The 261231-nt window shown below is 42.0% G+C and overlaps 5 protein-coding genes across 13 annotated transcripts; 3 read left to right on the forward strand and 2 right to left on the reverse strand.

The window, feature by feature from the left end:
• The first annotated feature begins 38800 nt into the window (after window positions 1-38800).
• SPAG17 (sperm associated antigen 17) lies at window positions 38801-159277 on the forward strand. 7 transcript variants are annotated; one of them, XM_042788505.1, is made up of 48 exons: window positions 38801-38939; window positions 47610-47750; window positions 48143-48202; window positions 60871-61002; window positions 64614-64815; window positions 69046-69240; window positions 76894-77075; window positions 80100-80255; window positions 80973-81054; window positions 81406-81524; window positions 82464-82601; window positions 82688-82801; window positions 86191-86341; window positions 87978-88208; window positions 90550-90638; window positions 91305-91421; window positions 93069-93223; window positions 98206-98390; window positions 100060-100154; window positions 101479-101715; window positions 102925-103036; window positions 103588-103716; window positions 105679-105792; window positions 109819-110027; window positions 115734-115854; window positions 119756-120129; window positions 121745-121874; window positions 123520-123740; window positions 124034-124178; window positions 125289-125443; window positions 127312-127488; window positions 129715-129842; window positions 130880-131010; window positions 132614-132741; window positions 133134-133316; window positions 135693-135806; window positions 137960-138005; window positions 139599-139701; window positions 140154-140207; window positions 143574-143676; window positions 144303-144399; window positions 145683-145781; window positions 147678-147829; window positions 148316-148482; window positions 151774-151834; window positions 154263-154407; window positions 155627-155764; window positions 159152-159277. In XM_042788505.1, exons 1-47 carry the CDS (start codon window positions 38844-38846, stop codon window positions 155761-155763), a joined length of 6612 nt encoding a protein of 2203 aa, XP_042644439.1. In that variant the 5' UTR covers window positions 38801-38843; the 3' UTR covers window position 155764; window positions 159152-159277. The 7 variants fall into 7 exon arrangements, with proteins under 7 accessions (XP_042644439.1, XP_042644442.1, XP_042644440.1 ...); XM_032995629.2 differs by having other exon boundaries at window positions 38831-39280; XM_032995630.1 differs by lacking the exon at window positions 38801-38939 and adding an exon at window positions 40654-40742.
• A 2803-nt stretch (window positions 159278-162080) lies between these two features.
• WDR3 (WD repeat domain 3) lies at window positions 162081-184930 on the reverse strand. The gene is made up of 26 exons (XM_032995635.2): window positions 184624-184930; window positions 183400-183609; window positions 182816-182934; window positions 181097-181175; window positions 180655-180750; window positions 180061-180171; window positions 178965-179066; window positions 178748-178845; window positions 177731-177826; window positions 177168-177398; window positions 176248-176341; window positions 175764-175865; window positions 173366-173451; window positions 172776-172911; window positions 172010-172066; window positions 171213-171313; window positions 170963-171074; window positions 170717-170851; window positions 169142-169192; window positions 168445-168510; window positions 167511-167603; window positions 166901-166948; window positions 164872-164915; window positions 164250-164378; window positions 163386-163479; window positions 162081-162880 (listed from the first exon to the last, which is right to left on the reverse strand). The coding sequence occupies exons 1-26, from the start codon at window positions 184792-184794 to the stop codon at window positions 162725-162727; spliced, it is 2817 nt and encodes a 938-aa protein (XP_032851526.2). The 5' UTR covers window positions 184795-184930; the 3' UTR covers window positions 162081-162724.
• Window positions 184931-185048: 118 nt separating this feature from the next.
• GDAP2 (ganglioside induced differentiation associated protein 2) lies at window positions 185049-210454 on the forward strand. Of its 2 annotated transcripts, XM_042788796.1 has the most exons (15): window positions 185049-185154; window positions 185759-185858; window positions 186728-186974; window positions 188513-188652; window positions 192749-192902; window positions 194440-194528; window positions 196896-196972; window positions 198115-198274; window positions 199966-200116; window positions 201034-201110; window positions 202450-202526; window positions 203071-203210; window positions 203807-203861; window positions 208646-208789; window positions 209716-210454. In XM_042788796.1, exons 3-15 carry the CDS (start codon window positions 186799-186801, stop codon window positions 209761-209763), a joined length of 1488 nt encoding a protein of 495 aa, XP_042644730.1. In that variant the 5' UTR covers window positions 185049-185154; window positions 185759-185858; window positions 186728-186798; the 3' UTR covers window positions 209764-210454. The 2 variants fall into 2 exon arrangements, with proteins under 2 accessions (XP_042644730.1, XP_042644729.1); XM_042788795.1 differs by lacking the exon at window positions 185759-185858.
• Window positions 210455-238601: 28147 nt separating this feature from the next.
• On the reverse strand, window positions 238602-247231 carry TENT5C (terminal nucleotidyltransferase 5C). Its single transcript, XM_032995705.2, has 2 exons — window positions 247180-247231; window positions 238602-244493 (listed from the first exon to the last, which is right to left on the reverse strand). Exon 2 carries the CDS (start codon window positions 244465-244467, stop codon window positions 243295-243297), a length of 1173 nt encoding a protein of 390 aa, XP_032851596.1. The 5' UTR covers window positions 244468-244493; window positions 247180-247231; the 3' UTR covers window positions 238602-243294.
• An 8488-nt stretch (window positions 247232-255719) lies between these two features.
• Window positions 255720-259543, forward strand: DUSP12 (dual specificity phosphatase 12). Of its 2 annotated transcripts, XM_042788209.1 has the most exons (6): window positions 255724-256072; window positions 256164-256277; window positions 256359-256477; window positions 257516-257612; window positions 258362-258548; window positions 259153-259543. In XM_042788209.1, the coding sequence occupies exons 1-6, from the start codon at window positions 255744-255746 to the stop codon at window positions 259312-259314; spliced, it is 1008 nt and encodes a 335-aa protein (XP_042644143.1). In that variant the 5' UTR covers window positions 255724-255743; the 3' UTR covers window positions 259315-259543. The 2 variants fall into 2 exon arrangements, with proteins under 2 accessions (XP_042644142.1, XP_042644143.1); XM_042788208.1 differs by having other exon boundaries at window positions 255720-256072; window positions 256164-256477.
• The last annotated feature ends 1688 nt before the right edge of the window (window positions 259544-261231 follow it).

Genomic DNA, 261231 nt, shown 5'->3' on the forward strand with positions numbered 1-261231 from the left:
CTCAAAGCCAAAGTACAAGGGACATATGGGTCTGTGTGGTCAGGAGACAGCTGAATGATTCAGGGCAACAGGACATAAGCAACATTCCTTAAATCATAAGCAAGTACCTTGAGGCTATGATGACTGATGTTTTCTCAGGGGTCACAGGGTGCTGGCCTGATCATGTCCCAGGTTGCATAAGAATGTAATGAACTGAGTTGTTTTAACTGGTGCCAGTGGCCATGGGTCTCCATAGTAATCCAAAATAAGTTATACATTCCTTATGATTAACATGATCACGAGAACATCGTGGCAGCAGTGTGCAGGAATGTGAATGCCGTCCACTACCCCTCCTACTGCACAGCTGCAAAATCTTTTTGGGTCAGCAGTCCCATTCAATAGGTCCTGGCTTGGAGCAGTATGGCTGAAGGCCAACTTGCACCACTTAGCCAGAAGACATGGTTTATTCTTTTGCATGGAGAAAAAAAAAAAAAAAAAAAAAAAAAAACAACACACCGGAAAACCCCCAAACAACAAAAAAGGACATGTAAATGTAGACAGAATCTCCCAAGATAAGTCCAGGTGGCACTCTGCATGAAACTCACAAGCATTAGAAACAGCATAGCTACCTCAAGGCAAAATCACTCTTGTGCTGCCAAGAAGCAGGAAATACTAGCTTGGTACTGTTCTATCTACTGATTTAGCTATGCTGCTCTTGGAGGTAGTTTTGAACATAGTTTCTCATCTGTCTCTTCCAGACTCTGCACTGGGCCATGTAGACATAGCCTTGGTTCCTCCTGCACTGTCTCAGGGGAAAGAAAACACATATGGCAGACTGTGAGATGTTCAGACATCATGAGTGGGTGAACAGAACCAGGCTCAAATAAACATCACTTTAAGCTAGTAATCATTTCTGACTTACAAGGAGCAGAGTGAATGCAAATATTGACTACTTAGTGACTTGGTTTGATAATGTTACTAAAATTGATGTACAGAATAGACATGTCAGATTTTACTAGAAGGAGCCAACAGCAAGCCGAATTCAGTTTATGATCTCTTCATTTAAAACAAAACCCACAAGTACCTTCCCCACTGCTTATTGTTTTTACAGACTATTATCAAGCTACTATTAAGCTGTATGTAAGTCTAACAGGGCAGGCTAGCTCTAATTTATGTCTCTACAAATCATAGAATAGACTTCTGCTATTGTATAAATACTTACAGTCTGCTATTCTATAAATACTTACAATGATAAAGACAGAAAAGGCCTCAAGTTACTTCACTATGTTAAGAGAAACTCGATGCATCTGTTGTGGAAACCACAGAAAGGTGAAGGCATGCATTGGTCAAAGTGGGTGAGTCTGCCCATGAAAATGCATTGTGGGCCTGAATCAGACAGCTTTTTTTCCAATTTCCTTTCTTCCCTTCTCCATTTTTTTTTTCTTTTGCACAGGCAATTTCTCTGATAATCCTGCATGTTGGTATTACCAGCAGCACACAAGTGTATCTAAAACCTTGACGACAGTAATTAATGTATTCCATCAGCACCCATGTCTCACAGCCAGCTGTTTTGTTGTGAAATCTGCCAAGCCCTAGAGGCAGAAAACTGTGCCCCCCCCTTTCACTCCATACAACGTCTGGTGTAACTTTCACTTAACGATTAGTGGCTTTATTCAATCCATCAGCATAGGGCAGGGGTTACACTACTCTCAAGGGCATCCAGCAAAACCTGATCTGATAGAAAACACTCTGCTGAAGGAGAAGTGCCTATCAGAAGAGTAGCTGCAGGTGGAGAAATGAGAGAGGAAAGAGGGGAGGCCTTTATGGAGAGAAATACCACTTCTGTTCTGCTTAGTTAACAGGACATACAATAGGATGCCTGGGGAAGAAAGATCTTGGCTGTCAGAGTAGGCAGATAAGATAGGAGCTATGCTTGATTATTTCAGTGACCACCAGACTGTGCATCTGGGCTTTCTGTCTTATTTTAATCCATGCAGAGTCTGAGAAAGCTGTTTTGTACAGTCAAGCTTCTATAACTTCCCTGTATGGAAAGGTCCATTGTTAATGGCTCTCAAAATATGAATGGAGTGTTTTTATATACCATACATATTTACCAACTTGCAAGTAGAAAAGGATCTTCTGATGATCCATAAAGAAAACCACTTGTTTATCCAAGTTTTAGAGGTGCTAGAAATGGAAAACCATTTTAAGAAATCCTCTTCAAAAAACTTTTGCACTGACTAATGAGTATATGAATCATTAAGGTTACTGCTGTCCTTCTCTGATTCACAGCAAGAGTGTGCACACAAATGAGTTTTCCATTACTATCATCTCAGTAAAGGCAAAGGAAACCCAGGTAAAGAGATGGGACTTGGGACTTGAACTTTGCCCTCAAAACAGGTAGATTTATAACCTTTCTCAGATCAGTAGTAAGGAAGTAGTAGGAAAGCATTCTCTACCAGGAACATTAAACTTTAAACATGACAGACATTAATGTTCCATAAGTTCCCTGTTTTCTCTGGACCCGTTCCACAACCAAATCTACCTGGCATCTCTCAATCCATACGCTGACTGCCTTAGAAGTCCTTCAAATCCACCACCTATTCCCTTCCTGAGCTGCACTGCAGGCTGCAGCTGTCCTTCCTGGTTCCTGCAGTCCAGGTCCTTTGTTTGCAGTAGCCATCTCTAACTTCTCTTGCACCTTTCATCTTCTCTTTGCACAGCAAGCCTATGTGCTTTATTTCCAACTTCTCAACTTTGCTCTTCCTTCTCTTACATCCATGAATCAGGAAGGCTTCTGTGTTACCAACACGGTTTTACTGGGTGGATGAAGAAGCTGTGCATCCTTCCACTAGAGCTGTCTTTTGCTGCAACTTCTGAAACAGCTGTTGCTGCTCATCCTCCCAGCTCAGGTCAACGCTTCAACGCTACACTGCCAAATGTTTCTGACAGCAAATGCTTTCTACCTCCATGAGGCTAGATGTTTTCCTGTGTTGTTGTCTTCTTCTCAGAAATATCCTAGACTGTCCACATTTAGGAGCTTTCTTTCTTTTCTCCCAATTTTTTTTTTTGTTTGTGTTTTTTTTTTTTTTTTTTATTTCCGGGACTCCTCTTTTAGTCAGACTGTGGGTCTTCTTATTCTCTTTTACCTAACACATGGCAAAGTTAAATTACTTTCATAAAGTCATGTTGGGGGAAAAGGGAAAGCAGTAATTTTTTAATTTCTAGAAGAAAACTTAACTTGACACTTCACTGTAAAACAACCAGTGATGCTACCATGTACATGTGTAAATTCTTTCATAGACTTTCCACAGTTTGCCAGACTCAAGTCCCAAGACCTCAACCATGTTGACTGAAGAGTGTGCAACCCCATTTGATTCACCACTCTTTTGCAGAAAAAGCAGAAATCAGCCCTTACCAATCATTATTGTAGGTGACAAACACCTTCAGGAGATAGGTGCAGTATTTAAAAATATGCAGACTCCCTCCTGTGGAGATTATGAAATTTGCAAAACCTTATCAGGTTTTGAGACTGTTCTGCAGGGGAAGTTGTAAATATTAAACAGCGTTCAGGACAGGCATTAGCTTTGAGGACAAATCCCTAAAAAGATGTAGGCAGTCAGTCTGAGTCAGTGGCGTTTAAGTCTAAATTTGTTAGCCTGAAAAAACATTCAGCTGCTGCCTATATCAGCAGGCAGCTACAGCTAAGTGGCTGTGCATCACTAAACCATTTTTGGAACAAATAATGATGGCTGTGACGCTGTCACCACATGCCCGACCTCGTGTTCTTTGCACTTTTGATGTCGTGAGAGGCGTGGCACCAAGGGAAGCTGGAGGCAGTTGTGGCTCATGGGGGAACTTCTGCCCCATGTTCATGCTTCTGACACTGCTTGGGCCTTCACAAAGACCTTCTTCCAGTCAACAGGCGTGAAGAACAAAGATGGCACCTGCGAAAGACCTTCTGGATGAAAACTGGGGATCTGGCAGCTGCAGTCTGAGCTCCAGAGGCAGATCAGGTTTTAACACTTAAAGTTTCTCAGGTGTCTCCACATGCATGCAGATCCTGCTCTGGCACAGCCAGGGCGGCTCGGTTCCCGCCTCAAACCGAAGCCTCCCTCCAGCTCCAGAAACCGGGTGCTGCTCTGCACCTTTACCCCGGCATGGCGGCTGACAGGCATCTCCTCAGGAGGGCTCCACCCCCACCTCATGGCAGGGGCCACCAAGAAGGGTCAGCGGGCCCAGCCAGGGTGTGGAGGCCACTGTGGCTGCTCTCCCTCTGGCTCAGCCGAGGCTGCAGAAAGCTCTGGGGCCGGGGGAGCTGTTGCAGCCTGACCATCCCCAACCAGTAGGCCTTGGCATCCCTTGCAGTTGCCCCAGACCCGGGCCTTGTCTCTGCTGCCGCTCCTCCCGCCTCAGCCACACTGCTGTCCCCTGCCCCGCTGCCATGTCGCCCTGGCAGCCTGAGGGCGGGCGCAGGACAACTGCGGCGGGCAGCTGAAGGAGAGGGGGGATGCCATCTCCTCGCTGCCCCTGCCCTGGCTCCTTCCCTCACCCAGGGAAGTCCACGGTGCTCAGCTTCCTGGAGCCTGAGCAACGCTCCTCAGGCTGCCTGTCCTGCCTTCATCACCTTCCCTCTGCCATTGCAAAGGGATTGTTGCTGCCTCCATGACACAAAGCCCTGAGGAAGCTCCAGCACAAGGCAGTCCAGAGGGGCTCCAGGTGAATCAGCTCACAGAGCAATGGCCAAGGCTGCCAGCAAGCAGAGGCACAAACGCATTGCCCATTACTGAGCAGACTTTTTTTTTTTGCCATCAGTTTCTGTCCTGTCACGTCCTTGGTCAGTATTTGAGAAGAAACATGGGATGGCCACAAAGAGCTGGATGGTGGCGGAGGGGAGAAGCCCTGGAAATAGCCACGGCTCAAAGCAAGGCAGGATGTGATGGTGGGAAGCCCCCAGTGGTGCTTGGTACGGTGGGGATGCATTTGAGGGGAGTTCAAGACCAATAGCAAGTGCATTTTGGCAGCCCAAAGAAGCCAGATTCTTTAACTCCTTCCTGATCCGAGGCTGGCCATTTAGGCTTCACAGAGGCAAAGAGGTCTTTGTGCATTTTATTTCTCCCAGAAGATTTGCAGTCAGCTCTACCATACACCTGCCACCCTGCCAAAAAATAATGTAAACAAGGTTCTTCTGTTCAGTCTGTAGCCAAGAAAATCTCTGTATATTTTGAACAACTCTGGCCCTGATGATCAGGGTTTTTTGAAGACAGTTTCTTTTTTCTTCTTCTTCTTCTTCTACTGCTTCTGCATTTAATGGCTTATAGATGGTGTGTTCTGTATTTATGTACAGCCTCACATCTACAGGCCCAGGATCAAACTCCAAAGCATGGCTTGAAGGTCTGCAATACTACATTTAGGGGTATCCGAATTCGAAGGTAAAAGGTGCTGGATACACTAACAGCCTTGCAGCAATGTTGGTGCCTCTTGTAGAAGGCCTGTGTAGCTCTGTGAAAAGAGAAGGATGCTTTTACTCCTTCCTTCAGCTACCTTCTTTATATAGACAGTAATGTGCTGCTGGGGAAGGGAAGTGCACACAGTAGGTGGAAGACTAAGTTTTAAAGCATGTTAATTGCTTTTGCTGTAGAGAATCACGTTAGTATGATTTAGAATTAATTTCACATTTCAAAATTCCTCTATTTTTTTTTTTTTTTTTTAGTATTCCTTGAGCAAAAAGCATCTAAACACATCATACAATGGGAAACTTTTACCACTTGCATAACTAAGAAACATACAATGAGTTTGTGGTCAAACTTACTAAAAAATTTTACCTCCAGAGCTGAGACCATGCACTGAAATAGGAGATTATAATAAAAGTCCAAACACAACCTTAATGATAGGTTTTGCTGTTTTGAAAGCTATAATATAGGGTAACTACTTGTACCAGCCCAGCATATGGGAAACTTCTTTTGTCTCTGACACTTACAAAAGGTTCCTTTGAGCTAGGAAAACATCTTTGGGTTCCTTAACTGAATCACCAAAAGAGAAGGAAAGAAGGAATAAAATTACAAGGAAAAAAAAAAATACATATCTGGTTCAACAAGCTCCCAAAATAGCAAGAGAACTCTGCCAAACCTCTAATTCCATAAGATTCACTCATTCCCTGACCTGATCTTGTGTTTTTCATTCCATACTGGGATAGAAAATTTCACTATCCCCTTCTGGAGCTGCACATCTTGTCATGTATTGTCTGCTCTTTCTGTTCTGGGAACACCTATTGTCACAGAATAATAAGAGCAACAAATAAGACCCAGAGGAGGGAAATACCAAGAAAAAGGGTGGTTGTGTGGAAAAGCCAGAAGATAGGAGAAGCTGAAGGGATACACAAATTGAGAAGGAAGATACAGGGCATGAAGAAGAGAGAAGATGTTGAGAGGAATAGAGGTGGCTCTCAGAAAGAAAAGGAGATTATGGAGAGATATTTTACTTTCCCATCCATCTGTTAGAAGAAGAGAAAGCCATAGAACTGCACTCCTCATTTCATTGTGTATTCAGTGGAATTCTCCCATCTGGTTTGACACACCAGCTGAATCTACAATCCACCCTGTAGCCTCTACAAATACGTCAATCAAAATGACCTGCTGTGAAAGCTGTGAGAAGGCACTCTTGTGTTATCCTCACATCCATGTTAGATCCACACACAATCCCTGCTGTATCTTATTTTCAATCACAGGACGTTGGAAAGCTCCTGCAGATGTTATTTTTGCCATGCAAGTAAAGGAGTATTATGATGTGACTAAACCATGAAAGATGAGGAAAAGCCATGAAATAGGGTCTGGTGTGTGAGCTAGCAGAAGGGGATCAGTCACACATGAGAGGGTCTGACACAGGACAAGCTCAGCACTCTTTTACACGACTTATTCTGGAACCATGGAGACAACCAGCTTTGCAAATATTGCTAGAGAGCTGCTGATGAAATTGCTACAGTCAACCCAGATGTTCCTATAAAGAAAACCTTCAAGAAGCTCCTGAAGCACCAGTGATGGCCAAAGAAAACTTCCCCTTTATACCACAGAGCAATTTAAACAAGCTTCACCATCCAGCTGCAGGAGCTTTCTTGGTGTTCTAGTCTTTCTTTCTTTTGTGTGTATCAGATGTGCCTGGACCTACACAGTCAGTTTAGTGATTCAATAACAGGTCTAAATCCCTCACCTCACAGGAAGTTTGAGGAATAGCTTCACTATATTGTGATGGTAAGTTTAGATTTATTTAAATTCTGAGGACGCTGCCAGACATATGCAGCCTGTTTGGTCTGCCATTGCCAAGCTGGGCTTTATCCAGATACTCACAGTTATATATGCCAGTCCTCGAGCTATCTCTGAGTTGTGTAAGTGGTAGCCACAATAGGTAAACTATAATTGTTCAGGTTTGCACATGTCTATTCAAATGATATATACCTGGACTGGTATATGTTAGTACTGTAGATAACATGAAACTTTAAGCTATATGAAAGGAATTTGAGGAATTAGCCCTGTAAAATATCAGATTTTTTTTTCTAACCTTATGACCAAGCTTCCAAAGGAGAGACAGAGCCTAAATAAAAGCCTTATGTTTTCTAAAGATCATTCCATGTTACTACCTTTTCATATTCTACCATATGCTTCCTTCACATTTCTCGTCCCATCAGATATAGTGAGAGAGTCATATATTTTTTTATTTAAGCAAATAATGCAATTAATTCTAACGCCATGCTGTAAATTGACCTCAAGTGAGAAATTCTGGTATTTCTGTAAAGAGGACTCAGTATTTTCACATTTCTGGTATACAGCGGCACAAGTGAAATCAGAATTATTTTGTGAGCATGCTGAGGGCGAGGACTGTAGTAGGACATCCATCATTTTGTGGAGCAATAATGATCAGTAGAGTGGAAGGGTAAAGACTAACAGTTAAATATATAACAGATACATAATAAAGAGGCATTATTTGTCCCTCTTTCATAGACAGGTAAAGTCAGGAGCATAGTTTTCTTGGAAGTCCTTCATACCGACTCAGAGAAAAGCGTAAATGCCCAATAGCCTTACTCCCACCTCCCAGTTCTGAACATCAGACACTGATGCTTTTTCATTAGTATTGTACTCCTGGTATATGGTCTTCTGCAAAAATAAGTCTTCGTATAGTTCCATTTAGGGTTCTTCTGTGAAGAAAGGTACATTATTTCAGAATAATCAGAACCCTACCAAAAGATGCCTTAGGAAACGCTGCTACTATTTCCTTCCGACAGGTAGTCACAACTTAAATAAATGTGTCTTGGTGGAAAGCTGATACAGCACTGAACACTTGTGTATGATCCCTGATAGAGTCCTTGGATGCTTCACTGATTAATTCATTTGATCTTTAACTGAGTTGCTTTGCTGTCCCGATGAAGTTAAAGCTTTCAGTTGGCTTGCAATTGGATCTTAATCATCCATCTCAAAGGTACTGGGACACAATTTGAGCCAACCTGATGACTCACTGTCATGCTAAACAGGTCACACTTGTCTGAAAGGGTTGAGTAAGGGTGGGGGGAGGGAGTTCACCAGGATGAAGCTAAACTGATCTGTGCTGATCTCAGTCAAGCCTCTGTCCAACAGTAAATCAGATCCTGTGACACAAGTAATCAAAATAGAAATCTGATGTGCAAGTGTATTTGTGAGATGTAAGACTGTTCCTTTCTTTAGACAGCAGACTGGTAAAATGGTGCCTCATATAAACTGAGGTGGAAACAGTTTTAGTAAGGCCTACAGTATCAAGCAGATTTTCTGTTCTTAGTGAGAGAACTGAAAGTACCACAGGAGTTGGTTTTGCTGTCAAGTTCTGATACAAGGAATGCCAGCTCTCTCATGCATGATCTGAGAAAACCAAGACCCTGTGTTTTAGGAGAAATAAATAAATGAGAAAAGTTGACTGGGGTTCAGCTTATGCTTTTGTGTTTACATTTGTTTCTTGAGCATTAGATAAACAGGTTTTCAAAATCTGAATAAATAAGCAGCCTCTTGACTTCTCCTCCTAGGGGATGTTCCCCTACAGTATCTTCTCCCAGAGCCTTCCTTGCTACTGTGCTTCACAAAATTCCACTCTCCATTCCCCATCAGATAACCAAGGTAAAGTTTTAAATAGTGGAAGCATGGGGACAGCTATATAAAGAAGAAACTAACAGAAAAATTGATCCAGCCTGCAACACACTCCCACTCCAGCCATCTCCAAAACCACTTTCTCCTACTGACAGTCAGCTGGAAGGCTGTCCTAGCAGAAAACACCCTGGCCGTGCCTTTGTCATCACATGGCTGAACTACAGCAATGTCATAAACCTTGGGAAAAAGCCTTTATCCCATAAGAAACTCCAGCTACATGCAGAGGGGAGCAAGCTATTATTTCACCCATACAGATTTGTGAGATATGATGTCTGATCCCCCTATGCTCTGGGTGTGTACTCTAAAGATGTGCAAAATCAGAATCAGGAGAGAGGAAAGTAGGACTGTTATCTTCTTTACCATCTACTGCTCCACATACATGTTATACTTTTTGCCATAGTCTTGTCTAACATGAAAACATAGAAGTATGTTCTTTTAACTTTTTAAAATAAACAAAAATGACAACAGATTTGTTTCTCCCTATGAAGCAACCTTCTTCCTTCCAGCAGCAGCTTCTTCCACTCCTGTCTCTACCGCTCTGGATCATTTCCTTCACCCATGAGTTCTCTGAGCCAGTTCTGGGACTGTCTATGGCATGCCTCATTGGATTCCCATCTCTTCTGTGCAAGGAAAGATGATATATTCATTTACACTTTTTGGAGTTGTTTCAGGTCTTATCTGAACAAGGTGCAAGAAGCTGCATAAGCAATAAGTGGTATGGCTGATGTTAACAAAGGGGAATGCACCTCAGTAAATCCACTCCTGAAATGCCTCATCTGGGATCAGATCATGTGATGGCCTCAAACTTAACATAACTAGAGCATACATAGGAAAGTTTATATATTTGACAATTCTTTCAGAATTAATCTTACATAGCAGGCTATGAGGACCAAGAGAGAAACATAAGCACATACAACTTCCAGGTAACAAGTCTTTGCATCAGGTAAGACCCTTTTCCTCCCTCCAGCTTCTCGTCTTCGCCATAATTTTATCTGGAAGGAGGCTATTTTGTGTTCTTTGTATGACACTTAACATAGAGAGATCTTCGTCCCATCATAGAGGCCTCTGAGGTAATGAGTACAATGCTGATAGTGATATATATTGAATGAAATCTATTGCACTGATCCTATTACTTTGCATGTCCCTGAACAAGCAATGGGAGACATTTGGGAGCTGCTGCTTTAGCAGATGACAACGCAAAGATGATTGTTCCTTTGGGGCCTTGTTATCTATAACTTTTGTCACCCCAGTTAGGTAAATTTTTGAATTGTATTTCCCTATTAGACCATTGATTCTTTGAATTCACAAGTGTCTGTTCTGTCAATCAAGTTCCCTGTGAGTTACCTTCCTCTTTGTGTCATAGTGTTTCCCTTCTGACCAGAAACTGATCGCTGTGGGTTCAGGTTGACAGCTGCAATCTAGACACAGAGCTGCACTCAGAGCTGTGAGAGGAGAATCAGCCAAGCAGCTCCCCAGACAACGTGTGCTGTAGTGGGGAGAATTCAGAGTAATGTGGGTTGATGTTTCACAGGACGAACCATGGCAGCTCAACAAAACAACCTCATCAATTTGAGGGCACGCATCAAGGTTTTTGTTTGGTCAAGATAGTAAATAAATAAATAAATATTCACAATTTCTCAATCACTTTTTTTTTTTTTTTTTTTTTTTTAACAAGAGAAGATTTGGAATTTAATTTCTTGTGTATTGATTTGGGAACAAAAATGAATGTTGAAATCTCCCAGAATGTCAGGCAATGTAGATAACTTTGGTGTGTCATACAGTGTCCAATTAGTTCCTTCTGAAGGGAACTGCTTGCATGCAACAAACTGATGAGCTCTGCTGAACTTTTCTGAAGTGGAAGAACAGGCATTATATCTGTTCCTACTACCTATCACAACCTGGCTTTGAAGCTTTTGGGCCAACCTGAAATGCTAGTCTGTGAACTGCAGCATCTGGGCATAGTGGTGTTTCCTATCCTTCTGCTTCTGCTCAAAAAGAAGGTGTCTCCAGAAGAGGAGAGAGGCAGAAATGCCAGAGAAAAGCAGTATCTTTGTCCATCTCAGCAGACATTTGGTGCACTTCATTCGAAGCCCTTATGTTTGCTGTACCGCTGGACTTGCACTCCAGGAGAGATATCTGATATTCTCAGGTGAAGGCTATTGACAGGATATTTCTGTGGTTGGCCTTTGGCTTTGCAACACACATGTCCTAACCCTCTGCTCACCTGGCAGTGTGTGCCTTTTTGTTCCCTGACATCTGGCAGAACTCTGTGATACGACTTTGTGTAATATAAGTGCGATTGAACACTAATAAAAGAGGAATTTGGGCTTGTGTTTGTGTGCACATTCCAGTACTTAACATTTAATTTCTGCACAAATGTTTGGACTGAGCTGAGGTAGGGTGCTTCCAATATAAAAATAAAATATACCTGAAAAATTCTAAATAATTCACTACAAATGGCCTCTTGATATTTATAAGCTATCCTGACACGCTGAAGTGTTAATGTTATTGATAATTATAATTACCTGCTTGTAAAATTAACTGAACAGTCAGAGTTTATATCAGTGCTGAATCACTTTTCTGTGGGGTACCTTGTGAAGACATTTCTTTTCCTTAGCTGATTATTCTCCTCAACAAGATTTATTGTGCTTTTACAAAGAAAGTGGAAAAATCTTGAAGAATACTCACATATCAGCTGATCAATCAAAACTACCAAAACAAAAAATTAGAAGCTGTATATTTTATCATTTGATCCCATTAAATTTTTAAAGAAATATTAAAAACAAAAATTATTTTAAAAAGTATTCACAAAAATAACTTTTGGGGAAAAAACTAAAATGGGCTACTTCAAACTCGTAAGCTATTTGCTATTCACATTTTCCAATATAAGATCAGACTTATGAGAGCTCATGTAGAGTGTAATCGAGATATCTTAAAGGACAGTATGACAGAAGAGCAAAGTAATATTTCTTTCCTTCTGGGACACATAATCACAAACTGAATGAGTCCAAAGTATTCTCAGTGAGCTGATCTTAGAGCTGGGAATGAAACTTCAGGCTTCTGGCTTGAAATCTGCCATTTGAACACTATTAAAATAATGAATACAAATAAATAGTACTGTTCCTGTGCCAGGCATCCCCAGATGATATTTGCACTTAGCACAAAAAGGAGACATTTGATTATATGAAGATTTTCTGCATATTCAGCATATTCAGTCCTTGATAGCACCAGTGTCTGAAGACAGCAGCTGTGCAAGCAGCAGAAAATTTCACTCTCTGCCTTGATGTCTGATCAGAGTGAAGTCTTGAAATACTGTCTTTTGTGAACAGTGTAAAAGGCTGAGATGCCAAAAGAAATAATTATGTGCCCAGCACTTGTCAGCCTGTGTTCCAGAGCACGTGTCTTGTGAACAAAGCAAAGTACATGCAAGTACTGAGATACGGAGATCCCTTTTGTGGGTGTTTCCCACCAAGCTGGGAAGCTAACTGGCATAGCCCAGGTGTCACTGTTTCACATGGAAATGCTACCAGCACCTGAAGAGAGCAAGTGCCTGAAAAAGGGGCATATTCTCAAGAACCCCATGAATGAAAGAGAGCAGCGCATGACTGTAGACTTCACTTAATAGCATGAGTAGTTAAACCTCTGTGTTTTTCTGCAGTAAAGCTGTTATTATCGGAACTCTCCACCTTGGTTCCAAATACCTGGATTTTATCAAATTCACCTATTTTCAAGAAATTACAAAATAACATAATCCATTTAGATGGAGACAAGGAATAAAAATCCTTCAGGAAAGTAACAGTTCCCTTTAAAAACCTGGAATGAGGCTCTGATCTGCAGTGCCAAATCACAACAATGGCGAAGGAAAAAGTCATCAAGGAAAATGCTGACTTCATATCACACCCGATGGTAACAAAGCCAGCTGCAATTTCAAGAACAGTACTTCTCCCTCATCACTTAAAAGTCTGTTCTGTTTTAAAATTCCTGCTAAATTTGACAGTTTAAATGGCATTTAATGGAATTGCTCCTTGTACCTTATGTTATGCTTTAACTCTGAAAGGAAAACTTGCCAGTTTTGCTGAAGTCATGCCAGGAGTGTGGCAATGTGTGCTATGCGTGATCATCCATTTGGGACAGAAGCAAGATGGTCACTCGTACAGCCCTTTTATAGCCATCTGAAGATCGAATGACCTGCTGTGGTTCTAATCAGGGCTCAGCTCTGTGGGAACTGCCAAAAGGAAAAGGCCAAAGGAGAGAGAGAATTCAAAGCTCACATCATAACAGCAATCAAGCAGGGCCATACTTACAGGCAAACCACAGAAAGGATCAAGGTAAAAGAATTATCCAACTATCACAAGCACATTAATGTTGGTCGCATTCCAAAGCACTCATTACAGCACTCCAGTGTGGCTCCCTGTACAGCTGGTCAAATAATGCTCATCAAATAAACGATTTGACAAATTTTGCAGAGATTCAAGAATAAATTATCCCAAAAAGTGTTCTTTTTTTAATTATTCCCACAGCTGTAGTCTTGCAAGTATAGAAATATGTTCAAACTCGCCTCTTTCTCTCAGTTTGCTCACTCTACATTTTCTTAATTCATGCTTCCCAGTTGCACTTTCTGAGCAACCCTGTTAAAATAAGTCTCTGGGTGCACATTGCAGCCTTCCTAAGCAACTCAAAATAGCAACGTAACATACCTTATACAGTTCTCCTGCACACCCCTAAGTTTTTAATAATAAATCAGCACGTCAGTACACATGACAAAGCCCAGAACCTTGAAGGTTTCTCCCAGACAAGTTAGACATCCAATTGTACTTCATCAATTCTCCACTAAAGTTAATGGCACTGTATCGATTTACACTGCGTCAGGATCTGCTCCATCATCACAATGACTCAAGTCAATGCACATTTGAGAAAGGGCCCTGCTTAGTTGCCTGCCTGAGTTTGCTTCTCTGTCATCTAGCCCACTGGAGTTTGTAAATAAGTACAATCCTGCAAATTTATAATTTCCCCTGATAATCTTGTTTGGAAAAAAAAAATACAGAGCATATATTTATTGAATTTAATTTATTTTTTTCATTTTATAAGTGGAGCCATAAAAATGGCTATTTATACATATCAGTGCATACTGACTGCTTCTCCCAAATAAGTATAAAATAACAGGTTAGCAAATTTCTCCTGGTTCTTCTGAGTGACTTTAAATGACAACCATGTTTGTACAGCCAAGACTGTGCAGTCATCCCTGAATGCTAGACCCAGCTGATTCAGTTCTTCACAGCTCTTGTTTGAAGGCCCTTCAGGTGAGAAACACGTAGGCCAAAGTCACTAATTTTTTTCACTGAGTTTAGGAACAGAGACACAATGGCAGGAAGACAGCTTATTCCTTATAAACAAACAGAATTTAATTTCCTAGCCCTACTGGACCAACTCTTTCAATAGCATTAAGTGTACATTTAATTAACAAAAAGAAGTCAACGTAGAAAAAATTCAAAACTATGCAGATGATACATTTATTAAATTGCTTGATTCTGATTGCATATTCAAAGTCCTTTTGCAAGAGGTCCCAGATACCTGATAGATGAACTCCTGATCTTGCTTCTGGCCACAGCTTCCTTCTCTTGAACAGTGAAACTGTCAGTCGATAGAGGGAGGCTTCTGACCATGGGAAGCAGCAGCCTGTCCAGGACTGGAGCCAGGCTGCAGAATTTTGTTGTCTGGTGAAACAAAAATGAATTTTCAGTCTTGCCACTTTAAGAATTAAATGCAAAACTAACCTGTTTGGAAAGGTTTGACTTTTTTTTTTTTTTTTAATAATATTCTTTGTGATGCATTCATTTAGAAAATCAAGCCAAACTTAGCATTTCCTCATAGCAAGGGAAGAGGATAAATGTTTTCTATTGCTTAGTAGCTACAGTCATGATAACAAGTGATGTACAAACATCAGGGTTATTAGCAAAATATCTGGCTATTTTTTTTTCAATCTTGATGAATCGACTGTGTCTAAGAGAAGGCAATGGGTAGATGTGCACTATTTCTTTAAATCTGGAGCTGGGGAAGGTATGCATAGTATGCCTAGAGAGTAGCTTTGGAGATAGATTGATTTTCCTTAATCTAATAAAGTTGAGGCGTGGTGGGAAGGTGCCTGTACTGATCCATATCATTCTGGTAGTTCAAGACCCTCACAAATCCTCTATCAAAATGGGTGTTAAGCAACGTAGCAGTCTCAGTGGGAAATTAGGTTGAGGATAGTTGTTATGATTAGGACAGGAAGAGCGGTGTGTGCTGATGGAGGTTGTGTTGGTGATTTTAGGCATATGGCCAAAATATATTTGTTAGGATCTGGACAAAAATGTGCCAGTTCACTCCATAAAAACTCCTGAGCGGTCAAAATAGTTCAGTAAAGTCACTGGAAATTTGAGTATAGGGAAAAAAGGATTCAGAAACAGAAATGAGTAAAAATGAAAATGTGTATCTAAAATGGAACCAAAATGTTAAAAGCAGAAGTAAAAGTTTAAAAAGTGTTTTGACCTGTCTGATTCTGTATGCATTGCAAGGGTTCTTAAAACAGAAAATCTTATGCATTTTACTCTTCTTTCTCTTTCCTAAGTTGTGCATTTTTCCACATTTTTATATCTTGCTACAGAGTACTGGATTCCAACAGCACTTTTATTGTCCAAGGAGAAGCTTTCAGTTCTGTCAGAACATTCAGTCTTTAAGATATGGGAGAGGGAGGGGAAAGGAAAAGGTCCTAGGGGTGAGAGGTGCCAGAAGGCACCAGACTGTTTTTTTTCCAGATGCGGATTTACCATCTATTTTTAATTTTATAGGCCAGACTTGAAACACAAATTACATGCTTGCATCCTACAGGACTGCACTTTGGGACTTGTAGATCCAAAGGTTGTGGCCCTTTTTGGGGAATCTCTCATCTTACCGCTTATGTACACAGATTGGCTGAACATGGGGTAAGTAGGTCTGGGCTCAAGTGTAGCTGTCATGAAGTCTCAGGAGTCTTCCTAGAAGCCAAGGGATGAGGAAGCTGGGCCTGATCTGTGGCCTCGATGCAGTCTGCAGCAGTGTTTCTGGTGGTTCTCAGCTATGTGGTAGGTCACTGCAGGTACAACAGCTGCTACCACAGCTTCATGGGTGAGGAGGACTGTGGAAAGCTTTCCTTCCCCCAGTCACCTACACAAGTCTTAAGGGAGGCTCAGAGAACAGTGCTGGAGAGATGCTAATTTGGGGCAATGAAGAAGTCAACAGAAAAAGAAGGCAAAAAACATGTGAAAGGTAAATGAAGCAGAGTAGATGTGAGCACAGATGCTAGAAAGTTGGTTAGGGAAGAAGACCCTATTGAGATGCTAAAAGGGCTGAAAGGCAAGTGAGGAAGAAATGGAAATACAGAGAGAGAAACTTAGAGAGAGAACTCTAAGGCCAAGCTTCACAGAAAATGTGCCGTAAGAGCAGCTGAGTGGATGAATAAGGGCTTTGGGCCAGTGCTCAAGAGTATGAAAGCAAAAAGAAATCTACACTCAGCTCAAAACATCACTGATGCAACCAGTGAAGTCATTCAACATAAAGACTGGGCACCACAGGGTGAGGGAGAAGGAGGCGGACAGGTGAAAAGATCAGAGAAAGAAATTAGAGAAACTGGAAAAGGAGAAAGGAGGAGGTTCATCGACAACAATCAGCCAGAATCCTCAGTGCAGTGGCTGAATCAGTCTTGTCATCAGAAGGTGATTTGGTCTCAGTGACAGGGAGTAGGTCCAAAGAGAGATCATGAGGTCTAAATGGGCATTTTGACTGTCAAGCAGGAGTTGGAAAGGAAGCAAATGAAGAGAAGAGGTAAGAAGCATAAAGCTGGACAGACTATGTCAAGGAGAAGAGGAGGGTGCAGGGAAATCCTGGTATTTAGAACTTGCATATTTCTTCCTTGAAACAACAGGGTGGTTTATTTTGGAGAGTTTTATACTTCATGGAGGGCAAAAGGGCTGTAGATGATCTGTCTCATGCAAGTTACATTTGAGGCATTGGTGTCAGGTAGTACAGGAAGGGTTAACTTCAAGTCCCACCAGGCGGCCGTACAGCTGGTGAAATGCATCTGTCAACAGAACTATTACTGTCATCCCCAGATCAGCACAATGTCCTTGACCCTGGAGGTCAACAGCAAGGCATTAGCTGTTACACAGACAGGGCTGTCATGCTCCGGTGGGAACCGAATGGTTCCAAGACCAATTGGATCAGCCCAAGAAGTAAAACCTTCCCTCCTTATCCAGTAGTGGCTTAGAAGTGCAGGTGAGGCGGTGTGATGAAGTTACTCCAGCACCTTTTCCCCTTGGAAACCTAGATTTAAATACTCCCTTCCAAACAGGCGAGAAGAGGGACTCTGGTTATCATCCTTCATAGTCCCCATTTATGTGCATCACAAAACTCTTGTGTAAGTTTGCTGGGTGCAAAGCCTGCACTAGAGATTGAGTGTCTGAAGGCTGGAAGGGGGTGGGAAGTAGATTTGAAGGGGGACTCCAGGGATGGTACGGCTGGGGGAAAATAGGCAGCACAGGACAGAGGCTGTAGGAGTGCAGGAGGGAAGAGCTGTGGGATAGGACTAAGATGTTCATGCTTTTAACCATAAAAAGATTAAGGCAGGGATTAAAACCTCCTTTTTGAAGAAATTGATGGCATTCCCATTGACTTCAGCATTTTTTTTTTTATCATTTTGTTTACACTGCAGTCACAGTAACAACTTCTCGGTCACAACAGAGGCAGAGGGCTCTTAATGTGACATTTCTCTGAAGGGATGTGAAGTCTTAAATCTAAGATTTCATTAGTGAACAATTTCATTAAACCTCCTCTGGTGATATATATAGACATATAATCCAGTGCTGTTCAATTGCCAGGACCGGCAATTACATCCCAGCTTAGCTGACATATTATCTAAATTGCATTTTTGAACAGGTGATTGACAGTGGAATGTCAGCATTTCCCTCAATACTAGAATATGGCAGCATAGAAGAGAGATGAGAGCTACAAAGAGACAGAGAAAACAGAGGACAAAGGCAGAAAAGGTGAAAGGAAAGGGAAAAATAATCATGTCCTCATTTTTTTTTTTTTTGTAAATCGATTGAAAATTGTTAATCTGGCAGCACATTGTTCAGCTCATAGAAGTGCCTCCCGTCTTGCTCCTCTAACTTACCCTCCTCCAATTTTTATTTTTTAAGTAACCTGCATTAGCAAGACATTTATGCGTTACTTAAATTGGGGACAACCTCCCACTGTGTGCCGTGCAGGGAGCGGACTCTACCCTTTTGTTCATCTCCAGGTTCTGCAAATCCTGCAGCATTCGTGAAGTTAGCTCAGTGCTCGCAGCAGGTGGAAGCTCCCAGCCCCACAGCAGCTGTGCACAGCCTTGATCTTCAGGTTTTCACACACAGTCCTCAACCTCCCCTGCTCAAGACTCCTTTCCCTGGTTTTTTTTGGCTTGTTTTTTTTTTTTTTTTTTTTTTTTTTTTTAAATGTGGAAAGCAGTAACCTTCTGGCCTGGCAAGCCCCCCTCTATCAGATTCCACCAGAGGAATGCTGGGCACGAAGCTTCACAGGGCAAACAGGTCTCCCGCCCTCTTTAAATGTCTCCCCCTCCATTCCTCCCTCCCTCTCTGTCACTGGGAATCCACCCTTATCCACTGCAGCAGGGATGATATTTTTGAATTGTGTTTATTTGTTGGCACCCTGGTGTGAAAGCGCTTCCCATCAACTGCATATTAATCTTGTCAGCAGTTTGTGAACATTTTCCTCCCTCTCTACCATAACTAATTTATGGCTTTTGGGTTTCTTGCTTCCTTCCATGACCACCTCTCACTGTAATTAAAGAGAAACTAATATTCCTGATTTTTGTTAAAGAGCCTCTAACCATGTCAAAATGGTAAGAAAATGAATACTTTAGCCCTAGGAAGATCGAAGTTAGGAAAGTTGTAAATTGACTTTAAGCAAAGCATAGGTGGTGATACAGGTATCTAGACATTACATGTTTAGATGATCTTTAAAAGTCCTCGTTCATTTGTCCCTGTGCTTTTTCCATTGATCCATAGCCACTGGTTGGAACCTCTGCTGGGTTTTCCTTATCTTGAAAACTCCAGGGACACTGCCAACACCCAAAGCTGTATCACCATTATCCTGAAACTTTGAGATCATTTGCTATATTAATTGATACAGCCTTTTATTCACTATATCCATCAATACATTAATACTTCTCTTACTTGATCACCTAAACATGCCTGGGTATTTTTTGCAATCCCAGACTCATGGTCCATATTTCTTGGGTACATAGCTGACAGTGATTTTTATTTGAAGGTGGTTTTGGGGAGCTGAACTGAATTTATTTGCACAGAGCAATCTTCTTCAGGAAAAGGCACTATTCAAAGCTCTCTGGCTGATGGGAGCAAGTGTAAATGGTGTGATGCTGTTAATGCACATGGACATTGACTAGTTGCAATTACAGGGGAGGTAACTTAAAGTTCCCAACACACAGGGAGTACACATCCCCACCACCATCTCTATCAGAGAGGAAGGAGGTTCTCCCACCCCCTTGGAAGAGCAGAATTAGCAGAAAACCTGTCCGTTTTTTTTACTCATTTGATGGTCACTTCTGATGAGCTGCTTCAGCCTTTCACTTCCTTGGGCTAGTGAAGATTCACATGTCCACATCAGTGTGGACCCAGATGTGTTCTGGACCCACTACTAGAACACTCAACTATATCTAAGATGGATACTGCCAGCTTGAAATAAACTCTAGCTGATTAAAAGTGGATCTGCTTGCTCATATAGCACCCCAGGCTATATTTACCATCTTATTTTCCCAATAACCTGTCTAAATAGCCCAACCAAATGCAGAGCCTTGGAACATACCTTCTAGTTCCTCTACAGTGAGAGCCCCAGGTATCTGGAAAACTCAGCACACGTAGTCTCAGCCTTCCAGATCTACAACACAGATGGGCATAATTCAGAGAAGCCTCCAAACTATGCCCATCTCTGAGCTCACTAAATGGCTTGTGTAACTGGCATTCTTATAACGGTAGTAACTCTCAGCCTTTACCACCTGCATGAGGCTGTGACTTTTGCAGGGACCTAGCCACTGTGCCATTACAATTCATACTTCCACTACTTCAGAAGCAGGTCACTGTTATGTTCTAGGGAGGGGGCTATATTTGAAAAAGAATCTTCTGAAATGGGAGTGCGAGGTGAGCACTTGCTTTCTCAAGGAGCATCTTCCAGAGACCACATGTTCCCAGGGCCCTGGGATTTGTACCACATGCCTATTGGACCTCAACTTTTTCCCTTTGACCTAAAATAGCCAGGATCAATATGCATAAAGCCTCTCCTCTTCCCTGCATCCTTTCTCCTCTGAAGCTAGGGAAGGTGTTTTGACAAATCCAGATTCAGAATCTCCAGATCTTATTTTATCTTTTCTCCATTGTGGTGTCCAAAATTGCCCAGATCTGTCAGCCTTTTTGATAAGCTATATAAATTGTATATATGATTAGTGTTTCAGGGAAAGGTTCAGCTTTAGGATGGAATGGAAAGAAGGAGCTTTTATCTGGGTGAAGGAAAGTAGACAGTGGTTTCGATTTATAGATTTGGGTTGTCTGAGTCAGAATAGTTTGTGATGCTGGCTGACAGACATTTTGTAAGACTTTCATATTGCTAAGTACTTTATCACTTCTGTATTTGCATTGTTGTTGTTTTTACAAAGCATTTCACAGTAGGCAAATAGACATCATCCCAAACTGAGAGGCCAATGACTTGGCTGAAAAAGTAGCAGCTTGCTTCTTGGGACTAAAAGTAAACTGATTTTTCTGTTTGTCAGCCAGGTTTTCCTATGACACAGTGGAGCTCTCTGCTTCAGGAAATCCCTGCCTCTGAAATATCAAGAGAAAGGTCGTGCTAAGCACTGAAAAATGCAGCAAGGTGAGTAATCTTCTACTGGTTGAAGACTAGAAATGCAACAGGCAGAGGACACGTGAACCTCTAGATGCTTTCAATTCAACTAATTCCTTCACTCAGCCTCTTCTTCCACAGATTTAATTTGCTTCCTGTCCCAATATTTGTCTCCTCTTCCTGTTATCAGAGCTACATCTTTCCATTCTGAGCTCTAATGGTGTCTCTGCTACCAAATTTACATCAGTTGCAACTGTGCCACTTTGTTATTTATGTGAGCATCATCCTGGCTGGGATTAATAAGGCTATGTGTACTGCAGGGCTGCAGCTATTTCTCTTATTTATGTTAATGAGTCCTGCATAAAAGCTTTTGCCAAAGTTTAAAAATGTGTAAAATTGATGACATAATTGTGGGAGAGTCTATGGGAATATTAAGGAGGATTAGGATACTATCAACAAATCAGGTTTTAAGTATTGTTCCGCTGGGCAAGGAGTGTTTTCAATTAATTTGTAATTAAATAAGGGAAGCAATTTAGTGAACTCAGAGAGATATTCCAGCAAACAGTTTATCTCATCAGTCTGAACCTCACATTCCTCCAGAACAGGATCATTGTTTAGATCTTGGGCATGTTATATGATCCAACCTATAGGAGTAATTTAATAAAACATCAATATTTTCCTTCTATTAACCCTCAGTGTCATGCTGAATGGAGAGAGCTGCATTTGCCTCCCTTCACAGACCCCATTAGATCTGCACCCTCTCTAACTAGTAGGACAGGTGTTACTACTAAGCAGACTGGGGCTTTCAAACATAGACAAACCAGACACATTCTTCAGCAAATTCTCAGCACAGCAGTAATATACGGAGGAATGGAGATGAAGCAAGGCAGGGACAGATAGAGAGGACAGAGAACAATGAAGGGGAAACACACCCTGCTTTCACAGTGGAAAACATAGTGTCAGTCGAAGAGATTTCCAACTAAGATGATGGGATTTGCTCATATTTTCTCAAAATGTGCTTTATAAAATCCCTTCTTCAATCAGACCCAGAAGTATAAGGTAGTTTAAGAAGACCTGAGAAAAGATGAGCAATCCCAGATGGGGTACTATGCATGAATATATTCAGGGCAAGAAGAGCAGGGATTTGATGATTGCTTAAAGGGCTTAGTGAAACAGCTGGGCACATTTTGTGTAAGACCAAAAATAAGAGCACAAGTGAATGCTGTTGTCCAGACATCTGGCCTTATAGCTATTGTTCTTGGTTGTTGGGTTTTTTTCATAGCAAAAGTTATTCCATAGGGCAGATTGGGGTGGGGGGGGAAGGGGAGGGGGGGGATGGAGGAAACAAAATTATGACGAGGAAAAAGAGCTAAGAGATTTAGGATATAATTAAGAGATAGAGTAGGAGATGAAACAGGTTCAGAACTGATGAACAAAAATGTTGGGGACAAGCAATTAGAGAAGGGATTGAATGAAGTAGAAGACAAGACAAGCAGAGGGGTAAAGAGAGTACCATAACAACCATATGTTGTTAAAGACTTAGTTCAACTGCTGATAAAGAAATGAAGACATAGACACCTTTGGCATAGATTTCTTCCTTTTCAAGTCTCCACTCACTTTGGCTTCTCTCCTTCCCTGTCCTTAACCTGCCCCAGTCATTGTCATATTCATGATAAGACACTTGTTTGGAAAAATCAACTTAAATAACTGAAAAATAAAATTACAGACTTTTTTTTTCCTCATATTGAATGCATTCTGATAAATTTGTTTCTTTTAGAAGCTGTAGTAGTACTAATGTTCAAAAGAAAAATGTGGTCCTGACAGAAGGAATGGATTTTAAGTTGGGAGTGTTCCTCTTTCTCTCCTTGTGAAAACTATTAAAGCTTGGCCAAATTGGAAAGGTCACATTTTGATATGCGCAGGTCAGAGCTGTGCAGGTGAAGTCACCAAGGATTTTGTGCATGGTCTGCATGCATAAAAAGTAAGTTGCTTCTTACAGACGCTGCTCCTAGAGCTAATAGTGGGAGAACAGACTCACTCAGGATTGTGATGAACTGTAACTGGCACTCAGAAAACATGTTGGAGAGGATCTACTGAATGGAAGTAATGTGGAAGGGACAGGGAAGGAATAAACCCCGGTTGATACAGAGCAGGAAATTGACTGGAACATAGATATTGCAAACAAGAATTGTTTGGACAATGCTCAGGGTGGGGATCTGAGGAAAAGGGAAGGCTACACTCGGAAGAAAAGAGGAGGAGGTATCTGAGGAGGAAGGCTGGAGCCACAAGCTATGTTGGAAACCAGTGAGATGGAGAGGTGAGGCTGTAGAGAGATCAGTTCTAGTAGGAGTTGTGCTCAAGGTAAAGGACTTGATCTAGATAAATCCAGAGGCTGCAGAGAGTACAGAAGGCAGAAAAGAGGATAAACGCCAAGGGTGAATGAAGAGTCTGAGTAGCTGGAGTGGTACAGAGCAACAGAGATACAAGAAACACATGTAAGGAGGAATCATTGTAAACTCCGAGCAGCAGAGAAACATTGAACTAGTAAGTGCTGGTGACACAAATCAGAGAAGGGAATCAGGGGCAAGCTGAGCCAAGAAACTGGGGCAAAGATGGGGAGAAGGGATTGATATGTGTCTAAGGATGGGGAAAAGATAGAACTGCAGCAAGGGAACAGAGATGGGGCACAAGGATCACAGCCTGTTTGGAGCTAGTAGAGGGGATCCCCTTTGATCACAGTCCCCATCAGAAGAGAGTGGACATCTCACCACTCCTCCCCTGCCGTGGAGTTTCTCTGAAAGCCAATAGTATGTGGTAGTATGAATTGTATGACCTCATCTCTTTTTAATGCTCATTCACCTACCAAATAGCAAACCTCTGCTGTTACCTGTTATTCCAGTTAACTCAAGTGACAGATGCTGCTGAAAGTGATCTTAAGTTATCAGTTGTGGAGTTAAGGATGTCAGTGTGATCTCACTTAACTGATTTATTTTTCCTCGAGTTCACCTTTCCTCTTTGAGGCCTAGGAATACAAACTCAGAAAAATATTTTAAGAGGACACTATTAGGCTGTTAAGGTCAAAGACTTTTAAGTTGTTTAAAATAAGGTCAGCATTGTGAAGCATGCATCAGATCAAAAGTATGAGATTATGCTACTGTAAGAATTCAATTCTGTTTTTTTCTTATAATTTCTCCTGTGATGTTGTATTACCTTCTATTTTTTATCTAACAGTGAACTCAATGTCCAGTCTTTTTTAGTACCCTGAGACAGAGTGTCCAGCAAATCTGGAAATGGTTCCAACAAAAAAATAACTGTCTGCACTCTTCTTCAACTACACATCCTTCAAAGAAAATGCCTATGACAAGAGGCATCTCATGTAGCTTTTAGGGGTTCTCTCCTTCTCTAGAACCTCCTCCTTTGCCACTCCAGCAGCTGTGGTTCACCCTGTCCCTCTCAAGCTCCTAGAGGTCAGTCCCTTTAGGATATACAGTGGCCTGGGTACTTTAAAGTTAAATATTGCTTGAAGAATTGGATCATATTTTCCAGTTCCCATTTAGTAATGGCTTCTTATCTGAGTGTGGCTCAGGTAAGTCCAGCTTGTCTGCCCCTACCTGAAACAACCATGTGTTGCTATGTCTAATTTGCCGCAGAAACCTGGAAAAAGATTGCTTTCCCTCCAGAGACACTGGGCAGGATCGGGTTACAGATCATCACAAAACTTCTGGCACATAAGAATTGCCTTGGTTGTGGTGCCGGGGTTTTGCATTTATAGCCTGCCCAACTCCAGGCACGGAACGCAGCCACACATTTGGCTTGTTTATCTTTGTTTTGGTTGCACCACCACCTATAAATGAAGCAGAAACCCCAGAAAAAGGTTTCTGGGCTTAACTGCTGCTGAGCCTTTGCCCAGCTGTACAACCTCTGGCTTTCCCTCTGATAATTATGGGAGGACCAGAGGCTTGATCCTCAGTCATATATGATTTTTCTTTTCTGTAGCAGGGGAAAAAATTGTTCTCAAGAGGAGCCAAACAAGACCAGAGGATGTGCTGTAGGAAACAACAATGCATGGAGCCCAAGTTATGGATTAGGCAGGGCCTAACTTGCATCATTTGTTTCAATTACAGATGATAAAGCCAGAAAAAGCCATTGTAATCATCTGCTCCAGCCTCCTGCATAACACAAGGCACAGGACTTTCCTAAATTAGCTTATCTTTGAGATATAACATCTGTTACAGGAGGAAAAAACATCCAATCTTGCCTGGAAGCTTTCTAGAGACAGTTGTTCATCACGATGCTTGCTACTTCTCACCAGCCATGAGCTGTGTTCCACATTAAATATGTGGGGCCTAGTTTCCAGTCTGAACTAGTCTGTCTTCAGCTTCGCCCTCTGCGTATCACCAATGCGCACCGAAGAGGTCCAGCCCTCAGCCTGCCCTGCCTGTCATGCCTGAATGGTGGGATGGCTCCACTGAATAGTGCCATCTCAGCAGCGCAGCTCCGTGAAAGTCCATGAACTTGAACACCAGTCACGGATGACCCCCCCATCTTCTTACCAAAGGTTGCAGAGCATCACTGAGAGAGGCCGTTTCTTTTAAAGCCCTAGTGGGAAAGACCCCATGACTTTCAAAACACTGAAAATTGTTTATAATCAAAGTGGTCACTTATAAATAGCTGTTGCTAGTTGTCATGTGGCCATCTTAATTAAGTAGTGCAGAGCGTGTGCGGTCACTCACCTCAGACAGAAAAATCTGTATTGGGCCTTCACCCTAATGTGAATTTCCTGACCTGACAGATGGGGATTGAGTGTCTGTTTACACCAAGAGGAGTTTGCTAACATTTTTCCTCTAATTACTAATTATACCAGTGAAAGGGGCTTTAAGGCCGGAGTCCTGGAAATGTGAAACTCGATCATCAGAGATTTGCAGGAAAGATGGAAGATTGATGGGTGACATCAAACAGCTGACAAGGAGGCCAGGGCAGCCAGACGGATGGCAGCTGCTCCAAGGGGCTTTGGGTGTGGGGGGGCAGCTGCTCAGGGGGAACGGGGGTCCGTGGGGGAGCAGCACTGAGGGGCTGAGCCGTTTTAACAGTTTGCCTCACACAGTCATTTTAGCTACGAATGGGTCTAATCTCCCTAGGCTCAAGCCTGTGTGTGACAGTACATCAAGCCCACAGGGGTTAAGGCAGAGCAGCAGGGCTGGAGGCAGTGGCCACCACAGAGGGACATCATCTCCAGCTATGACAGAGGGCTCCACAGGGTGCCGTGAACTCCAGAGCAAGGAATAGGAGCTGGAGGATGTAAATTAGCTCCTCTGGGCCTCAGGTTTCCCAGATCCAAGCCTAAACATCAGTGTGTCCATTCCCTGAGGCCCCAGGAAACCCAACATCATCTCAGCCATCTATGGAGTATGACCAAGGTCACTGCGAAGAGATCCTTGCATGGCAGTTTCCTTCTCTGAAGGAGACAGGAGTTGTATATTCTCCTCAAGCTGCATCAATTCCTGTTTAGAGGTACAAACCCAAATCATCCTGGTGGTCTCTGACTCAATGGTGGGATCAGCACATAGCCTGATTCTCCAAAAGATGTTTGCCCAGGCTGGGCTGTGTTACCCCTACCCTGTTAGCATTCGGCAAGCTGGGGACTGGTGTTGCGTCGCAGCACTTGTACAAGCTCAGTCTCCAGCGGTCCTGCCACGGTGTAGTTCACGTGGCCTCCAAACCACCCGTTCCCTTGGCATCCTTGGGATTCATGAGGATCAGCTGCCAGAGCTTCTCCTACACGTCCCCTTGTCTAAACTGCAGTTCTCCTCCCAGTTACAGCCACTCTGCCAGCGTGACTGTCCACACAGACTCCCATGCTGACAGGAGGCTGCCTTCTGCTGGAGGACTTAAACCACTATTTTGAATGACATTCCCTGAGTGGACTTGAATCCTCGTGATGGTACAGCTACTCTTGCTCCCAGCATTGTTGTCTGCTTGCTGGTGCCACCCTGAAGAGGATTAATTATCATGTCATGAGCCCACATCCCTATGCCAGCAAACTGCAGCCCATATCCTGCCCAAACCCACTGTTGTAGAAAGCAAGCAGAGTGACCACTGGAAATATATAAAGTGGGACTCTACTTGGGAGGATTTCAGTGTCCCTGAGGAGTAGGCATCTGGTTGATTTGTACCATGTTATTTAGAACTTTATTCTTGGAATGGGCCAAGCGAACAGTGTTTGGGTTTGCATTCCACTAATGTGAAAGAAGCATCTAGATAAATAGCGAGCCATCCTTATGAAAATTGCTTTTTGCTGGATGTAAGAGATCACACAGCAGCAGTAGCCTAGGGATGATCAGATCTGTGATAAAAGGAACTTTTCCACCAGTACAGTGAACTGATTTTCAAACGGGTATAGTAAGTAGTGCACGTGTACTAATACATAAATAACCTCTACTGCCACCTAGCCAATAATGGAGGTGGCTACCACAAACTCCAACTCGGATAACAAGCCTGCCTTTCACCAGATTTGGCAGAATATTATAAATACTGTGAGTGCTTTCCAGAGCTCTAGGTCATGACTCTAAGTTTGAAACAACCAGATGATCACATAGGAAATACTACAGATTCGTGGTTCAGCATGTACACTCTCATCTCACTGTTTCTGGTCCAGATGGGTAGCCTTCATCTGAAGTGCAGTTGGAGGGACAGCACAGTAACGCATCTATTCTCTTCCACGAAGGACCCTAGTTATCTGTTCTACCTAAGAAAGGCTGTGGTCTCCCACACTGATGTTTGCATTTCTATGCTTGTACTTTTCCTCTCATAGATACAAATTACTGAGCATCTGTTAGCTTAGAGGAGAACAGTCTTGCTCTTTCACTGTGTAGAAGAAAACTGCTATCAAGAATCTAGCCTGAGTTTTGCAGCTCCAGATGCACAAATGCATACAGAACCACACTGAAAATATGGATAGTTAACATTACAACTAGCTTTGTATTGTCTTATTCTTTCTTTCTTCAACTTATGTTTTAGACATTCTAGTGTACAGAAGTGTCTTACATTCTTTGGAAAAAAAACTCAAAAAACCCCACAGGCTATTTGAAGCACCCATGATCAAATCCTCATAAATATCCTAGATACAAGCTGGGCAAGGCATCCCCAGCTTGATCTTTATCAGACTGATAAGCTGCTCTTTTAAAAAGTCTAATGCAAATGATTTCCAGGGATTCCTGTCTAGGTCAGGAGCCTTTCAAAACTCGATTAAAACATTCTATTTCCCCACTGACTTGAAGATAACAAATGGATGAAAGTCTGCCTATAATGTTTCCTCCCTTCAACAATTCTTTAAATTCCAAATATATAAGTGGAGGTCTAGAGCCCAGCGTGGGAGGATGGGCAAACAAATGGGTTAAGGCAGGCCAAGGTATTTCAGTTTAAGAAGACATTAAACACATAGTGCAGTCTCTAATAGTAATACTGTCATGCCCTACCAGTACCATGACCCACCAACAGTGTATGTGCAGGGAGAGAACAGGAATTAATTTATTCCAGCTTCAAATCCCTGCCTTTAGTGCCTTCTCACCCTTCACCACACTTCTAGCTGCACTGGCTGCTTGCTTGTGTGTAGCAGCATGGATGCAGTGTGCCCCAGGGTTCTGAGCTCTGTCCCTCCTTTGTTCTCTCCATGCCTTCACATCCCCTCCATAGATAAAATCAGGAAGAGGAATGTACTAATTCTTTCAGAAAACCACACTGTTCCTGGCTATTTGATGAAATAATCGATGATGGCATAAATGCAGCCTTGAGGAATGCCTCCCAAAGGCCAAGCTGCATCATCAGTAGTCCTTTCTCATGAACACTCAGGCAAAGTATTTGTTTTATGGCACTGTGAAGCTTTCCATCATTTTGCCATGTTTCTGAAAAGCAGAAAGGATAGTGCTCTCTACAGCGAACTCCACTGTGCTTAGCAGTAAAGACCTCTAAGTTTCTGATTTGAAGAGCATCCTAGTAAGTGTAGTGGATCAACTGACTAACATTTCATTAAAACTTATTAGAACCACTGCATGAGAAGTGCTGCTAATCCTATCTACTATGTGTTGCTAATCCACCCATTCTGGGCAGAAAAGAAGGGTAAGCCAGCTCAGCCTGCCCTGTTTTGCCCTATTAGACAGCCCTCAAATTAGACATGAGTATACCTCCAGTGATCCAGGATGTATGGCTGAAGGTCTGTGAGTCAGGTACATAAGCTCAAATCATTCAAGGTGCCTGGGGAGCTGACTGCCTACAGATCTGGGCCTCAGCCTGTTGTTTGAAGCATCTAGAATTACTCAAACTCTGATGGCAAGGTCTGAATGAGGTAAGTGTTGAGATTTAGTAGTCAGTATTTTCTTTGCTTCAGAACTGATCAGCTTTTCCCACGGCAAGCTTGCTGCCCCAAAATAACAGCAATATATTTGTACCAGCTTGGAATCCCAAGTACTAAGCTCTAAAAAGGAACATAAAGTGCTGATTGAACCTTTTGTGCAAAAGCTATGTTATGATCTCCAAAATACAATTCCATCACCTCTGAAATGAAAACTACCCTAGGAGTGATTCGGTTTCAGAGTAGCCTTTTATTACACCCAAACTCTCACACTTCTTGATGGCATAGCTCTGTCTTTCTAGTGTTGTCTAAACATCATTAGACCAGAAGACAGCCTTTCAATTTCAGCTCATTAATTTTCTGTCCTGGAAAGCAATAGTTGATGTTGCAAGAGCCAAAAAAGTTCAAATAAATCTTGCAAGTGTCAGACTTTTGTATAAGAGGAAACCAGACAAGTTGCACTTCACTGATCTGCGCTGGTAGTAAAGGCACTCAAAGTTTACTGTTGGGAGTTTGCAGTAAAAATAACTAATTCATCAGTGCTTTCTTTAAATTGTTATTGCTTAGTCATCATAGGATTTTGTGGAATGATGAAGAAAAGCAAAGATCATTCAAGGCAAATGGAAGAAGACGAGTTCACCAAAAAAAGCTTTCTGCTGGCATTTAGCGTATACTTTAAAGAAAGCTCAGAATTTCTGCTTTCTTTAATTTTGTTCACAGTCTTACTTTGTTGTACCTGATGACAGACAGTCACAATGACTTTCTAATGTTTGCATACTCAGAATATATCTGCGCAGAAGAGTATTAGGTTTTAGACCCCAGAGCCAGTGGGCTGAACTGCTGAGCTCAGCTGTTCATCTCAAATCTCTCCACATTATTTTCAAATGCTGACTAGTACCTCTCTTATAAATCACTAAATACAAAACAAGCATCAAGGACAACTTGATCTGAAAACACTGCCACAGGTAGGTCCATACTTTGGGAGCATGGCCAGATTTTAGCTAACTAGTGTACCTTTTCTGGCCCTCAGTATTTTGCAGCTCTGCCACAGTAAATATTTTGCTTTGTCTGGAGTAACGGAGATTGAAAAAAGCCCGATTTTTCATTCTGACTGCCATTAATGTGAGTTAAGGAATTTGGCTGCTGGGAATTAGTGCTAACACAGTTCGTTAACTAAGAGAAGTGCTAATTAGAAATCCTTTTAAACATGATCTCTGTAATGATATAATGTAAACCCTTGCTGCATTTTATTTGCTTAAAGATTACTGAATCCATATGAATGGCTGCTCATGGCAGAAGCTGTACTATGCTGGTGATAAGGTGTCACCCATTCTTCTTTGAAAATCCTATTTATTATACATCACCTGTCAGTAGTAAGTGGAGCTTTTACATTAAAGCATGTGTTAGTATTCGATAGAGAACCTATCAGATTGTTTACCTTTATTAAAATTATTTGATTTGCTCTTTAAATAATTAGTCTTCTGATAATTTTAAATTAAACTACTTTCCTTCAAATAGGTAATTTACAAAATGCAGAGGATCTAATAGAGCCTTGGATTTCCTGCCATTTGCAGAAATAAAGACAGCACCAATTCTTTCAACTTCCCATATTGTTAAGACTCACTAAAGTCTTGCACACAGGATACATATGCAAACTTTGGGGGCAGAAAACTGTCTTTTTTTGTATGGTTACTTTGCATAACTGCAGTGTCCATCCAAAGAAACTGAAGAATACTCTATTACAGATAATCCCACAAAGGTAAGTCACATTTCATAATACCTTCCATTCCTCACTTATCTCAGTAGGAGGGTGCAAGATGAGACCCTGGCAGGCAGACACTGCTCATAGCTTGCTCATCCCCATCATCTAGTTCTCACTGTGCTTTTCCTAATAATAGCTGGGGCTACAGCACTTGCAGGGGGAACTATAGAGGTTCAGCGCTAGATCCTGATGCCCTCAGGAATAGGTAAATTCCCAAATTATCTGTAGGAGTTTCTATAGGATAGCTGGCTGTGTGGTTTGAGCCCGGAGAGCAACTGAGCACCATGCAGCCAGTCAGAAATGGGAAGGAGAAATTGAAGCAGAGTGGCTCAGGAATCCAGCTATGAACAGGAAGGGGTGGCTCACCCATTACACTCACAAGCAAAAGACTCCTTAGGGGAAGAAAAAGAACCATCCCTTTGATTCAAATGCTAACAAAGGCAACACTTCACAGTCAGGATGGGACAGTGAGAAGTGCCACCACATCCAAAAACACCTCCCTCCACCTCTCCCTTCCATTCTGGCTCAGCTCCCGATGTCTCTACCTCCTCCCACAGCTGTGTAGGGAATGGGGGTTACAATTAGATCACCGCTCCTTCCTTCTGGGGAGGTGGGGTGAATGCTGCACATTCCTCCCCTACTCCACATGCATCCCCTTTCATTGGAGATAACCCTCCACAAACCTTCTCCAGTGTGAGTCCTCTCCATGGGATGCAGCCACTCCCACGCTGCTCCGGCGCGGGTCACCCCTGCGTGTCGCAGTCCTCCCAGCACCCAACCACAACAGCGGGGGCTGCTTCTCCCTTCAGAGTCCTGGCTTCTTCTAGGTGCCAACACCAGTTCTGGTGTGGACCTGATACAGGGCCTAGATAGGAACAGGGGATGTAAGGGTTAATGTGGGAATAGCAAGAAGGGGATGAGGAGGGAAATAGTCGAGATAAGAGTTTGCCTAGCTTGTACAGAGGTGTTTGTGTTGCTCGACCACTATCTCCTGTTTAAGTAAAAAACCTCCTCCACCCTTGAGTAAGTGAAGATGTTTGTGTTGCTCGACCACTATCTCCTGTTTAAGTAAAAAGCCTCCTCCACCCCTGAGAAAGTGAAGATTACCCCACAACCGGCACAAACCTGCTCTGCGGGTCCAGGGGGTGACAGAGACTGCGCAGGAATTCGGGGTGAAAAGTTCAGCACTGAGGAAGAGGAGATACTTCCTCCCACGACCACCGCCCAGTCCTTCACGACCCCTGCCCAGGACCAAAGGAACTCACTGCGCAGACTCAACTGGGAGGAGATCATGGAAATGCTAATTTTAATACGAAGCGGGGATAGGTGATGCATATGTATAGGCGTATTGCGAAATATTATGAATATGTAATCATTTGCTCTATAAATCTAAGGCAACGGTGCCACATGGTAGCACACACATTCGGAGGAGTTATCCCCTGTGTGCCCAGCGCTGAATAAACATACCTACTTTACAATCTACCAGATTGTGGAGTCTGTTTTCCGCACGTCAGTCCCACCCACAGGCTTCAGGTCGGCCTCTGCTCCACTGGTGACCTCCATGTGCAGCAGAGGATGCAATCCTGCCGTCCTCACCACGGGATACAGGGGTCTCTGCTCCAGTGCACCTCCCACTCCCTCCTCCTTCCTTCCACTGACCTCCGTGTTCATCCTTCTCGTAACACCCCCTCCCAGGTTCTCCTTCTTAAATACGTTATCGCAGAAGCACAGCCACCGTCGCTGATTGGCTCGGCCCTGGCCAGAGATGGGTCCGATTTGGAGCTGGGGGAGCTTTCTAGAAGCTTCTCACAGGGGACCACTGTTGAAGCCCCCTCGTCGGCTACCAAAAACCGCACTACAGAAACCCAGCACACTGGCCAAATTTTAGGTTGTGAACCCAACTCACTAGCTACTGCAGTACCCAGCCTTCCCATGTTCTTTGAATTATCATGCTGCTGGGAGATCCTGGCTCTGAGTCTTCACGGTGCCACACTGCTGATACAAGCAGGGGTACGTGCTGGCCAGGGGGAAGTACTTCAGGGCATTGGGGTCCAGCTTGAATTTTGGAGATGCAGAATAAGGCAAAGTTATGAAGTAGGAATGATGCAGGTGGGAAAGAGAGAAGTGCAGGATGCTGTTCTGGTCCGAGGTAAGCAGACAGTAGTTAGCCTTCAGGTTTATGGAAGAGTAAAGGATTTAATGGATGATAAGTTAAGACATGATGGTGTTTTGGGATACAGTCCTGGGACTATAAAGCAGATTTTAGGCACAAGCATGATCAAAAGAGACAGGTGCCAAAATGGGGAAGGAAATAGTCTTTACTCCATGTACTTCTTTCCAAAACCTACACATTGAACTAGATGTACTGGGAGTGTATATGCTCAGGGAAATAGGTTGGAAAGAAAGGAAGGGGGACTTAAATTTGAAGCAACAGTTTCAGAACAATATACATTGTTGCAATTTAGTTACCCTTCAATTAGACACTATCTTCAGAAAATTCAGTTGAAAACCATCCAAATATGAGTTCACGGAGTTAGGATACAAAGAATTATGGTTCTAGCCATTTAGTTACTCCAATTCCAGTTCTGATTGCCTGTATTTTTATGAATAATCTCTTCTCTTTTAAAAAATAAACAACCACACCATGTCTTACCAGCACTTATTATCAATATTTTCAGTGCAAACTCTGGCATACATCTCAGGTCTGTTTACCCTCCATGGTACTAATGTTTGTTTTTAATGGATTAGAAACATTTTTAATTTTGCACCAGTAAGGGTATAATGTCTCATATTCCACTTATTTAGACTTTGTTTTGTTTGGCTGTTGAGAAATGTTAGTGGTTAGTGCTCAGCACTACTGTGTAAGACTCCCTTTCTTGACGGTGGTAGGAGTGAGGAGTGCCACAAAAGCAGATCTCCACGGAGGAGGACCTTCTAACCTTAGGGAAACTACTTCTGTGCCAGAGGCAAGCAGGCAATGATACAGGATTTGAAAGGGCAGGAGAGTGGGGTGGAGGTGGGGAGCTTGGCTTTCTGGAAGGGTGGGAAGATGTTTTCTTTGGATTTATTTCTTTAGGGGGAAGAATAAAACCTTGTGATCTGTTTTGGAAAGGGGTAGGAATAAAGCCTGAGGTATCTGAAATTGGACATTTTTGCTGACTGGCAGCACTGAACTGCTTCCAAAATTCAGTTACCTAGAGACAGTGGAACTACAATACCAAATGCAGAGGGAGTCTTTCTTTAAAGAGACTGTTGCACAGCATCCAGCTGGAGTTTGGAACTCATTTTACTGACAGATGATAATGGATTTCATTTTGAGCTTTGCCAGGAATCCTTATGCTATTGGCCATAGAGAGGAAAAAGCATTCTCCTCGCACATGCATGCACGTGGGAGAGAGCAGACCACGAAAGCATCTTTTCCAAAATTAAATGCAGGGCCTTGTAAGTTGTTTTTTTTTTTTTTTTTGCCAGTAAAGCAGAGTTGGTGGAGACTCTTAAATGTAAACTTATTTGTATGTATAAAGGAAGTTTGATCTGTTCTGTGCATTACACTTGTGATAAACAACAGAGGCTACATACACTTGTAATTCAGCTTGACAGGAAATATTTGACTGAAGAAAAAACAATGACTGGCCAGGCCAATACTAAATACTAGACCAGCGAGAGAAGGGAATATCTGCAACTTGCTTTGATTTTGGCCACGTTGTTAGATGGACAGGCTTAAATGGGTTAAGTCTAATGATTTGTGTATGTAGTGGCTCAGCATCAGAGGGCAGGCCTTGCCATGCGGTGGATGGACTTGATTGAATTGTATTGTCTTTAAAATTCAGCAGTTCCCTTTCTTTCTAACCATCCCTGCATGTTCTCACAGTTCAGTGAGCATTTAGCAACACTTATCGTATTAGGAAGGCCTGTTACAATCTGAGGAGGAGAGCTTATCTTGTTGTTTCATTATGCTTAGAATAATTAAGTTTCATCATTATGGTTAGAATAATTAAGAAATTACTGTCCTTTGTTGCTAGAAATATTACAAGTGCACCATGCCACATTTGGAAGGGGAGTACATGAATATATTTACATTCAGCTCAACCTCCATTCCTTTCAGGGCATGTTGCTAGCTAAACTGCACTTATAATTTACTGATGTACAAATAAGCTTTCTAGATCCTAAAGCCAAGACAGATATTTGGTCCACATCCACAAGGCCAATGCAGTCCATGTGGGAAGCTTTATGCAAATTATATAAACTAATTTAGAGACCAAGAAATAAATTATAAGGAATCATTTGGTGGCCAGAGCAGCAACTGTAGGCAAAGACCTCCTACATCCAACTTGATATGTGAAAGTGCAGGGAGGCTGTGGAAACACACGCCATAGCTGCCAAATCTGTGTAACTTGTGAGACAGTTCTGTCCTGGGGGTTGCAAACTTCAAGCAAAAGCTGTTCCTAGCCCAGATGCTGCAGTGCTGTGAAACTGTAAAGGATAGCAAAATGAATTTTATGTTCTTCCCCTTCTTAATATTTGAGGGGAGAAAGGACTGAACAGAGTTCTCTTTTTTAAAAAAAAAAAAAAAAAAAAAAAGAAAAAGTACACTTTTTCTTTTTTTAAATACCTTTCTTCTTTTGGAAATATAAGGAACAGGAAGGATTGTTTTCCTTAGCTCTGCTGAAGGCCGTGTTAGCTGTTCTAGACAAACTTCTGGAAAGTTTTCTAAAACGGAAACAGCTTTCTGAAGCCAGAATTCAGGAAGCCTCCCCATTTAAGAAACATTTAAATCTTATGAAAGCAATATAAAGCAATTAAGTGTGTTCTTAAGAACTCAAGTAAACAGGACTCTGCTCATTTCTCAACCAAAGGTGAAAAGTCGATGCCTCTTACTGAAAAGATCATTTTCATTTTTTCCAAATATTTGTCAAGTGTTTAAAATAAGCACTTAAAAAAAAAAAAAAAAAAAAGCAAGCATGATTAAAATTAATTCCCCTCTCAGTCAATCAGGCTGTAATTTTTTAAGATGCAAAACCTTTACTAGTTCTTTAGCCAACTGTAGTCTTTCAGGAAATATTAAGTAGAGAAGACATGACTTCTACAACTAGTAATGCCTTTCCGCTCCCCTAACTTTACTCGAGAACAAGTGAAAATGTTCTTTAAGTCACCCAAAAATAAAAGGCAATCAACGTTTCTTCTTCCTGAAGGACGTAAAGCGTATATCTAACTTTTAAATACTCCTTCTATATTATTATTAAAAGTGTGGGCACAGGAACATATTATTGTGTCTAGCTACTCGGCTGTATTAACCATGCATGCTTTCTTACCCTGTTGTGTAAATTCAGAATACACAGGCTTGTTAACCCCTCTGCCAGGAAAGGCAAGCTATCTTTTATTTACACAGAGTATTTTTCAGAATTGCAAGTGTATTGTAAATTCATGGCTTTGGTTACTCCGCTCATGTATTCACAAATTATGTTTTTTAATAAGCCAGAAAATAAAAGGCTGACTTTATGATTTTTAGTTTGTCACTCTCCCTGAAAAATCTCACAATAAATATTCTTGTCATCCAGCAAGTCATCACAAATAGGCCCATTAACTCTTCCACTAGTGGTAGGCCAAATTTTGTTACACAGAAATACCAGGTCTGTATCTGCACCTTCCTTTTTTGTGCAGGAGGTACCCCAAACTGTATATTGCTTCTCTGGATCCTCAACTTGTCTATTCCTGTCATCTGAGGCCTATCAGTATAGTTGAATTACATTCCATTTTGCTAATACAAGTATTAAGATTGCAGCAACTTCATCTTTTAGTTATTAGAAGGAAGCTGAAGTTTTTCAGACGGCTCTGTGAAAACTGAGTGTTTTGCAGTCCAGACCATTTGGAGGAAACAAAGGTTGTAGTTTCCCAATACTTTTTGTCTCTTTTGTCTGTTGGAGGATTTAACCAAGAGGGTTTCAGTGATCTGGTTTGCAGCTTGGCCTGGAAGCATCTTTGGCAGCACAATTGAATGGACAGGGACAAGCAGCCAAACAGGAGACATCTTTAGCTTACTTCACTACTGGAGAATCAACTTTAGGACTATGCACTAAAGCCCTTTGTAATAGGGAATAAATATAATTTCTTTCTCTCTTTTGTTCAGGAAAGTGGTGGAGGTAATTTTAAATGCAGTGGTATAAGCTCCTGGTGACTGGCTGTCCTACTTCAGCTTGACTCGCTATCTGCTACAGCATCCAACAAGTTATCTAGATGCGTTAGGTGCTAAGCAGAAGAATGAAACAATTTCCTTCAAATAATCCTTATGCATCCAAGCAAACACACAATAGATATAGACAGGCCAGTTCGTGGTTGTCACAGCTATTGTTTATGTTCTTGGAGCTGTTTCTAGGCTGACATCAGTATCACTGTTTTTTAGTCTTCCTAGCGAACCTTAGCATATAGATCCAGGTGTAGGCATGATTAAGCAGTTTTCATCTCCCGCAGACATCTTGGTAGTGCATATTTTCAGTCACACCATCAGGATCTGGGTGCACAACCCTCTCCTGTTGGTCATCCTGAAGCTTATATCCAGCTCTGAAAACTGAGCCATGAAAAATCAGAAGGGTGGTTCATAAGAAGGGTATTTTGCACCATTATTTGTGCATTCAGCCCCACACCTCTGTCCTGTTCTGCTGCATTGACTGGTGATCCTGCCCGGTTCCTCCTTTCCTTACTCTCCCAGTGCACCTCAGCAGGCACAGGCTGCAGATCCAAGACTTCAGTGAAAAGCAAGTGTATGGTGGGAATGTCACACTGCCGGTTTCTGTGAACAATCGAAGACTGATTTTTTTTTTTTTTTTTCTGGACAACAAAAGAAAACCTCAAAAAGAAAAAAATGGACACCAGCCAAGAAACAGGGTGGGGGAAAATGTTTATGGGTGTTGGCAAATCTACTGTGCTGCTTTCCCATGTTATAAACTACATCACTGTCTGCAAACTCGGGGAAGACACCCTTCTGCAAACTAAGACGATACGAGACTTGTCTGTTATGTCCCCTACGAACCTAAACTCCTATTTCTCCACTAAAACCGTCTAATGAAAGGTGTTTTATCCAGCACATACACTCGGTCAGTATCATCCCAGAAGGAAATTCTGACCAAATCAGTGATGCGCTGCACAGCCAGGCTTTAAGGCTCCGATGAAATTAAAATAAAGATTTGAAGGCTCTGAGCAACCCTGCTCTGGATAAGGGGGCGGGGGAAGGGCAGCATGTGGTTTGGGATATTTTCACCAAATGTGAAAGCACACAGAATATTTCACTCGTCTCCAGTGGGAGATCACGACGTGACTCCTCTGTAATGAATTCTTTATCTTGGCAGCTCTCCTGCTCTCTCCCAACCGTGCCTCCCTCTCCCCTTCTGCTCCCAGTGCCGTTACGTACGGTGGGGGTTGGCGGGCGGTTCGGGCCCGGGCGGGGGCCCGGCTGCCCACACCTGTGCGCTCCCCCGCCTCGCCGCTCCGCTCCGCCTTCCCCCCCGGGCACCCGCCGCACACCCGGCCCCGCCAAGCCCGGAAAAGCTCCCCGGGCTGGGCACGGAACCCCCGCTCCCCGCCCCGCGTTGGCGGGAGGGGCCCGGCCGGAAAGCGTCGGCCCGCGGGAAGCCGGTCGCCACGGCGACGCGCGGGGCCTGCCCGCACCGCCATGGGCCCCAAGCGGGCCAAGACCGGCGGGGTCGCCTCGGCGGGGGCCGCCGTCAAGAGCTGGGAGGCCGCGCTGGTGGCCGCCCCCCTCGAGGAGGTGAAGGCAGCCGAGGGGCAGCGCAGGGGCCGCGGCCGGGGCGGCATGGGGCCCTGAAGGTGGGGGGGGGCCCGGGCCCGAGGCGGCCCTCACCGCCCCTCACCGCCCCTCTGGCCTGTTTGTCGCTGCGGGGGGGCGCCGCGGGGTCCCCACGTTCGCCCCGGGGAGGGCTGTGCATCGTCCCGAGGGGCGGCGGAGCTGCCCCCAGCCCCCTTGCCCCCTGCCACCCAGCAGTTTTCTCGCTTTTTCTCCTCGGCGCTTTCCTTTCTGGGACTCTGGTTGCCAAATTTCGGCTTGGAGTGAACTTTTTACAAACTGCTGAACAACGAGGTTTGATGGAGGTGCTGACACAGCATTAACTGTAGCGTTGAAAATGTGAGGCTGTAATTTTCCTGCTTGAGTGTGTGCAGCTAAAAGGCACTTTCTTTTTCTTTTTTTTCTTTTCTTTTTTTTTTTTTTTTTTTTTTTTTTTCTTTCAGAGTATGTGAGGTTCTAAAGGCATATTTAGGTTTCCAGGTTCTGTGTAAGCAATGTAATTCTAATAAATCTTGACTTACAAGTCAGAATTTGGTTTCAAAATAGGGTAGTAGTTTAGCAAACAATAATATTTATCTAGCATGTGTTTATCTAGCGCTGCTTCTGCAAGTGAGACAAATTACTTCCGTGGCTTCCTTGTTTGGTGGGTTCCTCTTGTGCCCTGTTAAAAAAACGAGGGTGTTTTTTTCTTCTTGCTATGGGTTTGTTTTTTTTATAACATGCCAGTAGTTCTGGTTAAGTATGAGGATTTCTGAATTCAGGAGGAGACTTTTAAGCTAACTGATCAGTTTTCCTGAGAATGCCAGATGTCCAAAAATCTCTTAAATACTTGCTTTTACTTCTGTTTGGTAGTAACCATATAGTACAAGTTTAGCCAAACAAAATCACTTTTTGAAGTAAGCTACTCAGCTAAGGCTGTTGTTTCCCATTTTTACCTAGAATGTAGATTTTCCAGTAGAGTTCAAAGGTCCTTGAACCCTTTCTTGCTTGTGAATCTTGCCCCTACTGTAGGAGAACCTCCCTGAAGCATGAGAATGGGGGGCTGAAGGCTCAATCTTCCATCATTTAGGTTGTTCCTGACCTTTCTCTCCCACGCTTACTAGCAAGGTGCCAATTAGTGATTTTTTTTTTTTTTTTTTATGGTGGTGTTTATTGTGGTTGTGGATATTGTCCAGTGAATTCACTGAACAACGTGCTTTGTTTACTCTGCTGCTTCCATGTGTAATTTATTACATTTGTTAAATGCAAACCATTATATTGAAGTATTGTAAAAGGTAGGAAATAAAGTTCTCAAAATTTAGGAAATGCCAGAATTAGGATTATTCAGGGCCACACATTGAGGCAGATGGAAAGAAGCGTTGAATATGTTCACTGAATGGAGCAAGAATTCTGTAGGAAAAAATGTGCGATCTCCTAATTAAAGATGGTCAAAATGCCCATACTCATGGGGTTGGAATTAAGATTCCTTGGTTCCTTCATTCTGTTATTGTCCAACTGTTTTCTGATCCAGTTAAGTTAATTCTGCTTCCTCTGTCTTGCTGTTAGCAGGCAGAGCCTTAGGAACATGGGAAAAACTGTCTCCCTGCTGTGGTCGGCTTGAACTCGGGCTTCTGTGATGTTGGGCAGCCTCTGAAATTTCTTATTGCAGGAAAATTCTTATTCGGCTCTTATAGTCATGGGCGGAAGCATACTCGGTGCAAAACTGTCAAATGCCAACAAATCTCTTCTGAGCACGTGTGAATCAAGATTCATCAAGTATGGCCAAATGTGGGTATACTTAATGTAAATAAACGTGTCTGTGAAAGCACATCTTTGACCCAAGTATGACTGTGCTGCCAAATTTAGTTCCTTCCTTCAACACAGAGGGGATCTGATATCTTAATTAATCACATAGGGGTTTTTATTAAAGGATAAACTTGATTTTTAAAAATCTTATTCTGCAAATAGTCTAACCACACTGTATCTTCCCTCTCCCCCTCCCCTCTCCCCCTCCCCCCCCCCCCCAATAATTTTGTAGCATACAAGATTTAAACTCAAATATATAAAAGTCAGGAACTGAAAGCAGCCTATAAAAAAGTGTTGAGCAACTTTAATTGTAGGTGTCACCAGACACTGCACAAAATTACCTCTGACCCCTCCTTAATATTGTATGTGATATACCATAAGAATCTGAAAGTATTTGGGAGATGACAGGAACTCCTATCAGTTAGATAAATTTCCCTCCTTTTAATTCATGTATAAAGAATTCTTAAAGTTTTTACTTGTATCAGTTTGGAGAATATTCTTTCACTTTAGTGGGGTCAAATGGAATTTACTAGAACTGGTTTTAAATTGTACCAGATAGACTGAGCAATGAAATTTCACATTTTAATGCGTGTTTATGACTTATAATATTTTATTAGCCTGATCTATGAAAAGGAGTCATTTTTCCAGTGGCGTTAAGATTTTTATGGACGGGTATGCTAATTAAAATGTTTTAAATGGTATTTACTAACCAAATAATTGCTTTTACTAAATGCACTGTGAAAACTGGCAAACAGACAGCTTAAAAACATGTACAGAGGAAATATGGATTTTGCAGAGCCTCACATTTTATATACATCTTTTTTGTTTCTAATGTGCTACCCAGAAGAACATGGAGCTGCAAGTTGTATTAGCCTTCAGATATTTATCAGGATATCTTGATTGCAATCACTGCAGAATTAAATTACAAAATATAAATTAAGATTCTTATTTTTAAATTTGGCATGCTTTAAGTGGTTAAAGGGTGATATTTGCTAAGTGAAAGGTGAATCCTGGGCAAATACAGCCCTTAGTTGAAATAACTGTTATACATTATATGTTCTTATTGGATAGTATAACTAAGCATAGCAACTGGAAGCCACGTTCTGCTCAAACGTGCTATCTGTGTGGTTTCTCTCATTTTACTGGAATTTTAGGGCCTGAAAATTGAACTGAAATGAAACCTTGTAAAACCATTAAAAACGTTCTGAATAGGATGGCTCCACTTGTGATTACTATTCATACTGCTACTCCTTTGGAGAGGAATTAACATTCAGTTGAGCTCTGACACTCTCTAACCTGCCCAGGTTATACAGCAAAAGCTCAGGCTCTTAAAATCAGAATCCATTAGTAATATGGGCGTGTGTTAGTCGGCAGGTAATGAAAATGGGCGATGCCATATACAGTCACTGTGTTAGGGCTACAAAGTAGCTGATGGGCAACCTTTCCCGGTAATGCCAGCTCCATTTACTGATTACAAGGTCCCTCATTGTTGAAAGCAAAGAGTACTAGAGGTAATATCGCTTTAAGTGTTCATAAATCGCTAATAAATGTCATTATTTCTGAGGCTTTACTTAAAAATCAGGAGATTAAAGAATTATTGCAGTTTGTTCCTCAAATATTTGGAGTTTAAGTTTTCAAATGTTTATCTTCAGCCAGTACAGTTAAATTTGAAATTGTGCTGCAATGAAATGGACCTACTAGTTCTAGTGGCCCTAAGAAAAAAGAGAAGAAAAAAAAAAAAAACCCAAACAAACCACAAAAGAGCCCAGCATAAACCCCCCATTAAATGCCACAAGAATAACTGATGATGCAAAATGACAGATACTGAGATTGCCTGGAAATGGAGGGGGTGGTGGGTCTCTGTGTGAGAAGGCTGCTTGGTGCTTTTCCTGGCCAGAGAGATCTAGGAACTGGTACTGCAAAAATAAACGATATACCTGACTTGTTCAAATGACTTCTCTAGAACAGCTGTCCTTTTGTGTCTAGGAAATGAAGCAGAGAAAACAAGATAGGTTTAAAAAGAAAACAAAATCTTGTGCGTTACATCTGCATTTTCTTCAATGTGAATTGAAGTTAGAGATTTTTTTTAACATACCTATGTTATTCCAATACTACTTTAACAAATAAGATATTGCAGACTCTGTGTACTGGTTTTTAGCAGCTGGAAAAAAATCACATTGCAGAGGGACACAATGGAGGTTTGAGGACAAAATCAGGAGAAGATGAGACACCTGTGTTTTGTGAAAACAACGATTTTGAAAAACTGCTAGCTGTTTACAGGGAGCTTTCAGATTTAGGTGGATTTTGCTAGGATTGGAGCCTCTTCACCTGAGGGACATAAAAGGTTCCCACATAGATGTTTATTTCTAAGAGAGGCTTTGGTGCATTTCAGCTCTTGACACGGCCAAGAGTTTTAAGGCAGGGTGGGGGGACAGTGTCGTTTGTGACGATGATTGTCACTGGATGTTTTCCAGTGAGAGTGGTCTGGCCTCTTAACTGGAGCTTGTTTCAGATTGTTTAGAGTATTCAGTTACCAATGACACATTTTCAGCTTCACGTTTTCTCTTCATTCATGTTTGAATCAGCATTGTTGATTCTGTGGGCTTCTATTCCCTGCATTTTGGTCTTTGTTTGCCATACGTAGTGCTCGCATTATACTCTCAATGACAGCCTCCCCAGACTGTTTCCATGCTTCTCCAGTAGTTATTTTTATGGTTTTCTCTATCCGTTCTTTAAGCTGGAAACCTCATTTGAGGTAGCCTTAGGGTCACTAATCTATCCTCTTTCAGATCCTTTCTCAGGTCTCACTTCTACAATAACATTTGAAAGAATCAAACTAAGTAGAGGAGCAGTTGTATATTGAGGGAGAAAATATTTTTAAAGTAACCATATACATTTTACTACTTTTCCGTCTCATTTTTATGTTGTGATTTTAGGTGGTGAGCTGTAGAAGCAGGGTCTGTTTCTTCTCTGTCCTTTCAGTGCCTTAAACGTTAAGGATATTGTTATGGTATTGATAATATAAGGGCAATATTGCAAAAATAATAGATTTTTGAGGTCAGAAAAGAGCACAGTCAATTAAAAACCTTAAACTGTATACTAAAACTGCACATTCGCTGTCCTAATTGACTTCAGTTGCTGTTCTCAATTTTCAGCTTTTCTGAAAAATGATCTTTGAGGGCTTCACAATTGGTCAGTCTAGAAATAGATGACATACTGTTAATGACTCTGGGAATTCTGGATCATTATTCCCTGTTCAAGTGTGTGTAGCTATTTCTGATATTTATCTAGCTCCAATTCCCAGATACTGCACCTTTTTTACAAAAGGAATATTTTTTTCTTCATTTTGCACCTAGGGAGGTATGGGCTATCTGTTTAAATTTTTACCCAAAAGGCCTTGTATCAAGTTGCATAGAATTCCGTGGAACTAATTTAGGTGGGGTTATAATTTTCACAACTAGTTATCTTGTAGAGGCTCATTCCATGTATTTTATTTTTAATATATTAGTCAGTGTTTTGTCTATGCTCTAAATATCCTTATAGCTGTTCTGCGGAGAAGCTTTAGCAGCTTGCTTCTTTGAAGCGGAGAATTTAGGGAAGGGGAAGGATGTGGAACACTGGTGTCAAAGACATACATTTTTCTGAGAATATTTGTGTTTGGGTAAATCCTAAGTTTTTTGAAAAATTAGTTTTTCACCAGCAGGACTTACCCTGATTTGCTTTGGTGCTTTGTTACAGGCTGCTCCAAAGGTGGGCACAACAGTGGAAATGAGGAAAATTCTTTCTCAGTTACTTATAGAGCCTTTCCAAGAAATGCATAAATGTCATGAAGTAGAGTTGCATTGCTCAAACATAACTCTCAAAGTGCCCAGGAACTATTAGAAGGGCCAGAAAATAAGGATTTGGAAAAGGAATCTAAGGATGGAGAAACCTGAAAGTGGGATCAGATAATGAAACTAGGGACTAACTGGACAAGGAGACTGAGGACAAGAGCTAGGAGAGCAATTAACAGGTGTGGGAAGCATTCAGAGAAGTGGCAGAACTCAGATGGGAAGCAGAGTGAAAATGGAAGGAGAAATGAGCTGGGCACAGTTGTGACCAAGGGCTGGAAAGATCAAGAAGAGACAGGACTATAAGGAAGTCTGGTTTCACAGACATCGTTGTTGCAGGATAATGTTAATCAGTACTAATCAGGTTTAATTTCAGGGCACCAAGATACCAGCATGTTTTCAGGAGGAACTAAAGAACGCATAAGGCAGAGGATTTAGGACTCTCTGATGGAGATTTCTTCATGTGTCTGAAAGAACTGCAGGAAGCTGTGTAGGTTCTGTAGTGCTGCTGGACCGTGTTTCCCCTGGCATCTAGAGTAGAACCTGACATTCCTGAGTCTTGCTACTCTTGTGCTGTCAGCATCTGCCTGCAGGACTTACTGGGCCTCCTTCCCCTCCTTTGGTGGTCCTCACTGAAGCGGACAGCATAGTGGTGTCAGTTGCTCCATTAGCTCATGTCGTAGGTGGATGGATGGTGGTTCTAAAGGCTTCATCTCTGCTGGTGAGCCCTGGGAACACCAGCATACTGCCACATGAGGGCATTCTCATTTTCGTTCTGAAAGCCTAGAAAATTACGCGTTTGCACACAAGTATGGACATCTAAAGTCTCTCTGTTCAAAGAATGGTAAATTTTTGTGTCCAACTCTTAGCAGCTATACAGTGACAACTTTAACTTGAATTCGGGTTAACTGCAACTCCTGGGTGTGTGTTTTGGTGGTAATATTGGAATACCTAGCTCTTTCGTGTTGCTGTGTACTGGTAGCTATCTTGGCAACTTTAGACAGGAGGAGGTATTGTCCCCTGTCCTCTTCCCCAACTAGAAAGGGGAAAAAGAAATTCAGTGTACTCAGTTCAGTCCCCACACAGGCTGTTGCTGCTGCTGCTTCTCTGTTGAGCAGAGCCTGCTACCCCAGGTCAGCTGGACAACAGCCTTATAAATTCCGTTGTGTTTGCATGCTCCTAGAGCATCAGTGATATGCTTGCACTCTCCTGCATGTTGTAGTTTTAAAAACTTAAGGTTGATTTTGTACTGCTATAAAACATCAAGGAAGTTTATGGTGTGTGGAACTGTAAGGACCCTTTTGGATTTGGTATCTGCTCTGTGGCTACTTGCAGTTTCAGAAGACACTACACTTGGTGACCCAGGTGATCTTTCCATCTTTTTAGTTTCTCTGAATATTTTCTGGTTAAAAAAATAGGCCATGCATGTATAATCACATCATGCCATAATCATGGGACAATATGCTTTGTTACCTTAAGAATACGACAAACTGTTTCTCTCCTTGCAAGCATTTACTAGTTTGAAACTTACGTCAACTGTTGCTTTCTCCCATTCCAAGTCATCAGTTATTCACACTGCAAATATTTAGGTAGGCTCTTTTTCAGCTAAGAGAGGGAACAAATAAAGAAGGTTACAGTAAAAATGGAAAAAGAAACTTCTTTTGACATTTACATCTAACTTCTTTTTGGAACAGTCCTTTCCCTCACTTTACCATCAACTCATATTTTGTTCCTCTTTTCCACAAGGTCTTTGTGCATAATATACATGTATGAAAATATTTTTACCAAAATCCTAAAGTTACCACCCTCTCTTAAATTTGTCTTTAAAATATTTCCCTGCTGTGATGCATACTGGACTGGTACGTGACTTTGCTTAGCCTGGTCTTGATTAGCATGACGGTGTTTTGGGACTACCTTGATCTTACTGAAGGTCATTCTGTTTTTACCTTTGTGTGGCTTTATTGATATCCTTGCAGTTTATACATGCTGATGTGCAGTGAAAAAAAAATCATTTGAAGATCCCTGAAGAGTGTACAGCATAAGCATTGGAATTGCTTATGGTTCAGGCGCCACTAATGCTGATAGTGAATACTCTGGAGTGAGATGTAGATGTGCTGGAGAGCCACTTGCTTTGTGAAAGGAATTACAGTAGGTTAAAGCAGAAGAAATAAGAAAGAAGAGTAACCAGTAGAAGTTGTTTCAATGGCATAATTTTGAAGCTTTTGTGGACATGTATCATTAAATCACATATTCCAGTCTTTTCTTGTTCTGCATTTCTTTAATCTTGAAATCAGGTTTTTGGTTTGTTTTTTTGTTTGTTTGTTTGTTCGGTTGGTTGTTTTGTTTTTGGTTTTTTTTTTTTTTTTATATAAAAATATGTGTATTTTACTGCAAATATTTGAAAACTGCTAGTGTTTTTCATTTGTCAATATTGTAGTGAAATATAAATTGCCATTGATTAGTTCTGTGAAACTGTGTAAGAACCGTGGTATGCATAAATATACCCTCATAAAACATCATACAAATAATGCTACAATTTTCAGAAAATAGTATTTGGGTGTTATCTAATTCCTGGGATGAGGGAGCTGATTTTTGTTTATTTTTTTCTACAGCAAATCATCACAATAATACATATATTCAATGATGATAATACATCTATTCAAATTTCACTTCTTGTTTGCATACCGAACTGTCAAATCCACAAATGACATTTAAAAGTTACTTTATCTTTGTGTGACTCTAATGCAGCATTTGCCTCCAAGGAGGTTTGTAGAGATTGTTGGTAGGCATTTGTGTTTTCCATAGCATAATGCTGCCACCTGACGGCAAAAAGAATTGGGACGAAGTACTGTGTGCTGCTTTGGGTTGTATACAGTTTATTTCAGTGTGATTAATACAGTGATGTTTAATATGTCTTAAAGGGAGTAACCATCTCTACATCATCTACTCCTTGAAATTGCAGAGAAGCACTTTTGTTTGCTTGAGTTTTATTCCTTCAATGTCTTATTTTGGAAAGCAGGATGACTGGAAGCCTAGCATCACTTTCGTTATTGGGACCCAAACTGAGGATGAAATTCACACCAAGGCCCTGTCTCTTGCTGTGCAGATGCCACAGCGGAAGCTCTTCAGCGTGATAACACGTGAAGACATTTTCAAACAGGTATTCCAAGAAAGGAACTTTTAATAACAAACGGAAGGCTAGATCTCACTTCTACATACTAACTTCTTTGGTGCGTCGTAACTATAAATTTCATATTCAGTTGAATTACTCTGTGGAAGCTTTAAAAGTTACATCAATTTATAGGAGTTAAAAATGGAAAAAGAAAATCTTACTGTATAAACTGGTCTGCTCCCTGTAAATAGTGAGGTTTTGTTACAGACTCCTCTTCAAGGTGCTGATCACAAAAGCTTCCTCTGTAAGATACAGGGATACCATAAGGTGATTCCTCAGGGTTTTGGAGTGTGTATAGTGTTTGCAAAAGGGAATAACAAGTAAAATAATTTGTGTAAGCTTAAAATCTTCTCACAGTAGAATGTTTTATTTCCTTGCAGATCAGAGAATCTGGGAACCAAAAGGCAAAAAAGGTTAAGGATGTGCCTATGTACTATGAGGTAGGTTAAAACATCTATTGCAGTCAGTGCTCTTTTACACTGATGTAAATACAGCTATGTGATTTGTGTTATGCATATCTGAGTAAATGCAAATCTATTGGATGTAGCTGGTGAAAACACTCAAGCATCCAGATACTTAAAACTGCTTTCTTTTTGTGATACCAACTGTGTTCTGTTGGGCTGCTAATGAAGTGAGGATGAAGATGTCTTTTTAGAGATAGCAGTTTTATGATGTTAAGAACATGTTATGTGGTCATATTTTGATGGTATCACAAATTACGGAAAAATGATTAAACTCTTCCCTCTCAGATGCTCCCAGTAATTTAGAGACTTATACCTGGGAATGCAGTCCCATAAATGAAACACCATCTCTGTGTGTTAGTATCCATTATGATCACAGTTTGATGTTAAATTCTAACATGGTTCATCTAGTGGGCTATGTCGGGGGGGTTAGGAATCATGCTTAGTACAAAGAGTACTTCCTCCTACCTTGTTAATGTTTTACTTACAGCTTGTGAGAGGTTATAAAATCCTGTGATTAATTAGAAGATTGTTTAAAATTTTGTCAGGTAGAGTTTTATGGCCCTACAGACCTGGAGCATAAAGAATTTTGGGTCCCTCTGAAAAGATCTTGTTTGCGTTTTAGTTCTGCAATGACTAATAAACTTTTTATGTGTCTCAGGTTTTGGTGGACTTTATAACAGGTCTTTTTAGTTGCAGTCTGTTTTTCAGTAATGCCAGACTACTATCTGAACAAGTCCCTTTGGAATTATTTACCACTGACATGACTGTGAATTTTATGCAATTAACCCTCTTCGTTTAGGACTAGCCTCCCAGGCAAACTCACCCTTCTATTACCTTGTATGTAAAACCTCTTCAGTCCTACTGACAGAGGTATTTTGAAGTCTAGCTCTAAGCAGAAGCTTTGTATGATACCTGTATTTAATTATTAAGAGCAATTTTCCTTGTGAAGTGGATACTTATTAAATTCCGGCTGTCAGTGCTGTGTCTCATTAGCTACTTACTTTACTCCTCAAAGACATTTTTTTCCTCCCCTCCTTTAACAGAGAATATAAAATGCCTGTTCTGACCTTTTGCTTGGACTCAGTTTCCGTTCTGGCTGTAGCAAATTAAAAGATTGACCATGTTGCCACAAGCGCCAAGATCCTGCCTCTCTGAGCAAAAGTTGCTCCTGAGTATTCACTTAGAGTCCATGTGCAGTTTGTACATTCAAAGCTTTCTTTGCATGAGGATAAACAAGTACGAGGATAGCACAACAGAGCTGTGAAATGTTCTTCTGAGAGGAGCATTTATATCTTTACCACACGCAGTTCTCTCTTATGTGGTAGGATTCCACACACTGGCATTTCCTCAAGCGCATATTCATTTCTAGGGAGACTGTAAATGAGATTCCTAATGTTTAATGGGCTTTGAACGTATGATGTGTACACATGTGTGAATTTGGGACTGATGACATGCATAGTAATGTGGTTATTAACGGTATTAATAGTAACATTGTTACCTGTGTCATTGGTCTTGCACATTGCATCTACTGAAATGCAGGGGTTTTAATAAATTTCAGTGCAATAGTCTGCAGTGCCTGCAGGTCAAGAAACTTTAGCAAACTGATCTTGGTATTTTGCATGCTAATTATATATCATATTAAAATAATTCCTGTTGTCTATTCTAAATTACTTCCTTCAGGGTTCCTATCATCTTACTGTGTTGCATTTCGTATCACTTTTAGTGTACAAAGTGAAGAGGATCAGGGCAGGGTTTATGAATATGTATCTTAAAGATTTTAAAATCCAGGAGAATTAGGTGTCTAGCACCTTTTCTGTCTCTTAAATAATTTGATGGGAGTATGAGTCCTGACTGGTAATGTTGTGCTAATTCCAGCACTTAATTAAATGATGTTAGGCTGAGTCTCTCATAAAGATGCAGTGGAAATTCCTTTTTTTTGTGTGTATAGAAGGGAAAATGTTATGCTTCCTGTAAAATATCAACAGATTTCATAATGAATCAGATTAATTTATCATATACAGTTTTTCCAAGAGCCTAAAATTACAGTATGTTTGAATAAAATGTATGCATATTATAAGCAAGATATATATCTTTTATTGTTTATGTACCTGTTTGTTTTGTCAGCTTTCTATTAAAGTTGGTAATGTCATGTGTAATTAAAGTGCTTTACCACTACTAAATATGATAGTGCTTATTTTCCAAACTTAGAATTTTGAAAATCTATTAGAGCCTAAATTTTCTACACTAGATTTGTTCATGAGGGTGTTTTTTCTTTTACCTTGAAAATTCTGGTGAGATTGAGTTCAGGGGCTGTGTGGATGGAAGGATTTTTTTTTTTTTTTTTTTTTCCTTGTAAGAGTTGTTTTCCAGTTTTGTTGGACTCATTGGGACGAGGTCAGGAAAGTTGCCTTTGTGTTACCCAGGAAATTTTGAAAAGGAATCTTGTCCCACATTCATAAGGGAACAAGCTGGAGCTGAGGCGTAGTATCATGGTGAGAAGATTGTGAAAGAAGATGGAGCCTCATGTGGCCCCTTCATGTGAGAAGACTGGAAGTAGATAGATAGCATTGCTGAAAATGGACAGTTGAATAAGAGACATGGCCATGAGAGAGAAGGATGGAAGGGAGAGATGCAGCTGAGGTACTTGAGATAGAGGTTTGTGGAAAGATGAAAAAAGAACAAGTGGCAGAGACAATAGCAGTTTTGTTTGGATGTGGATCCCAGAACGCTGCCTTCAGAATGTGTCCTCGTGCTTGAGGAGCCAGCAAAACTGAAGTCTCGTAACAGCAGCATCTTTCCACACTGCTCTGTCTCATCTACAGGACAAGCCATCCTGTGTAACCAAAAAGGCTTAACTGCAATTAACAATATTAAGCTTTATTCCACTACCTGTCAAGAATTAATATATTAATTCTGGTTTCTCACAGCAAGGGTCCTACCTATAGTTGTCAAACTGAAAAATATAATCAAACCAGGTGCCAAATCCAAATCATGGCCCATTCTCATACTGGAATGCTGTGAGATTGGAGCAGAATAAATCACTTTTAAGTAAGTTTTTCCCAGCTGTTAATCACTGGGTAGATAGCTAGCCCTGCTGGCACCTCCTGCGTTTTGAGGGTGGGAGGCAGCATGAGCAGTGCTCACTGCACTCTAGAAATCCTCACTAATTCCCTGAGGGCATGTGTAGGTGAATACAAGTTAGGAAAGCACCTAGGAATGGCAGGATTTTATATATATAAAAACGAATTGAAGGAGTAAATTCTTCTGCTAGGCTCTGTATAGTATGCTGTGGAAGAGTGGAAGCATGCTTTAAGTAGAAACGATTGGCACAACCCAGGGGAGGAGGCCGTTACACAAGTGGAGTGAAGTCTGTGATAGGAGCAAATCCCATCATTTAGATGGGGTGGGAGGAGGACGTGGTTGGAGAACACATTCATATTGGAAAGGAAAAGGGAAATGGACTGTCTGGGCTTTGGACATCAAATGTAGTGGACATGTTTGATGTAGTTGAAAGGAAAGTTTCCTGCAAGGGATGATTTATTATTATTATTAATTTTTAATCCTGCACCGTGTCTTTAATGATACTTTTTTTCTCTTCTTTGGCTGTCCTTCCCCTGCAAGACACAGCTTTGAAAGTAAGAGTTTTCCTTCTCCCTTCATCTCTAGTAAAACTGACCCAACAATCTCTGTGTTCTTGTCAGTCTAGGCTGGGAAGGGCTTGGTAAGCACCTAGTGGTTTAGGCTTACATTGTTACAGTTTACACTGTTCTGGCCTACAAGGGGATTTAGATGGGAGTTATGTCACTTCTTCAAGAGCTAACTCTTCCGGTCAGGTGTGAAAACTTCAGACTTGTTTTTCAAGTGTAAATATGATCTGGTTTCCCAAGAGACCATAATGAATGCTACAGAAATAAATATATATATCTGCACAAAATAAAATCACTGAATTGTTTTGAGTCTTCTTTTTTGGTGAGAAAGACTATTGACAAGAAAATTTCTGAACAGTGTAGCCAAAGAGTTGAACTTCCTACCAGTGTTTCTGTCACCAGTTTGTTTCAAGGAACAAGCTAAAGTGGAAAAAAAGTGAATTAATTTAGCAAGGAAGAAGTGGATTTTAAGCATTTCTGTTAATTAATGCTTTGCTAGAGGTGTGTAGAATGTAGATGTATGAAGGCAGGATTGCTGCTGGTAAGACTATTTGAAGTGCTTATCATACGATGTAAAGAGAAAGTCCACTTTAGATTGGAACTGAGCATATAGTTCCTGGGATAGGTGCTCTTACTGTATTTTGAAATTTTATATATGTATGTATATATTGTATTATATATTATTATATGATATATAATTCTATAATACATAGTTATATAATAGATATATTTTAAATATATATTTAAAAATGTGTGTGTGCATGTGCATAATTATTCAAAATTACCCTCTATTACTCACCCCAATGGCATGAATTTAATTCAAGAAACCGGTTGAGAATAGCTATTCTATTTCTAAATAACTTTTATGTCATCTCTTCAGTAGGTCTATAAATACCGTATACCTTTCTATTATCTTATACCTGTCTGTTGTCTTATGTTGCTTGTTTAGACTCTCTCGTCATTGTCTCTAACAATATATTCAGGGGAAAAAAAAAAAAAAGGCATCAGTAAGGACAAGGAGTATGCATTTATTTTGTGTTAAGGATGTTATAGTAAATTTCTGGGATAGAAAAATCAAAAGTTTTGGTTTAAACTTGATGTGAAAACTGAACTCTTAATGTCGCAGACATAAAGCTTATGGCAAGGAATATTTTCACCCAAGAAGTACAAGCTGTTGTGAGTTGTGTGGCATCTGGAGGAGAGCAAAGACTCGTTAGTGGTCAGGATGTGTTACTGGAGAAAAAAGTTGCAGAAATAATGCTAGTCAGGAGTATTTTTAAAGAATCCTTTTGGTTTCTTGTGGAAACATATAATTAAAGGTGACATATTTTTGTGGAAGTGTATAGATTTTGACAAAACACCATCAGAAGGATTGTGGTCAAGAACAGGCTTTCTCAAAAGTAGAGTCAGTCATGTTAAAACCCAGCCCTCTCAGTCTAAAAATGCATGTCAATGGAATCATGTTTTGTAATAAAAGTTAGAAAGATTTTGGTTTCATTCCAAAATGTATTTTTAAAATTACTGTAAAATGGAACAGCTCAGGAGCCAAAACTTTTCAGGTGTCATTGTTCTAATGAGAGGGTTTGACAGTAAAAACAGCTTTGTCAGCCGGATAGAAAGATTTAATTTTAATTTTCATTCCAGTACAGAGCAAAACAAATACTGCAGTCTTAAATACCATAATACAATGGAACAGTTCTTCATTCCGCCTTTGTCAAGTGCTATTGTGTGGATGCAAGTTAAGAGAATTTTATTGCAGAAGGACTTGGCCCTTGCACTGTATGGATGTGCAGAGGATCTGTGCTCAAGACACAGCTGGGAATTGTTGTTAAATGAAAATGTCTTTTAAAGAGGTACTGGCTCCAGGGAAGGGTAAGGGACTTTAAATCCTGCTGTGAACACTATCTACTCATCTGTTTTCAGCTCTGTTGTACCTGTTACCAAGCTCCTACCAGGTATATTGTAGTACAGAGTATTTTATGTTTTGTAAATGGTCCCACTGCATGAGGTGGTGCACTTAACCAAGTGTATTGTCTTGTCTTCTGATAAGAGTTTAATTACTCTGCCTCCTGGGTCCAGGTTTTTAGGTCAGTTTACTTAAAAGTATGTTAAAGGAAAAATTTGTTAGCTTAGGTTTAGCAAGTTTCACAACTGTTCATCTTCAGCAGTTTGTGAATATCAATATGAATGAGCCTTATGAGCCAATATGAGACTACCAGTGTCTGTGTTAGCAGCTGAGGTTAGATTTACCCCCTCTTTATCTCACAGGAGACCTTTACAAAGCAATTCACTTTGCTCTACTGACAACTGAATAGGGACAATTTATAACTATGCTAAACTATTCCAAACAGACACTATCACACTCCAGGCCACAAATCTTTGGCATCTTCAGATGAACTGCAAATTTGGGTTATCTACATTCCTCCTAGGTAATGTTAAGGTAGTCCAAGATTTCCTACATCTTGAAGATTTTACTAGAACTCATTGAGGAAAATGCTATGTGAGCTTCTATCTGTCCTGCTCACCTTAATTCTTACTTCATAATGCCTTTCACTGGTGGACTTTGTGCTTGCTAAATTGCTTGGACTGACAATTGCCTTGCTAGCACCAATATCCAAGAGAATAGAGTATCATTGTCAAACGCCTTCCCATAACTTGGCCAAATTGAAACAAAATAAAATGTCCTGACAAAGGAAAAGCCATTCACCTGGGTTCAGCTGCCTTTACAGAACAGCAAAGATCTTGCTTAATTCTGTGGTCTATATGCCAGTCCAGTTTGGATGTCTTCATGACCTAGGCCATCCTAGTGGCATTAGAGTTGTGTGTGATCAGGTAAATAGATCTAAGCCTTGGATAACAGCAAAGGGATTTTTATTTCAAATATAGGAAACCCATGACACCTAAAAAGAATAAAATATTACCCAGAGTAAAGACATACCCATCATGTCTTTGCATCAGCCTTTGCCATTGTCAGAGCATCTGATGCCACTTCATGACCAATAGTGGCCTGTGTTGACCTTTGAGTTATTGAATTATATGCCTTTCATTTGGGCTTTATTTATTCCATGAGACTGAACTGTTGTTGCTATGAACCAAACAGTCCTAGAAACTGTAGTTGATTACAATACCTTTCTAAAGTCTTTCCAGGGACTCCTCTAAGGACAATACGTCATGTTAAAAAGTATCAGGATTTTTAAATGCTGAAACTGGGGCAAAAAGTCTTGAGCTCTTGCAGGAAAACAGTCTGTTTTCTAACTTTCTGTTTTCTAAAATTTGAGAGATTGGGTTCTGTTATTTACCTGAGACAACTGAACATGTTCATCTTTTCTTTCCATTTCAGAATAGTGACTCTTCTTAATTCTAGGATTCTAGAAGCAATGTCTTCTGCATGTATTATTTTACTACTATTAGTTGTTATTGTGTGGCCTGAGGCAATTCATAAAACTCAAAATTGTTGATGATTTATTTTCTAGGAAAGAAACCTGATACCTTTTGAAACTCATCTATCTTTTGAAAATCTGCTTTAGAACACTAGTGAGACCTTTGGTTTGCTTCCTAGATTACAAGGCTTCCTGCATGCATGCAACTTGGTGTAAAATTTCCTGCTTTTCCTGTGCAGGGTTTGTTGAAATCTCTGTGTAACTAGAGCAAACAGCAGTTATGTCTGTAGGAATATCATCCTTAAATTGGTAGAGCAACCCTCTGGAGTAGCCAAAGGAAATGCTGTTCTCTGTTTTGTTGCTTTCAAAAATTGCAGGTGACTATAATTGGTTAATTAAGGACAAGAGAGTGCAGGACATTCTTCTCAAGTAGAGCAACTAATCCCAAAATCCCTTCTCACTAAATGAAAAAAAAAAAAAAAAAAAAAAATGCCCAAAGCCCTGTTGCAAAGCTGGACCAAGGTAAAAAGCTAGGTGGGTTCTGCCAGCACAAGGGTTGATGAGGCAACTTTTACTTAAATCTTTTTGTTCCACCTCTGACTGGGATTTCTTCCTAGCCATTTGCAGTGTTAGAGAAGCATGACTAAATCCTTTAGCTTTGTAATATTAGTTGTATGGATCCAGTTGACTGGAATTACTAGAGACAATTTACTTTTTGAAAGCATAAAATATTCTACTTCACAATGGCAAGACTTTTGGGCAGTTTCATACGACTGAAATGTAAACACTTCAAGATTTGATCATAGCAATATATCTCTTCTTCAGAGCAGAGATCACAACAAACTGGCCTGTCCTCTTTTTAAAGAGGTTTGGGTTCTGTAGGAATTCTTCAGTAATCACTTAAATCCGATTTCAACTATTTCCCCAAAATCAGACTGTTAAAAGGAAACAGGTATCTGAAGGGTCACATAAAAAAACCTTCCCTATATATAAACTCCTCTTTCTAGAGACAGCAGTGCTGATCTTTGGAATCACTGGATATTTGTGTTGTATTTTGTCTTCCCTTAAATTAGTTTGTTTTGGTAGCAGTTAAGTGGTCAGGAAGCCATAGAACATGCATGTCATAGATGGTGAGAGCTCTTTGATAAAGCCAAGGTGAAACGTTATGCTAAATTTTATGTAACATATGTTGTCATTTTTACTTAAATGAGGTTATTCACCTGTTTGTATTTCCCTTAAAACATTATTTAAGTGCCTGCAACACTAAGACACATATGTCATACACATCTTAGAAAGTTCTCATTCTGCATTGCTGAGATTAAACCAGTTAAGGTATGCCCTCAGGTTGCATGTTTCCTGTAGAGAGAGGTTTAAAGAACAAACATTCGTACAATGGATATTTCTAAACAGGTTTCTGCTAACCAGATCAAGGTGCCTTGTGATCTGGCAAAAAACAGACTCATGTGAGTGACAACATATTTTTCTAGGGCACAAGAAGCCACTGCTGCTGCTTTGAAAAATGTTCTTGCAATTGAAAGGCGGGTATTTAGTACATGAACAGCATATGTATTTGCTAAGTATTGCTCAATACTGAAAGTGTCCTGTTCTTATTTTAGTAGGTTTGTTTGAAAATGACTCTAAGGGGCAGGAGTCATCAAATTCACTTTAAATGTTTTTTTAATTCCCTGGAATACCTGTTGGTAGAGTCTTCACTGATTAATGAAGATGATTCATTGGCTTAGCTTAAGTTTTACAGTCTGCCTTGTGGATACATAAACTGTATGTAGAGTTCTGTTCAGATATACAATTGATTTACTAATTTACACGAGTCCTTAAGCTGAGTTCAAATTGTGAGTCATTAATTCACCAATGAAGGGTAATGATTAAGCAAGTGATTTTTTGACATCATAGTTGGGAAGAGGTTCTGAGACGACAGATGAAATTAGGTGGATGGTCTGATAGTAGAGACTAAATTGCCTTTCCACACTACAGGTATGATCTGAAAGAAGTTGCTTCAGTTAGCTCAGTACCTTCCTGGTATTCTTTCAAAAATGATTGTTCATAGTATGCTATAGTCAGTGAAATTACATCAGCAGATTCAGAAATATTTAATAGTATGTGTAAAGAAGTCTTCTTTAGACAAAAGAAATCTATCAGTATGACACATGCAGCTTTTGTTCCCTAGTGTCTTGAAAGCTGCTTGTGAGGGATTCATCATACTGATAGCAGACAGTAATAAGTGAAGATCACTTCCCCCCCCCCCCGCTTTTATTAGCTTGCTCAGGAAAATACATTTGAACAGTAAATAATAACTTGGTTGGTACATGTAATCCATATAGCCTCTTGACCGATGGCTCTTCTGCTTCAAATTGACTTGAACTGTGTTGGCTACTAAGGGATTTGAGTTACCAAGGGGTTCTTCTAGGAACAATTATGTTTCTTTTAGGAAGTGTTATGTGAGTCTGAGATATAGGTGATGGCCTGGATTTCTTACAGTTTCAAGAACAAAAGGGAAGACAGGGCTTTAGAAAGCTCACCCTGAACGTGGGAGAACTACACTATGAAATGGGCTGACCACTGTTCGTAGCCAGTGATGCTACTGCTTCCAAGTAGTGATAAGGCTGTGAAAGTTGATAATGCAGTTTATCACTTTGAAAGCTTTTCTCATTATTATTTAGCAGCCCCAATGGTTCTGTGTATTGAAAAGGAGGCATTTCAAAGAAAGATACTGTAAAGACTTTGGCTTTAAATGTTTCCCAAACTTTTAAGACCTGTCTCCTATCTCGGTGGCGCTGGCATCTGCCAGTAGTATAGTGTCATTTACAAGCAGTCATGCAGTGTTTGAATGGCTTGAAATATATGCCCTTTGCACCAGGCAGCTAAATCTCTGCATGGTTCATACTGCCACCACGGTGAGATCAAATACTGCACCACTGAAGCCTTTCTGCACTTCACAAATGTGACCCCTGCTGTGTGAGGAATGCTAAGTTTCCTCTTCCTTTAAAGGAAAAGAGGCCCTACCTAACTGAATTTGTCCATCCAAATTTCCATGGTTTCTCACATAAGAAAAAAGATCATCACTGGCGGGATGAAGTATAGCCAATCTGAAATTAATCCACTTTATAGTATCCCAAAAAATTCCTTCTGTACTCCTACCAAGTCATTGTCTTCAGCCTTTTTTTTTTTTGCTTGTTTTTTTAATTGAGGCTCTGTGGATTCTTAGCTGCTTATTCCAGGTGCCAGCATAGCACTACAGATGAGGTAAACATGCATAAGTGTACTAAATTTAATTTCTCTTATTTACAATGCATGGATTGATCTATGTTCTGTCTTTAAACTAGCAGTGATGAAGGATTGGTTTTTATTTGCTTATACATACAGCAGGTTTTACATTGTTGTATGAGAAACTGTTTGCTTTCTTTGTATTGCCAGATGTCATGTGCTCGTTTTGCCTTTGACTTATTTGTCTGACATCTATCCACACTCATGGAATGTATTCCTGTTAAGTAGTTTGGTTTATACTTCTCTAACGCCTCACGTAAGAAAATTTGTCCTCCCCACCCACTCAGAGCTCACTATAGACCTCGGACAAGTCTCTTCATTTCTGCATTCTCTCTCTACAAAATAGGAATAGTCATGATGCATTGTTTTTGACTGGTAAAATGCTTTGAACTTCTCAATAAGAATGGGTTGTAAAAGAGTCTTAAGCATTCCTTCTTTCTTCCATGAGCAATAAATCAGCAACTGCCACTGAGCTGGGATACTACGTATATACTTCTCAGGAATCCTTCCAAAATCCCTCCATTTCCATTCTATTGTGTTTCAAGAAATGTGCAACTCATCTAATTAGGCAATTGGGAAGCATCCCTTTTCTGTAGGCTGTTAGCACCACTTGTGCAAAAAAACATATATGAGAACTTTTCTCTCAAAGGGAAATTACTATGATATTTCTACCGAAGTCTCTTTCTTTCAGAGCACAGATCTGTGTAGCTAGCTCTGGGTGACTATTTTTTGTTGGCATAGCTAGTATTTTCTAGCATGCCTACAGTCTTTATGAGTTTTGAAGTATGTTCTTATCATATCCTTGATTTTCTGCTGTGACGCTGAAGTCAATGGGAATCTTTCCAGAAGCCTTCTATGGTTGGCTTGTTGAGATAGTGACCAGTAAATAGTCTTACTCTGAATACCAAAGATGTAAAGCAGAACTGATCTTAACGATGATGTATCTTCCTGTGTGTATGTTAAGGAGGTCATCAGGTTTATTAGTGTTGGAGGGGCAGGATTGTTTTGGGAGGATTTATAAATCCAAATATTTTGGTTATTTTGACTCGCTGTTATGTGATTCAGAAAAATCTGAGTTTTAAGAGATTTCTTTTTCTGTACTTTGCTTTCATTTGTATGAAGCAGCATTTCAGCATATAATAGTCTGGACTCATTTTGCCTTTGTTTTATTCAGAGAAGCATTTTCAGTAGCTACATTTTCTTACCTAGGTTTTACTTGAAAAGTGAAAATTTCTAAGCTAGGCAAGAAGCTATGAAAGCTCAAAGCTAATGGTGGTATTTGCATTAGACAAGACACAGTTCAGTGAGAAGCAGTGTGCACCTTCATTGTCTGAATGTTAGCAAGCAAAATTGACACCACATGTGCCCAACTATAATTGCTCCAAGAGGGGGAAAGAGAAACATGTCAGAACATTTGAGTAACACCTAATTCAGCCCATGGTTATAAATAAAGCTGATGGTTGCTTAAAAACAAAAGTAGGAAAATATTATGGTTATATTATTCCTCAACAATGCTTCCTACATAGGTGAACTTTATTACAGAGACAACACAAGTGAAAAGAAACATATAACAAGTTTTTATGGTATTTTTATGTTATTTTATTTTTTTCGCAGTAAATAAAGTGGTTATGAGGCTCCAAGGAAAATGGCCCAGATGTTAGTGAGTTGTATGAAATTTAGTGGAAACAAGCTGTAAAAAACATAGTCATAAAACAGCCTGTCAGTGCCACACATCTGGACAATGCAGCTGTATGTTCCTGCTGCTGTCATCACCCTAAGAAAACTCAATAGCCTTATTTCACCCCAATTAGGCTGCATACCAACAGAATCAGAATTACACAGGGAAGGTGGTGTATTTTCACCAAGAGAGACCCTCTCAGATTCCCTTCAAGAAGTTTTTATCTTTCATTCAGGGTTAGTCACTTTGTAAACAGTGCTCCAAACTATTCCCCTTGATTTGCTATCTGTTAAATGCTTTTTAATTTATTACTTTATAATAAGTATTTGCTTAATGTTGCTTCTTTGTTTAAAACCTAAAAAAGTTACATTTTACTGTGAGAACTGTGTGTCTGTTGACCTTCACATAAATCATAGAAGTTTTCTCCTTTCTAGTTTTATCTCATACTGAGCAGATAAAACTTCACTTGAGGTCTTAGGAACCAGAGAATAGCTATGCATCATACTGATTTGTTGTTTTTCTGAAAGTGTGGCCGTTTTGACCCACGCATTGTACAATATGAGATACCACTTCCTTATTTAAGCATGCAAAATATGTGTCAAATGCAATATTAAAACTATAGAGGTAATTGTTATTTTTTGTTCTTTCTCTTTGCAGGTGATAGAAGTAGCCAGAGCCATTCTGGATAGCGGTGAAGAAATTCCTGTGACACTAACTGGAAAGCTGTTGAAATTTCAACTGCTTTGTCTCAAACAGAAGGACCTTCAGCGAAGAGAAGCTGAAAAGAAGGTACTATAGAATGCCTTAGGGAGGATGCTTAATTATCTTTATGAAAACACTTCTAGTGCTGTTTCTATAAATTCAGCTTTCTCCTCATGCTTAACTTCCTAGATCTATAATTGAAGAGAAATGTTATTAGAAATTTATCTATTTAAGTTAAACAGATTTCGGGGAAGAAGCTCTCAAATGCAGGTGAGACAGGGAAAAAAAATAAAAAATATTGTACAAGAACTCTTTGCTAGCGTGAGAAGTAGTAATGTCTTAGCTGAGTCTTAGGACCGATAGAAAATAGAGCTAGAAACTGGTTTCACCTGAATATATCTTTGCTGAAGTAAAGGTAGGAGAGGTTATTACTTGAGAGGTATCAAGGATAGATGCAGAACATCACTACGAAGAAATTATTACTGTGAATCACCTCTCTGGAGGAAATTTGGAGAAGTTATCTATTCCATCCTCTAAGGCAGGATAAAATTTACATAAACTGTTCCTGGCAGTTGTTTGTTGAGCCTTTTCTTAAAACCTTCCACTGCTGTGCCTTTGCTTTTCTGCAGCAATCAGTATTACTGCTCAGCTATCTCTGCACTATGGCCATTTGGAACAGTTTTCTGACCCTATCAGCCTTGCTCTAACTTAAGCCCATTACTACTTCGCTTCTCACTGTGTATGGGGACAACAGTTCTTCCCCTTCATTCTGTATGACATATTTAACTAAACAAACCCAAATATATTACTACTAGCTCCAAGATTGCCTCGATCAGATTACCTACATGTTCTATGAGGAATTTCTTCAAGCTTGACAGAATCACAATCAGATCAGAACTCTTGCTCTCTAACATCTGTAATTAAAAAAAAAAATAAGTCAGTGGTCCATTTCAACAACTTACTGAGCAGTTGGTCTTCGCTATAATCCTTTTCCAGAAAACATTCATGCAGCTGAAGACCATTATCAGAAAGTCATATAATTGCTGCAGTAGTTTACCCTGTTAATTGATCAGAAACTATAATGTAAAATGTGATGGCATGGAGACCTAGGCAGTCTATGTATATAAAAGCTGCAAGAAAATGACAGTTTCATGGATTTTGTGTAGTTAAAAGTCTGTGAATTTCTTTATTAATAATTCTATCTGTGGGAATAATTGGTAGATAAAGTGTAGCACACAAGAACATTAAATGCTAGGTGATAAATTAGTGTCCTGTTCCCAGAGAAGTCAGTTGCAAAATTGATTAACAAATGATAATGTAAGCTGCAGAAATACATGAAGAACCTGAGAAAAAAAAAAAAAAAAAAAAAATCAGCTTTCAACCTGAAGAGAAATTGAGAGGCTGAAGCTTTAGAGAAGATTTTCCATAGTGAATTGGGAAAAAATGGCTTTTAGATATCAATCAGTGCTGATAAGTAAGCTGGAAAACAAGAGTTTGAAGTTTAAATATTAGGCCCTTTAATATTAAAATAAAGCCTTTAGCTTTGATTTGGCAAGATTACTCTTGTAACTATAATTTTATTTCCCTGAAGAATCTGAAGATAGTTGGTATGGAAGGTTGAAGAACCTCTGGAACTTAGAGTTTCTCCTTTGTTTTAGCCAAGCAGTCTGGACAAAGTTGTCACCTCCTCTGGATTATATCCGTATCAAAACATGACAGGCAAACATGAGAGCAGCACCTGAAGGACAACGACGGAGTCAAGAATTAGGAAGGGTTTTGGCTATGAGGATGCCCTGTGGTACAGAATGAGCAGAAACTGGCTTTCAGTTTAGAATTCTAAGTCTGAATTGTTTGCCGCAAAATTTTTAATCCTTTCTGACTAGCTTGTACAGTACAAGTTCCATTGCTAACAACTCAAGGTTGAAACCAGGATTTTACTAGCAGATCAGTTTTCAGAAAGCTGACATAACTGTCCATTGTTTTTTAGAATACACACCAGTTAATGGAATGGATTGGCAGGAGAAAAAGAGCAAATTAATAAGGAGAAATAAACTGTTATGAAATTTCTCTACTTCGTTAGGAGCAGAAGCTTGTCATAAATTGACAGGTGTATGTATTTAAATTAATATGTAGAAGAGGAGTGTCTCTGAATTAGAAAACTGAGGTTGTAAGATTCTGTAATATGAAGCTTAAAATAACAAAATTACAGAATGTAAAGCTAATGGAAGATTAGACACCCCACAGCAAGCTGCACCTTGTAGGGAATGAGAAATATGACACTGGGAGGAAAAGGAGAGTCCTAGAAAGCAGAGGCCTTTACTTCCCAAGGTATTAAGATCAACTAATGTTCTTTGTTGGAATCTTGACAAGTTCAGAAATATCTCTGCTTATTTGAGATTTATTTACATAATAAGTGCAGATGCAATAGAAAAAGGTGATTGTGAACTTAGTAGCCTGATGATTGTATCATCTGTTTTGATGTGTTCATCGGCGTAGAATTCAAAGTAGTACTATCAAAATCTTTAGTTAGAAATGTCCAAAGTGGAATAAATTTGAAAGAAAATAATGAAAACATCCAGATCTCCCATTTCACAGCACAAATAGTTTCAAGAATCTCTTAAAGACATTTATAAATTTTACAGGAAAGGGAATGAATGAAGAAGAAAAAACAGGAAATTATTTTCTGCTCTGGTTTTGAATTTGAACTAAACACAACTTCTACAGCTGGAAAGTCTGCTTTTCCAACTGGATTTAGGGAAAGCAACTTTGTGGAATAACTGCTCTATCTCATTTGCATAGAGAGCTTTTCTTATTGCTTTAATAACCTTTAAAGTAACACCAGCATGGTAGTAGCAGTAAGTTAAGTTAATATCATTTTATTGTATTTAATTTAGCTTTACAGTCCTTAAATGTCATTCTTGCATAGTTAATGCACAGTACTGCTGCTGAGTAGAAATACGGTGGAGACTTTCTTGCTCTTATAGGACCTTGCTTTACCTTAATATATTTTGGATTATTTTAATTTTAGACTGGCTCTGAGCTTTCTGGATTTATTGTGTGAGGCTTTGGGATACTTGCAAAATCTTTTTTTCATTCTTTACTCTTAAATTACTGAGCAGAATTTAATGTAGGTGGTTTTGTTTGAAAATAATGAGAATGGCTGAGTAATATCCTGTGTGAAATGAGCACAAGACTCTTGGTTCTAGTTTATAGTAGGCAGATATTTACATCAAAGAAAAATAGTGCTGGTACCATTTTACACCATACTCAAGAGTGTTAACAGAGATGATAAAGACTTAACAGAAATTGAATTTTTGTTGTATTTCCCTCCAGTCCAGGTAAGGTTTCTGGCTGATGCAAGTGCTGCAGTGGCAGTAACTAAAGCACAGTGATTCTTTACATGTCTTTCTGCCAGTATGCATTTCATCAGTTTTGTAGGTATAAAGTCTACCTATCTCTCACAGTTCCTTTTTAATGTAAAATCTTAGCACTATGATTTAGTAAGAATATATAAACTGAAGGGTGTGTTCAAGAAGGATAAAGCTGAGTGTTCGGGACAGCTTCACCATGTCAATGTTATAGTGACTGGAAAGGAAAAGTATTCAAATTTAAAAATTGAACCACTAAAATTTTACAGCAGTCTGCCTATTGTTCTGCACAAAGGCTACAATGAGAACTTACTTTATTCATCTTGCCAGGCAGAAGAGCAACAAAAGGAAAAAGATGTTGGGAAAGAGAAAGCTAATCCTCCTGGCAAGAACAACGTCACAAGAGCCAAGACAGCTGAGAAAGAAAGGAAAGGGAAAAAGACAGAAGTAGGCCCTCTAGCACCAGGCACTGTTAAAAAGGAGACCCAATTGAAGCGCCGGGGAGAAGTGGAAGAGGAAAACAAATACATTGGTATGTAAAAAAAAAAGCAGATATATTCCTGATAAACTTGCTAGAAATCTTGCAACCTAGCTTATAAGGGCTTTGTTTTGTTCTGTGTTGAAAAGTCAAGATCTATTTGGCAAGATTAAAGCATTGCCACTTTGCATTTGAAGAGGGCACTGAGTTCTGCTCAGTATTAGGATAGATTGTACAGTCCAAGAAATAAAATACAGATGAGGTATATGTAGCATGTCAACCTCAAAATGGTTTAGTGTGTGTAAGACTAAAAGACAGTGGCTAAACAAGTTCTACAGAAAAAGCTTTCTTACAGAAAGATTTCGAAATAACTAAATGCATTTGTATCAGTATCCAAAGGTGTCTTTCTCTTTGTATTATGAAGTATAACAGATCTGTCTATCACTGTCTGGGGATGAAGCCAGGTTCTGTAAAAAGGGCAATATGATTTCATTTGATGTAAAAACATGTGGATAGAACTGAGACCTGAAGAAAGCTACTCCAGAAATGAGCTATATGAGGTAAAGAATAATATGTTAACTAGTGCTGAAAAAAATCTTTATTCTTAATACATAGCACCTGTGGTTACAAATTTCACTGGAACAGAAAATATTGGAGAATATGCATAGCTCTCCTCATTAGATCATAGTTATATTTAATTTGGACTATAATATATTTGAGCTACATCAACATAAATGGGATCTCTCCTGCTAGAGAAGCACTTGCTGATTTTTGGATGCGTACCTGCTATTTCCTAGTTGAACTGCTGCAGGCATTCCTCATTTTTTCATCAGACCTTCATCTGCATCTCATTTGAGATCAATGGCACTCTTCAGGCATCTAAAAAACATCCGTCCAGGTGTTTAGAGCAAGTCTGAATCTCTAGTGAAGCTGACAAAAGTACGCAAGAACAGTAGCTATCTGTGCATAGCTCCTCATTTTTTTCAGATAAGGCTTGGCTATAACATCATTCTTTTGATGATTTTAAGGTTTTTTCAGGGCCTGAAAGGAGAAGAGGCCTCATATCATCTTACTAAAATTGGTACAGAATGTACACTGCAGAGTGGCTTTGGGTGGGTACTAATGTGCTTCCACTAGGTCATGTAGAAACAATTTTACCAGCTCCAACATTTTTGCTCCCTACTGGCTTAAGGGATGGGCAGAAAACATCAGGAACATATGTAAGATATACGTGCTTTGCTGCCTTGTTAGTCACAGTTAATGAAAAGACAAAGTAAGGAAAATAAAAATTGCCTGCAAAAAACTAACAGGCATAAAAAATATCCTTGTTTAGTATGCTTTGTAGCTTTATATTATGAACTACTAGCACTTCTGTTAATTAATGATTTTATTGGCTGGAATTTGTCTCACTAGTCCCAAGGATATTTACAAAATAGCAATAGTTGCAGATTGCCTTGAAGGAGAAGTAGTTGAGGTATGTTGTGCTTGGTCACTTGTGCTATATTTAATTTTACAGTCATGACTGTACTGAGCTGAAGCCCTTCTGAACAATTCATCATGTTCATTGTGTATCCACACAGTTGGGCTTAATAAAACAAATCGATTCTGACTCATACCAAAAATAAAATTGTATTCAGTGGATTGATTTCCAGCCTAAAGACAATAAGGAACTACCTAACAGTGGAAAAGGTAATCTGACCATGCTACTTCCTTTAGTTGTGCTGAGGAAAACAGTGAGGACTAACCTATAGCCCTAACAGCACATCTCAAACCCTTCACTCTAGGCTATAGCAAAAACATAACTATTGTTTTATGGAGAGGTTTCTTCATTCTTCTTGACCATTCCACTTAGAAGTCCATACCAAGAGGAAATTAAGCCAAGCATTGCCAAAACTTCTGGAGGCCATTCTAAATGAACATTAAGTGTGGTGAAATAACTGTGTCAGGATTTTCTATCTTTCCTCAAGAACATGGCAATTAAGGTTCTCAAGGACATCATGCTAAAGCTTTGTTTTGTGTCCTGGGACAAAGTGGTGCCAGCTCATTTCTCAGTGTCAATAACTTGTAGATCTATTAAATTTTTCTACTGGGAATGTAGTACTTCAAAAATATTCATGCATATTCCATGTTTTACAAAAGTCTGAGCAGAAGACACAAAGAACTTTGGATGATCCTTAAAGCTGATACAGTGAAAATTTTTTGCACTCTGATAGAATCATAGAATCATTTAGGTTGGAAGAGACCTTTAAGATCCTCGAGTCTAACTGTAAACATAGCACTAACTACCAAGTCCACCACTAAACCATGTCCCTAAGTGCCACATCTACACGTCTAATGCCTCCAGGGATGGTGACTCAACCACTTCCCTGGGCAGCCTGTTCCAGTGCTTGACAACCCTTTCGGTGAAGAAATTTTTCCTAATACCCAATCTAAATGTCCCCTGTTTATATTTGTTTTAATACAGCTGTATCAATCAAAAAAATCCAAAAGAGAAAAATGCTACAATTTTTACTCAAGAGTAGTCTGAGCTGTTGCTTATATATGACCATGTCTTGAACTCAAAGACAAACTGTATCTTCTTTCTAGTAGCTAACAGTCATTTTATCATTCAGCCCTAGTACATTATCACCTTTCTGAAATTGAATATTTCTGCATTTGAGTAATCTTGAGATTACTTGCATTAATGTCTTTTATCATTTGAGTGTGAACTAGTCACTGATTGTTAGAACTGAATGTTTATTATCAACTTGTCATGTTGATTAGCATAACCATAATTAACACTGTTGAATGGCAGGCAGGCTTTTCTTCAGTATGTATGCATTGGAATTTTTGGGTCTCTGTAAGTCACTATGCAGACATCCGTCTTTTTACAGACGTCATTAATACTCAGTAATTACATGTGCTCTTGCTTTTTCTTCCTACAGTATCTGAGGCACCAAAATATGTAGTTAGTTTCAGTTCTAGCAGTGATATAATGGACTGGTTTTCTTCTGGTTTTGATTTTGCTTTATGCAATATATGTACCGGCCTGTGGTGACTGCTTCCTCAGTCTTTCTCCACATTCCTGAGCTCTTTTATGTTTACGTAATGTTACAAGAAGAGGAGAGACAACCATGTTGCCAGCCTGCTGCTCCAGGTGGTAGCAGCATTTGCACAGCCCTGGCTGTATACCTGAGCACAGGTAGATGTCAGTGCCAGGCTACCTTTTTTTCTGCCCTTTTTAATCTCTTGGATGAATGAGTCCCATGAGCTGAGGAGTAGCTAAAGGACATTTAAGTGTGTTATGTTAGAAGGCATAAGAAGGAATCTTAATGCTTAATATAACATAAAACTATGTTTTGTTGTTAGTGCAGGATAGTCTGTACTAACTGTATGTGTTCTGTAGTCAGTGGAGAGATACAGGAATTTCAGCAGCCAGTTTTTATTGTCTCAGGATAAAAAACCATGCTGGATGAGTTAAATCATCTGATACCTGTCTGAATACCTGTATTTCTCCATGGGCCATAAAGAGAATCTACACAATTAACTTAAACTAGAGTCAAGCTTCTAGAGGACTTGGTTTTACTTAGGTAATGCTTAACCTTTTGCTTTGGTACTGAAATGTTGCTGTGTATATTTCTACAGAACTAATAAGTCCAAACAGTGGGCACTCAAACTTCTTACCTGCACTTTATGATGAATTTAGATATACTCCTTGCCAACTAAAAGGACTAGTGTGAGCAGGTATTACCAGCTGATGAGGATTTTGACAGGGAGTCTATCTAGCAAACATGAACCTGTTGGTCAGGGAGCAGTCAGCAGTGAAACAGCCCATACCAGCAGCTAATCCTTCAGAATTATTACAGCTAATGTAAATTGTCATCTAAGACACAGTAACTTACTCTGTATGTGCTCCCTGGACAGCTTTATGCAGGATGAAATAGGATAGCTTAAACTACCATTTAGAGCATGTATGTCCTGACATGAAACTCCTCCTTAAAAAGAAGCACTTAAAGAAATGCTGCTACAGCTGGCATTCTGGTTATAATCAGCTTCTCCAGTTTTTCTTCTGGTGCTTCTCCAAACAATTACTTCTGACTTGTATTCTTCCTGTTGAATTCTAGGTGGTTTCCCACAGAAAACTCCAGTCTAATGCGCATAATATTTTGAAACTTATATGTAATTACTCCAGTGAAGTTATAGAAGAACTGTTTTTCTGACCTTAATTTAATAGTCAAGAAAAATGAATTTTGTTTAGCTATTCAATGTCGTTACTCTAATCTGGTTTTGTTGTGTTTTGAACAGATGATGAACCAGATGATGGTGCCCATCATTACTTTATAATTTTGGATTTCCACAACCCTCAGCTGTTGCCTGTGATGTCTGATCTTGGGGTTAACATTTCAAGTGTGATTAGAATTTCTTCTGAGAATTATAAGCCGTTGCAGACATACTTGGAAGCAGCTAAACTTCAAGGACAATCTTTACTTTCACCTGAAGGTAATCTGGTCATAAGAACAAAATTTGCATAGAAAGGAGACTATTTTATATTCAAGTAAATACTATTCCTGCTCTGTTTTTCTCCCTCTCTTTGCCTTGTGTTTGTACGTACTACCTGTGAGCAGTTGTGTTTGCTAGTGCAAAAATGGTATTGCCATTGGTTGGCCACCAAACTAAATGGTTTTCCAGTGCAAAGACTTGCATCAGCTGGACAGTAGAAAGAGGAACTGACCAAGCAAGCAGTGATTGCTGCCATAGTTTTCTGCAGAAGCCACCAAAGAACAACATTTATCAAATGCATACTTACATGACTTGTTAGCTAGGAAGCTGAGTTGCTAGGCAGACTTGGTTCATTTGGTAATTTCAAGGGAAGTGGGCAGCTGGCTACTTTGGGACTGTGGCGCCAGCAAGAGAAGAATTGTACTCACTTGTCCCCAGTCTGTAACACCTCTCTTGAACTGGGATTCTGGTGAACAGCGAGCTAAATATGAGCCATCAATGAAGGCTAACCATACTGAGCTGTAGTAACACAGCCAGTAGTTCAAAGGCAGTGGTTATTCCCCGTTACTTGGCTCTCATGAGAAGAGTTCTGGGCTCTACAGTACAAAAAAGATGCTAACAAATTTGCTTGAGTCCAGCAGACAGCCACCCTCTAAGGAATGGCTGGAGAACCTTGGCTTGCTTGATCTGGAGAAGAGAAGGCTTATGGGGCACCAAGGTTCTTCATTTTGAGGTACATGGAAGAAGAAAAAGTGGTTGTGCTCATGAATGGCATTTGGAAATCCCAGGCCCCAGAGACAAGGGAAAATTCTGGAGCAAGAAAGACATACCCTTGATGGAAAATGATAGGGTCAGGGAATACTTAAGCAAATTGGACATATATAAGTCCATGGGACTCGATGGGATGCACTTACGAATGCTGAGGCAGCTGGCTGTGATGTCACTGTGAGGACACTCTCAATAACTTTTGAAAAATCATGGCAATTGGAAAAGGTACCTGAGGACTGGAGGAAAGCAAGTGTCACTCATGTCTTCAGAAATGGTAGGAAGCAGGACTCATGGAACTAAAGGCTGCTCAGTCTCACCTCAATCCTTGCGAAGGGGATGGAACAACTAATTCTGGAAGCAATTTCCAAGCACATGAAGGACAAGAAGTTGGTCAGTCAGTGTGGATTTACCAAGAGGAAGTCATTCTTAACCAACCTGATAACCTTCTGTGATAATGTGACTGGCTTGATAGATGAGCAGAGAGCAGTGAATATTGTCTACCCTGACTTCAGTAAGGCCTTTGGCACTGTCTTCTCATAAAGAAGCTGATGAAGTATGGGATGGATTAGCAAACACTGAGGTGGATTGAAAACTGGCTGAGTGGCCTGGCCCAGGGGGTAGTGATCAGTGGTATGAGTCCTGCTCAACATCTCCATTAAGGATCAGGATAGTGGGGCAGAATATACCCTTAGCAAGTACTCTGGTGATACAAAACTGGGAGGAGTGGCTGAAACACCAGAGGGTTGTGTTGCTGTTCAGAGGGACCTCGACAGGCTGGAGAATTGGGCTGGTAGGAGCCTCATAAAATACAAGGGCAAGGGCAAAGTCCTGCACCTGAGGAGGAATAACCCCACGCAGCAGTTCATGGTGGGGGCTGACCAGCTGTAAAGCAGCTTGACAGAAAAGGACCTAAGGGTGGTGGCACTTAGTTGAACATGGGCCAGCAATGTCCCTTTGTAGGAAACAACGCTAATGGTATCCTGGGCTGCATCAGGTCAAGGCAGTTGATCCTTCAGCACTGGTGAGGCCACACCTTCAGTTCTGTGTCCAGTTCTGGGCTCCTCAGTACAGGAGAGATATGGAGCTACAGGAGAGAGTCTATCAAACAACCACAAAGATGTTTAAGGGACTGGAGCATCTCTCATATGAGGAGAGTCTGAGAGAGCTGGGGATGTTTACCCTGGAGAAGAGAAAGCCCAGAGAGATCTAATCAATGTGTATAAATGCCTGAAGCGAGGGTGCGAAGAAAAAGAAGCCAGGCTCTTTTCAGCGGTGTTCAGTCACAGGACAAGAGGTGATGGCAAATACTGAAACACAGGAGGTTTTACCTGAACACAAGGAAACACGTTTTTACTGGGAGAGTGTCTCAACACTGGCACACGTTTCCCAGAGAGGTTCTGGAGTCTTCATCCGTGGAGATACTCAAAAGCCATCTGGACATGAACCTGGGCAACCTGCTCTAGGTGATCCTGCTTGAGCAGAGGAGTTGGACCAGATGACCCCCAGGAGTCCCTTTCAACATCAACCATTCTGTGATTCTGTAATTGGAATAGAAGATTCTGGAAAGATATAAGGGAAGGGAGTGATGGATGGATGGATGGATGGATGGATGGATGGATGGATGGATGGATGGATGGATGGATGGATGGATGGATGGACAGAAATTACCTCAAAGGCAATCAAGCATTGCAACAAGTTGCTCGTAGAGGTTGTGGGATCTCTGTCGTGGGAGTTTTTAAGACAGAGCTGGATAAAGCCCTGAGCCTGTTGTCTGAATTTCCTGTTGATCATGCTTTGAGCATTAGATTAAGGTCTCTTATGACCTAAATTATTTTAAATCTAAGTCAAAGTATGATGATAAATAAATCTAAGTGAGAAAACTGAGTTGGTAGCTGTAATTGTTCATACAGGCGTTTTTTTACTAATAATTATGGTTCTAATTATAACTGTGCATATTGACTTTCTGCAATCCCTTGTGATGGATTCTGACAATGTTGAGATGGCATGAGCAACCCAGTAAATGAGAAGAATGGTGTCCTGGGTGTGTTGGGCAGGAGAGAGGGTTATGAGGGTTGGTTATGTTGGAACACTGAAGGACATGAGATGGGATGGTGTGACTCACTGTCATTCTGACCACTGATGAATACAAACCAGTTATCTATGAGTGTGGTGAAGGCTGAACTATCTCAGCATGCTATTCCTTCCTTCCCGTTCATGCTGGCCAAGGGATACTCATATTGCCTCAGGGCAAGTGCTACATTGTGTGGGCAGTAGGGGATCTGTCCCCAGTGGTGCCGAGGTGAGCTAAAATGAGTCATATAGATTTAGCCTTTAAGACTTAGGCAATCACCACACCAACTGATAGATGTGAAGAAGTAATGTTTGAATTTGTTCGAGCAATCTTCTCCCTGGGAAAAGAATGAGAGGAAAACATAATTTCCAGCTTCTTATAGTTTTGTTAGAACTTGTAAAATTTAAAGGTAATGTCTTACTAGAAAATTGTGGAAAGTGCAGAGAGCAGAAAGTGTGGGTTTGTTTATTTTCATTTTATTTACCACACCTGCTGGGGTTGAGAAGGCAGGATCAGGTTTCCCCAAATATTTCCCAAGATATATGATCTTTTCATTGTCTTGTATGTATAATAACAGGAAGACCTTAGTAAACTTCAATAATTAGTAAGTAAAATTTGTGAGGAAACTTTTTAAAGGGGAAAAAATGTAAATATGGATGATAGTATCTTGTGTAAGTAGTGTTATAGGCAGTAATGCAAGTTTTCCTCACTAGTAAGAAAGGATAGGTTGCACAGTAAGAAAACGTCTTGACTAAACCATGCATTCTTTGTGGACCTCAGATATAAGGAAGCATTTAAGAATTAGAAATAAGTCGGGTCACTAGGAATGAGAATATATGTTTATTATGAGCCCATTGGCACAAAATCAGAAACACCAAGGTACAAAATGGGATGCAGGAGGAGGACCAGGGAAAATGTTTGTCTGCTGCAAAACAGAGAGGAAGAACCGTCAGAAGGTGATCCTGAGAAGGCTGGCCGTGGTTAGTAGGGCAGCTTTCTGTACTTCTTGTTGACATGTGTGTTGGGGGGGGATTTATCTGTTTTCACTATAAATATCATTGCAGACAAATGATAGTTATAACTAGGCACAGTTATTACTGATAGCAGAAAAATTCAGCTTCAAGAAATTGTGGAGGAATAGGTAAAACAACTGAGTTCTACTTAGGTAAGGTAGAGAACATTTCAGATCAGCTGATTCAGATTAATTTAAATTGTATTCCGTTTAAAGCTTTGCCTGACATTCTCATTTACATTTGAGAACTCATAAAGAACAAGTAAGATAGTGGAAAAAGAGCTGTGAGAAAAAGGGAATGGAACACAAATAGCCAAGGCACTGTGATCTGCTTAATTTCTGTTTCTGGAAAAATACTGGAACAAATGATTTATAACCACTTAAAAGAAAAATTAGAAGATGAGTAACAGCTAGTGTACGCTGTTCAAGGAAAAATCATGTCAGACAATTTTATTTTCCTTACAAAATGAAGTACTGGCCTTCTAAGCAGAGGAATAGTCTGTGTTGTATATTTGGATTTTAATAAGGCTACTTCACGTGGCCCACAGTGAGCAAGATAGGTCTAGATGAAAATAAATACATAGTAGGTGCAGTCTCATTCAAAAATTGTGGCCTCTCTAGAGTAACTGTTACAGGTTTACTATCAAATAGAAGGATGCATGGAGTGGACTCAAGGGAATTTGTTCTGTGTCTGGTATTACTTGATATTGTCATGGGTATTGGAAAAGAGGGTGTGATTCAGATGCAAAATTTTCTTGACAGAATAGAGAGTAATATTCTTGAAAAAAGACTATTCTGTTTAGTATGAACAATATAGTATGCTTATACAAGAATAATTAAATGTGAAAATAAAGGCTAGGAAACACATGATTAGGTTTGGAAGATAAGCTGTCATGCTGACTTCACAAATGAACGTAAGTCAGCAACATCACTATGCCACTAAAAAACAAATACCATCTCCAGATTATAAATGAGAATATGTCCTAAAAAACACCTGAAGTAATCTTACCACATAAATCAACAGTGAGGTAAGACCTTGTAAGAAATGCGTGTCAATCAGAAGAATTCCGAATGTTGGAAGAGACAATTATTAGGGATCTATACAATTTTACCTATGAGGAAAAAATTATGAAGAGAAGGCTGAATGATGTAGTGGAGAAATGATGACAGTTTTCAAGTTTGTAAGAGGCTAGGACGGAAAATTAAGAGTTTCATTTGCAATAGAGAAAATACAATGTAGCATGAAGAAACTTTCCACAGGTGAGGTTAGGGAAGTACTGAAGTACACCAAGTAGGAATAGTTTTGAGGCTTTTAAGGTTATATTAAGGCAAACATCTGTCAGCAGTGATACTGGTAGAGTTAATTGTGCCTTGGAGCAGGCATTAACTCAAGTATTTCATAGCTGAATGACTTACAAAATGGATTGTGGCTGATCATTTCAATAATGTACAGAGAAACTTTTAGATGGGAAGACATTAACCTGTAAATGCAGTCATGTTATAGTGTTTCTGTTGTTGTTAGCATGAATACACATGAATCATGGATTTGGGACCACAACTTTCATGTTCTTTTACTTCCCAGGTGTTTGAATCCCCTGGTGGCTTTCATTTTGTGACGTTACCAAGTCAAGCACTGCTAATACCCTTTCATATGGTTAGTTTTCTGTTCCTGTAATCATCCTAGTAGCTGTGCTACTACCAATTCAGCATTTCTGGGAGCTAATGAGAGGACTCAGACCAATCTCTCAGCCTGACAAAACGGAATTAATTTTTCTCCATTTCTGCTGGAAACATGTGACTTGACACATCCTAGTGATTCTCAGGATTTCTCTTTTCACAGTGATGGTTCAAAATTGCTATGTAATGTATTAGTATATACTAGATGTTTTTCTTCCACTGTTGTATGATGATAACAGATTTTTTTGGTGGTGTTTTCCCAATATCATGTAGTGTACTGCTGGGTACTGTTTCATTTCTATTACTGAAGATTCCGAGGTAATTCAGTTCCTCTGTGGGATTGTACCAAATCTCTCCTGTATTGAAAGTGTCTCCCAGCATCTGCACCTTCTTCTGGGGTTACTCATGAAAACTTTAATTCATTCTGAGAGAGTTTACATGATGAAAATATAATTGAGGAAAGAAAAGCCTTAGGCTTGCAGGCAAAAGAATGAAGAGGGGAGCCAGTAGTCAAGGGCAGGGCATCTCATGATTGATCCCAACAAACTGATGTTTCTGTGAAAGGGGAAGCCTAAGTGTCATACACATTTTTGTGTGTTGTTTATTATTAAACTATGGGTCAGAGATAGTAAAATGTTATTACTCTTCTGTTGTAAAACAGGAATGTCTAGCTACAATGTTAATAGCACAGTGCCATTCACCTTTCATTCAAAAATGCAGAGATGAATCCATTGACTGAGCAGCCCCAGATGTGCTTTCAAAGCTGTTTGTTAGGGGAACATTGCCACAAGTGAGGTATTATCCTGAATTAGGGGATATCTTTCATGAGCAGATGAAAAACTAAGAGAAAGGATGGTCCTGTGACTGAAATTAGCTATTAGGAGCATAGAACATTTTAAGATCAGGGGACCATCTAGACAAATGATCTATCTCCAGAAGTGCTCATAAATTAATGCCCAAGGAAAAGTAAAGGTAAGGAATGGAAGGAAAAGAGTAGAGTAATAAGTAAAGCATGTATGAAACTTCTCAATGCATACCTAGCTACCAGTTATTTTCAAGTCAGCAAATTTTCCCGATCCTGATGTGTTTTGTCTTTTTAGTAAACCTCAATGAATTTAGTTTATTTGTTTTCTAAGTACTTATTCAGTCTTCCCTTGAACTCATGAGAATGTTTTATACCTACAGAATCTGTTGGCAGAGAGTTCCCAGGTCTTCTACCCAGTTTCTAGAGTCACTTAATGGGACATCTTCTGAATCGTGATAAAACCATTTTATAAGTTAATTGGTAAACATTTCTGTTGGCTGCTATAGAAGTCATGTATAACTTGGGAAACCTTAAGGAGATCAGCGTTTTTTGAAGAGTTCATAGCCTCACTGATTTGTTTTGTTTTAAACCCATGGGACCATTTGAATTATACAAGTGAGGTATTTGGCCTTCATGCTTAGGTTTAGAAGTGCTGAGCACCCATAAGTCCAAATGAAAGCAAGACACTGCAGGTTTAGTGTCCTTACATCTCTTAAATTGGACTATAAAAAGTATGATTGATCTTAGATTCCAGACTGTGATTGTAAGTTTGACATTGAGAGAATGTTTTTTTGTTTTGTTTTTTTTTTTTTTTCTGTAGCTAGTGCATCTTTGAAAATTGATCATTGATGCAGTAAAAATGGAAAACACACAACTTCTAGGGTTGCTATTCATAGTCATACCGTACCTTAATCTCATTTTGACCCAACTTCCACACCAATAAAATTGTGATAATAAGGCTTGCTTACCCTGTACTTCAAGAACAGGTTTGCCAGGGTATGTTCTGGCAGCTTTGGAAAAGTGCAACCTGGGATTTTTACATTTCCTAGGTTTCAGACATTCACTGCTGTTGTTCAGTTTGAGGGGGGAGAGGTAGGGGTGTGGTTTTGATTTTTATTTCTTCTGAAACAACTACCATGTTTTACTGAGACTTTATCTTCCTAGGGTTTTTTAATCCTCAGGTTGAATGTCAGGTTTTTGCTGAGACTCTGAGGATGGGAATATTTTAACAGTACTTATGGAAGACTAATATATGATTTGTGCTTTGTGTAAAAAGGGATACATTGTACCATGATTTACCTAATACTCTACAAATTTTAGTTGTAGAAGCAGAGAAAAGAAAGAAAGATGAATCTATCAAAGACCTGGAAACATTTTGGAAATATCTGGAGCCAGTTCTGAACAGTGGAAAGCGTGGATCAAGTCTCTTTGATGTTGCCAGACTTCATCACCTAGTTAAGGAGAGTGCCTTTCCCTCTGATTGGTCTGATGGAGAAATGCTGGTTAGTAGATTCTGCTTTCACAGTATGTGCCATGCTTTGAGGTTTGTAACATTTAAGACCAATATAGAAATGACAGGAATTTTAGTTTAGTGTTCTATGAAACAGAACCAGGGTAGTTAGTATATTTGTAATCTTGAACAAAAATTATTTCCTATATATCCAGCAAGTTTATTCAGCATGTATCCACAAGGAGTCCTTTGAATTAAAATACCTGACTTGGAGTTTCTTAATATTGTATAACACAGCAGCAGAATTTTAAAACAGTTTGCAGTATTAAATTTATTCAGCATCTTTAAATAGACGCAATTTGGATCTCTAATATTAGAGAGTCAGCTGTCCATATGAAATAACACAAAAATTATATATTTGTCCTCATACTATAATTATATTTTTGTCCTCAAGACAGCAGGTCTACTTACTGTATCTTGAAAATGCATGAAATGTATTGCATAAGAATAAATAAAAATGAATGCAAGAATGCTTTTTGATATAAGATGTTGTTTTATCATACCCAGTACTGATTCTTTTTGTCCAACCCAGACATGGCTTTGACTTATTTATTACTTAATATAGCCTGCTGAGTCAGGAATATTACTAGGTACTGCAAGAGAAAGTGAACCATTTGAAATTTTTTCCAACCTCAGTTCTCAAGTGTAGTGAAGTGAAAAGGTCCAGTAATTTCCAGTCCACAGTGGCAGCAGTAAAAAATTCAAACTGCTAAAGCAAACTAAAGCAACATGCCGTAATTTAACCTACTATATTTGTGGTCTATATTATTAGGGTTAAAGGACAGACTACATCCTCCTAACACTTATTTATAGTACACTAAATCCTGTATATAAACAGTCTGGTGAGCTAGGAAGTACCCTTGATCCTGAAGGGATCAGAACCAAGTTTGGCTAAATCCACATGTGTATGGTTTCCAAGCCATAGACTAAATATGCCTCAATTGTGGAAATGTGTAGGTTTGCCATTTACAACATTACTTATCATTATACACTTGATCGAATCTTGAAATACAGAGCCTATTTTGGGAAAAAAGATTTTTATCTTGTGTATCTTCCCCATAATCACATATTATAGGGACTGTTGCTGCTCATGAACATCCTGTGAGGAGCTATACTATAGCTGAAATAAAAGAGGAGTGATCTGTCACTGAAAATGTTCCAGCAGATTGTAGTTGTAATTTCACGTTCTTCTGTATCCCAGAATTCAGCAGAGCTCTAAAGAAGTAGGAACATTTGTAAGGTTTCAGAGAAATAGATGGGAGGAATGTAAGTTGTGAAATCATAGGCGGATAGTGTAAGTCTGTTCTGGTGGACTTGCTGGAGATAGCTTGCTGCATCTATGGAGTCCGAGATATACAGAAGGAAAACTCTTGTGGCAAACTGTTAGACATCAATATAAAAATGGTAGAGTATTATATTCAGCAAGTAGTCTCCAATTTCAGATCTTTAGAAAGGAAAATACTTTAAAAAATATTTTTCTTTGTTCAAGAGTCACTAATGGTTAAAGTCAGGAAACTTTTGACAAGCATCTGTGTCTGTCCTAAGAAGAGGAGAGAGCAAACAAATTGTAATTATATTAAACTTTGCATGTATCCCATTGAGTAGTGTCAGGTTTTGTTACTTGTAACTTTGTAAAAGATCTTGTTTTGTTTAAAAGATTATGCATTCAAAACACTCCAATATTTTAATTAAAATGTTCATGTGCTCTAGTGATCTCTTTTAAGTAATATATGAATAGAATGCTTTTATACTAACCTGTTCTTCAGCAGAGGACAGAATTGGGAAAACAAAGGTGCAAGCATATTAACTCTGAAAATTCTGTTTTCACAAATATAAATTCTCTCCCAAATATCTCCTCTAGTCTTTAGATGTTATGAAAAGTGAGGCAAGTATTCCATAACTGATGGAACAATAATTTGGGGTGATTGTTTTGAAGTGCCATAAAGAGGGTCTGAGTTGAAGAAAACAGATGCCTAATACTTCTTAAGGGTTGGTTAATATATTTGGTGCTTATTTACAGTTGTACTTCTTCACTGTGTTTTATTTTAGGAAATATAAAATTGGGACATCCAGTGTTGATAGCCAGCTGTTAGAGGCAAACTTCTTAATATGAGGGACTTCCCCTATTTTCACAGAAGTGAAAGAACCACTCAGAAAAGGGCTGTTGACAGAAATTGTCTAAAAATTATAATAATTTCATCTTTTCCACAATGTCTAGGATGTTCAGGAGAAGAATATGTCCATTAAAGCCACTGAAACTTGAGTGTGTGGCCTGTGGTCTCAGATAAGGGCTTTGGTATTTGTACAAAAACATCTCACATTTAAAATAGCACTTGCTATTACTCTTTTTATTCCTCCCAAGCTTCGGTGAAAACCAGAATACATTACCTCAAGAACCTTAACTCTTTGGACATTCAGGCAGTATGCTGACATTCCTTTGCTTGCACGGCTATGGAACTCAGAGTTCAGTTCTTGAGGCTTTCTTTGTTTTAAAATGACAACAGAAATAAAGAAAATAATATGAGAATACATTGATTACTTGGTTGGGTTTTTATTTTTTGTTTTGTATCCTTCTAGGGTGGGAGGATGGTTGATATTGCAAATATGCTACAGGTTGATCACCAGGAGAAACATGCATATATGATATAAAGCAGTTATTTTAAGTTACCTCTCCCATTCCTTCCCATCCAAAAAAAATAACGTAAATTCCAATTCCAAGAGAGCAGACCTTGAACAGTTAGTGTTAAGACGAGTTAGACTTTATAGCAACTAATGCAGTTAGGCAGTACTCAGTCCGTACTGTGGTGTGGCAGTGTTTAGGCAAATAAAAATGAAGAGGCTTTGCTTCTTAGAATAACTCAATAAAACATTTTGAATTAGTGGAAAAAAAAAATCCCTTGGTAGTTTTTTAAGCAGTTGTATATCTGCTGGTTAGAGAGCTAATGACTCATGTGGCTAAGTTACATGACACTTTTGTATTCAAACTTCATCCTTTGTATCTGATTTTCTGTCATAGCTTGCATTTGGCACTGCACTGTTTGAAAGCATTGCTTGTTTAATGTATGACTGCCTGGACTGGAGAAGACAGCATTGTAACTACTTGGAAAACACCAAGTTTATTAATGTGCCTGCATTATCAGAGATCAAATCGACACAACCACCTGTAAATGAGGCAAGGATCCTTCTCTTCTTGTAGAGAATGATTAGTTATAGGCTAGAATTGCCTGTCTTCAGTTCTGCACTCAAAAATTCACCTTGAACTATCACTCCATGTGTAATTTTCTGTGAGTGAAATTGGGATTTTTGTCTTCAGCATTTAAAACCTCAAAAATTGAAAAAAAATAGCTGAGCATTGGGGAAACAGAAAAAAAAGGAAAATTTGAAGAATCATAGGCATAAAGTATCACAGGTGTAAAAATTCCTTAAATAGCTTCTGATGACACCTTCTTGTGTCTGAAAAATCAATATGCCTGAACAGAGCTACTATTTCTTGTTGCAGATTTGTGAACTATCAAAAAAAGATTATTAGTTCCATGCAAGATCAGTTTCTTTATTTTGATCATGGTAGACAAAAGCTTAAGTGGGCAGAAGAAAGTGGCTTATTTGGATGTGTACTAGTCTAGTGACAGGGAAAAAATGGGCTTAATCCATCTGTAGCAGTACTACTGAATGCTCATTTAAAGCATTCGTAAAACTACATTCTTACTATCTTGTTCCATTCAGAGTTAGGTGGGATTTCCCTCCCCTAATACCAGCCATTTAAAAGTTTAGCATCTAGTCTAGGGTAGGTAACCAAAGCTAAATAAAAGTAATTTCTCCCACCTATTTGTGCAATCCTCATTTGGTTTACTGTTTGTGAGTTTTTTTATCTTTGTTTCTGTTCCTTTAGGTACCATCAACATCACAGATTACACCTTCAAAGAAAAAAGGGCAAACAGAAGAAATTCTGCCAACAGCAGTTTTGTCACAGGGTATGTCTAAAGGATTAAAGTACTTGTTTGTCATACCATTCATTCATCTGACAGTACAAACCCATGAAATTATTTGCACAGTAAGCTGAAGATGTGATTTCATGTTGTGAGAACAGTTTCTTGATGAATACATTGTGTAAGTCTCTGGAAACTGCAGTGGTGGTAACAAAGTTATTTAGAAAATCACTTTTTCTATCTGTTCCTATAGTCATAGTCAGATTTAAGAGCTCTACAATAATGGACTTCATTAGTCTTTTTTAAGAAAAATTGTCTGAAGGTTGAACTAGTTGGTAATATAAATTGGCATTTCTAAATAAATTGATCTTAATGTTTTATCTCTTATTACAACAGAGGAAGAAGCTTCTTTTTTGGCTACTTCCATTGACATGAGGTATTACAATGACTTGCTGAGTCAGATTCCTGAGGAATACATTTCTGTACCCTTAATGCTGAACTGCATGTTGGAACAGGTGGGAATGTTATCTTTATAATTCCTGTGGCTAATTTAGCTTAGACCTGATATAATGAATTGATCAAAGATCAATAAATCCATCTGTTTCAGCCTAAAATAAGAGACTGTGCATGGAGGCACTGACCAAGGAGGTTCAGTACGAAGGAATCGAGAGCAACGTCTTTGGTTTTCTTTTGTATTGTGCACTTACCTTGTATATACAATGTTATTTCAAAATTATTGTTTCAAGACTACAGATCCAATATAAACAAATGACGAAAAAGTCGTAATTTCTTAGCTATATCAATAACAAGTTTTCATGTCCTGCAACAATATTTTGATGCTGAAGTTTTACTGTTCTACTCAATACACAGGTCTTAAGGCAAGCCTAGCATAAAAGTGGAGTATATCAGTGCTAGTGCTAGACAGATCTTACTTCTGTTGAGCTCAGGCACAATAGATGAGTTAGCAGAGACCAACAGTATGATTTGGAAATCCTCCTTCTTTTAGAAATAAGATTTCAATACAATCTTATTTTTTTTATTTTTTGAAATTTAGTCTGAAAATAGACTCAGGCGAAAAATACTCAAAATAACGCCTGACACCTGATACAAAATCCGTTTTTAATTATATGTGTTCATTAACAATTCTTAACATTTCAAGTTGAAAATATTTTTCTTATGGTCCTTACAAAAGTAAATATTAGGAGAAAACATTTAATCCTTCCAAAAATTAATAATAGGAGAAAACATTTCATTTTGTTTTCCATAATCTTTGTTTTGGACAGGAACCAACATGAAGAATTTCATTTTTGCTACTTGTAGAAAAAAAATATGGTTTTCTTTCCTGACAAAATTTATGGATGTGTGTTTAGCTTATAGCAGGATCTGCTTGGTAGTGTTAATGAAATTAAGCAGCAGTCATACTGTAATGAAAGCTAACACATTGTGTTTGCCAGGTTATTGCAAGTGAAGAAGACCTTATACCACCTAGTCTGGTGGTACCAGAGCCTCGGGCAGATGGGCTACATCATACCATTGCAGATCACATAGCCTCTGTCCTTCCTTCTCTTTCACTTTCTGAGAGTGAAAAAAAGGTTTGTGTTGTCTTTTGTTCATTTCCTAAAATGACAAATACATCTGATTATTTGGGGTTTAATACATCTTTCTTTTTTTTTAACAGAATCTATATGACTACTTTTCTCCTAAATACAGTGAAAAAAAGACTGTCACCACCAAGTACCCTCTGTTATTTAACTACCATGATACCCTGGCTCAGCGGTTGCACCTGCTGAAGGTATAGTTCTACCTAGAAGCAGTGAGTTACTGCTACTGATAGAGCACACATCATAAATGGACCATTATATTGATTTCAGTGATCTGTTTGCACTATTAATAAGAATGTTTAGCCTTTGGCATTGTTGTGGTTTAGGCCTGATTGGCAGCCAACCACAATGCAGCAGTTCTCTCTCCCTTCCCCTCCGGCAATGAGAAGGGACAGAGAGCCAGGCTTGGGGTTCAAGATAGGACTGGGATGGGGAAAAATCCCCCTTTTATGATCACGAGCAAAAGGCAGACTCGTTAGGGGAAGAAAAAAAACCCATACATTTATTACAGACACAGACAACACATAACAGAGTAAGACAGTGAGAAGCATTGCCACATCTTGAGAACACCTTCCCCCCACCCCTCCCTTCTCCCCGGGCTCAGCTCTGCTCCCGATATCTCTACCTCCTCCCCCAGTGGCGCAGGGGCAGGGAATGGGGGGTGCAGTCAGCGCTGCCACTTCCTTCATCTTCGGTGAGAGGAGTTTCCGGAACTTGTTCCTCCTGCTCCATCGTGGTCCCCCTCTCACAGGAGACAGTCCTCCACAAACTTTCTCCAACATGAGCTCCTCTCATGGGCCGCAGCGTTCCCCACACTGCTCCGTCATGGGTCACCAACTTCCTCTGACTGGATTCCCTCCCACGGCTGCAGCCCTTCCCGAGCTGCTCCGGCGTGGGACTCCCCCGCATGCTGCAATCCTCCCAGCACTGAATTACAGCAGCGGGGCTGCCTTTTCCCATGAGACCCCGGCCTTCTTCGGGCACAGCACCTTGATTATACCAAGCAGAAGCCACAGGCCATAAATCAATGTCTGCTCCACCGTAAATCTCCATGGGTGGCAGGGGTGCCGCCCTGCCGTCTCACCACAGGATACAGGGGGGTCTCTGCTCTGGCACACCTCCCCCCTCCTTTCTTCCTCCGTTCCTCCACTGACCTTGGTGTTCATGCAGCTGCAGCGACTCCTCCTCACAAGTCCCACTGCCTGTCACCACATCCCTTCTTAAATACGTTATCACAGGGGCGCAGCCGATTGGCTCAATTTCCCAAACAGAAGTGGAGCTGGCTTGGAGCTGGGGGAGCTTCAAGAAGCTTCTCCCAGGGGGCCGCCCCGATAGCCCCCTCCCCTGCCACCAAAAAACTCCACCACTCACTCAACCCAGGACAGCATAGATGAGAGATTACAGAACCCCTTTAGTTTACTGTAGTCAAACACTGATGAAACTGTGGAAAATGAGTTACTAACTTGATAACAGTGATTTAACCTGTAGGCTAAATTAAATACTAAGATGTAGAGTAGTATAAGAAAAGATACAGAGGGTATTAGTGAACACAAGAAGTGTAATCAGGTTGGCTAAATAACCAAGGCATTGCCATATTCTAACAGAGGCAGAAAGGTTCAGAGACTGCAAGGTTTGGGATTATTGCCAAATAAGAGTTCCCAGACTTTCTTGAACCAAAAGATCACTGTGAATTTCTCAAATTTTTCCAAAGCCAAGGTGTAGTTTTACCATTAAACTTTGAAAATACCCTGAAGGTAATACAAGTGATAATACAGATTTAGATTTCATAGCTAGTGTGTCTGCCTGGCTTCATGAATTACAGATTGTCTGTGGAATACTCTGACAACCACTGATTAAAACAGTATTCAGAAACAAATCGAGCTTGACACATTGGAGGTATTCAAGCAGAAGACACAACTGAGTAATCACTGATAGAGATGGTCTTAGCAGGCATATACTTGATGTATATTATGTATTTGCTGAAGAGGAAATTCAGGATATAGCTCAATGTTTGAAGAGTGGGTAGAGGGAAAAAAAATGGTCCAAGAAAAAGGTACTGTAAGTGTGTAATATTAAAAAGAGCTATTGTGGTTTAAGGCCAGAGGGCAACTGAGCACCATGCGGCCACTCAACTTGCTCCTTCCTCCTTGGGGTTAGGGAGGACAAAATAAAACAAAAAGCTTAGGGGTCCAGAGAAGAACAGAGTGATGACTTGCCAATTATGGTGACAGGCAAAAGATGGACTTGTTTGGGGAAGAAAAAGAGCATCAGTTTAATTCGAACACCACCACCATCACTTAATTTACCAACTAAACAGGGTGGTACAGTGAGAAATATAACCACATCTTAAAAACACCTTCCCCCCACCTCTCTTTTCTTACTGGGCTCAGCTTTACTCCCAGTTTCTCTACCTCCTCCAGCGCAGTGGGGCAGGGGATGGGGGCTGTGGTTGGTCCATCACCCGTTGTTTCTGCCACTCCTTCCTCCTCAGGGGGAGGACTCCTCACACTCTTCCCCTGCTCCAGCGTGGGGTCCCTCTCAGAGGAGAAAGTCCTCCATAAACTTTCTCTGACAATGAGTCCTTCCCACAGGCTGCAGTTCTTCACAAACTGCTCCAGGACGGATCCCTTCCACAGGCTGCAGTCTTCCCAGCAACGGACTGCTCCAGTGTGGGCTTTTCTTCAGAGCCCTGGCCTTGTTTGGGCACAGCCACCTGCTCCAGCGTGGGGTCCTTTGCAGGCTGCAGGTGGGCATCTGCTCCACCATGGACCCCCACGGGCTGCAGGGGGGGTCTCTGATCTGGCGCACCTCCCCCTCCTCCTTTCTTGAACTGACCTTGCTGTTTGCATAGGTACTTCCCTCACAACTCCTCCTCTCGGGTTCCCCTCCTTAAATATAGCTGAGTTGCAGCCACCATCGCTAATTGGCTCAGCCCTGGCCAGAGGCGGGTGTGACTTGGAGCTGGGGAAGCTTCTAGAAGCTTCTCACAGGACTGGCCCCCCCCCTCTGTAGCCCCTCCCCTGCTACCAAAACCCTGCCACATACACACCCAACGCGAGCAAATCTGAAAGATACCAATAAGTCTCAAAAGAGATCCTTAAATGTACAGGGATGCTGCTATCACAGACTGATCAGTGAGTTTACAGGCTTCATTACTATGACAAGTAGCACGGACCAGCTGAAAGACACGTGGAAGGTATGTGCTGCCTGTCTGAGTAAATCAGTACATATTTCTGCATCACTTGACGTGAAACATTTGACGTTAAAAAATGGGCCAAAAGCACTTGACGTGAAACACGTGAATTTTTTAGTCTAGCTAGCACAGGCAAATATCTTCCAACAAGTGTCATTACGCTGTCAGTTATTCTCTTACGTATCTCATTTTTTCTGCCTAAAATGTCTGACACCAGGATTCAAAAACATACTGTGATCATGTGCTCAAACTTAAGCTTATGTCCAGCTGACTTAAGCACATGGTTATGTCTTTTGCTTTAAACAACTTCTTAATTCTAACATAATGTTTAGAAATCCGTGGGTGTGAAAGTTTACTTTAACTCTGGTACTTTGTTTTTTATTCCAGGTCCAGGAGAACTTAAATCCAGAAAAGATTGAACGTGAAATGATGGATAAGCTGCCTCTTACAAAACTTATCCATTTCACCTTTCCTTTAACTGAAAACACCACTGAATGCTTGGCCAGAGCTCATGAGCTCATGCATTATTGTACCAGTGGTAAAGTGATTTTCTTTTTCATTGATATAACTTCCATTAGTTTTTTCCTGGTTGATGATCCTATTAAATAGCAGGAAATTGGGGACAAGTTTTTTCATCTGCCTAAAACCTTTGCAGAAGTTCCCATTTTCACATTCTTGCTTATACCTTAGCCTACTATACAAGTGAGGGTTAACTTTAGACCTCAGTTTCATAGTTAATGGGAAAGGCTATATGAGTATTAAATATTGCATGACTAAGAGCTGGAAGTATGCTAGAACTCATTTATTTATATTCACAAACATGCAAACACTAAATCTGAGGAAAAAAAAAAAATAGTTGTACAAATTGCTGTTTTGATCCTAGGTTATATAATGTGTTTTGGGATATACTGACATAAACTGACCAAATCATACAAAGAGTATCTTGAAATGTATTCTCTTTATGGTAGTTAAACACCCAAGCATGTCACACATCTTGAAAATGTTGGATATCTCATCTCCTGTTCAAATGAATCAGCTTCCTGATAAAAGTGAAGACTAAGTTAATGGTTGGGAAGTTTCACAGTATAGCATGGTCCAGTGAAGACCATCAAATCTGATACCCATCAGCTGGAATGCTAAAGCAATGCAGAATACCTTAATAGTTTAGTGTCCAAAATGAACATACCAACAACTAGGTACAATGTAGTGAGTGTAAACTAATCCAACACAAGGGACTTCAGGACTGAATAGCTCAGAAAGTACCTTCAAATCCTGTGCCTTATATGAGGGTATAAATATAACCAAAGGGATTTGGATGTTTGTATTTCTTACTAGCGTAGATTAAACTTTTGAAACTACCTAAGGGTATTTATGTAGTCTTTGGGATTGTTTCAGAGTGTATTTCATGGTGGTATTCACACTCCAAGAAAAGGTAACTGCAAAAGTGATTATGGTTGAAGAAGTGAATGTATGCTTGGTTTGATAAAGTGACTATTATAGAAGCCATTTCATTATTAACACCAACAGCTTATACAGAATGCATTCTGAAAGCCATTTATTGTTCAAGAAAAATCTTCTCCCTAAGATACATGTGCTCCTCCACCAAAACAGTGTTGGTAAATAAACATACACTGTGCTACCTGTCTTAAAATTCAGTCCTTGTCGTGATTATCATTGTTACATGGATACCAGTGCATACAACCATAAATAGGATTTCTTATTGCCTTTGCACCTTACATACTTCTGTGTAAATTGCGTGTAAAATTTTGAAGGTAAAACAGACATTTGATACTGACTTGTGAAGCTACGGACAGTGAAAACATTTATGATAACAGAAGCCTTTTCATGAACTGAAAATAACTAGTTGTTAACTGGTTTGATAAAGTATTTTAAAATCAACATCATTTATATAAAGTTAATGAGCCAGGAGGTATTCAGATGTAGGAAGCGCTTCATTTAAGCTGGATTAATAGTTAGGCATATCATTTTGCAATTTGGAAGCATTCAACTTTGAAAGCAGTGTAAAATGTAGCTCACATAATTTGATCCAATACCATTAAGGAAATTGTTGGCTTTTGCAGAGTTGCCAAGAACAATACATTTATATAATGTTCTATTTATCTTCTGCTGAGCTGTAAGGACATTTTCAGTTAACGATTGTAATTCTTTTGTAGAATTTCTGAGTTGGACTGAAGTAGAAAGAGCCTTCAGAGTGTTTACTTTTGAAAGCCTGAGGCTGACTGAACTGAGTGACTCTGGTCTCCTGAAGACTTCTGGGACTATGTTTGGAGGCGATTCTGAAGTGTCTTATATCCCTTGGGATAATCCATCCAGGTTTGCAAGACAGCTGAGACAACTCTTCCTTATGGAAAAGAAGCTTAATAGAAAATCTCCAGGAGGCTCTGGTAAAAACCTGTCTGTTTACATTACTCCTGAAGAATTTGAATCCACTACTTATTTTACCATATCATTTGTTATTGCAGGGCTGATTTTTCTTCCTTGTACAAATCACAGAATTTTCAAGTATTGTATAGTCTGTGCGTTGAGTATCTATGTAAGAATACTAGATAAAGACAAAAGCTAGGTATTTTGTATGACAACATGAACAGTTTATTTAAACAGCTCTTTAAAATGATATCTGTAGAAAAGTGTGTACAAGAAAATGGTTTTATTGCTTATGACGGCAAATATATTTTATAGGCATAAAATACTGAAGACATGCTTAAATTCCTTTTTGAATACAGTCTCTTGTGAGTTACTGATGACAGCCAAGTATTTACAAAGTCAGTAGCAACCACAGACTGAAGTCAAAATTGATGTATGAGGTTAATTAGATGATTACTAGTGAATGAGTATTAGGAAATGCAAATAATATATGACTTACACATGAAGACTCTAAGAAGGTGATATAAAAAGCTGAAAATTAAAAAACGGTGTGCTATATGTTGTAATTACACATGCATACCTTTTCCTTTTATATTTGTATTTCTTCCAGGCTTCCCTCTTCTTTCACATATAGGTTAATCCAGCATAGAATTTTGGCACTTAAAATTTTGAGTCAAATTCAGAAGTAATGGGGAAAGAGAAATATATCTATTAGGTGTTGAAGAAAGTGAGACCAATGAAAAGAAATCAGAATCAGGCTGACATGGTAGAAGTGATGTCATAAGGTAGAAGTTTAAACATTCAGTTTTCATAGACGCATTAGATTCTGTATTTGGCTAGGTACATGTGAAAACCCTCAAGTTAAAATCATAAGGAATGTCTGAGCTATGTTTCAACTTCATCAACTTCACTTACTTCATTCCAGTTTTTTCAACTACTATAGCTTTAGGAGGTTGCTACGTGGCACTTGAGCCACTATATCTATCTCATTCCTATTAGAATGGGAGCATTTTAGAGAGCAGGAATAGAGATGGAGAAGACCTCCTGTAGACAATGCAGAGTGAATTTTCTGAAAGTTGTATGTTTTCTCCTGCAGATTCTAACATAGTGAAAAGTTGTTGGCCTGTTTAAAGGAGCAGTGTTGGCCAAGAAGCAACATTAAAGCAAGAGATTATTTTTCTGGAATGCAAGAAAAGTAGAAATTAGTTTAAGCAGCTATACCATTAGGTTCATGACGTTGCCCATGCTTTTCTAATATAGATGTCTGGACAACCAGCTTAGATGGCATATTTTCCTTAGAAGGTTTGAGCAGACAAAAATAAATTCTGCTTATCTGCCTCTCTTCTGAATTTGGGGAACCTTTTTTGGGTGTTAGTTTATTTTACTTTATACTAGTCACAATACTAAATATTGCAGTTACAAACACAGCCAACAACATTCCAGCCTTTCTGTAGCACAGAAGCAAATACCAGGAAGAGAAAACATTTGCTTTCAGATTTCTTAAATCTTCTAAAAGCAATCAGTAAACAGGTCTAATTTGCTAGAGAAACAGAGCCTAGAGATACATGTCTGGAAGCTGAGCTGGTTATAAGTCACTTATGAACAAATACTTTCTGGAGTATTTTCCTCCAGGAAGAGTATTTTTCTTGTGCATGTGAGTTTTGATCAAACGTTAGTGATCTCTGCCCTAACTCAGGGCATAAATAATTCTATTAAAAGGAAATTATTTCAAATAATTATGAGAATATAGAAGCTAAAGTCTCCATGTGATCCTGTTCATTGTAACAATGGAACGACCGGTCAGATCCTCAGCAGAAGTAATATTCTGTCATTAGCTTATAGAACTCTATAAATCCAATTAATTTAAAGGTTAAAATTTGCATTTTTCAAAAATATGTGAAAATATCAAAACAATTGATTTTGCCTTCTTTTTTAATGTCATCTGTGCAAAGGAATGCTTGTTATTGTTTCTCAGATAGTACGCAGGATAAAGGTTCTTCACATGTGAATCTGAAGGACACTTATTAGAGTATTTTTCATAGTTTTGACCATGTAAGGCCAGCATAGGACAGATAAAGAGGAGGATTTGAGTGGGTCTTAGAAAATGTTGTTTTTTGTTTTGGTTTGTTTTTTTTTTTTTTTATTTAACTGTCTGGCACTTCTTGTCCCTGGATTTTAAAGTGCTGTTTCAGGAAAGATGTGTAGCAAAGCTGATCATGTATTTATATTATTAGTGTCTTAAAAGGAAGCTTCAACTTGATGGCAATCTCAGGGAGGCTAAGGAAATTGCATCACTCCAACCTTAATGTTTAGGGCTGAAATTTCTGGAACACTTCTTAAAATTCTGCTTTCAATTTCCAGGATATACAGAAATGAATGGCAAAGATGAAAGAGATGGTCAGGCTGATGCTGTTTTGAACAAAGAATTGGATCTTCTTATTTCTGATATGGCAAGTGTGAGGAATGGAACAAATTGTGCTCTGTGGCATGAAATCACAGAAGATACTGTTCAATGTCAGGACATATTACTGGGGATTCCTTTGCAATGCTGCATGCAAATGTTAATTTTGTGGTGTTTGGCAAATAGTGCCATAACTTTTAAGCACTATGAAATCACTTTCTTTGAATTCTAAGGTGATAGGTCTTAGTGAAGCTACTAATGACAATTCTATGATGGGTTCACTGAATACCAGGGTTTAAATACTAGCAAGAGAGTTTGAGAGAAACTGCCAAACTGTGTCACACTAATAAACTGTAGTTTGGCATCTTCAGAAACACCTGCCTACCATACAGCCCTGGATAAACATAGTAATTTTAAAATTATTTCATAGGACATTTAAATATTCATAATTGCTTACAGAACTCATAAACATATAACCTAATAATAAAAATATTTAGCTTGTTTGCCATAAAAAAGCCAAGACCAAAAACCTTTGGGAGCAATTGTGGTTTTTATTAAATAATAGTGCCATACGGGTCTACACATGTGCAGCATTATGCAATTAACTGTGATGCAACATGGGATGCTGTCTAGTAAGTCAACAAGATTACAGTTAATTTAATACAACTGACGCTGAAATGTTGATATGCGTTATTTTGTTTTGGTGTATTTTGAGGTGAGTCTGGAAGATTATGGCCTAGGACCAAACTTCGAAGAAATAAAAAAGTCACAGAGGCGTTGTTTGACAGACTGGAGTTTTGCTGAGCATTTTCGACCCCATGTTCTTCTTCAGGTATCTGCGAATGACAGTCATACATACAGTCACCCCTCAGAATGCTGTACAAAATAGAAATCTTGCAAGCCAAAGACTAAAACTCATCTTGCAGAAAGACAGAACAACAAATGTGAAGGATAAATTCAAGTGTAGATGGTTTATGTTGGTAGACATTCTCTTGGCAGGAGTGAATTATTGGTTCCTATGCTGCCTTGAGCTTCATATGCTGCAATTCTTATTTGTTCCTGACACATGCTATACATGGGTAAAGCAAAGGCTGCTTGGACTTTCAGAACCACTTTAGTATCATGACTTTAAAGTCTGGTGTCCTGGTTGGGGCTGGACGAGAGTTCCTGTTTGTTTTAGTAGCGGGAGGAGCTGCAGCCCCCTGAGACCCCAGGGGCTCCCCAGGCCCCAGTGCCCTCACCTGTGTGCGGGGGCGGGGGGAGCACAGCTGGAGGGCTGGGCCGGGATTGGCCGATAGTCCATGTCATGTGACACTGTGCTCACCATATAAAGGCAGGAGAGGGCTGGGAGAGGGGCCACTTCTGGGAGTGTGGCTGTGGGGCCTGTGTGTTTGGGATTGCTGGCTGGGAGCAGGCTGGTGTGGGTCGGCGGGTGGTGAGCAGCTGTATTGTACGTTACCTGCTGATACTGCTGTCAGGGTATTATTCTGTTACTATTATTAAACTGTTTTTATCTCAACCCGCGAGTCTCCCTTTGCCCCTCCGATTCCCTCCCCATTCCCAAGTGGGGGGAGGGTGGGTGAGCGGCTGCGTAGCGTTTAGCTGCTGAGTAGGCTCAAACCACAACATCTGGTCATACATTTCAGTACATGGGTGATTCCTTCTTAGGCAATACAAATAGCTAATACTAACTGAACTGTCAATAATTAGTGGATCTAGTCAAAAGATACTGATGGAAAATAACTGCAACAGGAAATAACATTTTATAAGAATGTTTCCTTTATTTCCTTATACTAAATGTCACATCTGAACATAATTTTTACACCAGCTGCTATTAAGGTTTTCATGTTTAAAGAGAGTATTTGTTGATATGGAATTATAGCAGTTTTACTTCAGTTGCATAGTTCTGTAAAAATAATAGTTTAAAAGAAGGCTTTCTTCTAGCTATAACTATAAAATAAGTTTTAGCCTGAAGACAACGTAGACATTGAAAATGATGGGGTGGTAGAGAACAGTGAAACAATGCAGAACACAGTAAGTCTCAGAGATGTGCAGGTCATGATATAGCAAATTGAATGCGATGTAAACTGCAGTGAGCTAAACAAAAGTGTATTTGCTTTCTTTTTACCTGGTAGATGATAGTTCTGCTTTTATTTACTATTCATTTATCTAAATGATTTATTATTTAAATTTCTGTAAGTATTTAATATTTAAATTTATTTGTTTATTATTTAACTGAACTTTTTCATTCATGGTCAGTCTCAGAAGGTGGAGCATAGCTCTTCTCAATATGGATAGCAGTGGACTTTAAATTTCCGCCTGCCTGAACACTTCAGATTGTTGGAATACAAAAGCTTTGCGCACGTCTTGTAGGAGAGTGAAGTTCTGAAGCACCTTTTGCTGAAAGCTGTGCTGTGTAGCATCTGTGCATATGCTGCTGTCTGCAGGGAGGATGTACCTTTATTTCTTTCCTTTTCAGGTTCTTCATTCTGCATCCCAAGAATATAAATGTATTGATTCCTTTTATCATACTGAAGATAACTCTTTGCTAGTTGTTCTTCACAATCCTATGAATCAGTATCGTTTGTGCCAAGAGACTTGGGATATTGCATTGCACTCTGATGTTGGATTCAGGTAACTAATTTTTACTTTTCATGTCTCATTCTCACTCATTTTCAATTAAAACCTGCATGGCTATGCTTGGGGCAAGGCATTGAAATTAAAAGATATCACGATGTAACACATTTATGAGAAAGCAAGTCATGCAGGTGGAAAACAGTGATATATCCAAAGAAATCTGTTGAGACAAGGCTTTTCTGAGTGAGGAGGAACATGCAGTAACTGTTTTGACTCCTTATTACAAGCCATAAATATATATATATATAGTGTACACATACACACAAAGTTATATTAGGGATATCCACATCAAGAAAATTATGCTGAGGACACTTCAGGTGAGGGAGGTTGAAAAGAAAATTCTGTCTAAGAATATACTTACCAGGTTTTTCAACTGTGTGTATATGAATTGGGTGAGTGTTACTGGGAAAATTTTTTAAGAAAAGCTAGAAGCCCTTTACTAATACTAGAATAATTTTTTCACAGATTACCACATTCTTAATTTTTTGTCACTATCTGCTCACCAGTTAGAGGCATGAAAGTTGCTGATGTGTTCACTATTAGAGCTTTTGTCAGTGGGTTTACTCATTTTGGATTACATTTTTGCACTGAAACAGTAATATGAATAATTGACCAAAAGTAGAATATGTGTCCATGTACTGATATGTAAAGAAGTTGCAATGCCCCAGAGGGACAGCTGGGCTATCTTCAGCCATGTCACTCTGGTGCTCTATCGATTAACTAGATTTGATTTATCAAATAAAATTTCAAGCAAATTATCCAAGGGGCGGGCCGGCACACACACAGACACACACACACAGACACACACACAGACACACACACACACAGACACACACAGACACAGGCACACAGACACAGGCACACACACACAGGCACACACACAGGCACACATGCACACAGACACACACACAGAGACACACACAGACGCACACAGACACACACAGACACACACACACAGACACACACAGACGCACACAGACACACACAGACACACACACACAGGCACACATGCACATGTGTGTGTGTGTCTGTGTGTGTGTGTCTGTGTGTGTGTGTCTGTGTGTGTGCCGGCCCGTCCCTTGGATAATTCGCTTGAACAAACACACACACAGAGACGCACACACAAACACACAGACAGACACACACAGACAAACACACACACAGAGACACACAGAGACACACAGACACACACACACAGACACACACAGACAGACGCACACACAGAGAGACGCACACACACACAGACACACACACACACAGACACACACAGGCACACACACACAGGCACACACACACAGGCACACACACATAGGCACACAGGCACACACACACAGGCACACATGCACATGTGTGTGTCTGTGTGTGTGTGTCTGTGTGTGTGTGTCTGTGTGTGTGCCGGCCCGTCCCTTGGATAATTCGCTTGAACAAACACACACAGAGACACGCATACACAAACACACAGACAGACACACACAGACAAACACACAGAGACACACACAGACACACACAGACGCACACAGACAAACACACACACAGAGACACACACACACAGACGCACACAGACACACACAGACAAACACACACACACACAGACACACACACACAGACACAGTTTGTCTGTAGGTCTCCCTTTCTAAGTGCCATGCCTCATTTATCATAATATGGGAATCTTTTAATGGAAACTTTTGTTAGTACCTATATATTTTAACAGGTTTGAATGCTAAATAGGCAGTGTGTGCCTTCCTGAAGGTTTATTTCCTATCTTTGCTCCCAGTCAAGGAACTCTGTGAGTCCATCTCAGCTTTCCAGGCACTTGGACTTAAATTATTTGCTATGAGAAGAGGCTGTTGTGATTAGCAGCGACTGGGACCAGAGCTAGAAGAGATTTACCAGCAGAAAGACAAAGTTCCTTAGAGAAAATGCTGGATGTTTTGTGGTTGTTGGGCAAATCCACTAAATATCTGGTCAATCATTTTTTTTTGCACGCTTATATAACAGTTGAAATCTTCCCCAAAATATAGTGAAAGATGGTGTGTTCAAGTAAACCCGGGTCTTGCATCCAGATGGACCCCAGCAGAGCATCAGTAGTCTCAAAGTCTGTTACACAAAAGTCTATTGGAGCCCAGAGCTGCTTACTTTGCCAGCTATTCTTACTCTTCTTTGGGGCACTGGACATTGATACCTGCAAAACAAAAGTTTCTAATTTTGCATCCGAAGAAGTAATGAAGCATGTTCTCTGGTAGATGCATTATAATTGAGTTGAGGATGGAATAGTTATTTGCTTCCTCCTTCTTACTCTTCCATATACACCGGAAACAAGGCTTAGACATTAAAGATAGCTTCTGCTGAGGGCATGCCATCTTTGTTCAGTGACGCTTTGTTGGGTTCTGTTTCAAAGCAACAAGAAGTTTGTAAAGAAACTGGCATGATAGCTAACAAGAATGTTTGGCTTTGCTCTTGTTTCATAGAAGTAACCCACTGATATGTATGCTACTTAGGATCTTGGAAGATCTATGGGCTGTCATTTGGTTCTGTTACATGGCATCTATACTTGCCTTTTCTCTGCAAATGATCAGCAGATTTTCTGACCTTATTCAACCTTTTTACTAAAAATCCTTTCAGATTTCCAGACAAAGTATCATAAATATTTCCTAGTGTATGTTTCCAAGCAGTGTAACATTTCTGTGGAAGACAGCCTTTAAATACCTGGAATGCTTCAAGCTGTTGATTGCAATTAGTTTCCAGATCCTGCAGAGCTGCCAGAAACAGGCACAAACCCTATGTATTAATTAAATGGTAGTATTACTAGTTTTCACCTGTGTATGAAATAGCTGGCTCCTGATGAGTTTAGTGACAATTTCTTGATTTTCCTTTTATTAAAATTACTATCATTCTAATTTGGGGGACACATTTAAGAGTCACGCTTTCACCACAGGAGAGTTACAAATGCTTGACTATCTCTACCAGATAGACAAGTTCTCTACCAGTGTTAACTTGTTACTTCTTTACTGTGACATTTTACAGACCACAGACCCTTTTTATAGGGTTGTTCCATAGTTGCTGTCTGGAATAGACTTCTGTTACATTCTAATCAGTTGGTTACAGTGCATCCTGTTACAGTAAATTCTCATGCAAGGGAGAAAATTCAGTTTCTTTTACTGAAGCAGCTTTTGCTCCTGGAGATCCCAGTTACCCTTCCTTCTTCTCTATGGATATCAGCTCCTGTAGTTAATGTAGAACATCCAAAAATTCAGAAATTGTGTTGGTCAAAGGATAGGCAGCAGGAGGCTGTGTGAAATCTGATGGATGCTACTGACTAAGGGGAGCCAAATGCATGGGCACATGTACCTGCAGTTATACTTGTGTATAAAACATTTCAACTCTGGTTAGGATAAGTGGCCTCTCTATCAGGAAGCCAAATGTATTAAGATGTTATCAAAACTATTCTTTTCCTCAAAGTTAATCTTAATGACATTTGTTTACTGTTTCATAGTAAACACATTACACAACTTACTGGAAAAGAATAATCCTTTCTGAGAAATGATTCTGAGTCAGACATTGGCAGTAGTGACATTAGAATACATATTAATAGACTGTGTATTTTTGACTTTGAATGACTGTTTCGTAGCCCTAAAATATTTTCCACACGAATAATCTCTTCTTTATTTATAACGTATATTCATCTTCAAGTTATTCCAGTACTGGCAACTCTAGGTTCCAGCCTTGTTTTGCCTTTTGTTTTCAACACTTTTGTTTTTATAGCTTGTATGCTTTTCTTCAGATACAAGCAGAGTCACCTCGTCCCTACTGAGTATACGATCAACGGTTTCTCCATACGTGTTTCCAAAAGCTGGCTCCACCTACATTGCAGGAACTGGGAGAGACTTGTGTATCTTTAAGATGTTCATGAACTCTATACATCTCCAGTCTGTGTAGATAGCCTACATATTAATTCTCTTGGATGTACAATGTAATGCTGCAGTAAGAACTTTAAAACTGTCCCAAGGTCAAGAATTGGTTCTTGCCTACATGTTCACAACAAAAAACTGTAATGCATACAGAGCTTTTGAGTACTGTTGAGTCATCTTGAACTGATAAATGCAAAACATTATGAAGACACAACAACTGAATCTCATGCATTCTTTGAAATCCCCTTTTTAGTTTTGCACACATGAAGAATTTTACTTTAAAGAATTTTTTTACTTTAAAGAATTATGGTAGCACTCCAAACAAGAGGTTGAGTGGCAACTGCATATAAGACTTCCAGACTTCATCCTACCTTGAAAGCAGTTGTTCACAATGAACTAGTTTAGCAGTTCTTTCAGACACCTTTGGAAGATGAGACAGTGCAACTACCAATACCAGCTGCAAACTCTGGATCAGTTTGTTATTCAGTGCTCACTTCAGCTATTAATTGTGAATATTTTTAATTTATTCCAAGATACAGTGCACTAATTCTGTAATCTGGATTTGGATGACAATCTTCAAGCACCTTTCTTGTCACACCAATGAAGAAGTGCTAGAAATTAAATAGAATAACACCTCTTCAGTTGCCAAACAAAAAAAATTATGTGTATTCTAAAAGACAATATAAATCAAGAGCAACTAAGAAAGTAATTGTCCTGGTGGTAAATCAGGGAAGAGAAGGAGAATTAGTCCCAGCCTTTCTTAAACTGAGTGCCTCTGTGTTTTCTGACTTTCTGGATTTTTTCTGAGGGTAGGCGTCCTTTGGAAGACAAGTTTCTAATATCGCTGCAGAAAGGAGGACCAAAATCCCAAAGATAAGATGTATTAAGCAAATACCAGCCAGGTGAAAGTACCAGCTCACTGAGTGAAATCCTGTCAAATGCAAGCCTTCTCTCAAATATTATAGGATAATATTTGTATAAGAAACTGGGAAGCCAAGTGGTCTTGTTTGACCTGAAATCATATTAGTGAAAACTGTATTATGGTAAATAGAGGAATGTTGTGCTTTTCAGGAGCTATCTTGAGCTGGTGGCCAACTCAATTGAAGACTGGGTGAAAGAGGAAGAAGTCAAACACCAAGAAGAGAGGATGGCTAAGGAAATAGAGTCTCATAAACTGGAAAGAGCCATGGCAGAAGGGCCTTATAAATTGTCTGCATGTGCTGTCAAAACACCTGGCTTCCCTAAGAAATCCAACAGTGGGTATCTTCTTGTTTTGTCCTAGAAAATTCATTTTTCATGTTGAGCACTGAGACCCAAAGTTGTTCAGAGCAGAATTGCATATACCTTTTCATAGGGTAACCTTGTTTTGCCATCGGTATAGGCATAAATATGTTTTTAAATCAATCAAGTACACATATTTAAATATTCTGCATCATCCTCTGCTCTGAAAACTGAGACCTTTAATGTCAACTTACATTTACAATAGCTGTGTTTATTTAATGTAATTACTTTAAAGATTACATAAAAATATGAATATCTGTTTAGATGACTGAACACATGAAATGGTGAGCAGTAGTTGAGGTTGGCAACAGGGTTCAGGAAAATTCCTTTTTAAAAGGTCAGGATAAAAGCTGGAAGTCAGAATCTGTGGGCTAGGAGCTAAAACTGGAAACTGGATTTGACTAGACTGCAAACCAAACCTTAATTACAAGCAACAGTTTAGATAATGAAAATTGTAAGCAACTCATACAGTAACTGTTGAGCAGGAAGCAAAATCTGAAAACCCCTTTTGAACAAAAGAGAACTTTTGTTTCTATTGTCTATTTGTGTATTTAAATGATATTAACAATGTTTTGTTGATATTTAGCCTTTGCTTTGTTCACCTTCTCTGAGAACAAACTTTGAAACCTTCATACTATCAATTAGCATTTACAGAAATAAGAATGTTATTCCTCAAACCAATTAACATGCCTGATTATAGTTTGGAAATCAAAAGAACAGTTATGACTTCTAAACATAATTTGTACCTATCTAGCTGTCACAGGAGCTAGGTTGAGTCTTGCCCATCTGGTGCCTCATGACAGATATGATTCATAGAGAAGTTTACTTGCTGAAAGAAGATAATCACCTCTAGCTGGGATGTGCAGATGGCCAACAGCGTGATTAGGTGATTTCAATTTCACTGGCACTGCTGTAACCTACACTGCAATTTTTACTTTTTAATACAAAGTAATTGAACTAGAAGTTTCTGAGAGTATACTTAAATTTATCTTTTCTAGCAAGTAAATATTGGGTATCCAAGCACAATACAAAAGCACGTACGCCTAGAGAGATACCCTTTTCATGAGTCATAGGTACTATAAAGCCCTAACAGTAAACAGGGGAATATAACTGTTCCTTTAGTGAAGGTTTGATGGTTCAGACTGCATTTGTTCACTTTTTTGACTTGAAAGGTTGTAATATCTGTGACTCCGGTATTGAGCTTGTTCTGGGATTTGGTGAGCTGTTTGAAGCACTGGATCTGAATTCTGAAACAGCGGTAGTAACAAAAATAATAAATTCTTCTTATTGTTTATTCAGCATTGCTCATCTGCATAAAAAAAATATTGTTGCAGAAGCAAAGCCTTCAATGGCAAGAAGCAGAGTCAGTCTTTAAATATGTTGTTATGTTGTTTAGCATATTTGGTCCCCAGTTATCAAGTATTACTAATTGTCAGATAAATTTCTTCTAAGCTGAGCAGTCATTCTGTTTTATCTCTAAAAATATTTAACATTTCCTTTATTCTATTTTATACCTTGGCTATTTACAAATACATATTTTTTTATTTACTTGCACTTCTTTTATTTTTATTTCTCCATTTTTAAAAATTATTCAATTTTCATATATATATATAACCTCATTTATTCCCCTTTCATTTCTCAAAGGCAGCACATCAAGACCTGAGAGCGTTACAGAAACTATTCCAGAATCTCAATCCATCAATGAAGGAAGTCCTTTTATCAGAGAAGGTTCTCTAAAGGTGAGGCAAAAATCTGTGTGTTTCTGAAATGGACTAAATAACACTGCTTTCCCAGGAAGGTAAGCCTTCATTCTTATATAGTGACTCAGTTCTCTTAGTTTTTCTGCTCTTGGCTATTTTTTGAGTATCTTATTTCTTGCTTTCTTTATTTTGTTCCTTATTGATTCAGTTATGTTATTTTCTTAAGGGAAAACTGTTTGGAGTTAGACTAGACACTGCAAAAGCAATTAATAATTGCAGTGCTAGGAAATAAGAGTTATGGATAATATCCTACTTCTTGTTGAAGTTTGGTTATAAAGCTATGAAAATGTAAGATCCAGATTCATGAAACTACTTATGTACCCAACTCCTACTTTCACTATCTACATCTCTTTGAACTTAAGGCATGCCAGTATGGTACCTCAGAGTTCTCTTATGACAGAGAATCCCATTTTATAGATGTAGGCTATGGTCATGCACTACGGATGAATTGACTTGCCCAGGTTCACACAGTAAGTTTCTGGCCAAGGTAGGAGTTAGGTACACGTAAGACATGGGTCTTAGCATTGGCACTATCCATTACACTGCACACATCTAGCTTAACTGATGTACTCCTCTGCCTTTTTTTGACTCCTCACAGCCATAGTGTGTCTCAGCTTTCTTATAGTGTGTAATGCTCTGCACTTCAAGTACTGATATTAGAGTGTAGATATGAAATCATGTTAACCAGTTCCTGGGTACTCAACTTAAGCTGGCACAGCTCAAGTTAGGCTAATGTCTGACTTGTAACTGTGAATGCTTACCATTTCTTCTACATAAAGTGCTTTGGTATGCTTAGAAAATAAAATGCTACAAAGTCCTAAATACTCTGGAAAATCTCAGATGTCTCTTGCTGTCTTCCTGATACAAGTTAGTAATTCTGGGATTGATATCTCATTCCTCTTTCTGTAAAAGAATGAAATAATTTTATCACACAGCTGCATTTTGGAATAAACTAATACCAGTGATACATTCTGATTTAGTGATAAACACTGTGGAAAAGTCCGCGACAAAATAATTCTTTTATGACTGAATGTGTAAGATACAAATAAACATACAATATATCTCCTGTGGTCGAGAATGACTGATCCTGTGGATTGAATGAGTCAGTAATTTTATGCAAAATATAGTGTGCAATATTATAAAACTGTAGACAAGTTTGGAAAACATGTGAATGACTTAGGGTGACTTAGAATATTGGTTCCTTTGAATTTGTTTACTTGTACTGTTTTCAGCACGCACATATGAAATATCTTGTAATACAAAGACAACCACAGTCATTTTGAATTTCTAACATTTCATGTAGGCTTGGAAGAAGGAGCAGGACCGATTACTAGAGGAAGAAAAAATTAAGGAAGAAAATAAAAGAAAAAAAGAAAATTTAGGAGGTACAAAGAAAGGACAAGAGATAATAATACATGAAGAAAGTAAAGATTGCATCAAGAAATCTTCCAAAGAGAAGTTTAAAGATGAGCCAGAAAAAGTGCCTGTACTTGAGAAGGATCCCAGCATCCCAGAACCACATTCTGAGAAAGTTTATAAGGTGACGAGTCATATTATTGCACCACGTTAGGAAAGCGCTAACTGTTTACATACCGAGTCAACATTACAGCAAAGCTATTATCTATTGTGAAATTGGAGTTTAGGGAAGATTAAGTCTAATTAGGTCTTGTTTACCTCCATCATTTTAGCAGCCGATCCTTTCCTAAAAATTTTGAAAAGCAGTATCTGATGTTTAAGATTATCCTACACAAGACTATTTAATTAACTTGGATAGTTTTTAGTGTATATGACATGAACACAAAGATAAGTTGGTCATGGTTTTGTGCCTGTGGAAAATATATTTATGGGATGAATTTTGTCTAAAAATGTGATTTTCATGGGAGAGAATAGGACAGTGGAACACAAAGACCTGTTCCAACTCCCATATTTGGAGACAGCTAGACCTAGTCGAAGTTTGGCTATCCAAACTGGAAATCAAGTAAAAGGAGTCCACTGTTTCTTCTATTTCCTGTTTCAAATTCACGTTCTTGGAATGCTCTAATACAAGGTATTCTGTCTGTTATACTAACAGAGGGGTATTTCTTACAAGAGGGAACTCTTCAGTAGTTGCATCCAAGCAGTTTTTAGACAGTTTGCACTGCTTTGTATTTGCAGTCTAATCTTTGCATCTGAAACTTGAGTTAGTCAATGTATTTTAGTCTAAACTTGCTTGAGTACCGACTTCAAACTCAGAGATAGGTAACATTTCAATCTGAACTTACTTGAGTACACTCACATAATTTTTGCCAGTTTGTGGCTCTTTGAATGCACAGCAATCCAAGAATCAGATTTACAGTGCCTGAATTCCAAAATCTGGAAGGTGGAAAGCTGAATCTTTATCTGCCCTTTATGTGACCGTGTGACATTGTATGTTGTCTCTTTGTACTTGGCCAGAATTTTTCTTTCCTTCCCATTATATGTTAAGCCACCAGTCTACTTGCTACTCCTCAGTTTCCATGATGGCTCCATACCACTGAAGGACCAGATTCTGCTCTCATGAATGACAAGTTACTTCAGTTAGTAACTGAGAAGTTATTTGGATATGAGAATAACATGCTATGGTTTTGCTCAAGTTGTTATTACATTAGTTAAATATCTAAGCAAAAAATGTTGACCAGAACAGTGGGATCTGAAGGATATGCCCCTCATTTTCCTCTTTCATGGCTTCTAACTTTCTAATTTACACATAATCTAAAACTTTTTTTTCCAGTTTATTGGCTATAATACAGGGGAGGATCTCATTCAAGTATCAGGAATCAATCAGTATCTTTTCCCATCTGATGGAGGACAGATTCAAGTGGAGAAGATAGAGTTTGTAAAAGGTAATTCTTTAATTCTTTATGCTTTGTTTTGACTCAGTTACTAACTAATGTCATAGCCCTTAATCCATAAATGCTTTTTCATGTCTCAGTAGTAGGAATTCAGTTAAAGACACTGTGAAAGTACCATGTAATTCCATGTTAGCCTCTATCACTACTAATGTTTACGTTTTTCCGTAGTATAACAATTGACAGATAAATTAGCAGAAAATTAGAAATTGAGAAAAATTAGTTCATATACATCTGTTCAATGGCAACCAATGCATGGTATTTCAAGAATGCTTGTTCCAGTAACTTGTCCAGTCAAATGCAATATATCTAAGCAAACAGGGTTATTCTGCAGCCTCAGATCTAATTGTCATGAAGTTTTTGAATATTTAGTCTAAACTCAGCTAACCTTAATTTTGTCTTCTTCATCTACTACTAAGCAATTCAGTCCACTTCTGAGCAATTTTCTTTTTTGTGTGCTTTATAGTTGCAGGTGCAGGGGTCTTTTGGGTAGGGGCAGTTCTGAAGCCTGGTGTGAGCAATAATAGTATTCTGTTGCTTTGCAGGTCTAACATTAGTAAAGGTGAAAGTGATAAAAGACAACCACAATTTCTTCATTCATATCACAGATCCCAAGAAAAACTTAAAAGAAATTGAAGTGCAGGAAATCAGTGAAGAACAGAAAATAAGATCAGGTTAGTGGAGTAACATCACTGATATAAAGAATTAATAGTTTGACATATTTGGAGAATTAATAGTTTGACATATTTGGTAATTGGATGCAAATCTTATCAACTAAACTAAATTCCTACTAATGGCACAGGGTAAATAAGACCAGTGTTCTGTAAATAGAAGTAAAAATCCAGTTGGCCGACTTGAGCACCACGTAGAGAGATCTTACCAAGATGTAGAAACACAGTACAGGTCAACAAGTGCAAACCAGTCTCTTTTCCAAAGCAAGGAAATCAATGAAAAGAATCACCATTTCTTAAGAAAATAATTTTCTTCTTTGGTGGAGGACTCCTTCAGATCTTAATGTGGCCTGGGAAAGCCAAAGAAGCTGCAAACTGAATCATGTTGATTAAATATGTCCGCCCTTGAAAGGGAAGATTTTTCCCTTTGAAATGAACCTCCTTTTGTGGGTCAGATGACCATAATATTAGTGCCTCCTCAAGACTTTAGAGGTGGAAACAGATCTTTCTGCAGTTCATCAACTTCTGCTGCTGGTTGACATGTTGCTAACACTCAGAAAGCGTTGAATCCAAATCCTTTCAGAACCCAGGTAAGAGTGCTTCCATGAAGGAAGCCAGTCTGTAACTATTTGTGTGTATGTTGCCAAAACCACTATGGAATTGCTTTCACTGAACTGAAGAGTACTGGAAAAGTATAACTTTTGGTAGGTGCGTTCGCTCTTTTATTCTTCATCAATGTTAGAAAGCATCCTGCTCTTGCACCTCTCCTTGGCTTCACTTTACATTGCCACTAGCAATGTAATTGTAGGTTGTCTGAATAGAAAATTTGCATCCCTTCCACAGATGAGATGTTTCTTGTCTGCCTTTCTGAAAGTAGACCTGTATCATTCTGGAGTCTGCCAAATGGTACTTTAACTCACCAGTGTGCTAGCGTCTGAGGCAAGTTATGTTCACGGCATGAGTGAGAGGCTTTCCTCCTGTGTAGACAGGAGTACCTTACGGAAAGGCAGTACAGAAGAGAAGAATCAATCCACTCTGATACTTGGCAGTGACTGAATGACACAGTGGTAAGCTTTTAATGCGGTCAAAAGGGCAAAACAGCATCCTGCAGATGGTAGTCACTAATGAACACTGTGATGACAGACAGTAAATAGGAGCAGATGAGGTCAGCATGTGTACCTTGTTCATGAAAGAACTGAGAGATGGCTAGGTGTTGAATGCCTGCCTTTAGTAGTCTTCTCCGCTGCTCCTCACAGCTTTAAGAAGCTGTTCCTCATATTGGATTTTCTCTTACTGGCAGAACATTTCTTTGAGGCAGTAGGAGTTGCTAGAGGCAAGGTAGGATCCAGTGTCACTGTCTCAGAGGTGTTACCTTGCATAGTTCATGTGGTTTTCAGGGATGGTGTACTCCTCACACGACATCTTGTCCTGAACCTCTAAGCGAGCTTGTCTCCTGATCTACTTTCACAAATGCCAGACATATCTTTGGATCTAATTTCTCAACTTTTTCTCTTTTCTTTTATTTTCTCCTCAAGGTATGGTCGCTGTGACAGTATCTGAGAGACAGCGACTTTTATTAGTGCGTAGACGACGTGATAGAAATGTGCAGTTTAGCATTCTTGTCAGGCAGGTAGGGAACAGAAACAAGAATCATTGACTCTAGAACTAGGTCCTTTTGCTGTTTGAATTCACAAAGACTTTTCAGTAGTTTTTGCTATTAAACCTGTTTTTACACACCTAGCTAACTAGAATGCAATTTTCTAGATGAAAAATCACAGCTATATGACTGACTATTATATACTATATGAATGGAATTATAAAGTTTTCCCCATCTTCTATTAATCTATTTTATAGGTTAGTCATCCACATTGAGGTGCCACGGTTCACACCAGTCATTGGTTTGCGGGTTAGGTGGTTCTGGTATGTGTTGCTATCTTTAAAATTAATTCTCATTTTTTTTAAAAGGAAAATTGAAAAATCAAAAGAAAGCTGTGAGCAAGTTTGGATCTTTTTCAGCCACCTTGGAAAATGGAATCCAGCTGTCCCTGAGCTATTATGGACCTACAGGGAAGACAGCAGGTAAAGTAAGCAAATAGAAGAGGATATTTGAGAACCATAAGGGAAATTTTTTTCCTTTTTTTTTTTTTTTTTTCTTCATATCCTCCTTAACCCAGTAATTTGTTGCATGCAATTCTGCCTTTCGCAGCAGCTGTTACTACATGGTGGAGAATTTTCAGCAAGGCTTGAGATGAGATTACATTGTCAAGAATATTCTATGATTCAGATTTCAAAATGGAGGGAGGTCTCCATGGTTTTTTACTTACTGTGAAAACAGAGCACTGCAGGGAGAAACTTGCAAGTATTGTTATTAAGTAGCCCAGCAAAATCAGCCAACTAATGTGAGCCAAAGAAAATGTAATTTGCTGAGGAGTCTTCTTGGTTTTCCAAGAAATAATATTTTTGTAAACTTACATAGGTGATTATGGAACTTTCATTTTACGTTAGGAGTTGGACTTTAGGTTACAGTTGTGCAGACATACTGAGGGATTTCTCTCAGCCTTTCAGTAAACACATTCACCAACTGGAAGCAATTGCTTCACAAAACCACAGTGGAAATAGCGTCTGCTTTTACCAAGAGCTTTTTGTTTCCATTACATTTCCAAGGCCACTGAACCATCATACGGATAAAAGTGAAACCCTCTTCTGATCAGAAAATAATCCCAGAATTTTTCAGCTCTTAAAATATGAAAAAATTTAATTGAATGCATCTTTGTGTGGACTGTGGTAAACCATTCAGCTATACACTCAGTTTCAATTATTCAAATACATTTTGCAAACTAATTACTAAAAAAGGACTTACTAAACTTGGGCCAAGGGAGCATCCACAGTGTAGTGGATTGTGAAAACTTCTATTTTGGCATAGAAGAGAGACGTCTAGTTAAACACCTACACGTCAGCTGTGATGTTCAGGCTTTTTCACACATACCATAAGCATCCTATTCTACATTAGAACAACCCTTGCCATGTTGAGCTTTAGTGCAGCACTGCTGACTGGCCTTCTTTGATTGCAGTTTTTTAACAGTCACTTGCTTATGGCTAATTCCACTTGTGAGTGTTTGCATCATAAGTGCTCAGAAAAATTCTGACCAGAAATATTCTGGTTTAGACTATTTTCAGATGCCATCCATCCCTGATGTAGGATGGTATGCCATGTAATCTGCAGTTTCTCTCCACTGATTGGTTAAATTGGGTGCAAATTACTGATTTTCCCTGCATTACTGAAATAATTTTCTGGAACCTCTCTAATTCTAATTTTTCCTAGTGTTTTTCTCATTTTATCTCTTCTCTCTTCCTTTTAGGGAAGCTAAAATGACAAAAAGGCCTCAAGCTGTTCGCCAGATTTATGAATCTTTTTTATTTCTTGGTTAAATGTCAGTATTTCGTTGAGTTTTGAATTATTATTTGTTTTCTCTAGCATGACCAAAATCTAACTCCAGACCACCTTACAACCAGCCTTAGAAGTAAGATACTTCTTGCTCTGTGGATCTGTCACTGCTTGAGCACCTGCGGGCCTTTCACCTCTGAGTAATACAAAACCTTTGCACTTGCTCTTTGTGCCTCAGTGAAATCATGACAGTGCAACTCCAAGCGCTAGAGATCTATATGTGTGTGCAGGAGGAAGGAGACCTTCCTTAATCTGACAGTCCTCTGGAATTTCACATCTCTAAAGATTTCTAAAGACACTTTCCCTCACTCTCAACAATCCACTCTTCTTCATTGTTACCCTCAGATGCTGTGCTCATTTTTTAGCGCAAGCAAAGTAAAGGAGTAGGTGAAATTTTCTTAGGCATCAAGAGCCTGCAAGAGTTTCTATACCTAAATTCAGCACTAGGAAAGTAGTGTCATCTGAAACTGAGCATGCTCCACATAATGGGTGGCTATGAAGGACAGCTTCCCTCACTATATGTAAGAGCTTACTTATACGCAGTTTGCAGTGTTCACGTGGATGCTTATACTCACCTGACAAAATGGATTACATTCACTAATGATTTTATTGGACACTTGCCTCAGAATCCTTCATTTTGGCTGTCCTTCTCTGTGGAGCGCTAGCTCTGTCAAAGTTTATTAGTCAGCTCATTCTCACCATCCACCTGGAGATGGGTACTGCTTCTTGATTATTCCATGGCCCTGCTGTCTAATAAATGTGTATCAGAATGGACCCCACAGAGAATTTTAAACTTTCCTATTTTTTATAATTACCTGACAGTTTATCTCAGGCAGATTACAAATAAAAGATTTGTTCGCCTTTCTTCAGACTTCCAGTAAACTGTAAAAGCCATGCAGCATAGATTTCAATACATGAAAGCAGAGCCACCTAACAGAGAATCAGATTATCATGTGTCAGGCATGCATCAGCTAATGAAAATGGGGACTTCAAAAATCTTTGTTGTGATCTTAATTTCCCTTTCAGGCTAAAGGTCATGGGTATAGTCAGATATCTGTGCATTTCCCTAATGCTGACACCAAGATAAAAACTGAGATTGAAGGCTTAAAAGATAAGGTGGAAGGCTTGTTATCCATGGATTCCTAAATAAGACTTTATCACCAGATGATCTAATAGTTTCTTCTAGCCTTAAATTCCTAAATCATGGGTCAGCGTTACAGTTTCTATAAATCCAGAATCATCCATAAGACATATGAACATGCAGGCAGCCTTTCTAATATTTTAGAACTTTATTTTTAAGGTGGCCTCTGCATTTCTTTATCTGCAGAGCTAAAACCATCTGTGTCAAAATCTTTCAAGAAACAGTGAACGTAGTAGCACTTAGGCCTGCTTTTTATCTTTTTCAGACAAAAATATACTAACCCTTCATCTGCATTACAGGAAATGCTACGCTCTCACACCAGAATGGTTCTATTAGCGTGCTTCCAGATGCATTTCTTTACTCCTTTGTCTGAATGTGATCAGGCCTGCAGTTTATCAATGAGTTATTTAACTTTTCTTTGCCTGATCTGTCAGTTTTCACAATAAATAATATTCTTCATTGGAGAAAGCAGAATTAAAATGTAATTTTACCAAAAAAAAAAAAAAAAAAAAAAAAGAGGATGTCATTTGGAAGTCTTCCTAAAGACATTCGTGAAATGACTGACTTGTTAAATGTCATACTTTGTAGAAACTGCTAAGCAAATCAAACTTCCTTCATTTATTTAAAAAAGGTTTTCAAAAGACAGTTTCTGAGATCATCTTGTTTTGCTCACTGGTGTTTTCAGTTCTTATCTGTACAAGTGTGGTTAAGAGATGGGTAATAGGTTGTCCAAAACAAACAAGAATTCAATTGCTTAAATTTTCTGAATGGGAAACAAGGTGCTATTTCATGAGTTGCAGGTTTGTGACTTAAGCTGCCTTCAAGCAGGAAAAGATGATAAAAAATACCTTTCAAAAAAGCATTAAGGTACGAGCTGGTTGGTTTTTTTCTGATCAAAGAGAAGTGTTAGTTCATTGACACAAAAATGTTTTACAGAAAATGTTAGTTTGTATTAATTTTATATTCAAGAAACTGTTTTGGAAGGCAACGACTTCTTCCTATCAACATGCTTAGCACGCTGCCATAATGCTTGGCTTTTAAGAATTGGAAGAATCTGAGCAAGTCTAACTCATCGGAATCTTTCTGAATTATTACAACAGAATAGTCACGTAGTGCAAAACTGCTAGAGTTACTCTGTGCTGAATCAGCCCATGATAAAGCATAACAACAATGATAATTTCCTAGATACTAGACTCAAAATGTCTCCACCTGTCTAAGTATTCTGGAGGTAAAAGAGAGTTTTTTAAATTGTATTTTCTATTTTTGAGAGGCAAGTGATGACCAGTGGGAAACAACACTTTCAAGATGCCTTTTAGGCTGATAAGTAGTCAGCCTATAGAAAGATTTTCTAAATAATTTCATATATTCAGTCTCTCTATCTGAAATAATAAACTCCCTCACCAAGTTTATTATTTGAAAGGTAAAATTTAGTGTACAAAATAATTCTGAAAAGTAAAATGTGGCCATCTACATTTATGAAACTTAAATTCATTAAAAATACTGCTTTTCCCTTCCTTAGATGATGAAACAGATCCTGTCTTATCGAGAATTCTGAACATCCCTTCTGTTCATATTCCAACCGTAATTTCTCCTGTTACGTCAGCTTCAGGAAAAAAAGATAAGTCCGTCAAACAAAAATCAGGAAAATCTCTGCCATCTACAAAATCAAGTGATAGCAAAATATGCCCTCCACCATCTGATGACCCAGTACAGCAAGAAGAAGGAAAGGTGAGGAAATAGACATCATCCAGTGAACACAGAAAAGAAACAAACAAAAAATCCAAAAACATAAACTTATATAACAGAAGCATATATTCTTCTCAGAGGACTTTGAACTGTGCCTTAAAAAATTCCTAACAATTAATCATGCTTCTAAGGAGGTGTTTTACTCTTCCAGTTGTTCTCAGAAGTACATTTTGGCAGCTGTTAATGAAGCTAGCCTTTACAACTCCATGATGTAGAGCAGTGTGTCTTCCATAGTCCACATACTTTTGTCAATTTTGTCTTTATAGCTACACTTGTTATATTATTACATATCTCAGTGACTAGAGCTGCTCTAGAAATTAATTTTTAATTTAACCAAGTGGGAGAACTTTTCTGTGCTTTCCAAACCTGTATTGGAAAGTCTAACCAACCAGTAAATTAGTAGAGACAGTTTTGCAAAAGCTTGCTCTGCAATTTGGTCTTTCCAGCTGATCACAAGCCAAGGACTAGTGACTTGAGGAAGTTACTTTTACCTATAACTGAAGTACTTCTATCACCGGACAGGTCTTTGGAAAGGATGGATGACATTTCAAAAGCAGGTTCTGAATTTCTGTTATGGATACTTAGCACAGAGTAATACAGGAATTACAAGATCATGTACTTCAGAAATGCACAGCATTTAATCTTTAATATCTTCCACAGAGCTCTATGAGAAGCCTTTTGACATTAAAACATGTGAGGGGGGGAGGTCATATCGGTTCAGAAATGGGTCACAGTTCCCCTCTGCAAAATGAATAACCTAGATTATTTCAGGTCATTAGAAAAATGTTGGCAGAATATTGTAGGCAAACACAGGAGGTTTGTTTGGTCCAGTGATCTCACAAATAAGCCAGAGTATGAGTTAGATGAAAAGTTCTCAAAGAAATATGGGAGGAGATAATAGCAGGATGTTGGAAGAGGATGCAGGAGTTTTCTATTTGGGATGATTTATCCTCTTTTCTTTTTTGACACTGTTTTCTCTAACCAGCAGCGTCCCAGAAATGGAAACAATTAAAATACAAAACAAACTCTGATAGAAGGACAGAAATAAACATGAATAGTATTGAGAACCTCTTTAATTACTACCTTTGGTTTCCTAAAGGACAATCTTCTGAAGACATAATCAGAACACAAAGCAATGAGGTCCATAAACAGTTTCATTTAACACTAATGCTCTAAAATATACTGTCTGGGATAATTCTTTAATGATAGTTATGATAAAAAGCTATCCCTTTTAACCTGATCAAGTTACAAAATAGCATCATTTCTAGATAACGTGTTCAGACTAACTGCAAAAATATTTAAAGCATGTAGTAGTATGTTTTAAAAAATTAAACTCCTACTTGGTTCCATCTTTAATCAAGTGTGACTGGAATGATGCAGAAAGAACCGCTAATAGCATGTCCCAGTTCTCACCCTGGGCCAAACTTAAGTCCAAGATACTGCATATAATACTTTTCATGACCAATTATTTTTCATTAACCCAGTCATTCCTCCCTCTTATGTTCTGCTTCTTCCATAGGCTGGTGGGTGATATGTAAAGAACATGAGTCGCACCCAGTCTGCCATCTTTTCCTGTACTATTTTCTCTTTTGTCCTGTTCTTCAGAATTTCTCCATGGAAAATTAGCACTAATTCATCCAACTGTTGTGGCTTCCAATTTCAGAGGCATTTCATAAAACCGTACTTCATTTCTTGTTACTATTTTGTAGGGCACTGACCTGAAAAGGTTCAGCACCTTCTGGTGTAAAGATCTGAACATTCTTTTTTTAGAACTATTGTCATGGTTTAAGCCCAGAGAGCAACTGACCGCCACATAGCTGCTTGCTCACTCCTTCCCCGCCAGTGGGATGGAGAGAAGAAAATATAATAAAAGGCCTGGGAAGCAAGATAAGTATGAGGGGGATGACTCACCAGTTGTGGTCACGAGCAAAAGACAGGCTTGACTTGGGAAGAAAGAACATCAATTTAATTTGAACACCATCACCTGTTTACCAGCCATATCAGAGTAGGATAATGAAAAATACAACCTCATCTTAAAAACACCTTCCCCCCACTCCTCTCTTTTTCACAGGCTCAGCTTTGTTCCCAATTTCTCTACCTTCTCCCCTGCAGTGGTGCAGGGGATGGGGGTTGCAGTCAGTTCATCACCCCTTGTTTCTGCCGCTTCTCACACTCTTCCCCTGCCCCAGTGTGGGGTCCCTCCCACAGGAGTCAGTCCTCCATGAACTTTTCCAATGTGAGTCCTTCCCACAGGGCTGCAACTCTTCACGAACTGCTCCAGCGTGGGTCCCTTCCACAGGCTGCAATCCTCCCAGCAACAGACTGTCCAGTGCAGGCTTCCCTTGGAGTCACAGCCTTCCTTGGGTGCAGCTACCTGCTCCAGCATGGGGTCTTCCACAGGCTGCAGGTGGGCATCTGCTCCACCATGGACCTCCACGGGCTGCAGAAGGACAGCCTGCCTTCTCACCATGGGCTGCAGGGGAGCCTCTGCTCTGGTGCACCTCCCCCTCCTCCTCCTTTCTTCAACTGACCTCAGTGTTTGCATAGGTATTGCCCTCACCCCTCCTCTCAGTTTCCCCTTCTTAAATATGTTACCACAGAGGCGCAGCCACCATTGCTAATTGGCTCAGCCCTGGCCAGAGACAGGTCTGACTGAGCTGGGGGAGCTTCTAGAAGCTTCTCACAGAGGCCTCCCCTGTAGCCCCTCCACTGCTACTAAATCCCTGCCACACACAAACCCAATACAACTATGTCTTAGAAAACTGGTTGTTGTCTACTCTTGTTACTTTTGATCACTTCACTCAAAATCGCTCTTGTTCTGAGTTATCTTCTCAGCTCCCAGGTCAAGGGAGGTTGAATGGAGATTGTAATTCTGTTGACAGAGCTTGACTGAACTGTTGAAAGAGGTAGAATAGGCAATATGGAAATGAAGGGTTAAATGCAGTGCAGGTTTATTAGAAACATAAGATAGCTTCCATTTCAAAGCAAATGAGAGGAGGGAGTAGTAAGAGACAAGAATGAACACATACTGAGAGTTGTAAGAATAGACTTGGAAGGCTCTCTAAACACAACATACCTATGCTGCTTCCGTGGTACCTAGTCGATGAAGTAATGCTGTGGCTCTTGTTTCAACATGGATTCTGTCCATATCCACAAAAAGTCTGGCTGACCTAATTGCAACAAGTTTAGGTAGGTACTTAAAGAGCATGACATGGAAAGTGATGTATGGAGTTGCCAAACAGCACCCAGCACAACATACATCAATTATGTGGCACAAATGAACCCTACACAGACAAATACCCCTACCGTTAAAACTCTGTCAGGAGGACATCTAAGTTCCTCCTCTTATTCCAAGAGACTTTTTACTCTTTGGCTTAGAATGTCTTCAGACAGAGTATTCATATTAGTGCATGCAGCACCCAGCTGTGTGAGTCTGCAAGTATTTTGGAGGACAAGATTAGAATCTGAAGCGAACTTGACAAATTCACATGGACGTGGTCTGTAAAATGGGATGCAATTCAGTAAGAATAAGTTCTAGGTTCTACAATTACAAGTAAATAATCTATATATATCTACAGAATGGGTAACAGTTCTGTCAATAACAGTTCCACAGAGAAAGGTCTGAGAATTGCAATGGTTCACAAGCTATACATAAATCAACAATGCCATCTTGCTGTGAGAAGGGCAAAGACCACATTGAGGTGAATAAACAGGAATGTATCCTGCTGAATATGTGAAGTTATTTTCCATTCAGGGCTTGTAGGGCCTAAGGTGAAGTATTGTGTCCAGTTATGGATACTGCTCTGCAGGAAGAATACGGGCCATACTGGAGAGTTTTAAGAAAAGCACCAAGAAAGGTCAGAGGTCTAGAAAACTTGACAAGTGGAGAAAGATTAAGACCTGGCTTGGGTTTGTTTGGTGTAGAGTTGAGGCAGAATAGCCTTTTATAAAGAGCTAAAGGGACACCACCTTCTCTTATGCTAGCCCATATAATCAGAAGTAAACTAATTTTCTGCAAGAGAAATTCAGGCTAACCAATAGGAAAATGTCAGTAAGGTGAATCAAGGTAAAGCACTGGAATAGTTTGTCAGGAAACCCCCAGCCCTGGAAATTTTTAGAAGAGGTTATATTAGCAGCTTTCTCTAACAATATAGGCATACTTGATTTTTTTTTTTTTTTTTTACCTTTAGGCAGGGAGAAGTAGATGACAACTGAGGGTTACTTCTGTCCTGTTCTGCAACTTCTACCCCATGATTCTGTGACTACAATCTTAGGTTATTGAGAGTAGCCTTAATTACCCAGTAATATTATGTAAAGTAACCATAAAATGTACAGCATCCTTTATGCTAAAAAAAAGGTGGTAAAACATCTGCCAATTTTTCCTTATATTTCTATTCCTAAAAATCAAGAATATGGGGTAATACCAGGACAAGTTCTTTCTGTTACCTCTGTCTGCAACCCAAACCTGTTTTCATCTCACGACTACAGGCATAGTGTAGCTCATTGTCATGGTCGTGGTTTAAGCCGACAAGCAGCTAAACACCACACAGCCGCTCACTCACTCCACATTCCCTGGCAGTGGAATGGGGGAAGATAATTGGGAAAAAAAAAAGGTTAATTGCATGGGTTGAGATAAAGACAGTTTAATAGGACAGAAAAGGAAGGGAAAATAATAATAATAAGAAGAAAAAGAACAAGAATATGCAAAACAAGTGATGCATGATGCAATCACTCACCACGCACCAGTTCCCGAGCAGTGGTTCCTGGCCAGCTTTTCCCCTAGTTTATAAACTAAGCATGATGTCATATGGTATGGACTATCCCTTTGGCCAGTTTGCATCAGCTGTCCTGGCTGTGTGTCCTCCCACTTTCTTCTACCCCCCTAGACTACTCGCTGGTGGGGTGGTAGAAGAAGCTGAAGTCCTTAACTTAGTGTAAATGCTGCTTAGCAACAACTAAAGCATCAGTGTGTTATCAACATTATTCTCATCCTGTATCCAAAACACAGCACTATACCAGCTACTAGGAAGAAAATTAACTTTATCCCAGCCAAAACCAGGACAGTCACATAGGTATTTGGGGGGATGACATTAAAGGGCCCAATGTTGTATTTTTTTCCAAATGTTCTAGGGTCTTTAGACATTACATAGGTCAACCTCATCTTTTCTAGTCATCAGAATAGTTTCTACTGCAGAGGAGTGCAAAAGGGATTACACGTTTTGACTGCCAAACATTCCTTTCTGTTCCCTTCTCAAATCAGTGCTTTATTTGCAGCAGACTGGAAGTACTGCTTTACTTACACTTGTGCTCTGTTAATGATTATAGGTAAAATAACTGATATGCAACTTCAAGAATTATTTCATGCTCTTCTACTTCATGTTATCTATTTATTGTCATCTCATCTTCACACTGTGCACAAGATAGCATAATGACTCAGCAAAATGAATAAAATTAGGAAGGGTTCTTCTTCAAGGATTGATAAAGAGGAATCAAAGAAGATAGCATAATCAAAGATAATAATCTAACGTTTCCACTTCAGAATCTATAAACTCTCAAAATGTTAAAAAATAGTGGTAGAAAGCACTTCTTTTTTTTTAAATATTTTGTTACAACTGAAATCTGTAGTCTAATTTTTTTCTTTATTCATTTCAAATGTGGAATAAAACTAATTCGTGTTTCATTCTGTAGATGGAAATGGAAGAATCAGCTTCCCAAACACAAGTGATGTCAGATGCTTTTTCTTTCCCAAGTTTGAATGTCTCCTGTCCCAATGGACTAGTATTAACGTTCCTTGGTGAAAGTTTTGGAGGTTAGTTTTCTAAGCCACTGCAAATCAAGAAATAAGTTAAAATTACAGAAGAAAACTATTTCTGCCTTGATGGGTTTAGATGTAACAGTATGAAATTTTAATGTCTTAGATTAAGTCTGTCGTAATGTCTATTTAATAGTATTTGCAACATAAATAATGTGTTTTAATTCAAACAAATGTAAAATCTAGAATTGCAAGTTGTTGGACATAAAAGACTGGGGGCAGGGAAGCAGCAACCCTAAAAAGCACTTGGAAGTCATGTTGGATAATCAGTTGAATATGCATGTATATTTGAATACCAAAGAAAAACTAACAAATTCAATTCATAAATGCATGTATATCGAGGAATCTTGAGTGATACCAGGTAGAGTGTTATGTTACCTATATCTGCTCCTCCTTTGGAATTGTATGTACTGTTCTTAAGTCCACAAGACAAGATGTCCATATTTTGAAAGATTCAGGGAGGAGTGAGAAGAATGATTAAAGCATTGGAAGATGTATCTTACAGTAAGCTCCTGTCACCAGAGAACTCAATTTAATTACCAAAGAAAAGGCCAAAGGAGTGACTGGTTCCAGTGTGAATGTACAAGGAAACAGAATTTTGGTGACAGCTTGTAAACACAGTTGTTGTGGTTTAGGCCCAGAGAGCAACTGAGTACCATGAAGCCGCTCCCTCCCTCCCTCCCTCCCTCCCTCCCTCCCTCCCTCCCTCCCTCCCTCCCTCCCTCCCTCCCTCCCCCATCAGAGATGGGGAGGGGCAGGAGGCGGGGTTGGTGGTGAGAATATGAAGCAGAAATGGCCCAAAGAATCCATCTAAGGACTGGGAAGAGTCACTCACCCATTATGGTTACAGACAGAAGACAGACTTGTTAGGAGAAGAAAAAAAGAAACATCACTTTAATTCAAATGCTAACAAGACACCACTTAGCAGATAAGGTGGGGACAGTGAGAAGTGCAACCACATTCAAAAACACCTCCCCCCCCCCCCCCCCCCTTCTTCCTGGGCTCAACTCTGCTCCCTATCTACCTCCTCCCCAGCAGTGCAGGGGGCAGGGGATGGGGGTTACAGTCAGCTGGCTGCTCTTTCCTTCTGGGGAGGTGGGGTGAATGCTGCACATTCCTCCCCTACTCCACATGCATCCCCTTTCATTGGAGATAACCCTCCACAAACCTTCTCCAGTGTGAGTCCTCTCCATGGGATGCAGCCACTCCCACGCTGCTCCGGCGCGGGTCACCCCTGTGTGTCGCAGTCCTCCCAGCACCCAACCACAACAGCGGGGATCACTTCTCCCTCCAGGGTCCCAGTCTCCTTTAGGTGCAGATGCCTGTCCTGGTGTGGGCACCTCCACAGGCTTCAGGTTGGCCTCTGCTCCACCAGTGACCTCCATGGGCAGGGTGGGCGGCCCTGCTGTCTCACCATGAGATACAGGGGGGCTCTGTTCCGGTGCGATTCCCCCATATCCTTCTTCTTTCCGCTGATCTGGGTGTTCATCCCTCTTGCAACTCCTCCTCACAAGTCCCAACCCCCTGTCAGGTTCCCCTTCTTCACTATGTTATTGCAGAGGTGCAGCTGACCGGCTCGGCCCTGGCCAGAGGTGGGTCCGACTTGGAGCCAGGGGAGCTTTCAAGAAGTTTCTCACAGGGGTCACCACTGTAGCCCCCTCCCCTGCTACCAAAAAACCTGCCACAGAAACCCAGCGCAACAGCATACAACAGTATTAGAAATTTCAGGGGCTTGAAACAGAAAAGTAGTACTTTATACTAGATTTAAGTACTCATTTTTTTACTCATTTTTTAATGGTAAGGATGATTAACAAAACTAAGCCACTCTGTGTCGGGCTCTCTGCTACTAGGTATTTTACAATTAGGTTTTCTTGACTTTCTAAAAGACACTATCAGTTTCAAATGGGAATTTTTTCACATAAGTCCTTTGGTTTATGCCATCCAGTACATACAAAGACGACGGTCATAATAAGCCTTTCTGCCCTTATCGTTGCATTTCCTTTAAAAGGCTGATAGGGTCTATAGATACTTACAGATTTATACGTCTGACATATCCTTCTGTAATGATTCCATCCCCCAGTGATTTTGAAAACCAGCATGGGGCTCATCTTTGAATACTGTAAGCTGTAGTAAATCTTGGGGTTTTGTAGTCATGCCATTAGGTTTTGAAGCAGACAAATGTGAATTTTGTTGTTGTCATCTCGTCAGTCTTAAAAACAGCCACCTATAGATGTCATTTAATACCTATGGATGAAAAATCTGTCCAGCCCAGGCTGTATTGGAGATACTGAGTATGTGAAAATAGATCAGCACAACCGCAGAGGTGCCCATATCGGGGAATAAACCAGATTTACCACACACACCCCAAGTATGTGCTAGCAGTAATTCCAATACATCCTATGTGTGAACTGCTGCATAAAAAGCAACAGAATCTTTTGTCTTCCTAGCAACTGATAAAACAACATACTTCTTAGAAACCAGCCAAATGTATATAAATTAATCAAAATCAGAAATTTGTATTAAGTAGCATTAATAAATGTAGTATGATACATAAGGATCCATCACAAATTTATAATTATGCGAGAGAGGATTGTCTTGATTTTTTTTTTTGCTCACATAGACCTGGATTGGTAGTAAAAGATTCTCTGATGTTTTCTTCTCAGACATTTCTTTCCCTTTCACATCAAAATCATAGAACCATTGAACAGCCCAGGTTAGAAGGAACCTCAAAAGATCATCTGGCACAACCTTTTGTGAGAAGGGGAGCCTGGATGAGATTATCTAGAACCCTGTCCAATCACATCTTGAAAGCCTCCAGCAATGGGGGCCTGGGAAGGTTGTTCCAGTGAATTATTGTTCTCACTGTAAAAAATTCCTTTCTTCTATTGAGATGAAACCTCTCCCAGTACAACTTGTACCCATTGTCCCTTGTCTTCTCCATGTGGCTCCTTGTGAAGAGATCGCCTCCGTCCTCTCTCTTCTTAAAGCTGCCCTTTAAGTACTGGAATACTGTGATGAGGTCCCCCCTGAGTCTTCTCCAGGGAGAAGAGACCTAACTCCTGCAGGCTTTCCTCACAGGACAGGTTCCGCAGCACTCTGATGATCTCGGTGGCCCTCCTTTGGACCCTCCCCAGTCTGTCTGCATCTTTCTTGAATTGTGAGGACCAGAACTGGACACAGTACTCCCAAGTGCAGCCTGACAAGCACTGAATAGAGTGGGATGATCACATCCCTGTCTCTGCTAGTAATGCCTCTGCGGATGCACACAGCTTGGCACATTTTTTCAGTTAAGGGTAAATGTGCTCTGATCAATCTGGTATGAAGTAAAGAGGATGCAGAGGGTTTTCAAATGTACGTAGTTCAGCAAGTAGCTAATAGTTGTGGTGAACAGAGCAATTACAGATATATGCATGTAGCCTATTGACACAGTTACCATAATTATACTCACTAGCACACGCAACATACTGCCATAATTTAATCTAAAGGTCTTATCTGTTCAAGTAGACAAAAAATGTAACTTCAGTTTCAATACAGACTCAAAGTTGGTGAAACTCAGTAACTTCTTTCACCTTTATGGGCAGTTAGGAAATTCCTCTCACCTAATGTCAGTCTTCCGAAAGTTCAGCATCCATAATAAATCCATCTTCAGATTTCCCTTATTTTCATTTGGAATAAAAGACACCTCCACAGAGGGATGCAGAGTTTCTGAGTAGATGACTGCTTTAAATTTTTCTTTGAAAAACAGAGTCTGTCTCTTGGTCAGTTGATTACAGAGGAAGCAAAGGAGGGTTATTCTTACCTAAAGTTGCATACCTTATGTAGACATAATGATGCTGGATGATTAGCACTGTTTGAATGTGTGCTATGCCGTATTAAGTAATTCAGAATTTGTTTTCAGATTTGAAAGGTGAAGCCACTACAGCTGAAGCTGAGAAAGAGGTGGTAAAGAAAAGTGAGGCCAAAGCAGGTGAAGCTGAGAAAGAGGAGGTTGGGAAAAGTGAGGCCAAAGCAAATGAATCAAAGGAGAAAGAGGTTATGGAAAGTGGAGAGAAGGAATATGAGGTTACAGAAGGTGAAATAAAGCATGAAGAGACCAGAAGAAAACAGGCCAACCAACCTACTCTGGAAATTCTGGTTAGGCAGAGTTATCCCCAAAAGGTAAAGAACTCTCATCTATATGCATCTGTGGCAAGGCAAACTGAACAAGAGGTGTCAAGAGTCATCACCAGTCAAGGAACTGTTGTAAAGTACATGATGGATGGATCTACCCAGGTATGTTTAGTAGCATTCCTTGAAAGCAGCCTACATGTGTGATTACCCTTGAACTTGTGCTTGTCAACTGAGCTAGAGAAGTGTCCAGTTTGTAGATGAGTTAAGTAACCACTGAGTTATGCAACCATAACAAGACTAAAATGCTCTTGGCTTTGTTCAGAGTCAGAACTTAAGGCACATAGGGAGCTTTAATGATGAAAATTTTAGTCATGTAAAGATTTTAGGCAACTGTGAGATTAGGAAATATCTGAATATGCTTTTGAGAACTCAGTTCCTGGATTTAAACATCTGAAGTGTGGATTAGTTTGGCTTTGGGTATTTTTGACAACACAAAAGCATCCCATATATTTTTTCAGTCATCTAAACAGTCATATGGGATCCAGAAAAGACTTGAACTGTTTGTCAGTCTGGCAGACACCTTTAGGTATCCTAAATTTTCATCAAGACTTTATACTGCAAAGTACCTTCTTTGTTTACAGATATTTAGGTTGCTCAGAATTCTGCTTTCTTTTAGGTGCTGTAGGCTAGATACCATCTTTGAAAATACTGTAATAAATCTACAAGTAACTGTCTTTTTAAAGTGTAAGACTCTGTGTGTAGTTAGCAAACAGATGAAAAGGGGAGTCTTCTGTTTTGACTCAGAAACTGTCAAAATAATTCCTTAGTTCCTCAAGTCTTCTGTCTAAGTAGGCCACAATTCCTAGTACAAGATCTTTACATTCATTCACTACATTAGATCTTAGACCATTTAGCCAGGATTTCTGAGAAACATCAATTTCAGAAGTATGCAAAGAAGTTACCTGCTATATGTCTATATATTCTCAACATACTGTCTCCTGACAGAAGAATATAGATCTTAAGTGCCTAGCATGATTGTACCATAGACTTTGTATAGGGAGACCATGAGTGCATCCTTCTTTATATCGACTTAATGTTTGTGATTTATCAAGAAACTATTACATATAGATAAGCATTCAAAAAAGAATAGTTAATTACCTTACGGTAATGATAACTTCTGAGATGTTTCTATGTGTTGACAATTTGGTTTCCACACTGTACTGTCTTTTCCCTAGAACATCTGTACTGTATTTGTAAATTAATTCAGGGACGATTGTTCCCTGCCACATGGGGAGCATGAATATCAAGAGTTGAGTCTAATGGACAACAGATCTCAGAAACCAGCTATAATAAGATAAATAACCATGACTTCTTTTTCTTATCTGTCTCAATGGCTAGAAAATTATCAGCAATCCTAGACATGTGGAATCTGAATGCAGATCAATATGGTAATGCATATGCATTACCACTGCTACAAAAAAAAAAAGTCATCAACCACCACCAAATAATTGAAAAATAATCTTTATTGTTTACTTCTATAATGCCTGTTTGTTACTAAATAGAGTCCCTATTACTTATATACGTGAACTGCAGCAATTAGCAGTCCTTTCTTTTTGAGAGAGCTTATTTCTTGTATTCATTCTGAGAGTCTTTTACTTTTTTCCTCTCCATCACCCACAATATTCTAGTGACTCTTGCACTTGCGACACATTCTTTTGACACTTCTTATTGGTGTTTGAAGTGATTTTAATCTCTGGTATGTCCTTGATTGCTGTAGATTCTGTTTGCTGATGGCACAGTGAGTAGGAGTCATGATTCTGGCCCTGTCCTTCCACCTCCTACAGTTCCAGATAACATGCAACCATTACCAGAATTGGAGCCTCCATCTGAGAATGGCACTAATAAAGGTAACATTTCCAGTGTTTTGAGCAGATTTAAAGTTAGCAGGGCTGATGATACTTAATAAAGGGCATATTTCTTTAGTCTGATAATTCTGCCAGTGTAAAAATGCAGTTTCGTCTGTACTTAGTTACTGCATACTGCGAATTTGTTACCTTCATATCAAATCCTTTTTCTCGTGCTCCAGATTTCTTTTTCTGCTAACATGCTAGGAGTCTAATAAGTAAAAGGGTGTGCAAGAGCTACGTAGGTAGCAAACTGATTCAACACAAAGTATTTTAAAAGAAATCCTTGTAAATACAGTAGTTTCGAATCCTTATTTATGTGTTAGACAGTTTTTAGTCTTGGTATTGAGAAATGCTTCTCTTGCAGAGGACTTACTATGTTTTTCTTTCTCATTGCATGTATTCCAAGGCACTTAATATTGGCCATTATTAATTGGTTGTATGGACTTGTAGTCTGTCCCAGTATAAACATTCTTACATTATTTTGTTTGGCTGAGAAAGAACCAAATAAAAGTTTACTTCATACCTCATAGTGTAGTCCAAGATCTCTGTCAGTGTTCCTTAGGGCAAAGAATAATTATGACCTGTCATAACATTAGCATATAATTTAATGGTAGTATGTGAGTAAAAATTGCTGCCAAAGAGAAAAGTCTCTCAAAAAGAGACTTTCAAGTCATCAAGTCCAGTCCTTGTTCTTAGGATATTCCTTAGGATAACTGGAAGGAAGTATGAGAACTTCCCTGACAAACCATCTTCTAATTTTCAGCTTCAGTGTCTGTGGCCAGCGTATATCTTTTATTCTTTATCCTTTATTTATGATTACTTTTTCCCCCACCTTTCCTCTCCACTGCTTAGTCTTGACAAATTTATAGTGAAAAGTTTCATCTCTTTTTGGCTTTTCTTTTCCCTTTTTTTTTTTTATTTTTTTTTTTTTATTTTTTCCCCTAGGGTGTATATGCTGTAAGACTTTTAGTCTCCTCTCTGGACTCTGCTGTTGTCTTTTGCATACACTTAGTCTAAATTCCTTTTCTTGAATATGGGAGACCAGAGTTCTCTATCACATTATTAATGAGATCTCTTCATTAGCGTTCACAATGGAATCTCCATTCCTTTTCTTCTGATGCACCATAGGATTGTGCTTGCCTTTTTTGTCACCATATTTTCATGCTAATAATTTGTAGTCATTCTGTATGGATGATACCTCCAGGTCTTTCTTTTCTTCTACTGTTGCAAACTTGTCTGAAGTGTAAATTATTTGTATTCCTTTTTGCATTAATTTTCATTCTAATAGGCTGTATCAAATTCCTATTACTTTAATCTTCAAGCTATTGGGACTGTTTCGGATACCTTTTTTTCTGAAATCCATTCATATTTTCTTCTGTATTTATAGTTCCTTCCAAAGTCATGGCATAATCAGATCTCATTAACATCCTGTTTACTTTTTCAGTGTCTTTGATGAACACATTAAGTAAGAGTAGTTCAAGGGCATATCTCTCTGTAACAGCACTTGTAATTTTTCTCCAGCCTGATAAATATCTCTTCTTTCAATTCTGTCAAAACCAGTACTCATAGAAACTTTTCACTTTATTGATTTTGTCTTTTGCCTTAGAGAATACCAAGTCTGATACAGAAATTTTTGTTTCTCCAGGAAAAGGCAGTGACAGAAACAGTATATCACACTCAAACAAGGACAAGTTGTTGGAAAATACTACGCAGGGTCTGGTTAATTCTGAACAAACTATGGAGAACCGGGCAGGAACCTGGATAACAACCACTCCATCAGGCATTCGAGTGGGCACTGAGGGAGCAAAGAGAATCGAGCTGAAGCCACTCTTAGTCTACCAGGCAACTGACCCAGCTGATGGAACAGTATTAATTTTTTTGTGTTATTATATCACTGCCTCCTAAGCTAAGAGATAGTGCTGCCGTCCTATAAGTTGTAGGATTTGTTCTTTGAACATATAGCCTATAGGTTGTGTTATTACACTATTACTAGTACAGAAGCTTTAGATTTTGAAGAAAATTCAAGTCCTTGGTTCTCGAAGTAGATAAAGTGGCAGTAGTCTAGCTTCATCAGTGTTTCAGTACATATTGCCTTGTTTTACTGGTGTTGCTGTTACAAGTATCACAGAGCTAACATAAATGAGTATTCATTCTTTCAGGTTATGACTGTACGAGACGATGAAGTGATAATTGTTGAGAAGCTGGATGGCAGCAGAGTAGTAGATCATGCTGATGGTACTAGGATCACGACTTTTTATCAAAACTGCAAAGAACTACTTGTACCAGAGGATAGTGAGGAAACAGGTAAAATCAAAAGGGGAGCACTTATGTCTGCTGGACCTTGTGAGGCAGATAATTGTCAAAATACACTGAAGAAGACTGATACTAATAGCCTAGGTAACAAATCCACCAGTGCAGTTGAGGCTTAGTTTGTCTTCTTGGTCTTTTTTTTATCAGTATTCAGTGCAAAAATTACACTGTAGCAAACAAACAAATGTCCTTCTTTCCATGTATATACTTAGATGACCCACCTTCACAATGAGACCTCAGTGCCTGAATTCTATATGGATACCATGATACAACAAGCGAGCTTATTTGAGTCTTAACTGAATAGGTGTATAAGGACCAGGGCATCCTCATATTCCCCAGAGAGACCATGGACTCACCAGTGTCAGAGATAATCAAAATTTGATTGAATATGGCCATGGAAAATTCCACACCTACTAGAAGTGAAACTACGTTCACCTGAAACAAGTGGGGCTAATGATCGTCTGTGTTTCTTCTGGCTGGCACTATATTCTGTATGCATAGTTCAGTTGCTGGATAAATTATGTAATTAATATGAAGTGTATTGTGTGGGTGTCAGGAGTGTTATGTTCAAACACAGTAGAAAGTTCTGGTTGTGGAACACCTCCCTGTGGGATTTTAAAAATCAAAACAATGATCTTGAACTGGTCTGTTTATTCAATGGGAAGGCAATGGCCAAGTTAACATAGCAGTTTGATTTGTTTTCCCTGACTTCTGCTGCTGAAAATTAATTTCTTCATATCTTAGAGCTTGTATCACAAGCATAAAAAATCTGTGTTCCAAGTTGTGTGTTACAAATATCTAGATCATTATAGTCAGTACTGTGCTTGATAAATTAGAGAGTACTCTCCTGACCACACCAGCCACAGACGGTTACAGACATTTTTTTGCTGTTGGATTTTCCTATATTCAACACATAGTCCAAAAATGTGAAGGTTGCATATTGTTTACCTAGCATAAAATTCTGTGATAAAGGGTGTTGTGAAGTCTGAAGCTCTTTTATTGAGGAGATAAAGGTCTAGCCTTATGAGAGAAAAAGCAAATTGAATCCCAAGACTTCTCCATGGTTCATATGTTTCTGTCTAGTTGTTCTGTATTAATTCTTAGATGAACCCTTGGAAACCATCACAAGAAAGGTGAAATGTATGCAAGTAGAGAATCCTGAGTTTGCTACTGTTACAACAAATTGTGAGGATGGTACCTGTTGTACCACCTTTGGAGACGGGACATCAATTATAGCAAAGCCACGGGGAACATATCAGGTGGGAATTATTTTCATTTTGTGACAGTGAAATTTATATGTGTTCCAAGTTCCCTGCCATAAGTCTCTCTCACCTTGGGTATTTTAAATCCCTTCTCTATAGCCTTCACGTATCCTGTGATTCCATTTTTTTAATACTCTGCCAGTGTTTAGATATTAGAGGTCTCAGTCAAATGGAAACTGGCAAACGTTGTCCCAGTTTTCAAGAAGGGGAAGAAGGAAGACCCTGGTAATTACAGGTCTGTCAGTCTCACTTCAATGCCTGGTAAAATTATGGAGAAGGTTACTCTGGGAGTTAATGACAAACACTTGAGAGACAGTGCAGTCATTTGGTCATAGCTAGCACAGGTTCATGAAGGAAAAGTCCCGCTTAACTAATTTGATTTCCTTTTATGACAATGTCACCCATCTGGTTGACCAAAAGAAGACAGTAGATGTGAGGGTTTTTTTAGTTTAGTAAAGCTTTTGTTACTGTCTCTCACAGTATCCTTCTAGACAGCACACAATTAGACAAGTCTAGAATACATTGGATGAGCAATTGGCTGATGGTTCAGGCTCAAAGAGTTAGAGTAAATGGGGTGATGTCAGGCTGGTGGCCAGTCACCAGTGGGGTTGCCCAAGGCTCAATTTTAGGGCCAGTGCTCTAATGTTTTTATAAATGATCCAGATGCAGGAATCAAATATACATCAAGTAAGTTTAACAATGATACTAAACTAGGAGGAGCTGTGGACTCCCTTAGGGGTAGAGAGGCCTTACAGAGAGATCACCGACTGTATGAGATTTAACAAGAACAAGTGCCAGATTCGCCACCTGAGGCAGGGTAATCCTGGTGACACGTACAAATTGGTGGATAAGAGTCTGGAGAGCAGCCCTGCAGAAAGAGATGCAGGGGTTTGGGTGGATGGCAGAAGCTGAATATGAGCCGGCAGTGTGCCCTGGCAGCCAAAAGGGCCAACCATGTCCTGGTGTGCACCAGGACAGTATAGCAAGCTAGTCAAGAGAGGTGATTGCCCCACTCTGCACTGGTGAGGTCCCACCTCAAGCACTTTGTGCACTTTTGGGCACCTCAAGAACATCAAACGATTAAGAGTGTGTCCAGAGGAGGGTGACCAAGATGGTGAAAGGTCTCAAGGGCAAGACTTATGAGGAGCAACTGAAGTGACTTGGTTTATTCAGCTTGGAGAAGTGAAGGCTGAGCAACCTCATCACAGTCTACAACTTCCTCAAGGCGGGCAGTGGAGAAGGACGTACTGATCTCCTCTCTCTGGTGACCAGCAGTAGGACACAAGGAAAGGAAATGAAGCTGTGTCTGAGGAAGTTCAGACAGGACATTAGGGAAAGGTTCTTCACTGAGAGAGTGCTTGGTCACTAGAACAGGTTCCCCAGAGAAGTGGTCACAGCATCAAGCCTGTTCAGGGTTTGGGGAGCTTCTGAATGAAGCTCTTAGTCATATGGTTTAGTTTTAGATAGTCCTGCAAGAAGCAGGGAGTCAGACTCGATGATCCTTAGGGGTGCCTTCCAACTTGAGATATTCTATGATATTTCCTCACAACTGTTTGCATGTGTGTTTAAATCATAAGCTTAAATTTCCTGAAGTTAAAGAAAATATTACAGAGACTAACATCAGACTAACTCCTTGACCTCATCTTCCTTTTTTCTCTCCCTCTAGTCCCTCAAAACTGGATGATTCTTGACCTCCTTGATCTTATCTTCCTTTCTCTCCCTTTAGTCCCTCAAAATTGGATGATTCAGTAGTAAAGGTCTGAGAGCTCTCCTCTTGATTTGTGTCTGTTCTTTAATTTCATGGTACCTTTACACTGAAGATTTCACCTTTCAGGACTGAACCTCTTCCCTTCTTACTGTGATAGGTTTTACCCATCAAGACAGGTTGCCTTTTTATTGATGAAGACTGCTCAGCAGTTTATACCCATGAAGTTTACAATTTCATCAGCAAGAAAGAAGAGAAACAAGCAGGGAGATACATTATGAAACACACTTCCAGCACTATTTGTGAGATGATGGATCCTGAAGGAAATCTTTTCAAGGTAAGATACAGGGAAGGAAACAAGTTTCTGCATTTTAGGTAATTTTATCTTATAAACAACTCTCAAAGTCAGCTTGTAGCCTTGTAGTATTTATTCTTAAAGTAGCCTAGCTAGCCAGAAGGAACAGCTCCTGAATCAGGTCTCTGAAATGTTCTTGAGGATGTGATGGGTTTTCCTTTTTTGGTATTTCCCCCTTTTTAGAGAGATGGAAATAAGACATATGATGTACAGTTTACCTCACCTGTAAAGCTACCTTAATTAGTGTGACTTGTCTCATAGCAAAAAATCATCTCTGCAGATGAGGATTAAAAATGAGAGAGGATATAGACTTTTTAGAAGATCCACAGAAACACTCTAATCTGCCTGGTAAGGCAAACATTGTTGTAAAAGGAATGATTCAGTCTTTAAAGTCATACTGATTGTGCTGTGATCCTTTCACACCTAAGGCATATTTTTGAGCTAGGTTAGTACTTAATTTTGAGTTCAGAAAACATCATCTAAGTGACTGTGACCTACATACTATCTTCTCATTAAAGGTTCTACTTAAATATTGTAAATGTGACATCCTTAGAGTATCCTTTCTATTGTTTCAGTTGTAATCTTTACCATTTTCCCAGATTCTTGTGAAACAGTGCTGAGGTTCCACTGGCCATATGCATTATAATATAGTTTTTAACCTAGCTTTCTAGGCTGAAGTAACAATGCTTATATAAATCTGTCAGTCTCCCCGTAACAAATTTTCAACTGATCAGCAAAGGGGTAGAAATTTCAAAGTTATCAAGTTCCTACAAAATCAATGCAGTTCAAAGCAGCACAGAAGTTGCTTGGCATCGGCATCAGCACATCATGCTTTTTCTCAGCTAATACTTAGGAAACAAAGGAAGGAGGTTGAGGAGGCTGTGGAGCAGCTGAAGGTATTGTGGGAACACTGATCTCAGGAGATATTGGGGGGGGCGGGGTAGTAAGAAAGGTGCAATTAATGGTTGGTAGGTATGGCAAACAGGTCCAGGTGTAACAGAATTGGTTCTTCCTCTGTCCTAGTCACACCTGAGACTACAGAGAAATGGGCATGGGCTGCGTGTGCCAGGTTCAGTTCATGGGCCACCCTTTGCATCCATCTGGTTGAAACTATCATCCAAAGGCACCTGTCCTTCAACTGACTAAGAATTAGAGGCGTTCCTATAACTTGTGTGCATATGTTAATGGCACATGAGTTAATATCACAAGAAGTAAATACTGTGGAAATTCACTCACTATTATCGTCAGATTATCTGAGACCATATTTTTAAAGTGAGTAATGCCTAAAAATGGCCCCCTCTATACATATATACCTATATATACCTATATAGGTATATATATACACACACCTATATACCTACAGGTAGATAGAGGTAAATAGACATAAATATATAATCTGTATTTATCTCTATCTATCTGTATCTCTTCATATATCAACATATATATGTGTATATATTTATACGTACATATATACACCAGCTGTATATAGGTAGATAGTTAAATATATATAATGCATATATATAAAATTGCTATCTCTTCATATGTCAACATGTATATAAATGTGTGTATATATGGGGATATAGATTTATATATACATCCACCTTTATACCTATATATAGGTAAATATATACATACTCGTATGTATATACACATATACACACACATTTATATTTCTATATACACCATATACACGAGTATATATATATGTGCTATGTAATAACTAACATATTAGCATATAGACATATATATAATTATGTATATATTTGTGTGTGTCTGTGTGTGTAGGTGTATATACATAGTACATATATACCTCACAGAGGCATGTCTGAGTATACAGTTACCTGACTTGGCCATCAAGTGGGTATTTTTGTGTGAAGTGGCCCATTGATACCTGCAGATATATATGTTGAAGATGGAACGTAAGCATAGATGGCCCCATTTGACAACAATCCTTGAGCATTTATTAAATATCAGCATCTGATATTAGCACTGATATGGCATGTCTTTCTAGAAATGTTTGGCTTGCTTTTTTCACTATGTTTTCAGTTTTCTTCTTCATTTATTTTTCCTGTGAATTCTAGGTTGCTCAACCTGAAATACAATTTTTCTGTCTCTTTCACTGAGCTCAATTATATTACAGTTCAGCACTAAGTTACTGTTTTAAATGTATCATATAACTCTAGTCACTTTATATCATTTCTGTTATAGGTCATGGCTGATGGCAGCACAGATGTGTGTGTTCCTAGCATTGGTTCTGATGACAAGGAAGACAGAAGTTCAGCATCAGTACTCCCAGAAGTTAACAAACCTATAACTTATCATGAGCATTTCCCCAGGTAAACTGCCCTGGATTTATGGGTTTACAATTTCTTTCTTCACTACACTGTATTTGTACAGGGTTTGTAGATTTTCGCTTCCTTTGTTCTGTACTTTTCCACTATTTGTTTCGGTACTATTTGCGTCATCATCTTGGAGTTCCATTTTCTTGCCGTGTCATCAGAGTGCTTTTTAATTTTTGTCATCTAGAAAAGACTGCAATTTCAAAGCCATTGGATTTGATCAGTGTGGTGGGCTGCTACCCAGCCGCTCTCACTCCCCCTCCTCAATGAGACAAGGGGGGAAAATAAGATGCAAAAGGTTGTGAGTCAAGATAAAGACAGGGAGATCACTTTCCGATTACCATCACAGGCAAAAGAGACTCAACTTGGAGAAAATTAATTTAATTTATTGCCAATTAAAATAGAATTGGATGGTGAGAAACAAAGATGCAAACTAAAACACCATCCCCCATCCCATCTTTTTCTCAGGCTCAAAACCACTGCCTCATTCCTGACCTATCTCCCCCCCAGTCCAGCAGCACAGAGATTGCAATCAGTCCATAGCAGCTCATCTCTGCTGCTTCTTCCTCCTCTCACTTTCCCCCTGCTCTATCCTTCCCATGGGCTGCAGTCCTTTTGGTTAAACCTGCTCTGGCATGGGCTCCCCATAGACCGCAGTTCCTTCAGGAACTAGCCGTCTGCACTGGCATGGTCCTGTCCACAGGCTGCAGGACAATACCTGCTCTGGCACCAGGAGTGAGCACCTCTCCCTCGTTCTCTGACCTCAGTGTCTGCAGGACTGCTTCTCATACTTTTTGCCATTACCTGTTTGGCATTTTGCCCTTTCTTACACACACTTTCCCTGAGGCGACACCTTCTTGGCTCTGGGCCTCAGCCGTCCCCTGCGGGAGGGTCTGTTGGAGCAGGCTGGGACCGTGTGGCTAGCACAGGGCAGCCCCTGGCCAGTCCTCACAGAGGCCATCCTGCAGAACCCTGCTGCCAACACCTTGCCTTCTATGCCCAGTACAATCCAATGTGTGTGGCTGGCTCTGTAGGTTCTTCATCATCTACGCGGATGGTTCTGGAACCGAGCTCCTGCGGAGCAGGGATGTACACAAGTATCTTGCCGAAGTTCAGAGTGATCCTGCTGCTGCTGTCTTGCAGGATCCTGTACAAGAATGTCCAGGTAGGAAGATTTTATTTATTTTCGGACAAACTAGTGACAGAGATAAGGTGGAGTCAGAAGCTTCAAAACTCTTATTTGGACAGGAAATTTGAAAATGTTTTTCCCCATGAAGAGAGGCGCCCACACTCCTGGCGGTGAAGCATGGGGAGGAAGGAGCTTGTGGAAAACTCTGGGAAGCAGAGAATTAACTGAATGACACTGTGAAAGGATTAGTGGACAAACAACTGGCCTATCTTTGTCTGCTCTCGGGCATGCAAACAGAAGTGATTACCAAACACATAGATTCTCTGTGTATTTGCTATCAAAAAAACATAGAATGTATCCAGTCTTCATTAATCATATAGCTGTATTTATCAATGAAGACAGTGATACTCTCAGTCAGACTGTTGGAAAGGATAAATAAAGTTTTTAAGAAGCTGGTAAAATATGACTGAAATAGGGGATGCCAATAGTACATGGCACCAACCACCTCGTAGTAACAATACAAGAAGTCACATCCTGAAATGAGTGGTTATCACTGTAAAGTTAGCTGGAGATACTGTGTTTCTATAAAATACATTGTGTTGTAACAGGCAGGTCCCAAGAAAATAAATACATCTTTAAAAAGACAGGAACGTATGGTTCCCCAGGATATGGAGGAATGATAAGGATAGTTTGCTTCAAGTCGTAAAGTACTAAGAAATTCTTCTCTAAGATTTATATCATAAGCCCGGGGAACAGCTTTCCTACTTAGTACTCTTATCAGGTTTTACACATTTTTAAATGCTGCTTCTCTTCACAATAATAACCAGTTCCCCATTGTATAAACTGAACGAAAAGGAAAAGAGAAAACGCACTGAGGGAGACAGAAAAACAGGGAAGGTCAAAAGATAAGGAAGACGGAGAAGAAACATACCCAGTGAAAATCCCAGTCAAGAAAACCTGCTCACCACCAGAAGTCATTTATAATAATAGCATGTCTGCTTTTCCAGACTTCATACTCTACCTTTCTCAATACCAACTCTATTTGCCTTGACACCAAAGCTCTACAATTTTGTATCATTGTGACAAATTACCTCATTGGTCATATCCATTTTGAAGGCCACTTACAGGGTAGATAATAGTAGATTATGTAGATTTTTGGGTTGGGCTGGAAAAAATATTTTGAAGAACTTTAAAATTAATAAGAGCAATAAAAAGAAATAAAAAAAATAATCTCTAACGGTATCCATCTGCTGATCAGATTGTGAAGAATTGTGCATATTTGAATATGATGTGGTTCTGTGATTAGTAGTCAGTAAACACGGGTCAATGGTCTGCTCTTCCTTGCCTGGGATACTGCACACACTATACAACTCAGCTGTTACCCAAGGCTCAAAGCAGGTAGCATAGTCAGTGAGTTGTTAAACACAGTCCGAGTAATCTGAACTTGCCCAACTATTCTATAATAACCTCAGTCTTCTGATAATATCAGTAGCCATGAGTATGGCATTTTCACATGGTGTTTTACCATGTTGATATTTTTTTTTATTCTTAGGTAAGTATATTTTTCTGGAGGTTTGAGACACTTGTCCATCATTTTTGGATTTGATCTGGTTCTTAGCAAAACGTTTCTTTGAACCAGGTGTTTTAAGTATTACTATCCTCCGCCCTTTGGCTGAAGCCTCCCCCTGGGTAATGAAGAGAGAACCAGAAAGTATTGTTCCTCCAAATCTTCAGTCAAGGACCCGGGACATGTCTTCTCCTCTTGAGGTATAATTGTTTCAAAATTGTCTTTTGCTGCTTACGCAATAGATGTTTGTCATGGGGTTGGGGAGGAATGTAGCTTTAAACAATGTGACATTGTCCAGTTTATTAAGCAGGCAAAGCAAGGGGCAGGTAGTGTCAGGGAAAATGTAATCACCTTGGTCGTCTTCTACTCTCTGTAAGGTGATACAGCAATTTTAAGGGGAGTTTATCTTGCCACATGGAGAAGTTTTAGAATAGGTAAATTGTGCCCAAGAATCTACTGACTTTATTGTCTAGATCTGTGATGCTATAAGGAGAGCATGTTCTTTTCAGCTGAGACATGTTCCCAATATCTGCATTTAGTCAGTAAAATAAGTAGCTTCTTGCTTTTTTTGCATGTTCTTGTCTATGTTCAGAGGAAGATCGCAGGTCCCTCAGTCAGAACATGTACTTGGAGGGGTCTCTGCATTGGATCCAAAGAGCAGACATGCTTGCCAGTACCTGTGCGAAAATGTCCTAATAAACTGCAAATCCGCCAGATATTCCAGTATGAGCCACTCAGTGATGAACTAAGAGAAAAGCTGCAGCTTTCCCTTAAGGTAGTAAAATCACATTTACTCATTCTTCCAGTAAGCAATAGAGAACAGAGAAATTGGGTGACATGAAATTGCAGTATATGCCTGAGACAAAAATTCTGCTACTTCTGAAGAACAATCAACATTTCATACATAGACAGGTGCTCTAGGAGAAGTGTATTTCTGAAGCAGCTCCACTGTTTTCACTCATCTCTCGTGGAATCTACTTTTCTGTGCAAATACGTGGGATCCAGTCCAGTACACATGACAGGTAGTACACGAATAAATAGTTTCCTTTCTGCCAATATGGATATCTATTACTTTGCTTTTACTTTGCTTAGGGTTTGTTTTCCTTCACAAAGCCTTAAAAACTTAAATCTATAAAATTGTACAAGAATTTCGAACCCACCCTAATTCTAGTTAGCTTGGTGATAAGGTCACTCAGACACAGTCCAGTTTTGGTTTTGTATTTGTTTTCAGAAATCAGTACAGAACATTTCCAGGTTCAAGTCTGAGGTCTGTCACTCTATCCATGTCTAGCAAATAGCTATGTAGCCTTCTGACAAGGTGTGTGTCCATCCCTCGTTAGTGACTGGTTCATAACAAGGTGGAAGCTACACATCATGTGCAAGTGTTCTGAGATGGAATAGGAAAGTTCTGCAGCTGAACCTTGCCAGCAGCTTTGTAGTTCTCAGTTTTGGTATAAAGCTTCAATTTATTTAATTCACATTGTGAAGATGCTCTTAGAAGATATTTTAGAGTTAAAGACTCATTTTTACTTAGCAATTAGAGAATAACAGAACACATGCATTCTAGAATTTATTCATTTAACATGTTTTGATGATAGCATTGCAGACTGAATTTGAAAGTTAAGCACATGTGAAATTTGTGAAGGTAGTAGCATGTAGTAGCCAGTTAGATTTTTTTTTCTCACATTACATTTCAAAGAAGACATGCTTGCAATAGCAAAACACTGACAGCTGTTAAGCCCTGATGTGTATGGGACATGCCAGTCTACCAGAATTAAATTTTACCCTTTTACAGTCTATACATATATAGAAATTATTCTTTAATTTGCATACTGATCTTTCAAAGGCAACACTATAAAAAAAAAGTTCCACACCAAAATCCCAAGGTAAGTCTCTCCATTGACCAGTTCTGTTGTTGGCCTGTAGCAAAAGAGGAATGCTGTTTGTTATATTGGGAAGGAAGAATTGCAACTATTGGCACTGAGAAAACATTTGCAATAATTGTGTTAATATGCAATGGATTTATCCTCATTGCTCATATATCAATACTAATTAACAGATTTTTCCAGAAAGAGAAATCTTTAGCCAAATACTTACTTTGTCAGAACCTAAATCAAGCCATAAAGAAAAAGATTTTCTTCCTTTCTCCATCTCCTTTAAGATTTAAGAGCTATAAAGGAATGAAAAAGAACTGGAACTGGAAACAGATTGCTTCTTCAAACCTTGTCTATTCATAAAGCTTGGTACTTCATATAGCTTTCTAGCAGAGCAGTGTGTTAGGACAACTTTCTGTAAGGACCCTTTTTTTGCACCCAGCTGATCTTCTAAAGCATAAAGAAACCTAAGAAAATAAAAGTCTGATTTTCTGTAGCACTCAGTGTGATTCTAGCAGAGTAAACACCTGTCTAAAACCAGAGCTTCTGATTTTTTTCTGAAAGTAATTTTTCAATTATGATGTTGTAAATTTCCTGTTCCCTAATGGGAGATCAAACAGGAGGGAGGTACAGATCACAATGTTTGTTAGAACACCTTTTATTCATTAAACTGATCTTAATAATGTAATTGATTATTATGAATAGCACCTATTTACTCAACACATTGCTTTATTCATTCACACAGTTTACACAAACATTTGCATGCTCGCTCATACTTGCCTGGCAGGTGCAACAGCTGGGAGGCCAAACCTAACCTCCCTGCCTGCTCAGAAACAGGAGGTCACACTGACACGCCAGGGGCATCGAGAGCTATGGGGTGTGGCCCAAGTCTCACACTCCAGTGTGGATGCTAGGGTGTGCGCGTGGCCTGGTAGACATTCAGCAGGCTCTTGATGTCCTTAGTATATTAGTTCTGGCAGATTCAGCAGTATTGTCAGTCTTCAGAGTTGATTAGTCCTTGGTAAGCTTTCACCTGCTACCTTCTCAACATGTACTCCTCTCTTTGATGCGTTGGGTTTTTTAAAAACTGTTTCTCCATGCAAACCTTTAGGTCTCTATATAACCCATTCACACAAATTCACAGAATTATAACATTGAGAAGAAGCATATACATCCATTACCTCTACAGACTCTTTTCTCTATATATGTGACCCTTAAACCTACCTCTGCAAAGAAAACATCTGCATCTTTCTTGTTCTTTTTCATTGTTCCACCAGGAATATATAGACAATATTTTAAAGCAGGAAAGTGAGCTGGAAGAGATGAACATAAAAGAACCAAGAACAGAAGAGGAAAAGGAGAATGCTGCCAGTCTCCTTGAACTGGTTACAGTGAGAAAAATACAATTTTAACTACTTTTTTCCAACAAAACCTTTGTATTGCATTGGAAGTGTCAGCCTTAAAACACATCGTTATCTGTTAATAAAACAGCAAATGTTAGGATAGCACAGTGCCAGCTCTGCTGTAGTTTAATGGTAAAGCAGAGTCAAACTGAGTATTCAGCTGGCCTACTGATGGCACTGCTGCCATTTTGGGGAAGCAGTGTTCAAACCAGTTTAAGAGTTTGGCCCTATGGAATGACACATTCACCAAAATTACTGAAACAGGTAGATCCCCCAGTAGGATGAGAATATTTCCAGAGTGTTGTCATTGCAGCTGGAAGATCTGTATTTCAGCCACAGCCACCTCCATAGTGAGAGTTTAAACCCTGCTTTTAGGATAATCCAAAAACAATCTGGAGGGATATTGTTATTACTACTGAGCAGCATTTATATTTTTTGTAAAATGTACTATGCTAATTTGCACAGGTAATTAGAGCATGAAAAGAAAAGATTAGGTAATGGGAAAGGTAGGTAAATAGGGGAAGAGGGACTTGGGGTAGCAATCAGGAAACAGGATAGTAGATGAGTGGTAAAAAAAATCAGAAAAATTTGAGCAGCAGAAGTAGGTGGAATGAGTTATGATGAATGACAGAAACACTGCTTACATCTTATGTAAAGACTGATTTGTTTGCTCTATTTCGTTTCTTTAAATCATTTGTTTCCTACAGCTTCCTTTAAATTTGGTACATTGCATGATGTGAATTCACATGCTAGATTTTTAGTAGTTATTAAACACTTTTTAGTCTCATTTAGGAGATACTTTTCTTTCCATTTAATGAAATAGCATGCATATAGTGAATTCAAACATATAGAATTAAAAAAATCTGGCATTTGAAAAATAAGATCTAGCCATGTTAGTTTAAATATTCACTCCCAGATGATCTATCAAGATTTCAAAAGTGAGCGTATTCTAGCAAACAGATATCATCCTAGCTTTAGATTCTACCTTTTAAACCTTGTCACAACATTCTGAATGAGATCTTTCCAGATTTAAATGCTGTTAATTTCCTTTTCCTAGCTTTCTGGATTGATCTGTAACTTTTTTTTTTTTTTTCTTTTCCCCATACAAGCTTAAAAAAACCCCACGTGTAACTCTAGAATTTGTCTGTGAAGATTTTAGCCAAGTTAACATTTTAATTTGCTGACACTAAAGCCCAGTTTTGGTATTACAAGCTTTCATATATTTTTTTTGCTCAGTACTTTCAAGTGACATACAAGTATTAAAAAGAGAGTAGAGAAAAGAAGTATCTAGCAAAAAACCAGGAAGGAGCTCACAACTTTTCTGGATAGAGAAGTGATCTATCAGTAACTCTGTCTGCCTCTGTCCTCTAGGCAGACGTTTATTTGCTTTGATGAGATCCAGGTGCTGAATCTCACATGCTACTCAGTTCAAATGAACTTGTCGAGTGACTAATTACTGTTGATTGTCCCAGCTACCATGAGCACATCTCCAGGTACAGATTTCACACTGACAGACCTTTTCTGAGCAGTAGAGTCTCACTGTGCGCCTGCGGTGACTCAGGAATCTCTCACACTCCTCTCAAGCCTCCACTGCTCCCCAGCTCTGTTACAACCTAGGCTGCCTGGTCACAGGAACTGTGGCTTCCAGTTGACTGCTTCAGGGACAGCGTGAGGGGAAAGGGAACAGCTTAGTTTAGAGTCTTACCCCTCAAACACTTCACTGTCAACCAACACAAGAGAGCGCCTCAGTAACAAAGCCTACAAATTCCTGAACACATTTCCTGTTTGACTTCTTGTTGTGACCATGAGGTTTAGATCTGGCTCAAATCCTTTGTGGAAGGATTTGAGTTTGATTATGAATTGGCTTATCTGATTTAATAAACAGCAACCATGTGAAATACAAAGCCATCTATGAAAGTTCATCAAGAAAGAAGCAAATACCTCTTTAGACTAGGGAAATTGTACTTCGTTACCTTTTATCCCAGCTTGTGTTTTCTAACACACTGAAATGCCCCCATTCTTGTAGTCACATTCTCAGGTAACAAGATAACACTTGTTTAGGATGGAAATCCTTTGAGTGGCACGCTGTTGTTGTGAGGTCTGTTTCTCACATGAGCACAGTTATTCCTTCTTCATTGCAGGCCTTCCCTAACTTGGAAAATTCTACTGAAAATCTCAGTGATAGAGGTAATAAAAATTGAATGTCTGTCTTTTAAAATTATAAAATATCATAATAAGTTTTAAAGTACTGTCGTATTGTCTTTAAAGAAGGGATATAAAGGTGAATTCATCTATGTGCTCTGTACATGTTTCTGTGTGATTTTCACAGGTGATTAGACCTTGTTAGCATCAGCTATTCAGTACCTCTAAAAAACAATTCCTGTGTTTAGACATGTATTTGTCATTTAGACTCACATTTCCACATGCACTGAGTTTTCTTAGGTATAAGCACTATGACAGTACTTGGTTACTTTTACACAAGTGTCAACTTTTCAGACAAGATTTTCAAAGCAACTAGATGAATCCTGGTTATTTATTATACTTGAAAATCTAATCTCAAATGCTCATGTGTTTTGCTTCCATTAACCTTGCCTAAGGGAAAAGATGGAACAATATATTAGCTTTCCCTCATGAATTTCTGTTAGTTTTTGTAAGAAACCTCTTAACATTTTATTAATGTTTTCAATAAGTACAAATAAAAATTAAGATGCTTCTTTCTTTTAAAAATCCATAGTATTCAATCCCAGCCTTTAAAGTGTTATTTTTCTGCCTTTCCTGCCTTGTCAAGAGTATTTCTGCTTGGTAAAAAAGCATACTGCGCAAAGTAAATGGAAACTGCTGCAACAAATGTTTGCTACTCAGTTTCCTGATTTAAATGGAGGTGCAGTTTTAACATAACATTAATGAAGAGATATTGGGAAAGAAAAGCTTGTTAAAAGAAGTAAAAATAGAAAAAGAAGAAAAATAGAAATATATTTTATGGTGAAAAAGCTGACCAAAAAATCCCAAATTTTAAATTTTGCAATTACGTATTTCCCAAAACACTAAGAGACACTGTGATAGTCAAATAGGATCATATCTCTCAAATACTCAAATATCTTATGTTTTGCCACAGAGATTTGTTTTCAACCAAGGAAATTTCTTTGCCCTCACAGTTTAGGTTGAAGGCATGAAGTAAATGACACGTTTTATAAAAGATGTCATAGGACAAGGAAACTCTTTATTAAAGCCCCAGAGCTGGACACAAGCTAAAATATAGAAAGATTGGCTTTTGTCCATTATACATATTGAAATAGTAGTTCCTTCCATGAGAATGTTGAATATAGCTGCCTCACAGCCACAATTAAGCACAATTTAATTAAGCTGAAAGGTCCCTGAAAGCCCACTTTATTTTCTTCATCTGGAGATAGAGACCTGGAATGTTGTTCCCCAGTCTGAAAGTGGCTGAATGTCAACAACTTTTCCTATTCACAGGTATTTGATTTGTATCTTGAAATAACATAAAGATATTTCAGGAAATACAGGGTGGGGGTATGAACTTAATCTGCTTCTGGTGCTTTCTACATCAAATTGAATTAAGTTCCTATCTGTTAATGTTCTGAACTTGATTTTGGAATTAAGTTATTTCTGCCTCTTCCCTCACTGTAATAAAGAATCTGCTAGGTTTTCATCAAGTGACAGAAAGAGGCATTAGAAATATGTCCTTTTATGGTTTTTACTCATAACACTTAGCAGCACTTAGCAGAACATGCACATTCAATAACACTATTTACCTTGCAGCTCACATAACTGAGCTTTATGAGCAGGCAGTGGCTTCTCATAGCCAGTGTCACACCAAGAAGACAATCACTACGGAAAGAGAGGACCAACAGCAGAGGTTCAGGTAGGATAGACCAGTGAGAACTGATGCAAAAGTAAATAACACAAAGGAGGGAACCAAGCACACAGGCAAGGCAGTGTGCTTTACTGACTCCCATTAAGGACTGGGACCTAGAGATCTAGATATTTATCACAACGTTTTACTAGCTTTTCCTATTATTACTATTTTGTCCCTTTGTGACTTTCTTTCCTTATTTGAAAGATACTTTAAAGTTTGTTGGAAAAGGATTTTGAGGGTTTCTTTGATTGAATAATGTAATAAAAATGCAGATATGAGCAACTAATTTTGTGCAAACCATACACATCCAAGTCAGAAGTCACCTGAAATGTTAACATAACATACTCTCATAAAGAACATTTTCTTTCCAGGGTTACCTTGTAAATATTTTTGTGCTTATGGAACATAATGCTAGTTTTCTCATTTTCACTACTTTTTTTTCTTTCCTGATCATTCAGCCCAAAAGGAGTAACAGCAGTGTCCAAGTGGAAGAGCAGACTAGAAGAGCACAGGTAATAGTATTAGTGGGACAGAAAGTTATTTATTTTATAAGACAACTTAAGTCTGCTTTACAGAACAGAACAACTGTTACTGATTTCATCAGGTCTTGGGTTATGGTCCAGTGGTTTGCTAGCAAATAATGAGGTGTTCTCTGCAACAGAAATGCTGAATGCGTGGTTTGAGTCTCGTTTTTTTCAAAACCTAGCAGTGTTACTGTTAACTTAGGCTATTCAAAACAAGGCTGAAGTCAGAAGCCCTGTATTCTGTTTTCTGGTTCTTCCAACAGCGTGGAAAGTAATTTATATTAATATTTTCAAATGCTGATGCTTTAGGTTAAGATTTGGGTAGTCCACAAATCCCAGCTGATTTTTCAAATAGAACCCCAGACACATCTCTATCACATGGTGGTGCTTCAAAGCTTCTCAAGGCAAAACTGTCCCAGCTCTCAGCCTCTCCTCATATGAAAGATCCTCCAAGCCCTTAATCTTGTGGCCCTTTTGTGTATCAGGGCACTCGGAAATGGACACAGTACTCCACATGTGGTTTTACCAGTGCTGAGCAGAAGGGAAAGGTTCACCTCCCTGGGCCTGTTGGCAGCACTCCTCCTCATGCACCCCAGGATTCTGCTGGCCTCCTTTGCTGCAAGGATGCGCTGTCGATTCATGTTCAATTTTTGGTGTCCACCAGGACTCCTAGGTCCCTCTCTGCAGAGTTGCTTTACAGTGGTGGGCAGGGTGGCTTCGGTCCCCCATGAGGACCAGGTGTTATGAACCTGAGGCTTCTTCCAGTTGTCTGAAGAAAGCCACATCTACCTCTTCTTCATGATCGGTTGGTGGATAGCAGACACCCACAACAATGTCATCCATGTCGGTCTGTCCACTAAGCCTAGTCTGTAAGTCCTCAGCTGCCTCGTCACCCATCCCAGGCAGGGCTCTGTGCTTCCCAGCTGTTCTCAGACATACAGGGCAACTTCCCCTCCTTGCCTTCTCGGCCTGCCCTTCCTAAAGAGCTTGTATCCATCCACACAGCACTCCATTCACGTGAGTTGTCCTTCCCTGTCGCTGTGATACCAGTGAGGTCATAGCCCTGCAAGTGCACACAGACTTCTAATTCCTCCTGGTTTACCTGTGCTGCATGCAAAAGTGTACAGATATTTCAGAGACGTACCCAGCCTTACCAGTTGCCCAGAAAGGGCCTGAAGGCTTTCCCCATAATGCCATCCCATAGGCATTTCCTTACTTACATGCATATGCTCGCTGTGACCCCACTCCAGCTGTGTTTCACTGGTTGTGATGTTCACATCACCCCAGATCTTTGCTTGCCCTCCACATCCACCACTCCCTCGCTGGACTGTTGAGGCTTCTCTCCCTCCCCACTCCCTTGTGGAGTGCACTGTAATGTGCAGGATGCACTCATGGTTTACACCTTGGAAACGCAGCTGCATTTCTGAGGACATTTTAGGCCGGTAAAATGTGGACGGGAGGCAAACTCATTAAGAAGAACCTTAAGGTTAGGGTCATCTTAAAAATCGGTGCCTCACTAAAGCAAGGCCTGTTTTGCCACATTTGAACATTCAGAGAATTACCTGTATCTCAATTTCCTCTTTGTAAAGTATTTCTCATGGGAGTTCTGAGGCAGGTGCTATGATCTTCAGATTAGAAGTGCTTTTACAGGAGGTAATTTGTGTGTGTGTATATAAACACAAAAATCTTCATAACACTGAAAGTTGTATTTAAGGCTGACCCTTAATTTTAACTCTAATCCCCTTGATTTCACTTGCTCTCAAATTTGTAAAAAATTGCCTTTTATCTCCCACTGATGAATGGTGAAGCTGTTTGATGAGTTCAAGAAAAAAAATCTCTACAGATGCTTTGAAACAGCATATATTGCTAAAAATGTATTGCTGAAAATGTACATTCCACAATCAGATGAATTTTCATGAGAATTTCTGCACAGGTGTAAATCAAAAGTCACTGGATCTCAATCTGCAGATACAGTAATTCACAAAAGCACTTGGAAAAAAAGTAGGAGTAATCTCAAAGCCACTATTAATTGAAAGAAAAATCTTATTTTTGGGAAGCAAACTTACAGACTCTTATTCTATGGAGAGACATAATTATATTGCTGCATTATATAATTCTTTAGTACCACACAAAAACTTTTCATGTAAACATTGTGCATTAGAACCATTGTAATTTTCAGTTCTAGAGAAAAGGGCTTTGTGAATCTGATAGAATGTCAGATTCCTCTGTGTAATCCAAACAGGACTGTTAAAATTTAAAGAATTAAAAATATGCATTTATGTTGAAATAGAACACCTGAAACATGAACTAGAATTAACATAGAGAAAGTTATCAGTAACATACAATCATTCACATTGGAATTAAAATAATCATAGCGACAGCTATTAGGTCATTCACTGTTTTTTATATTAAATAGAATAACTTGAAATGGTGATGAACTAATACTATGATCAGAAACTTGCTTATTCTTATTTTTGTGAAAGGTTAAATGGCAATTGAAAACTAAGTTCTCCTCGGTACTACTTCTTTATTACTTTCTGACTTGCATGAGATAAAAAAAAACTTTTATAATTTCAAGTTTCTATTTTAATATAGCATTTTACACTGTTTTGCATAATATTTAAGTAATTACTTTAAATATGTACATTTGAGAAGCCAGCACCCAAGATTATCATGTGCAATTCTGGCTCTAAAGCCAGTGTCAAAACTCTCAATATGATTAAGAGTGATCATTTCATAGCTGATATTAGACCCTGCAAGTCAGTGAAGCTATAATAGCGTAAAGCTGAACTAAATGAAGCTGAAAACATAACTGGTCATTGGTCAATCTTACCTTCAGTGGTTTGAACAGCTTTTTCTGTATCTGCAAAGCCATCGAGTTTTTCTGTGGTGAAATAAGGCAATTAGATTTTGTGTTATAAATTTTAGCAATGTATCTGAAATACCGATTCTCAGAATTAAATGTTTGTTGGAAGGTTAGAAAGACACTATTGACAGTCTCAGACACATTCCACAAGATTTAGAGAACTGGAGCATGTTTTGAGGAGGAGCTCTTCATAGCAACTAACCCACTGTCCATATGCATTTTTGATCAGCCCTTCCACAAATCATATCCTCCGTATCTGAGGAGGACATTGTTGGTGTATGCCAGACCAGCCCACCCATTTTTGATCTATCATTGAGAAAATGGCCCATTACAGGAATATTGGTTGATGTGATTAACCAGGAAAAAAAATGCCACTTCTCTTTATCAATTCCGTTCCTCAATGTTTTAAACATAATACTGAAAAACAGGGTGAACACAGTTATAATGCCTTTTTCTTTCTTTTCCTTACCGACAATGTTAAAACTTAGGAAAGAACTTGATGAAGAAAAGAAGTCCTTAATGGCAATAAGAAACAAAATAATTCCTCCGTACTTTGAATCAGAATTTGCCAAAGAGTTTTTCCTGAAAAAGGTAATGTAGCTGAAAACTGGATGAGTTTGTGTTGGGTCAGGTAGTTTCTGCCATAATCCCACACGGACAGTTGCGTGGGTTAACATGTCAGCCTCAATTTTTCTCAAGAAACCATTATAGAGGATAGCTGTGGCAGAATTAATACTGGGAATTATATGCCCTTGTCGAAGGAAACACATATATTGGAGATGGTATATTTTTATTGAGTACAAACTCTGTAGATTCCTTACATAAACTCTGAAGAGAATCTGATTCAGAGCAGAAGCTGAACCTCAGGTCTTTTCTCTTACCCCTCAAAAACCTCTCTACTAACTAGAAAGGGAATTAGATTTACTGTAACCTCCTGGGTTGAAGGTGGCCTTGGGATTTTCCTGTTGTAATCTCACCTGATAAATGCTGTAACTGCATAAAGATACTAAAAAATGTACTTTGGAGTATGAGGTATACTCACGCACATCTTTTTTATAGTTATCACTGGTTCTGCTTACTTGTTTCTTTTGCAACCTTTTTTTTTTTTGGGGGGGGGGGGGGGGGGGGCACGGGGCAGAGGGCGAGTGGTGTCTGTTGGGTTTTTTTTCTAAGTGTTTAGTTGGGAGACCTAAGCCCTCTTTCTTACTTTTCTGTAGTTTCCTGATGTGGAAGCACTTTCTATGAAACTTCCTCCAATTCAAAAAAAAGAAAGTGGAAATTTCCCTCTAGAGACGATCAAAATACCCCATAGAGGTAATCTGCTGTCTGGCAGCCTTTTAGTATCTTCTTCATTGTTTTATCCAGTTGTCTCATTTCATGTTTCAGTTAAATTTCAGATAACATTATCTGGCCCCATGTATTCTCAGTCATTTTGACACATGAACTACCTGGACCACAATGGCTATATCTACTCTGACACATGAAACATACGCAGCAGTACTCCCTAACACTGAGATCTGCCAGTATGGAGCAGGCTGTGTAAATTCAGTCTCTCAAAACAAGATGGCCTTTTCCCTGGCCAAAACTTGTGTACCCAAGAGTGGTTTTGGGGAGACTTCAAAATTGCACAGTCAATATCATACCGATGTTCTAACCAGTTAACAGCGTAGATTAGCATGTTCCAGGATCTGGGAATGTTCCTATTTGAGCCACTAATATAAATGTGGTCTATGAGACTTCTATATTTATTGTGTTAAAGGAACCTTGGCAGACATCATAGAATGTGGAAGCACCATAGGCTTTGGATGCAAAGCTGAAGAATTTTGCTATGAATGAGGGGTGGATGGATGCAAAATGCTCAGGAAAACCTTAAATGGAATAAACAATGGTTAGGGGTAGATGAGCAAGAACTGAGGAGGCAAAGTTTAGAAAAAGACTGGTATGATTGTAGGAAAAAAAATGTAAGATGGAATTTGGAAACTTCAGTGGTAAGAGGGACTGCCTGGGGACTGGGGCAAAAGCAGTATGGAATAGGAAACCTGCAGGCTAAAGATAGTTTGAAGGGTATAGGAGAAATGCAATGACTGGATAATGGGAAGCACTGAAAGAATGAACCATCATCTTAGGTTTGAGCTTTACAGCATTGGGAGGAATACTTCAGTTCTGTCTGAAAAGCAGCCCTGACAAGTTACTGAAGTCACATAGTGAAATTAAAAGCCATACACGGCAAAAAAAAAACATGTCAGGAAAGCAGTCCTCCATGGGGCTTGAACAGACCCCCACTAGTTCCCCTATTTCTTCATATTGCAATCACCATAAGAACTGTGCTGGATTGTCCACTAGCTCTTTATGGCTTATTGCTCAGTTAGCCAGGGAACAAGACATGACTAATCACAAGATATGCATTTTTGATCCCTGTTGCCCAGTGGAGGAAAAATGTCACATGCAGAATTTACCCAGCCTCTCATGTCTACGTAGACAGCTTTCAAAGATTGTCTAAAGTGCCAAAGACTGTGATTTTTTTTTTCCATGTGTTTATGAAAATGATGATGATCATGAAAAACACTCATCACAGTATTCCATAATTTTCCCTTTAGCATCTGAATTTCTCAATACCATGAGTGATTCCTCGCCTTCACCTGACCTTCTGTTGCCGACTAATTCTAAACAAAATGAACGTTCCAGCAGCACAACAGGTAAAGCTTTCCAGAATGTAGTTTGGAGCAGGTTAATATCTATCTTCTCATAACTTTTGACAGAATATTTACAATAGAAGTTTAAATCCACCTACCTCTGTTCAGCATTCTGAATACATCTGAATGCAGGACTGGAAGAAAGGGAGAGAGGTATAAAACTAATGGGATAGATTCTCTCTTTTACCCTAGGAGACTGCTGTAACAATGGGGATGATGGGGATGGTACAACTGCAGACAAAGCCAAGAAGTATTTTCTCTACCAAAAAAAATTGCACAAGCCAATTTTTCCTGTTCATTGAGGCCTGTAACAGAAGACTAGAACAGAGTTTACTGTGGTTAGTCTTTGCCGTTCAAACATCCCAGTTCGGTTTTGCTTTCCTTCCTCCATCTATTGTTCACTCTGCTTATGCATCTGCTTGCGATGACAGCCTTGGATTCTCATCGCTGGGGAGCCACCAGTCTGCTTTAATTATCCCAAACTTTTGGCTCTCACATAATGCCGCACCAGCTGAGCTTCAGCAGTACAAAACCTATCCTTCCATCCCATAGTTACAGCTTCCCTTCTGCCCTGGTACCCTTTCTTAGTAGTGGGACTCTGCAAGAGCTGTTGCCTTCAAAGTTCCTAAATTTCCACTGCTATTTGTGCACAATCCATAGACCTCAGGGCAGACGTACTAAGCTGTACCTCCAGAGCCACAGGGTAGGTGATGGAAGGAACGGCAGCTTGGGGCGGGGGTGGAGAGACAGCATATGTGGAGAGAGCTGCCAAGACTGCACTAACTTCTAATGTCAAAGCATAAATGCTGCCTACCTTTAGGGAAAACAAGAAATGCTAGTGGTTTTTTCCATAATGTCAATGCTTAGCTTTTTTTAATAAGCTCTGGGCATTTGCTGTATAGATGGGAAGTGCCTCTCTACCACCTGCAGTTCTGTTGTCTGGAAATAAGAGGGGAATCTAGAGAAGATGCTGTTCTCAAATAACATTTCTGCCTCCTCACGATACCTGACCAGACTCAGCATTCCAGCTAGACAGTGCCTGCAGTCCAAACTGAGAAAAAAAACAATTCTCTTCCATACAAAATACTGATCTAGAGGTTGACCTCTGGTGACAAGACAGCCACTGTAATTGTCTCGTGTCTTCCCTTCAGAGGTTATCAGACCTCACAATAAACTATGTAAGTCTTAGGCTGTCAAACAAAAGAAGTTGTATTTGGATCTAAGTTGGTCTGGCCAGCCCTGCGCTCAGTCTATCTATCTCCATTATACAGCAGAGCACAGATCAAAGATGAAAAGATAGCTAAGATCAGCTTAACCCCAGAGTCAGAAGCACCCAGGTTACCCATATGAATGAATTGTTGCGTTCGAGACAATAAATCACGCTCCGAGACTGAGCTTCCTAGTTGGTTATGCTGGCAGAGCTGTACTGTTCTGGAGCGCGGGCGGGAATCTGTTGTTACCTGGACATACCGATTTCACTTGACCAGCCTGGGTGTTTCTGTACAACTGATCATGGTGCTGTGCAGGCATGCCTTTGGAATAGTGATGTCCTTGATGTTGATTTTGGTGCTTGGGGGTTTGTACCTCCTCTTCTGTTTTTAACTGCCTTCACAGGTACTTATATCTTCATTGCGAGTTTCCACTGAGATGCTTCTAACTAATTAGTGCTAATAATTACAGTACAAGTTTACTTATTAGTTAAATTTTAATAATTTGCTACTATTAGGGGTTTCTTAATGCCTTTCTTGACCTCTTAAATAAAAATGAGGCCAATTCTTCTGTCCTTGTGCTAATCAAATGCTTTAATAGAAAATAAAAACCTTATCTGAACAAGAACTATAGGATTAGGCTGAATATGCTGCTTAGTTATTCATGCTTTTGGAAATCTTTCCTTTCCAGACCTAAACAAGACTGTGAGATCACAAGAGACACCCTTTCAGCATAAAGTGCAGAGTCTGCTGGTGAATGCTGCAGGACAGCCAAGAAAAGAAAAAGTGAAATTACCATCATCCCTTCGGGGGAGGAAACCAAATTCCATACCAAATAAAATGGTAAACCATCTTTTTTGTTAATATTAATATCCTCTCAGTCATCTCTTTTGCATAAAATCTTCACTCTAGAGCAATACTGGAAAGTATTTTGCATCTGTTTACTGAAACATAGTGGTTGCAATTCATGTGTAAGTTTACTGACAATTCTAAAAGTGCCGTTCCTCTCAACTGCTAGGACAAACTGGCATGCCAAAAGCATAGTTCTTCATCAAGCATGCACATGAAAGCTCTAAGTTCTGAAAGAGCCAAGCTGCCCCTCTTCTCCCTGAGACATCTTCATGGCCTAAAATGTCTGAAAAGTCAGACCAGTTTAAATCTGCAGACAATATTCAAAGTGCATCTTCAGTTTTTAACTAAATTAGGATGTCTTTTTGTAATTCTTCAATATGAGTGGGCAGAGACCAAATGTAGGTTAAGTAACTCTGAACCTAACTTGATGGCCACCAACTTTCTCTATTGTCTAATATTTTAATTCTGTTTGCAAAGATAGAAGATCCTGTCGCAGGAAAGGTCAACACATCTTCTCTTGCAACAAGACAGCATCTTGGTGGCTTCCATCTCATTCCACCCAGAGTGACACTTGGAGTGCTAAAGGAAGGCTGCACCTATGCAACCACTGTGATCCTGAAGAATGTTGGTGTGAACTTCTCAAGGTCAGTTTGAATTTTTAGTACCTTGGTTTTTAAATGTCCAAATATGCATTGCTTATTAATTGTCAACCTTCTGATCTGCTTAACATTGATATATTTTTATATTTAGAATCATTTGATAATGACTGACTAGACAGAGGAGAGGAAACAATATTAGAAATACTTCTGTATTATTTGTGTTTTAGTGTTATTAGGAATATCTTTACTAATGTCATTAGGAAGATGGAAAGCAGTGAGAAACAGCAGGTCCTTTACGCATAGTCCTGGACCACTGCAGATGATTTACTGGTTCTTACTGAAGTTCTCAGATTCAAGGACCAAAGTCTTTCATGGCAACCAGCGTTACATCTGACTTTGGGAAATGTTGCTGGATGGTGCAAGTCAGAAAATCTAAATGGCACAGATGTATTCACAGGCAGACACCTGTCTTTAGCTGTATTGAGAAACAGCTCCAGTGATGGCACTGGGAACAAGCAGAGGATGAGGATGAAATAAAGCATTTATTTGTGCACACATTTCCCTTACTCACTGTTAACCCTGTCACTGCACGGGACAAAATAGCACTGCTCTGTGTTCAGTGGGGTGAGGATAAGTCAGTCCATTTCTAGGTCTGCAGTCCCGCAGATTACCTCTTGCCCTGCATGACAAAATCACAGGAAATCATCATATTTACCCCGCTGCAGTTTAAAGAATATATAAATATTGTAAGAAAATGCTTGTGATGGCTCTTCTGTACTTAGAATTCCCCTGTTGAATGAGTGTACACATGTTCATTCAGTCACTCCTGAAACACAGTTCCAGTGGTTTTACTTCAGCGTTATTCTGGCAGGTGTGCTTATGACCCCTGTCCGCCCCGGTGCTAGAGAGAAAAAAGGGGAATGCGTATTCCTTCCTCTCAGTTTGCTCAACTGCACTTGCCTTAGCTGTGCTGTATGTACCTTGCTTTTTAGCTTAGAGGAGAGCCTGCAACAATGGTCTCCAAGTCCTTACAGCTTCTGGGATTCCACCTCAGGTTTGTCACCTCAAAACAGCCTCATTTGAATGGTTATAATCCCACCAGGTTTCAAGAATTGAAGTATTGGTGAGAAGCTTTCATTTCAGACAGCTCGAAAACCCCAAAGCCAAAAAAAACAAGCTTTTAAAATTCCTGTGTTCCAAGCTAGTTCCACCAAAGTTGTCCAGCCTCTCAATTCTGCCAATCCTTAGTTACCTCCTGCAGCTGGAGAGGTTCTTAGTTTATTTAGCGGTTAACTGAAAGCTGCTATTTAGGCCGGTCTCCTCCATCTGTCCTAATGGACAGTTATATACTGTTCTTTCAGAAACTTAGAGTAAGCCAGGCTTGGACCACTCTTGTTATGTGGGTCTTTTCTTCTAGACCCACAGGTCCCAGGAGAGGGAGGCTAGCTGAAAGCACGGAAATAAATGTCCTATTCTCATGTTGATCTAGGTCATTCAAAAGCTGCTTCCTTTTCTTAGCACTGGTGATAAATAGTCTTTGTTTTTTCCTGCAACATTAGCACTGGTTAAGGGAAACAATAAGGAGGGCATTAAACATTCTTGGTCTTGACTGTGCAAGTCTCCTGGCCCTGATGTGCTGCAGCTTCTGGATCCAGTTTCTCTGGAGCACTCTTCACAGGAGCAAGCACCTGCCACACTTCCCTTCTCCGGATGTGGGTGACCTACAGTTTGATGAACTCTTTAAAAAGAGAGGCGAGAGAGGCAGCGTAGTGACACTATCTCAGCAGTCACAGCATCCCTTCGCTATGGTACCACAGCGCTGGAATGAAATAAACAAACTTATGTCTGACGTTTGTTGTTCCTCCTCCTCCGGTAACTAATTATCATCAAAAAGGAGCTCACAGGAGACCTACCCTGCTGGGATCATCTGATCTTTTGTGAGTACTCAGCCAACTAGGCACTTTAGAACTCTGTTCAAGACCAGCTGGGAGACTGCTGTACAGTTTTTTCCATCAGGATGGATGCTAGAGATTACTTTTTTTTTTTTTTTCTTTTTAAATCAGCCTAGGTAGATATGGCCTCAAAGAGACATTTTTTCATTTAATGCACATTTAAGCATCATGATGCATGCCATGATGAATCAGCAGATCACATACCAACATCCCAGACCTCAAGAGGTGCACATTACTTTTTTTATTTATTTATTTATTTATTCATACCAGGGTACTATATGTAGATAGTCAAGGAAAATACCACCATGACTGTGATAAATCCAGCTTATCTTTTAAGCCTTTTACTTCATGCTTTGAGAGGAGAAAGAACTAAGTGTCTGGCTGCTGAATGACAGCAGAACATGCTGAGGGCAGAAATAGGGCCAGTGGCGGGCAATTCTGAGCCATGTCTGCCTCCTGCTGAAGCCAAAACCTTTCTGTGACAGGGTCCGTAGTTAACTATGTGCCTTCCAAACTGTCCATACCATAGCCCGAACTGGTTGGGACATCCTGACAAAAAAAAAATCAAGCCCAGTTTCTCGTAACAGCCATCACTCCAGAGAAAGCACAGGAATTCTGACAGCCTGTTTGTAAGTCTACCAGAGCTTTTCGTAAGATGGAGCCGTGTACTAGGAATGCCTCTTCTACTGCCTTTCTTTTAACACCTTCTGTTGCAAATGCATGCTGCTAACAGTTCAGGTAGAAATGAAAACCACACAATAAAGTCCAGGACCTTGCCAAAGTAGAGTTCATACCTGTTCTAATGATCTGTAGAAATCCTAACAGTGGAAGTTGCGTGCACAAAAGGACTGCACGGGTGCAAAACAATCAGTGAGAAATGAAGAAGTGAAACTACTGCCTTAGTGGGTACTGTGAAATTAAAGATTATTTACACAATATTTATACCAGTATCGTGCCTTCTGCAACAGAATCGTACCAAAGGATATTAAATAAAGATTGTTAAGGACTTCTGTGTGTGTAACACACAGGTGTTTGCCAAGAAGATGTAATTTGTACTTCAGCTTCCTTTGTGTATGCAGGCTTAGAATGCTGATGTTTCATTTTCTGTCCTAAGGACCAGGCAGTGTAACAAGCCCTTTGGAGACTTTCTCTGGCTCGTTAACCTGCTCCTTTGGGTTTTTTTGTTAGAAACCTGAAGCTTGGAGAAAAGCCCAGGAAGAACGCTGTAGCCTGAGTTGTACATTCTGACGGGAAGGATAAGCTAACAAATTCTGCTGTCGTTTGCACAAGCAGAAGAAGAGCAGACGGTCTGTTTCCCAGCAGTGCCTTCTGCCTGCCTGAAACAGTTCCTGGCAAACTGATTCTCTTCTCTTTCTTCCAACAGGTTTCGGGTGAAGCAACCACCTCCGCACACAGGACTGAGAGTGATGTACACACCAGGACCGGTAGGTTACACAGATCTTTTGGTTTTTGCTAGACTCAGCTGGCTCTGAGGCCATCTAGGGGTCCTCTCACACCAGCTGCCTGGGAATAGAGCTGGCAGGGTACCTGATTTGTTTAAAGTTATTTGAAGAAATGCTGCCTTCCACTGTCCCTCTGCTGCCTTCAGCCAAGCAGCCAGTGCACTCTTGAGTCTTGGAGCCTGCACCAGAATGCAGAGGGATAAACACGTTAAGTTCAGTGGAAAGCAGCAAGTCAAGCACTGAGGCTAAAGAGAGGGGGTTTTGAAGCAAACAGGATACTCTGCTGCTACCTCTGAATTCTCCCTTCCTTTAGGGTATTTGTTACATCTGCTTTGTCTTATGCCTACACTTTATCTCCTTGTCCTGATACTTTCAAGAGCTGAACCTAGTAAATTCTTACCTCGACCATTTCTTCTCCTGCTTGAAACTATTCTCCACCTTTTTATCTAGCAAAGCACCACAAGCATGTTAAATTGTCCCATTATGTAAGAAGCTTTCATGTTTTCTGCTTTTGTTCAGTCTCTCTCTTCACCTGCGTGTTGTCTCTGAATATTGTGCTAGCCAGTATGCCCACAGCATCCAGGTAATACCAGGCAATCTCCTTGCCAATGCTTTTACAGGCACAGAACGAGAAGCAAGGAGGCAGTGCCAGAATGCAAATTAAGCCTCCTAGTCCAGAGCCCTAGCCACAACTCAGTAGTTAAAAATCACAGCATCATAGATTAGTTTGGGTTGGAAGGGACCTTTAAAGGTCATCTAGTCCAACTCGCCCTGCAGTGAGCAGGGACAACTTCCACTAGATCAGGTTGCTCAGAGCCCTGTCCAACCTGACCTTGAATGTTTCCATGGATGGGGCATCTACCACCTCTCTGGGCAACTTACGGTGTTTCACCACCCTCATAGTAAAAAAATTTCTTCCTTTTATCTAGTCTACATCTACCCTCTTTTAGTTTCAAACCATCACCCCCTGTCCTATCGCAACAGGCCCTGCTAAAAAGTCTGTCCCCATCTTTTGTATGTGACCCCTTTAAGTATTGAAAGGCTGTAGTAAGGTCTCCCCAGAGGTTCTCTTCTCCAGACTGAACAAGCCCACCTCTCAGCCTTTCTTCACAGGAGAGGTGTTCCATCCCACTGATCATCTTTGCGGCCTCCTCTGGACCTACTCAAGCAGGTCCATGACCTTATAGTGGGGGCCCCAGAGCTGGACCCAGCACTGCAGGTGGGGACTTGCAAGACCAGAGGAGGAGAATCACCACCCCAGCCTCCTGGCCACACTTCTCTTGATGCAGCCCAGGATACGGTTGGCTTTCTGGGCTGTGAGTGCCTGTTGTCAGCTCATGTCCAGCTTTTCATCCACCAGTACCCCCAAGTCCTTCTCTGCAGGGCTGCGCTCAATGCCTTCACCCCCCAGCCTGTATTGATACTGGGGGTTGCCCTGACTCAGGCACAGGACCTTGCACTTGGCCTTGTTGAACCTCATGAGGTTCACATGGGCCCATTTCTCGTGCTCATCCAGGTCCCTCTGGATGGCATCCCATTCCTCGGGCATGTCAACCACACCACTCAGCTTGGTGTCATTGGCAAACTTGCTGAGGGTGCACTCGATCCCACTGTCCGTGTCACTGATGGAGATATTAAACAGTACTGGTCCCAGTATGGACCCCTGCGGGACACCACTTGTCACTGATCTTCATCTGGACATTGAGCTGTTGACCACTACCCTCTGGATGCGACCATCCAACCAATTCCTCATCCACCAAACAGTCCATCCATTGAATCTGTCTCTCTCCAATTTAGAGAGAAGGCGGGATGTTGTGGGGGGACTGTATCAAAGGCCTCACAGAAATCCAGATAGATAGCTGGAATAATTTCCATTCTCTTTTCCTCTCCACACATCCATCCTTTTTTTATCTCTCTTTTCTCCCTACCTCTATGTTCTTTTTAGAATAGAATATTATATTTCAGTTGGAAGGAACCTACAATGATCATCTAGTCTGACTGCCTGACAACTTCAGGGCTGACCAAAAGTTAAAGCATGTTATTAAGGGCATTGTCCAAATGCCTCTTAAACACTGACAGCCTTGGGGCATCGAGCACATCTCTTTCTGATTCTCAACCAGCTGTCTCAATTTCCCTGTTGTCCTCTGGAACCTAAAAGGAAATTTAAGGGGGAAAAACGCAAACACCTGGCAGTTTTCTTTCAAACTGCAATGTGAAGAGACACTGTTTTGTCCAGACCTTTCTAGTGAAACAGATAATGGGTAACTGGCCACACAACTGTGTGTGCTGGACACTAAGTCTTTAATTTCATCAGACAACACAGAACAAGAACCAGCTCCAAGGTCTACTGGAGGGGCAACTATGTCTGAAACACGCACCTTACCTGTGAGTAATCCTCTGTCTCTCCTAGGTGGCAGCAGGCTTGCAGGTTGAGCTGGAGATAGAGATTTTCGCCATGGTAACTGGAGGGGAAGATACTGGTGGCCTTGACGAAGTTTCCCATGATATTGAAATATTAACAGAAACAGAGACTCTTCTCCTGCCTGTGAGAGCAAATATCCTTTGTTGTCTCATTTCACACACTCACACACACCTTCTAGCATCAACCCTGGGGGGGATGGTCCACCAGTCAGGAGGCCTTAAGCGTCATTTCCAGTGCAGGCTACTGAGGTAGCAAGCTTTACTGTCCTTTTCAGAGACACACAAATGGGTGTTTTCAAAAGCACGACAATTTAACAATTTAAGATTCTGACACCAAAAGCAATTTATGTCACAATAACAAGGTTTTGGAAAGTGGGGAAAGGAAGAACAGTAAACTCAGAAAGATGTGACTTTTAAAAAAGAAATTAAAACAATAAGAACTCTTTCCCACCACCCTGATGGAAATCTTTTTTAACGTTTTTGAACCTATGGTAGCATCTGATGGTACAGCCTCATGAGCAACAAAATCATGTATTGTCCTGGATACTAAACAGACAAATGAGACAATCCCTGTGCCAGCAGACACACAAGCACAGAAGTGCATGAATGCTGTCAGAAACCAACCCAGCGTGGGTTCAGTGGGCTTTCAGTTGTTTAATTGAAGACAGAGGTCAAAAAAACAGCAAAGTCAAGAACCATTCCTTCTCTTTCCCTTGTGCTCCAGAAACTATTTTTCACGTAAAATTACAGGTTCATTTTTGAAAGGCAAGTTCAGAAGAAAGGGTGAAGTTCTGTTTGATTTTCAAACAAATTTACACTTAAAAGCCTATGAGAATAGGTCTTATGGAAACCTATAAATGAAATAGCAAGGCAAGGCCCATGCAAACACACCAGAAACTTCACTCCTGGTAAGGGCCACCCTTACTAAAGGAGAACTTGAGGGTCCTCTGAGACTGGCCAGAGTACTAGCTAACACACAGCAGCACCACTGAGGCTTTATATGCTCTCGAAGCGACACTGAAACTCTGCAGATTTACTTCATAGGGACCCAGAGGAGTTTTTCATGCCCATTACCGCAGAGCTCGGCTAGACAGGACTGGTGGCATAGCAGCAAAACCAGCTCCTGTTCTGTTCCCACTCACCCAGTCCTCAAACACACAGTTGCAGGCCAGCCTCCAAAACATGTGCCTTTTCCCAATATCTTACCTGGTCCTTAATCTTTAAGCTGAGGGCAGTAGTCCAGATTCAAGTTGTTTCAAAGCCTTATCGCCAGAATTAATTCCAGCCTCCACTCATGCTATTTTAGTTACATAAAAGTACAGAAATGGTTAGATCTTTAACATGATATTCCACCTGTGTTAACCAATGACATTTATGAGTGCCGCCCTCAAGGATACCCCCAGGGCGGGATGGCAGCAACAGTCTGGGCAGTTACTACAAGCCCCAAGCCGCGGTTCCGGATTACGCTACCCCGAAAGCTTCCTAGTTAAGGTAAGTACTGGATGCAGTGTTACCAGCTGTAAATGAAAGTACAGTTGTTTTACCTCCTCTCGGCTTCTGATCCACATCATCAAACCTCATGCGACTGAGAACTAAGCTGTCATGCACGCGTCACACGGACGTGACATCTGACACTGGCCCACACAGCATCCTTGTCTCTAAATTGGCGAGACGCGAGTTTGACAGATGAGCCACGCGGTGGATAAGGGACTGGCTGGATGGTCACACTCAGAGAACTGCACTCGATGTCCAAGTGGAGAGCAGTGACCAGTGGCGTTCCCCAGGGATTGCTACCGTGACCAGCGCTGCTTTATATCTGTGTTGGAGGCATGGGCAGTGGGACCGAGTGCACCCGCAGCAAGCTTGCCGACGACACCGAGCTGTGTGGTGCGGTCAACATGCTGGAAGGAACGGATGCCATCCTGAGGGGCCTTGACAGGCTGGAGAGTTGGGCCCATGAAAACCTCATGAAGTTCAGTAAGGCCAGCTGCAAAGTTCTGCACACAGGCCAGGGCAATCCCATGCACAAATGCAGGCTGGGTGAACAGTGGATTGAGAGCAGCCCTGCAGAGGAGAACTTGGGGGTATTAGTGGGTGGAAAACTGACTGTGAGCCAGCAGTGTGCGCTCACAGCCCAGAAAGCCACCCGTGTCCTGGGCTGCAGCAAGAGAAGCGTGGGCAGCGGCTTGGGGTGATGATTCTCCCCCTCTAGTCCTGCTCTCGTGAGACCCCACCCCCTGCAGTGCTGGGGCCAGCTCGGGGGCCCCCAACAGCAGAAGGACCCGGAGCTGCTCGAGCGGGGCCAGAGGAGGCCACGAAGATGCTGGGGGGGCTGGAGCAGCTCCCCTGGGGGGCCGGGCTGAGAGAGTTGGGGGGGTTCAGCCTGGAGAAGAGAAGGCTCCGGGGGGACCTTCGAGCGGCCTCCCAGGGCTTAAAGGGGGAGCAGGAGAGGGGGGGGGGACTCTTTATCTGGGACCGTATGGATAGGATGAGGGGTAACGGTCTTAAACTGAAAGAGGGAAGATTTAGATCAGATATAAAGAAGAAATTCTTTACTGTGCAGGGGGTGAGACACTGGCCCAGGGTGCCCAGAGCAGCTGTGGGTGCCCCCTCCCTGGAAGGGTTCAAGGCCAGGTTGGACGGGGCTGGGAGCCCCCTGGGCTGGGGGAAGGGGGCCCTGCCCGGGCCAGGGGGGTGGGACTGGATGAGCTTTAAGGTCCTTTCCAACCCAAACCGTTCTGTGATTCTATGACATCCTGACACAAGAAAAGGGAAGCCCTGGGTGACATTAACCAAAGAGATTTACAGGTGACTACCACTGCTCAGCTCAGTGGAGGTGGCCACAGCAGAGCCTCCCCAGTCTTGTCTCAAACACTTCACATAACTGCTTCCACAATAAGCAAGTTATTGAGCCTTCTGGCAGCAAGAGGCTGGATTTATCACAGTTAAGCCCTCACAAATCAGCCTCTCTAACACTCTTCACTTTCTAAAACCAAGTCTTACTGCTGACCTTTTAACCCTGCCAGCAAGTCAGGAGTCTTACCGGTGGTACACAGCGCAACCTGAACATGATGAGTTCAAGCGCACACAACCCTCTGCACACATTGTTTCGTACAGAACACTTCCGAAACCTTTGAGAATCAGACTATACAGAGAAGGGACAGTCTTCCTATCCCTTTCCTGCCAACAAAAAAGCCTTATTGAGAATTTCTCCTCAAACCATCAACCAGAATATTTAACGTTAGGGTGGTGTTTCATCTCACCCATATTGACTCAGGCACTCTACAATACACTCGATGGTGACAGTTCATAAACAGGAACCCTCCTGATGTTTCGTCTCTCCTTAGCTCAAGATTCCCCATTTGCCTCATATGTGTAACACTGAAATCATCTTTTTCTTTCAACTTTAACATCTGTAAGTCTGCCATGTTAACTAACAAGTCAGTAAAGAAATCCCAGCTGCGTATCATTTCCTCTCCTCTGGAGAAAAAAAGTGACCACATCAGTCAGTTCTCAAAAGAAACTTAACAGAGACATGCATCTCTGACTGCTGCATCTGCTCTAGGACTGCCCAGAGTACATCAATCATACCTTTTTTTTTTTTTTTTTTTTTTTTTTCTCCTGTTTAAGTACCTTCTTACCTTTTCCAGAGTGGAATTTTACCCCCAGAGTAACATGCAATTATAGTCTAGAAGAGCAGCAAATTTAACGCCTTCCAGCTTAGGGGCTTACAGCCTGGAGTTCATCAGTGAAGGCAATTTAGACAAGTTCCCTCACTTTGCGTTGAAATGAAAAAGAATTAGTCACCCAGTCAGTTCACAATTCAGTGAGACGTCCCCTTGTCCCAACAGAAATTCTGATCAGTGTCACCTCCCATTAAAAGCTCCAAGTGGAGACAAACGAACTACACGGTATTCTCCTCCCACACAGCTAATCCAGCTAATCATAGTTGCCGTTGCCACAGCCAAATCTCCCTTCTGGTCTGACAAAGTCTTTTTGTGAATTGACTGATAATTCCTACTGAAGCTGGCGACAGCTATCCCATGCTACCCAAGCAACTGTACCAAATTCCTCTTCAAACATTTCCACCCCCCCACCCCCCCAAATCTCCTGCACTCAAAACCATATCCATCTCAAACATGTCAAGGAACTCTGGACTGGTTGCTGACACACAAAACATGAAACACTGATGCTCCTAGGTTAAGTCAAGTCCTGTATTGGCTAAACAGTCTTGCTCAACCATCCAGAATAGAAATAAAAATCTTTGCAGAGGCACTGTGACAATTTTTTAAGTTCATATCACCTTTCCCAGCTGGTTATCACCAGAGCAAATGATTCTCTCCATTGAGACCTAGAAACTTCCCTGCAGAATTAGGCTTGATCACAAATTTGTCACATCTCTAGTACAGCCCAACAAGCAAAAATCACTGATAAAGCATCACCTGACCAAACTCAGTCATAATTCATTTATATTTTCTTAGTTACTTCTCATTTATATTTAAAACATTTCACTAAGATTCTATTACTATCCTCAAAATTAAATACTGCACAGGAAGCTGCCCGTGAAAGCCTTCAGTATGTCCATCCTGAACTCACGGTTGTGATTTTTATGCCACTCAATTTGTGAAATGAAGGCAAACTATCTAGTTGAAGCTCATGTGAGAACCCTTTCTCATGTTGTTCCCTTCCAATAGCAAGGGTAGAAGCCAGTTTCTACTGAAGACAGTCCATAGCAATCACAGCGCTCGCACAACACTTGCAAAGAATCTGGACATAATTACTGGGTTTGCTTCAACAGCTGTACAAAGGTAGAGGTGGGGTTTGGGGTTTTTTTCTTTCTTTCTTTTCATGTTAACTTTCTCTCCTCTTCCACTACAGGTCAGAGCCCTAGAAGAGTAACATGAAGATCAGCAATACCGAAATACCTGCATTTTAGTCAGTTACGTAAACATCCCAATGTAGACTTTTTCATGTATTTAATCAGATTAACATAAATAAGCATTTTGTCTGTCTCCTGTTAATGGGAAAAGTGGTCCAAAAGTTGCACAGCCTTCTGACGCGGTTGTCTGAAATGCAAGCAGTGGAAGGATTACCGTGTTTCAACCCCAATGTTTGATACTCTGCACTTCAGAGGAGTGCCAAAGGGTTCCCTGTAGCTTTGCTTTGTTTTTAAAAGGGGTTAGGTTTCTATAACCTGTGCTGAGGCACCAGAGATCTTTTTAAGTACCGAGCATGCAGCAGGTTCCACTGGAGTCAAGTGTGGTTCTTCAAGGAAGAGCTGCTGAACTGCTCTGGTCTTCTAATTCCTAAATTACTGTTTGCTTTTCACAATCACAGGCTTAACTTCCTGTGTGTTCACCTACGTTTAATTAGCTGCCAACACCAGACGAGTACACAGTTACACCTGACAGAGAGGGATTGACAAGGATTCTGCTTATATCCTCTTGTTCACTATCAGACACGATCATCTTCAAATGCTCATCTGCACGTCTCTTCATAGTATAAGACTGAGCCAACTTAGAGCTGGCCTTTTTCTCCCTTTGCTCCTACTTACACAGTAGTAACTAAAAGAAACATCTCTGCCTCTTTGTGAGACACCATATTTGTGTATCCAAGTACAGTTCGTTCTTTTTATGAATTAATTTCCAACAATGTGCTTTCCCGTGCTTCATCCTTTTTCCAGCATGGGACAACCTGAGAGATGGGGAATTTTCCTTGGTACATACAGATGACTTGTTCTCTCAACACTTCACAGTGACTGAGAATCCCAGTGGGATTAAATAATAGCTTTCACCAGTGTGAGCTCAGGTTTGAAAATCCAGGGAATTTCACTAAGAAAGGGCAAGGTGCAGTACCCAAGGATATCAGAATTCTAGTATATTGGTGGACTGTTAGCACAGGGCAGACTTCTTCCATTTAAAGCACGTGCTGAGCTCCCTCAGTAGCCACCCGAGTATTGCCTTGGTGTTTTCCACTGCTCCACCAGACACAACTGTTTGTCCATCAGCTCTCTGAGTCAGACTTGACCAACGGCTGAAAGCCAGCTCAGGAAGGTGTCAAACCAGATACCCAGCTGTGGATGCTGTTTAAGCCCTACCCACAGATGAGAAACCACCACAAGAAGCAGTGTCAGACTTGACCCAGGATTCTCCAACACCAATGATTTTGCTACTGACTCCGCTGATTACTGCCCTGATGCTTTTCAGCTTTCTGTAGGCACAGCCAACAGTCCTACATCAGTCCCCTTGGAGGTGTGTTCTGAGCACTGAGTAAATCCACTGTTGCTGGTGCAGACTGGTCACAAGGGATACAAATCAGAGAACCAGGGGAAAAGTTCAACAGGGAAGCCTGTGTCAGCACCTATGGAGAGAGGACAACCAACCTTCCACCACGTCAAAGACCTTTTCTTCCAAGGATTCTTCCCAAATCCTAGTGACCAGGAACAAAGCTGAGGGAAATTCCACCTCTTCCAACTTAGATCAAAGGAGACACCCGTCATCAACATGAGACAATGACCCTACAACCCAAGTCACCCTTGTATCCCACCATCTACATCCTTGTCATCACTCCCAGAGTTCACGTTCACCTGTGGCCACGTTTTTTTTCCCAGGCCTCCCGGAGGATCATCAAACAGCAGCTCATTACGTAGATTCCATAACATTTCTCTCCCTGGCATTAAGGTAAATGGAGCACATCACACGGAGGCATGAGAGTCACCCTTCCCGTTTTGGTACCTGGTTTTGGTGTCTCAGTCATTACTGCTGAGGGTGCACTGTGGTGCCACGAGCCACCCCTCCATTTCTAACCCTTTACCTTCCGAGCAGGCCAGCCCATTTCAGCAGCAGCTGACATGGATAAAAGATGTCAGTTGAGGTCAGCAACACAACTTATCATCCTACAGTGCCTCCTCCCCCACCCACTGGAGTTATCCCACTTACAAGGGCCTCCTTTGGGAGAAGTAAAGGAATAGAACAGAGCAAGATGGAATAGGACAGAATAGGCCAGGATGGAGACATGTTTGAGTGGAACTGTTTGATCACAAGTTTTATCCATAACTGGACAAATATAAAATTATAGATGCACCCAGAAAAAACTACTGGCAGAGCTGCATGAAGACTACAATTTCCATAGAAATGAGTCTGAGACTCATCTCCTGGAATTGGAGCATGATGTGCTGCTGTAAGGCACCCGGATTCTGAAGAAGCAAGTGAACCATCAGCCCCCTGACAAAGTTATTTACTAACAAGAGTTACTGTAAGAGGTGTCGTTTTTATACCTGAGGTGCCGACAAGACTGACCAAGTGAACCATTTGCTTTGTGCATAACTGCTAGTAATAGAGAACCTAAGTCAGACAGTAGTCAGTAACAACTGGGATACAAATAAGAATCCGTATGAAGCTCAAGTTAGAAAGAAGTCCAGCTTTGAGTATCTAAGTCAGACTTGTAAGTCCACCAGTCAGTCAGCAAAGTATCCAGAAGCAGCCCCCACCACATCTATCAAACCTGTGATTACTGGTAAAAAAGACAGCATGCATTACAAACAAGTAACTTACCAACAGCAGCAGGGATTTGCTCACTCTATCCTGCCCCACTGTGAAAATAAATAATTTTATCTCATAGAGGACAAGTACAACATCGCAACAATTCAGTGCAATTTCTAAAAACTGGAGCAACTACAATGCAAACAACCCATGCTTCTCATGCTCAGGCTGCCAGCTCTACAGAACAGCACAATCCTGGATGGCAGCCCTTTCATTCACTCCCACAGATTTTATTCTCTGGAAAAAAAGTCCTTTGAGAACACAGGGCAGGGCAGTTGAGGCTTTACTTAGAAAAATACTAGGACAAAACTTCATGAACAAAGTTGTCTCAGAAAGCATATAGAAATATGCCTCTAATAGAGTGCAGCCGTGTTTTTCCCTGTCCCACTAAAAAGTGAGTGGCTGTAGACCGAGTTCACACACTGGCAGAAGTCACGTAGCTGTGCGCAGAGGCTCCAAGCGCTGCCACAAACCTCCAGCAGGTGTCAAAACTGCGTAAAATCCCGTCAGCTGCCATCCCTGCCTCGGGCACCGTCTCACCAGCAGTCCATGTGCTAGATTCAGTCCACTGAGTCAACACCACCAGGAGGATGAGCTGATCTCTTCCGCCGGAGAAACCAACTCCATTTCCGATGGGCGCTGCGCGGGAGGAAAAGCGCGTAACTTTGACAGCTGCCTCAGAAATAGTTCAAATGCATACCTACACAGCGGAGTACAGAGAGCTCATCTCGGAGACAACCATTCTGAGTTGGGGCTAGATGCTGGGTTAGACCACATGGGGAGGGGACAGACTTTGTCCCCAGTCACCGGACATCACACATCACGTATTCAGCCACGAGAACACTTCCACTGCCAGTGCTGAGGTTACATGACCCCACGTCCAGGTGCTCTGGGTCTCGGGCAGCAAATACTAGAGCACTGCAAGAACCATCTTCTCTTTCTTCTTCCTTTTCCTCCTCTTCTCCTCAAAACGGTCAGTAGCATCAGCAAAAAATGTCACCTCATCCTTGGCCTCAATCTCCCTCTTCAGGTACTGGAGCCCAGCCATGTTGAATCCTAGCACATCCTGTGGAGACAGACCAGCACCACACTGTTGGGCACATCTCAGGCTTGCTAGGGGGGCAGAGGGTACTTCACCAGCCACCCTCTAGTAAGAAACGATGAAAGACTATCCACAGATTTAAATAAGGCAACATTATTTAAACATAAACTTCATCTGAGCAGGTGAAATTGCCTCAGGGGAGATGCACAGTCTGCATTATTTGAGACACTAGTAGCCCACAGAAAAGCCCAGGAGAAACAGTTTATTTACCTCCTACATATTTAGAAACTGGCGAGCCAAAACCCAAACACATACATCAAAGAAAAACAAGAGTAAATGAGGGAGGGAGCATGAGTGCAGGCTCATCACATCAGGAAGAACATAAGGAAAAGGCAGCCTATTTGGACAGGAGGAAAGTGAAACGGGCTCAGACCCCCAACCAACTGGACACTACAGACAACGCACACTCCCAGACATGGGCCCATCCTGTTATTCCAGATCCTGGAAAAGGGGAGAGCACAACACTCACCCGGGCCTCACTGACTCTGGAGATGGTGGTTTTCTTCAGATTTTCTATCACTGTCACCAGCATGTGGTTGCTTGTGATCTGCCCAAAATGTATCCTGAGAACAAAGCAGGCATCGTTCTTACAAGCATCAGAAAGCCCCTCTCCTGGGTGATCTGTTCTGAACATGGGATTTTTCTTACATTAGGCCTCCCCAGACCAGACTTACATAACAAGCGTGGGCAGATTTATATGGAAAAGCTATTTTCTGAAGCTTCTCTTTAACATATGGTGGTTCAAGGGGAAGGTCTCCCCGAGGGCATGGGCTCTGCAATGACGGTGCCAGCCAACAGTGCTGTTTCAGCCTTGGTGCAGGATCCTTCCTACCAATGAGACCTGGGGGACCAAGACCAGCCACCCCAGCTGTGTATGTCAGCAACCTGCACCCGATCAATCCGTTCCCACACACCATTTGCTACAGGCTGCAGTGATTCCTTATCTCCTGCAGAGGCCACACCTTTATTCCCAAGGATGCTTCCCAAGAGCTTCAGACCCAGAGATGTATGAGAAAGCCCCAATTTTCCCCACGCTCTTATGCTACATGTGTTCACAGCAAGCAACATCTTAGCAGCTCCAGGAAAGAGGGTGTATTCCCCAGCTCTGTGCTGTCCCAAAGCACTGACTCACAGCACAGGAGCAAGGAGTACCTCTGTTCACGTAACGGGCACAAAGCGAGTTCGTGACATGCACCAGCATGAGGGGCCCAGAGGAACTGGCAGGCCCACTGCTGAACAGAGCCCTGCTAAGGCTTCCTTGGGTCCAGGTTCTAGACAGCAATAGCAACCAGACTAAGACTTGCAGATCTGTCCGGGCAGATGAAAGACTCACTTGAGCAGGAAGAGGAGAGCTCGGCACAGGAGTTCAACTTCTGCACCCAGGTGGATATATTCATTGAAGAGTCTAAGCAGGTCAGGGACATAGGAGAAAGGCAGCACCAGGAGAGATTCTTCCAGCTCACTGAGGAGAAAGCAAAGGGACAGAAGCATTAGTCCCAGCCACTGCACTGCTACAGATGAGCAGGGAACACTTCCATATAGGTAGGTTCTAGTACAAAAGCCATTCTAAGCATTCATCACTGCTGGTCTGTGACTGCCCACAAAGCACAGTGCATCTGCACAGACTAACAGCCCAGGCCAGCAGACATCATCTGGCACAGGAGGCAGCCACACAGCCTTCCCTCCTCAGCACCCCCAAGCTGCTCTTCACATATATGTGCACCTCCAAGCAGCAAACACACAAGCTTCATCCAACACTCCCCATGGAAAGAACAATGTCCATTCCCCAATTCCTTGAGCGCTCCAAAAGAGGCCTCCAGGAACAGCAACTCCAGGCTCTCCAGCACGGCCCATACCCAGCATAAGACACCATTCCAGGACCCCAGCAAGTCCTGGGCCCAGAAATCCAATACTCAGCCACAAACCTCTTCAGCAATAAGGCTCTTGGGACTCACCTTGACTTGACTTTCTTGAAAACTTCTAGCACGTACGCAGAAGGCTGTAACAGAGGGAAGAGACCAGCTCTGCATGTCAAGAAACATTCCAGGACAAACGTGTGCCTTAAGGTCTATTTCATTCAGTTAAAACCACGCAATCACATCTTGTCAGATGGAAAGATCAAGCTGAGTATAACAAAGAGGAAACCCCTACAGGTTGAATCAGCTGTCATTCTGCGAAGATCTCCCTCCCCAGTATGTAAACCCACCCTTCTCAGGATATTCTAAACTGGTGAGGAATACTGTGAAAAATCTGATTTATAGTCAACCAGCTAAATCACCCAATACTCAGTTCAATTAATCTTGTACAAACTGGATAAAAATCTTGGTGAAACAGTCAAATTACACACATAGAACCTTACACAAACTCATCTCCCAAAGACTTAATTCCTGCTACTCCTGGTTATCTGCTGAAAGCGTTTGGCAGATGCAGAGCAGAGCTGGAATTGCCAGAGAGAAGTGCCTAACTACTAAGTCATAGAATTTCATTCACTTTTGTTCAGTCTATTCAGCTTATAATTAAATACACCTATAATCATGGAGGAAGGGACACAAGGGCTCCTAAGGTGATTACAGGTGGCTAGAGAGAAGACAAAAGGCTGGCTCATCTAGCATTGACATACTGTTCAGAAAAGGGGAGAATGAAAAAAACAGGATCTTCCTAAGCGTAATTAAAAATGCAGTGTAGGAGTATACATTAGAAAAAAACAGGAAAACCAAAACTAATCGGAGCAGTGGATTTTTATTTATCAATTAAATCCACACATCCGTGTATGTGTACTTTGTACAGTGAAAAATTCTCAGATTTTAGTGAAAACTCTTGTGTACTAGTATGACATGAGTGAGTAAATGCACCGGCTCTAGCCTGCAACACCTGGACATTTAACTACCATCCAGAATTTTCTCAATGTAAATTCTTTAGGAATAGAAACAGAATCAGGAACTGCTGTACCAATGCCACAGAAATAAACCTGGGCAGCTACAACACAGCCCTGCCTTGCTGAGAGCTGCCCTGTTGTGGTTATAGCTGCACAGGCAGTAAGTTAGGGTCAAGAAGCCTTCATGTGCTTCCAGCTCCTGTTTCTTGAGTCAAGGCAACACAGCAGAAACATTGGGACAAGTGTTCCACAAGCAGAATCCCTCCCAAGGAGGATAAGCAACTGTCAGTGCATGAAGTATTTTTATTCACGATCTGACATACTGCATGCTTGTCATGGTCAGTTCACCACCTAACAGGACACATCGTAACTTGCGCTGGTTTTATGCAGTGGCCTAGCACTTGGATGAGCACATTCTTTCAAGACTTTGGAAACAGGTTCAAATTCCCTTCTCTGTACAGTTGGATTCAACCAAACATCACCCACCTCCAAAGAAACTGCAGTCTACTGAGCCATGAGATTTCATTCATCCCTGTTCAATCTATTCAATCTGCAATTAAATATGCCTGTATTCACAGAGGAAGGGAGCAAATGGCTCTGATTAAGCGCTTACCAATGTCACATGGTGGGGGCACAGTGACATGGGTTCTCAATCATGCAGTCCAGGGGATGCTCTGGCATTTTGTGCAAGATGGCACAGCTCTGCTGGAATACACTATGGCATGGCAACTGCACCCTCCTGGCAGCAGAAAGGCATGCCCTTAGGCACAGGAAAGGGTTGAGCTAGATTTCCCATATTTTGGGGAGTACTGTCAACTGCTGTCTCATGATAAGGTACATGATAAGGTCATGGCTACCATCAGGGTTATATTTAACTCTGATGGGGTTAAACTTTTGTAACACGCATGCAAGATATAAAAAACAAACAAACAGAACAAAACCAGAAAAAACAAACTGTTACAAGCAAAAGTGCAGAGTTTTCATTTCAAGTTGAACCAAGTACTCCTCCTTCCCCACAGCAACCCAGTGTTTTCGCTCAGCCAGCAAATCAACCAGCCCCACTCCAGTTGGGAATGGCCCACAGCCTGTGGCCTGGGCATTTCACTTACTGTAGTATTTCCATAGGCACGGAGGATGGGATTGACAGGAAAGGGAACCTGAAGACACAGAATAGGTCAGAATGAGGTAGGTGTGCGTGTGTACAAATGCATATTCCCAGAGGAAACTTTAACCCACAGTAGAAGAGAGCTTTTATCAAGTGTCTCCCACACTTCTGCCCTCCCCCCCTGCCCCGAACGTTACTGAAGGCCTCATTCGCAGCCACTGAACAATCTCACTATCAGGTGCACGTGACCAACTCAAGGATACTAATTTTCTTCCAATTCTTAATTGACACTTTTCCCACTGGTATCACAGCCCCTTATTTAGCAGGGAATGTTGAGATGAAGGCAAAGAATAGGCTTTGGGATGAATTTGCAGCAGCGTGGTCTCCCAGGGACAAAACTTAGATCCTACTGTGACTTTAAATGTAAAGATCGTTGGAAAGAACACACCACCAATTTGCCCCAGAGCACAGTGCCATTTTGTTCTCCAGAAGATCTCAGCAAATCTCTGCTGTTTCCAGCCGCCCTGGTTTTCTCTGCATGCTGAGCTTTTCCACCTGAGCTGGGAGGATACACCCAACACACCCTGGGATCGGTACATTCCTCAGTCTTTTACCTCTTTCCCTGCAGCTTTGCATATGGCCTTGTGTTCCTTTAGTTTTGCCATCTCTTCTCTATATAGCTCGATAGCTTCCATGATCCGCTCAGCCTGTGCGGCACAAGAACGGCACATCAGTGACACCACACAAGCCAAAGCAAAGCTCAAGTCCACCTGGAGGCATGGAGGTGGAAGCAGAGGGGCTGACACAGAGCATCCCAGGACATCACACCCAGAAAGACAACCTCTGCTCCAGACTGCACCACTACCCTGAGCACATCAGTCAACTCCTGAAGATGTCAAACACCGTCCCCGTTCCCCGCACTGCCCCGGGTGCTCTCTGCTGCAGCTTCAGTTGTTACCTTGACATTGAACTCCACCCCTCTGAGGCACGAGCCAGGGTCGGGCCATTTTAACTACTCAGATTAAGGCTTTCCTCTGAATTTTTAAGAGGACCGGACTGTTGAAATCCACAGCCATGGAATTACCCACCCCCACACCTCCCTGGTACTCCTCCCACCTGCAGTACAGGCACTGCAATATGTTTCCACCTTCCATCGATGCCCACGGAACTGGGCAGCCCGTTGGGGAGAGGCCTGATGCCTCGAGAACATCCCAGCTGCCCTCTGCTCCTTTGGGCTGCAAACTCCAAAGGGCAAGAGCTGTGCCACACGTGACAGGCAGACAAAGCTGCAGCTACAGGAACCTCACACCTCTGGGCCCTGGAGGGATCTCTGGAAGAGATAATCCCTGGTGCATGGCTCTGGAGAGTCAGACCTCTCCCTGTTGGCCACGGAGCAGGACAGACTGCTTCTGCAAGCAGAGGCAATCTGCCCTCAAGCGACATCACAGGTTAGTCCTCTTCAAAGCGATGCTCTGACCCTGTGACAGCCCCCCTCCTTGAGAGTTTGCTAAGGCACAAAGCAACCCTGGCAGACCCACACAATCTTACCGCTTTGATGGTTTCAATAGTCTTCTTTCCTGCCAGCCCCGTCTCTCCTTGCGTCTCTCCAGCTACCTACAAAATACAGAGTTTGCAAGCTCCCTCTTTCCACACCTGAGCAGCCCCTGCATCCTACCACAATCCCTACTAAGAAAAACATCAGCCCCATTCCCTAAACTGGTCATTTATCCAGGGGAATACCGGATTTCCCAGCTCTTCATCAGGAAGAGGCACTGTGCTAACACTGAGCTCTGGGAGGCAGGTAAACACAGCTCTTATTCTCCCAACAGAGGCCAAGTGATCTGACCAGTGTCAAAACAACCCAAGCATCTGAGCAAGAGGGATCAGGCTTCCCCACCCATCTTGCACTACAAGGACCTGGAAGCAGCTATCAGAAGGCAGCCCACCCTTGGCACAGAGCTGGTGTGGACCTGAACTGGGTACAACAGCCCAGCAAGGTTTCAGTATCCACAGCTACTGGGTAGCATTTTGGCCAACGGCACACGCCCTCCTGAAGTTGTCTGTAGGAAGTACCAGGGGTCAACTGCATCATGGAGCAACAACAGCTTCAGCAGCACCTTCTCCCCTGCACCTCCTCAAAGCAAGAAAATTATCCTCTCTGACACCTCTTCTATGCCTCTTAGGGAAACAGTTATCCCAGACTTTGTACAGTCAGGCTGACACACGGTCAGATGGTGCAACTCACCACGGGCTGCTCCTCCTTCGCCACGCTCTCTTCATATTCAGCTTCTCGTTGCTACATTGGATGACAACACAACATATTCACACAGATGAGCAGGCAGCAAGCAAGGGGACAAGACCCTTCCACACTGGTTGAGCAAGGGAGTCTGCAGCATCGTGCAGCCCATTGCGAAACCGGGACAAACCAGCAGAGATTAACAATGCCAGTGCAAAATGCTCACTTGTCCCTGATCCCATTAAGGTCTCTGCTCTGGACGCAGGAACAGCCCACCAAGCTGAGACAGAGACAACAGAAATTCAGCACTAGACCTTCCACCTGGCACACAGCACAGAAGAAACGAGGCTGGAAAAGCCCCAGGGTTGTCCCAGCCTGCAAGAGGAAAGAGCCTCCTGTCTGGCACCTCTCACATTACTAGGGCCCCACCAGTGTGCAATTCGCTATTGGTGTATTCATGCCCACCTTGCTGCTCAAACCTGGCTCAAAACACACTTTTCTGGCATCTGGAAAAGGAGCTGTCTCTGTCTCTCCTTTTACCACCATCATTCCTAGCACACCAACCACTGGGCATCAAGATGCTGCCTAAAGGTCACAGCTCAGCTCTCTGTAAACAGGCTGGGACAAAAAAAATATATTTATTGCAGGTTTCTCATCCACTCCTGCTTCTGCACATGTTTCTACATCCTTCTCCACTGTGGTTTGAGAACCGCTTTTAGAAGAGCAGAGAGAGCCAGAGTCCTCTGAGGGATACAGTGAAAAGACAAGTTACAAATTGTTCCAAGGGAATTTCCAATTGGATATATGAAATAAATGCATCCGCGAGCTGCAACGGTGGTTCAGCACTGGAACAGGCGCTCAGACAGCCTGGCAAATCTCCTTCCTTGGAGATGTTAATGGATCAAAACAAGTCTCTGAGCACTCTGAAACAGCTTTAAGGTTATCCTGCAGTGAGCAAGGAGTTGGACTAGAGACGCCCAGAGTTTCCTTCAATCCTTTTCATTATGATTCCTCCCAATACACTCAAATGGAGTAAAAGGGGCTTCTTCCAGCATCCCTGAACTCCAGGGCCTGCTACTGAGGTAGGATGGACCTCTCATGGTTAGAAAAGGGGAAACCAAGACAACCTGCCTCTAACAGAAGCAGTGATCTCCAACACTCCAAAACAGCCACCTGCTGAACCGCCTCCAAAGCACACTTGAGTTGAAAAGATCAAGAAGAGAATGAAAGAAGGCCAAAGACTGTAGCCAACAGACCTGTAGAAAACCACAGCTACAGAGGAAAGTCTGGGAAGCAAGAGAGAAGCAAAGCAGAGAGCAAGTTAGCCAGACATCTGCAATGCAGTACAGACAGGCAAGCACCTGCAACATCTGCAGTGCTGCCTCCAGACAGCTCAGGGCAACAGTCCCACCATGCAAAAGATGCCAGTCAACCCTGGGCACCTCAACACCAGGCTGCAGTCAGTAATGAGCAAGCCTGCCAAGTGTGGAGCCAGACTCTTCCCACAGTGAAAAATGAGGAATCTGCCTGCTGAGGAGAAAACAGGTCTGGAAGTTGTCTTTGGCAGAAGGATGCAACTCTCACCATCTCCCTCTCCTCTTCCAAAACAAGTGGCTCCCTCGTCCTTTCCCAGAGACGCAGAGACTTGTCATGAGATGCTGACACCACGTAGTCTCCACTAGGACTGAGTGCCAAACACCACACCTCCTGGTGATGCCCCTGCATGGTAGACAGAAGGTAAGACATGAACACTACCCAGCTCCCAGCCCGAGGGAAGTACTGCTCATGCAGGGATAATGCTACCTTTCAACAGCCTCCAAAACTTCCTACCTCCAGCGTCTGGATGTGCTCAAATTTATCTGCATCCCACTGCTTAATCTTGCTGTCCTTCCCAGCTGTGAAGAAGAGATGGGATTTCGCCACAAACTGCAGATACATCACACTGGAAGGGAAAAAGGTTCAAATTCACCCACTCGGGGAACACCGCAGACCTCCCCCAACTCTGTGCTGAACAAAAGGGTTGCTGCTGGATCACAGCCCCCTGGCGATAAGCCCAGAGATGCTGTAGGATTTGACTGACCTGTCGTCATGGGCAAAGAGAGAGCGGTGACAGTCCCCAAAATCCAGGCCCCAAATCTTCACATTCCTGTCAGCAGAGCCGGTCACAATTAGAGTCCCATCCTACAGAGCAACAAAGAGATAGGAGGGTGTGGGTAGCTAGCTGGCAGCCCCATGAGGATCTACTGCTGGACCAGTGACTAAGCAGTACTGAGTAGGCAGATACCTGGCTCCTGAATCTCCTGATCCCTCCGCCTCCTCTCACCAGGGTGGCCCATGCTGATGGTGCTGGCACAGCTGACTGATGGCACCCTGGCTCTTTTCTGAACCTCAGCAGACATTTAAGACCTTAGCCATATCTTGACATTTCTGGCCTCCAATGAGCCTCGTGTTCCAAGGACACCCCAGAGCAAGATGCAGCCCAAGAATTAACAGGCATGAAGAGACTGTTCCACCTCAGCACCTGCTCACTGCTCCCATTAACAAAGAATTCAGGCTCCTCTCACAGTTAGTAACTTTAGCAGAGCAGACTGTACCTCTTCAGATGAGTTTAGGGAACCACTGCAGCATTTTGATTTCCCCTTGCCCACAAAACACCCTGGCCAGTTCTGTCATGACCGCTACTCCCTGACCCCTCCCAGTGAGCACAGGACTGCGGGATAAGGGGAGGGTTGGCTGTGTCCCATCAAGAAACTGCTAAGCCAGGAGCTAGGAGGTGACAAGAAAGCATTATCCTAGAAGCCTCACTGCCAGCAGAGGCTCTCGCAATCATCCATATCACCACAGCCCCACCTAACGCACAGCCCTAACCATACTTACATAGGAGATGTCCATACACAGCACTGGCAGCTTGTGTCCATACAGAGAAAGGAAAAACTGAAGCAGAAGAAAAGTGTCTCCGTTAGACATGCTGGGTAGAGATGTGTGAAAATCCCAAACTCCAGGCTAGTTCTGCTCTGCATCAGGAGCTGTCTTTCTAGCACTGCCCTACTTTCATTGGTGCCCTGAACACCGCTAGCAGCAGGGCCACGATGGCAGAACTGAGAGAAGGGTGGAAGTACACAAGCAAGCTGAGCTAACTGGTGCTAATCACCACTGCCTATGGAGTTTCTCTCCATTTCTCTTTGCCTGTCAGCGCTGGTCTTTCTTGTGTCATTCCTTAACATTCACATGCTAATACACAACTCACAAAACCACCACACACTGCTTACAAGGAAGATTCTCATCCCCCAGGCTCTGCCTCTGCTACACCCTATTTAATGCCACGTCTGACACATCCATCCCCACCCTCGAAGTGCCTCACAGCTCTGGATTATCACCGTGCCCACAGGGTTTAGAGTGAACCTTGCCATCTGCAGGTTCCCAACACATTCCAGATGAAAAATGGATCTTCTCCCCAGTGCGGATCAGCCATGGTTCTGTCATGTTTGCTAGAAAACAGGCACCTGAGGTGGGATGCATAGTCTCTCTTTGATTCTTACTAGTGTCCCACAAAAAAACAAACACTTTTCCTATGTATTCCTGATCTTTCAGGCTACAATTACACCACTCTCCACACAGCCTCACAGCCCACTTGGTCATGCACCTTGAGTGTGTCAATGTAGAAAATCTTCACGGTGCAATCCAGTAAGGAGACAGCCAGCAGTTTCTGGTTGGGGCTGTACCGCACACAGAGAACATCTTCATCCAGCTGCAAAATGCGCACATGCTTCATGGAGAGCCTGGCAACAAGAAATGGAAATAAACAATTGTTATCCCAAACAAACAAGTTGAGAAGAGGTATGAATACAACTCCCACAGCGCACCTTGGGAAAGCAAGTTAATTCTAACACACAGCATCTCATTCCTCATTACAACTCGAACAAGACAGGACTGGAAATAAGCACGGCACTGCAGGCTGATAAACTTCGCTGCTAATTTACTGCTTAATGATCAGGAGGCCCATCCTGTGTTAGAAGCTAAACTCACACACAGACAAGGGATCAGAATCTGGCAAGTGCCCTTCCCCAGCTGAGCTCAGACCTTCACAAAACAGCACTGAGCTCACACTCTTCTCCACGTGTTCCACGTACACGTCACGGACACTTCTTACAGTGCACAGCAAAGGCCAAAGCATCCATCAACGACAACAGATAACTGCGGCTCAATGTAGTTTAGGAAGCTTTTTTTCCTCACCTTTTCTGAACACTGCTTTCATCCTTCACAAGCTCAAACTCCCAGAACTTGACACATTTATCAGCACCTCCTGTCACAAAGCCACGCTGCAGGGGAAAACAAAAGAATTATTGTGAAAACAATTTTGGTATAACCCAGAGAAATTCTACAGGAAGGGACGGGCAACACACAAGCAGGTTTTTGAGATGTGCCACATTCCTACAGTATTAATGATTAAGTGGACACCACCAAGAGCACTTGCTGTAGTTGGAGCATGCATCACCCATTGGCTGAGCAACAACAATTTCAAAAGCTCTTGCAGGGAGGTCTCAGACGAAGACTCCCAATGTAAATCAAGACATGGACTGAAACTTGGGGACTGAAAGCAGTCAACTGTAGGTAATGATGTGCTTGTGTTCTGTGGGCAAGTTGACATTCTCACTGTGACTGGGGCACACGCACCTTACCACCACCCCACAAGCACCGTTCAACATTATCCCTTTCACATTAAGAACAAGGGTAAAATCTGTCCCGTATGTTTTAATCTGTAGGCTAAATGAATCTCAGACAGGTTATGACTTCCTATGGTTTAGATTCCACTAAAAAACACTCCAGTTTCTAGCACAACATGACCATGTAAGAAAACTAAGAAAGGCGTTCACAACACAGAAGAAAGTGGAAATTGGTAGAAACTGATAGGAAGCTGAACTGTGGTAATGGAGAAAAACTGATAGAGGGAATAAAAGACACAGACTTCTACAGCCAGGGTGGTTAGGCCAAGCTGAGTGAATGTGTGCGTGTAAAATGGGAACATTAAAATAAATTAAAAAAAAAAACAAAACCTCAGTAGCACTGACCCATTTCTAGAGGGAAGCATGAGAACTATTAAACAGCAGCAATGCGCAGTAAACATTTATCTGTTGTGCTCAGGGAAAAACCACGTACCATAATCACATTACAAGACAGTGAGGAAAAACTGCTCCAAAAACCTCACAGGGCTGTCAAAAAGCAGCTACCTCTGTCAGACATTTATAAATCAATGGTTCAGATCCCCCTGAATCCAAGATTTTTACAGACTAGAATGAGGTAGTCTCTAAACTGTCACTGTCCATTCTCAGCAATTTCAAAAATACCAGGGGTGATCCAGGAAGAAACTAATGAACACCATAATTCAGACAAACAGGCAGGCCTGGTACTGTGAGCATGGCCAACAGAAGTAACAGGTAATGGCAATTTCCATCAAACAAAGAAAGTGAATCGAATACAGAGAAAAGAGCTTATGAAAAATTAGTTTGATGGGGATTATCCTTTTTCTTAAGATTAAAGCTGTAGTTAATAGCAGGTGTTGCTCATGCAAGGCATGCCTCTTGGTCTTGTGTTACATTTTCATTACAAACCTAGGATTGTACAATCCAATAGAGCACACACTCCATGAATTAAAGACCAGCTAAGAGGTTTTGAAGCTTAATTTTAAATGAGAAATATGTAATAACTTGCCACTATGCTGCTTACAGATTTTACGGATTCCTAGGAAAATAGCCAATTAAATATATCTATAATATGTCAGAGCTATTCAATCTATCTGAAGAAGAATGCCCCAACAGAATCAAAACTTTAATTCATATGGTAGGAAGCAAGGATCTAAGCCCCACATATATGCCTTCTGTGAAGCAGTGCCCCAAAGAGGACTTTGAGGGACACAGTGCGTTGTTATCTGAATATACGTTCTCACTGCAGAGCTACTGACAAAAGAGCTGATTAAGTCCTTGGATGGATTCAGAAGGCACTGGTGCAATTCCTATCACACAGTGCACCCAGATCCTGGGGCCACCAATGGAAAGAGAACTTAAAAAATACTACATGAACAACTAAGAACCTGGAAAACACACCCTGCAGGGACAGAAGTTCGAACCTAATGACCATCAGAGAGAGAAGGAGGGTGATTTGGTCATTCAAGAAGAGTGCAACACAAAGAAACAACATCACTATGTGAACACGATCTTTAATCCATCAGACAAGCAGCAAATGTACCAAGGAGGATAATCAGCCACTGCAGCAGGTTACAAGGGGCTGAAGCTCTCCAGAGCTGGAACACATCCACAAGGTATGTATTGCTGCACACATGGACTCCACCAGGGAATTCCAAGTGTTCTCAATCATGCAGAAGGCAGATGAGGTGATGAGGATGGACCCACTCAGCCCAAAGATTCACTGTCACGTGCCACACAACTAGAGAGATACTTCATCAGGCTGTGCCTGTCCCCACAGTTAACATTCTTAGATGCTACCAGCTGCATCCTCCACCACCCAGGATGAGGGGCTCCCCATGCTCCCACCAGTAGTGCAAACACAGCACTATAGGAAAGAGCTGCATGAAAAAACATACAACAGACAGTGCTTAGAAAAGTGACTGAGTTACCTGGTCTGGTGAAAGAGCAATGGACCACACCGCCCCGTCATGAGCATCAAGTGTCTCCATCAGACTCCCAGAAGACAGGTCATACAACTGCAGCTTCCCTGTCTAGGGAGAGAGATACACTGGAGAGGACGAATCAGCCCCTCCACCCTCACAACACATGATAGGTCCTAGCAGAAGAGCACCCCTGCCACCCATCGCCCAAACAGCCAGCTTCGTTAGACGGCTGTTACACGCAGGTGGCTGAACTCCTGATGTCCAGCAGGGACTTCCCAAAGCTCTCCCCAGCTGTCCAGCTCAAGACATATGAGCTACAGAAAGAATCTGGGAACAGAGCAGAACCTGACTGTCAGAAAGATTTTTACACCTAAAGCAGAGTGCTCCAGATCAGGAGATGCACCACATTTTCTGTAAGGCTGCCTTAATGACATTTTCCTAACATATTTCCAGACCTGGGCTGTCTGGAGTGCAGAAGGACACTATTTACCTTGGTGCCGACGATGACCTGCCGATCTCCTGGGACAAAGAGCGAGCAGAGTGCATACTCACAGTCCATTGTCCGGATGCACTGCAAGGTCGACCTGTGGACAAAGGCAGAGCCTAAAACCTCTTATCACACACAAAATCTGGCCCACTCAGTGAGACATGCTCCAGGGTGGCCTCTGCCCACAGCTCTTTCCAGCTGGGGCCAGAAGATACACCACCACCATCCTATGATCCAAATACTATCCAGCATTACTGCTAAGAACATTTTCCATAAAAACATGCCATTACATAGTCCACCATCATAACTTATGGCTGTTATGAGGAAGGACTGAGCTCCTGTTCTCAAACAGCGATTCCTGTTGTTCAGGAGAGGAGGGAGGAGTACAAGACAGCATGCTCAAAGGAAATGGAGCTTGAAATCGGCACCCCACAGGAAACACTGGGACAACACTCTAGATCAAAACAACAGCCTACTCAGTTTAATACTAGATCGTTCAGATAAGATGCCAAGAAACCCACATGTTCCCTAAAGAACAGGCAGTAGCTAGTTTAGGGTAACAGTTAGTACCTCTTATTAAAAAGGAAAAAAAAACAACAAAATACAGCCTATACCTGACTGCTGTGTATGAACCTTGTGTTTAGAGATTTGTCTTTCCATACCTGCTGCTAAACTTAGACTCAGTGCTGCTTTACAGCATCAAACTCCATGAGTTAGTCACTTTTAGCTCTATAGCTTCTTGGTTTCCCTAATAAGGAAAGAAATCAAATAGTTTCCCATTTACTTCCTTTACTTCATTCACTATGTTATACTTCTCCATCATCCCCCCTTCCTTATCACTGCCTCTCTGAACATTGCATTGCAGAGGATTGGGAGACTGACACACGTAGGGCAGAGGGGACTGACACAACTGGACTGCATACCTGTTCCAAATCTTTACAGACTCTGCAGCTGCTGAGAGAATGGCAATGTTGTCAGAGCTAAAAGCCAACGTCCTGACATCACTGCGGTGACCTCCAATGGTTATCCTGGACACACGGACAGCCTGCGGGATTTGTGCTGACAGGTCTAGGTTGTATGACTCAATTATGTTGTTCTGGAGCAGCAGTACGATCTTCAGCTCTCCTTTTGGAGAGAGAATCAAGTCAAATGACCTGTTTGATTAAACAAAATCAGAGCTGTACACAGGAGCAATAAGACAAAATGTAGCAGGGATCAAATATCAAGAACCACTGAGAAAGAGGAATATAGACCGAGTGCATGCCACAAGCAAGTGCACACTAAGCCACAGAGGTGTGCAAGAAGGGGACGACTTGTGGAAGAGATGTGAATGGACTGGAGGGGAAGGCAGGCCTCTAGCCAGCTCCAAGCTGAACAGACATTGAGGGGTAACCTTCTTCCACCCCTCCCTATACCGAGCTGTGCAAAGCTCTCCTAGGTAGCTGCGTAATCACAGCTTAGCCTCTACAACAGGCTTTCCACTCACTTGATTTTAGAAGAAGCTCTGATGTTAGTGACCCGCTGAATTTCCTCCTTCAGGCTCAACTCCACACTCCTTTCAGGCTCCTCTTCAGAGTTCTGTCTAGAATTGTCAGATAATAAAAAAGAGTCAAATAACCCAACACTGCCAGCACAAACTAACACAGAAACAGAGAATAACATAAGGAAAGCACTTAGTCTGCTGAAAATAACTGCCCTCTTATCCAGCAGTGCTAACTACATTTAAGAACAGGGTGAGACAATGAAGTTCATGCTGGTATGCAGTCTGCTAAAGAGACAAACTTCCCCAAAAAAAGCAACCTCCCCTGGACTCAAAGCACTTGAACAAGGCACGTTAGAAAGATGGATACAAAGCAAACGGAAAACTGTGTTTGAGAGGGTGATCAGCTTCTGCTCATCTCCTACCACTCACCAGAAGTCCTCAGCCATTGCCAAAATGAACCTCCAGGTTTACATGCCCCTGCACTTCAGTTTCTACCCTGGAGGCAGACCTCACCCTAAGGGCTGTTGTGAGGCACCTGCTAAGTGCCAAGACACCCAGAGAAACACTTAACATGAAGTAAACATTAAGAAGGCTCTGAGCTGTATCTCTGCCTGCTGTAAGACAAGATGAAGTATCAGAGTCACTCCGACTTCTCAGATGAAGCTCTCATTCCTCCATGTCCTACCAAAGGACTTTGTTTGCTACACTAAGCAGTGAAAATATGAATGTCAGGTAGAAGTGAACAGCTCTGAAACATTTTATGTCCGTTTCTTTGCACACATTAGCTTTTTTTTTGCAGGGGAAAGACTCAGAAGAAAGGTATTTCCTTAATCTCCAGAAGCAGTGTTACTCAGACAACTACCAAGGATGCACAGGAACAGCAACCCCAAAATACAACAGCTAGCACAGACAGAATGACCAGTAGTTTGGAGTTCAACCACTGTGTCATGCTGCTGAAGGGCTCTTCTAACAGTTCTTTGGACACAGACAATATCCAAATACATCCAAAAGACTGCTTACTTAGCTTTCTTCTTTGCTTTCTTCTTTTTCTTTTCCAATTTCTTTTGGACTTCCTCTTCAGAAAGGACAGAGAACACTTCCAGAACAGCATCTGTTCCCTAGAGAAAGAGCAAACAAATTCAAAGGCACGCAAAGCCCTTGCTGGCCCTTGCAGAAATTATCTAAGGTCTCTACCAGCCTCCTCTACAGCTCGATAGCAGAGATACCCATTACTTACATGGCAGGCCAAAATCTTGCCCGTTCGGTCTGTGGCAAGACTAACTATTCGGTCTCTCCCTTCCCGCATGATGGATCCAACTTTGCTGCACTTTACGAGGCGCTACAGGGAAAGAAGGGGAAGAACTTTGGTCTGAAAGGTCAAGCAATCTTCTCAAGCAAACTCAGAAACCTACTGGCAAGGCAAGTTAAGAGGAGAAGAGGAGAAAATGAACATACAAGGTCCTGGTAGAACATCTAGTAAGGATAATCTAGGAACAAAACAAGCATTTGTGTGAGCTTACCTCCTTATGTTTTGTAGCATTTTAGCTGAAAAGAATCACTGACAGTCTCAGTTGCAGAATAATTGTATTGGCAAACTATATCTATTTAAGAGACATAGCTGAATATTTATGTTACAAAGGCAGCAGAGCTCAGTTCCTCTGTCAGGAGAGGCAGAGAAGGTGAGAACAGAGACTCTTAAACAGGTGGTTGAAGGGAGAGAAATCCTCTGCAGAGGAAGTTGGAAAATATAATAAGGTCAGGTATCTACTGTAACTATACACAGTTTGAAATCTGAGCAGGACCCCAGAAAGCTCCACCACAAAGACAGATTCAGTAAAGTCTCCACCAGCAGCACAAGCGGGAATGGCTTTCTGCAATTGAATCTCACATCATATTTCGTTACGGTGCAACTCCAACCTCTCAGCTTCTGCTACTGACCTGCGAAATGCAGAGCATCAGCCCTGAACTCAGCAGCTGCCAACCAGCCAGTATCTATTTTATTCCTGTGTTGTTTGCTGAAAGAGCTCTGTTAGCACTGTCAAACTTTAAAACATTTGCTAGTCCTCCTCAAACAGAAGGCAAAGAAAAAGCTTCCAGTGGAGAACAACAGGGCTATGTGTTTTGGCACATATACTGCTGCTGAAAAAGATGTTATGAATTAAGACAAGAATTACCACATTTTCCCTACCAGGCTAAATATGACACTTGGGGTATAAGCCCAATACAAAGAAGCAACGCATGAGTGACTCAAAATCCTGCTGGCTCTGCAAGCAGCACCATGCAAATGGGGCTAGATACACCATCCCACAGACAGCATGGAAAGCTGAGCTTACTTCCTCGGGACGCTCATCCAACTCTAGGGTCTCATCCTCTTCAGTGTTTTCTTCTGCTCCAGGTGAAGACTCTTTGCTTTTCTTGGATTCCGGCTCATCAGGGTCTTTTACCTGTTCATGGACAAAAAAAAAAAAAAAAAAAAAAAAAAACGAAAGGAGTGCCTTAAAACACAAGAGCTACAGTGTTCTGGTGCCTGTCTCATTTCACTTCTCTGGAGGAACAAGTGGTTAGTATGCACTACAAATAGGAGAGGCCTACAGCATGCCTGTAGGCAACAAACACTCCATGTTCCCCCCTGTTTATCATCCATCCACGAGACTGTCTTCTCTAGCCATAAGCCAAACGGCAAGAAAGATCTGACACACTCTGGAAATCTTGTTCTGGAAGAGCTCACAGCTTCACTTAAAAGCTCAACACATAGAAAACAGATAAGTTTATCCCAAGAGCAACTTCTGGACCCCTCAGACAGCAAAGACGTTGTTGTGGCTCTGTTTCCCAGAACATCAATCAGATTTAACATGTTCCAGTCCCATCCTAGAACAAAGATAAGCAGCTGGGGAAGACTGGGAGGGGTTACAGAGGGAGTATCTTACCTCTTGGATGTACGTGATATCCCACACCCTCAGCTCACTGTCAGCGCTCCCAGTTACCAGACGCTTCTCTTGGGATATCAAAGCCATCCCCCAAACCTGTCCAGAGGCACAACATGAGGAATTGGCTCCGGGCTACTTCAATTATCATAACAACAGCAGAGCATCTTTAATTGATTGGTCTAAATAGCAACCAAGAAGAGACTGGATCTAGCCAGGACCTCCTCCAGCAACATCTGTATTGGAATTGTCACCCACTGCATGTTGATAAAAGCTTGTGAAAAGTTTGGAAGTTCCTTGGTTGCTCATCATTAAAGCTGAATGACAAGCAAAATACATCATGTTGCCAGTTTACAACTCCTGAGAGCAGGGAAAGCACAAGGTGAACCATGACATGTAATCCAAAGTCCCTCTACCTCAACAGCTCCCCACACAATCTCGTTACCTCAGTACGGTGTCCAACCAGAGTTTTGAAACAGTGCTGGCTGTCCAGATCCCACCATTTCACCAATGTGTCTTTGCCACTGGAACAAAGAAATAAAACTCAAGACACTAGGAAAGACTGACAGAACTTACATGCTTACAAAAGTGCTAGAAATAAAAAAAAACCTGAAAAATGCCACAACATATCACAGAGCAGCTGCTCAGACGTTGAATTTCACAAGCTATGTAAGAACAAAGTACAGCAATACAAAGGTAGTGCAAAAAGATATCTAGCAAGTCACTGAAAACTGCTTCCTCTGGATTCAGCTGCAAGCCAGAGTCACACATCCTCCTTTCTTGCTTATTGAGGGTGAAAACAGTAAGCACAAAGTCCTGATCAATTCTAAAGCAGCCTCTAAAACCACTCTCCATATTCTCAACCTGTGCCCTGCCTGTGCATTGACCAGGCTACAAGAAAAGCAGATTCCTTCATTTTGAACAGTGATTTGGACCTGCTCTTCCTAAGGGAGCATTACAGCTGTTTCAGTCCTTCAGAGCCCCCCTAGGATTACATCTCCCTGAAAACACAATTCTGGCTACATTAGACTACCCCAAGAGGACCCGAGAAAAGTAATTTGAACATTTATACAGATTCTTTCAGTACACCCTACTACAACAAATGCTTTTTTATTTTTGGTAACTTTGTTAGACCCTATTTTCCTCAATATGTTTCAACTAAATCAAAATATAAAACTTGTTCCATTACTAAGCTCCCTCAGGACACAAAAATTCTGATTACAAGTGATATTTATTGTTAATCCATCTCTTGTTACATAGGATCCAATCGTTAGCTGCTTGGACAAAAAAACAAAACCAAAGTAAGGAAACAAAGCTTTGCAACTCCAGAAAAACAGGGTAACATCTCTACTCCGTTCATAAAAAAAAAAAAAAAATAAAAAGAAAAAATTAAAAAAAGAGAGGAGTTCTTATCTCAATTTAGCTACTGAGAGAATTAAGAAGCATTTCTAAAGCAGACCTGCAAAGACTTGAAATTGCATAAAGAAACAGGCATCATCTACCAAACCAACAAAACACCACTTTTTCCATTTGAAACAACAAAAAAAGCACAAGAAATCTGTTCTAATTTTACAGTGGACTGATTGCATGCACTCTTCCATTAAGCTATTAGATGACATTAATACAAAAAAAAAATTATTGATTGATATTTGAGCAAGAGTATCTTCTGTCAACCGTTTGTTATTAAAGGGATACAGTCAACTAGCAGCTCATGCTCAATAACTCAAAACCAACTCAAAAGAACATCTATCATCTTTTAATTAATTCCTGTAATTACAGCTTACTAGGAATCAATTTTTCTGTCACGTTGTTGTGTGAATTACACATACAGAACGTAAGTCTGCTTAATTCTTTAAGATAAACAGCAAAAAATGGTTACATACATAATGAACATATCATCACTATTACTTGTTACAATAATTCTAAGTTGCTGTATCTACCAGCCAGTTAAACACTTTTCCAAACACTTCAGTTCTGCTTACCACATCTGGATTCAGGCACCGGACTTAAGAAACTTGTGAATGTGACAAAAATCATATTCTAAATACTGGTGGGTCCGAGACACCATGAGTCAAGAAAGAAAATACAAATAGCTCAATGTCTAAATTTCAAGTAAAACTGTAGCTGCTTTCCTCATTGACCACTACACTTTAGCCTGGCTCACCTGGTGACCAACAGGTTCTTCTCCTTCAAGAAAAGGACTTGTGTGACAGCATCCTTGTGTCCCCTCAGCCGGTACAGGCCACTCTCACTGATGACGTCCCACACGATGACATCTGTATCCTGGAACAGACAAGAGTGTCTCCAAGGGTCTGGCATCTGCCTCTGCAAAACGTTTACCTCTGCTACGAGACTGAAAATGACCACCTGAGAGCATGCTTTCTCACTTTGAATTTGAAGGTCAGGGATGATTAATACAAGTGACATTCCTTCCCCAAAGGAGCATTCAGACCAATAAATGCACCTCTGCCCTGGCTTGAGTCACTTTTTCTACTCCTGACCGCACAAGCTTCTCCACTTTAACAGCTCTACTAGTACCCCACTCCTGCCCTGCAGCCCCTGCTGCTCTCCAGCCCTGGGGTCCCCAACTCCATCGCTGCCTTGCAGCGCTGACTTCTCTCACTGCCATCCTCTGGCTATAAGCAGAGGCCACATAACCCACTTAAAACACCAAACATTTTCATGCCGGTTAGCCTTTTCACAGAGTATCTCCGTGAAAAAGTTGTCCCCCAAATGCACAAGCCTCACCTTTGAGCCAGATACCAGCCGGCCACCCAGGTGGTCATACCGCAGGGCTGTAACCGCAGCCTTGTGCCCATTGAAAGTGATAATCGCTTCTCCACTTAGGAGGCTGAAGACACGGACTGATCCATCTTCATACCCAACAGCCAAGTGCAACCCATCTGGAGAGGGGCAGAGGCAACTGACCTCCTGCTTGAGACCCTTAAGGATAAGAACCTGCAATTTTTAGGAGACAAAACGCATATAATGTCGATAAATGACATGTCAGAGGTAGGTACTTAACACAGCAGAAAGAATACACTCTGCTCCTCTACTGAACTTCTAACTGAGTGCTTCTGCCACTTTAGAAGTTCATTTTCCAGCTTCCTGCACCAAACACACTGTCATTTGCTTCATTTTACGAGGCAAACATCAGCTAGAAGTGAAGCAATTTCTCATAATCAAGCAGGAAACTGGTGCAGAATGAGGCCTGGAACTGAGAAGCCCAAATTTCTGCCCCTGCATTTTAAGTGCCAGAGAGCAAAGAACGAAGAGAGTAAAGTTTAAAAGCTTCTTCCTGACTTATCCTCTCTTGCTTTGCCTTTCTCAGGTATAGAACAGAGCTGCTTTTCCATAGGCTGCAGAAGAACTCGAGAAGGATACAAATGTCTCCAAAACAACATACCAGGAGTCACAACTCTAGTGGCAGCTAAGGCAAATCCTGAGTTGTTTGTATTTGACAGTAGCACTTACAATGATTTCAGAACCTGACAGGAGGACACACGTGGCAAAGTCCTTAAAGTTACAGCTCACAAACCCCCTATGAGATACACCTTCCACGGGGGAGACCCAGTTCCACAGACAAAACACGAGCTTCACGACCCCCGTTTCATCTGGGAATTTTCACCCAGTGCTGCTGCTCGTCGCTAGCTGAACAGGGAACGGCTTTCCAGTTGCTGCAGAAGTAATTCCATTTCCTCGACTGAGGTACCAAAGGCAAATCTCGAAGGATCAACAGTGGGACTCAGGCAAGGGTGCACCCAGAGCTGCAGACGCGCACCCCAAGCCAACCTCGAGGCGTGCTGACTACAGAAAAGGCGGGAACCTGTGGAGGTGACGCTCCCCTTAAAACGCAGCCCACCGGCCCACACAGCTTTTGCCTCAGACGGTCCAGAAGCGCCGCACCCAACCCCCTCCCAGCTCCTCATCCGCCCCCCGCCACCGCAGCCCCAGGGAGAGCCCCACTCTCGCCTTCTCTCCCTTCCGCGTGTCCCACACGAAGACGTGCTCGCAGGCCGGCACGGCCACGCAGCGGCTCCGCTCGCCGCGCAGCGCCACGAAGGCCGCGTTGCCCCTGGCGCTGGCCACCAGCCCGAAGAGCGCGGCCGGCCCATAGCGCAGGTACTGCCGGGTGAGGCCCATGGTGGCACCGGGGAAACAGCCGGGACGCGGGGGGGAAGGCGCCGAGGAAGCCCCGTCCCAAGCAGCCCGGCCTCTGCGAGCGGCCCCCACGCGCACCCGCCTCGCACACCGCCGGAGCCGGAAATGCGGCGACAGGGGCGAGGACAAGCCCCCGCCGGAAGTGAGGGAGTGAAGCCGGCGGCCGGGCAGCCCGAGGCCGGGCAGTCCGGAGCGAAACGGGGGGGGGGGGGCGGAGCTATTCCCGGAAGCGGAAGCGCGTGGCTGCCGCTCCGCTTTTTTGGGTGATGTCGCCAAACCGGCGCCGGTCGAGCCCCTCAGGCCGGGCGGGGTTGGCAGCGGCGGCGGCGGCGCGGCCCGCCCGTGAGTTGCGGCGCGGCCCCGCTGGGGGAGAGGCCGCCGTTACCGCTGGCAGGGGCGGGGAGGCGCAGGTTACCGGTAGCCCCGGGGCGGGCGGTGGGTTGCCAAGGGCGGGCGAGGCAGCGCCCTTCGCCCGGGCCGGGGCGCGGCGCCTCACCCGGCGGTTTTGGGGGCCTCGGCTCCCGCTCGCCGCGATTCGTTCCGCGTCCCGGGCCGGGCCTGGCCTGGCCTCGCCTGGCCTGGCCTGGCCTCCCCGCGGCGGCCGCCTCTGCCGCGGGAGGGCCCCGGGCAACAAATTGCGGGGGGCTTATCCACGAGGTGCTTATGTGCACCCCTCGTCTTCTGCCGGCCACTTATTCTCGTACTTGGGCCCCTATTTTTGGCTGCTTGTCAGAGGGAAGAGACTGTCGTAGCTGAGCTGTTGGCTGGAGCCTCTCTAACTGCTCTTACCTTCTCATTCGTTGCCTTTCTGCTAGCTCTTTGTGGCAAAAATCTTATTTAGCTATTCTTTGTCCTAGTGTCGGCCCTTATTACCCCTCAGTTTGGTTTTGGGCGAGTTGGGATTTTTCCCCTAGCTAATGAGTATACTTTATGACTCACGTTTCAGAGTTACTGCTTCTGGATGCTATCTTTTCAAAGTTCTCAATTATGAACCTGTGAAAAGGGTTAAATAGGAGGGGTGTGTGTGGCAAACTGAAGTTACTTATGTGAATACGTTTGTGGTAGCTTAATTCACTAGTATAGTTTAGTTGTTACAATGAAAATGTAGTAGCCTAGGTGTTACATAGGTGCTGGCAATTGAAAAGTATGTTTCTATGAGTTTAAGCCTTAATCTAGCCAGGGTCTTCTCAGTCTTTTTTTTTTTTTTTTAAAAAAAAAAAAGTCAGATGGTTGAGTTCAGTTTGTAGGTTCATTGGGCCACCATTCAAATTTATGACTTCTCTGGCTTTCTTGCAAAGCCTGTTTGGCTGAAGGGGTTTTGTGCCTAAGTTGTCTTTGTGGTGTTCAGAATTCACTGAACAAAAAGGAGTTGTATGATTTGGGGGGAGGGAGGATGTTTTCATTGGTTTGCTTGTAAGGGTTTTATTGCATTCAAGGTTTTTGGGGGTTGTAGTGGTTTGGGAGGTTGTCTGTTTTCTTTTGGTCTTTTTTTTTTTAAGTATGACCCAGGGCTAGACCAAAATTTCTGAAGGGCTACATTATACATACCCTGCTACAAATTTCCTTTTATTTAGATAAAGAAATAATATTTTTTTGAAAGGGCAAGGTCCTTTCTATGCTTGGGAATTTGTTTTCAGCATTTTCAAAATGCAAGATCCACAAGCCAGTTGGACCAATTTAATAGAGAAGGTGTTTTCGTCTTGTGCTATTGGAGAATGTTTGTCTTACTGCAAGTATTTGCATTGCCTTTTTGCATACAGATGACAAAACAGAAAGAGGGAGCAGTTGAATTGGAAATCTGGTTTTCTGTTTTCTGCTAGCTGTAATTGCACTGCAGTCTTGTGAAAGGTCTGGCTCTGCAGGAATTACTTTTAGTGAACAGCTAGTAATCTGATTTGATTCTCTTCCTTTAAAGCACCTGGAAGACTCCACTGAGAATTGGAGTGTGACAAGTTAGCAGAGGAAAGAAGTTATTGTTTCCATTCCATGGATCCCTTGGGTGCTCCTTCCCAATTTGTGGATGTTGAGAGCCTGCCAGGCTGGACTGATGCCTATGAGGCTAAGCAGCTGGACTCTCATCAAAAGTCTGTTGAAAAAGTGCAAGTTGATGTTAGATCACCTTTTCCATACAGGAAGGACATCAATGCAAAAATAATCTTATGGTAAGTTCCATGTGGCTCTGGTGTGTTTGTCATCACTTCTCCATTTACTGCAGAATCTGGTTGCCTCATATAATCACTGCTGTAGGATGAAGCCTTTAAACCCTCTTTTCTTGAACCAAACATTACAGATCCGTGAAGAAAATAATCTTTTTATTCCCTGTAAATCTGCAAGTCTGAGGTCTTACTCCATCATAAATTATAAATTGCATGTTGACAGGCATTTCTTGATGCAGCAGACTGGAACTGTACTTCCTACTGGCATGCTATATGCTTAAAATCAAAACCTAATTGGGCACTTTTAAAAATTTTAAAAATTGTGTCAAAAATATACTTGCTGTCTACTAGCTTTTTTCTTTCTTGCTGGCTTTATTATGCTTTCACTTTTCTGGTTTAGATCAGTATGTCTTTCCTTCATGTGGTTCTTGTGGCTTGCTTTGGGTTCTTCCCATGCTCCCACCATTCTGTGTTCTGTTTCCAAAATCTATCGGTAAAGTACAGTGTGCCGGGGTGAATTTACTCTATCGGTTTTTCTTTCCTGTAACTTAGATGCTTGAAGCTGCTCTCTAGATGAGTAACTCTTTGTTAATCAATGTGAAGAGAGAAGGATTTCTTAGGGACACGGATTCAGGGATCAGCCTGAACCTCTTTCTGGTTAATACATGCAGGAAATTGGACTGTTCATGGATTTCCTGAACCTGACTAAATAAAGAGAGAAGTAAAAGGTTAAACATCTCACGTGGCTGGGGCATGGGTGTGATAAATGTGTGCAATTTCAACTGTTATTTGAATGTCTCCCTGTGCATGGGAATCTTTATTTCCTTTCGTATGCTCTTTGATCCCCCAATCTCTAATGGCTCCTGCTGTGACAAAAAGCAGGTCAGAGTTCTGTTGCTTCATTGTCTTTTATGCATCTCTGCTTTGTTTATGTTCTGCGTGTCTGATTCTTGAATGACAGAATAAACATGACCACATTGTGGGTTCACAATTTTGGAACAAAAACAATGAAAACTTGTCTAGCTGCAGTGTCACTCTACATCCTCAGTGGTCTTAGGAATAGCAGCAGTAGTAAGGTACCCTGGATAGTGTGTACGCAAACCAAAAGAAGTATATTGAAAAAATTGTTGAAGTTTTGAAAGTAACATACCACAAGGACTGTCATCTTATCTCCAAGAGAGAATACATGTTTTTTTAGAACACATTGCACTCCATCAGTTTAGCATACCGCTTTGCATGTTCTGCTAGTTAAACTGCCCTATGTACAACTACAACATGGTCTTTTCTACATACATCACTAAATTACTGTTGAGGCTGGGAGTTCAAGGGAACAACAGGGTGCATGCAATCTTTCCTCATCAGTTAGAGGCAAAGGATGACTCTGCATGGTTGGTATGTCAGGGTACACTACGCTATGTGGGCACTGGAGTACTGTTAATGCTTTTCCTTTATCTTGGCGTTTCCTTGCTTGTCAGCACTTATTTGAGAATATCCTGCTTAATCTTACATTTAGCCTGCAATGGACTGTTTCCTTGTTTCATCAGGAAAGGAGATGTAGCGTTACTGAACTGCACAGCCATAGTAAATACCAGTAATGAGTCTCTCACTGATAAGAATCCGGTATCTGAAAGTATATTCATGCATGCTGGGCCTGACCTGAGGGATGAACTCCAGAAGCTCAAAGGTATGTGGCTGGAGACTTTTTTATCTTACTGAAATCTACTGTCCTTGCATAGTACAAAGCATCAGGATTTGGGCATAAACTAAAATAAAGGTATAGCTTTTTATTTTCACCCCAGCATTTAGTGTTAGTGTGAAATCAATTGAGGAAGCACGTGTCAATCTAGTCTCTTCTGTTTGCCATTCAGGTTGCAGACTACTGCAAATCTGCAGAGGGTATTCAAGTTGCTGAGCTCTTACTTTGTGATACAATAATTCCTGTTGTCATCTGAAGCCACTTAGAGTAGTTAGCTTATCAGAGCTTTTACTCAAGGGGCCAGTCTTGTTACATCTTCCAATTTTTGCTCTTATCCTGTTCAGTGTGTATAGTGTGTGGAAGACAGGATCTGAAGTTCACCATTGCAGGAATTAAGTGGGTTCTAATGTACACTTTGTGTATCCTTTCAGGCTATTAATATACATACGCAGTCTTTCAGGAAACTATGGCAATAATAGATGGATTGATAAAACATGGCATGTCTAAATACAGTCTTGGTGACTAAAACTGTTCAGTTATTTGCCTCTTCTGCACAACAAAAGGCTCTATTAGAAAGTTGAAAGACCATCCCTAATGGAAAGCTCTTCTGGAAATAGATGAGCTTTGCTTTACCTAGATTCTTTATCAGCCATAAGCCCTGTTAATAAAGAAATTTACAGATGCTCAGCTTTATCTCCAGTCCCTGTTAGATTAAGACTTTCCTTATTTTGTGTGTGAGGAACAAAGAGTTCATAGTTATCCAGGGTAATACAGAAGTCTGATACAGTTTGCAGTTAAGAATTCACGTTTCCAGTAACTATGATACTGAGCTGAATTTTGAGACCAAACTGATCCCTGAGTAGTTCTACTTGCTCTCTTGGGTAACAGCTCTATCTCCTTATTGTGTAGTAACAAAATGGATATAAAAGCCGTAATATTTCTAATACAAACATTCAGTAGCTTAAACTATAATTGAATACACATCCTCTGTTTTCATAAAATAATGTTTTGTGGATTCAGGTTGCTTTTTGTGAGTAGCCTGGACCTAAAACAAGAGGAGGTGTGACCATTTCAGAGGAGAGGGAGAAGTCAGTGTGTCCTTTAAGTGGAAACAACTGTTAAAATACAGCAGATGTTACAGAATAGTTAGGACACTGCTATGTATGCCAGAACTCTTCTAAAATAAACTCGGGTTTCTTATGTGCACTGTGAGGTTGGAAGAGAGGGACAATCTTTCAAGGAGTCCTTAAAATTTAAGGTCAGTCAGCTCTGTAGGGAGTTATTTGTAAAAGTCGGGCTTATCTTCTTAAATTCCCCTTTACCATGCTGAGTTATGTAGTTTTGCATCCTCAACCCTTGTGATGACAGTGATGTCTTCTTTCTGTAACGTATTCTGCAAGTTCATGTCTCCCAACTCATGACGGTTTCCTTTTCATCTTGTGACAATAGCTTTTCAGAAATGAGTTCTGTGACACTCTACGGGTGTGTTGCGTGGGGGAGGGAAGAGAGGCCAGGTTATGGTTTTGGCTTTTGCGCACCCTTAATGTGTTTGTCGTGGTAGCAGAAGTGGAAGGGAGCTTGGTTAAGAGGTTAGTTTATGATTATTTTGTCACCTCTGCTGCCTTTTTGTGCTCCTTCCCATTTAACTTTGAACTTTTTTTATAGGAGAATGTTGGGAAGAAGTCAAAATGTATGGTCTTTGTTCTAAAGCAGTAAATGGGTGCAGTGGTGATTTTTCAGTTAGTTTTCCTGCTTTATTCCTACTGTTTGTTATGTATTTGTATTTCTTAGACTCCAAGAAAAATCAGGATCTTAAAGCATGTGGCATGCTGACCTTTCAAAGGCCTGCACTTTCTTTCAGGCTCAGTTAACTTGTGCGTTTCTGGGAACAGTGTGTAGTTATTAACACAGAAATACCTACAGATAAGGGTCCAGGCTTGCAAATGAAGTGCTATTGATATATGCTTGCCTATCGACACATACTTGTTGCAGTCTAATAAAGACCTTCTGTAACAGCAGTGCATAGCAGTCTTCCAAATCCATTGAGACTTTTTGTCTGCTGCACACTTTATATGGAGGATTCAGACTTTCCATTTTAAACTTGGGGAGAAGCTGTTCTAATGTTTGAAATCCCATCAGATAAAAAAAATAAGATCTTGACTTTTGTTCCCAGTTCTGCTACAGGCCTTGGCCTGTGAAGTTCACTCTACTAGCTCACCTCACCCTTTATCTTAAAATAGTAATAATACTTGCTGCTTCATTTCAGTTTTATAAATTTTGTAGAGGTCTCCAGGCAGAAGGCATTGGGAAGTACTAAGTGTAGTTAGAGATTACTGGTGCTACATATGGTTGTCTGAATTTATTAGTTTCCTTATTGAATTCACAACTACCTCTGTCAAACTTGCTTCATTCTTTTTCACAAGAGAGCTTTACAAGAGTAGGCCTTTGCTGCTTCTTTTCAAGTTGTGTGACTTGGATGGACAATGAAATAAGAATAGTAACTTGATATCTGATGCATTGTTTTGATTTTAGTTTCCACTTTTTCCATACTGTGCTTATTTAGTTGCTCTCTTGAGCTGAGGTGCCTTAGAGAATGTGCAGTAATTGAGAAGAGTATACTTAGTTGAGTAGCCCAAACAAAAAAAGGTGGAGGTCTATAGAAGATAATGATGTGATTTATTGGATAAAAAAAGTTTACAATACATTGTTGCAACATGTTGTTGCCATTAAAAAGACATGCTTAAAGTTTTGAGTAAGAGGGATTCTCATCCTAGAATGTCTCTTGCCATAAAAATATGCTTTCATGCATGCTGACAGCCTGCCTGAGCACCACAGAGTGGAGTGGGAGAGGAGAACGATCCTATCCAGTGGGCAGCTTTCTGATTGACTTAAGCTAAGCTACTAACATGCTGCTGCCAGAACAGTGGTTGCAGCTGCTTGTTCACCTCTCATTCCTTGTTGTGGATGCTAGCAACCTATAAGATCAGGTTGAAAGCTAATCCAGTGAAAATACTAGTTTTCGGACAGATAAGAAAGCTGAAGTGCAGCTGTACAAACAGAAGGAAGAAGGTGGAAAATGCTTGTCTTTGAGGGTAGGGAAAGAGTAGAAGTGCTACTTATTCCCCTCCAGTTCAGGATGGATTAGATTTGGGTGAAGAAGGGGAAAGCTAGCAAGCTTTTCTGGGTGCTGACATCAAACACAGTAGCTGTCCCTGGATTTTTCGTTATCAAAAATGTATTGACTGAAGCAAATAGAGATGTCTATGGATATCATTGAGTGTTCTGACAAACTGATTTCCCTTGCAAAAAATTACAGGAGTTAAGTATAAGTAACTTGCCAGGGATAGCCAAAGAGCAGTCAAACACAAAAAGTGGAAAAGATGTGAAGTATGCTAGCATGCAGTAAATGATCCTAGAGTATGTAACTGTAGGGTGCTGTGAAAGGAACAATGAGATGTGTTGCTTGAACTTCCTTGCCTTGAGACTAGACATCTAGTCAATCAAGAAAGTGTGATCTCCATGGGGATTGTACTTCTGCCTTGTGGACACGAAGAAACTTGCAAAACAAAGCAGGCCACCTTGTTCTGGGAGCATAGATGAAACAAATGCTTGATCTATTCATTTTTAATAGCTTTGCCAACAGCTGGTGGGTTTGATTAAGGAGACTTGTAGTCCTTTTATCCAACAGCAATCTCCCCAAACCAAGTTGTTAAATTCAAAAGGACTTTTTATTGCTGGTTGTATAGCATATTTGTGCATCAGTTCTTTGCACATTAAGTCATTTCTCCTTTTGACTCTGTATGAAACATAATAAGCGCTGCAATTTAGACAGCATTTCTAGCAGTTCCTGGTTTGTCCTTATGTGCATGGTTTTAAAATTGAGAGGAATGAGCACAGCTCACACCACCTCAACCTGACTGTGATACTAAGCAGCTGTTATGAGAGAATGCTATCCTTAATATTTGATGTCTAAAATACTGGCTTCTATATATGGAGTTGTCTCACTGGAGGAATTCAAGGTCTTGAATGCTTCTAGCTTTCGTGTTATGACATTGGCATTTATCCTGGTGTTTATTTTTTTCAGGCTGCAGGACAGGCGAGGCTAAACTCACCAAAGGATTTAATTTGGCTGCACGTTTCATCATTCATACAGTGGGACCGAAATACAAAAGCCGGTATCGCACAGCAGCCGAGAGTTCTCTGTACAGCTGCTACCGCAACGTTCTGCAGCTCGCAAAGTAAGCACACAACAACTTGCATGAGGGCTTGCCATCCGTGACTCAGGTCTGCACAGAGGCCAAATGACTGAGAATATCTTCTCATGTATACTGGATTTGGTTAAGGACATGAGAACATTAGTGGCTTCTTGGTGTACTTCATGCCTTTTGTTATCTGTGTTGCAGTGTAGATAAAACGTGCAGAGGTCTGAGCTGGTTCAAGTCCTGAAACAATGTAGCTAGAGTTGTGTAGCATTCAGTTACTCTGAGGAGAAGCAGTCTTGATGATGGCTTTGGGTTCTGTGCTGTGAAAAGCTTGACATGAGCTTGCTCAAGCAACAGCTTCATGTCTCTGCAGCCACATGGACATACCCACAGGCAGATCTGGCTGTTGTATCAGTTCATATATTTGGCCTCTCTGCCTTTGTACAACAGCCAGCTAAAATTCTGAGTCAGTGTTCAACTTTATTTCTAAATCCATGGTTGCTGCAGATGGGTTTGTAGTGTTTCCTCTTTCATCTGTGGTGTTTTCTACTTCCTCTTGACTAACGGGCTTTTTTCTTTCTATTTTTCTGTGTTCTTTCCTGTATTCTGCTGTTCTCCTGTGACAGCTGTTGTAATCATAGCAGTCACAAAAAATACCTGAACAAGAGCAATGTTAGAAAATATACTCAACGATTTCTTAGGGCTGGGAAGATCAGTTCTTCCATGTCTGGACTGTGCATTACAGTGCAGTGGTAACTCTTTCATAATCATGATTACAACTAAGGTCTCTAGTACATGCTAGTTTTGTTCTGCCTCAGAAGTAGCAAGCAAAGTCAGGCCTAGATTGAATCATGTTAAAAACAATTTAAAAATTCTAATAATTCTGCTTACTGAATTCTGAATGCCTTTTAGTCAATCTATTCTCTAGAGTAACTTTTGATACTTGTGAAATTGTCTACCAACTATGAGCTTGCTCAAACTGCTCTGATGACTGTTGGCAGCACCTCTGCTTTACTCTTCTAAAAAGAAGGAGGTGCTCTGCTGGAAGCATCTTACTGATCTTAAAGTATGTATCACTCCATGCCAATGATCATCTAATCATACCTAGGATTGAGTAAGCTACCTTGATCTGTGTCCAGACCTCTAACAAAACAAATGATAGGTCAGGTGGAGGAACAGGAGAATGTTTGTGATAGACCATCTTCTTTTCCCAGCCTCATCACTGTCCATCCTATACTGGAAGGAAAGTATTTTGGAAAGGATTGCAGGGAGCTTGAGGGAAGAACTTCTTCATTCAGGATGTGAGAAACTGCAGGAACAGCATAGCTGAGGTAGAAGGGGAGAAATCGGAGAACAAGCACAAGAGGAAACTGTGGAATCAATGGTTCACTCCTGTGCTTACTGGTGGCATGTATACATCTTCCCAGGAAAGAATCCTTCTGCAAAAACCTGAAAGAGGGTTGCTGTTGCACAGAGTCAGGAAAAAAAGTGTTGGTCTTATCTACTGTGCTGACAGACGTTTGATCTCATCTGATCATCTCTTCATTTGTTTCTCTTCTTTTTTGAATTTCAGAGAACAGGCAATGTGTTCCGTAGGATTTTGTGTCATTAACTCTCTGAAAAGATGCTACCCTTTGGAGGATGCAACCCACATAGCACTGCGTAAGTTTCTTGGTTGAAGTGACGTAAACTGAATGGCAGTATTCAGCAGATCACTTACCTCTGACAGACTGCTGTTGATGTGAGGGAAATCTTTTTTTTTAGGGGACTAGTTTGTTAGAGGCTGTAAAAAGGCAAGGCCTTCCGTGGTTGATCGGGAAATGAAGGATAAAAACATTATCCTTTATCTATTGAGAGGTCATCTGCAAAGATCTGTGGGAATCTACTGTAACTTCGAGTCTTCAATATATTAATAACGTGGAAAAGAGGCTGAACGGTGAGGTGAGGGAGTTTGCTGGTAATAGAAAATTGTTCAGAATAGCAAAGATGGGCCTTACTGTTAAACAGCTGTAGACAGAGCTCACCAACAGAATTAATTTCTTCTGCCATTTTAATGTCATCATCATATCCAAATGTAAAGTGATATTCTTCCCCCACTGACCCACTCCTATATGCTATATATATCCTAATCCTAGAGAGCAAAATATCAAGATGTATGTTCCATAAAAACAGCAGCTCACTGGGGTTCAAAACAGCAAGCTGGGTAAGAGACAACAGAAGAATGTTATTCTATAATTCTGTATTTTGTCCATCCTTTAAAGTTGCACATTCAAAAAGAATACAGTAGAACTAGAAGTTGAGGAGGCCAACGAGTAGGGAAAGGCAAGAAGTAGCCAAGTAAGATAAAGTCTTTTCCAGATTGGGATGTGCTAAATTTGAGTGTGGATGCCTATGCTACTCATGAGTTTATAGACATAAAAATGGTGAATAGGAGTCAGTTGTTCACTGTCTCCCGAAGTGAGAGCATTCAAACAATGCTAGTATGAATTGGGTTCAGAAAAACAAGGGGAAATGGTTCTTATACTTACATTATTTGTTTTATGAAATTTATTACCAAAAAGCATTGTAGATGCTAAAAGTTTTTTAACTTGTTTGGGTTCAAGATGAAACTATATTAAAGAAAGAAATGAAGGCTACTAAAAACAAATCAGAAAATTTCCTAGACTGAAAATACATAAATAATAGAGAAGCATTCAGAGAAGAATATTATATACTTACTTGGTTCTTACTTTTCCCTTTTCTCTTTTGAATTTTTCATTTTGATTGGCCTGCTCCTGTCTGCTTTCCACCACCACCAGCCAGTCCCTGGACCTTCCTGCATGGTACTTCTGCACAATAGGAAAGTTGTTGCAGATGGAAAGAGTGGGTTTTCCTCTTGCTGTGCAAGCTGACTGGAGAAATCTTTGTTACCCTCTGTTTAGTGCAGGTGCTGACACTGGAGAAACAGATTAGTCCATTGTTTTCTCTGCCATCTACCTGTTGAGTGAGACATCTGAAAACATCTGCTCACATAAGTTCAGAAAGCTGCTGTGGCACCACACAACCACGTGACCCGTAAAGCAGTGTTGCAGGTCAACCCAATTACACATGAATTTCTGTACAGGAAGTATTTGAAAATAGCTCTTTGCCCCCGCTCTGCTGTTTCTTGAAGAACTCATGCTCATGTAGTCTCTGTAGAGTAGACTTCTTTTATTGCACCTCTTCTATTGTCTCTGTAGGCCTATATGCTACTCGATAAAATACTGCTAGACCAGCCCATTTGGATGTTTTCTCTCTTGGCAGTCTGACAGGAAAGCACTTGTAAATCCTGACGTGTGTCAAGATTATTGCAGCTCAAGGACCTCATCTGTACGAGTATATGTCTGACTGGGAGCTTGGTTACAAACGTTTGGTTTTTTTTTTTTCCTTCAGCTGCAAATGCCTAGGAACTTGGCTGTGTCCCTGGATTATGCAAAAGATTTGAGGAGGCCAAAAAAAAAAAGTAGCAGAGGAAATAATTTATCTCATGATTTACAAATACAATTTTTATATCCCTTTTTGGCATAGGTGACCCCAGAGGTTGTATGTGGCTGACTCTGTCTTGTGCCAGCTTCTGCAGCAGCTTGCTTATCTTGCTTTCCTGATAACTTAGGGCACAATGACTTGTTCTAGGAATGTCTGGTTTTGGCGATTTTTCACAGAACTCCATAAAAGAAGAATGTGGCTTAATTTTTCAGGGCCACAGAATCACATTCCACAGACTGAGGAATACCTAGTAAGCTAAAATCAGAGAGACTTTTTTCCTCTTTTTGTATCCATCTCTAAAGTGAGCAGCAGGAGACAGTGGAGATGGAACTTCCAATATGGCCAACAGCCCATCTGGTGCGTCAAACTATCACTTAATCCACACTTGCATACAGCCTACAGAGCTATTTTTTTGTATGAGGAGAGAGATGTGTGTCTCTATTCTGCACTCTGACTTCCTCACTTGTAGTTGTGTGTGTAAATTTGTCATCCGCTTTTGCTAACTACATTTAATCTTCCTTGCAGGCACAGTTAGAAGGTTCCTGGAGATTCATGGAGAGACTTTGGAGAAGGTGGTGTTTGCAGTCTCTGAGCTTGAAGAGGTATCTTCTTGATGTTCATTCCACCAAAATTCAATGTTTCATCTTCTCTGCAGCAGTATTAACTATTGCACTGTAGAGTTGGATTCAGATTTCCCCTTCAAATCACATAGACTTTTGGTCCCACAGAATTCTTCTGTCTCCTACTAGCATACGATCTTTTCCAGTACTGTTCATGCTCATAGCAGTCACTATGGGCATGTTTAGGATCCTTCCACTTCTGGCTTCCGTGTTCCTGAGACACAAACAGGAATTGATATTAGAGGCTATAGCATGCAGTTGTGCTGGACGGTATCTGCCAGCAACAAAGGAAATGCCTCATACAAGATTTCCTCCTAAAGCAATGCTGCTTCCCTTGTGCTTTAAAAAAGCTAGTTTAGCATGCCCATAAATCACCTGCAAACATCTTAAACATTGCTTGCTGGCTTGTTGAAATAACAAACTTGACGTTTAATGATCTGTGTTCAGGCAGATGCTAGCAGTTTGAATATTGACTGCTCTTGTATATTGGACTTGCTAATGGCAGTTCCTGGGCAGAGCACCCATGCTGTGTTTAGGTTCTGTGGCATCTGAGTGACAAAAATAACTTCACTTGTTGGGTGTTCTAAAACTGCTAATCAGTTGGAGAAGTATGAAGTATTACAATGTTCAGTAGATATTTTCACTATTTTACTCCATGTGGTGAGGGCTTCTCTGAGTTGGCTGTTGCTTTTTCTTTTTTTTCCAGTCAGATCACTGAAGTTGATCTGTGGTGCATTTTAATATAAGCAGTCTTTGCTGAATCTGTCATCCATGCATATTGTAACTTCATTACAAAGCTAAAGTATCTGCAATCTACCTGAGTTCATGGCAGGCTAAAACAGTCTTCTCGAGGTCATTTGCCAGTGTGATGACAAAAAAAAAAAAAAAAAAAAAAAAAAAAACCAACCCGAACACACAAAACAAAAAAACCCACAACCAACACCACCAGTTAACCTTTATCAAGGTTATTTGCCTTTATTGCCAGGTAACAGCCCAAAATAAGCCACTGAGGGAAGTGGTACTTTGCCTCCAAACCACTGAGAATGTCCCTGCTACAAGGGCAGGTGTTTAACTGAAGAGCAATGATGCGTGATAGACCCTTCACGCATTTTTCTTATTTGTAGGCCACTTACCAGAAGTTGCTGCCTCTGTATTTTCCAAGATCATTGGAAGAAGAGATACAATCCTTGCCTTACCTCCCTGCAGATATTGGCAATGCGGAAGGAGAGCCTGTAGTACCAGAGCGGCAGATCAGGATTACTGAAAAGCCGGGTGTTCCAGATGGTGAGTTCTTAACTGAACTTTGGAATAAGTATCTCTGTGTGAAAGTCAATGGAAAAACAGAAAAGGCACATGGGAAGCAAAGAGATGTTTTCCTACCTCACCAAAAGCAAGCTATAATGAAGACAGTTGTCAAACTGCTTCATTGGCTTCATGTGTTCCACAGCAGTAACTTCTGCTTTCTGCCTCACTGTGTAGAGTGCTGTGGTTAGAGGATGCAGTAGAGCTGTTGTTCTGTCTTCCTGTTGCGGGGAGAGGTGGAGTAGTTCATTCCCTTTGCAAATTTTCTCCCAAAACGATTAGGACCTTTGCAGGCTTTCTGCAGAATCTTGTGCAGCCCCTAACTTCAAAGGGCATTATTGTTAACAGTCTATCTTATATATTAGTAAAGTGTTGCTTGTATATTAGCAAATGTTGTCTCATAAGTTTCTGTTGATACAGCATGTATATCAAACTAGTAGATGCTCAATGAAAACTAGCAGAAACTCCCTAAAAGATAGAACTAGGTCAATCCAGAGATCGGTGTTTGGGAAATGACTGTCAAAGCTTAGTGAAAGAAGTCTGTTTGTAGGATGATGAGGCAATATGTATGGCAAAACAATTTAATATATAAATGGACATAGCTGACACGTTCTGCCTTATTTATTAAGCAGTGCTGTGAAAGTTATACACTTCTTCATGTGAAGCCTTAAACCATCAAAAGCGGGTAATTTGGAGTGGGTTTCAAAGGCTTTCTACTATTGCATGGCCAGTGGGTATAAGACTGAATATGCAATGAGAATACAGACAATTTAATTTTCCTGTTCTCTGATAGCTGATGTACCTGCTCCTGGTGATCAGACTCCAATCTTTTTTTCCCCACCCTGCCCAAACTGCTGATTAGAGCAGTATTTGCAGCTGTGGCTGATCAGGGTGAGACATTCAACCCCTAGCTAATAATTTGTGAAATTGCTGGTTTTGCCTATATAGGAGCAAATGGGTATAGCAGAATCCTGCACTTCAGTCCCATTGCTACTATGGCACGTCACACTAGGACTGGGAAAATCCGTTCTCATCCAGATGACCCAGAGAGGTAGTGCTAGAAGCCTTAGCAATATTGTTCGATGACATCAAATTCAGTAGATCTTTCTGGAATTGTCACCAGCAAGCAAGCCTGTGCTCTTGTATGTCATCACACAGTCATGTTGTAAACAATGCTATAAAAATATCTAAACTCAGTTTACTGCCAGCTCTACAGCATCTGTTCAGGCAGTGTCAATGATACAAAAAGAAGTGACCCCTTTCTACAGTATAGCTTCTAAACTGAATAAAACTGCAGCATCTGTCCCTCTGCATACTTACTTTTTTCCCCCTGCGACAAGTAGGACAACTGTAAAGCCCAAATCACTCTCTCCAGACCTTGCTTTTTGAGAGAGTTAACTGCTATGCCTTTGTTGCAAGCTGATGACTAGGACTTTCCCAGTTAGTTTCCAGGCAAAGCAACATCTTAAGGGAGTCTAAAGTTATCAATCACATGCTATAATTGATCAGTGGTACTGGTGAGATACCAGAGCCACATCATTGGTACATTGTTATTTTTGTGCTAGTTTGTAGCATGAGAACTGGGTTGGCTCACTGAGATACACAGAAATTAATCAGCAGCATTGCAGTCTTGTACGCTTGAACAATTTACACGTCCTTTGTTTCTACTGCAGATGCTTCAGATGAAGAGGGTCTGGAGGCAGATTTATCTTTCATTGGTTCCCATGCTTTTGCCCGCATGGAGGGAGATGTTGATAAACAGAGACGCCTCATCCTTCAGGGACAGTTGTCAGAGGCAGCACTGCAAAAACAGCATCAGAGGAAGTGAGAATTTCCTTGTCTATTTGAATGTTTTATGTTAGCTGTTCATAGGACCAACCCTTGTGATGCTTTTTGTTATCTGTAAAGCCTAATCTTCTGGCAAGGAAATACAGGTGAAGCCTACTGTCACCCTGGATCACTGTGGTAGCCTCTTTGGCCTGAAGGGAGAAGGGGAGGGTCAGTAAGAGGAAAAGAGAAGCTAGTGATGAACCCACTAGCATACTCATTGCCTCCGAGCAGCTGCCTTATCTCTTTGCCACAAGATGTCACTGTCTTGTCACCACTTTTTGTAGTGAGGTCACTTGCTTTCAATACTGCCTGCTCGTTCCTGAGACTCTGGGCAGACAGCAAAACATTTTTCTTCCATCTTTCAAAACAAAGACAAATAAATGAATACTGAGGCTTTTTTCCTCACCCTCCTCCCCCCCCAGAGTCCTCTTGAGGCATGTTGTTTGGCTTGTCTTGTCTGATGAGGCACTAAGTTGTTTGTTGTTCAGTGGGGAGGGAAAAAAATCCATATGTGACACTAGTTGGTGCATGGTTGTGTTTGACTTACAGACTTTTTAAAGAAAATTTTTTTTCCCTATTATTTAAACACTGACATAGAGGTATTTAAATGGAAAAAAAACCCTCTGCATTTGGGCTGAAAAGATCTCAATGCCACTAGTTGCTAGTTGGTGCCTATTCATTGCCCTAGTGAAAATCACTAGGTATGTAACTAAGACACTCAAATTTTTTTTTTTTTTTTTTCACCCAACACTTCTTTCTTCAACAACTTGATTGTTGATCCATGGGTCAGAAAACCTCAACAATAGAGAGAGGACTCAGTTAGAAAGAGCTTGTTTTGTCCTTCCCTTCTCAGGCTTCTAGTGCTAATCCAAAGTGGAATTAGATCTGACCAGATGTTTCTAACTTTCTAGTTATAATCGCTGGCTGTGTCAAGCAAGAGCTGAAGACCTTTCTGATATTGCCTCTCTTAAAGCCTTGTACCAGACAGGTAAGTTCAGGATACTGATGACTGATGTCTTAAAGTAAAAATACAAAATAAAAATGTAATACTTTCTTTGGACTTGAGTAGACAATAAGTCATGTTATTAAGCCAGAAGCCTGGTAAAGGACTAGGCAACATCTCTGCAGTAAAGCAGGAATTCTCTCTTAACTGGCTTCGAAAGAATGTGTGGTAAACTCTGGAACTGCTCTGCGTTAACAATCTGAGGATACATGCATATCCTGATTTATCTGTAGTTTTAGATGTAAATCAGTAATTAAGCCAATGCATAAGGTGCTCTGTATGAGAGTAGTAGTTCCGATCTGAATTATTTCCACCCTTTTGTTACAAATAAATTAATGTTGCTTTCAGATGATTAGTGTACAGAATAAGCAGTTACCAACGCAACTTTTAATATAGCTTTCCTGAACGAAATGGCTTGCTTTATTTCCCTCGGGATAGGTTTGTGTCGCTCTCCTCTGTATGTGTCTCCTAGTACTAATGGCTGAATACCATGGGCATCACATCTTGCAACCTTGAGTTCAGTAGATGGGGTGACTAGGGAGAGAACAACCCAATGGCGAGTTCGGTGGAAGGTAATAGCTGTGACATCCTTGCAGCCTGGGAAGCAGAGATTAGAAACCTGTACTCTTCGGTTCTCTTTGACTCTTTAGGTAGCAGCACACTCAAGCGTACAAACTTGCCGTAGTCCCAGTGGCTTATGGCTGCTTTGCACTGTGACAGGAAGAAACAGGCAGGTAGTCAGGGTCTCAAGCATCGCTGTGTTTCTGCAGAGAAACTCTTTTCAGTGCTTTAGCTGATATTTTGGCCTCCTGAAAATCCAGATACTTACCTTGGTCTTTGTGCAAAGACCAAGGTTGTGTGATACCTTCTACTCAGTAGCTGCAATTTTAAATTCTTTTGTTTGCCTTAGACAAGGTGCTGTGGGCTGCAGGAGGTCCATAAGGCCTGCTCTGGGAATCTGTGCATTAGATTTCCAAACCTGGTATCTAGGAAGAAGCTTGTTTTGATGGTAGAACTGCAAGTGAAGGGCTTTTTTAATAAAAAACACATTATTGCTTGAGATTTAGGTAAATGTGGAGTACACAGGCAACATGAAATTGCAGTCCTTAAGTCTTAAGTTTTTTGAATGCGGTGCGCCCTTTTTGGGACCAGAATAGCTACTGGTATGAGAACAGTAACTCTAAGCACATTTCCTCTGTTAAGATGGAAACTAGGTGTATTGCAAAGATTCTGAGCTCTGTGGCTGGTTCTCCCTGGTGTGAAAAGGACTGACTCCAAAACGTGGCATGACTGAGAGAAGTTGAGAGACCTATTTTTCTTCTAGGTGTAGATAACTGTGGCCGCACAGTGATGGTGGTGGTTGGAAGGAATATCCCCGTAACATTGATAGACATGGAAAAGGTAAGGCTTTGTAAAACTTGAGTTGTGTAGGTTGAATATGAATGTTCAGGATGTAAGAGTAAGAATAATTCAGTGTTAATACTAGAAACATTATGTATAGAAGACTTTAATCTCTTTTAAGATAAAAGCGTATTCCCTTATAAAGCTTCATGTGTGTTGGGGTGGCTTTGTTCAAGGAGGAACAGGACTATTTTTAGGAAAACAGGCCTAACATGGACTCCTTTTTCTCAAGAAGAAAGAGACTTGCCCTGCTTCTATAACTGCCAAGACATGAAGAGTGTGATGTAACAAGTCAAATTTGGTTTTTCATGGAAACATCAAGAATTTCTCTCCATCTGAGAGGTCAGCTAGACAAAAAAGACATCAAAGTTACTACAGTCAAATTGAAGACTTAGAATGTTCACTTGGCTTTTGTAGCCGAACCATAATGCCACCCAGCCTCATAACTCCTGATTTGTGAATGAATCAAAGGAAGCATATTATGATATAATGCAACTGTGAAAGAGTTCTTTGCAAATACGAATTTCATTTATTTCTGTCTCAGGCTCTTCTGTATTTCATTCACGTCATGGATCATATTGCAGTGAAAGAATATGTCCTGGTGTACTTCCATACGCTCACAAATGATTACAATCAACTAGACTCTAATTTCTTGAAGAAACTCTATGATGTTGTTGATGCCAAGTGAGTGTCAATAGGAGAACACCACCTTTTGGTCTTCCTCTGTGCTACGCAAGTGTTTGTCATTTCCTGTATCTGGTTTCTCATTTATTTGTGAGTATTGCTGGGACAAAGACCTAAATAAATAACAAAGGCAAGAGGAAGGAAGATATGTTTTCTTTCCTTCTCAAGACCACCTATTAAACCAGGAAGTTCTGTACTCTGCAGTCTCCCTTCTGGAGCTGTTAGAGAGTCATACTGAGTATATTGCCTGTCTGCATCCAGACGTGGAGCTTCTGGAGCCTGGCGTCATTAAAAGTATATTGCTAGCTATGAGGGAAGAGTCTTGGGTAACGTTGGCTGTCGTAATTAGTCCGTAACTTCACTGTCCACATAATACTGCAGGATATCGTGTCTTTACCTGAAAAATAATTATTCTGGGGGTTTGGGGCTTTTTTTTTTTCCCTTTTACATTTACTTTTCTGATATTTGGCCTTTTATTAGATCTAACTTTGTAAAATTGCATCATGAGCACATAAGCAAAATGATCTATGTCTTGACAGTCAGGTTGTGTAATTAGAAGTCGCTTTCAAAGACCTTTTTTTCTTTCTCTAAACCAGGTATAAGAGGAACTTGAAGGCACTGTATTTTGTCCACCCAACATTTCGTTCAAAGGTGAGGTAAATAGTACAAAAGAAAAGTGTATTTGGGTGTTGGCAGAGTAGCATGCAAGACTGTAGCATAAGGAACAGAGGTATATAGAAGACTTCCAAAATCAGGCAGTACCTTCTGAATCATCCACGGTCAGAACTTGAAATTCGTCCCCATCTTTGATCTAGATGTAGTCTTCCAACCTTAGTGATAAGCTGAACCCCAGTGCAGTGCAGCTGTCTGCCCTGGTTTGTGTGTGCTCTTAACAGAGAGAGGTGGAAGCTTTGAATCTTTTTCTTTCAAAGGGAAACATTTTGTCCTTTTTCCTGCTGTCTGGTTGGTATGATGATGAACCATGACCAAAAACTCTGGGAATTCCTTTTTTGTGTAGTTCACTTCCTGGATGTTTCACCTTTTCTTTCCCCACAAGGGTTATTGATTGGGTGCTGCATATCACCTCAGAGCTCTCCTGGTTAAGGACAGAGGGCAGTGTGTCAAGCAGCAATAAAATTAGTCAGTATTATGGAGTATAGACTAGCAAAGAAAGAGGGGAAGAATGCCCTTGTGATGGAGTGCAGAAAAATCCTGTTAAGTCTTCAGGAGATGAAAAACTGTAAGTATCAAGCAGTAAGATGATATCCTTGGCTATGATCTGTGTGCAGCAACAGAAGATGGAGCTCACTCCCTTCTGTACTTCATACACCCTACTCATAATGCAGCAGTATGAGTACTTCAGATGAACTAAGTGTCAGCAGCAGCCCTTCCTAAAATTTCTGTTTATCCTATTAAAACAGTTAGAAATATGATCTTTCATCTTCACATCAGATTAACCTCTGTGTTTATTCTGCTTTTTGCTGACATTGATCAAATTTGAGAAAATTACACGCCTGGAAAAAAACATCTGTTTGCACATGTTCAGCACGAATTTCTTTGACTGCTAAATTTCCAGAGTCCTTTCTTCGCATGTGCACAGCTGGGACACCATGAGACTTAGAGCTTCCTTGTTTTTATGTGGATGAGACTGAGGCTTCCCAACAGCATACCTTCCAGTTTCTGTCAGGATATTAATTACTCCCACAGGGTACAGAACTGAGGTCTGAATGCTAGAACTAGAGCTTCCAGCTCTGATGCTTCTGAAAAAGTAGGATCTGGTATAGAATGTTATTAAGGTCAAAAAGTTGAGTGGAAAAGTTGAAGCTAGGAAGTACTAGTGTTTCAGATTCTCAGCAGTACTTTATCCGCCTCCTCTCTTCCTATGCATTTCTATTTGGTTGAGAAACATTTGTTTTGTTGGAGGAGGAGAACTTGTGTTCACCAGTCTTATAGCCATGTTCTCTATCCCTTTGGAAACTGCAGTGGGGCAAGCAGATAGTTGGTGGGGAGCAGGGAGGGTGAGAAACAGAGTTCTCTAACTTACAAACCAATTCCATTTCCAGTATCCTGTTCTAGCAGCACAGCTGGAGTCAAAAGAGGATGCGTGCGTGTCCATGTCTTTCTGCCAAGCCTTTTCTCTAACTGAAAGGCAAGTGGGATTGCCGCTGGCTGTTGTGGAGACTATCAGTTTATGAAGCGTGGTGGGGAATATGCAGCAGAAGGTAGTGGTGAAGGTGGCTGCTAAGAGGGAATGGTTTTGCTCTCCCCTCCTCTTTTGGCTGTTTCAGGGCTGTTGGTCCCCATGGCAGATTGCTAGCTCAGAAGCCTCAAATATGTTCAAAAATGTTTGGCACATTCATCTCCCTATTTGGACCACTGACTTTCTTCCCTAGAAGTAGTGGAAAATACCCCATGTCTCAAATGCAGGAGGAAAGCTTGTGCATTCATGCAGCTTCCCAAATACATTACCCTTGTACATATATCATTCTTAAATCTCTGATATAAATGGTCTGGTTTACAGCAGTATTGAATCCTGGCACAGTGGATGACTGCCATCTGTTAAGAGCTGTTTTGTGTATTTCTAACCTAAAAGGGATCAAGGGGCTTTTCATCATGTCTCTTGGAAACTCGTATGCTCCTAGAAAACAAGCATAGTTCTCCATGTACTTTATGGTGCCAGCCATGATTCTTTGTTTGGTTTCTAGATACAAAACTGTTTTAAATTATGTATATTCTGAGGATAATTGCCTGTCTAGAATACACGGGGTTTGTTACACAGGGAGGAGTGTTCAGCAGTTATCCTAAAACACAGAGTAACTGAAGCAGGGTGTGTCACTGCACAATCCATTTTTCTACGCTCATCCTGCCTTTATTCATGCTTTGATGTGAGCATTCTTGTGATCTGTGAAGAACTTGATTCTTTGTGCTGCCGAAATGTAACCATTCCTGTGATGCAGTCGCAGCATGGGCAACAGCTGGGGTTCAGGCTGGCAGCCACTCTTGCTGTGTAAATGCTTCACCACCAGGCCTTAGATTAAGATACCCTTGAAGTGCTCTCACAAGTTCCTTCATACTCTTGCATGTAAATATACTCGTGCTTGATATTGCTATAGCTGCTAATATATAAATGAAGGGTTCTTTGGGGTGTTTTTGTGTGAATCCTCTTGGCTTCCCTCTTCTAAGGTCTCTCAAAATTAAGCTTTTTAGAGCTTGTTCTGAGTTGATGAAGCATCGGTGACTGGATCTGAAACAATCTCACCCAGAGAAATTATGTTTTGATAAATTTAGTAACTTGACTGTGAGTCAGAATGTTTCAAAACTGAAACATACCTGAATACTCAAATTAGATACTCCAAGTCATCATAATCTTTTTATTTATCATGAACAATTCTTGTATTGTTTCTCTGTAGCAGTCCTAAAAGCAGTTTCTGGAGATCAAATGCCAATATAAAGGTTGTTGCAAATCACTTACGGCTTTTTCTACACAAGATCCTTCCAACTGTAATAAAATTTCCCAGATTTTATTAAGTTTCTCTTTAGGGTATGACACAATTAAGACATTGGTGACACAGTTTATCTGTGTTGTGCTGTTTTTTTGAAGGAAAGATACTTCAACCCTGTGGTTTTCTAGCTTGTCAAAGTGACTTTGATAGCCTTTTATTCAGGTTCAAAACTGCAGGACAAGAAAATGAAGGACTTCAGCAGATGACTAGATTTTTAACTTTTCTTGACTGTTCTAATATAACTTATTCTGCTTTCAATGCATTAAGAGGCATTTGGTTAAATTTAAAGTTCTATGACCTCTTACTGATAAGGAAATGGCTGCTCTCATTATTGTTTCTATAACCTGTGACTACTGAGAACAAAGATTCCAGAGAATTTTTCTATTAACATTTGTGTTCCCATCCCTTTTTTCTGTGTTAGTGGGTAAGATGTGTCAAACTGCAGTGGTTTGTATACTGAGAGGAGCGGAGTGGGGGGAAAAAATCTCTTTTCCCAATATCAGTTTTTCTGATGGCTGCAAAAATATTTCCTATTAGGCTTTTATACATTAAACTTCCATAGTAATTATGTTTAATGATTTTCATTTATAATGCGCCTTAGAATGCATGCTACTTTGGTACAGGATTGAGAGGGTATTTTTCACTCATTAAACTGTCATCCCATGTCACTCATAAGAGGTGCTGGTAGAAAAATATAGTAAATAATGGATGTGAGTAATAATGTCTCCCTGCTTTCTGCTAATTCTGCTCTTAAAATAATTAACAGATCTTAAATGTTCTGTCCTGTTCTTTATCTCCTTTTCTCTTTTATTTTTACTTTCTCATGGAAACATGCTGTTTTGAGAAGGCATAGTTATTCCAGGACAGCTTTTAGGCATCGACTTTTTTCTTTAAATGTTGTATTCAGGGAGATCATTTTTATTGACCTAATGTTTTAGTTTATTTGAAACTCCCACTCAAGGCTTTTCTTGTGGTGTTGCTTCTTTTCTGCTAACTTACTGCAGTCAAAGCACAACTATCAAACAGAATCACAGAAAAGTCAAGTTTGGAAAGGACCTCTAGAGGTCATCTGGTCCAGCCCCCCTGCTCAAGCAGAGTCAGCAAGAGCTGGTTGCCCAGGACCATGTGAGTGGTCCCTAATTTGTGACCTCTAAAGCAGTTGTTTTCTTTCCCTTCAGTCTGCCAGAGAAAGACTAGGTAAAAAATAGACAAAAAGTAATGTGCTTAATTTTGGAGAAGGTGGGTTGAGAAGTAAAACCCTGTGTAGTCAATCTAAACAGGAATATTTAATAACTTGTAGAAGTATCAATGGTGTCTTACTGGCCTTTGCAAAACAAAAATTCCATATTCAGTTTACATCCAAAAGAGTCAGCACATGAATGTTTAAAGTCAAATCTTGTGGAATAAGTTGATAAGGCTTTGATAAGAAATGTGGCGAAACAGAAGGGTGCATCCACTCAGTCAAGCTGAAGCAGAGAGATTTCAGTAGGACCTCTGAACAGCTGAAAGTCTTTCTCTCCCTCAAATTGCCTTTTCTGTGAAAACTTGAAGGCAAAGGGTTGAAAATGCTTCTGTCGGATACAGAGTCAAATAGGTCCTAGACTGAGCTGGCAAAACTGGAAGTGAAAACGTGCCACTATACCGATGTTTTTTTGAAGATGAATAGCTGTCACTCTTGTACAGTAGAAAGGGACCTTAAACTGGTAGCTGGGGAGAAGTGAGTGTGGAGTCAGAAAACACTAGCTTGAAAGCTCTCAAGACAGTGCTTCCTAGCAGGCAGTGGTGTGTACTTCCTGAGCCAGTTGTGTTATTGCTGTGATACTAGTGTTTCAAGTTTAACTCAAGCCTGTTTAACTACGGAGCAACATGTTGAACTTCAAGGTTTTGAAACGGCACCATCTTAATATTGTTTTTGTTGGGGTTTATTTTTAGGTTTCGGCATGGTTTTTCACAACCTTTACAGTCTCAGGGCTAAAGGACAAAATCCACTATGTGGAAAGCCTTCAGCAGTTATTCACAGCCATACCCCCAGAACAAATTGATCTCCCCCCTTTCGTCCTCGAGTATGATGCCAGGGTAAGTGATTGCATGTGGCAAGCATGAGTCTTTGCTCCAAAGTGTAGTTCTTGTGCTTCTCCCATTCTAATCTGCAAGCTCTAAAGGGGCTGACTTCCACATCTTAAGAACGGGGAGAAGGAAGGGAAAGTTCCTGGAGAAAGTAGTTGTTCTGTGAGTAACGATCTTCTTATTTTTTTTTTTTTTCTACATCAGTCCAAGTAGAGGGCTTGGCTAAGAAGCAGACTCCTTTCCCAACAGAGCACTTTCCTATGTGCATAAAAGGCAGACTATCTTTCTTCAGCCAATAACTGTAACATAACGCACTGAGCCTGTGGACAAGATAAATTTTATGTTGCATACTTGCTGTATACCTTACACTGACTGCAAAAAGAAATACTGTCTGTGTTTCATTTTCATTGTCCCACGTATCAACAGCCACTCAGGAAGTGGGGGAGGCAGGAGGGGAGCAGTGGGGAAAAATGTAACTGTAGGAGGATGCTTTGCCATTGTGTTGGTCCCTCCTCTTCCCTTCTCCATCCCAGGGATCGAACCAAATGGTGGAATGAATCCGGCTTGCATTGGCCAATTCACTCTGCAGAGGATGTGCCGTAACTACCCAGTAGTATCCAGAGCTGTGTGTCTGTGTAAGCAATTCTGTCTTGAGTGCCTGGCTATGCTGACATTTGTGGCTTCCTTGCATCACAGCTTTGGCGTAGTGGCAAAATTTTAACCTGCACTTTTTGTTTAAAACAGAGACAAAACCAAGGCCTGTTTTTGCCTGATTACCAGCACTTTCCTCTCCTGGGTGAATTGTGGCAGTCACTGTACTTGTGGAAGACGAAGCCAGGAGTACCTGTTTATTTCTGCCTCTGTGGCATCATCTGTTGCACCAAGATGCATTGGAGAGAACTTCTGTTCAACTACTCATTCTGTTCTTATTGCAGGAAAATGGGCCTTACTATTCTTCTTATCCTCCATCCCCTGACTTGTGATCTGCTGTCCTGCCAATGCTGCTGGTTTCCCATGGATCCAATGACCTGATGCCTGCCAAAACCTGTGCATTTGTCCATGTACAGAATTCAGAGAGAGGGTTTTCCTCCCCCAGCTCTGGTATTTTTTTACTGATGTGATATTTTCAAGCACTCAAGCAATCAGAGAACTTTATGCCACTGTGAACTGTACAACTATTTCAAATATATTTATCCAATGGAAAAGTTGATTTAAAGATCACTAGGTGCATTTTTTTTTATTTGAAGTGGTTACATTTATTTCTGAACAGACTTTCTCTTTTCTGGGAAATCCATCAGAAGCACTTGATCATGTTTTAAACTACTACCATTTTCCAGCTTCGTTTGTAATACCCGTTTCTGACTGGTCTGTACAAATATTGTGCAGTACCAGCCTGACACATTGCTCATCATAGGGTCTCTGTGTTTCAAATCTGATTACTTTGGTCTTGACCCAGCAAAACTATCTGGAATTGGGAATGCCATGTCTGCAGGCTGAACAAAGCACTACAGCCAAGCCAAGATTACTGCAAGACTTGGCTCACCTAGCATTTGTGGTGCTAGGAGCCTTGGTAAAGTCCCTGTCAGTTTTCATTGGATGATGTGACATGTCAGGATGCCACTACCCTCCCAGTAGGAATAAACTTGAAAAGCATTTGTGGTTTCTTTCCTCTAACTGTAGTTGTTGTTCTCCTTTGACATGGCCAGATGTGTTTGTATGATAAATGAATGCCATCTGCCTGAAGTATGTATGGAGGGGAGGCGGAAATGGTGACTCCAACGCCAACCTCTGGTGGAAAAGATTGTTTCTTAGAGATATCAGTGTCCCTTTTATCTGCTGTTACACTGACACTGGTTTTTGATAGACATGATATGTGTAATGGAGTTCAGCCACAGTGTACTTATGGATCTGGAGGTGAAAAGGGTTTTTTCAGCCTGCCAGTGGAAAGCTAGAGGAGGAAGGAGAAGACTCCCCTATAAAACATAATCAGGGATGGCAGTCCCAGATACAGAAGGATGAAATCCGTGATAGGAAGAATGTCACAATGTTACTGATTATGAAGGTGATGGTACAATTGTCATGTTTTCATTCTAGCTGATTCCCTGCCTTGACTCATATCTGCTACTTTGTCTTCACCAAACTTCAGTTTTCCTTGTTCTGCCACTTCTGCGGTATCTACCTTTTTTTAAGCATAAGCAAGAATCATTATGGGATACCTTAGAAGGTAGTTATTCATGTCTATTGAGTTGCTGGAAATAGATATCCTTTTCCTGCTTAAAGGTACTGTAAATTGTAGGGATAAACAGGAGAAGAGATCCTGTCTTGGTCATCTAATTGCATGTCACAATTTGTGTTTGCAGTCTGAGAGTTTGGGCTTTTGTCAGTTACGAGTGCAGTGAAAGATGGGCCATACTGAGTTTGCTTTCCTTCCTGCCTTGGCCTCCTGGCTTTGTGGTGGCTTATACTCCATGTATCCTCAGTGTGTTGGTATGTCAGTTACAGATTAAAATAATTACTTGGCAGGGGTTTAACAGTCACGCATATACAACATATAAAAAGCAAGTGGATTTGCTTCTCCAGGGTCCTTATGTGATTCCATTATCAGATCCAAGGTGCTGCTAAGAGCTGGAAACTGTAGCACGATGGAAAACCACGTTGGTGTTGAGATTTCGGGAGTGTGTTGCACCTGATGGTCAGTTCACATGTGATTCTTTCAGCACTTGTCTGGTGGGTTTTTTGAGAAGGAAATAGCAGCAGTCTATACAGAGCAGCTACCATGTGTCCCTACCTCCTCTTTTCACCTAGCTGTTTACAGCTGCCCTTGTCTAGTGACTTTTATAGCCAGCAATGAATTTTCCATGCTTCTCTAACAATTTGTATAGCTTTCCACCCCGATTAACCATCTGCTGTTTTTCACACCCATGGCATTTTCAGTGGGGCTGTTGCAGAATAGCCAGTGTCCACTTAATAGGCAGATTAAAGGTGATCCAGAACATACTGTGAAAACTGAACTCTCAGCTTCACAGTTTTTTAGATGGTTTCTGTCCCTTTAGCTCACAGATGGCTCAGAGTCATAAAGCCTAAACAGTTGTTCTTAGGACTCAGTCTGCACGTTTTTCAAACCCTAGTCCAGTCATTTTAAGAAATTACTTGGCTCAGTGAAGTGTGAATGTGCCTCCAGAGCATTTGTAAAGCAAAAAGGAGATCTTGGCACTGTGCACCTAATTGTGTATATTTTTTCCCTTGAAAGACTTTGCTTCATTTTTTTTTTTTTTTACCCAAGTCTCGCACATCTCAGTAGTAAGACAGACCTGCATTGTGCTGCAAAGATCCTGCATTTTCCAGTGAATCTGGAGTTGTAGCAATTTATCTTTTTTTTTTTTTTTTTTTTTAATGGAGACTTTTAAATGTAACATGCAGTGTAAAAAGCACGTTGAAGTGCTCAGGATATTCATTGCTATTATAATTTTAATTGTTTCATTCTAACATGTAAAAAAATTGCATTAAACCATCTGAACGCATTTGGTTTAAGACGAGATAAACACTGTCATGCCCTAGTTAAGGGTGGATACAATGCTTTCCTCTAGAAGTGTGCGTTTTAACACCCCTACCCAGTGCAGTCACTGCAGAATTAAAAGTTCCAGTGGAGGTTTTATTGCCTTGCTTAAAGCTGGTTCACACCATCTGCAGGCTCAGAAGGGGAGTCTTTGTAGAGAAATGTATTAGGGTCAATATGAGTGTTGTTGTTAATTACTCCTGTGTGATGTCGACAGAGTGATATTGTTGTAAGTAAAATTCAGATGTGGTGCTTAGGCACTGGCTCATTAGCAACACCTCTTCTGAAAGCATTCTCTGTTCCCTTGCTGACACTGCAATGACATGTCTTGAGCTGGGGTCTGCCATGCTGATGTCTGACCAGGGACAGGTGACTCAGAGTATCTTGGCTTGCCTGTTGTCATTGGGCCAAGCCAGAGTTTGAGGCAATTGTCGAGGCAGTGAAAGGAAAAGTATCTGGTGGTGGCTGCTTCTGTTGTGTTCTGTGCTTGTTTCTTAGCCTCGTGCTGTTGGGAGTAGGAAGTAGCAAAAAGTTGTGGGCAAAGTCAGAATGTCAGCTTTCTACAGGCCACTGAGGTGGTGTGAATTTGCCATGCACACCTGAAGCTGAGCTGCTGTTTGCCTGGGCTCTCCTGCTTACAGGATCCCAGAATGAAAACAGAACTACTGGTTTCCTCTGGCACCTTCTCTTCCCCAGCAGTAGCCTAAACCCCTGTGTTTCACACTCAATATGTCTCTTGCCTCAGCTTTGCTGAACGAGGCCTTCTCCCTAGCCTAGTCTGGCCCGAGCACTTCTGTGGCTGTAGTGCTGCAAAGGATTAGCATCCTGCCGCTGAGACCAGACACGCCATGTGAAATTAATTTAGATGGTTCTGCTATTCAACAAGCTGATACCAGCTCTTCTCCTTTGTCAAATTGGAAAACAAGAGCAAAAGGAGCTATCCCCTTTCCTTGGCCTCTCCAGGATGAATCTCCTGTTACATCTGTGACCAAGCAACTGCCTGAATAGGCCCAATCTGAAACTTGTTTACACCTCTAAGCATATTACAGAAATTCCTGAATAAGTCGATTCTGGCTAAATAGGAACTGATCCCAGTGACTTCTGTTAGCAGGTGCAGTCTTGGGAGAGTAAGGGAAGTGTTTCAGCTGTGTTTAGGGAAGAAGGTAAGAAGTAGTCTACCTGGAAGAACTCAGTTTGTGATCCTCCAGTTCCAAGGGGCACTAATACCGCTACCTAGTCTGTACTCCTAAGGCAGCTGGCCCACGGGATTTTCTTCAGTCTCCCATGGGAAAGGAATAGGTCCTGAGTTGGAGGGATAAATGCCTGAGTACACAGACCAGCAACACACAGTGTCTGCACTAGGCTAAGATGAGGAGTTGGATGAGCCAAAGCAGCCCCACTGGAGCAGCAAGAGGCATACAGACCTGCTGCAAGGTGGTGGCTCCTTCTAACGCTGAATGAAAGGTGTTTTGAGCCTCACTATTGTGATACAGAGCCCTCTTGGCTCATATGTTTAAAGGCAAGCATGTGGGGTGGTGGGGAGGGTGTTTCTCCTCTGGTCCCAGAGTCAATGCAGCTCCTCCAGGAGCAGGTGAGGAAAGTGCTGTGTAAACATTAAGGGCTGAAGTGCTACAGCCCCAGGCCCTCTGCAGCATGGCCTCTGCCTCCTCTGAATGCCAGGTGGGTTTCTGATAAGCAGGCAACTTCTTGACTGTACAATCCCTCTAAAATACTTTAAATGGCAAAACCATTCACAACATGTATAACTGAAAAAATGCCAAATTCCTAATGCAATTTAGACATAGCTAGGGGGGAGGTGGCTTTGCTTGGAAGGACATTATGTACAAAAATGAGGGGGAGGGGGTTGTATCAGATGACCCACAGCAGCCTGGCTGCCAGGACAGCATCTGGTTTTAATTGGCTAATCAGATCCTGTTTGAAGCCTTTCTCAGCTGTGCTGCCCTTGAAAACCAGATTCCTCTTCCAGATGAGGCAGGACTGCTTGCAATTACAGTGTGGTTAGCACAAGAGCAGCAAAACTCAAAATGTTATCGTGTGCTCAACACTTTCACCAAAATGTTACGAGGAGAAGCCCTTACTCCAGGGAAGATGTGGGCAGCAGAACCCCTTCTTCATTCCTGCTGTCTACTGGAGGAGTTTATTTTCCCCTTTTTTGGAGGTAGGGAGGAAGGTTGCTAAATGCCCACCCCTGTGCTGTGGAAGGACTAGCCTGAGGCATTGAGCAATAGTTCTGTGTCCTCCTCCAACACTGATGCTTCTGGGTGGAACTGGTTTTAGGAATGAGATCTGGCTTTGTAGCCAGGGAGTCAGTAATGGCACGAGTAGCCTGAGCCAGGTCCTGGGGAGATGGTCTGGAGTGACTGTACCTGGGCTAGAGACCCAAGCCAGCGTACACACCAAATCTGCATTGTGTCTGCCTTAGACAGTGTGGTCCTGGCTCGTCTCCGGCTGGTACCTGCAGGGGAATTGCTATCTGCATATGTGATTTTCAGATCACCCATTAAGGAAGATGTGGGAAAATGTGTTGGGCTTAATAAGGCCCTGTAGCTCACTGAGAACTGACATGAATAGCAAGCACTCAGAAGAAAGGCTCAGCATCATCATTTTGCTCTCACTGCATTGTTGTGGGTTCTTTTCAGAAAGCATATGCCATTTTTTAAGTAATTGATAAGGCGAATGAGTGATTTAATCATTGACCTTTTAATGAAGCCCTGGAGTGATATATTCAGTACCTCTGCTGGGGCCAATTGCGTGGCCTGTTGCAGAGCAGTAGATGTCCTGGGTTTTTCTGATAAAGACCTGTGTGCCTGGTACCCTCAGGAAAGGGGCTCGGGGGCATAACTGGGGAGTGCTTTGGGTAGGAAGGTCTTCATGGTTACAGTAAACCTGAGCTACTCCCCGAGCTGCAGTTCTTACCTAGCGTGTGGATATACCTTCTGCTGTGTGATCAGTGCAAGTGGCCTTCTGCTTGAAGAAAGAAGGGGGTGGAGGTGAAGTTTCAGACATGGCTATAATGCTAAGTAGAGCTACTTTATCAATAGGATCATTCACAATTGAGTCTTGTTTGTAGGACTGCTTAGGTTTCAACCAACACTAACAAACTTGCACCTACCCTGCACCAACGATGCACAAAGACAGAGGTATTGGCATGTGAGTGTCCTGTGCTGGGGTTAGGCGCCCACCCCGCAGAACGTGCCTAGGGTTGGCCAGGGGTTTACCATGCTTATTTCTTAGAAAGAGCTGGTTGCAAACTTTCTTTCTCACCAGGATATTTGTGCAATAAGGAGCTCATAACTGGCACGGTTTAAAAGGTTAACAACAGCAGCTGGCTGCTGTAACAACTTGGACACACTGAGGCATTGCTAATAGTTTGGCAGGAAAAGCTGTATTTACATCATCTGAACAGGTTTGCTTATTCACAAGTAGGATGTTACCCTGTCTGGCCAGAAAGGGCATTCGAAAGGTGGCTTTGTATATCAAAGACTAACACTAACAAACATCATCACAAGAAGAGGGAAGGTGCAACGTGGCCCTTTGAGTGAAGTGGCAGTAAAGGAAATGCCCGGCTGGCGTTCATTAGCTCTGCTGGTTCTCAGGTTCACTGATCCATCAGCATCCTCTTGACTAGATCTCGCCGTGCTGGATTTCTAGAGAGCAGTGAGCCTCCATCTGCCTGCTGGACCAAATACGAGGGAAATGACAGAAGTGCATAAGAAAAGATGTGCAGTTTGGGGCAGGTGGATCCGTAACAAATGAACTTACTCTGCTCGGTAGCAGCCAGGAGTGATAACAGGATAAGTGTAACCAAACTCTTCCGTCAGTCACGTACATCCTCTGTGGATTGCATTCTTCCTAAAGGTCTTTGGGCGACCTCCTCAGGAAGCTGCAAGGACCCAGAGGTGAGCCGGTAACAGGAGATCCCAAAAGAGAGTCACTGAACCAGCCTGGCAAATGCTCACCCAAGCATGGAAGAGTGGAGAAAGAAACCTCAGGCCCTGAGGTCACTTGAATCTGCTGCCATCGGTAAGTAAAGCCTGATCAGACCAGTCTGTCAAATCCTTTGAGCCTGCAAGTGGGGGGAAAACTGACAGAAAACTGCTGGGCGTAACTCAAACTCTCCCTGAAAATGCTCTGCACTGCAAGCCAGGGGCAATCCCCCTTTTCTGTTCCCAGTGGGCTTCAGAGGGCTCTTTCCAAGGTGACGGGACAGTAGGACATTTCAGGAACGTGAGCCTCTCTGATTTGCTACAAAAACACATCCAGACACTTGTACACACAGTCACTATGAAATGTGAACTTGATAAGATGTTACTGAGCAGAGACCAGCTGATGGTCAACAGCATGGTCAGAATGATAACATTAAACAAGAATTTCAGTAAGTCCAGAGCCGTAAGAAAGACCACTAACCAGAAGAGCTGCTCTGTTAGGAGACCAGATAAGAGCATTTGAAAAATGCAAACACATTTCATGGTAACGATAGGATAGCTTCTTTTGGCAGATCCCAATTCAGTAGTTACATTAAAGGGAAATATTCCGTGTCCTACCTCAGTAGCTTTGCTTGCACTTGACCATCTCTTTGAGCTTAATTCTGTTGCAGCAGCACACCAAAGCATCGTTGAGGGACTGATCGAGGAATTTTTGAAAACTTATAATTTTTTAAACCCCAACACCTGACGACTCCAAAGCACAATAGGTAGAATTGTTCTGCAGTGTGGCTGGTGCAGTAGCAGCCATCAGTGGGACTTGCTGATGTGCCAGCTTGGGGCAGCAGAGCCTCAGGACGTGGGATGGGTGCTCAATACAGCAGAGTGTACCAAGACCTGAAGAAGAGGGTGGAGTTTGTGCAGATGGAGTGGCCAGGAGCAAGATGCCCTTTTAGACGTTTTCAGAGCCATTGATGCAGTTAGGCAAATTCTCCTCTGCTGCATCTCATTTAAATATTTCACTCTGTGTGCTGCAATCATCACTGTTATCATTAGTGAGCAAAACTAGTTAAATAGTCATTACAGAAGCAACAGCACAGAAATATTTCACAATTAGCAATGAGCTTTCAAAGCAAGTCACTAAAAACAGTCTTTGGGGCTGCCCTCCTGCAAAACCCATTGCTGCCTCTTGCCCCATCCTCCAGTGGCACATTTCCAAGGAGTTCAAAGTGCAGCACCATGTCAGTGTTTGCTCTTGGAGGCAAGCTGTTTTATTGAACCAGAAAGGCAGCAAGCAGTAGAAATAGAAACAGTCCTTACAACTCTGGAAAATACATTGCAGCCAACGGCAAGGTTTTCTGATGGAGGACTACATTAGCCTGGTCTTGCACGCCCTGAGGCAATGCTCATCAGCTGTCCTGAGGAAATACACTGAAACCCTGGAGCAACCAGCAAGGATGACGTGGGCAGTGAGCAGTTCTGGTGGCACCCTGTCCCACAGCATGGCTCAGTGCAGTTTTAAACCATCATCATTAAATGAAGTGTGTTGACTCCGGACACCTCTTGAAGCTTGGAGGTTTTGGCTTGGGGTTTTTGGGGTGAGGAGGAGCAAAGCTATTTAGGAGCCCCCTGGACTCTTCAAGTCATTCTTTGATTTGTGATGGGGTCTGTGAATGGAACTAGCTAAGCTAGGTCTAGCTAGGCCCCGTGGGAGAGATGGAGGCTGTGCCCGTGGCAGCGCTGTGCAGCTGGGGGCTTGCGCTGCTCCGAGCCCTCCAGCTGCCAGCACCCCGTGCAACCCAGTCAGCACGGAGTTTGCTGCGTCTGGCAAATCCCAAGAGAGGAGCAGCTGGAGCAGCTCCAGGACAGTGGTAGAGGGACGTGCACACGAATCCAGAGAGAAATATTATTTTCTCTTGGCACCGTAACAAGCCCTAATGAGAAGCAGCCCACCCGAGCTTTTGAAGAATGAACTCACCAGGAGACTCCTCTGCTCTGATCAGCCTCCAACCCCCTCATCCGCTTAGGAGAAATAATAAACTGGGACATACAAGTTATTTTCATATGCACAGTTGAGTAACCTCACACAGGGAGGACTGGCAGGGAGGACGGGGGCGATGTTGGGGCTGCTCTCCCTGGGCAATGCAACAGGGAGCCTGGCAGGGCCTGCAGAAAGTCTCTTGGTCCCTTTGGGAAGTTGAGGGGGGGGGGGGGGGCAGGGACAGGGACAGGGACACGCCGCTCCCCAGGGCAAATATTTTTTCTTTAACCTCGGCTCAGCGCTGGCTCGTGCGGGCTGCCGCGTTCCGATGTGCCATTGCACCCCAGGACAGACACTCGCCGGCCGCCGGTGCGGGCAGGCACAGCGCCAGCAGCGCTGCTCAGCACAGCCAGCCCGTTCCTGGGCAGCTTCTCGGGACTGCCCAGAGCACAAGCCAGAAAGCTCTGGGTCTTTTTCAACCAAAGAATAAACTTTGAGGATGTTATTTGATGGCCCAAACTATAATAGTTGTGGGATTTCTCTTTTTTTTTTTTTTTTTTTCCCTTAAATTTTAAATATTTTACTTTTTTAAACCTTATTATTTTCCCTTTAACATTTGCTTTCCTGCTGGCAGACACCTTTTTGAAAGTTAACATCCAGTCAACCTCCTCCCATCCTATTCTTGCCACTTTCCAAGCCAAGTAAGGCAGATTTGTCTTTCTATTTGGGAAAAAAAAAAAAAAAAAAAAAAAAAAAAAAAGAAGATTTGTCACAGACCCATTTGTTTACCTAAGGGCACCAGGTGCCAGAATCAGCAGCACAGTGAGCGAGGAGCCGTGTCTAAGTGTACGCTGGCCCTGAATTTGGTCCCACATCCCCACCCCTGGCACTGAGGTGGCTGGGCGTGGGGACCCGTGGCACCCACCAGGGACCTCAGCCGGGCCTGGGGGCAGCAGCCCTGGGGCTGCAGCAGCGGGAAGCCGAGCAGCTGCTGTCTCAGCGCTGCTTTGGGGGGTGGTGGCACTGATAGGGGTGACCCTGAGCCCGGCCGTGCCCGCTCACCGGCCTCGTGCCCGGGGCGGTGGGTACGGGCCCCGCTCAGATTTCTGCTCAAGCTGTTCAGCCCACGGCGTGCAAATGCAATTGGCTCTTTTTTTCCAAGACCAAAAGCAGCAATGCAGATATCCCCCCCTTTCTTCCCCAGATCTTTAGCTTTTTGTAAAAGCGTTTTGTAAAGCTTCTTGTGTTTTGCAAAAGCTCCTCATCTGGGCAAAGCCAGTGGTCAAACAGGGAAAAGGTTTTTCAAAGCAAGTTTCAATCTTTCCCAAGCCACATGCTGTATCAGTTAAACTGAAGTGTCCTCCCCAGGTAGAAAAAGGGTTTGTGTTGTGGAGTGAGTCAGCCCTATGCAATGACACTCCCAGGGGCAAAAATCAGGGCAATGACTGCCACTCACAGTCTCCAAAAGGTCACGGGCAATTTGTGGCTTGGTATGAGTTTTATTTCTTCTAGGGATTTTGCTTTCTGGTCTATAAAAACCCCCAGGTAGCCAAGAATGGGTTGGGTTTTTGTTTTTTTAAGACATAGGTTTGGTTTTTAATCCTGAATTGCGTGCTCTTTCCATGACCTGCTTTCCTTACCCTCTCCTGTCTCCCTCCTGTTTCCCGAAGGAAGACAGTTAGATAAGGATAAACAGGGATGGAAACCTTCTCCATTGGTAGCTGAAGCAGTGACCACTCTTTGAATTTTGACATAAATTGCTTCCTCTGACCACTTGCCAGACATCTGGAGACAAACGGCTGCTAAAAAGAACCAACATAAAATATGTATGTTTTGAACTGTTTGATTGACTAAAATATTTTTGAAGCCTCTCGGTTGCTCTTATTTTCCCCCCCTTGCTTGGGTTGTGCCAAACCCATCTTCTACACCACCACTACTAGGAAAGTCTTCCAGAAAAAAGAGAGCAATCAAGACCCAATTTCCTAAATGAATAAATAAATAAATAAATAAATTTAAAGAATCTGCCAGTGTTGCAGGTATTTGTGTCTGTTTCTAAAGAAACAAACAACCAAAATGATTCCCCAAACAAAGCAACTGTGTCCCCTTGCAAGATGAGCTAGTAATCCAACTAATCCAACTCTCCTTTCTGTTTTAATGCTGCTTTTCAAAGAAAAAGGCAGTTTTCAAATTGGAGACAGAATGAAATGGGCTAATTTATGCCAGCAATTTGTGTTGAGACTTCCAAAAAACTTTAGCCCACCATTTTAAAAAAGTGCAGACCCACAGTGTTTAAACCCCTACCTGGCAAATCACCCAAGGCAATAAATAAAGGTGAAGCAAAGACACATTCAGAAAAACATAAACCCACTGACGGTAGCCAGGGGATGACTGCTGCAGGGCAAATGCCATCATCTCATGAACCCAACGGGATGTTCAGCTGAGTCAACCAAAACAGTGGCTAAAAGGGAACAAAGTGACATTCATTTGGATTTTCAAAAGTTTTTAATAAGGTCTTTTCTAAGGTAATCTGCAGACACAGTGTAATATAATAAAAATATAATTTATTATTTATTTTATTATAAAAATATAATTTCTCTTTTTTTTTTTTCTTTCTAGCCATTCTGCCTTGTGGTGTTTAACCTAAAGGTTATTAAAATATATATTAAAACTTCCTTTACTTGTACAAGGCCACGTGGACTTTACTTGTTGGTTCCTCACCCATAGATTTAAGGAAGACCAAAGCCCTTCCTCCTGCAGTACAAGGGGAGAAGCAGCTCAAGACCAAGCGAAGGGGTACAAACACGGACAGGAATATTGGATCAGGCTTCCGGGGCAGTGATTAAGATTAGCGAGCCTAAAGATGGGGCTGATTCATGTTTAGGCTGGTAATAAACTTTCTTGAGCATGGCTGGAGGGTCACCCATGGACCTTTCATGAAAGCACCGTGTGCAGTTTCTCTTCAACACCCTGGCATCTCCTGTGCTGCCACGACAGTACCCACCTCTTCCAGCCCAGCAGCAGCACACAGAAGCTCAGTAGACCCCTTTTTAAAATTATTTTTGTCCCACTTTAACTGACGGTCCTACTTGCCTGGGCGAGCAGCACCTGCCCCAGCAAAACCCACCCAGCGGCCCCTGCCGCAGGAGCGATGCTGGCAGCAACTGGCAGCAACTGGCAGCACCAGCACGTTCAGTGGCCGGCAGCTGCCACGGCCCGAGTGGCACGACCCTGTTCAGGCACAGACTGGGATGCCATCCCTCAGGAGAGGGGTTGCTGCAGTTGCTGCCTCCCTGGGGACGCAGCTTCTGCGGCATCCCGAAAAACAATGTGACTCTTCAGCTATGGCACAAGCTCAGGGCGTGTTTTGCCTCCCCTTTCTGGGATAAACACACAGGTCACGTAAGGCTGAGGATGCACGCTGGGGCAGCAAGCGCTGCCTGCAGCCCCATGCACATGCTGAGGCTCTCTGCAAAAAGGCTGTGGCTGGGGAAAGGGTTCCATCCTGGCATAGAGCCTCACCTCACTGCCTCCTCAAGGTCTTTTCAGGACCTTTTTCCTCCAGGACAAAACGTCAACAACCTTGCTCACAGCTGACGTTTAGTCTGACTTTGCTGCCTGTGTCTCCAGCATGCTGCTGCCTTGCAGGGATCATGGGCTCAGGCATTTGCGACTGAGCTGCGTGGTTATGGCATGTCCTTAGCACTAGTGCTGGCTCCCCTGCAAAGCCAAGAGTCAGCTCTCAGGGACCCATGTGCTGGCCCTGACACAAACAGTGGAGGACTGGCGCCCGGCATGGGAGAGAGCAGCCAAGAGGTTCAGCCAGCACCATGAACTCTATCAGATGCACCGTGGCTGCCATCCACAGCCATCAAACGCTCTGAAAAACTCTTGACATCTCTTCAAAGAGTCCCTTCCCATTGTAAAACAGAGGGGTGGGCCAAGTCGGCGCTTTACTTGCTCCATTCACTGCACTGTACCACACAGACATGGGGGCACAAACCTTCCTGGCATCAAAGAGACCTTTTGGTAGGACCACGTGTTGGGCTATTCTGCATTCCCAAAGGAGCAAGTGTCCTCGGGGACCACACACACTGATTTGTCGTACCAGTTACTGGGATGGACTATGAGCAGCTCAGAAACTTCATAAGCTGGTAACTAGGTTCACCCACACCCACACACCGCTCCTCCAAGGTGGACAGGAACGTCCCCCCACCCGGCCACCCCCCAGCCTCAGGCTCCCCAGGGTGGGACGGGGCTGAGCACAAGCAGAGCAGGGTGTGTCACTGTAGGACACCTCTATTTAGAGACCCTCACCCAACTCAGCCTCCGTGCGGGTCTCCTCCGCCCGCCTGCGTCAAACTCCGCGGCTGCAGGTGACCCCACTGACAGTGACAGAGGCAGAGCAGAGCCCCGCTGCAACGAGCTCCGTGCTGGCCACGGCCCCAGCGCTCGGGTCAGAGCACAAAACCAGGAGCAGGAGTCATTTTTGCGGGGTGTAGGAGCACTGGAAAGCAGAGGGACAAATACCTTATCTCAGGGGCACAGAGGCAACTCTGCTACCCACACTGTCTGCAGGCACGAGGGGAGAGGAGCAGGATGGGGACCAAAATATCTTGCAGAAAGGGGGTTAGCAGCAGGGCACCCCAGGAAGCACCTGGTTTAAGCTTCGGCCGGGAGCCCAAGCTGCCATGTGTGCGCAGGAGGATGCGGCTGGCTTCTCTCTCTTTTTCTCCCTCCCCTGTTCAATACGTTATCAGCACCTGGAACATTATGAAAGTTTTCACACAGCCTGCACCTGGCTCTCTGTCCCATTTTAGCTGCTGTGTCCTCTCACAGAGCTGCTGTTTTGAGTAGGAAAAGGGCACCAAGAGAGTAACTATTTCCAGCCACAAGCCCTGCTCTACCACCGCCGGGGCTCTGAAGCAGTCAGCCCAGCTGACGAAGCAGGTCAGGAGCAAGATGTGCTTTGCAGGACACTGACAGCCCCCAAGTGTCCAGGCTTCGGTGTGACCAGGAGGCTCCTGTTTCTGAGCTCTGGCTCCCCAGGAAACTTGGCCTCTCCTCCAAGGCGGTGGCACAGCCATGATGGCCACGGTACCTGTCAGCCCATCCTGCTCTTGCCCCAGTGGGAAAGCCAAGCATGCACAACGCCTCCAACAGAGAGGGACTTCTTCTGAGGCTGCTGAGGTTCTGGTGGTCCCCGCTTGAGCACAAGCCATCTCTTGCCTAGATCCAGCCCTAGGAGAGCTCCAAGTCTGGCCCTAGGCTCAGAGGGTCCCCTTTCCATTTGTCTCAGGCCATGTCTGACACACAGCTCCCTCATCCCAAGTTGTGCTCAAACCTACAGAGAGCTACAGGTGGCTCTCCTCATGCAGGTTGCCTGGGATGGACGAGGAGCACCAGCTCATCTCTTACGGCAGCTCCCTGCAGGATCAAAGCAGCAGCAATTTATCCGTTGCCACCGCAAGTATATGTCCATGTTAGCTCAGCAAGCCAAGCCACATCAGGGAGGAGATACATTTCTCCACTTCGTATTGCTGTAGCATGGGTCTTCTCTCCAGGGAGAGCTAAAGAAGCACATGCCTCATCGTAGGGTGGCGGAGGAGGCTGCTGGGCAGCTGCACCCCTCCCAGTAACTTCTTCCAGGGGCTGAGACTGGAGCCACCTTGGCCCACGTCACATTTCACCAAGCCAATCTTTCCACCATCTGAAAGCTGTGGCCAGATTTGTCAGAGAGGCCAAGCTAGGCTGGATCTGGCCAGTAGCTGTGTTGCAAGCAACGTTACTCATCCCCTCACTGAAGAAGCAATGGGCTGGATGAAACTCCAATGTCAGACCTCCAGCTGCCTAGATTCTTGTTCTGGAGGTGAGGGGGAACCTCCAGGCTCAAGAGCTTTATTTCAATCCACCAAACTTTTCCCAGGCATTGCAGTCTCCCGTGAGAGGGGGAGCTGGCTCCTCTGCTGAATCCTCAGCTCTGCTGGGTCCTTCTGCAGAGCAGGAGGAGGGGATGTGCAGAAGAGGTCCTCTTCTCTTGCTCCACCAGCCAGCTGTGAGGCTGCTCCGAACTGCCAGCTGGGATCACGCTCAGCTGTTTCGGTAGCAGCACCAGAGCCAGCAATGGAGATGGGGCGGAGGTGGGGGCTGGCTGCAGTGACTCTGCCAGAGGTGAGGGATTTGCATGGCACCAGGACATGCCACCATGCAGGGCACGGTAAGACTCCTGTCCTGCATAGTAACAAGGCTGCCTGTGACAGGCTGGTTTGCTGCCCATAGTCTAAATCGGGCCCTGTGGCCAGCGCTGGTTTCACTGCTGAGAAGCCAAGGTAAGGGGAAGTGAAAGCCGCAGGGACTGCGACACCTGCTCTGCCTCACTGTTTGGCTTGTCTCTCTCTCAGGAAACCTTGGGTTGCTATATTTGAGCACTGATTATGTCCTGGCTCTGTTCTTATCCTTGTTTGTGAAGTTTGACTGAGTTCACACACTCCTGTGTACACAGCGTGCCACCCTTCAGCTGCCAGGGAACACTCAGAGCTGGCCAGGATCCCCCCACACACGGCAGGGACGCGGGCTCCTGGAGAGGATGCAAATGCTGTCTCTGGGAATTCTGCACCACTAACATACCCCGTGCACATGTGAAACTGGAGAGGAGCTGCTGACAGCCCAGACTGGGTGCAGGCGTGCGGTTCGACGTCCCCTGCACGCTGCATGGTAAAGAGGTGCCCAGAGGTGGAGGGTATTGGCCCATGTCCTGCAGAGCAAAGCACCCCTCTAGAAAAGGCAGGAAAGCTGCAGTGGGGGCTCTGCAATTAAAGAGGGAGAGGGCAGGACTACAGTCAGCTCAGCTGCAGAGCAATCCTGCAAAGGAGTGTGAAGGGAAAGCTAACAGGGGTGTGGGGGGCAGAGGGGAGCGAGCAGAGGCTGTAAGGGTTAGGATCTGTGGGAGAGGAGGGAGAATAAAGGAAGGCCGGTAATCCCTAGGCCATCCTGGGTGGCTGGGCTTCTGAATTCCCTGTTGTCCCCCATCGTCAGCACCTTCTTGTTCCTGAGGGTGATAACAATGATTTTTCCACTCTAGGAGACCTGCCAGCCTGGGGAGGGATGTTCCATGGTGTGACCCCTCTTCTCTTCAATCCCATCCCATGTCAGCTTTTCTTCTCCATCTATTTTTCTACCATCAAAAGAACCTCTAATTCTCCTAGGAGTCAAAGATCACTCAAACTCACTCAGGCTTTCAAAAGCAGTCCCCAAGTGCCCTCACCCTTTTTCTCCCCAGACAGAGGGGCACACTGGAAGGAGGCAGCTGAGGTGGGCAGTTGAGTCCTCTTTGACTAGGTGCACCAGTGCAGTAGTGCACATACCCCAGAGAGAGGTTTTACGGGCAGTCCAAGAAAAGTCATCCGTGTATCCAGCTCCTTCCTCCCACTGACATTTCTGTGGTCAGACTGGTCTAGTCCTGACCTCTCTATCCTTAGTTACATATTCTCCCTTCTCATATTCTTCCATACAAAGGTCTACATAAGAACACCATACAGCATGGCCTACCCATTATTTTTCTACCACATGTCAAGAGAATTAGAAGTTACATGTTGAAGTACTGCTAAAACACTGCTGCAAGCTAATACATGGTCTCTGGCCTCAGACAACAAGCAGACTGAGACAGGGCAGGGAGCTCACACTGTAATACCAGAAGAGAAGGGGGAATCTGCTATTCAAAACCAACATCCAGGTAAGCGTTGCCTTTTAAATGTTCTCAGCTAGTTGGAAACAAGTCCCCAGTGGTTTTTGATTAGCATACAATGAAAATGAGGTGGGACATGAAGTAGGAAACCTTTTCTTTTTCTATCTGTTCTATTATAGTCCTATAACTGAGTTATCATTTTTGTGCAGCTGCCTACTAAAGAGGATTTGCCTTGAGACTTGACTCGTCTGTGCTTTTTGAGGAAGAAGCAAAGAAATACTTGCAAGTCCATGCTGCAGGAAAGACTGCTTCACAGTAAGTGTAGAGGTAAGGCTGAAGGGACACGAAATCATAGGGTCCTGAAGAAAAGAACTTTACTGTGTGACTATTTACATTTTCTTCTCTTTCCTTCTCTTTCTGGTATCCACCAGCAAAACTGGGATTAAAATACTTTCTTCCTTCATGCCAAAAGGCAGATTAATTGATCCTTATGAGACTATCACAGTGAAAGGATCTACATGAAATGGTAATAACCATTTGTGACTGAGGGACTGGTATACATGTGCCTTAGCTGTGAGCAGGTGGATGCACAGTATTTGTGTAGGTGACAGGTACAAGAAAAGCCCTGAGAAGGTTGGAAATGAGCCCTCATCTTCCCTTCATACTTCTGACCGCCAAAGAATGTGAGAATGACTTGAAGTTGAGGAAAAGTTTTGTTACAGACAAGCTTTGAAGAGAAAGTGTCCAACTTCAGCCCTCCTACTAGCTGTAGGCTGTACTTGCTCAGTAAGCAAAGACTCAGCTTAAGTTACTTTTTGCCTGATCAGTGCCCTTGCTGAACTCAAGAAGGAGGTTGTCTTCAGAAAGACTGGTGAGAAGAGGTCTTGGAGAATAAGTGCCCCCTCTGAAGCCTTCCATTTGGACCGGGATTGCAAGGAACATGGCAGCTTAGCTCGCTGAGCTCCCCATCTTCTTGCTCGCTGGCTAACCATCCCCGCAGCGCCTCCGCCTCGGTTTTTTGAGATTCCTCCATCAGGAGAGGAAGCTCTTCAGAGAGTTGATTAACTCGGGCGTGTGAGCGACACCCAAACTTCCTCCCCTCACCCCCCCCCCCCCACCCCCACCCCCCCCATCTACGCCTCTCCCGGGCCCCACGCGTCCCACAGCGGGTGTCCTTTCGCGGGGGCTCCCGGGCGCTGTCCGCGGTGCTGAGCGCGCCGCCGCCAGCGCTCCCGCGGAACTGTCTGCCCCGTGGGTGAAGCCGGGTGTCAGGGGGGAAAAAGAACGTAAAGAAAACACACCCCCACCACCACCCCACCCCACCCCCCACCCCCCCCCAAAGAAAAAGAAAAAAAGAAAAAGAAAAAAAAAGACACAAACAAACAAACAAAAAAAAACTGCCCCCCCCCCCAACAAACAAACAAACAAAAATTACAAAATTGGAATTCAACATTAGAAAACAAGTTCGAGGTATGACTTCCTCCACCCCTCACCAGCTCAGGGGTATCATCATCTTCCAACCCTAAAGGTACAAAGTTATTATGACCTAGTCCTCTGTGTACTTCACAACATACTCTATCCGTATTCTGAACCAGATTCCCCAGCCGCTGGAGGAGAGGGCACCTTGCTGAACTTTGCAGCAGCCCGAAAAGCAAGGGGAGGGGGAAGGTTAAGGAGTTTCAGAAAACCACTTCTGTCAGGTTATAGAGTTAATTGCCCTTATATCTTTCAACAAGCCAGCCTCTTTACAAACATTTACTGTTAGAGCCTCTCCAGGCCTCTCTGTGATTTGGAATTAATACAATTCATAAAATGAGACTTGTGGCAGGGGTGGCCCACATATCACTGGCCCAAACAGGCACATGCAACTGCTGAATAGGCGTGTGATATCTATAAAAGGTGGCAGGCAGTAATAGAAAACGATTCAGGGATTCACCCAAAGAACACAGCAGGCATGCACAAATAGTAAGAGTCACTGCTCATTCATCAAGGCAATTAAACAGAGACAAAATCATAAGGGAATGACTTATTTGAGCCTAAAAACAGGCTTTTAAATGCCTGCCCTCTTCTCTCTTACCTGTAGAATCCATGTTTCTCTAAAATGAGAAACTGAAAGCAGAAGTTTTCCTTGTTAGCAATATTTATTTAGGGTGAGGTAAAGTGGGTTTGGAGATAGCAGAAACTGTTTTAAAAACTTCAGGGGATAAAGTTTATTGGCTAAGTTGGGCAGGAGTTAAATCACAGGACATACATTCCCTTCTGGAGACAGAATCAGGGATCTGAACATCAGTGATCAGTATCTTTGTTTTGTTTCCTCTTTAAAAAAGCCTTCATCATCTGCAACTTTTAGTACCCATAGCACTAAACACATTGGAAGGAAACTTTCTTTGAAGACAGAAGTTCAAGAACAAACTGTGTCACATATATTTCCTAATGGGAACACTGCCCTTACAGCCTCGAGTTACATCCTCCAAAGCACTGTGTCAGTCTAAAATATTGGCTGCATGTATCTGAAGCATTTTCAAAATTTTGGAACAATGTTCTCTGTGCTCCAAGTCCACTTTATTTCTCAAGCAGGCAAAGAACACTGAGAGTGTAAAGCAAAGTTTCTTTCACGTACCAGTCTGATTGCTCAGTGTAGTGATCTACTACATCCCCTTCCTTCTATGTAGGACAGGGAATACAGAAAGTGAGAAGAAGATGAGGTGACATCAGAAGAAAAAGGTTCAAGCAGTCAACCATAGTTTTAAGCTTTGAGGCCAAAGTGGCTGAAATTCAAGGAACTACAGTAACTCGCTCCTCCTCCCAACATGTCATGCCTCACCTTTCCCCTTTCCAAGCACCGAAGCCTGGCTGTAGGAGAAAAATAATTTTTAAAAAAAGCTCTCAGATATAAAGATGGTTTTAGAAAGCTCTAGCAAGTTCTTTGGCAAAGTTGTAATTATTTAAAGCTGCCCATGTAAAACTGTTCTAAGGAGCACTTCCCTGTGTTTTTTTTTAATACCATGTAACAAGTAGAAAGTATGCACAATCATCTCTCCATTGCCATAAAGGAAGACATCTTTAGTCATGTGACTTGGTCAAGCTATCCAGAGTCACGGAATTCCAGAATGATTGAGTTTGGAAGGGACCTCTGGGGAACATCTGATCCAACCTCCCTGCTCAGTCAGGGCCCCCTAGAGTCAGTTGCTCAGGACAATGTCCAGGTGGCTTTTAAGTATCTCCAATTGCACAAGCCACATTCAAAATTAGAATCATCATACTGGGCAGCAAATACTGCACCACCACCATTCAGAGGTGAAAGCCTGGCCTCCATCAGGACACTTGTGAGGGGCCTCAGATGTCACCTGTTCATTCAGGAGGGTCCTTTCATTCAGTAGTGTCCATCAGGATGGCTTCCAGTGTGTAGGGTGAAGACACCATAGAAGGACCCCATCTTTCCATGAAGGGTGGCTGGTTTCCTGAGGAGTCCTATGGTCCTACTAAAGGATTGTCAGAGAAAAGTTATTTTTTGTCTTCATGAAAGCCTGTTCCCTGTAAGCTGGCTTTAAGGAAGGAAAATGTTGCCTTACAATCACCAGAGGCACCATGCACTGGGACTGGTGGGGCTGGTCTGCTATTGGATGCACCCTAATTGCTACTATTAAAGGGGACAGGAGTAAGTGTGGAGTGGGCTACTGTGGGGGAACCCCTACAGCCAAGCAAGGCTATGGGAGTGTTCTCAGAGCTGACACTAGGCTTCCTGTTGTCAGCTGCATGGAGTGTGTGGCCTCAAATTTGGGTGGGTTTACTGGACTGTTCCTGAGTGCTAACTGGGGCTGGATGGGGGTTTATGCATTTGCTGGCAAAGTCTAGAGAATGCCAGTTGTAGCCACTGAACTTCTTGTGCTGGTGACACAAGATGAAGTATCATGTCTTGTATCATCTCTCCTTAACTGAGTTCCAGAGCCTCTCATGTGTGACTGAAGCAAGTGGGGACTGCTCCGGTGCGCTGCAGTTGCAGAAACACCCTGCAGCAAGTAAACCTGATACCTGCAGCTGCTGCTCTGAGTCTGTATCACCCCATGCTCTGCAGTGATGCAGGAAGTTCATCACCTCTGCCCTCAGCCCAAACAACACCCTCAAGAAGCCCATGGCAGGATAAAAAAAAAAAAAAAAAAAAAAAAAAAAAAAACCGCAATCTTTCCAATTCCTATCTTTTAAAGTCAACATGATGCTTCCCCTTGTACCTCACTTCATATTATCTTCAAAAGCTTATGGGAAAGTGCCTGCTGCTCACTTCACATGCCAGGACCACTCCCTCACAAGCACAAGGCATTTCTTCCACTAATCTGTAAAGCTGGAGTTGGAGATGAGAATTTATGTGGTTCTTCCTAGATCCCCTCCTACATTATTGGAATAGAGGCTGTATGTTTTCATTCTCCTGGAATTCACCCAGTCAAGATTTAACATTAGTATCAGCAGACCAGAATGCTCTCCAGCCAGATCCTCTCACAAGTTGTTTTCTAATAATTTTCCCCTATTGTTAATGGATTTAAGAGTTGTTTGTTGTCTAAGCAGAATACCCTCCCTTCCAAATATTCACCAGAAAAAAAATTATTCCATCTTTTTTGAATCTTTGTTAACAGACTTACTTCCAAAAAACCAAAAGGGTGCATGCCCTTAGCAGAGTCAGTTTTGTTCCAAAAATGAAACACTTTCCCATTATCTTTAAGGAAAATCTAGTCAGTTTTCAGCATCCCTTCCTTACAGTTTTTTGTACTTCAGAAGTCTAACCTACATCAAATTCCACCTATTACTGCCTTTTCCCCATATCTAATATCCTGCATATCTGCTTCTACTTGCTGCCTCCATTGTAGTTCAGCACAATGTTTTTTAGCTAAGTTATCATCTCTCTTGAACGTCAAAATATAGCTCTTTGGCTTTCTAATATAGTCTTCCTAAAGAACTTTCCCCATTTGAAAATGTACTTTTTTCTCCACAAAGATCTTTCCCCATCTGTCTTACTCAGAATTTCCTCCTGTTGTTATATTAGTCTTTTAAAGACACACCACGACATATCAAACCCCTAGCAGGAACACCCTGTTTCGCATCCTGAAGGCTATGGCTTGGATAGTCCAAGACCAGCTTCCAGACCCCTGAACCCCTCCTGGCTGAACCAGTCTCAGCTGTATGGTCACCAGCTGCTTCTCAACACTGACTGGTTTTCTCCTGCTGGTTCCTAAGTGTTTTGGAGTAATTTTCTGGTCATTTTCACTTGGAAACAGGGGAGTCTTTGAAGTCCACAGGGCTGACAATGACTTCACCCAACTGTGGACCAAAGCTAATTGGAGAAAAATGGTCAAACATGATTGAAGGATGTGAATCGTTCTCCGATAAAGCGCTAGGATCTGAGTCAGACTTTTTCCCTGAACCCTCTGCTCCTGCCATCGCAGCAGGGCTTCCTGGCACAGTCATGGAAAAAACAAGAGCCGAGACAAGCGGGTCACTCATCTTTAGGGGAGAGTGGAAGATAGATGGTGCAAAGACTTCTCTGCCCTGCGGGAGACATCTCCACCCTGCTCTCTGCAGACCTTTGGCTGGAAGAGTTGCTAACACCCAGCTTGACAGGGAGTGGAGAAGGAGACTCAAGCAACCTTCAAGAACACACCCACGTCATCATCAGAAAAACAGTCACAAGAAAGTTAGAAATGCCTCCAGTGGACTTGGAAGAAAATTACTGGTATTTTTGTCTGATTGCTAGCAGTTTGGGATAAGACTCTTCTTGACCCTTTTCAGGTGGTGTAGGTATCTGAGCCACTCACTCCAGGATTTCTTCACAGTTGCTGGCGAGACGTGGACATTTTTAGAGCCCAGCGATCTCACACTACAGCACAGTCTGTCAGGAGAGAGGACAGGACTGAACAAAGGTTTCCAAAATATACTCCCAACAGTGTGTGCACAGAAACCGTCACATTCTCACAGCTTGTCCTGGTATGCCTGACATGACAAACAACAGCTTTTCTCTTCCCCAAAGCTCATGCCCTCCACACCGCATCAACCTCAGCCAGTGCCTGGTGCACCAGCCCCTTGTAGAAGCCATGTCATAAAGATTAACCGCAGCCTGAGTTTGGACCCCACCTAACCCAAAGCTGAAGGGTCAACCAGCAAATAGAAACTAGACAGGTTTTGCAGACAGACATCAGCACCATGGGCTGCCTCATCTCACAGTAACCCCTCGGGCACAGGACACAACACTGTGTGAAATGCTATAAGCAACTTATTTTAGGTGGCTGTACCTCAGGAACCCACAGCCAAAATAAACCCCTAGGCTTGCTCCAATGCATTTTTTTTTTTTTTAGAAAAGAATTTATACAAATGATCTTTTGTGAAAGAAAAATATTGTTGCGAGCCTGTGCAACATTTCACCATGACTTTTTGTAAAAAAAAATCTTCACTCTGGAGCATAGGAAGTAAAACATTAGCCTGAATAACAGTGATACCTACATTTTGCTGTCCTTATCACTTATGACAGGAATCTCCAGGTGATATTTGGGAGCCAGGCTACAAGTGGCACCTACCCCCAGAAAAATAAAATGGCAATTATATAATAAAAGTAAGATTTTTAGCTCTTTAAAAATATTTTCAGTAATAAGGGTCCTCTGAACATTAAAACCAGCTCTTTAAATGTTTGCTTACAACATTTATAGAATATTTACACCTTCTTTTCTGTGTTTGAGCTCTCTGCTAACTCTATACTGTGAGAATGAAGATTTGGTTAAAGTCTAGGTAATCTGCCAGCACTCCGGCATGTCTGGATTCTCAAGAATCCATTGCTACGGAAATAAAAAGGAAATTAAACCACTGGAAAAATAAAAAAAGTATGTTAGGTTGCTATGGTGCCCGGTTAAATTTGGAGGTAAGGTTTGACTTGCTGCTTAATTCACATCATTTGGAGGTAAGATTTAATTTGACGCTTAATTCACATAATTATGCAGTGAATGCAGCAGGAGCTTGAAGGGCCCCGTGCTGCTGCTTGGAGTTTGGCAGCGTCGCGGGGTCCTCTGTGAAATGCCCCATGCACAGAAATCTTCTCCTCAAGATGCAGAACGGGCACTGCCAGCTGCTGGCTTCCAGACATTTTTGGCCACCCGAACCTTAATCATCTTCCTACAGGTTTGTCAGTCCATCGATGTAATTTTTAAAAGTAGTGTCACTTCAGCAGGTATAAAATTTAGCCATTTAGGTCAGACTATTTCAAACAGTTCCATGAGCCAGTGCTATTACACTGTAGCCTATTTGTGATATATTACAAAGTAATATATATAGCAATGAACAGCCTCCTCTGAGATGGTCCTTCTTACAAATTAAATATTGTTTGCAATCTGTCAAGCAGGCCTGAAACAGCCTCGAGATCAGTCATTAATAAAGAAACCAGGTTTAAATTGTTTTTTATTCAAGTACAGACCAGTATAATGCATTATAACAGTACTACTACTACTTTTCCATGAAGCCTGGGATCTGGAGGTTTTGTCAGCTGTGGACATAAACTCTCTGACAATGAGCTGGTGTTACAGTACTGCAAAGGGTCCTCGAGGTGAGTTGTAGACCCTTTCACTACTCATCTATTAGTAAGTAAAATCAGTAATCTGATAGTAAGCACCTTCAAAGTAAAAGCTGCTGCTCTGGAATTAAGTGTCATAACTTCACAAGCAGTTTTACAGTTAAAGGCAAGGCCACTTCTGTCTAATATCACATGTCTAGTTAATGAACTCTTATTTATGAAAGAAATTTAATTATTTTTAACCAAATCTATGTTTTCAACTGGTATTTCAATTAAAATAAAACTTCAAGTTCTGGTCAACTGAAACTCCTGACCGTAGTTGCAATTTACTCATACAGCAATCTTTTATTTCTAACCAGACAACAAAAATCTAGCTGAGAATACCAAAGGCCAGAGCTCACACCATAACTGCTGAGGTGAGCCATGTGTGTAACATGATAACAGAGCAGCACATTTACTCCCCTGATTTCACATTGCAATTGATTATTGCAAGAAGTTACAAATTATATGTATAGAACATCTGAAACATGGGCATAACACAGGCCCTCTGCAAGTTCTGCTGGCACGCTGCTGCAATTTTAGGTCAGACATGACCATGAGAAGGCAGTACACCTCTACTTCAAAACTGCAATTCCCCAGTTCATCTGTGTGATTTTTAAACACCCACACCCTTCTATTTGATTTCTGAAATGTCAGAGTACCATCCATCTCCCCTTCCCTTCCCACCTCATTAGTAGGCAGGCCTTCCAAAATATCTACTCCCGGCCCTGTCAGCAAGTCCCTGTGTTACTTAAGTGTGCTGCTTTCCCTCTTCAGGGCTCATTTTTTGGTCCAGGAAATGGTAGTAAATAGGAATCACCCTTCTACCAGAGAATTGCTGCAAGTAAGGAGGCTAAACTACCAATCTGAAGCATGCGCATACTTAGCTGGAACATTACTCCACATTTGAAGTTTCCTCTGCTCCAAAACAGACACCGTTTTTCACGAGCAGCATTTCTCTGGAGTAACTCCGTGAATTTGGTGCCAGAGGCAGAGCCTCATCCACACGTTTTGCTGCCGCCGATCAAACAGGGCTGCGGAAATACAGAGCAGTGCAGCTGGGCAGCAGGACAGCCATAACGCAGGAGCCCGAGTCGCTCGGGTCTTCCAGTCCGTTAGCAAATCCCACATCACATTTGATGAACTCCCATCGATGTCGCAGGGAATTTGGGCGGTGGGATAGATAGTTGGCTCTCTTCCCAAAAAGCAACTTATTTTCCCCTGGTCTGAAGAAAAGTTGCCCGGGAGGAGAAAGTGGAAGGGAGGTCAGGAAGTCTAGAGAGCTACGTCAGTCCTGGCATCTAGTCAGGGCTGCACAACATTTGGGGAGCCCCACACGGGCAGTAAAACAGACAGGCAGATGATTGTGATGACTAACAGATGTAATGGCAGGAGCAGAAACATGGAACTCTTCACTTCAGTCATGTTGTGAACTTATGCCCCAGGGATCCATGTCACCACAGTGATTTAGAAACGGAGGTGCAGGGGACAGGACTGAGAAACTGCTGTTAAGCAGTAACAGGATGTAATCTTTCTTTGCTGTCTGTACCCTTTACTTGCAGAAGAAAATAAATTATTCACAAAATGACCTGCATCCAGTATCTTTGTGGACTTTGTGCTGATGCTGGCCTTAAGCTACCTGCAGGTTTCAGAGCACCCACAACAGCCTTGTGTACCCTTCAGTATGTAAGAACAACGCAGAACTGTGAACACTTCTGTCATCTCCAGGCACTATGCGATATTTAAGTCAGTAAAGTAGTAAAAAATGAAGATGACTTACTCTGTCCATCTACATTGTCACTATTTGCCCATGGGATTCAGACAAAGTGTTTTTCTAATACCGCCAAGTACGAAATACTACATCTGGCAACCAGGAGCACAGATGTTGTCAATACCAGATGGCAGAGGCTGCCTCGATAAGCAGCAGATGGACTTTAAAATCACCATGAATAACTGACTCAGGCCAAGCACTCGGCATGCCATAATGCCATGGTAAAAATGGCAGGCAGAGGTTGTGGACACAAATGTCAAGAGGTTGAAAAGCAATCTTAGCACTCTTTATCATCTGTGGTGTGTAGAGCACCAGGTTAGGAACTGGTGCTGGGTCGTGAGATGCACAGGAACCGCAAAGTTCCAGAAGAAAAGGTTTCCAGCTTCTGAATCCAATATCTACAACAAATGAGCTTCAAGTGCTCATTTTCCACAGTTCATCCAAGAGCTGAAGGGATTAGTGCATAACATGAGACAGTCAGGGACTTTTCAGCCTTGTTGCGGATGCAGCAATCCACAGGTCAAAGATGAAGTTCCAAGACCAATGTGGAAATTCAGTTTAATTTCTCAGTAACAACCACAATCAAGTATTAGAACAGGTTCTCCAAGTACAATTGCTGCTACTGAGCACCTTTATGGCAAGATTGAATAACTTGCCGAGAGGCACACTGAGATATAGCTTTCAGAATAAGCTATTCAGATAAGCAATAGAGAGGGTGTGCAAAAGGGAAATGTTGCCAGTAGATGGTCCATTCTGAAGCAAAAAGGGCATCCACAGAGGGACCAGCCGGTGGGTGTAATTCACATGCTACACATCCAACGTGCTCAGAAGACTTGCCTTGTTGCATGGGGACAGCGACTGAATCAGAGGTCTCTCTCTTAAACCACTCTTACAGGTGAGACAATTTTCCTTTTGCTTGAGGTGCAATCAGTATAATCCCTGGTTAGCACAAGCCTCACCATTTTCTGAAGCAGATTCTCTACGTGGACAGGTAGAATAAAGTTAACATCTGATTCAGGAGTATAAGAGCGCATGAACTGCCTGGCTGTGTCATGCACAATACTAAAACACAAACCCCACAAGAAACCACATAACACCAGAAGGGAAATTTTCCAGCTGTGACAGCAAGACCTCCTCTACAGCACAAATCATCACTTGCCTGCTGGGGACACACAGGGCCAGATTATTGCCCCAAAGCAGTTCAGGCCTCAGGGAGTTTCCTAAAGCATGCAGGCAGGCTAGCTACAGGGGTTTCTCAGTGACAAGAGGTTATTACTACAGATTAGTCTGGCCAGCTTCCTCGGCCTCTGTCTTGGCCAGACCTCTCCAAGAGTTGGCACTTCTCAGAAGGGTCAGGTGGCATGGGTTGTCCCCTGCTCTACTTATCAGTGACAAAGACTCAGCACAACATTTTGCAGGATCAGCCAGCCTAGGCAACTAGTTCTGGCTGAGAGTCAATGTGATAACACTGGGGTATGTATGTCAAGGAAAGCTATACTACATGTGAACGAGCAGTTTAGGATCTAGCAGCTGCTTTGCACACAGTTCTTGGCAAGACTCTCTTTTTCCAGCATGATGATTCAACTCTTTCCTACTAGGAAAATTACTAAGGTCTGGCAGGTTAACTACTCCCTTCGCCAGGCAATCTTGCCTATAGGATGTGGAAGTCATCTTTTTCTCAATGAGACAAAGCAGAGCAGATAGCAGCACTGCTACTGCGGCAAAATATGACCACTGTGTCTAACACCCCCACTCAAGTGATATGTTACACCCTTTGATATATCTCCCTTTTAAGTTGCTGGATAAATACAAACCCTGTATTATTGCTGAAAATAGCAACTTCATGTATAAGGTAGTGTCCTAAATATATAGTAAACAATACTCAAAATAAGCAGGCACGCAAAGAAAATTTTTCTCTCTCACAGGAACATCTATTCTGTCTCTGTAAGGGCACACTGGATATGGATTTCAAAAATATCAAATATTCCATTTTTATCACAGAAGGAAGGGGGGGCAGTAAGTGCATCTGCCAGAACAATGGCAACAAGTTGAAGAACCATTTGCCTAATGCCTCTCACTCCCCCATCACAAGACTGATCCATGCTGTGCAAGATGAGCTAAGGCTGGGTTCTGGCAGTACAACAGAACAGGACACTTATACTTGTATTTTCACTAACAGAACAATAGAGCAAGAACATCTTTATTCTTTAGTTCCTCTCAATTTTTACCATCACCCAAGTTCCTTCTGGAACTGAAAGAATAAATACTGCCACTTGCTTAAGCATAGCTATTTTGCTGTTTCAGTACCAGACCCTGCAAATCTAAGTTTGGTATTCTAGAAACTTAAGGATGTTACCCAAAATAATTCTGAAACTTTTATGATGAGATAAACTGAGGTAAGGGAGTTTCAGGTGACAAGCAGATGGTTTATGTTGCCCAGCCACGTTATCACTTCTCCATTTAAGTTCAGAGGGAAGCAATTACATCTTGAAAAGGGACTACACAAAATTCATGATTACTTCCACAGGATCACACTGCCTCTGGTAATCTCCACAGAAGTTTCAACTACAGGTGTTGTTACAAGGTCCTGAAGACTGGAATTTCTCCAGCATTATTTAACTGAGAGGCTAGAGCTTTTCAGAGATCTGGAGGGGATTAGAAGCAAACACACCTTTTACAGTTGATCTAGTCTTGATCTTGGAGTAGGAATAGCAGCGAATAAACTGCCAAATGCCCCTAGCTTTTATTTAGCTTTGAGGTGCTCAGCTCCCATTGACCATTAGTATGTTCAAGAATCAGGTCTTCAGACACACAGTGAAAGCACAAAGACTTTCAACCCCTAAATAACTTGAAGAGCAGTTGCTGACAGTTTCTCACCTGCTTGGCCAATGAAGTGAGGTGTGCAGGGCCCCTGACTTGGAGTAGCATATAAACTGGAGTGCATCACAGAACGGGCTGGAAGGCTCTAACTCAGCCACTATCTAGCAGGCCTAGGACTGTGCCTCGACAACGTGCTTTAAAGTCGAGACCAGAAAACGGTCAGAGAGGGCAAAACCAGAAACTGTCACTATAATGTAAGTGAAAGATGAACTGCCTCTCACTTAACTGACTAATCAGTAATTTGAGGCAGATCTATAGTCATGAGGAAAAAAAAAAAAAAATGTACCTTCAATAACATCTAAAATCAAGCATTCCTGTATATTCCATCAGTATTTCTCCACCACAGTGTATTTTTACACATTGGCCAGTAAGTTCCACAAATACTCTGTCAGCACTATTTAGATGCAAGAATTATTTGAGACAAGCAATGTTTAGCATAAGTTTATTCGCACAAAAAGACTCACTTCTTCCAGAGGTATGAGACAGATTTTCCAAGAGCTGACTTCTTTTAATAGTGAAAAATAATACAAGAGACAAACATAGCAAAAATGGCCTTCTAAATTTCAACAAGTGCAATTTTAATCAGAAAGACAAGCCCAATCCAGACACTTCAGTGAGTGGCCTTCTCTTCAATATGACTGAGAAAAAACGAGTGCTCCAACCATTCCCTCCAAAGCTTCTATAACTATAGCCCAGGATCCCACCTCATAGCTAGTTTAATTGAAATTAAAGAACATATATGAAATACACTTCACCACAATTAACAAACGGTTGAGTAAGACTTAGATGCAAAGGCTAGAAGTATTACTATCCATTTGGCTCTCCCAATGCCTAAATTAGACCAAGTTGCCAGTGACTATGGTCAACTTATTGCTTATCAGCGTGCCTAACAATTATGGCATCCTGACTGAAGGAATTGAGTGAGAGGGACAGTGAACAATACCATCACTACACCGACAACTTAGAATTGAAGCAATTTGTCCAAGTTCTCTCCTAAGAGGTCTTTTCCCAAACACTCATATAGTAATAAGCAGAGTTCACTACCAACATTAGTACTTACTGTAGTGATCAGAAACCCACAAAGCCTAGGCACAAAACATACCAAATGCTTAACCCCAGAACTCAATCCTGAAATACAGGTCTTCAAGTTTCAATAAAAAGCTTTAGGTATTTGAACTAGATTTAAATATTACCTACTGCTTTGTAGACAAGATTATGAATGTTAAAGGGTGAGGATCTTTTGAAAAATGGTTACTCAAAATCAAGCAGTAGTCTTCAACCTCCAGCTTAGTGATTGAACTAGCTGAAGACAAACACAGCAACAATTAAATATTGAGCTGAGGAAGCACGAAGCATGCTTTGCCTTACAACTTTTCCGAGTGACCATGGATCAGCATACAGATTTTATCAAAGTGACTAAAATCCAGTCTAATACTAGGTCTCCTTGGTAGCATCTTTATAAAATCAAAAAAAAAAAAAAAAAAATCTACCTTACAATGAAGAAGTCACACCAATAAACTGTAAGTCGAGGGGGACTTGGCAATAAATGTTGACAACAGATGCTTAACCTCAGGCTGGCTCAGCCCAGCAGAGCTTAAGCTACAGGAAGAAAACAGCTATTTTAAACCACACAGTCTAGTTTACTAGAAGCCTACTCCTGAGGAATTATGCACTGACATAAGACTTGCAGTCTAGTGTTACTGTAGCTTTGTTTTGATGGCACTGCTCAGAGGGAATGTGTTAGGGTAATAGTCTGAGGTATAGTAGTCTTTCTCTAACCTTTGCTTGACACACAAGTGAGTAAGAAAGGATAGAGCAGGTTTGCAGAGGCATCATTAAGTACCAAAGGGAGACAGAATCAAGCAGGTGGCCTATACGTGGCCTAGGGTCATCACTTAACTTTTACCCAGCGCTTATCTCATGTTACTCCTTGCTACGGGGGCCACCATAAACCTGAACTCAAACCAGCTAGCATACGCCAAATTAAGCCACTGCTACATGCAACATCAGGCTGCTAGGACAACTTGAAACAGACAGGGGTGGACTACTTGCAACACATTGATGAAAAGCTACTGAGTATTCCAGCTTTACCTTCCAAGTCAGGGCTGTCTTGAAAGCAACTATATCAACAGTTTCCCAGCAATCCCTTACACAGTCAAGCAAATGCAGTAGGTAGTGTGCAGCATCAGGGTACAGTTTAACTATTCAAGAGCTTAACATCCAGGCTACAAAGCATCAATATTTCTAATATGCAAGAGCAACTTGAGATCCAGGCAGGGAGTACAGCAATCCTGCAAAGCTTAAATCCAGGCAGTGAGCTGTTCAGAAAGCAGCCATTCAACATAAAGCTTTCTTAGAGACCTCAACAACAGGTTACATTAGCAAAAGCACGATATTTATGGCGGGAACCTTGAATTCTCCATAGCTCAGTAGGAATCCATTAAAGCCTTCTTGCACTTCCTTTTCCAGTAGATGCACCCAGCCTGACATTCAGCAGCCAAGGCATTCAAAGACTAGTAAAACACAAGTCTGTTTCAAGCTTGTGAGCACTCCTCCTGAGCATCTGACCACTTCTTCCACATGAGCTGATACACAGGAACAGCTTCTAAAGATCAGCCATGGGACCACACGAGACAGATACATGAGTCCAAGCTATTCCATATGCAAAGCAAACAGCGTCACTCTAGGCAATGGTTTACTTCAGCAATGGGTATAGCTTAGGTTGGCTTTAAAAACAGCTATTTGAGATGACAGTAATTACAAACTCCTAAGCAAAAGGCTTCCTTCTTTCTAGTGATAGTCCAGTAGTAAGCCTGCATTAAGTTTAACACACTTAACACTGGCATCATACTAGTTTTTAAAAAGCCTTCCAAACAGTCAGTCTTGGGTGAGAGATGCCTTGTTTGTAAGCTACATCAAGCCACAGTTAGTGAAAAAGCCTGGGTTTACTTTCAAGTTTAGCTACTTTGGCTAGCTACTCAGGAAGCCTTTAATGAAAAAAACCACAACAGAAGACACCGAATTATTTGCCTATTTGCTACTGAAGTTGTTTACAAGACTGTTCAAAAAATTAAGCTAAAGCATACTTGGCTACAGCCTGCTTTCAAGATGGTACCCCTCCCTGCCTTCCTAAGCTAAATGAAAAAAGTCAGAACAAAAAAGTACCCCAACGGCTTTATTGAGGCACTCTTTATGAAGTAGTTACGAAAAATGAGAGAACTCGCAATGTAACTAGAAGTTTTTGGTCCTGTGAGAAACAGCAGTAAAAAACTACCTGTTCAAGTGCTGCACTGCTACTGTTCTCTACCTTGAACAGCAACCACACATTGGTGTTTCACCTGCTTTCTGCTTTACCTTCTAAGGTTAAATCATTTGTTTGATCAAGGCACTTCGGTCTCACAAGCTTGCAGAGACAACTAGAAGTCATTTAAAAAGGTTTAGCAGACAAGTATTCTTAAACATTGCACAAGCACATATTAAGCAGCTCTAAGAGTTGCCTTTCTAGTCTACTTCTCTGGTTAAACAAACACAAGATCATTTGCTATATGTACTTTACTATTGCAGTTCAGTGAAAATCATCCAGTTAATATACCAATTTCTAATACAGCTATATACATAACCAGGGAATTTTTAACCTTCCTTATAAAACACAGGAGTTTCAAAGCAGCAAGTTCAGCACATACCCTTTATGAAGGTCAGCACCCTACACCTCCGAGGGAGTACATACTCTTCCAGAGGCTATTCTGAAAATAGGGGCAGACTTTCACCACATACAGCCTCCGTGGAGAGCTCTGCTTAGGGTTTATATACCTCTTCAAGTGCAGGTTAAGACTAGTACAGAGGAAGAATTTTACTCTAACCGCTCAAAATACCATCTTGTACAGTGACCCGGTGATAGCGATAAACCAGTAAGCTCAACTCTTAAGTGGTGACAGAAAGACAAGCCTTCAGGACCTGCCTGAAGTTGTACAAGAAGAAATTAATTTTAGGAGGCACGTAGGAATTTATACTGTGACAGGAACGCACATCATCCTGCAACTCAAAGTGGTTTGGGGATTTTTTTTTTTTTGGCTTTTGGAGTTTGTTTGCGGTTTTGGGGGGGGGGGGGGAAGGTATTGATTTTTTTTTTTTTTTTTTTTTTTTTTGATTGCTGTAGACCTGAGGAAGAAAGTTGGGCCAAACCTCGGTGTAAGAGCTGTGCTACTTTCCAACTGTGTCAAAAATGGTTTTGAAAGATGCAGGCAGAAAGGCTTTATCTTGAGCCTGGACTTGACAGTATTTTCCCATCCTAGCTTTTCAAACTGTGGTTCTAATTCCATTTAAGACTTCAATTCCTCATTCCAAGGACTTTCCACATTAGGAAGTTTTAGATCGTGCTTTGGTGCACATTTAGAGATGCCACCTTCCAAATTTTTGTACTCAAGAAAAATTTAGCCAGCTTATGCTGTAGAGATGGACTAACTAATCCACCTTCAACTTCCAATAAATTAATCTTGAATTTGAGGCAGGACCATAGATCCCTAGGTACTACAGGAAACAACATTTAGGCCCTCTACAAGACCAAGAGTATCCATATAGTTACCAGTTCTACACAGTCAGAAAGCAGAAACAGCCCAAGTTTGACACAAGCCCACTCTTGCACAACTAATTCAATAGAAAATTGTCCAGAACTTGAACTGAGGAAGTGTAGAGTTATGAGGTTAGGCAATAAAGCAGAATTTTGCTGCTATTCCAGGAGTGGCTTCTGCTCTGCTGAAGACATTTTACAGTCTTTCCTCTATTAACTAACCTAGATTACTGAATACTCCACTTAGATCCCATGTTAATAGCCACTTCTGGAGCTAGTACTGTTTTGTAACTATTCCTCTTAACATTCAGCTGCTGCTTCTCTTCTCCTAATGGAGAGGTAATAAGGCTTCTTGGTATTTGGATAAATATGTTGAAAGGTTCATAGCAGGTCACCTGGTTGCATATTCCTACTGCACACCAGGAAACAGACAGTCCAATGCAGTCATGTTTCCATCAGAAAACCTCCAACTAACAGCTATTACTTGCCTATATATATACTCAGCATCTTGGCTTTCAGTAGCCTCCACTCAAGAATACTCAGGTGAAACAATCAATTGCAAGGCAACCAAGTGGGGTAGGACTGGCTGTACGGCACAGGAGCGTTTGCAAGATAGTAGTTGCTGAAGTTGACATCACTAACGTAAGGTGCTGGCTGATAGTAACAGGTAACATTAGTGGCATTAGGGATGATGTTCTGTTCTGCCAGTACTCTGAGTGCAAGCAGAGAAATCAAGTTGAGAGTCTGCCTTCGCTCATGTCCCATGAGACAGACTGTGCTCTCATTCACCACCCTGCGCAGAATCATGAGGTAGTCATATTTCCTCCTTTCTTCTTTGGAGAAGTGGTTCTGGAGGTAGGTCTCTAGTTTGCGCTGCTGATCCAGGATGTCTGGGAAGTCTATGAAGAAGCGGGAGCACATGTAGCGCTCTAATGTTTTGATCTCATCCTTATCCATGGGCCTGAAGTCTCGTACTAAGAGATTACTATACTTCAGAAGCCCACCACCTCGGATCTCTTCAGGATTTTTGGTAGCTATCAGCTTGTTCTGGAGGTGATCAAAAGCTGCTTCAAAGTCTCCATACATGCTCTCCCCGATCACAGTGGGATGGAAGTGCTCTGACATGGGGGTTTCTGAGTAGTCATAGTAAAAGAGCAGGGAGTCCAGTATGATTTGGAAGGAGTCCACACTGAACTCAAACTGTCGCCTTATACAGTCTACAAACTTCAGCTCCACATTCCTGCCATGCTTGTTGGAAAGCGATATCAAGCTCCAGCGGTCAGATTCTGTGTACACTTTGACTAGCTTCTGGATGTAGGCTTCCTTCAATGTTACTGGACTGATTTTTAGCTTGCTTACTCCTTCTGGCAAGAAATTCAAGAGGGATCGCAACACCACATCTCGAACTAACTGAAACTCTGCCTCACTTGGAAGAGAAACTTGAAAAATGAGATCCAGGTCTTTGCATCCCAGCCCATTATCCTTGACCAGAACATGACCAGCTGCAGAGCCATTCAGACGGACATCATGTACCACAATGCCTGCTTCGCTCAGCCTACTCCGAACTGTATGAACAATGTCCTTCAGAGTTATCTTCAGCGTTGGAAAGTTACCTCGTCCATGGATTGGAACCACCTCTGTAAGAACCTCATGCAGACGGCTGACCTGCTCCCAGTTCAGTACACTGCATGACATGCAGTCTGTGTTAATTCCTTTGCCTGCCATCTTAAGGTTTTTCTTCTCCAAAGAAACTGTAGGGAGGTGGAATAAAAAAAGAAAGAGTCAGACTGTTTATGTTTCCTAGATATATCCTATGCTCTACTTTTCTGCCTACACACACAGACAAACTAGAAAGAGATAATTCTATGTAAAAATTATTTTTCGGGAAGCTTTTCACCTGAAACACAGCTTCTCTATTAGTGCAGGCACAAAATTTTATCTGTCCTTGCCCTTTTTGTGGTGAGGTAGAATTAAGTACTTCAGCAAAGCAGTTTGTGTCAAAGGGAAATTATCAACAAAGATGGCACATAAGCTTTACCTAAACTTAATATCATCTGCAGCACCAGCTGATGCCAGAGGAGACATAAGTGCAAAGCACTTCTGAAAGTTAAGCTCTGAACTTGTTTCATTATACATAAAGCTCAAACATCTCTCTCCAGCTAACACAACAGTGGAAGACATTCAGGTGTTAGTTTCAGAACTTTGAGATCCAATCCACTGAAAGTACTTTAATTATACCACAGACATAAGACTTATTCCATTACATAAGTTTTGAAGTTCTTAGCCATCCAGCATCTACCGCCCATGGGATAAGGACCAAGTACACCTTGCTCCTGCAAAAGGCTAAAGCACTTCAGCACCCTTGACAGAATTTCAGCTACAAAGTCAGACAACACAACTATTCAATTTGCACTCCAGTCTTCATATGCAACTATTTACTCTTCTTCAGGCACACTGCATAATCAAACTACCTTTCTGGAAATATTCATGCTTGCCCCAACCTTTTGGTCATTTGTGGAGGGCAAACAAGCTTTTAAGAGATGGCATACACTCAAATGAGGTTAAAGCACATATCATGTTTGTGCTGCGCTTTAATACCATTTACTTAAGAACCTTAAAACCAGGCATGGGTCACAGCCTCATCTGAACTTTTGCACTTCTTAAGGAGTCTCGTCACAGCTGACCAGATGATTCTCTTGTGCTTAAGTGGCTTGTGTTTTGAAGTATGCAGATACTTACATATGTTCTACAGTCATGCAACTCCAACTGGTATTAATACACTTTTCTCTTTTTAAGTGTTCCAGGTTTCTATTGTGGCCAGGTGCTTCCTGACAGCTACAGACAGATTCAGGCCTCACCTTCTTCTGCCCCAAGTACATGTGAAGACTGCAGCTGCCAAGGTCAGACTTCAGGTTGTTAACTCTTGTCTACCAGAGACTGTTTAAAACCCAAACATATCATTTCCTAACATGCATGAACACAGCCCATGAAAGACCTTTTAAGCAAGATTCAAAGAGCAGCTATTGTCATTTCATGCCTGTCTTCCTCCAGATTTTAATTTTTGAGCAGTTCATTTGACCTAACGCTTCCTCTGTAGAAGAGAGTCAAATCCTTGATAAAATATACAGCAAGGTAAAAATGCTCCCAGGGAAGCAGTTTCTACCCTTGAGCATGAGCTGCTACATTACAAGCTCTGCTGCTGTGGGTCACATCAGCTCCAGCAGACACAAAACAAGCCTGGGATTCACAAAATTATTAGTCCAGGACAAATCAAGGGGTTCTTCACACTCAGTCATTAAGGTTGCAATGCAGCATAAACCCAGAGGCATCAAGCCTGCCAGCAGTTGCCCTAAGGCACTTCAAACACATTAAAGTACATTTTCATCTTAGAACCACTGTGCTTTCATTAAATCCTTCAGATCACTAAAGAACATAAGAGCCTCCTATGACTTCTTGCTTAAGCTGCAAGTGTTTTCAGCTACTACCTCTGAAAGCGTTCCCTCTCCTCCTTCCTGTCTGTAGCTTTCTCGGCAGCCAAGACAGCATGGACAGCCCACCCAGCAACCAGAAGGGACTGTGAACAGTGCTCCCCATCCCACCGCACACACCCGGTTCTGCTTGGTGATCCTCACCTAGGAGAGCAACATGTATTGCTGCCCTTGTGGGGGGTGAAAAGGATGTATTTCGTTTCCAATTCAGTGCAGAGTTTAATTCTCAGGCCGTCAGCCTATGGCAGCTCCCACCCCCAAATCACTCACGTTTGCCTACTTTGCAAGATTTATGTTAGCGACGACACGCTCCTGGTGACTTTAATGTATTTGGGACACCAGCAGTTCGCATGCCTCTTGTTTCACCACCACCACCGTTTTCCATCACAAGAAGATCCGACACAACTCTGAAGCCGAGATAGGTACTTCCTATCTTTTGTACCAAGGGTAGAGAGCACTGTAACTTCACTTGGATGCAAACGTCAAATCAGAGGCAGCGAGAGTGAGGACAACAGACCTTCACCTTTGTCATGCTGAAGTACGTTACTCTGCAGCAGCTGTAGGTTTTCCCCTGTAAGACAGGCAGCTTGCCACAACACCTAAAAAACTTTAGGCGGCCGTACCTACAGCAAGCAGCACCCCTGCGACCCTACAGCGCTACAAGTCCCCTCCAAACCGCAGCGGCACCGCGCGGGGGGGGGAGGCTGAGCTTCCTTCGCAAGACGCTTTCTCCGGAGCGGAGAGCTGAGCGGGCTCTGCGACACCCTGAGGGGCGACTCAGCCCCGCGCGCGCGGCAACGGGGCCGTTGAGCCGCTCCAAGGGAGAGCTACCAAGCGCTGCCCGCGAGGGGACGCCGCCTCCTCAGTGACCCCGGCCCGCCGCCCGGCTCTGCCCCGGAGCGGAGCCGAGCCCCGAGCCGCCTCCCCCCGGCCCGGCCCCGCCGCTCACCGGTCAGCTCAGCCGCGCCGCGCTCCCCGAGCGACCGCGCCAGCCTCACGCCCGCACCGTCCCCCCCCTTCCACCCACCCTCGCCCGCCCTTTATGGCCGCGGCCCCGCCCCGCCCCGCCCCGCCGTGAGGTAACCGGCGGGCGGGGCGCGAGGCGGCCGCCCCAGTAACGGCCGCCGCCGTGGGGCTCCCACCCCCGCCGCGGGGGAGCCGGGGGCGGGTTTGGCCGCCGTTCGGGCAGCCGGGCGCTCGGCCCGGGAGCCCGGCGGGGATCGGCGTGGGGAAAGGGCGGGGGAGGCCGCCCGTGGCATGGAGGGGCCCCCCACAGGTAGCGGCGGCGGGGGGGAGGGGGAGCGGTCGCCTTCCGTCCCGTGTTCCCCCCCCCCCCCCCCCCCCCCCCCAAATGTACCAAGGGAATAACAGAAGATAAGGAAGTGAACTACAACGAAAAGCAGACTGCAATACATGGTTTTCCCTAGGTACCTTGTCCCGGACGGCTGTCAGCACAGATCCAAAATTTCCAGGCTCTGCTGCAGAGTTTACTAACGGTGCCACATCGGAAACAGCCGAACTAGGAGTTAACACCAAACCTGCAAGGACACGGCAAAAGCGTTGAAACAGCGTGTTACTGAAAAGCACAGCTGCCGGGCTGTGGGAGGCACTGGAGACGTTACACAGGAAGCAATGAATGACTTGGAGATACAGAGTAATAAAAATCGGCTGGCGTTTTATAGGACACAGCGCAAGATCATGCACTGTGGAGAGAAAAGCTACAATTTCTGCTCTAAACCCTCGGTGTTTCAGCAAAAGAGGACAGAAAGGACCTGGGGTATTTGCCTTTTGTAGGATAATCAGGGCTCGGTAGAGGGGGAAAAAAAGCAAAAGTTATCTTAGGACAGGCCAGTCGACATCTTTCTGGTAGAGCTAAAAAAGTATTTACAATGCATTGGGGAAAAAGCCCAACACATCTGTTACACTGTTTGGTCATACAGTCAAGAAAGATAAACTGTAACTCGCACACACAGAGAGAAGGGCTGACCTTGTAAGAGGAAACTGAAGAGTTCCTCTTTGCCCAGCAAACACATAGTTTCACCAACAGAGCCAAAGCTGAGTAGGAATATGGGGTGGGTTGGTTTATTTATTTATTTTTCTCCAATAGCTCACCATTGGGGTAAATAAAAGCAAACAGAGCTATTTAAATTAAAGGATAACATTGACACAAGGATCAGATTCAAGGCAAATTAACATCTTTTTGTCCAATGAGATAATAATTAATTCAGAGCACCACAGGAGGGAGGGGAATAAAACTAACTCATTTCAAGATGGAGCTAGAAAAGAAAATATTTAATATGATTGTCTGTGGTGGTATGGAGTTGGACATGAAGATCCAGATTTTTCTAAACATTTTTTTCCTGTGTTTCTAAGACAAGAAAGCAAAATAGAGAACTCAAAAAGAAGTAGTAGCAGAAATGATGGAGGCATAACCACCAGTAAGGAAATGTCTCACTTGGAGGTTAAAATAATGAATGGTCTTACCTCTTAAGAATATTTATTCAGCGGTATTTCTCCCTCAGATATCATTGTCTTATGACAGTAACTGATTATTTTGGACAGGATATTTTCTGTTGCCCTGTGAGTAAACATCAATTAAAGTATATTCTGAAAAATATTTTCTATTTGTAATATTCACTAGATACCAATAAAGGCAAAGATAAACTACAGCACATATATTACAGATGTTAAAGTATCAATAAAAGGTTCACACTTTACATTATTTGTTTGCAAGTTCTTGTTTCACAAAAATGTTTGGCAAAACAAAGAGGTATCTCAACTCTATCTTAAAGGATACCTGGGGTGTCTTCTGCCTCCTCTGATTTGCAGACCTTGAGTATTTGTCAGTGGGAGTGCAGCACTCTCTGCAGTGAATTTAGACCTCCTGACAATTACACTTGTTCTTTTTAATCACTTTTCATTGGTCCCACAGAAGGGGTTCATGGGATGAGATTTTGAAATGCCATTTAAAGCCTGCTGGACCTGGGTAAATGTCAGGAATAATGAGGAATGACTCTTCGAGTAATAAACATCTAGGAGAGCCAGCCCTCTGCTATCCATCCTCCTGTGACTGTGAGGATGGAAAACATGGAAGCACATAGCCCACCAGCGGGACAAGAGGTTAAGAAGAATAAGTTCCTGCTTGGATGCTGAGGGGGCTCTGAGGCGGGCCCAGACCCAGCTCCAGGGTACAGTCTTAATGTTTAATGTTTAGGAGTGACTTTCCCGCTGTCAGCTGCAACTCTGGGCCAAGGGAGAAGTAACGGATGACCCCAATCTTTGCGAGCCATCCTTTCCCTGAGAGCGACTGGGGTACAGACAAATTCCTGCTGAGAGGCAGCAAGCGGCGGCAGTCACGGTCCCCCTCTGCCCTTGGACAACCACCATGTTGCCCTTCTCCCACAGCCGCTCCATCCCTCATCTCTGCTCGCATCCCCCGCGCCTCCTCCCAGCTACAGTCCCTCCTCGTCTGCCCTGTGGTGTGCCCCCCGTCAGGACACACACCGCAGGACCTGTTTCAAAGGGTTTGCAAAGAGAGGATGGGGAAGGCAGAAGGACCAAATGGTTCCTGGGATGGCAGTGTGACACGGGGCAAAGGGGTCTAGGAGCTGCCAAAACAGCGGCAAGTACAGAGCTTTATGAACACGGTGCAATTTTGTTCATTTTAATCCAGTAAATAGGGCAGCAAATTTGGCAGAAGAAACGCACTTAAAAACTTGTAAGTCAGCTCAGTGACCTGGCACTGTCAGGTTAGCTTCCTTACGTGATGCATTGCTGAACATAATGTGTCATTATAAATCTTGGTTGCTACAGCTGTTAAAGCCATAAGGGGAAGCAGAGTTATTAATACACGGTAGTAGTAGCTGTCATGCTCCATTCTATAATTGAGCATCAAATCTGCAGTTGGGAAACTCTTCTTTTTTGCCTGACGTGTGGAATAACTGCATGTCTGCAGATGCTGAGAGCGTGGAGGGAGGTAGGGACATCCCACCCACAGCAGGGCTATGGTGAAATTCTCCTGCAGAGTACCAAGAGTGAGCCCCTTTCTCTGTTGCTGGCTGCCTTTACAAGCCTTTGAGGTTTCCTGTGGGGAGATGCAGCAACCCTTCCTCCCGATACATGGATACAAGTAGACACGTGAAGTCCAGTATAGACGTGCAGAGTGTACTAACGCAGAGAACAGCAGTCTTTCAAAAATCGGAGGTTAAATTTGCCGCTAGAAACACAGCAACAGCTGTGAAGCTCCTGCCCCAAAGGATGAGACACCACCCTGTAGGGCTTCCCAGCTCCCACTGAGTTCGGAGTTCAGCAAAAGCCAAGAGACACTCCTTTCCAAGAGTCAAGAAATGCCACCAGGCCCCTTCACCAGCCCGACCCCTGCGAAGTGGGAGCTCCTAGCTCCTGCCACATTTAGATGTGAGGAGGACACAGAAACCCAGAGTTTGTGTCTCTCACTAGTGTCTTTTTGAAGATGTCCCCACCCGTTAGCCCTTCCACTGCTTTGCTGTGTGCCACACCTGGCAACTCAGGCTGCGGGCTACAGGCTCTTCTTCTCACAAACCCTCTGATGTACACCCCCAAAACTACTTAAAAGCCTGAAGGAACGGAGTCACTCAAAAGTGTGACAAAGTACGCGGGCCAAATTCTTCCAGTGGGGAAGAGGCAGTTATGCCTCTGCTTGGGCCCCCAGCACTTTTGCTTTGGCAGCAGGAGCCTCGGCTTTGCTGATCCGGTTGTGCTGTGAGGCTCTGGAGCAGGCAGCCCAGGGAAGCCCAGCATTTTCTTTTCCCTTACGAAGTAGCAGGGCAGACACATGCTGAGATGGAATGCACTCGCTGGAGTGAGTGGGCAGCAGCCCATCATCTGACTTGTTTTTTTCCTTGCACCTGAGCTTGCCCCAACTGCTTAATTAGTCACATGGTTTCTTGGAACCTGGGGGAAGAACAAACTGTCAAAAATTTTGGTGGTACAGAAGAAGACAAAGGCTGAAGGGGGAAGCAGAGGTGGGGGGAGAACAGGCGTTTGCAAATCAGATGGAAAAAAATATTTACCCTAATTTGGGAGTCGTGAGCTAACTCAGGACACATCACCTCAGGCTGCAGGTGGCAAACACAGCAAAGGCAAATACTATAAAACTGTGCAGTTATTTAGGGTGTGCAGCCTCAGCTGTGCGAAGGTCTTCAGTGCTGAGACGCCCGTGGGCTCTGCCCCACTGATTTTGTACTTCCCCCCCCCCCCCCCAACAGGTCCTCACTTTGAAATCACATCTTTTTCACATTCCCTCATCATCCATGACTCTAGGAACCAGTGCGGAGGAGTGTAGCGGTCATGCCGTGACTGGACCAACCCCCTGGGAGTCTGCATCTGTGAGCTCTGCCTCTCGCCTCTGCCACTGGTTTTAGTTGCAGAAAGTACTGTTTAGCCCTGCAAATTCACAGATTTGAAGGCTAACAGGGATGATTAACCAACTTTTAGTACTCATATAATCCCTGGATAATATAATCCTTCCGTAAAACTCATAGCCCCTTCACTAACCTGAGTTTGCCTGCAGACTTTAGTCAGATTGTTCAAGAGATGAATAATCTAGTGTTTCCCCATGGTAGTTTGCTGCAGCTGTTATCTGCTTTCACAAGTAAAGGTCCATGCAAGTTTGTTCTGGTTTTAATTTCTACCTGTCTTTCTCTTCAGCATCGTTTGTTTTTTTGTTGTTTTTTTTTTGTTTGTTTGTTTGTTTGTTTGTTTGTTTTTTGTTTGTTTGTTTTTTGTTTGTTTGTTTGTTTGTTGTCGTTGTTGTTGTTGTTTTTTCCCCTGCTAGATTACAGGGGCTGTTGCTGAAACTGTGTATGAATTCTTTAAGGCTTTTTCAGTAGCACCTTTATGTCTAGCTGGTGGCAATGGCAACTGGAAAGGAGGTTTTGCACAGGTAATGAAGTTCAATAGCTTAAAACAATCTAAACAAGGGCTGTTAGAGACTCCCCATCCTCAGACACGCAGTCACACTCTTTCCTTTGGGTCAGGTTTATGCAATTTGAAACTAATCCATCCAAAGAGGGGATTTGCCTTTGGCTGGAGCTGCTCGCTAGCTGGGCCAGCGTGCGATCAGACAGGCACTCGGGCAAGCACAGGAGATGAGGCAGGATGACAGCAAACATTAAGCTGTGGTGGACTGGGACTCTCAGAAGACTTGGAGCCCATCTCAACTACAAAGAGCCACCTCCATCTGCTCAATGGGTCACCAGCATCACATGGAAGCTCTACAGCTCTGGAAGCCACTGTGCCACTGTCCATCTCCCAGTGAGGCTGACAGCTGGTGCATGTTCCCTGCTGGCACTGGTGAATGAGTCCTTGATGAGCACACAGGTAGCATCCCCAGCAGAATTTCTGTGGTAGCCCATCCTTTCTGCAGTGTGACAGCTGCTCCCTGGTACCCCAGTTCCACCTCCCTCTCCTGCGGGAAGCGGGTAACAATCTCCCTTCCCACCAGGTTTCAGTCTCACCCTATCAAGTCTGAGGCAACTGTCAGTCTTAACCTCCTCTGTTGCCAGCCAGCATCCTGCAAGGATCCAAGAGGCCCTTGCAGATGATTTTTGCAACAGTTTTGCCTACAGCTGCCTCATACAGAGCTGTGCTACATCAGTCCTCCCAGTGACAGATAATCAGGGCATTCAGACTCTCTTATCTCATACAGGGGAGGTAGGGTAAGGTTACGCATCACACATGAGGAGATAGCTTTACCATAGCTCTGTCTAATGAAATCTGACATTTTACCATAGGCAAAGTCTGGCCTATGCTGGGGAAAACTTGCAGCTACATGGTAGAGATCTTTTTGGACAAAAAGGCTTGAGGAGCAAGTGAAGTGTTAGGGGATATGGAGACAAGAAGGAAAAGCTAAGTCTGGTGATGTGTTGAGCGGTAATGTTTTGCACAGACACCCTGCTGAGAGCTAAGGGAGAGTATTCTTGTCTGTGGGAGGAAAAGTGAGTGCTCTGTCTCCTTCTGCCATAAAACAAACCTTATGATGGGCAGAAAAAACGTGGCTGCACCAAGATTTCTGCATTGCTCCATAGTCTTCAAAGGCATCACGCGGACAACACTGGAATCAAGGAAGACTACCAGAAGATATGATGTTTCTTGTCTACGCTGCATTGGATTTCAGTGCTGAATGCAAGTCATAGTTCAGTTAATGGTAAGAGATCAGAATAAAAATCTGGATTTAGTTACAATTTCTGTTTTGCAGTTCAAAATCTACTTGTTGCACGAGAGCTACTATAAAACAGAGGAGGCAGTTTTCAAGCTGGGCCAGATATTTGATTTTCAGTGGCAAGAGCCTATTCAGATGTTTCAAACGAGACCAGTAAGGAATTATTTGGTCTGGCTTCCAGTTTAGGTTGCAATGGGAAGTGTAACCTGTTCACAGTGTGCATAACAAAAGATTCACAGCAATGCAAAACCTATGACATTAAAAAGGTTCTTGCAGTTTGAGTCCTGAGTAAGAAGCCTCCATCTAGAAAGAGTTAAGGCTAACTGCTGTCAGCTTTCTTCTGCGTGCCAACTGTGCTCCCACTTTGGTGCATGTGGCCATGCAACAGACCTTAGCAGCAAGCTGATGAATTTCCCAACAGACTTCACGTGTACTTGATTTCCTCAAGTCTGAGAGAAAATCCTGCTCACGGCGACCATCCTACAAAGCAGCCAGGGACTGCACAGTAAGTGAAGGCTCCTCACACTCCTGCTGTTCGGTTGCTAATCTCCAAAACAGGGATTCACAACCACAAATCCGGATGCTGGTGTGGCTTCCCAGGTAACTGCTCCTCCAGGCCTCCTTTCCCCACCACGCTTGCCTCAGGACTGCCCTGAGGAGTAACGATAGTAGAAATCGGAAGTTCAGACTGGGTTGGATTTTCCAATGGTGCTCATCTATCTGTATCTACCCTGTCCCCCACTGGAGGTTGCACTGAAGCAAACTCCAGGCACCCATCTGGGAAGAGCAGCCCACTGACTCCACACAAAAGAAACCAGTTACTACAAGACCACTCAAAGTGTCAGAAAGCTGTTTCTACCTTATGTCAGAAGTAAAAAAAAATAGTCGTCAATGCAAACCACACAGTGGCAAATGGGGACCTCAAAAACATAAGATTAATTTTAAAATAATGGGACTTTAATAACAACACATGGGGAGGTCCTTTAACAACAAGTATTTGCTTTTTGAGTGTTTGTGAGGAGACAGGGAGGTGGGAGACCCCTTGATCTTATAAAGGACAAGGCAAGACAGACACTTGTGGATGTGGGGGAGGCGAGAATTGTGCTGGTACTCACAGATGTGTGAGTATTATTATAGGAATTATTACTGTGAGAAACAAGCCCACGTATATATAAAAATAAGTTTTATTGGGGACAAAGTCAGTGGAGCAAAGAATACAGTGCTGGGCACAATGGCGCACGCTCTGGAGGCAAAGGGGCTCCCTTTTATTATATAAACCGTTACATATTCATCTACCCTAACACAGATGCATCACTACTCTAAGGATAGGGAGGGAATATTACAATTAGTTCCGATAAATTATTAACATATCCCCCCCACCCCAAATTCCTCCTGTCCCTGTCGCGCTTGCGCAGTGCTCCCTGGTGGTCGTGGGCAGGGGTCTGCAGATGGAGGCTCGTAGTCTTCTTCACGGTGTTCGCTAGCTGACCCTTTCTTCTGCACAAACTCAGTCCTGTGGTCACCTACACCTTGTCCTTCAGGTCTGGGCCAATTTGCAGCTCCTTTGTCTTTCTGGCTCAGTGGTTCAGTTCCTCTCTTATCTCAGGGACAAGGGATACCAGGGATGGACCATCCTGTTCTTTCTCAATCCATTGCAAAGGAGTCACCGCCCTGTGATACGGACCATCTGGTGAGCATCCCAAGAGGGGGGGGCTGTTGGGTTGGTGTTTCCTCAGATCAATTCCCCCCCTTCTCTTTTCCCAGTAGTAGATTCTTTTCATAAAATTTGAGCTTTAGTCTAACTCCATAAACGTAATAGTTCAATTACTTATAGCTGGAGCAAAATTCTACTGTTACTTCTCACAGTACTTACGTACTCGTAAGCGTAAAAAAAAAGTAGTGCCCTGACATCAATTCCCAGGCTTCTCACGCGCGTCAAGGCCGCCGGCCTGCGACGGTTCCTAGCGGCGGCTCCCACCGCCGCCACCGGGTTCCTAGCGGGGGCTTCCCCGGCCGCCACCGCCGCAGTCCCGGCGCGGCGGCCCGCGGGTGCCCCCCTCTCCGGCCGAGCCGCGCTCCCCGGGCGGCTCCCGGCCGGTCCCCGACGGCGAAGGGCCGGGGAGGCCGGGCCCGGGCCGCGTGCGGCACCGCCCGGCGCCACCACAGCCCCCTCCGTCCCCATGGCAACACCCTTCCCCTCGGCCGCGGCGCGGAGGCCCGGTGCCATGTTGGGGGCGGTGGCCGCGGCTCCGCCATGTTGGGGGCGGTGGCCGCGGCTCCGCCATGTTGGGGGCGGTGGCCGCGGCTCCGCCATGTTGGGGGCGGTCCCGCTGCCTGGCGGCGGCGGCGCCGCTGCCATGTCGGTGGCTCCCGGTTGCCGGGGCGGCGGCGCGGTGCAGGTGCTGCCGGGGCTCTACGTGGGCGGCGCTGAGTCGTGCTCGTCCCCGGAGTCGCTGGCGGCGCTGGGGGTGGTGGCGGTGCTGACGGTGGACGCGGAGGAGCCGCCGGCGGTGCCGGGGCTGCGGGCCATGCACGTCCGGGCGCGGGACGAGCCCGGCGCCGACCTGCTGAGCCGCCTGGATGACTGCGCTGCCTTCATCGGCGCCGCGCGGGCGGGCGGCGGCGCCGCCCTCGTCCGCTGGTGAGGGCCGGGGCGGCGGGAGCGGGCGACCACCTTGCCCCCCCCCGGGCCGCGCTCCTCACGGCCGGCCTGTCCCGTCCCGTCCTTGCAGCCATGCCGGGGTGAGCCGCAGCGTGGCCGTGGTGACCGCCTACCTCATGAAGACAGAGGGACTCGGCTGGGAGGAGGCCTACGCCGCCATCAGGGCCACCAAATCCGACGCTGAGTGGGTCCCCCGCCCGCCGTCCCCCGCTCCCCGCCCGCCCGGCGCTCCCTCACCCCACCTCTCTTCTCACCCCCGCCGCAGGGTGAACCCGGGTTTCCAGGAGCAGCTGAAGCTCTACGAGGCCATGGGCTGCGCCGTGGACAGCAGCAGCGCCCTGTACAGGCGGTACCGGCTGCAGATGCTGACGGAGAGGTGCCCCGGTGAGTGGCGGGGGGGGCGGCGGGGCTGCCGGCCCGGGCTGCGGGGCCGAGCTGGGCCCTGGGGGGCATCGGCCCTGAGCCGGGACGGGGGCTTGGAGGGAGGCGGGGGGGCAGCCTCACAAGGAGGGTGGGGCCGGTCTGTCCTGAAGTGAACACAGAAAAGCCACCTCGGAGGTGGTTGGCTTCGAGTACTGCCCTCAAAGCAGCCGAGCCTTGAGTTGGCTGGGCAAACATTCACACTGTACGGGCCCTAATGAATTCCAGCTCGTCGGGGGGGGGGGGGGGGGGGAAGCGTGTTTGAGAGATGCCTGAGAAATAAGATCCATAAGGAACTGTTGTCTTTAGTAAAATGCAGAAATGGTAAAGGTCAATTTGATTTGTTTCCTGATTTTTATGTACTTGCCTAAGCAAACTTAACATCCTCCTAAAAGAAAGCAACAAAATGAAAAATAAAAGTAAATGCAAAACTGATATAAAGTTGAAATCAGGGTATGAAGTAGACTTTCATACTTTAATTTGCCAAATAGTGACTCTAGTAGATATGTGTGCATATGTCTAATTTTATAATAAAATAATAATCTGTAGCTTTTTTGCAAGAACCTAGTGTTTCATATTCAGCATGACAATGCTCTCTTCCTTTATCTCTCATTCTCCTTAGCAGATCCCATTCATAAGCTGACTTTCTGTATCATGTGCATTAAAAGATCGGCGGAACTATTCTAACTCCTCCTCTGCATTTACTTTCTGTTTAAATAAGAACCTAAAGCCAAGCGCAACTATTTCACTATTGTTAAGGCCAAAGTCTAGATCCCAGTTTTTGCATTTAAACAAATCCCAGTCTTCGGTGTGGTGGGATGGGGCTCTTTCAGTTTTAGCTTATCTAATGGAATTGGTGAGTGTACAAATGAATGGAAAGAAGGTGGATTCTGCATGCTGGGACTGGGGCAGAGGCACGGGTGTTGTCTTGTCCCATGGATATGTAGCATTGATCTGATATGCATTGATCTGATTGACAACTCAGTACTGACCCCTCTGTAGAACTTCAAGACTTGCCCCAAGAAGTCTTTGCTATTGATCCAACCAATATATGTCAAGCTCCAAACACAGAGGTTATCTACAGATGCAGGAAATGCAGGTACTGAACCTTCTATATTTCTTCATAAAATGTCACTTTGAAATTGGCTGAAGAGAAAAATAGCCCACATAAGTAAATGGGCATGTCATTATTGTCAGGACAGGGATGAGCTCTTGCCCAAGTTTCCGTACCTTGCGTGCCACAAAAAATCAGACAAATCAAAGTATCTTACAAAATATATACCTTTTTGTTCTTTGGAGTTTTACAGCATTTGTGCTGCCTAACCTGCCACGTGCTAAAGGCAGGTGTAATTCCACTTGGCTCTGTGAAGTTGCTTGCTCTTGAAAACATAACTTCTAGTTTGTTTTTGACAATTGGTTTCTCCAAAAGAAAGTCCTGGTAGATTTGGGGGTTTACTGCATTTTACCTACCTTTTATGGATTGCTTAAAGTGAAATTGAGTAACTCTGCTATTTCCCAAGTGTAGGTTTCTTCAGATATATGAATGTGGATTTAAATGCTTAATAGGCAGGAATTGTTTAAAAATAGATCTACGTAAAAGAAAGCATACGGCTGTGGGGCAGAGCTAGACAAATCACTAGATTTGTTAAGAAGCAACCCTGAACAGAGTTAGGGCCAGCTAACCTTCTAGACTAAACAAGCAAACAAATAAATAAAATAGGATCCGTAATCCTGATTAATTATTTACTGTCAAGAGGTCCATGTCCCTGTTTTCTATTGTCTGTAGGTTTCCCCAGTAAAAAACCCCACTGTTTCACTTCTTTTCTCCCCCTGCGTGGCGGAGGGCAGGCGTGCTCTGTTCCGCAGTTCCAGTATTTTGTCCCACCTGGAAGGAAGCGGGCCGGCAGCCTTTGCCCACAAGAGGATGACAGACTCTGCTCAGCTTTGTGGCGATAGCCGGGAAAAGTGCACCTCTTACTTCACCGAGCCCGTGCAGTGGATGGAGCCAGCATTGCTCGGCGTAATGGAAGGACAGGTGAAGGGGAGAGCACATGCTTTACTTTTTGGATGCTTTTTTTTTTTTTTTTTTTTGGCAAAGGCAGAACAAACTGTTTCTGTTCCCTGATGCAAAAGCCCCCACACAAGAACCTAGGTCTCTCAGCGTTTCTAGCCTGAATTTTGCAGCTTATGAACAAATTCTTAAATACCCTTTTGTAAGGAAAGGAACTGGTGATCTTCTTGGACTGAGAATGTTAGCCAGGCTGTTGGGAGGTGTTTATTGGCTGTTTGGTTTTAGTAGGAGAAAAGAGGTTGTGCGACTTAGAAAAGTTGTGGTCTCAGGCTGACCGAGGCTTTCTGGTGACTGGCAAAACTGTCCTGGAACCGCACTGGGTCCAAGCAGCTGCATTTCCACTCCCTCTCCTCTGCCAGCACAGCTGCCTGCTAGACCTCTGGGATAAACAGCCATGCCAATTTAGCTTTTTTGCCCGTTTTTCAGCCCTTTTACATTCTGTAAAGCATTACAAGGGAAGGAGCTGGCTTAGTGCCAGTTGCCACAACTCAACATACCCTAGAAGTACCTTATAAAATAGGCCCACACCTGCGTGCACCTTTGAGCGGGTCACATGTTTTTCTTGCAGCTTCTGTGTCCCAAATGCACATCGAAGCTGGGCTCCTTCAGCTGGCGGGGTGAGCAGTGTTCCTGTGGCCGCTGGGTGACGCCGGCCTTCCAGATCCACAAAAGCCGAGTGGATGAAGCGAGGACACTGCCAGTCAGTAACTTCCAAACTGCCAAAACCTGAATCTGTAGCTTCCCTTGATGGATTTCTTAACCTCCAGAGAACTGCTGGCCAGGCTGTGGCTGCCAGGGGCGAGCTTGTGACTTCCACCCCTTTGTAATGCAGTGGAATTACTTGAACATCTGCTCTATTCAAGCTTCCTGTATTGCTAATATATATATAAAATAGCAAAACACTCCCTTCAAAGATGTGTTACACAGTGGTAAATACATACAAAAATGCCTGAACGTGATGTTTTTAGTATATTCTCACTTCATCTGTTGCTATTTACAGAAGGTATCAAGTCCTTACTTACAAGGAATGCAAATATGTTACTTCCAGGCCGTGGCCAGTAGCTCTGCTTATCTTCTGATTCAGAAGTTTCAATCAGTTTGTCTGAAACACACAGCTGAGATTTTAGCATGTATATTCCACAACATGAGGTACACGGCAGGGAAGTACTTTAAGGCTTAGCAAAGTGCCGTACAATGGTACAATTACAATTGTTTTAGCATGCATAACAGCGACAAGCAGTGAAATGCAAGTTTACAGTTACAGTTTTATTGTAATAAAAGTAGTCCTAAAAATATCTACATTATAACTCTCTCCTGTAATGGCTGAGGAGATGATGGATGCTGTACTGGACCAGGAGAGCTAAAGTAAAGTGTCCCTGCCAAATTCTTGCTTACAGGTTTAAAGAAATCCCTCAGATGATGAAGTAGGATTTTAAGCAAGCTGTGAGCTTTCCCGATGGCATGCTGTGTGCACCACTGTGGCACTGATTTGGTTTGACATAAAACAGGACAGGCAAGACCTATTTTAAATCAATTTTATTTTCATTGACTTCAACAATTTTTAATTTTTTTTTATTTTATTTTTTTACTTTTTTTTTTTTTTTTAAACACAATTTCCAGCAACATACATTATGAAATATACAAGATAAAGTAGGTGGTGGGGTTCTGCCCATCTTTTAATTCCTCCCAGAGCTGTGGAGGGAAGACTTGCAGGACACAGTGAACATCAGAATCTCAACACCGAAAACAGACACAAAACAAAAAAAGACAAAAATATATATGAAACTGTTTGAACTGGTCACACTTCAGGGCCAGGTACAGCACAATAAATATTAGAACTGTATTATCTTAGACATCTTCTGTAAAGTTTATAACATCCTCTATTTAAAGAGATAAGAACATCTTGTTTCTAGCATGAAATGCTACATAGTACGGTGGTGAAGGGTACGAACAATAAAGAATCCAGCAAGGGCTTAGATGGTGACTACTCATTCACACACGCTCATTGGTAAAATAAGCAGCATACACCAGAAGTTTAGTGAGCTGTAAACTTAACCATTCACTACCAGAATATCAGCTGGAGGAGTAGCTCCTTTTGGGAGAACCAGAAATAGTCAATCCCTTCCAATTTCTCCCTGGCAAACAGCGAGTTGATACCGCAATGGAAGTGGCAGCGTTTGGTCCACAGCACAAGATCCCTTTGCATCACGACTACTCAAAGCTGGCAGCCAGTGGAAGTATTTCAGTGCAGAATTGACACTTACATGGCCACGCCGCTGCCAGAGCGGCGCTGACAACTGTAACAAAGCAGCAGAGGTCAGTTGGAATGCAGCTGGGTGCAGAGTGCGGCACAACCACGCGGCACTGGATGCCACCTGACAAGCAAGAGGGAGACTGGAGGGGATGCCAGCACTTCTCTCTCACTCCGCAGCAACGGTCTGAGTGCTGAGCTCTCAGAGTTTGACAGAAAGGCTGCTCTCTGCTCATTCCTCCCCTCAGACTAGTTTTGCCAATCGGGAAGCCCAATCACAGTAGTTTTGGCTGCTTGACAGAGCGTGCTTCCAGAGCAGGGAGCAGAAGACCAGAGTCACTGGTTTCTCTTGCATCAGAGTCAATGAGGCAGGAGTAAATACATTTTGTACTTGTG

This window comes from Tyto alba, unplaced genomic scaffold, assembly GCF_018691265.1.
Source record: "Tyto alba isolate M040663 unplaced genomic scaffold, T.alba_DEE_v4.0 Super-Scaffold_14, whole genome shotgun sequence".
NCBI lineage: Eukaryota > Metazoa > Chordata > Aves > Strigiformes > Tytonidae > Tyto > Tyto alba.

What these genes read in the sequence shown, in the direction of transcription:
- GDAP2 (XM_042788796.1), top strand. Translation starts at nt 186,799, where the DNA reads ATGGATCCCTTGGGTGCTCCTTCCCAATTTGTGGATGTTGAGAGCCTG. An exon ending in TGCAACCCACATAGCACTGC is followed by an intron (nt 194,529 to 196,895) that starts GTAAGTTTCTTG and finishes TCTTCCTTGCAG; the next exon opens with GCACAGTTAGAAGGTTCCTG. An exon ending in CAAAAACAGCATCAGAGGAA is followed by an intron (nt 200,117 to 201,033) that starts GTGAGAATTTCC and finishes CTAACTTTCTAG; the next exon opens with TTATAATCGCTGGCTGTGTC.
- TENT5C (XM_032995705.2), bottom strand. Translation starts at nt 244,467, where the DNA reads ATGGCAGGCAAAGGAATTAACACAGACTGCATGTCATGCAGTGTACTG.
- WDR3 (XM_032995635.2), bottom strand. Translation starts at nt 184,794, where the DNA reads ATGGGCCTCACCCGGCAGTACCTGCGCTATGGGCCGGCCGCGCTCTTC. An exon ending in TTGCTCTTTCACCAGACCAG is followed by an intron (nt 173,452 to 175,763) that starts GTAACTCAGTCA and finishes TTTCCCCTGCAG; the next exon opens with CGTGGCTTTGTGACAGGAGG. An exon ending in CGAAGGAGGAGCAGCCCGTG is followed by an intron (nt 168,511 to 169,141) that starts GTGAGTTGCACC and finishes TGTATTTTGTAG; the next exon opens with GTAGCTGGAGAGACGCAAGG.
- SPAG17 (XM_042788505.1), top strand. Translation starts at nt 38,844, where the DNA reads ATGGGCCCCAAGCGGGCCAAGACCGGCGGGGTCGCCTCGGCGGGGGCC. An exon ending in CACTCTGATGTTGGATTCAG is followed by an intron (nt 93,224 to 98,205) that starts GTAACTAATTTT and finishes TGTGCTTTTCAG; the next exon opens with GAGCTATCTTGAGCTGGTGG. An exon ending in GTTGGTGTGAACTTCTCAAG is followed by an intron (nt 148,483 to 151,773) that starts GTCAGTTTGAAT and finishes TTCTTCCAACAG; the next exon opens with GTTTCGGGTGAAGCAACCAC.
- DUSP12 (XM_042788208.1), top strand. Translation starts at nt 255,744, where the DNA reads ATGTTGGGGGCGGTCCCGCTGCCTGGCGGCGGCGGCGCCGCTGCCATG. An exon ending in GCTGACGGAGAGGTGCCCCG is followed by an intron (nt 256,478 to 257,515) that starts GTGAGTGGCGGG and finishes ACCCCTCTGTAG; the next exon opens with AACTTCAAGACTTGCCCCAA. An exon ending in TCGGCGTAATGGAAGGACAG is followed by an intron (nt 258,549 to 259,152) that starts GTGAAGGGGAGA and finishes TTTTTCTTGCAG; the next exon opens with CTTCTGTGTCCCAAATGCAC.